The sequence below is a fragment of the Sinohyriopsis cumingii genome, chromosome 16 (genome assembly GCF_028554795.1).
Source record: "Sinohyriopsis cumingii isolate HCF-2022 chromosome 16, ASM2855479v2, whole genome shotgun sequence".
Classification (NCBI taxonomy): domain Eukaryota; kingdom Metazoa; phylum Mollusca; class Bivalvia; order Unionida; family Unionidae; genus Sinohyriopsis; species Sinohyriopsis cumingii.
Window position 1 is genome coordinate 80616768 of NC_142976.1, and position 288358 is coordinate 80905125.

A 288358-nucleotide genomic window follows, 5' to 3' on the forward strand; every position below is an offset into this window, starting at 1 on the left:
CAAAGTGGGAGGTTTAGTGGGCCAGGAAGGATTATGAACCTTGTAGCAGGAAGCAGCTACCAAGGGTTGCAATGTAGAGGAAGGGGCAGACCAACCATACATGATCTAGCAATGTTTTGCATTTTGCCCTTGCTAAGCCTTTGCCTTTGAGAAGAGCTCTTTGATCATAACTGTGTGAGGAAGGATCATGCATCTTGTTGAATTAGCCCCAGAAAGCTTCTCCAATTCTGAAGTCATCAGAACCTGAAGGATTTAAACATAGATCACTATGCAAGAGGTGGCAAACCCCTCACCAATTCATCAAATGACCATGATTCCTCCTTCTCTGCCTCCTTAACTGAACAGTGAGAAAGGGTAGAGGACCCTATAGGAGGTGGTACCACATCAACATGCTCTATATCAAATTTGTTAGCTTCACTGAGGACAGCAAGTAAGGCATGACTATGTATCTTTTTGCTTAGAGGGAGACTTGATGGGTGGAGAAAATTGATTTAGCAACTTCTCTAGCATTGTTTATAAGACTGTTTAAAGCAGTGGCCTCTGCTGGTGATTCAGGTCAAATGCATTATGAGGAATAAGGTCCATCCCTATCACGCTTTTTAAGCCTAACCTCATAAGACATAGGTATAATACCTGCAAGCAATGCCTCACTACTATGTGACCCAGATCCAGAAGTTTAAGGTTGCATGCAGGGAAATTCCTAATCACTTCCCTCTGGAGAAAGTCCCAATATCTCATTGATATTTCAAGGGATAATAGGATTTAAGGGATGCCTGCACTAATCTGGCATATGTAAGCTCATTCTGATTCCCCATGCAATAAAATGGTAGTCTGAAGAGAGGGTGAACTTAACCAAGCCCTACCTACATACCATATGGACTCAAATGACCCATGCCTGGTGCCAAGTGTCCAGTACCAAGTGCCCGACAACCTGTACCTGACACATGGTAAAAGTTACCAGGCAAGGACTCTACAGACAACTGAGCTAGGAAGATCTACACCCAGAGCTGACAGACTTGGACCTGAGCACTCCCTTTCTTTTTAGACTAGATCACATCTCCAATAATGGGTCCCTGGGACTGAAAGGGTGCTGCTAGCACCTTAAGGAGTGAGTAATAGGAACAACTTACAACCAACCCTTACTGTGATGTGGGCCAGGGGAGATTAATGCTCCCCTCAAGGGAGCCATGACTTGCTCTCTGCCCTTTTGGATTACAGAGGATACTGCTCCTCCCTTAATGGGAAGGCATGACTTGCTCTCTATTCTAGTGGCAAAGAGAAGGTGCTGCTCCTCTCTCTTGGAAGGGTACAACTGGTTCTCTGCCCTAACAGAAAGGGGACAGTGCTGCTCCTCCCTCTTGTGATTGTATGGGTCACTCCACCCATTTTTACCTTCCATTTGGAGGAGTATCACTAATCCTATGAGTCTCTGGGGATCACTATGCCTAAGAGTCTCCAAGGAGTCCTGAGTAATCTTTCTTTGAGACCCCGAGGACACCTCCTCCTCACTTAGTAAGTTAATTAACTCCCCATAAGATCCCATATCTCATCAGAGCAAAAGCTACAAAATGGACAGCTGTCTGTCTTCTTACAGTGTGCACTGGATAAACAAGTGGAGGGGGCCCAGGAGGGATTTCTTATGGCCACACCTCCCACAACTTGAAAATAAGGATGCTGAAAGAAGATTTGATGTGCAAAAAATATCAGGTAAAGCATGACTATTTCTACACTAACATAATTTATTCAGCAAACATTATGTGGGTGTTTCACTAAGATTTGAATGTTATAAAGAAAGCAACACAAAGCCTTCAGGACAGAAAACAAACAGAAATTAAGTCAATCAAGCTTCAACAGATTAAGATTGCTAATTATAAGAAACATTTAACGAAGACAATCCGAAACTAAAGCAGCGGTGTGCAACCTGCTTATCATCAATACAAATTCATGATAGAGGTAAGAAAAATAAAATGAATGGCAGTCAAGTCTGTATACTGCAAAATGCAAGGAAGAGGGAAATTAAAATAAAATACCTACCCCCTGCTTCTTATAAATTCTTATTTAAAAAAACCCATAAATATAACACCAATTTGAAATACTAACAGCCTTAGAAAGGGAAAATAACATGACATTCACCATGTGTATGGGACAATTGTCCAAAAAAATCTCAAGAGCCTAATTAAACTAAAATAAAAATCAATCAGGGTTAAAATCTTAATATTCACAAAGAATATAGCACACAAGATGATTAATATTTCACTCGCTGGCCATTACAATATGGCAACTAAAAATATAATGACAAGGGCCTTCACGCATGCCCAAGATGTGTGGGATTCTCCTGCAGGGATGATCCAGTGTTAAGGAAGATTATGGTTCACCCTAATGGGAGAATGGAATATTGTCATTCATTAATTTATATTTCTTCCTGAAAAGTACTAGCTATGCATTAACAACAGGTAGGGTATTAATGATATTACCGGTAAATACTTCAAATTTCAAGGTCATTATGTTAACAATGTCTACTTACAGGACAGTGAAGAAATATTCCTCGTATCTCACTATCAAACTTATTTCTTCCAGGAAAATGTTGTAATTCACAGTCTATTATACAATAAAGCACAATATGTAATTTATTAACACTGATCGAAGTATCAGAAAACAGATTCTTCTAAATTGTCACTAAAATTTCTTAATGTAACTTCCACAATCTGAGTGGAAAAATAATATACAAAAATAATGTACTTTCTAAGGATTTACATTATGGAATTTTACCTTCTGGATTTGGCTCTCATTCAACTGTAGTCATTTCTGTACTCATTATTAACTAATATTTTCTTTTATAATTCCCATTTTCAAAACTGTTTCTATATAAGCTTACTGCAAGCTACTAAACATTTGATTTATTACTAAATTATGTATTTCCACATGATCACTTTCTAGGAAATAGACACATGATTTTTACAACCACAAAAATGTCCCTCTAGCAGACACCGGTGACTTCAAGACACAAGTCCGCAGACAGCAGCATAAACCCTATAATTATCAATTAACAAATCTGTTGCTTCATTGACAGAAATCGCCACCTGAAAATTCTGATCGCCACTGGTGATTTTGGTGATAAATAGTGCCAACATAACCTCTTTAAAAGCTGTCATTAAATTTCAAAGTCAGTTAGCTTTTTAAAAGAATGCACCTGAAAATTTAAGGAATTTACTGAAGAAATCAAAGTAGTGCTTGAAAATGTTATGTATGATTTTTGTGCATCCAGTTGAATACTCAAAGCAATTTTGTCGAAATTAGCACGAAACCTTCAATTGTGAATTTTTTAACAGACCCTGCCCTAAGGTAGAAAATGTAGTTGAGATTTGTGTCTTGCAGCCTGTAAATGTATAAACTATGAAACCTAATGAAACCAGAAAATAACTGATATCAGATTAATCTATGCATAGAATAACCCCAAATGGAAAGACCACAGAGCCAGATTTTCATATACAGTATGCACAATCTGATCTGGGTTTCTGCTATTTGCTCATAAAGACAAAAGAAATGAGAAACATCAACCCTGATTTCCATGTGACATGGAATACGAGATCTGTGTTCATGATTCTCGTTTGATGTATATAGTTTAAAATCTTTTCAACAGCATTACGAAAAATCATTTTCAGGAAATAATAAGGAGCAAAATGAAAAGGACATAACAAAATACCTTCAATTTCATGTTAATGCAGGAAAGAAAAAATCCTGGATGTACATATTTGATATTCTTCTACAGTGCATTATGAAAGACTTGAAAGAATTAAGGTGTGACAATAATAAAATAAATGGTTTAAGAGAGGAGCTCATTTTCAGGCATTAACTTTTTCATTAACTTTCATCTGTAACCCAAAACAAAAATTCTAACCGAATGTGTTTAGATTACTCCAGACATTTGCAACACACATTAAAATTAACTTTTTAAAAAGTATTCTGTAGTGCAAGTAAATTTTGCATTTTAATTAACAGTGTTTCATCTTGGTTTAGCTGTCACAGGGACAGTTTATGTCAATGTTCCTGTGTCCGATAATGATTAAGATATGGGGATTTCTACAATTTAGGGGGTTGGGCAATGGAAATTTGGTGTGGGAAAATGTCCTCCGGGCTTATCAAGATGCAGCACAGCTGTACATTGCCAGCAAACATTTGCAATATATGCTTCAATATTTGTCTACATGTATCACACACAGTACTGTATTTGTACTGAAGTCCTTGAAACTTAACACTTATACTTGTCCTTTATATTCCAAGGGATGAGCAGAAGTGTTGAAAACTTCTGTCCTTTTTTGGTTGTTGTTGTTGTTGTTGTTGTTGTGGGGTTTAACGCCATTTTTCAGCACACGATAGGCTATACATGGCGGCCAGCATTAATGGTGGAGGAAGAACCGGGGAAAACCCCGGAAAGAACCACCGACCCTCGAGAAGCTACTGGCAAGCTTTCTCACATACCCACATTGGCTGAATCTTAGACTCGAACCGCCGCAGACAGAGGTGAGATGGCAGTGATCCGTAACGAAGAGCGCTTTAGACCACTCGGCCACTCGGGGCCCCTCCTTTTTTGGTAATATGTCACTCATTCTACATTTACACAAACATATCAACCCATATATAGAAAAATACAATTATTTTTTCCTCCAATTTGTTTTTGTTCTGGGCTCCTTTTTATGTTCCCAACAAGTAAACAGACTGAAAAAAAATCAAAGTCTATGATATCTCCCACATTTTCTATACAAAAATGATTTTAAAAACCATAATTTTCTGTTGTATTTTCCAAAATAAAGCACAAATATCATGACGTTTTGACAGTCAGGGTTTGTGTTACAATTCCAGTATCATCAGTGTTTCACAATTCACAGATACATCAACAGATTGTGGCACCTCTGGTATTTATGGCTCTTCAGCAAGCATGCTTGCCATTAGCTACCTTCATTATGGCATCTGTGTTGACATGGGTGCATTGCATATGATGATTATCTGAGACACCTATTTTCCAGCATAGGGGCTTCAATGGAGACAGATCATGCGAAAAGAAACAAGATAACTATCCCAATGCACAAGGTAACAGAAGATGTCATTTAATACCACTATGAACATTTAACACCCATATCAGTGTGCTGTCCTTTTTTCTTAAGGTGCCAACTGTGATGGCCTGTGATCCCCTCTACAGATAATACTTGTCTAGTTGGACCAAATAAATTATATTTGACTTTATTGGCTGTGGCGGTTAAAAGGCAAATAGATACAAGGACGAGGTAACACCAGTGACAAGCCACTGATCCATTGGTTACACAAATACTAAACAAGTCTGTAAAAGGTAAAGAATATTTCAGCAATTTACACAGCAATATATACATGTATTCTTTAGTAGGGTGTACATAAAAAATGTGAAACTTTGATATTATTTTTCTGCACCACTATCGGTAAGCCAGTGATTTGGAAAATTGGTCATTACTATGTGTTTCAAATTAATAGTTTGTAAATGATTTTGGTCATCTGACTGGACCTTCCTTTTTATTTCTATATTAAATTTTTCACTATGGCACCATCTTGCTAGCAAGATGTCAGTAATTCAGTTCATTCCACACTGATGAAGTCAATGAATTAGACTTGGCTAACAAAGATGACAAGGCCATGTACATGTCAAATTCAGTGGCTTGTTTTAAAAACTCCATGGCCCCAGCCTTGCATAATCACTGTTATACTTGGAAGAAATGTATTCTTAATATGATGAAAACTGAAAATATGCATTGTGTATTGGTAAAAGTAATTACTTCAATACCTGTATGTACCAATCCTAAGTATCTATCCAGCCTTCTATCTCTTTTATTCCTTCCATTATTCCATCAAAATCATGAACTTCTAGTAGGGGCATTTGATATCTCACTAATGAGTTGTTTAGAAGATGATTTGAAAACATATAAATGATTATAATATATCTGATCACACTCACACTCACTTTCAACCTCTCCCTCAAAATATAAATGTTAAATATAGTTTATGTGTAAAGGGTGGCAAAGACTGTCAGAGTTCAAGTATAAAATATCTATTTCTTTAAAATCTAATTATAAGATACTCTTGCTAATTAGAGAAATTTAATCTACTATATTGTCTCTAATATCATGAGCATTTTCAAAATCTAAAACTAATTAAAAGTCCCATAAATAATCATTTGGTTCATTAACCCCTGGTGCCGCATTTATGTGTCCAGAGGTAGTAGCCTACTGCCAAGCTCTGTAGTGTCAAGGTCATGTAAGATACACTAAAGTGGATGGTATTACAGAAAGGTAGATAGATTATGCTTTACAATGATACCAAATAATCTGAGAGTTCTTGTTGCACTACAAAATAAAGAGGGAAAAACCTTAAAAAAATTCCACCCAATGTTTGCCTCTGGTCCGAATCCGATTTTGTGTCAGGATTTTAGACTTTTTGGCCTCGGATCTAAGGCAGACTGGTCTGAAATGCACACAGACAGGTGAACCTTTGCAAAAAGTAGGATAAGATGGGCATTTGGAATAAAGAGTGGTCTTGATATGAAAATGATGGTTTTGTTAAGCAAAAAAAAACAAACTCCAACTTTTACCCTTCTGCTCCTGCACGAGTGAAACAGACAATGAAAAACGATGTTTCTAACACAACTAGGCATTAGGTTAATGGGAAATCTCTTGGAAGTCAATGTATTAGGATGTATTCACTAATAACCCCTAAAATGTGTTTCTTACACACATTTCAGGCGAAAACGACAAAAACCTTCAGAGGTTAATGAGTTAATTAATTTGCATAAAAACAAATGCCTATTGTTCTCACTTACATAGACCATAGAGCTAGACCTGTTAAACCAACTGATTAATGTCCATGATGTTCACTCATGGGGTGATTGTGCTGTAAAGAGTCTGCTTTTATTTGTTTTTTTTACTGCAGAAGAACATTTCTTGAAATGTGGATTCTATCCAATATGACTTTGTACAAGACTAGAAAACTGGAAAACAGTTGAATCATATCAAATGTCCCTACTACAAACTATTGGGGATCTATCCAGAGTTCCTGACTCAAGGTCAAATGATAAGACTTCAAAATAAATTTATACTGTATCCTTTTCTACTGATTTGGTGGAAATGGTTTTATTTCATTGAATATAAAATCCAAAGCTATATAGATTGTCAATCAGTAACAATTGTTTACTCTTTTCTGCAAGAAGTGTAAATAAACAGTCAGTGTAGGCCATACTGGAGAGCATCATGCCAATGAACACACTGGTTATACTGGCCATTTAAAAAAGACCTTGTATATCTTAGGTATTGTTCAAAGAACCTTTAATTCCCTTTATTTTGGTGTATGATTCATGGGTATAATATAGGTTATAAAGCATACAGCTTGGCTTTAAGCTGTGCATCTATAAAAAAAACTGTTAGCTCTGCCTGGTTGTTGTTGTTGTTGTTGTTGTAGGGTTTAACGCCATTTTTCAGCACACGATAGGCTATACATGGCGGCCAGTATTAATGGTGGAGGAAGAACCCTGGAAATGACCAGAAAGAACCACCAACCTTCGAGAAGCTACTGGCAAGCTTTCTCACATACCCACACTGGCCGAATCCGAGACTCGAACCCATGCAGACAGAGGTGAGGTGGCAGTGATCCGTAACGGAGAGCGCTTTAGACCATTCGGCCACTCGGGGCCCCAGCTCTGCCTGGTCATTTTTACTTCCTGGACTAAAAAGGTAAATTGTAAAGAAAGAGCTGATAACTCTCTTTACATTTTATACATGTGATAATTCATTCACTGCACTTTCAGAAGCTGGCAAAATTTGTTTTTGCTATTTAAAGTCCAAAGATGGTGTTAATTCAGGCTGATTTTGGAGCATATAAGAGCAGCCATTTTTGTGGGTTAACTGTGTGCTTAGCATAGATGACAAAAACGTTTTTTTTCATTTTTTATTTTACCTCGAAAAACGCGTTTTTTTACGTTTTTTATATTTGGTACTTCCATTTTTTTATCATCAGCCATACAGGCAGTCCTCTGTCATACTCTAGATAACAAATGTCGATCAATAATGAATCTATGATGCCAGCCTACGATACTTTACGTAAACATACTACAACGTAGTGCTGATATCTGGTAATGTAGGCCAGGCGTGTAAACATTGGAAGATGACGCTGTGTTTAACCTTTTGCAGTCCCTTTTTTGGAACTTTAAAACTGGTATGTAGCGTGTAAGTAAGTAAAATATTGATTTTTGTGTTGCCTAAAAACTACTGGAACGTTTTTTTTGTTTTTTATTTATTGAGAAAAAAATGCGTTTTTTTACGTTTTTTATTTTAATTTTAACGTTTTTAACATCTAAGGTGCTTAGGTATATCATGTATAATTTCCACAAGTACAATATCCCAAGACACTTCAGCCACAGTACATGAAAAAAACAGAGATATAACAGCATTCTCTCCACTGTGGATGTTGCAAATGCAAACATCTTGACCTTACACCTGTCAATCTCTCAGAAGTTCATAATCGAGCATCCCCATTACATTTCAGACATGGAAATTAATTTTGGCTGAAAAAAATCTAACTCGCAATGTTTGCATCTTGCTAAGTTATTTCCCCTTACTTCCAGTGATGCATTGCTAAATTAGACTTGCCTTGTTTTCAGATAGGGTCAAACAGTTTTACAAAATATCAAAAATGTAATTTACTGTGACAGATTAGGCCAATTCTGTCCTACCACTCTCTCAAGTTACTCATAATTACATGATCAGCCTATGAAAGTGGGGTGAATTTACGAAGAGGGTGAGTTGTGGTGAAGAGTGAGTTAAATTTTGAAAACTTTGATTTTGGAGCAAGTTCGGTATTTAATAAGAAGAAAATGTTTTTTCCCAAAAAAACACAAGCTGTATTGTCTCTTGTGCTTCTGAAACCATATATTTTAACACATGGCTTTGCCATCCATTAAAATATATTTTTAACCATGCGATAAAATACATCTGATATTAACATAGGAAAAGGAGAAAACCTCTATATAATTATATTTCCTATCCTCTGATTACATGTTTCACATGTGCCACATACAACATGGACACCAAAACAGATGTATTTGGGCAAAATTGTAATTTTGGAAAAACTGAAGTATTTTTAAAAAAGGATCCTATTCTAGTTATTTACTAGTTTATGTTAATGTGTTAAGTACATGTGTTTCTTTGTATGACCGTGAATCATCCTAAGATATTTAGGAGAGAATTTATTGTCTATTTGAATTTTATGTAATTTCTCAACTAAATATTTTCTTTGTAGAGTAAGTGTTTTATGTTTACTGACCCTCTCAAATAAATATCTTGCCCTGGTGTTGGCATCCCACTCAAAGTATGTCAATTAGTATGGCTAGTGAACTGTAGGCTTTAGTGTCAGTATCTAATATTTTATGAACAAGCTCTAATGTCAGCACAGTGTCTTTCATAGGGTATCAGCTGCAGTGCAAGATGAATCATCCCATTTTAGCTAGTTTTACCTTACAACCTGTACAACAGTAAGCATTAACACAGCAAATGCATCGACTAAAAGCTACTGACCATTTAATGGGGGTTGGGTGGGGTGGAGCTGCAATATTTTGTTTCCAGATAATATTTTTTTCCTTTCAACAATATAACTGATATAATATGATGTTATTTTGCAATAAATCAGAGCAACTTTTTTTCAGCTATTGATATACGATTCTTTTTCTTCAAAAATTTGTTTCAGGCCCCTGCCCCAGAATGTTAAATTATTGGTCCCTAAAATAATTGTAGTATAGGTATGTATCACTGTATATTCAGAAATTCAGCAGTACAACATTTTGCGTGGTACCCAGCTCTACTTTCTATAAGTTCTTCTGGTCAGTGACACGCAGAGCTAAGAAAACTGGATAAAAATGATTTCACACTCCCTCTCTTCTTATCTCCCCTGAGCTACATAATATTATCAATCTATTTATCAAGGTATACATAAAAGTGCAATTAAATAAGGAAACAAAGTAATTTTAGATACATGTTCCAAAAGTCTAAATTTCTTTTAAATTATGGTTGCTACTAGGATAATATGTAAGAAAAATTAATGTAAGTTAAATTAAACTAAGCATGAAATAAATATGCATGGATGGAAAATATAAAAAGTGGTGAAGTAAAAGTTTTACATACATAAAGAAATGAATATATACAGATAAACATGACAGATAATAAAGATATAAATATTATGTAGATATATATAGACCAGGTTGGTAGATAAATAGACTGAAAAGTAGATATAAACATACAGAAGAAAAGGCCAAAAAATATTTTCATGTAAAGATAAAATACAAAAGAGGTGGGAAAAATGCAGTCAATTAACTACCTGTCACATGTGCTTGTTTATAAGTCAGGTCCAATTGCAAACTGCATAGACCGAGATCTGCCATAGCTTAATATACTGGCAGATCTGGATCTGTGCAGTGTGTTAGGAGTAATCAGTAGAAGAAACAATATAAACCCTGATGTGTTGGTACCTTAAATAATGGCAGATCAAGGTTTGTTTTGTAAGCAGTTGGAGCTGACTTTTTGAGTGAGTACATATGGCATGTCTCATGCTTAATTGATGAGCCAAGAAAGAAGTTTACACTTCACATTATAAAGTATATTCTTATCATAGGCACTAGTCACAGTTCTTAATACTAATGACATATCATAAGTATTATTAAAAATTTACAAGTGCTTATGATCTCATGTGTGTAAAATTCTGAAAAAAACAACAATCAAATAACAAAATAATTGTTCACATCCTCCCCCTATCCAATGGAAGGTTGAATAGATAAAAGGCTCACACTGCATGACAGCTGTTTCAAACACTAATAATTCAGCCATGGTATGGCGTTCGCTGCACACTGTCAAGTCAATAAGAGATTTAAAATGATGACTAAATATCCTTTACAGAGCTTCAAATAAATTATCTCCAAACCAAGGTTCCTACCTGTTAATGCCCATTAGGGTCCAATATTTGGGCTCCTTTCTGACCCCTGAATAGATAGATGGAAGATCTAATGTACCATCACCCAATGGTGGATTGGGCTAAATGTGTGACTGTGAGTAATTTTGCATAACATAGACTGCCTGTAGTTATATCAATAAGGCATTAATGAATTCATGTAGCCTAATCTTTTTCAATCTTCCAACATTTAATCAACTAGGTCAAATGTTGTTAAGGTAGCAGTACTTCAGAGAGAGATCTGCATAAAATATAGCCCCTATTGTTTGTTTATGCCTTCCTGATAGAGCTCTACTTGTGACAAAATCAGGAGAAATTTTAATTAAGGATAAACATGACTTTATATTTGTCTTATACTGCTCAGATATAAACTGGATGAAGACAGGGCACTATCCTTAGCAAAGTTAAGAAGCAAAATGCCTGGGGCACCTGCCAACAAAACAGGAACTATCAAAAGTATAGATCTAGACTTGACATTAAATACTGTACCACTAGTTCAAAGTTGATAAAGTATAAATAGTTTACTCTTATTTATCCATTTAGATTTTTTGTAGCAAGAAAAATTGTTGAATTAACCTAAATGTTGGATAACATCTATCATCTAAAAATCATATGTAAATTAATAAAGGTTCATACATGGATATCTGTGCAAGTATTGTAAACTTGACCACTGATTTAGATTAACTGTGTTTAGTTTTGTGTAAATCCTTAACTTATGCAGAAGTACACATGTGGCTATTAATGGTCATAATTACAATGCAAGATGTAACAGCTTACCATTTGTCACCTGGGTCAGACAATCCTGAAGAATATAATAGCCTTGAATATATGAACAGATCGAATTTGTTTCAAGCAATTTATTTAAAAATGAAGACAAGCCCAGTCTAAACATGAGACTGTTGATTGAACATGTAATTTAAGTTAGATAAAAAAACAATTATTTTACTGCAAAGCAAAATAGTCAATTAAATGGAGGTGAATAAATCTGAGAAGACTATTGCTTTCAGATAGGGTTGACGACTAACTTTGTATCATCTGACTAATGTCAATTTATGCAAATGCTAGCTGTTGCAAAATATACTTGACAAAAGACTGAGTGTTGATGAAAATCTTTTAAAACAATAATAATTGATTAGTTTTCAAATCACAATCTGTGCTAGCATAGTATATCTGCAATCAAAGCATAGCATTATTCCAGTGATACCTATATAGGTATCCAAACCTCAATTTGGGCTTAAAAAATATGTTTTGTTGTCGTATCATGACAAGTGCTGAGTAAAGCTGCTACACTGACCAGAAATGTCAAAACTTGTATATAGTATTCAATAACCAAAATGATGCCATTAAAACAAACTGATTCAAAGCTCAATGTTTTCCCAAATCTGCAAATTAAACCACTGACAACGTATATGCAGTAACTCAACTTGCAACTGTTTCATCTGCTGTATATCTGTAACCTCTTCTTGAATAAAAACTTTGACAATTTGTGATGGATTGTCATGCAATAGCTTGGTATACAATGCAGGTTCATTTACAGTTACAATTTGTCATGGATTGTCATGCAATAGCTTGGTATACAATGCAGGTTCATTTACAGTTACAATTTGTCATGGATTGTCATGCTATAGCTTGGTATACAATGCATGTTCATTTACAGTTACAATTTGTCATGGATTGTCATGCAATAGCTTGGTATACAATGCAGGTTCATTTACAGTTACAATTTGTCATGGATTGTCATGCAATAGCTTGGTATACAATGCATGTTCATTTACAGTTACAATTTGTCATGGACTGTCATGCTATAGCTTGGTATACATTTCATTTACAGTTACATTTTGTCATGGACTGTCATGCTATAGCTTGGTATACAATGCATGTTCATTTACAGTTACAGATTCAGATTTACAAGATTACAAGCAGTAAGCAAAGTAAGCCATTTAAAATGTAAACATTGGTGTCTTAGTAAGCAAATGGTTATAGCCAAATGAAATTAAAGTGAAATTGTCTAAAATCAGCAGCAAAACTTAAAGTCATCTCTTGTCTTGCTGGATGTGTACGAGTCAAAACAAATTTTTAGGAATATCAAGTAGCAATTATTGACAGCTATCATTGAATCTTTTTTTTCAAAAACTGACTAGAACTTAAGAAGCCATTGTTTGAAAGCATTAAATTCTGCAGTTATTTTCTTCTGACAAGGTTCTTATCTGATTACAAGCTGCACATGTCAAAATACACCAGCAGATCTTGGTATGTAGTTTTTTAGGAGTAATCATTAGAACAAATCAAACACACCCTAATCTGCAGGTGCATTATACTACGGCAGACCAGGATCTTTGTTGTTTGCAGTCTGACCTGTATTATGAGCGAGTATATATGGCAGTACTGAATGAGGTGTGTACTGCACAGTGATAACATGCTTTTTGCATCTTTATAGACCAGGCCTGGTATTCTCGAAACATTACTGGTACAAGCATGAAACTCAAGCTCCAAATTCAAAAAATGACAGTTTATAACTGTAATTTGGATCATCAGAATCATATAACTGATTATTTTAATCTCTCTGCCAAATTGCCAAATTTCTACACTGTATCATACGTACTTGCTTACAAGTCGGGTAATACTACAAACAACAAAGAACCTGATCTGTCATAGCATAATGCACTTGCAGGTCATGATCAATGTTGTTTGTTCTATAGATTATTCCTAACAAACTGCACAGATCCAAACCTGCTCTCGCTTAATGCATCAAACAGATCTGAGTCTGTGCAGTTTGCAGTTGGACTAGACTTATAAGCGAGTATACACAGTATGTGAACCATATATATATATATAAAAAACTGATTTTATCATTTTTCAAGTTGAGCTCAAAGTTTCGTCCTCAAAAAGTTTTGCAAATAAAGGACTTGGATACCTGGTTTCTGTATAGTGTAGTTTCTTCCGTTATCTAGTTTTCTTATTCTCAAACAGTCTGCTCTGGTGGCCTGTGTTTAGAGCAAATGCTTGGATGCGTGAAGTAGCGGGTTCAAACCCTGGCCAAGTCATACCAAAGAATCATAAAAATGGTACTAACAGCTGCTTCACTAGGCGCACAGCATTAACTCATTAAGCCCTGGCGCCACATTTATGTGGCAGGAGGTAGTAGCCTACTGCCAAGGTCAGTAGCATCAAGATCATGTATGATACACTAAAGTGGGTGGTATTATAGAAAGGTAGACAGATGTAGTTCTACGATGATACCAAATAATCTGAGAGTTCTAGTTGCACAACAAAATAAAGAGGTTAAAACCTAATTTTTCGGAATCAATTTGTTTCCACCCAAAATTCGCCCATGGTTGGAATCCGATTTTTTGACTGGATTTTAGACTTTTTAGCCTCAGATCTAAGGCAGACCAGTCTGAACTGCACACAGAAGATGAACCTTTGCAAAAAGTAGGATAAGATGGGCATTTGGAATTAATAGTGGTCTCGATACGAAAATGATGGGTCCGTTAAGCCAAAAAAAAGTCCAACTTTTACCCTTCTGCTCATGCGCGAGCATAATGGCCAATGAAAAATGATGTTTCTAGCACAACTAGGCATTAGGTTAATGGGAAATCACTTGGAAGTCAATGTATTAGGATGTATTCAGAAATAGCCCACAAAATGTGTTTCCTAGTTGCATTTCAGGCAAAACTAAAAATAATCTCCAGGGGTTAATGATTTAAGATGTTAGTATTAGGATTGATTGACTTGGTGTTAGGATCATGTGACTGGGTGGGACATAATGCTACATGTCTGTGGCATGATGCCCATTGCTAGACATCACTATAAACTGCCACAGTACAGACATCATTGCGATATGACTGAAAAGTTTTTAAAGCTACGTTAACAATCCAAAAACACACAAAAACACACTCTTCTCAAAGCCTGCTTTTTATAGGTCAATAACAGCAAAAATTGTCAGTACATGTATGTAAATTTTTTTTGTCGTACTTTTTGTAGAACATGTGTTGGGAAAATCTTTTCTGTGGTAAAATGTATTCCAACTGAATTCGCTAAATTTACTGCTAAAACTAATGAAGCATTAGATTGTCCAAATACTACCAATTGCATGACCTCTCCTAACTGAGGCTTGATGAGCTTTTAAGTATAACATCATTACATAACAAGCCAACCAGCAACCAGCCACTAACCAAGAAGTGTTTTGACTGTATGGTCATTTCAATTAAAAATGACACAGTTTGTACAGTATATGTGATTAAAAAAACAGGATATAAATTATTGTTTCCCTTTTCCAATTTCTAAATTATGAGATATGCTCAGGGCTCCTTACACAAGTTTGAATTTTTCTTTTGCATGACTTTTCCATTACTACTTGACATATATCTGAATTTCCATGTCTAAATTCTTAAATATTTAAGTCAAAAATAATGGAAAGATGGATCTGTACACAGGAAATAATGATAATATAGATAAATATAATAGTAAAGATAATCACATAAACAGCTTTTTTGTCAATATGGCCTCCTCCAACCCTCGCAGCCATGACCAATCCAATTTATCACTAAAGAAACAAGAACATAAAGGGGATTTTCAATTTGTGACCATTTTCTATAACTTCCATGACAACATTGTTTTCCATGACTATTCCATTACATCCAATGCCAAAAAAATGTATCCCAGGATTTTCCATAACCTTGGGAACAACCTTAAGATAAATAGGCAGACTTGTGTCAAACATGAAATTATGAGGATCCCTACAGCTCATCTCACTTTTTTCCCAAGCATATTACAAGATGTCAAATCATCAAAAATCTTCCAAACATTGAAAAAAGAACCAAGATGCTGACACGTCATTTTTTGTATCAAAATTATATGTTTATGCCACATATTGATACACACTGTGATACACAAACCATGATAACATATGCATCAATAAACATAAATAAAGAGGCATAGGAGTTATAATCACATGTATTCATGGCTACTGAAGATTAAAAGTAGATTTTATAAGGTAAATAAAATAATGAATTGTTTCTCCACCTTTATTATCAATATGTGTATCGAAATGGCAAACTAACAGATGCATCGATAAATCAATCATTTCACTTATCATTTAAGCTATCATTAAAGGAAAATGAAAGTGTCTGAGCAAGCAAAAGAGTGGTGAGATAAAGAAGATGAAAATTGCTTATATAATCTTAACTGCAAACATACATCTTCATTAAACTTTTGCTGTATAGATTTATGATGATGAAATTAAGGCAGCAAATATCAAGTAGAAAATGGCTAAATCTTAAGTTTGGGGATAAGGGGTTATATTTAAAGAATGTGGGGTTTCTCATGTACCATGTTAAAGGACTGCAGGTTATGTTCCATGAATTACTGTATATAATCTTTCATTAAAATGGGGATCTGATGTGTTTATTTTCTGAATACGGATTATAAATAAGTTAGAAGATCACAGAATCTCACTGATGCATTTTAATGCACAGCATTCTTGTAGTTTTGTTTTTTTAATCATTTGTACCCTATATTAATTTAAATGTTTCACTTATGGTCAGTTTCGTCATTGATAATGAACCAATGGACCATAGGTGTAACATTAATTGATTCAATATCTTAAATTTCCATCAATGTTCATTTCATAACTTACTGCATATTACATATACAGTACTCTCCATGTAAACAAATTCTTTATTCTTCGAACAGAGCACTACTGCATGCATATCAGAAGTAGCATTGCTGTAGTGGTAGATCAATTAAGATCAATTATCTAGTTTTAATAACATCTGTTGTCTAAACATACTTCATCTTGTAATATATATATATATATATATATATATATATATATATATTCACATTCAATACAATTTCCGTTTTATCAGGTACCTGAGTAACCAATCATTAGGCCCAACAGTTACCTGGTAGATGTTTATTCACTCACCCCAACCCTTAATATCATCCCAGGTTAATTCTGGCATTCTGGCAACCCTTCCAATAAAATTAGTTGACAGTAATTTGGAGCCCCCCCCCCCCAATGGGTCTGACCCAATTCTCTACATCCCCACACACAGAGATGCCAGGGAAAGTGGGGGAGGAGATTGCTTGGGTGGTTGTCAAGCCACTGCTTGTTGGCTACAAATACAGTGGCAAAGCCTGACATACAGACAGACAGAGGTGCATAACAGAGACAAGAGACTCCCTTTTGGACCATCCTGCCTTTAATTGAGCTAGAAAGTAAAATACTTACAATTTCAGCTTAATCTAACAATAATACAATGAATAACACATTTTATTATATGCTTATTTTTTTCTCCATTAACTTTACATTGCCAGAATTATGCAATATTACCCTATACTGAACTCATGTGTAAATACACATACTGCATTCAAGTGTAAAAAGGAACTACTTTTAATATTCCTCTGTGAAGGCATCAGTATGGAATGGTCAGGGACCTGAACCTTTGGTCAAGTTATACAGTCTGGAACTAAACTTTATGTGCAAAAACCATTACATTTTTATTAGCCTTATCATAATCATGACTTTTGATGTTTAGACTCCAAAATCAATTGGCCTCTTCCATGTCTAAATCATCCATAACCTCTGGCCAAGGACACTTTTCAAGATGGCTGTTAAGGTGGCCATAATAGTTTTAAGATTGAAGTTATTCTGCAAAATCTCTGACTTTGTAAGTTCAAAATCAATAGGCCTTCATACTTTAAAGGGGACCAACATGCAAAACTGAAATTCGCACAAACTTCATATATAATTTGCTATATGTATTAGGTTCATTTTCTGAGATTTTTTATCGTTTATTCTTACTCGTTACAAAGAAATGTATGAAAAACCGATCATATCTCCCGATCCATCTTGAATAGAACAACGCGCTTCCCTCCCCCTGTAAAACTAGCGGGTGTGACGTCATTTGAGACAATGTGTACACACTGGCATTGTTGATCATGAATTATGGAGAACTCGCCCTGGTTGTGAAAGCTTTATTTATTGTTGTTTTTCTTCAACTAAATAACATATCAAATCTAGAAAATTTACAGCTTTTAAACTTTTCCATTTGATCAACTCCGTTTCTGTACTTAACGAAAAAAGAAGTGGCATCTATCCCTTTTGCTCTGCTCTTCAAATCATTAAATGCATTTCCATTGGAAAAAATAGAGCGGGTGTAAGCATGATGTGACATCTGCAGTTTTATACATGAAAGGGCTCCAACCTAATAACTAATGTCATCATGAGACGACTTTATGGCATGGACCTCTATAACCCGAAATCGACTGAATTCTTGCCGTGAATAATCCAAAGGGTTATAGTATCATCTCTCTAACTGAACAATTAATCTGATTTTTCATTGAGATTTACTAACAATTGACGAACGTTACTTGAACTCGATAAAAAGCATCATTGATGCCTACTCAGGAAATCCGGTCGCTATTGAGTTCAAGATCATGGCCAATGCACAGAATTCTGACGGTTTCTAAAAGCTATCATGTTCTACGCCCATCTTTTAGTTTATTTCTTCTTTTTTGTCAGTGTTCGTAATTTTATTATTTCTCAATAAAACAAACTATTTAAAATTGAACAAGAAGTTTAAAAAATATTTCACTACTAAATTGCCGTTGCACAATAAACATGATTACGTTATTTTATTATATATAACAATACCATGATCACGCGTACTAACGGGATTTTGTTACTTTAAATGCATATTTGAACTGCTCAACGTACTTTGGACATAATGAGAAGATCATCTTTAAAAACAAATTTAAATGTCACATTTAAATCCTGGACTAAACTGAATAACATTTCACATGGTCCGAGTCAGTTTGGAAGTTTGGAGAATCAGCCAGATATATGGGCCGAATCATTCAGTGATTTGTACCGAATCAGCCGGGTCCGAGTTTGAGAGTAATTACCACATTAAAGAATAATGTTACTATAATAGATTTATCAATCAAGAAAGTTAACAGTAACATTTGTTCAAACAATTTTTTAACAAATTGTATCATGGTGTTCAGGTGTGTGTAGTTACAAGAAATCTAAGGAGTTTATATGAGCACACAGACTTTCAGTTATAAGTGATTTATTTTTCTATTATCGACATTACACAAAAAAGATGAATGCAGAATGGGAAGGAGGGGTTTATTATATAACGAGTGGAAAACAGTCTTGAACGTAAGTGTGGAAGATAAAATGCATATTCATCCGATGCAATTACATACTAAATCCAACGTGCATAATAAATTGATGCTGGAAACATTGAATGAAAAAGCGTAAACATTTCTTTAATGTTATTTCAATTGGTAGATCATTTCTTACTTTTCAAAGATGGAGAAAAAAAAAGAGTAAAATAATTAAGGACTGTTCCAGAACTGCTATTATTCACGCATTTAGAGCTGCGCATTGAACCATCTTGTTTCTACTCGACACTTCGCTGCACAAACTGAATACAACTCTTACACGTTAATCGTCTCAAATGACGTCACATCCTGCTTGTATGGAAGGGAGCTAACAAATTCGGGGCAGGTTCTTTCCGTTTGATCTCGTAATACAGGACAATATTTTGTATGAAATGTTTGTGCAAATACAATAGATGCAAAGAAACAAATAGTCGGGATAGATTATCTACACAAACTACTATATATCCTTCTATTTACAATAAAATTGTGCAGGTCCGGGTTTTCGTCCCCTTTAAGTTCAAGCTCTCCACAAAGGTTGATCAAGGTACTCAAGCTATTATGCAGAGAGAAATTTTCTTCTTTCAATCCAAATGACCTTGATCTTTTGACCCAGAAATGAACAGGCTTCTTTCTTATGAAAATCTTAAGTTGAAATTTTGTATCATGACATATAAGTGTTTGCAAAACAAACATCCATTATACCTGCTAGTTATGCTAAATTTCAAAACAAAGAAAAAACATTTTCTATTAAATGTCCACTGATATGTGATTAGACACATAGTACTAATTATAAAGCACGGGTTTTTAAAAATGATATTCTGCTAAACAGATATACCCCACTGAACTGTGATAACACTAACAGATGAGGACAATGTCTCTTTTTAAGACCCCCACAGCTAATGTGTCTATTCTTAAGTGCAGTAGGAACATGCACTTGACAGTTATCAGTTGCTGATATTGTCAACTCAAGGCAAAAAATAAAAACATTGTTCTCCCCCATTTAAAAAAACAATATATACACCTGTATTGAGTAGAGTTGCAAATGGCACTAGCAATGTAATATTTCAAGTTGAATTTGTTTATCCTAGAATTTGAATTAAGCATTCTACATATTAATATATAAAAAAATGTTCTTCTTAGTTCGCTAGCAACTAAATGACAGACCAAAACAGTAATCTTACTAAAAAATTACTTATACCACTGACATTTTGAAACAGACTAATGGTGTTCGCATAATCTTGTAAAGCTGTACATACTCTACATCACTATAATAACCAGTGTTGTACAAATCTGCTGCAAAGTGACAATATTTTTTATTTCCATTTTTTTATATAAAACTCAATCATAAATTAACATATTAAAACCAGCATCTTGTATTATTATGCAAGTTAGTTGAAAGTTTATAAAACCAAATCCAGTTTACCATGACCACATGACCAGTCTTAGCATGTGCTCAAAATGTAAGTGGTACTGGTCAAGTTTTAAAGTTGTTTCAATTTGTGATTAGTTGCTAGAAAAGTAAGAAAACTGAAAGAAAAGTAAGAACATTGTTGATAACTGAAAGAAAAGAAAATTGTAAAGAACTGAAAGGAAAGTAACAACATAATTGATAACCGAAAGAAACTGAGAACAAGAGACCTATGTGGTCCAATATCATCCATCTGGTCAATGGACAACTACTGAAAAGGTAAAAGCAAGCTAATACACATCATGAAACAGCAGAGTTGAAAGAAATGTGTGGTTCATTTAGTTGCTACATTAGGTCTAAAAATATTTCATGCTAAAACAGAGTCCCATGAAGGGTCTGATACTCTACTGGCCAAAACAATTTCTGAAACTCAAGACAATTTCTTGTTATCAACTGCCAAGTGTTGAAGCCATCTCTATTTCTTGCTTGAGAAAATGTGGTCCCATATTGGCAGTAACACAGACACTATTTTCATTAGGACAAACTGCACGCCATTAGATGACTCTTGGTGACAACCACATATTGATAAGACCATCCATTCAATATTCAAGAGAATTTGTGACAAGATTTACAATATGTTCATTATGTAAGCTATATTTGAGGTCAAATCATCATTCAGAACCAATTAGATGTCATAAATAAAAGATCTCAAATGGATAATGATTTAATACTGAATTTACGACAAGATCTGAATAATTTCTGGCTTTTCTCACCATAGTTAGGCAATTTGCAACAAGTGTCATAAATATTAAATCATTATCCATTTGAGATACTCTTTATGTACAAAGCAAAGCAAGTGAACTATGCAAACTGATGTTGTTGTAGGGTTTAACGCCATTTTTCAGCACAATATAGACTATACATGGCGGCCAGTATAATATTAATGGTGGAGGAAGAAACTGGGAAAACCCTGGAAAGAACCACCGACCCACGAGAAGCTACCAGCAAGTTTTCTCACATATCCACATTGGCTGAACCCGAGACTTGAACCCACACAGACAGCATTGAGATCGCAGTGATCCTTAATGGTGAGTGCTTTAGACAACTCAGACACTCGGGGCCCCTATGCAAACTGAATGCCTTTGTTACCTTTAATTAGTTCTCACTTGGCTTTAACACAGATGTGATTATACTGGTGGTAGGGCAAAATCATTTTTAAGACTGTCAACACCGCATAGTGTTTCATAGCTGAAAATTAACATTTTTTTTAAATTAAACAAAAATAAAGAAAAGAAAAACCCCATGTATTTTTATGTACTTATCTATGCATATAGAAAACAACCAAAGCCAATCAAATGAGGACCAGAACTGTTAATCAGTAACTGGGACTGGTGCACTGGTGCTTGACTGAGTAATCTGATTAAGGCTAACATGTGTACATGTGTACACAAACAATATGTTAATTAAGTACCTTATTGTTGCAATCTAAAGAGTTTAGGCAAAATGTAGGATTTTTTAAAACGTGTTTTAATTAATAAATTGATCAAAGATGGTCTATTATGGCTTTCAAGGTTTCGGTTAAAAACTGGCTGTCCTTTGACCGAGGTGAGATAAAAACATATGACTGACCAAAAACATGATTTCATCAGAACCTCTTCAGTATGTAATGCAAAACTGGTTAAACATATTAAGTGGTACCTATGAACAATATCAAGAGTTTAAAGAGACACTGTATAAAGCAACACATGCTTCAGAAACTAATGAACACCAACATTGCAGATTCAATGAGTGACGACAACATTGATGGCACACTTGGACAATGGCTAACATCAGGACCTGGTTGAAAACATTATTTACATGAAATATTTTGAGATCTCAATACACACACAATCCAGTTTAATATGATTTTGTCTCTTTTCATATTTAAAGTACAGCAATTGCAATGTTGTGCAAAAATAATAGTTAAAAACTATGGCCCTGTCTACACATGGAAATGGGAGTCAGGGCTATTGGAAATGGGCTTGTGATTTTTATAAAATCACCAACCTAGGCTTGTGTATGAAAAAGCATTTTCTTTTGAGCATTGATATTTTTTTATTGTAGTGGAAAAGGTCTAAATAAAAATAAGAATGATCAAATATTTGACACGGTCACCATTTTTAACACAATGATGTCCAAGGACAATTCTGTATAATGTCACGTAACAAGGATGACTTATTTGCTTCAATATAGTTGACCACTTCAACCATGCTTTTCCTTGAGGTGGGGTGCAAGATCCATACAACACGGAAACAGCAATTTAACTCATTAACCCCATGGAGATTTTCCAAATCACCAACTTAACCTACTTTTTGCAACGGTTCACCTGTCTGTGTGCAGTTCAGACCTGTTTGCCTTGGATCTCAGGCTAAAAGGTCTAAAATCTGGACACAAAATCCGATTCCAACAGCAGGTGAATTTTTGGTTTAAAAATATTGGGTCTCTAAAAATACATTTTAAAGATGGCTACTATTGTTGCCATATTGGACATACAAGCAACACAATTTTCATTTAGGAGAAACTATACTTGGGAATAAATGTGTGCACAAATTTTCAGGGCAATCCTACAAGGAGTCTAAGTTGAGTTGCAATAATAAAACTGTGCTTACAGATGGACCAATGGTAGATGACTGACAACAGCCATCTCATAAACTGGTCTCAGACTAGTTGAGCCAAAAACTGGATTAACTGGCAGAATAATATTTTTTTTAACTGATTTATCCCCCTCCATTTAATGGTGATGAACAGTTGGATGACCTAATTTTATTCCATAGCATTATCACTTTAAAACATGTTTTCCAATAGCTTGATACACATGCTATGTGATTACTTATTTAATTTTTTAGTTAAATAGTCAAAATTTCAGGGTTACATGCCTAATGCTCAATTTTTATAAGAAAAAATATTGAAATTTGATAGCCAGGGCCTGCAGGGTGAGCCCATAATCAAAGGAATGCTGTAAAACATAGGACCTTAACACCAAGTTCAAATGGTTGAGCAAGCATGTTACAAAATGAATTATCTTGACTTTGTATTGATTCAGCCAGTGTATGAATACAATCCACCAAGGGATGTAGCGAATATAAGATAATTAAAAAAATCTTCAACCAAAAAAGTAATAAAACATTTTACTATGACCCAGACCTCAAGATCAAAGGGGAGAATTCTCTAAACTTCATAATGACTCATCCAATGTAAGAATAAAATCAATCACGTGCTTTAGGAAATATAAACAAATGAAAAAGTCAAAATCTTGATATCAATTTTCTATGAATGAATCTTGATCTCTGAAAAAAGGGGTGAGTGATTAAGTCACAGAATGAACTGCCTTAGCTTCATATTGATTCATGCCAAGTATTACGAATCTATCACAGAGTTCAGTAAATATATGAAGATGAAAGGTTTACTCAAAACTTTAAGACACTGCAGATGATGATACCAATGATGCCCACACTGGAAGAGAGACTGATGCATCTCTCTTCCCAACAGCATGGGCTTGTCAAAAAAAGTACACAGCAAATATCTGTGATACTGCTGCAAATTTGGCCACCTGCTCACCATTAGAAAAAAATATGTAATTACATTTAGCTTACCTTATACATACTGAAAATCTGTCCACTATAACAACACTATCCCCTACCAACAGCCACAGGATCTGCTTCAGTGGTAACAGCAGAACTGGCATGCAATATTTTCTGTGCAAGCCTTGTGACCTACTGACCATGACAGTTCATACCAGACCACTCTCACCTTCATATAAGCTTCCTTTTTAATTACGTAATTCAGTTAACTGCATATAATTTTAGTTTTAATGAATCAATTAAGATGTTATATCTTTTTTGCAAGCCTCCAGACTGTGATAGATATAACTGTCCATTATAATGTAGATATGATGTCACCTATCTCAAATAAATGTCACATTCTGAATCAAAACTGAACAAACATGTACAGTACCAACAAGAGAGACAATGATATGTTAGTTAATGATTCATCAAAGATGATAATTAAAAATCTACCATGTGATCACTTACACAATACAATTTATATGCCTGACAAGATGAGATAGAATTAAATGTCTCATATAGTTGTTTTTGTTACTGTTGTTGTTGTGGGTATAACAGCATTTTTCAGCACACAATCAGCTATACATGGCAATGCAGATAACTGATGGAGGAATAACCCAGAAAAACTCCCAGTAAGAACCAATAACCCAGGGAAGCTATTGGCAAGCTTTCTCACATACTCACAATGGCCAGCCCAAGATTCAAACCCATGCTGATAGAGGCGAGATGGCAGTGATCAGTAAAGGCAGGTGTTTTAGACCAATATGGCCACTCAGGGTCCCAATGTCAGATATGGCCATTCCACATCCAAGTATATATTTTTTATATGTGAACATCCAATTTGACTTCTGACCTTGTTAATATACCATATGATAATGTACATATGATGCATGTTATATCTGATAAATAATTACTCAAACATACAGCTCTCCCCCATTATAATGCACCTTGTTATAATGTGATTTTTGAATGATGCAAGGAATTAAATTTTCTAATAACATTTTTGTTAAAGTTGCTTATGTGCTTAAAAGTGGCAGACAAAATAGCCACAGCAACTGACACTTCAAGACAGCAACTGCTTCTTTTATATTTCCCTCTTTGCAGTTCTACTCCCAGATGAAAATGACCTATCACCAGAAATTAAACAGCCAAATATAAATATGCAAAGCATTTTTTCCACATAATTTAGGTTTCTTTTTTCTCAAAAACTTCTACAATGTAACTGACAGCTAACTGCAGAGAAAGGGTGGAGCTTGGAGGAGATTCATAGACTACCTGGACAATACAGTCATGAAATAAATACCTTTCCTGGTGTGTTTGGATAATGGACGTTACACTGTATCGACTCTGAAACATGGCATTTACTGACTTCCACTACAAGGCACTGGACTTGCTACTTTCTGATCTTGTTAACCTGACAAGAACCACTGTTGTTGAACACATCAGTAAGCTACTTACTGGATAAAAGAGTTCAATGTTTAAAGATTTTCAAATATTTTTCCCGTGCACAATGTTGTTTTCACTACAGTAGTCCCCCTTTTGAATGGCTCACCTGACCAGCAGCCACCCACGTTTTATGACCAGAATCCCTTGGCACCAATGAGTTTGTATTCTAAAGTACCCCTCAAGTACAGTCACCCCTCTAATGCAACCAGTGGTCAGCATATTAGTACAAAATTAACAAATGTTCCCCCCATGAACGACCACTTTTTTTATCAAATGTATCCAGAACCAATAATTAATTCATAGCATGATGTAAGGTAAGTAATCAGATTATCTCTATCATCTATACATGTGAAGTTTCCATTACTGAAAGAAGTGTTGACTAAAGTACATTTAACACAAAGATTAATATTATATCATTGTCTATAAAAGCACATTTACAGGAAATGGGTTCAACAATGTTATGTTAGAGTTTTGGGCTTCACACATCTGTCCGAGTTCTTCTCTTTGATGAATACAACCAGATATAATTGTCAAGATCATGACAGGATCAGCATAGGCTAAAAATAAATTCTGTGTATTAACACACATACAGGGAAATCAACCTTGAATAAAACAGGGTACCAGACAAAGACTGAAAAATCATGTGACAACACATTTATCACTTCCTTTACAAAGACATTTTGTCCTCTCAACAAAAGTTTTGTCTGCATAATTAAATCGCATACAGTTAGCAACATCCGAATAAATCATTACCAAATATTAACATGTCATCATGTAAATGGAGACTGCTCTGGTGGCCTAGTGGTTATAGCGTCTGCCTCAGATGCGGGAGGTCATTGATTCAATCCTCCATCAAGTCATATCAAAGACTTACATAAATGGTACTAACAGCTGTCTCGCCTGGCGCTCAACATTAAGAGGTTAGTGTTAGGACTGGTCGGCCTGGTGTCAGGATAATGTGACTGGGTGGGACATCATGCTACATGTCTGTGGCATGATGCCCCAGTGCTAGACATCACTATAAACTGTCACACTGCAGACATTGTAGTGATATGACTGAAATATTGTTAAAGCTAAGTTAAAAATCCAAATTAAACACACACATAAACAGAGACATATTATTTTAGAATTAAGTCAGTTATTCTACTCGACAACATCTGGTGAGGTGGGGAGGGGGGACTTGCAGAACAATTTTATGTAGAAAAGACTTGAATGAACAACATCACAACCAATAAGGAGGTTATTCAGCAGCAGTGGGAAAATGGAGCAAAGAAAAGAGAATTATGTATGTGCCAAGATTTAAATGATGTTTTTGAATGGTTTTGCAATCTGCATGACAACAATAGCCACTCGCATATCACGCTTACATCAAAAATAAGAACTATTAATGTATATACAGTTGAAATAAGTCAATTATTATAAAAGTAAAACCTTTTAATAATTCATGTTACTTTAAACGAAGATATTAAATAAGAACATTAAATGCTTTGAAGAATGTAGCTTTCTTACTACGTACATTACATATACTTTGCACAAAAAATTTAGTCCCCCTCTAGAAAGGCCTCCCATCTTATCAGGCCACTTTCCAGGTGCAGAAGGGGTGGCCATATAAGAGGGGGACCACTGTATAATAAACATACAAATAATGGCAGAAAGTTTGTTTTAAAATATATCATACGTGTAATGTTAGAATAATGTCTAAACTGATTAACTTTTCAATGGTTCAGTCCTCAATAATATTATTGTAATTAATTAATTAAAACTTGCAGCACTGAGACTGAAAATGTTAATTATTTACAAAATTCATTATGAAACAAGTAGACACTTCTCTTTTAATCATTATAAGCCTAGTAAATGAAGTGATATTGACAATGGTTACTAACCTCAAGGACAGAAGGCAACCTTCAAAAGTGTTTCAAATCTGTAAATTTGCCAAGTTATTAGCACACATTTCCATTCCCATGCACACATTTCCTAATCAACAGACCTAAGCTTTCCTGCTTGAATTAATTGATTCCCTCTAAATCAGAGCATCAATCAGTCTTCTGTTGCCTTTGTAACAAGCAAATTAGTTTAGGGTCATCAACTATTGTACTAGCTTGTAGGCCCCAAGAATTAGTAAATTTGGCTCTGAACAAGCCCCTAATTGATAATTTACATTAATTTAGGATCCCAGAAATCTAGCCTCCAAACTTCAAAGGACACCAGCTACCAGAGTCATGCAAGGTCTAGAAAAGGAGCTATTTCTGATAAATTTGGGAGGTAAGAAGATATATGCATACTCCCTTTTGTCTTTTCATCATATGGTCCAAATTAATTGCAGATGATATTATGGGAACTGGAATTTAGTTAAACCTTGTACCGCTTCACATATGTTACTGGGCTTAAATTCAAAACACTATATTCTCATCTTTTCACATTTTTGGGGTGGGTCGATTGTAGGTGGAATTCAATTTTTCAATTCTTCTATTGTATATGACCTCACCTTGTTGATAAAATAAAGTTTTAATAATACATGGATATACTGACTCATATGTCACTAAATGACCAAGATTAATAAAAGTTCTGTGCTTATCAAATTTAAAATGCATATTTCATCCAAGCTAATGATTTTGTGCTATTTTATCATTCCTAGTTCAAGGCCTTGCATACATATTAGAAGATAATTTTAAAATATCAAGTGAATAATTTTGGGTGAACTTCCTCCTGAGCTAAAACTCAGATGGGAGAAAATTGGTCTCAGTTAAAAGTCTTTTTTTCTTCTTTAGAGAATGAATTTTCTGCTTTATCCAATAAACAAGAGTCCCGTGAAGGAATTGATGTTCTACTGGGCAAAAAAATGTAAAGTTGATCTTAGCTTGAAATCATTATATTTTTGGACAAAGTAGACATCATTATGATCATCTCATCTGAGGGAATAGTGCAAACAAGATTTTTAAGATAGTCATAGCATCCAAAATGGATGTATGATTGGCACTATTTTCTCTTAGGGCCAACTAGATATTATGAGACTATTACTGATAAACCCCATGTTGATAAAACAATCCATTTGTAGAGTAGAAAAAATAATATTTTAAATTTATGACTTTCCATTTCAGGAGCAGAAATAACAAAAGTATCAAGATGGCTGCTGTAATAAGATTTATATGATGGCTCTCATAATGGCCATATTGGATGTAGACTGGCATCATTTTTATTCAGACAAGCTAGATAATCATATGAAGATTTTAAGTGAAAATTCTTCAAAATAGATACACAAACATCCTTTCTGGAAGAATAGCTATAACAAAATTTTCTAGATGGCTGCCATGGCAGATATACTAAATATCAGATGGGCATTATATTTATTTAGCACCAACCAGACATCATACAAAGTCTTTTGATGAAAACACCATGCTGATATGACAATCAGGAGAAGCAATACAAAGATTTTCACAATGGCTGCCCTGGTGGTCATAATGGACACTGGATTGGTCAATGACCAGTAGAGCTAATAAAAATGAGACATGCTTGTTATATGGGAAAGATTTCTACTTGATGCTGTATGCACAGAGTGAATCTTTTATTATGCAGTATCTGTCCATATGTCTGTCTGTCTGTCCTTCCCTTCCTCCATCCATCCATACACACATACCATCCATCCACACACACACACACACACACACACATAGATAAATATTACTCACTATTATGTTGAGTCCATCATACATGACGATCTGCCAATGAATAATGTGCAGGAGATCAGTGTCCATGTTCTACTGATTATTCCCGACAGGCTGATGACACCCAGATCTGTCATCACATTATGCAATTGCAAATCTGAATCTATGCACTTGCAGTACGATCCAACATTCAAGTAATACAATCACTTATAAGTTGAGTCAAACTGCAAACAATAAAGATCATGATATCCCATAGCATATTGTGCCTGCTGATCAAGGTCTATGCTGTTTGTTCTACTGATTACTCATAACAAACTGCATAGACCCAGATCAGCTGGCATATGCAATAGAAGATCTGGGTCTGTGCAGTTTGCAGTTGAACTCATGTTATAAGCAAGCACTTCATTTCTGAGTTAAAATGAATTAAAGTCTTCTAATTTGCAATTTGAAAGACTCATACAGTGCCAGAAGATCAGGATCTACAGTTTGCTCCATTTGCCATATTTTTCCAAATATGTATAAGCCCATACCTGACAATAAGACCACATCCTTTTTTCTTAAACTTTGGCTAATATTTATTAAGTTAAATTTTGTCATGTAATCAGCCCACCCGCCCCTTTTTCCAAATTCATGGGCAAATATAAACATGGACAAATAAATAGGGAATAAAAATGAGCAAATATATAAATACAAAATGAATGGGTCAATGTCAGTAACAACCAGAATATAATCAGTGATCACATAACTTGCCTCTACGAACTTTTACCCAATCAATGTAAACATTAATTATCATGCAGAAAATAATTTCAAAGTGATTTTTACAATGAGATACTGGCCACTGTGATGGGGCATAAAACACAAACAAAAGTCATTCAAATGGGTTGATGCTCTCTACTGGGTGAAGAGAATTTACAGGAATTCAAGCAAAAACTATTTCTTCCTTTTAAATCCTGAGTATTTAAACCATCTTTGATATTCTTAAGCAATAAATATAACCCCAGTGGGGGACATGTAAGAAGACATCATAAAAAGTATTGTGATGAGAACACCATTTCAATATGACCATTCATTGAAGGGAAGTAATGCTGGTCAGATTTCCATTGTAGCCATATTGGATGTATGATTGCGATCATTATCATTCAGAACCAACACGTGATCATAGCCATCCATTTTGGGGAAGTAGAGGTCATATTTTCAAAATGGTCACCTGTGTTTCCATATTGAGGGTTAGTTTCCATATTGTGGGTGAGTTTCCATATTCAGGGTTAGTTTCCACATCAAGGGTTTCCATAGTTAGTTGACTTCTTTTACTTTAGGGCTAACTAGACAGCTTAAGAAATCTTCTGATGAAAATCCCATTTAAGAGGAGCAGAAATAACAAGATTTTCAAGATGGCCACAACGATGGGCATATTGACAATACAATTTCAATTGACTCGTCGTCACCATACAGTTGTGATACAGAATTTCAGTGGCAACCGTTAGCAGCATTTTAACCTGTATAGGATGAGTAGGTACAATCGTGATGAAGAGTGCATCAAAGTCATGTGAACTTGATCTGATTCCAACATCACTGATGCTTGAGTGCTTAGATCCAATATTGCCTTCACTAACTGATGTTATTAACACCTCTCTCTCTCATCCAGGGGAATTCCCATCATTTTTCAAAACTGCCATTGTAAAGCATCTGCTGAAGAAACCAAAACTCGACCATAATGATTTAAAGAACTACAACACAGTTTCTAATCTCTTGTACACAAATACAAAATCTTAGAAAAAGCTGTTCTATCCCAACTTGTATCCCATCTGAATTCAAACAGTCTTTTTAGCAATATACAGTCTGCATATCACCCTTGCCACAGTACTGAAACTACTCTTCTGAGAGTAGTTAATGACCTTCTCTCTGCTTTGGATAGCCAAAAGATTACAGTCCTCACCCTCTCTAACTTGTCTGCAGCATTTGACACAATAGACCATAATATGTTACTTCACCATTTCCAGCATGTATTTGGCATTCACGATATAGCCTTGTTGTGGTTCAGGTCCTACATGGTCAACAGGATACAAATTGTGTCTGTAAATGGAATACACTCCAGCCCAGTTGATTTATGTTGCAATGTTCCACAGGTGCCTGTTCTTGGAACTGTTCTCTTCATTCTATACACTCAGCTGCTCTCAAGTGTCACAGATCATCTAGTGTCTCACCAACTGTATGCTGATGACATCCAAATATACAAATCTAGCCACCCAAATGAAGTTGATGCTACCATCCAAGGTGTAGAGAGGTGCATTTCCAATGTGAAATCATGGACAACATGTAACATGTGAATGATAATAAAACTGAAGCCATTCTGATTACAACACAAAGACTTTCTCATTCACATCCTTTACCTCAGACAATAAATATCAGCAACACTAACATTAAACTGACACAGTTAGTACAAACCTAGATGTTACTCTCGACAGTACTCTCTCATTACACCAACATGTCATGAACATATATGCAAGGCTGCACATCTTGAGCTGAGATGCATCAGCTCCATTCAAAATTATCTTTCAGTTGATGCCACTAAAAAAACTTGTGTGTTCCTTATTAGTTTCAAGACTACACTATTGTAACTCAATTCTGTCTGGTTCATCTCAATATCTACTCCAGAAACTTCAAGAAGTTTAAAACAGCTGCTTCGATCATCCTTAGAGGACCACAGTATGAGCACACACACACCCTGCTCTGTACCCTACACTGGCTATCCATTCAATCCAGAATCAAAGACAAAATTTGTTCCCTGTACTACATTTCACTGACAGGCTCCAGTCCAACATACCTATCTGACCTCACCCATGTACACACCAGCAAAATACTTAAGCTCCTCTTCTGACAATCATATACTCATTATTCCTACTATGAAAACGAAGTCATATGGACAACGTTCTTTCACATACCAGGGCCCGTCAACGTTGAATGAATTTGCCAACTGAACTTAGACACAAAGACACACTGATCCCATTCAAGAGTGCTTTTAAAACTCACCTATTTCAACTGCAAGATCAGACTTAAAGACCTAATAATGTTTCCTTACCTTAAATATTTTCAGCATGCTTTCTGTTTTCTAATTTCATGGTGTTAGTTTTTTGTAATTATATTATATAGGTGTTGTCCAATATATAGGTATTGTCCAATGTTGTAAAACGCTTAGAGTTTCTAAAGATTAGGGTCTATACAAAGTCATTATTATTATTATTATGATTATTATTATGATTATTATTGTTATTATTATTATTATTATATTGGACAGCAGATCAGCACCATGTTAATTTATTAATAATAGACATTATAAAAAGTCTTTTGTTGAAAACATCTGGTTCACATGACTTTCCATTTCTGAGGTGTAACAATAACAAGATTTTCAAGATGGCTGCCATGATCAACTTGACAACATTTTTCTTTGTGACCAAATATAAGAAGTCTTCCAATGAAAAACCTTTGCTGTTATGACCATGACTTTAGGAGAAACAGTGTTATGAAGAGTTTCTGAACAGTACCATTTTCATTTTGGAACAACAAGACATTATTAGAGGCCTTGTTGATACAAAATATTCATACAAGAGTAAATATAGTATGAAACAAAGCATGAAATAGTTCTCAACAGGATGCATCTTTTTACCAAGTCTCAAGATTCCAAATATAAGAATATGTATGAAAGATGCAAAATACTATGTAGTCAAGAGCAACTTGCAAAAATTCTGACCTAAGCCAGAAAAATGTGAAATACTGGTCAGTGACATTCTTTCATTGTATGGCTGTGATACAAATAGAGATGCATAAAATTTCATGATTCTAGCATGAACAAAACTTTAGAAACCCAAACATAAAACACAAAATGTAATGAAGTCTGCTACAAATGAAATATCTGTCAGTAACCTAATTTTTAAATTTGATTTTGTTCTTTTCAAGGTGAAAATTTCACTAATCCAGGTATGACAATACCGGTGTGTATACATGGTGCAGGAAAAGACTCTGAGATAAGCACAAAAACAAAGAATGTACAAATAATGTACATGCATGTATAAAATTAGCCCCCTCCATAGGGGGTAGATGGTTTGAAACCAAATTCCAAACTGTTGGCCAGGACTTAGGAAGAAAGAATGGTTAAAATGCAGCAAGTCTGTACATTAGGTGGCGCTATACAGTTTCGCATTTTGCATAGGGTTAGGAATTTAAAGAAAAAGAATGTCCCCGGCTTTCCTCACTGGTTATACTGGCTATTTAAAAAAGACCTTGTATATCTTAGGTATAATGTAAAGAACCTTTAATTCCCTTTATTTTGGTGTATGATTGATGGGTGTACTATGGGTTATAGAGTATACAGCTTGGCCTTACTTCAAATGTGCACCTTTCAAAAAAGTGCTAGCTCTACTTGGTCATTTTCACTTCCTGAACTTCAGAGGTCAATTGTATAAAAAAGAGCCGATAACTTTTTTTACATTTTATATATTTGGTAATTCATTCATTGCACTTTCAGAAGCTGGTATTGTCTAGTCTGGCAAAATTCATTTTCCCTATTTTAATAGCTGCTATGTATAGTGTACTTTAGACTAATTCAGACTGATTTTTTAACACAAGGGAGCAGTCATTTTAGTTAGCAGTGTGCTTAAATCATGTAAAATTTCCAAAAGTACAATATCCAAGAGAAATATCATCCACATTACATTAATGTAGCATAGAGGTATGCAAACATTCTCTCCACTGTGCATGTTTTAAATGCGAACTACTTCACCTTACATACGTCACTCTCTCAAAAGTACATATTATCTGGTGAGCGCCACCATAAAGAAGATGTAGGTATTATTTTTGTATGATTTAATTATGTTTATATGGCTGAAACATTTAAGTCGCAAGCATCAAAACAATCCTTATGAATAATTCTCCTGCATTTTTCCCCACAGAACAGTATTTATGAGTGTCAGAGTCTCTAACAAGTCCAGCCTCCCCCCATGATAAAAGTGAGCTATTTTAAGAATGTACATTACATTTTGTAAACATAGCAACCAATGTTATGCTGAATGACAGGAACATGAAACTAGCCAGAATTATTTCTGAGATATCAACAATGAATTTTACAATTAGAAAAGGGAGGTAACTCATCAGCTTCATAAAGGTCAAAGGTCAAAGTGTAAAATATTTGCCTATTGTTTAATATGGAAGAAGCGAATTCACTTTCTCTTCATTTATTTTTTTATTTCATTGCAAATAAATGAAAAGAAACATTTTCAACATATATTTCTGTCCCTTATTGCAACAGTTTTAAATTTAAGTTGACTCTATTCCTATATTCTAAGTCTTCTAATTTCCCCATAATTAAGGTCACTACTCACACAAACATACCTCATGGCAAATTATGTAAGCAAGAGAAAAATGATCATAATTAGCTTATTTTCATGCTTAAATGCAATATGAATGTACCATTTTATTCAGAACATCATACATAATTATATGAAAATAAAAAAAAATAATTGCAAACATTTTTTTATTTTCTTTAAGGTGGCGCTATACAGTTTCGCATTTTGCATAGGGTTAGGAATTTAAAGAAAAAGAATATCCCCGGCTTTCCTCACTGGTTATACTGGCTATTTAAAAAAGACCTCGTATATCTTAGGTATAATGCAAAGAACCTTTAATTCCCTTTATTTTGGTGTATGATTGATGGGTGTACTATGGGTTATAGAGTATACAGCTTGGCCTTACTTCAAATGTGTACCTTTCAAAAAAGTGCTAGCTCTACTTGGTCATTTTCACTTCCTGAACTTCAGAGGTCAATTGTATAAAAAAGAGCCGATAACTTTTTTTACATTTTATATATTTGGTAATTCATTCATTGCACTTTCAGAAGCTGGTATTGTCTAGTCTGGCAAAATTCATTTTCCCTATTTTAACAGCTGCTATGTATAGTGTACTTTAGACTAATTCAGACTGATTTTTTAACACAAGGGAGCAGTCATTTTAGTTAGCAGTGTGCTTAAATCATGTAAAATTTCCAAAAGTACAATATCCAAAAGAAATATCATCCACATTACATTAATGTAGCATAGAGGTATGCAAACATTCTCTCCACTGTGCATGTTTTAAATGCGAACTACTTCACCTTACATACGTCACTCTCTCAAAAGTACATATTATCTGGTGAGCACCACCTTAAGTGTGTGTTTTTAAAGGTGTGGATACCAATGGCAGGACAAAACCTTTCCTTTTCCTTGAAGAGGTCATTGTTGTTGTTGTTGTTGTTGTTGTAAGGTTTAACGCCATTTTTCAGCACACGATAGGCTATACATGGCTGCCAGTATTAATGGTGGAGAAAGAACCCGGGAAAACCCCCGAAAGAACCACCAACCCATGAGAAGCTCCTGGCAACCTTTCTCACATACCCACATTAACCAAATCCGAGACCCGAACCCACGCGGACAGAGGTGAGATGGCAATGATCTGTAACGGAAAGTGCTGTAGGCCACTCAGGGCCCCTTGAAGAGGTCAACTAATTATGTTATGTTATAGTCAATGAAGCACAAGGAACACACAAATGTATTAAAAATATAAGCAAATCATATACATCCAGGTGCAAAATCCAGAGACAGAAATGAAAAGCTAAATTCTACTGATGACTCAAATGTAAAACAATATATATATATATATCAATGGCAGAAACCATGAGTACAATAAATTCATTGTTAGTCAAAAGAAACTAATTATTTTATAGTTTTTGGTTCCTTGGACATAGTAAAAATCAACTTATTTGACTCATCTAACCATAGTATCTGAGAAAATTACCAAAATGCAAACCCTAACCAAGAGAAATGGAGCTTAATGCAAGGATAACCACAAGTCATTCAAGCTGATGGATCAAGTTTTCCTTTTGGTACAACTGACCTAATGCCACCTGTCAATCATGCTGATCAATTAACCAATCAGCAAGTGTAAATTAGACACACCTCAAGGCATTGCTTATATCCTCCATTTTCCTCCTACAAGCTGCTTGTGGTACATGTAATAATTAAATGATTATAAGTATTTACAATTTTTGCAATGATTTGCTGATGTCTTGATTGATAAGGGTGAAACACTGAGAGCCTTATAATTCTGACTGTCGATATCCAGAATGTCTAAATGGAGGAATTAGATTTATTCCTTTCCCGAAACAATAACAAAACGTTGATGGATAAAGATTTTTTTGTGGTTGCGTGTACGATCATGGGAATATGGAAACAATTGTTGGTGAAAATAAAACATGTTTGTCTGCATAAAAATATGTAGAAAAGAATGTCCATTCTTTGGCTTGAAGAAAAAAAATAATTGAAATTGAAATATATATGTGAAAATAAACGTTTCTAGAATATGGTTGGAGACCCCCCAAAAAAATTTCGGGCTTTAATGTATTTTATTTTTCTTACATAGGAAGCACGAACCCCAGACTACATTATTTTAAAGTTGGAAAATTGACACTTTACTGTTCGCTTATCCCAAAAATAATGATTTATCATCTCGATCTTTCAGACACTTGAGTGACTCTTTACTTTCTCCTTAGGCTGCCGGAAGGGTGGGGATACACAAATGTAATAATAAATACAAAAACAATGGTTTCAGATAATTATTGTCTGATGTATTAAGCATGCATTTACATGTTTACATTAACAGACATCATTCATGAAAATTCCATCTGATGAACATAGTAGAACTTAATATTATTATGTACAACAGTAAACAGCAATTATTTATGATTTTGTTAATAATTTTTTAATTCATTTACTTCCAATGAAGCATGAACAAAAAAGGATAAGATTATACATTTATCTTTTGGATCAAAGTTCCTTGTACATGAATAAGTTCTCAAGCAGCTTAAAACATTGATTATTATTATTTACTGAAATAACACTCTTAGATTATTACAATACAAACTTGATTTACAAATATAAATATTGTGTACTGCAATATAAGAAATGCAACTTTGAAATATTACATTTTTAAGAATAGTACAAATCATTTTTAAAAAATATAGCACTTAAGCTAAAACATTTCTTTGCCAAATACTGCATGTTTGTCAGAGGTTAGCAGGGCATCATGTCACATGATCTGGTAGGCGGAGTGATCTACCTAAGATCAATTACATACCATACCAAGTTAGGTGGCTCAATTTGTCTATAGTGCCTGAAAAAAGAAGTAAACCCAAAGGTCAAACCAAATCACTCAAACATGAAATCTAGGACAGTAACCTAATTTTCAAAAAGAAAGGTGAAGTGCTCCACATGAAACATTTAAATACCAACCTAGATGACACAAAGAGCAGAAGTGTCTGAGAAAATAACATACATGCCAAAGATACCAGAGAAACAGCTAAATGAAAACCAAAAATCACTGAATCATGAAACATAGGTCACAGTGACATAGACTTTGCTTATTGCTGTGGTAATGCTCATTACACAATTGCATAACAAATTACATGGCACCAGAGACATTAGTACTGGAGAAAACATGCAAAATTCCATGGTTGTCCAAAATAAATGGACTGAAAAATAAAGGTCACAGTGACTAACTGTCACTGAATGGTGTATTATTCCACCAGACACATTTAATCACCAACTTGTATGACTGATTATCAAAAGTGTCTGAGAAAAGATCACTAAAATGCAAGCCACAATATTAGTATCAACACCAGGACAGATGGTCAGGTGGACATCATCAAGCTATAAGCCAGATGTGGTTTATTAACAGACCAATCAAATATTTGATCTATAGTCATTGTTCTTTTGGATCCTATTAGTGAATTAACTACTGACTGTGACTCACTGCAACTGCCCATTTCATTTTTCATAAATATAATAACTGCCTTTCAATTTTATAACTGTGAACTCGCTACTTTTCATAGGCTACCAATTTGTGCTGATGTCATTGTTGCTACAAAACATAAATTTCCAATGAATAAATATGTTTCTGTGGAAAGAGTAGGCCCTCTACCACAAATTCCCCAATCAATTTGGGGTTAAATGATATAGTTATGTCCCTTATTAATACATATAGGAAATGCACAACCTATAATACATATCAACAGATAGTACCCAAATGACATCATCAGCAGCCATATTTGTGGTATGCTGACAGAGTTATATCATGTTTGGAAGCTGAAATAAATTCATTGAATCTCAAGATACTGTTATAAAAAATACATAAATAAACAGAAGGCAAATCAGGCTTTCTGTTAGTATCTTTATTTGTAATTGTTAAGATGAGTTTTGCTTCAGTGTGCCTTGTTCAAAATGGTTAATCTGGTGGTCGCATATGAGATACTGCCAGGTTGCCAATTGTCCAGGTAAATTGGGCAGAATATTGTCTGCAAATGACCTTATTGGGAAGCATCTATTACACAATTTGAATAAAGATACAAATGACTAATATATAAGCATGTCTTTTAAAGATCAAACATAACTTTTACAGAGTAAATGTTATTTTGAATCAATTCTCGTCCTGTATCACTGTGCATTTGTCTAAATCATCAAAACATTACTTCATCAGTGAATTATTTTCCCTACAATCTACAAATTTAGGTGCTGATAAAAACTCATTGTCTGTGTGTGATTTGGATTTTTAACGTAACTTTAACAATTTTTAAATCATATCGCTACAATGTCTGCAGTGTGGCAGTTTGTAGTGATGTCTAGCGCTGTCATCATCCCACAGAAATGTAGCACAATGTCTCACCCAGTCAAATTATCCTAACACCAGGCTGACTAGTCCTAACACTAACTCTTAATGCTGAGTGCCTAGCAAGGCAACTGTTAGTGCCATTTTTGTAAAAGTCTCTGGTACGACTCATGCCGGGGTTCAATCCTCCTGCATCCGAGGCAGAAGCTCTAACCACGAGGCCACCTGAGCAGTCGACAATGAAAACTTCTTGCAAACTTAATACCCATCAAATAAACTAATTCAAAGCATTTGAAACACAAAATTAAGTTGTTTTAACTTAATATTTAAAGGTTTGTTTCATACCCAGGAAAATAATCTTGCAAGATATGTTTGGAACCAAAATCTAATATATACAGTACCTGAGTTAATGTTTCCTATCAGAAATCTGATATAATTATAACTTTGGTCATTTACTTTTTTCCCTTCCATCCGCATTCAAATGTTTCCTCATAAAGAAGTAAAGAACGTATCAAGTCTTCAAAAACTGAATCCCCCAAACCAATAAAATAAAGATAATACTGCATAATAAACTTTTGACAACTTGATTTGTTCTTCCCCAAAACACAACAGACAAGAAACATCGTAATCTGATTATAAAATTTGCCATTTATGAAAATGGAATTGCTTTTCATTTTAGTGGTATGGATGATAATATCGCACCATGAGGAATACAATTTTCCCTTTTATTCAGTATAATATCTAGTCATTAAAATATCAATTTCATAATCTATCACATAGGGCTTCCACAGATAGCAGAATGAATTACATCAAACCTAGTCATAACCTAATTTTATTGGCCCATAAGGATACCATTTCAAATTTTACTCATCTAACTAAAATAACCAAAAGAAATTGATTTTTATTTGTATGATTCCTAAAAAAGGGAATATTGAATTTATTAGGGAGACTCTATTAAATAAAAAAAGAGTTGCTTCATGGGACTCTCTCTCTATAGTCTGAAAACACTGTCCAAGAATTCATAACTTTCTTCCTTTTAACTTTTAAACCATCCTTGACATTCTTGAGTGAGATTTTTAAACAAATGCATATGGTGGCCATACTGAACTTAAAATCAGCCAAACTTTCAACTTGGGACCAACCAGATACTTTAAGAAGTATTTTGGTAAAAACCTGGAGTCAAGATAGTCATCATGTTGGCCATGGTGTCACATCAGCACCACTCCCAATTAGGACCAAACTGACGCAATAAGAAGTCTTCAGGCAAAAACACCATGTTGATGTCAGACTTGCAGTTTTGAGACAGTAGCTACAACTTTTAGTGAAAATCCCATGTTTTTTATGACCATATGTTTAGGAGTAGCAATATCAAGATATTCAAGACAATCATTCTGGCAGCCATTTTGGATGTCCAAGTGGCAATCTTTTCATTCAGGAGTAACTAAGACAACAGGCCATCTATGATCAGTGAAGCTAAAAAATGCAAAACAAATTATAGGATGCTACTTAACATTTTTTAAATCCGGTAAATGAAACCATTACATTCTGCAATATCTTGAGATCATTCCATTACAATAAACTTTTCAACCTTAGCATCTCCATATCAACAAAAAGGCCTGGTGTGGATAGATTTTACACACTGTTATAATGTGGGAAAACTGTGTGAGTTGTTTCAACAAATGTAACTAAAGTATAGGAAAAAAATCACAACCGAGAGTTACAATAATTCTTAAAAAACTACATTACTAATTGCTCAAAACGTAATGTTATCTTACTTTTACATGTATTTACAGTAGCAAGTTGACAAAATGTCACAACTTTAAAGGGAGTTTCATATAAAATAGCACCACTTAAAGCAAAGTTCAGAAAGGTCTACTAACACCATGGCCTAGCAAGCTACCAATCAAATTTAATATTGTATCTATTCCAATACACAATGTATCTATCTTGACAAATCCAATCACTTTGAATTGTTAACCAATCCAATCACTCTGCACTGAAGACCAATCCAATCACTTTAGGGGAGACTATTATGACCTTCAAAAATGGTAAAAAGCTCTTAAAATCAGATGCAAGATCACCAAATTAATAAGCATGGATCCACTCATTATTGAATTCATAGAAGATTTTGACACAAGGCCATGTTCCCATGAAGAGAAAAAGATGACAAACATTTAGGTTAGGAGTTATACATGTATTTATATTGGAAGGAAATAAATAGCTCCATACCTGTAGTGACAGTGGAAAAGAGTGCAGTCTACAACCAAGACAGTTGGTGACCGAAAGAGTTTGACAGAGACAGAGAGAAAAGAAAAATTTGGCAATGGTGACCTATCACCAACAGTGGTTTGGAAAGGATGGGAAGCAACCTGGTGATGCTGACATGCCAGCAATATGAATTTGATCAATAACTTCATTATGTGATGAAATTTGTTTTATCTGTGTAACAGAATGTATAATTGAAATTTGCATAAATTGTGTAACTCTATTTCTAAGAGAAAATGAATCATTCAAATGTTATGTTTAACATTATTTTGTTTAGGTAATTGATTAAATTGCTATATTTTACATGCAGAGGATCGTTTTATTCTATTCTATATCTCTGCCCATATCTCTGTTGTTCCCTCCATTAATGTCATATTTTATTTTATTATTTGCTTGATCCAAGCAATAACACCATTTTCAATCATCTCCTAGATAACCATAACCAAAACCCATACGGAGTGGGGAGGTTACACACATTCCCCATCTCCAACAGGAGGAAATTTTGCACAAAAAAACTGATTCCAACTGACCCACTGAATTTTTTTAAACAATTAAACCAGTAATAACAGTTGTATTTTGAGGTCTTACTTGTCCCTTGTGAAAAAGAAACTTACATTTGCCAAAAAAATGAAACCTGATAGATTGCACAGTAACTATATGGGAAAATGAAATGCATGTTTAGAATGAACCAGTTTAACACCTGCAAATGCCCGAAATCTACAACAATGTAATATAATGTTATAAATTCAATAAAACAAATTGTAGTCTAAATTCACAAATGGAATTTAAGAATATATTGTAAGACTGATAAACTTCTTAAGCATCCCCATATTTTACAAACTATCAAAATATTGTCATGGATATCTGTTGTCATAATTTTGAGAGAAAATGAAATTGTAATCCATACTCAGAATCAAGGACTGGGAAAAGTGGATTCTATTGCTTTGACATAATGTTCATCATTTGTACAGTAAAATCTATCTTGAAAGACCACTGCTATGAGAGACCGCCTGTCTTGAAAGACCACATTCTTGATGCATGGATATATTCATTATGTAGTGTAATGACCTGTTATGAGAGACCACCTGTCTTGTGAGACCATTATTGTTTGGCAGAAGAGGTGGTCTTTCAAGACAGTTTCTACTGTAATACCTGGTTTGTAGCAACCATATACAAATAAAAGCAAATTCATAGCATAAAGCAAATACTTCACACCATTTCCCTCTTACCTCTGCCACAGACTCAGAAATGCAAACTAGGTCTGATGCACTTTTTGCATGTTGTAAAAAGAGGCAGAAGCCACAGTGGCTCATTGATTAGCGATCCCAATTAGCAACAGCTAGGACATGAATCAGAATGCTACCACCAGAACACTAGCCATAGCCGGCTACTGCAGTGCATCCTTTGGCAAGACACTTTACTCTTACCTAAATAACCTATGTGTGTTGCTGTGCCGAAAACCTCAAACCAAACCAAATCGTTTAGTGAAAGAAAATAGTCCAAATTTCCAGACACAGGATAGGATAGATTTGTTTTTAAAAACACAGAACAAGAGTGCTTGAATAAAAATTCAGATAAAACATTTTTAATGCACAGTCTATTTTCTTACGTCCAGGTAAAACTAGATCTATCTCTGTAAAACACATAGGTGTAAAACAATACAAACCAGAAATATGACAAGTCTAAGACATCTGAAACATTAAATCTGGAGTTACTTGAATTTCATTTTTAATGTAAAATCAATTCACTCATCCGTAACATTATTCCCCAGGGCCATGATCCATAAGCCTATCACTGACTCAAGTTTCATGTCTGGCATTCATGGTGGTGGTGGTGATGGTGACAGAAGTGGCAGTGTTTCAAAGACATGCATATACATACAAATGGATGAACAATATTCACAAATAGCTCATGCTGCTTTGAAGCTCTGAGATTAACCTCTGTTTCCATCAGGAGCTGCTCATTTTGAGCCAATAATAACAATAACACATCAGGACCACTCCGGTGGCCATCAGTGGTCAGAGCATCTGCCTCAGGTTTGGGAGGTCACGGGTTCGAACCCTGGCTGAGTCATATCAAAGGCTTCTAAAAATGGTACTAACAGCTGCCCCGGTAGGTGCTCAGCATTTAGAGGTTAGTGTTAAGACTGGTTGGCCTGCTGTCAGGATAATGTGACTGGGTGTGTGGCATGATGCCCCAGTGCTAGACATCACTATAAACTGCCATACTGCAGACATCATAGTGATATGACTGGAAAACAATTAAAGATACATTACAAATCCTAATATCTCTCTCTCTCTCACACACACACACACACACCAGACTAAGATGTGTATAATATCATTATAATTGCTCATAGGACGAGTCCAACTGCAAATTGCACAGATCCAGATCTGCTAGCACATAATGCAATGGAAGATTTGAGTCTGTGCATTTAGTTACGAGTAATCAGTAGAACAATAATATATTGAACTTGATCTGCAGATGCATTATGCTAGGGCAGATCAGGATCTTTTTTGTTTGCAGTTTGACTCATCTTGTAAGCTAGCATATACGATAAGGAAAGCATAATTAATTTCAAAAGATGCTGCCAATAGAATGTACAATGTTTCCTTACTGTATTCTCCCTTTCAAGATTGCTGTTGCCCCTTGGGTAGTGTTAAGCTGCAAAACAACAGTAGCCTCATTAGGCATAAAATGCAGTCAAAACCAGTTTCCATATATCTCCAAATTTCCCAATCACTCCTAATTTGAAGTTGTTCTTCTTGCAATTTCCAGAGAGAGGTTGATGAATTGCTCCTGAGGTTAGATGTTGAAGAGACCCTCACTATCCAATTATTGTCCTTATAATCAAATCAGAGCAGACAGACCAGCATGATTGTTCCCCCACCCTGGAGAGGGTCCCAATTTGCATATCATTACACAATTACACCTTAAAGACATGAACAGATTTAGTGTTTCACTAATTGTGGATGCATGACTTGCTTTGCGACTGGTATAAAATGGCAAAAACTCTTTCACTGGTATTTAAGTGGGGTAACTAGGTTAGACTAAATGACAGGATTTTTCTTCAATCAAAGATGCACAAAAAGAACCTGAACAGATTATGTTAGTTTTATCTGAAAATAATTACTGAGGAATTGTGAAAGGCAAAGACAAACTCACTGAGCCACATATACAGAAAATTATACCAGGTCACATTTTCTCCAAATTTTTTAAGCATGAACCTCCAGCACTAGCTATAAGAACCCTAAAATTTGATATGATAATGATAATTAAATTGCAAACAATGTCTTGCAAATGTGGCAGTCTAGTAGAAGGACCAAGTATTAAGAAAAATCTGAAAGACTGTAATTATCACCCTTTCTGATTAATGTTTTAGACTGTCAAAGGCCAGATTCACATTTTCAGAACCTTGTGAATCACAGAATTTCAGTCTTTTCTTAACTTGAGGTTTCTCTACTAGACTGCCCAATTTTAATGATGCTGGTGGTTTACAATAAGTGTGAAAGTTGACAGTGGATTATGGCAAAGGGGTGGGAGGAATTAAAGCTACCATTAGGTTACTCTCAGGTACATGCAAACCTCGAGGGAAAAAATTAAATCCCTAGAACCTGTTTTGAAAGGATGCTACTAAATCAATGACAGAAAGTAAGTTTTAAATAAACAATATTTAATTAATTCACAATTAAACTCTAATGTTCTTAAGAAACTAGTGACTAGCAGATCTTATATAATTTTTCATGTAATACTCAGAAAAAAGGAACAAAGCTGCTCCTTTCCTAAATGATGAATATATGTGACTCAGTTACCAGTGTGTGTGTGTGTGTGTGTGTGTGTCAGTTTATAATGATGTCTAGCACTGGGACATCATGCTGCACACATGTAGCATCATGTCCCACTCAGTCACATTAGCATGACACCATTTCAACCAGTCGTAACACTAACCTCTTAATGCTGTGCGCCTAATGAGGCAGCTACTTGTACCATTTTTATAAGTCTTTGGTAAGACTTGGCAAGGGTTCAAACCCACAACTTCCCACATCCAAGGTGGATGCTCTAATTACTAGGCCACCAGTGTAGTGTGTGTGTGTGTGTGTGTGTGTGGAGAGAAAGCGACAGATAGACAGAATGGAGAGAGGTGTGGCAATAATTATTTTGAAAAATACAGACAGAAAGACAATGGGGGCAGGTAGTGTCAATCACTTATTTTGAGAAAAGTACACTCTATTAAGTCCACCATGAATGATTAAATGGTTCTACAGCCTAATAAACTGGAATCTAAGAATGTCCAGCCCAAAATGTCCCTATTTCATGGAAGATGCACAATTAATTAATGTACTGTCCATTTGTTTTTACAAATTTCATAAATAATTCTGTAATGTACAAACATTTACATGCAATAATTTAATTATTCAGACACCTAAAAAGTGCAGTTTCAATATAAAAAATCACCAAATACTGTGGGACACTAAAATAATCATAATTTGTACGGATTGATTGTGTTGAAAATCTGAGTACATGGAATCATAGAAGGCTTGAAAACTAAGGTGTGTAAAAAAATTACATAGATCAGTGTAATTTCTCTTTCCCACATCCGACATAAATAATACTGCCCTCTCAGAGCCATTCCTGCAGTGAAATTCCAGTGTGCCAATCTTATTATTGTAATATAGCATCATACTCAGTACCCAATATTTATGCAAATGTGCCAAGAAAAATATTCCTTTATACTGCCTGTCTATAACAAATCAATATTAATTTAGCTAAAATATTCAAGCCTTGATTAGACTGAATAACATGAGTGATAAAGCAATGTACACATCTTTGGACCTTCCGTCATCTGCCCATACAGATGTCATTGTCTATTAGGAATTAAAAAATCCAAAAATTAAACACTGAAAGTTTCAATAAGGTAAATCCAGAATGAACTATGTTTGCACATGACAGAACAGAATATAATATTTGGCAGGGAAAGATACATTTGCAAGTTTGCCATTTCTTAAATGAATGACTATATTTATGTGATAGGCACTTGCTTAAACTCCCATACCCATTTTTAAAAAGAATTTTGATAAATATAAAACACAAAAACAAGGTATGTGTACGAGTTAAAAAGAAAACAAATTTTCATTAGAAAATATGGAATTTTATCAACAAAGTTGGCTTTACAAAATATGCTTTCATTAAAGACGAGTCATCCCTGAATCTGCAGTCGCCCAGTTGGAAAGGTTACTAGATAGCCAAAACTTTTTACATGCATTTCCAGTTGGGAGAGAGTTTTCAACCCCTGGACTGGTTTTTATTGCCTGACAGCATCAAAGGACAAGTTAATAGCTTGACAGCACGTAAAAGTCAAGATTAGTTTATGATAATTTAATAACAATGATTATTATACTATTATTCTTATAATAACAGTTTCTTACTGACACTCTAACTTTCAGATATTTTAAAGCTTTAAAGTTATTTCATGTACCAGTATACCATTCAAATCCCATAAGAAGCACCTGCCTTTAAAATTACCATAAATAATTTTCCTTTAGCTTATTTTCAAGACAAATGCAGAAAATACAGTAGAAGATGAAAAATTCACATCAAGAAATTGAGATTTTTAAAAACTATTCACACTTTTAAATTCAGCTTGTATGATAAGTTAGTACTATCTTAATTGAGTTGACACATGGTACTGATATATGATCTTACAATTTAATTTTCATACAACTTTAAATTTACTTCAAGACAAAAGTTTCTCTCTCCACCTTAAATATACAATATATGCAGTACAAAAAAAAATTAGGCAGCATATTTTCAAAGTAGATTCTGTTTTTGGTGATGACTTCATTTTGAATTTGTACCATACTGACTGTCTGCCAATTAATGACAGCTGATTTGTATAATCAATTATCATAAAAAAACTTTTATACTAAACCATTCAACGTCTGATCAGGGGTCATAGAATCATGTGTCCTTAGCCCATATATTTAAGATTGCTCCAGGTCTCAGCAAACTTCCATATAAGCTGAATTCAGGTGGGTCATTGGGTTACTATGTGATATCAAATGACCCTTTGACCCAAAATCAATAGGTGTCTCCTTATTCCTAATAATATGAAACATTGGAGATCAACAACACAATAAATAGTTCAAGTTCGTCAGTGAATAAACTATGCTGATAATGGAGGAACCTCAGGGCAAAAAATTGTCCAAAATATTGTACAGCAAGCACAAATGGATTTTATTTCTTTAAAATTAAAACAAAGTTTCAGGGTCCTAATTTTAAAAAGCCAAACATAAAGTGCTTTCAAGGTTTCCAAGGAAGCAAACAAAAATTGTGGTGACTGCAAATGGCAGACAACTCTAGCTACTAAACGCAAACCAATTTTCTTCTTCCAGTCAGATCTTTGATCTTTCATCTCTGAAATTAATAGGGTTCTTTCATAACCCTACTGCAAACCATCCACAAATTTTGGTAACTGTAGGTGGTGGACAACTCGTGTTCTTGTACAGAACAGATTTTAAGATAGGGATACACAAAATCAGTACATATAAAAAAGTATAAAAGGTATATATAAATGTATCAAAAGTATATATAAGTGTACAAAAAATGTGTATGTGTACAAAAATGTATGTAAGTTTATAAAAGTGTATAAAAAGTAAGGGGTTGGCCTAGATCACCAAAGTCAAAATCTGACAGACTTTTGTATAAATAATGGGTTAAGCATCAATCATTTGCTTATTATAGAAGAACATGGTAATTATAGCATATTAATATAATTATAAATACTGAAGCCAGTTTAGCAAGAAACAGTCAGAAAACCAGGAAGAACAACCTTTGGCATTATAACATTTATCTAACCTTGATGTCACTGCTTCAGTTGCCTAGTGGTTAGAGCATCTGACTCGAGTGCAGGAGGTTGCAGGTTCAAACCCTTGCCAAGTCAAACCAAAGATTTATAAAAAGGTACTAACAGCTTCCTCACTTGGCACTCAGCACTAAGAGGTTAATGTTAGGACTGGTCGACCTGGTGTCAGGATAATGTGACTGGGTGGGACATCATGCTACATGCCTGCAGCATGATGCCCCAGTGCTAAACATCACTACAGACTGCCATATTGCAGACATTGTAGCAATGAGTGACACTTTTTTAAAGCTACATTAAAAATCCAAATCACACACAAACACTAACTTTGATGTTCAAAATCAAAGAAAGAAAAAAACAACAAATAAACAAACAAAAAAAATGAATTTAAAAAAAAGGTTTGAATGAGAGACCCTGTTCTTCCAGGACTTCAATATCATTAAAAGAAACCAAACATTTAAAAAAAAAAATATACTCTTACTCTTATAATGAAATTTCATCAGCAGATATAATGACATGTTTCAAGTTCTATTGACTAATTAACACAAATTTCTCAGAATTAATCCCCACACTATTTCAAAAGTTGGGGACTATCTGAAACCTTACATGATAATTTGTATATTACAATCCCTGGGTCACTAAGACAGAGAGGGGGGAAGGGGAGGGGGGAAGAGGAAAACAAATATATAGTGTAAAGCATAAGGATTTGCAACAGTGAGCCATTGCAGCTGTTGTATAAAAATATATTTTGATTTTATTGGTACATGTTCACAGCAAATGATAACTGCATATGAAGCTAAGGTGAAAATCAAATAAAAGTTCAAATACACCTTGATGGTTTTCAAGCATCTGAAAAACTTGACTTCTATAATGGCTTTATGACAGTTGGTATTAAAAAAGGTAATTTATGCTACGATCATTTGCGAGTGCATTTAAGTCTTACTGTATCAGTGTAATGCCTAAAATGTTTGGATGGTTAGAGCAATATATACCTGTCAATCATTATGTAATATGTATAATTCATGAGATGAAATATATTTATGATTAGCAACTTAAAGTCATATAATTCAACTTTCATCGTTACTAACAATGACAGTAATATTCATACTTGTACAATATAAAGTAAATCAGATACCAGACTTCAAGACAATCAGGGTATATGAACATTTTGTGCAAACAAACAACTACAAACACATTTTGTTCATGTACACATGTAATGCTATTCAATCATACAAAATAATTTACTTTTAAGCATTTAGTCTAAAGCTGTCAGCATATGGTGCCTTTGCATTCTAAAATAATAACAATAAACATGTATTTATAGAAGTTAACTCAGAACAATATACAATAATTCTCTCTCTCCTACTTAAAATGTGAAAATATTATATAAATATGTACAACAAAATTTCATGACCTGATGATTAAAATTCAGACTGGAATCATAAATTTATGTTAGACTTTTAAAAAAAATGCAGAGTTTAGAAAGACTCAATAGGCTGCAAACAAGGAAATAAAATAAACAAATCACTATATCATTATATAAAGCTGAGAGTTGCCTTGAAACATTCCCATTTTATAGAATTCAAAGTAAATCCATTTTCCTATTTATCTTCACTTGTTTCAAACAGTAGTTTCTAATCTCATTGGTAAAGACCACAACGTTAGATTCATCACCTGTATATGCCTGTTTTTAATTAGATATTTTAGCATTAATGTCTGTATTACGCTCTGCTTTTAATTAGATATTTTAGCATTAATGTCTGTATTACCTTCTCTTGCTGCACAAAACTACAAACCATCATATTCATCTGCATAACATGGCCACCCAAGATAACTTTCATAATGAACTAGCAGTATGACTGGGTAATGAAGTACTCCACAGCCAGTGGGTGTTAATTGTTACATTCACAAGACCATCATGTTCTACAAAGCCATCTGATGGTGTAGGTAGTCTAGTGTACTACAAGCCAGCAACTGGTTGATCATTATCACAAATTTGTATATGTATATGGAATTAATTTCAAAAATTCTGTATCTGAAAAGTCTTTCTATTATGTTTACTCCAAAACTGATACGTACAGAGCTTATTTGTACCCTATGACCCTTCGCTTTCTATACATACATGCACTATATATAAATATATATATTTAGTGCACATCAATGTTTGTACATCAATTACATACTGCTGCATGTTGATGAGAATGGTGAGTGGTTTTTTTAGCTCAAGTTATTTAAATGTTTTTTTATTTTAAGCAATGGTAGCAGTATTTGATAGTAGATTGGCACAACTGTTTACCAGCTCAAAAGTTTTTCATGCCAGGATACTTTCTGCCAAAAATGTTGGTTGAATTCTGTTGAGTTGTTTTTAGAGATCATTCATTCATTCATTCATTAGGATTCTGCAATATTGTAGGTTTGAGGCATCTATATTTTCCATTCTTCTCTTGACATTGCTCTATGCTTCATCACTTCATATGACAGTCCCCCTTTAAGGACAGCCTTATACATGACTTTTGGTTTCCCTGTTGGTTGCTTTCGATCTGTTCTGTCTTTATTTACTTCTCTCAATAGGTTTGCACCTCTCAAGATATGTTCTATCCATCTTTCCTTTCTCTCCAAAATTACTTAACAACTTCTTTTACCTGCTTAACTTAGTATACCATTCTTTGTTTTCCTATCACTCCATCTGAGTTTCTACATTCATCTCCAAATCCACATCTCAAAAGCTTCCAACCATCTTCTTTTGATTTATTTAATTGTTTGTAAAAATGAAAAGATGAAATTATTACATTATGACACAGGAATCCACCATATCTGTTTGTACAATATAATCACATATTGAGTACCTGATATGGCCAGCCTGCATCAGCTGCCTCAATACATCCTTGGAAAAGGCTAAACTATGTGCTGAAACAGCCAACAATGTGCAGTGAATACCAGCAAAATTAATTAAAAAAACAAAATTACTGGATATCTTCAGTATCATGTAATTTGTTAACTAAATTATCATAGTGGTCTGATTTCTGAGTGCAACTAAAAGTAAAATTATGTTTTGATACTTCTGTCTCTTGTTAAATAATGAAAATTAAAAATGCAGATACAACTTTAGTCATCATCATATGATTCACAAAAAGAGAAAATGATGAAATTAACAAAAAAAGACAGACCTTGGGAACTCATTATAAATGTATTATCTACTGCAAATTGACATCACAAGCTTTGTATTCTTGAAAGCCAATTTGATCTCAATAATTGTGCATTACTAAAGAAATTAAGTAAACCCACTGCATTTTATTCTGATGGTAGTATCACCGTACCTTTTCACTGTACTGGTATTTCAGTTGTTACTGTCAGTGTGGAATATATGGAAGTTCCAGAGTAATCTTGTTTTGAATTAAATAATATTAGCAGTAAGTTTTCATTTATCATGACAAAATTATTTGAAAAATCATTATTGTCCTTGATTACAGAACCCTTGTATTAGTCACAAATTATTTTCAAATATTACTTATAATTATATTTATAATCCTTTATTCACATGTTTGACACAAATCACATGTCAGCATGGTGGCCAAATGGGATTATGTAAAAAAAAACATTCAGGACAAATCCAACTTAAAAAAAAGCTTCACATAAAAAAATAACCATGCAATTTTTTAGCTATTTACTATAGCATATTTTACTGTGCCAAATGTAATCCTTTGTAAGACTGCAAATTATCCATAGATTTTCAGGATAGCAGTTGTTTTCCATTTTAATTTCACTTTATTTTTCTGGTACACTAAATGTATTTCTCATTTTGCTGAGTAAGTGCGTTTTATGTTTACTGGCCCTATCTGATAAATATCTTGCCTAGATGTTGCCATCCCACTCAAAGTTTCCATGCCTATTATATCAATAGTGTAGCTAGTAAACTAGGCTTCAGTGTCAACACTTCCTATTTTTATCAACAAGCTCTTTAGCATTAACACGATGCCTTTCACAGGGTATCAGCTTATTTTAAGCTTAAACATCCCACTTTAGTTACAGTTTTTAGACTGCAACTTATGCAACAATTAACAAAACACTAAATTCATCTGCTATAAGGTACTATTTTGATTTTCTGATGGGGGGGAGATCTGTTATTCTTGAGCTATTTCTTTTATCTCTAGATCATAAATTTTTGTTTTGCTGTAAATCTGAATAAGATATTCGTTCCAGCTATTGACTTACAGAAAATTTTAAAAGTGTCAGATGCCTGCCCCAGAAGATTAAATTGCTGATGCGTAATATAATTACAGTATACTGTGATACACAATGCGGTATGTTCAGAAGTACAAAACTATTCCATGGTGCCCAGCTCTGGCCAATATACACTTAACTTCATACATAGAGTAATATGTGATCGTCAATTCAGTTAAATTTAATTAATTTTTTATTGCTCATTCAACTACTATTTTACAGGCAACTATAAATTGACCTGTACTTGCAGATAGATACCAACTAAAAGTACTGCAATAAAATACAAACAACCCAAAGAATTAAATGACCGGATTGCTTTGACCATTAGCAATGTGAAAAGATCAATTTTGCAAGAAGTTAAGTCCATTAATTCACATGCAATTATATTTAAGCCAAACTACAACAGTTATCTCATGATAAACCAATCCTATTTTCTCAAAATCTGGTAAATATTTACTAAGTAGTTTGTCCTTGTCTGATAACAAGCACACCCCTACCTTTGTTTTAAAAAAATATTGAACATACCGTCACCCTGGAGCTATCAGTTGAGAAATACTATATCTTTAGTAAGAACTGTTTCATACTCCTATAAATTTCCTGCTAATGAAATGGTGAATTTGACTTTTAGTCATTATTATATGTGGAAGTGAAGATAACTTACCAATGAAATGACATAAATGTTATTTTCATTAATTTTACCTAAATGTTTATTTCAAGTACATTCACTCAACACTGACATTTATATATTGCATAAATTGAAAAATTGTTTTAAAGGTTACACTGCATAGCTTTCTAAACAAAACAAAGATAGATGAAGCATAAAATAATGAATCAGCTATTGTGGTAAATACTAGATCTATAAAATCTAACTCTCACATGATATCTTGCAAATTACATGTATTAATGGGCATTTGTATCTTGTAACAATCGCCTTGGTTGAACACATGTATCCAGTGCATAGTTAACTTCTTGGGTTTTGAAACGGGATCATTATGTAAGTTTTTGTTTTCGTGTTCATGTTTATTTTGTGGTTCATACTGTTTAACTTTTTAAAATCTTTGGTGGGGGTTTACAAGTTAGAAATTTTGAGGAAAGAAACTACCATTAATTAAGGCTGCAATGTTTTACATGTATAAATGGCTCCATTTAGTTTACTGCCTGTAAAAATTAATAAAATTGGTAAAACATTTAAATAAGCATGCATGTGACAGTCAATGATGCAGGCAGTACTTGTTTCATTTCATTTTATTTTTTCTACACCTCTGCTTAAAAAGACGGTTTAATTTCTGAGAATTCTTTTTTCACAGTATTGATGATTTACACACTGAATGTGAGAAACACAAGGAAAAATGAAATTCTGACAAGAACTGGTTGTTGCAAACATTACACATCAGGATGATTTACTTGTAATGCAAATAAAACTTTTCTTTAAACTAAATTTTCACCTGTGACATGTTTGTTAACTAAACCTTTGATTAATTTTCAAGAAATATTATTTTAAGTTTGTAAGCTATTGTATACAATTCTTAGTCATTACTGATACTACAAAAGAAATCCATGCGCATGTCCAAGTAGTACTGTATGCCCAGTTGCATTAAACATTTTTTCAGCATGTAGAAATAGGTATCGTTTGGAATATCACAATGATCCTGGAGATGTTTCACTGAAATAGATGTATTCAACCAAACACATTTTAGAAACAGAATCCTGTCACAATAAGAGGCCAAATCTTAGGCAAAGACAATCGCAAGTTGAGTGAGGTGCAGCATGCGCATCATAATAGCAGTCCTATGTTCTGTTTGGTAAGCCTAAATGGTAGCTGGAGGGAAAGGCTTGTGTTCCAATCATTTTGGTTAATATCAAACATGTACATGTTTAGAAATGTTAATAAATAAACAATCTTTCTGCATAAAATATACCAATATACTGTTTATTCCAAGTACCGGCTTTCTATCAAGGCCAGTATTTGACTTTTACTAACTATATATATATATATATATATATATATATATATATATATATATATATATATATATATATATATCATTCCAATTACATGCTTTCAAAAAATGTTCTAATTGCTAAATGTGTCTGCAGAATATTTTCTGATGTGATTATATTATCATGTAAAGTTTTTAACTTGTAATTTAACTTTTAAAAACAAGAAACATTTTAGTTAAAAAAATGAAGCAGTAACTGCTGGAATTCAAAATCTTTTATCAGTTTAACAAAACACATTTCAAGTACAAAAAATCAGCACAACCGCAATAATTACATGTACATGCACAATTATGGTGAAAATATGTACCTGTGGTCAGTCTGTAAAGTTACTATTATTATTATTATTATTATTATTATTATTAAGATAATAACTACACCTGTGCACATGAAAGGATTCTTTTAGATCAATAAATAAAGCGCTTTTCCCCAGAGCTGAAAAAACACTGTGCTCCAACAGTTCCTAGAGAACAAGTTAACAGCTAACATTTTTGATGGGATGTAAATATTAACATGGCTGGTAATGTAATGTAAATAAGACATTAGAACTTGTAATTTGGATTTTCAGCCATTTAATAGTAATTTCAAATCTGGTCAAATCCAGGACAAACAAAATCTAGTCCATCCTGGCAAAACACTCAGCATGACACATAATTATGAGTGACAGTACTACAAAATACATTGTAGACTGATGCTGATATGTGCTGTGAACATAACTAAATGGAACATCCAGCGCTAGCAGTAAAAACGTGATACTAGTCCTGACTTATTTCACAATTCACAACAGACATGGTCCTCATATTATCACATTTTTTGCTACATAACCTGAAGCAACCAGTCATCACAACAAGTTACTACAAGTGATAAGGACCACAACTTCATCTTTCTTGTATCAGGGAGAGAAAAACATAAAGATACAATGGACTACTAAAATTAGTTCCCATATGATGGGGAAAAACAAACATGTTCATACTTATTATTAATGTGTGCTTACAGTTCTGTCTGACAAGAGACAAGAAGTTCATTAACATAGTGGTGGACCTCTGCTGAAACTAATATAAATAAGGACTTGAAACTCCCAAAAGCACATTTGGATGCCCACCAAATACCACTCATTTTATTTTGTTATGCACATGAGGTTCCCTGTGCACTTAAAAATAAGATGGACTTGTTAAAGGGACTATTTAAATGTATTTATGGTACAAATCTTGTAAACCACATGGCTCATATATTTCATCTTCAACATATGAAATAATGGTATCCTTTAACTGGTCAAAGATGTGAGTGCACTGATGTAAATTTGACAAAACACCAAAATATTTGGATGACACGTGACAAATCTTACATCTGCATATAAAAATCCACCACTGCTTCTTGTTAGACACTTTGCAAAATGTGTATGCAGCTCTAAGAAAAAAAGCACATTAATATATTCTCACCGCACTGAAAACTGCAATAATACTAGTTTGAAGTCATTAATGTATTAATTTGCCAATTTTTGTAATTCACAGATAAAACTCAAGGTTAACCTGAGATAAAAATAACTTGTCACTATCAAGATATCTGTCACCATCATAAAATGCAACAAATATATCAGAAGGGGTTGATCAGTTTGGGTACCTTTGGTTACTGATATTTGCAAAACATTACGTATCAATTTAAAATAGGAAGGAAGAAATGAAAAGTCCATTTCCCAAACAAACACTCCTGCCTGTCACATAGGTAAGCACAACTATAGGTTCTACATGCGTAGGATATCTTCATCCCTCTTGTATCCTTTGATCCTAGTGCTCAACATTACAACCACTGGGAACTTTATTTACGTTAACAAAACGGAATGAACGTTTTCGGACAGCTCTGGAGTTTCCAAGTGAATGCTATACACTGTCCCCGATATTATGAATTTTTGTGTCTATACTACCATGAAAATGTTCACATTATAAATGCACTACTGACTTCTACTACAAGGGAGACAGTAAAGCACCAAAGCATGTAATCCAGCCGAACCCCAAACTCATGATCAACAGGTGCGTGTGGGTCACACCACCTGATGTGCACTGGAGCGTAAAGGCGTTAAATGGTGTCAGTTTCAAGCAATTCAGTGACCACTAACTATTTGCGTGAACTTCAAGTGCCCCCTTTGCTCAGTAGAGCTCTATGCTTTAGTACGAGTAATTACGTGCTAAACTGAACAATAGATTATCGAAGTGACTTTCAAAATTAAGATCGGTTTATTACTATGCACGACAATGCCAAAAAGTCAGTTATGGATAAGCTAGTCATAATGACAGCGTGTCTTCACAATATACTCTGCATAATTTCTATTTAAACCAAATAATAAAAATAGTGAATTTAAAACAAATAATAATAATAATAATAATAATAATAATAATAGTGACATGTCTATTAAACTTTCCACCATAAGTTACATAAATCAGAGAAATATAATTACTTCGTAAAGCCTTAAAAGAAATAAAACAGATAAATAAATATTTTTGTTTACCTACTCTCCGGAAGCCGATATCCAGGGACTACTATAAACTTGGTGTCAATTGTAAAGTTATTGCTGAAAATAGTTACAACAGTAGTCGCTACAAAATTGCTTTTAACATCTCAATGAAGTGTCCCAATGATTGAATATGTAATGTACAAATCTAACAAGTGTACTACTTACTTTTAAAAGTGATGAAAACTGTTGGAAAAAAAATCTGAATGCGGCACTTCAAACTAGCATCAGTGTTGCTAGCGAGGTCGGCTGTAGGCCAAGACTCTCAGCGACTACGGATAAATGGCCGTCTAATTATCTGGGCTAATTAGCTCAACTATAGGAGATAAAGTCTCGCCGCAGATTAAACTTGCCTCCTATTCCTGTTCCCACGTTTCCGTGACTTCCTGAAGTACAATTGTAAACATCGTCTGCTATAAAGAAAGTGTCTTTCCTACTTCAAGTCCATATGATGCTATTGGAACATCGTCCACATTGTGTGATGCAGAGAAAGGGACTGTCTAAAAATAACTTAAAATGAAAAGTGTATATTTTTTATTGTGCTAATTAATTATTCCAAAATTAATTGGGATGGGGTGCGCATGCTTCAATTAGGCAGTTGGCGGGAATGGAATTGTGGGAAATTAAAATGGTGTCTAGATGGTAGCCGGCGACATACAATTAGCATTGTTTGATTTTGGGTAAGTAAGTGGTAATATGCAACAACGGTTTTTGAAAATTTATTAACAGTCTAATGCTATTATTTGGTTGAGTCGATTTGGTGTGATTGACAAATGTGGATAAAAGAAACTGGCGAGACCCAAATACACACGGATATACAAATTGTATTACGATTTCAGTTTCCTCCGATTTAAGATCAGTCAATAATTTTTTTCTTATAATTTATAGACTACGCCATTAATTTATACAGTTGTGTACGGATTCTTTTCGAGCACTGCGTCTTTATCAAAGAGTAGTTTGTTTTTCTTGTTCCGAGTACATTTATAATTAAACATAGTCTCCCTTTTCCAACTGTATGTCATACGACACTTTACTCTGGACATGAATATTCATCATATAGATATTCAAAGAAATTACTGAATTTTGCAGACATAATTGTTTAACTCGCAGTTTTTAGTAACATGTTTTTACAAAATCTCTGCAACAACAAGGGATTTTCAGGTAATTTTACTTAAGGCACAAGTTATGTGAGACGTTACTCGGCTCTTGTGCCGCATTGTGTTGGCGCGATCAAGTTGCAGGTGGGCGTGACATGACAGGCGTATGAAAAATGTAAACAAACCCGCATGTGAGCACTTATTATTATTATTATTATTATTGAGAAAGTGAAAATGGGAAAGATTAAACATGAAAATAAGAAATAAATGTATACATACGTTTGGTTGATTTTAGTCAGCATAATCAATCCTTTGTAAAGCAGACAGGTGGATAAAGTGTAGCGTAGATGTTGCATTTTAATCTGTGACCACTTCGAAGACAGTATTAGATTTTTCAGATACCATTTGGAGCTCAGCATCATTTCGTTTAAAATAGGATTAATTTCAAGGAGGGCCATGGACAGGGTAGGACATCCAAGACAAAATTCCAGCTGCCCACTACAGTCAGGGGACCCACTGTCATCACAATTTGTAATTTGTAGGGGTCTACTGGAGAATATTTCCTAGAACCCACAAATCCAGTCCACAGCACTGATTTCAAGCTGTAAGATATCACCAAAAGCAACTGTTTCACAGCCTGATGAAAATTTGTGTATTTGATATTAATAACAATTAAGTTTACTAATTCTTTAGGGTCCCCGAGTGGCCGAGTGGTCTTAAGCGCTCTCTGTTACGGATCACTGCCATCTCACCTCTGTCTGCGTGGGTTCGAGTCTCGTTTTTTGAAATCAGTAGGGGGTACAAACAAACGGGAATGTAGAGTCAGACTATAGTAAAACATTCAATAAACAAATGAAGTTCTAGCATGCACAGATCAAAATGGCAGTCACTAAGGAAGAGGTAAGCAATATGCTTGCTGAATTACTTGAAAATACAGCCAATTTAATGTCAAAAATTTACATTTTAGGTGGCATGGGAGCAATTATCTTTACTCCATCAAATAAACACAGCTGAAGAAAACTGAATATTTGAACATTTTATTTCAAGCACGAGTTTTATCATGCCGAGATAAACATGGTTCACAGCATTGAAGCTGCAAGTTACAGCAGTAAATTTGGAATTTTGATGAATATGCAGACAATATTGGTTGGGGAAGTTGAAGTTTAGCACAGGTCATGAACTTCACTTTGACAAAATGAATAGATAACAAGTTGTTATTTGAAAATGTGATTTCAAAACTGAATTTTAACATACTGAGATAAAAAAAATGGTAGTACTGAAGCTGCAAGAGATGGCTGTGATGTGGATGCTGATTTTGATATTGTAGACAGTTTGATGGGGAAAATTTAGGTCGTGAGCATCATGATCTTGACTAAATCAAATTAACTAGTTGATTGGTATTTTTTACTCAGATATTAATGATAACAAAGATTTTAATGGTTTTCACGCTAAATGGACATTATATGAACTTCACGACTTATGAAGTTCACCCATATACCGATGCTTGATGTATGCATAATATGTTGAAATTTTACTGCATTTCTGGAAAAGGACCAAAATAAATCCAACAATACTCTGATATATTCATATTAGAATTAATTGCGGATTAAAAATACTGAAATAAAATGATCAGCTTTGTCAACTTTCCTGTAAGGATCTGTTCTGCTTTGCTCTCCAATTCTCTTGTGAGTAAAGGACTGTATTGAATAAGGGACATTTTCTGCCCCCATTTTAATGGAGAATTTTTTTTCTTGTAAATAAGAGTTATCTTATCGTATTATTCGATGTATGAATCACCCTATTCTGATTTAAATATGCATATACATGTCATTTTCATACCAAAACACGACCTTTGAACATGGGCTGGTATGGGAAATTTAAGAGAAAATGCTACATTTGAGCAACTTGAAACTAGAAATAAGATCTAAGCACAGACTTGCTCAGACAGTGTATTTACACTGATTAATTTTTATGAAAATTTATTTGTTCTCATATGAACTTATGTGAGCACGTCTGCACTAATCACTAAAAACTAGCCAAATTTATTCCATAAAAACCGAGAAAGACTCAAATTTTAATCCATACAAAAGGGTACATACCTGTAATCCAATTAGCCTTACTGCTGTGTTATCATAAGATGTCCGGTTTAGACACTCTGATAATTGTTAAGAATACAATTATCGAACAGTAGTAACAGCTGAGAAGTGGCAGTATCGATGTACAATACCCAAGTCAGCAGGAAAATGGTTTAATAGCCTTTATGGCTTCCCTTAGTAAGATGTTGAGCTTGTTCACTTTGGTAATCAGTGGCTATTACTACTGACAATAATTGTCAAAATTACGAATCCTAGTGGCCGCGAGGTCAAATCTGCGTGATGTTAATGGTACATATCGAAGCTGTTTTGGCTTCTGTCACCTAGATTCAAGAAATGTATAAAAACAATAGGCTACCAGACTGCAACTAACAAATCATGTGACAAGATTACTTCCTTTAAAAACACACGGCAATTTGTTTAGATGCATACAGAATTGTTTTATCAGTATTGTAGTTGGCAACATGAATAACTTACTGCAAAAAGATCAACATGTCATCGAGGAAAACAAAAATTCTCAGTTTAGAGGAGAACGTGAAAGTAATTCAACTGATGAGCAGGGGGGTGTCGTCGAGGATCCTTGCAGAAAACTAACATCGGGAAGACTCAGATAAACAATATCGTGAAAGATAATGAAACAATTCTGCAGAAGTGGAAAGGTGAAATGGACGGAGAAAGGAAGATTGTTTGAGCCAGGAGACGTTTGTATCCTGATTTGAAAGACAAGAAAAAGCAAAAATTTTGTCAGTTGAACTGGGATATGACGACTTTACCGCAAGTAACGGATGGTTGCACAGATTTCAAGTGCGACACAATATCAAGTGTTCTGTCATTACCGGCGAATCAGCTGATGTTAATAATGAAGTTGTCATAGATTGGAACAAAAGACTAAACGATATATGCAGGGGATATGACAGCAAGGATATTTTTAATGTGATGAGACTGGATTGTTTTTTAGACTGTTACCAACAAAGTGACGTGATGTGAACTGTAACATAATTAAAAAGACAGTTTTAAAACTGTATCAATGGTTATTCATTGCTTTTTTCATATGTATTTACTATTCGCATTTGTCATCCCCCTCTAGAAAGGCCACCCGCATTATAAGGCCACTTCCCTGCTGCATTAGGGGTGCCCTTATAAGAGGGGGACTACTGTATATTAAAAAACTTAAGGGAATGATAACTGTTCAGATATTTTAAAAACAATGTTATCCATTCATTTCCCTTCATTCTTTCTAAATTGCCTTAAACACAATTTTCGACGAGACAATGAAGGGATATTTGGAAATATATGTAAACAAAGACTGCGTAGTAAACAATAAATGGAATTGTATTTTTTTCATACATAAATAACAGTTTTTTTGTGTTCATTTCCATAACGGTACTATTTGCTACATTTAATTCACTCACTCTTATGGTGTAATTTCATACATGTAATCCTTAAATGACTCTCTCAATGTCCAGATTGAAATAACAGTTACAACCAGCATATTTTTAATTAAATTTTGTTAATTAGGTCTTTCTTCATATAGTAACAATATTATTTGTTTAAAACTAAAGCATTAACTGGGCAAACAACAGAGGATCACCTGCAGTTATATAAATCTGCTTGGAAGAAATGTTTTATCTGCATGATATACAGATTGAACAACACAAGCTTTAATTGTTCAGATAGTATTGCATTATTGTGCCAAATTGTTGTACCAAGTTCAAATCCCTAAAGCTGGTTTAATTTTTTTTTTGGTCTTTCTTTTTTAAGAAATAATATCTATACTATCAACATCTCTCAATTTACAGGTTTGAAATAAATATAGTAACTGCTCATTTTTTAAAACCAACAAAAAATAATGTGCAGTTTGAAAACATTTTTATCAATAGGTTATTCATCTAAAATGGAATTATACAAGCAGTGTTTCCCTTAACGCACATTTTTGCATCATGGATGCATGCTGGAGAAAATTGACGCACACATTTTGTTGCCTTGCATATTTCTGATGCAAAGGATTTGCATAAATTGATCCGGGTTTATTCAATATCCAATGCTTTGGATGAGGGATGGCGTTGTGTATACTTTGAGCATAGGCATAATCTGGTTCCCTGCTTTTTGTGCTTCCTGCATTGCACTCTGCTATTCGTATAGTGGAGTGCAATGCAGGGAGCATATACAACAGGGAACAAGATTAGCATAGACTATGTTATGGCAGATTAGCTTCCCCATATCTCACGAGCTCTCACATGATTTCCATGGTATTCATTGAAAAGGAAACTAGAGGAGAGTGGCCAAATATCTTTAAAATGATTGTGGTGGAACCGGTGTTGTAACACAATTATTATTCCATAGTTATATAGTATAATTTATTTATACGTGTTTGTTTATGCTAAAAAATTCAAGACTAGAATGATTTTCTAGCAATTACTGAATTAGAAATTACACATTTTGTTTCCAAACAATGGGAAACATGTCCCAAGGTCAGAATGGAAGCTATAGTAACTGAATTGATTTATGGTTTGTTAATTGAAAATGATAGTGGTATTATTCCTACCGCATGACCAGCAAAAATAAAAATAAACAAAACAAGCTTGTTCAATCAATCTAAATACATGCATATTTATTGCATTTGCATATTTTCTTTATTTCATTAAATGATGACCACGCCTAGTGGTTAGAGCATCTGCCTCAGATGCTGGAGGTCATCGATTCAATCCCAGGTCAAGTCATACCAAAGACTTATAAAAATGATACTAACAGGTGCCTCGCTTGGTGCTCAGCATTAAGAGGTAAGCGTTAGGACTGGTCGGCCTGGTGTCAGGATCATATGACTAGGTGGGACATCATGCTACATGTCTGTGGCATGATGCCCCAGTGCTAGACATCACTATAAACTGCCACACTGCAGACATCATAGTGATATGAGGGAATTTATTTTAAAGCTACGTTAAAAATCCAAATCACACACACTCTTCTTTTTTATGGACATGTCCATGTTTGATGATGCAAATTACATTCCACACAAATGTTGCTTTTAGCTTCACTCAGAACAAAGAGTGCATTTTTATTACATGTGTTATATTTATTGAGTGCATTTACCTGAAGTCCAAATGTTTTCCTTGGTCAGAATTGGCTTTTTTTTGACAGTAAACGTTTTATTAATTACTTTACCTTTTCAGCCTCCTCCTCCAGGGAATTAGGGTAACATTCTTGTTATGACTAATTTAAATTCATTTCTCAGATTTTGGACAAGTATTTCATCTCCCAATCCATGCCATATTCATTTGTGGCCTCATTTTCCTTAATTCAGTTGTTGTGTTTTATGTTTTTTAAACAAGGCTAATATTGGTAAACAATTCAGTTACAGTGCAATTTGCAGCTGATTTAACATTTTGCAAGGTTTGACTGTGACAGATGTAGGCTGCTATAGTGCCTTCATCCATCCATAAGATTGACCTGGTAAAAATGTTGTTTTTTTTTACTTCTATAAAAATGCAAACCCCTCACTGGAAACAAGAAAATCTTGTGAAAAAAGCATGTGTTATATACAGCATAATATGGTATCAGGACACAAGACTTAGAACATCAGGATATTTAAAACTTTTGGAATTGATTCAGAACTTTTCTTTACCTTTTTACCTGCGATGGGACATAATAATGATAATAATAATAATGAGGACTTTCTATAGCGCCTGTGTCTTCAGAAGCTCTAAGCGCTTTACAACATTAGACAACACCTATAAGACAAAAAACAATAATATGATTACAAAAACAAACACCATGAAATGAGAAAACATTTTTTAAAAAAAAAAGACATGCTGAGAATATTTCAGGTAGGAAACATTATTAGGTCTTTAAGTTTGTTCTTACAGTCGAAATAAGTGAGTTTTGAGAGCCCTCTTAAATGTGATCACTGTGTCTTTGTGTCTAAGTTCATTGGGTAATTCATTCCACGTGGCTGGGCCCAGGTATACAAAAGAACGCTGTCCATATGACTTTGTTTTCATAGTGGGAATAATGAGTATATGATTGTCAGAAGAGGAGCGTAAGTATCTTGCTGGTGTGTACACATGGGTGAGGTTGGATAGGCATGTTGGACTAGAGTCCGACAGTGAAACATAGCACAGAGAACAAATTTTGTATTTGATCCTGGATCGAATGGATAACCAGTGTAGGGTACAGAGCAGCGGGGAGGTGTGCTCTGATCGTGTACTCTAAGTATGATCCGAGCAGCTGTGTTTTGAACTTTTTGAAGTTTCTGGAGCAGATATTGAGATAAACCAGACACAGCTGAGTTACAATAGTCCAGTCATGAAAGTACTAATGAACAAACAGGTGTTTTAATGGCATCAACTGAAAGATATTTGCGAATTGAGCTGATGCGTCTCAGCTCAAGATATGCAGCCTTGCATATGTTCATGACATGTTGGTGCAATGTGAGAGTACTGTCCAGAGTAACACCTAGGTAGGACATGTAGGATTATTTGGAATCTATTCATAATGCTGTGTCTTTTAAATTTTTACTTTGTATTCTAGAGAAGTACAGGTAAAACCCATTTTAACACGATTCATTATAACGTGATTCCACTAATAACCCAATGGCAGCATGACTCCCATTTTTTAATTTAAGGTGACCTCTCTTTTTAACATGCACTCAGAAAAGCTGATTATTCATATCCCTAACAGATTTTTAATCCCAGCACTGCGTTTAATGCTGCCTTAACTTTACCATGCACCATTACCGCCATATTGGCATGTATACATTTCAAAATTGAGATATATTTGATGCCTGATGAAACCCAGCAAACAATACAAATGACGTGATCAAGAGGTTAGTTAAAACTGATGACATTGAAATTTCAATGCATATTTTCTGTGGGGAATTTTTTTAAAATTTTTTTTAACACGATCCCACTTATATTGCAGTGTTATTCTTTGGACCCCAAGCATTGCGTTATAACAGGTTTGAGCTGTATTGAGAGATTTTTTTAAAAAAAAATTCATTGCACCAAATGTACTGGAAATAAGGCCATTAGCACTTTCTGAAGTTTTTGTTTTATGTTAATAATAGGATTCCATAATAAGCAGTTGAAGCTCTTAACTAATTTGAGATGCACATATTTGGTATTACTGCTACTGATAGGTGATTTTATTTCCATATGAGTCATGTTAGAAAACTATAAACTTGTCATGTAAATTTGACACCTATCTTTTTATCGATATAGATATGAAGAATCAATCCCATGTCTTCATTGAGTCCATTTTAGCTGCAAAGCAGTATACCAAATACAGAAATCAGCTAATACTTTCAAAAGAAAGTGGTTTGCATGTTTAGTTTTTATTTTAATTTTTCTTTTTTTGTCTCGATAGCTAAATGCTTAAATTGTCACAAAGAGGGAACTGCATTGAAATAATTAAACATCTTAGATCTATATTACAATTAGGTTATTGACACATCATTTCCATATGACTGATTAGATTTTTTTTTATCATGATACAAACTTTGTTGTATTTTCCTTACAAGATTGTTCAGATAAAAGGTCACATATTTATACAACCATGCAGAATGCCTTAAATTTGTTGAACAGTTGAGATTTGACAATTTCCACATTCTTATTAATTTCAACAAGATGCTTAGGCCATATTAATTAGAAACAATTACCAAATTTCCACTATTAACTCATTAACCCCTGGAGGTTTTTGTCATTTTTGCCTGAAATGCAAGTAGAAAACACATTTTGGGGGCTATTTCTGAATACATCCTAATACATTGACTAGCAAGAAATTATTGCGCAGAAGCAGATAGGTAAAAGTTGGAAGTTAGTTTGTAGTGCAGCTAAAATGTACAGATTATTTGGTATCATTGTAGAGCTACATCTGTCTACCTATCTATAATACCACCTACTTCAGTGTATCTTACATGACCTTGACACTATAGAGCTCGGCAGTAGGCTACAACCTCCTGCCACATAAATGCGGCACCAGAGGTTATTGAGTTAACAAGGATTTTTTATTTTTTTATTAACAAATTGTCAAGGAATGGCTAAATTTGTAATTTTTGTGTGCAGTGTCGATGCACAAGTGATTTAATATGCAAGGAATATTCAGATTTGGTGATGTCTTCAAAATACACCCATTAACTCTTTAACCCTTGGAGGTTTTTGTCATTTTTGCCTGAAATGCGAGTAGGAAACACATTTTGGGGGCTATTTCTGAATACATCCTAATACATTGACTTCCAAAAGATTTTCCATTAATCTAATGCCTAGTTGTGTTAGGGACATCATTTTTCATTGGTTATTTTGTTTGCGCGTGAACAGAAGGGTAAAAGTTGGAGTTTGGTGAGTTTTTGAGCGGGGGGAGGGGGCTTAAAGGACCCATCATTTTCGTATTGAGACCACCCTTTATTCCAAATGCCCATCTTATCCTACTTTTTGCAAAGGTTCACCTGTCTGTGTGCAGTTCAGACCAGTCTGCCTTAGATCTAAGGCCAAAAAGTCTCAAATCTGGACACAGAATGGGATTCCAACCATAGGCAATTTTTGGGTGGAAAAAAAAAACGGGTCCAAAATATTAGGTTTTCCCTCTATATTTTGCAATGAATCTAAAATGTCCAAATTATCTGGTATCATTGTAGAGCTACATCTGTCTACCTTTCTATAATACCACCCACTTTAGTGTATCTTACATGACCATGGTGCTATAGAGTTCGGCAGTAGGCTACAACCTCCTGCCACATAAACGCGGTACCAGAGGTTAATGAATTAATGACAGAACCATAATTTGAGCTGTAAACTACAATGCACAAAGACAAATGGCTTTGTGTTAGAAGCACACCTTTCCCATACTGAAATTGACATCATCTTCTGATGCTAGTTTTATAATAGTGTTTACAATGGTCAGAATCATAATTTCTGTAGAACATCGTTCAAGCTAATTCTTTATTAGGGAGAGACCATTCAGGTTTCCAAAGGGTTGTATCATTTGAAACAATTTTATTTTGTGACGCATGAAAGAATTTTAACAAATGCCCCAGTCAGAATGAACCTAAAATTTACTGACCAAACCCATACTGTATATATGCAGTCAGTATTGAACTAAAGTTCGTAGCTGTATACTTGCATATTCACCCTTGGGACTGGGTCATTTTTTTTGTTTGTTTTAAGAGGGGTGTTTGGGGTTTGTTTTTTTAACAGAAGCAGTTGTCATCGGAAATTTAAATGTACATACCTCAGAGGATTACTTTTCATGTTTAAAGTTTCACAACTTTGCACTATTCAAGAGAAGACCTACACAAGGGGTAAGTCTGCACGTATGTAAAGATTTTTTTGATTAAAGTTGTTGTGTTGTGGGGTTTAACGCCATTTTTCAATACACAATAGGCTATACATGGCGGCCAGTATTAATGGTGGCGGAAGAACCCAGGAAAACCCCAGAAAGAACCACGACCCACGAGAAGCTAGTGGCAAGCTTTCTCACATACCCACATTGGCTGAATCCGAGACTTCAACCCATGCAGACAGAGGTGAGATGGCAGTAATCTTTTGGCACCCAGAAAAATAATTCTGCAAACATATGTTGTATAAAAAGATTTTAATTGTACAGTATATATTACTTCAAATTAATCCATCTTTTGATGAAATAAGTCAGTCAACACTGTAGCAAACCGCTCCGGTGGCCTAGTGGTTAGAGTGTCCGCCTTGGCTGCAGGAGGTCGTGGGTTCAATCCCTGGCTGAGTCATACCAAATACTTACAAAAATGGTACTAAAAGCTTCCTTGCTTGATGCTCAGCATCAAGAGGTTAGTGTTAGCACTGGTCGGCCTGGTGTCAGGATAATGTGACTGGGTGGGACATCATGCTACATGTCTGCGGCATGATGCCCCAGAGCTAAACACTATAACCTGTCAAACTGCACACATCATAGCGATATGACTGAAAAACTGTTAAAGCTATGGTAAAAATCCAAATCACACACACAGACTGTAGCAAATGTGTTGTATTTACACAGAAGTACAGATGATATGCAACAAGTCAGCAAAAAGACCTCTAAGCCTCTTAACTGTAGACAAAAGAACAATAAATGTTTTTGTCTGTAATCAAAATGTCACATGCAGAATCTGCACAGTTCATGGCAGCATTAGTAAACATTAATAAACCACATGATGCTTTTATTGATCACCAGTGATGTCACAAGTCATTACATGCAGCCAAATCTAATTACATATGCATATCGACCTCCAAAACAATTAGAAAGATCAATTTTTTGTCCCTACTAGCAGAGCAGGACTATTATCTGCATACATAATAAGCATTTTTGATAAAATATATAAAAACCCAACTTTTTGTGAGTCGTCAGGGACAAAGATGCAACAAAATCCAGGGCTCACTAATTGATTCCGGCAAGGGTCTCAGAAACAAATACCATTAGGAAATGAATAATCTTTACAAACTTGGTTAGCAGGTTTATTCTTACAAATTGCAGCTGATAGGGAGAATATAGAACTGGCAAGGTCATGTTCATAGAAAAAATTTCCCAGTCAAATCCAGAATACCCACCAGCATGTATTAGACCAGAAATAAAGTTACATATATTCAGTTTGCCTACCCTTTTTTTTTTTTTGAACTCCTAAAGTTTGTAACAAAAAGTTTCTTAAAAATCTTTTTGTTATCAAGGATCATCCTAGACTCCTATACCAGTGAGTCACAGTTCCCTCTGGGCAGAGAGAAGTGAAAGACCATTTAGAAGCAAAATGCTTTAGATTATAATAAAAATGACAAATGTAGTTGTAGTTGTTGCTGTGTTATGATTGTTTACAAGGAAGATACATTTTTTATGCTTGACTTAAATTAAATTTTTTAGTGGGTAATGTTGCATTTTAGTCATCTTACACATTGAAACAGTTCTCCCTCGTTATAACACAGTACTGGGGAGTGACAACCTTGCCAACAGTTATACTTTGGGTGTAATCATTATACTTTTTACCAAATTATGTTACACACTTGCCTATGTATTGATTATGCTTTTCTGTTACAATAAAAAAATATAGGTAAAATTTTTTCATTTTTATTATCAGCTTTTTAATTGCTCATTGTAAATTTGAGAATAGTTTTTAAAAGGATGACTGCTGCATAATAATTTCATAAGAGTACCTTCATTATTTGCTATTTATAACAGCTGTATGTGACTAATTTCCAAGAAAATAGGTTGGTTTCTTCAAATTATAACTTTGCCTCATAGATTCATTATCTTGATAAACTAGTTATTTAGCAGACCAGTCTATAATTTTAATGAAAAAAGAGCCACATGGTACGCGAAATGCTTTATGGTGTGAGTTGTGAATGTTATATGACAGACAATGTTAGAGCAGATGGATGTTTTCAAACATCATGTCAGATCAGACAGAGGACAAATAAACACCCCTTTACAAACTTTATAACATAAGAGTAAATAAGCACACTGAGTACATGATTATGTTTATTTTAAAATAACAGTTCATAATCCTTCAGTTAAAGTTAACCTGTGGACTAAAGTGAGTGCAGAAAATAAATAACTTTTCAGTATACAGTATTTTGTATTTGTGTTCTGGTTCTAATCCATATGGATTTTGCTCCTGACAAGAATTTTTACCAGATGCAGAACTAGGTTTTTAAAAAAAAAATAGATATATCATATCTGCTATAATTCTGACATGTAATATATAGATTAAACTTTTTTCCTACTTATAATAGCAATAATTGTGCCATTGGGTGCTGGCATGTATGCATGGACCATGTTAAGTATCAAACCTAGTTATATTGAGAACCATAATACATACAGAACTGCAATATATTGAGAATAACATAATATGCTGATCAATGGTATAGCCAGTACCATACAAAATTTATTAAAAATAATGATGTTTCAATAAGGAAATAAAGATTTAAGGCTAAGTTTAACTTTGTTTTTCATTGACCTTGTTTTTTTTTGTTTTTTTCTAATTGCCAGTTGTCAATTAAATGTAACCAGGTAAATCTGCCAGCTCATGGCTGATAAGGATAGCTCTGGCTTGTCAGATTAATGTAATTTATAGTTGATGTTCCTGTTTACAACTTGTTTAATAAAAGATCAAATAATCTGAGCTTTGTTCATTAGTCATTGGGTCTCAATGTCCAGGGTCTTCACTCTGCTCACTTGAAGTATTGGTGGATTCCTTGCATGGATAGGATTTGTTCTTATCAACCCAGGCTCAGATGCTTGTCATTAGTAAAGGTCCTTGAAAAAAATGAAGATGTGCTATTTTTTTTAATTTTTTGTGACCCTAAATTGGCCACCAACAGGACCTCCCAACCCTCAGGCTTATAATATGATTTCTTCTGATGACCCTTCATGACAGTACTGAGCACCCACCCACCACTCATTCCGTGACCATGTTTTAGGTCTGTACCCTTGGTTAGGAACTGCTGTAAATAGTATGGATAACTGAGGCCAACCCTCATTTTACATCTTGAATTGTTTTGGTCATCAAACAAATGTAATGCTTCAGAAATTTCTTTTATGATCTCATAGTGTTAGTATTGGCATAAAAAAAAAACATTGGACACTCGCAACGTGTTTTTTTGTGTACAGAGTGTACATGAATGGACACATGGCCATTTTGTTGTCCATGGTCTGACAAAACCTGTGACCTAGATAAAAACAGACAGTCATCAGATGTCCTCTCCTCCCCCATGTTCACTTTCAACATTTTTGTGATGGAGAGTTTAACCATTAAAGGGAGAGATTATCCTGTACTGCCATGGATGTCTTTTATAAGGCCTCGTACTAGTGCAGGTGTTGGGGTTCAAAGACCACCTCATGTTACTTAGGAGGGATCATCATAAAAGGAGAGAGTTAGCTCCTCCTTCTCCAGAGAGGTCAAGGAGAAGTGAGAAAAGTTCTTGTCCTTCAGAAAAGTCACTAATTAGATACAGTTCAGTCACTTCCTGTGGTAAGTTACATAACCTCTATGTCCATACTTCCTATCCTTTCCTGCAGAGCAATTGTTCTAGATTTAAAACTCCTAAATCCCACTGAAGTTTAGAACATATATAATAATAGTCCCTCTTCTACAATAGTAGATTCTCAGGAATTTGCCCATGATACGGTGAGAGTTCACACTACCCTCCTGTGATCTCCAAACCCATCAAACCAAACGTATCTGGTTGTTGAAGAAGAGACATAGTCCTTTGACATGGACTTCTGATATGTACCCTAAGACTTTAATTTTGGTAGCACACATGTTCTGTACAGCATAGATAAACGTCCGATGACACTGCATCAAAATGATCTGCTCTTGCTTTCTCACTTGCCTATGGGCAGTGAACTTTTGAGGAGGTTCTATCAAGGACAAGAATCTGCTAATTGAATTGGGGGGCTCAGTCCCCCTTATTGTTGCTACTTTGAGACATATAATTTAGCTTCCAGATATAGGATTTATTCCTCCTTTTTTGTTAACACACTTTTGCAAGCAGAGATTTCATCACGGTTATTTGCTGTGTATTTAGATTCAAAGGTCATTTCTATGGTGACTATAGTATCACATGCTAATCGGCTGTCAATGTCTTCCTTAAATCTTTTGAAGGAAGAGTTCTCTTTGGTTGATTTACGATAGTATCTGGGGACTAGCAGGAACATCAAGGCACACATTGTCAATCATCATGATATGTTTGGCTGAGCTCAATGTCCAGGGTCTTCACTCTGCTCACTTGAAGTATTGGGGGATTCCTCATATGGTTTTGTTTACAACCTAGAGAACTCATATATCATGCCTTATCATGAATTTATGTACACAGGAATAAATTCATTACTGTTCTGGATTGGGTTTGTGTTCACCCAGAAAGGACAGAAAAAGTACTGGAATTTTTTGAGGATTTTACAAGTCAGAATTTCATTGCCTTTATAACTTTCTGTAGACCTCAAAATCCACAGAAGAGCTGGTACCTACTAGAGAGACTCCATTTATGGTCTTTTCTGTTAGTGGTTTGGAAACCACAGAAGGATTAGATTGAAGGTGAACATTTCAGTACCACCTTGAGGTGGTATGATAAGAAACGTGCAGATGGCAATTCCCGTACATGCCCTTGAATCCCACTCATGCCTGTACACCCATTTGTCAGATTCAGGGTGGGGGCTCATTTCAAGCCAGAAAGAGTAATTCTTCAAACCATTTGTCTAGGAAGAGAACTTTCTACACATGAACAATTTGTACTGTATTCTTCACCAGATCCTGTCAAGTGGCATTATTCATGATCTCAAACAAGGAGACACTTACACCACTTCTTTCTGCATGGAAGATGAAAACCTTTTATGAGTGGCAGATTACAACAATCTACAAGTTCTCCACATTTACGCTTTGCCTCATCTCCAGTGATCTGTGTGCCTAATGAAGTTTCCAAGCTTGTTGGCTGCATCATCCACCCCACCCACCCAAAGAAATCCTGCATCCAAGGTCTACAGATGCAAAGTGGAGAATCTTTTGTGATTGGTGCACTTGGAAACATGTTTATCCTAGCTGCCTTTTACAGGCTGCAGGAGCAGATTTTCTTCTCTTCCATAACAGACTGCCTGTTCCGACTTCGTGGGACTTGTTTGGTTTGACAGAAAAGCTATACAGCATGCTACCCTTTTAGTTTCCTCAGTCCCTGAACATAGGGTCTGGGCAGTGGATGCTTTCAGCCTGAAGTGGGATTGTTTTGGATTATGCCTTCCTACCTTTCAGGATGATTACCTAACAAGGTGGGGCACTCCACTTCTTATCTCATTTTGATCTCACCTCTATGACCTTAGCAATCTGTGGTTCAATATTGTTCTTGATCTGCTGGTGGACTATCACAGGACAGGACATTACCTCAAAGCACAGACCTCCTATCACAGTATGGATGCTGTCTTTCACAACAGTCCATTGGATTCTCCATGTTCATGCTTGGCTCACCTCAAAGAGCTTACCATTCCCTTGTCATGGCTAAAAATATACTGGATACATCCAGCAGTAGTCTCTTCTTTGGTGAGGGTGAATATGCTTTGTGATTGCTTTTCTTTTGCCAGTTGTGGGATAATCAGCTTCCCACAGACTGAAAAATTCTACACAATAGCAGCAGGTTATATGTTATTTATTTTAAAATGTATTTGTTTGGATGGGGTGAAACTTTTGAATAATTATCTGTTGCTGTTGCAACATTCTTTTCTTCAGCCCCATACTAATACCCTACAAGTTTAGGCTACATCATGAAAAATAAAAAAGCCATTGTACATGCGTGTTTAGAAAAGGTTGGTTCAGTTCTATGCAACATTTGGGTTTATTTTGGATGGAGGGTAGAACTAGTACTTTCCTGATGTGATTGCATAGCTGGCTCTTTTCCCTGACAGATGAGAATTCATCATTCAACTGGGTGAACAAGTCATGACCCAACCTACAGATGCCTTTTGTGTGTGCACTGTCCATCATTCTTTTTCAGGAGGAAGCCTAAACTAGTGTGGCATTAGTAAAGGGTGGGAGGAGGGAATCTGGCAATAACAAAAGGTCTGATTGTTGAGTGAAAAAAATTCAGCTATGCAATAGCAACAGGTAAGTAATAAATCATTAAAATTACTTTTACACCCACCCATCAAACAGCACTTTAATCTTAGTAATCCATACCCTATTGCTATTGAGTAGCTGAATTTGTCAGTCTGGTGGGATCATCTGATGGGAGGCTGATGATCCCACAACTGTTGAAAGAAAACCTAACACAGTAAATAGTTAGCCTCATTGTCAAATACTGAATGGTATCGACATGGGCCACTTTTTGAGCTAAAACAATTGGTACCAAGGAAAATATGCCTTCACTTTGGTGTGCTAACAAGCAAAAGTTGTTGTTTTAGTGTAGTATAACACCATTTTTCAGCACAACATAGGCTATACATGGTGGCCAGTATAAATGGTGGAGGAAGAACCCGGGAAAACCCTGGAAAGAACCACTGACCCACGAGAAGCTACTGGCAAGCTATGTCACATACCCACATTGCCCGAGCCCAAGACTCGAACCCACGCAGACAGAGGTGAGATGGCAGTGATCCATAATGATGAGTGCTTTAGACTGCTCTGCCACTTCGGACCCCCCGGCAAAAGTTAAAGGAGAAGGTAATGTAAGATCACTAAAATGTGCCTTTGATCACTTCCTTCAAAAACAAACGAGTTAGACAGGTCCATGATGAAGCATAATCTCAAACCTTGTCTTTAATTTTCATGAATGAATGATTATTTTTGGTCAAATATGTAATTGGCAAAACAGAAAATTGATACTTTAAATGGTATTTAATTATAAATCAGACTAACATCAGTTTTTCCATGACTGGCTTTCATGCGACTGATCACCATCCTCCATGGTGGGGAAGTACAAGATGTGCGGTTGTATTTATTCCTCTCCCTCGAAGTAAACGTGAATCACTGCCCTACCATAACATGCAATGAAATGAAAAAACATGAGCTCTACTGTTTCACTGGAACATCAAGAAATGTTATGCTCTTTCTTTTCTCAAGGAAACCTTGACTAACTGTTTTGATGAGAGGCACGTCTTTTAGCGTCTTATGAATTGCATAAATTTATTGCATTGATACAAAGGAAATGTAATGGATGATATACTTCTAAACGACAACATCTGCTATTTAAAATAAGGACAGACCAGTTTTACACAGAAATGCAAACTGTTTGCTTTATCTCTAAGAATGTACTTTTGAGTTTGTGTAGTACACAACTTTGTGCCAGCAAGATTGTGATGCATTTGGGCACACTATGCATAGTGTAGCAGGAACCTGACTTCAGTGGAAATAAAGATGTTGGCCATTTGTCCATCCTGTTATGAGATATTGACAAGAAGCAGCAATGCAAATTTTCAATTCGTCTTGGAAATATGTCATTTACATTTGTGTGCCGTAAATAACAGCCCTAATTGGTGGCCCACCAATTAACCACATAAGTTGGATAATAGCCCAGAAGTTAACAAAATTAAATTTATTGCTGAAATGAATACTAATATGAAAAAAATTAATGGTTCTTAGACTTGTATCATTCTTTCTCTTTCTGTATGGCTGCATGTGTTATGATCAAGTTGAATTGCATTGCTCAGAGATTTTATTTACCATTAAATTGTGAAGCACCTCACACCATCAATTAAGGCATGCTTGTGTGCATTTTTCTGTTTTGGTCTAAAATTATACAATGTTTGAGAATACCAGATTAGACCTCAATGTCTGAAATCAAAATTAATAAATCTCACTCTTTCTTCTTTTTGTGTTAAGTCAATACCTGATTTATTTAGTTCACTTGCTTATAGGAAAGATTTGTAGGGTCATTGGAAACATTAAAATTGTAATATGTTCATGTAATCGTATTTATTGTGCAAAGAAATACATAAAGTGTCTTTTGCAGGGACATGCTACGGTAACTTGCCCAGCCAGTCATTATTAATTGCCTGAAGATTCAGACTGGTTCAACAGGGTACCAGTCTGTGCCCCACCGTGTACTCGCTCTTATATAACAGTAAAAACATTACCTGTTTTCTTTAATATTTCCCATATTTAATGTTTAATTTTCCATTTTTTTGCAAGTTCTTTTCTTAAGAAATAGTCATATATATGACATACATACATACATTTGGGAGAACATGCTTTTACAAAACAAATGCATGTTAACAGCATGAAAAGCCTTAAATTTTCAATCACTAAAATTATTGTTTTCATTAAAATAGATGACAGTTTAAAAATGTTACTTCCTTGGTGATTAGCACCATTACAACAGAACAAAAATCTATTACATAAATTTACACTGAAAATTTACAATTTGTGTCTGATGATAAAGCCATACCTCGTAACAAGCAGATGCCTATTATTGAAAATGCTTATAAATATAATTTACTGAGGACATCTTTGTCAGACAATATGGCCATCCCCTCCATTTTGAAAACTGTATTTAGACTGGTTCATGGTCTTATCTTTAGAGATATACTATATGTCTTCCAGTACAGAGTCAGTTGCAACAGACTTGCTTGAAAGAATGGTCTAGCATTGAATTTGCTTTGTGCTTGCTTTTAATATGCTTGTCAACCAGTGAGCCTTCATAAAACTCAGATTATACTTCAGGTTATGTAATTATTTTCTGCAGGAAGCCATCAGTCTTAATTCCATTTCTCAGCTTCCAGGCAGGCCCTGATCTAAAATCTTCATCAATTGGATTAAATACCATCAATATGCTTTTTCCTAGAATATATAGAGTTGGAACCAGTCATATCCATAGAATGAATCATAGTCTATGAAGAAATTTAATTGCAGATGGCAGTTGAGAGAGGAATTGTAAATCAGTTTGGACTTTTTATGATTTCTGAAGGCTTTATCTAAGTGATACATTGTATAGAATCCCTCATTTTATGATCCATTTCCATAAAATTTGAGTGAATTTGCAATGTTATAGTACTATGATAGAAGCAACAATTATTTTCAAATGAAAAGGGGAAAAATATGCAGTATTGCTGAATTTTATGCAGATGAAGGTTCTCATATCTTCACTTCAGAATTGATCACTTATGAAAATGTTTGAGAACATAACTTTTTAAAATTTATATTTTTACATAGCTAAGAGTCTAAGCTTTTGAAAATTGCTTAAAATGGATAGGTTGTGTTGCATTTTCAGGTACTACTCTAGTTAAATACCATATTTACTTAACAAAAGTCCAAATGCAAACCTTGTAGATCAGAATCTGCTTTCGCATAATGCACTAGCAGATCTGGATCTGTGCAGTTTGTTTGGAGTAATCAGTAGAACAAACAACATAGACATGGATCTGTAGGTGCATGCTACTATTGCAGATATGGATCTATGTTGTTTGCAGTTGGACTTGACTTATAAGCAAGTATATGCAGTATACATCCCTAAGTAAGGGCCAGACAGAGAGGGAGTATGGGGGGAAAATACACTGATCAATTACCCATAAAATTCTCACAGAATCAGTATGTAAAAATTCATCATTTTTGCACAGATTTAATGATTTTAGAATCTGGGTGGGGTGTGGGGAGGCAAATACATGAAACAAATTTGTTGGCTTGTTAATTTTTAAGTGTGGCACAGGTATTGAAAGATGCAGGTTTATCATGGTCTTGTATAGATTCTACTGACCTGTCCTTTTATTCACAGGATTATTTTTGTGATTATTAAAATTATTAAAGTATTAGTCAAGTCGGAGTTTATAGCATTACAGCTCACATAGGTTGTTGTTGTTGTAGGGTCTAACCATTTCTCGGCACAAGATAGGCTATACATGGTGGCCAGTAGAAATGGTGAGGCTATCCATGGTGGCCAGTGGAGGAGGAACCCGGGAAAACCCTGGAAAGAACCACTGACCCACAAGAAGCTACTGGCAAGCTTTCTCACATAACCACATTTGCTGAACCTGAGACTCAAACCCATGCAGACAGAGGTTAGATGGCAATGATCCATAACAGGGGGGTTACTACTCAGCCACTCGGGGCCCCACTCACATATGTAACAAGCGAAATCATATTGATGATGTAATAATATAATGATCACATCATTTTTGTCAAGTCACAGACCATATAATGTTACAGCTCACTAAATTAATAGGTGACATAATATTGATGATGTAATAATATAATAGTCACATAATGGTCACATCGACAGCAAAATTGCTAACCAGTAACTATTCATTTGTACCTGGTCTAGTGACCATGTGCATTAGCAACCTGTCAATATTTGCCATCCTTTTTCAGTTTCCTCAACATTCATATATTCTACATAGAGAGTCAAGTCCTGATCAAGGCACTCATCAACAACTAATTTTATGTCCCATGGGTTCACATGCTATGTACTGTTTCATAAGCCCACATGTAATCTGTACTGCACCATAGACCACACGTAATGTGTTCTCCACCATTGGTCTATATGTACAGTACTGTATACTTTCCCATGTGCCCATATGTACTGTATAGCAATTTGTGATCATTAAGATTGAATGATTTACCTATCTTCTATCCTCCTGTCCCAGTCTACTCATTCCCTCCTGCATTTTCAGAGATTGGAGATGTAATCCTTGCTGCATGGTTGGAAGAGCCAGGTCTGATCAATCGGTTACTCACACCCAAGCTTCAGGGACTGTATTAATGTTATTAAATTGGACTGATTGCTACAGTTAAATGTGTTACCTTTGTGATACATGAACAGTGTTGTGCACCAAACCTTACAAAGGACATGACCCTGATGGTGGGGACAAGTTTATATTTTGCTTGAGTATATCACCATGTGTAGCCCTGACATGAAAAATACACTATACTGGCCTAAATCTTTGTCCCCTTGTTGGGCTCCAAGGCAGGTGGGGAGCAGACAATTTGGCTGAGATTTCTCATCTTTGAACTCAACGATGAGAATCAAAAGCTTACCAAGCTATCACTTTTTGTGATAACCAAAGAGCTTCAGACTTGGCTGGAGAACATGTTATTTTTATTATTAAAAAAAGGGTATGGTTTGGTGACTGCATCAGTAGTGGAGCTGCTAAGATAACTATTAAGGTATCTCTGAATTCATCAAGAGATGTTGTTCGATTCAGAGATTTAGATTGTTGCAGTGAGGATGAAATGCTCAAAGAAATTTCTTAATGACAAGTTGATTCAGAAACATGTACTGACAGTCAGCTACACCAGGTTCTTGAGCATCCATGTTGACCCTTTCATTCCTAATTCTTTGCCCTATTTCAACTGCCAGAAATATGGCTACCACAAAGATGGCTACAAGAGGAAACAAGTCTGCCATAGATGTGGGCAGGAGAGGCACACATTGTGACAATAGACTGTCAGTTCAGACTCACAGATCGATTTGGAAGGCTCCCAATATGCCCTGTTCAATTTCCATCTCCATCCAAGCCCTTAAAGTTTTTGAATAGTACTTCTAAAATATATATGAAAGTGGTCACTAGCATATTAGCTGCCATCCTCTTCCCATGCAAAAGGTATATAAAGTGATGGACTGCAGACAGTAAATTTGAGGGAAAGTTGGATCCTGTGGCAGGATGCTGGTAGGAATAGGACTTGTCAGTAAAAAGGCAAACACTGTGTTTTACAGCAGGTTGCCTATCTTCTTCCCTCTCTCATTGATATCTTTCGAGCTTCAAAGTGTATGGTGGTCATTCAAGTCACCAAGCAAAATAACAGGCACTGGCAACTGTATACGATGGTCAGAGTCAGACTGGTTTATTGGTGTGCTTGGAGGGAGGGAAGTTAAAAAAAAGTCATAGGATTTTGTATATAGATACGTAAACAGCTACAGCCTGTAGAGTAGTACCACATCAACTGGAATGAGGAGTTTTATTATTTATGATGATATCCCCACCCCAGGGTAGCCAGCCTTATCAATATTTCTGGGAAAGCTGCTGTTATGTAGTAAAGTTTCTAAATTTAAATCTGTCACCAACCTTAAATTCTCCTGAATACAGACAGCTGTTGGATCATGATCTTTAGGTAGAAGACAAATTTTATCAATATTTACCTTTGATCCTCTGCAATTCCATTGTATTATCATGACAGGCATATTTATGGTTGTGGTGTGAGTACAGGACATCTGAGAGCTTTCCCTGGTGTGATATCAGGGGGCTCTCCAGTGTCCATACACTCTAGACTCTCAAACTTGTTATACAGTCTGATAGGATCATCAGATTCTGTCAAAGTCTAGCATTTTCTTTTATCCTCTCTTTATTGGGTTTAGAGCATGCATTACCACTGGTGCCAGAAGGCTGTTGCTCTTTTTCTGTGCTGGATTTGGTTGGCTTGTCATTTGCAGCATCAGGTTTCCTAGTTGATACATTGTCACAATGAGTCTTTGACAGATCTACTTCAATATTGGTTTATATGGTGGCTGATATGTTTTGCTGACAAGAGGCCTGTGAATTTGGCTTGATCTTTAGGCCAAGTAATGAATTAATCCCCTCCATGTTGGCACTGCAGTACCACTTAAGGATTTTGGAAATATCTTAAAATTGCCAAGGAATGGCTAATTTTGTAATTTATGTGCAGTGGTGATGCACAAATGATTAAATATGCAAGGAATATTTAAATTTGGTGATGTCATCAAACTAAACCGATTAATACTGGTAGGGTCAATGGCAAGAAATCACCACTGTTCCTTGGCAGTCATCGTGAAAGTGGCTGGTCAACATTAATACTGATTTGACATTTGACTAACAAGTGAGTGAAGACCATCCATGGAAAGACCAAGACATCAAAATTCATTTGCAATTGATACCATTTTGAAGAATCAGTCATCCTAATGTCAATATTAGGACAATAACAAAGTAATTTCAGAAGTCTTGTATGTTCAATACATGTGTGTTTAAAATAGGTTTGACTTCAATTGCAGTAATTATGTGTTTTTATTTATTGAAAGATATCTGAATAAATTTGTGCACTGATATGAAGAGAGACGCACACCTTTCAGCTTATCGTAAACAGCATAATTTTATTGTTACAAAAGAAAGGAACTCCTCTGAGGTATGGACAGTTTAATTCAAAATGACAAAAACTTATTTTTAATATAAGGATAGAGACACCCCCCCAAATCCAAAATTAAAGAGCTTTTTTTTTTTTTGCAATGACATACCAATCACATGTTCTTTAAGCAGTAGTTACAAGGCTGACTATAGATAAATTTGAACTAGTTCAACTCTGACTGCAATGTTACTGTAAGGGACTGACTATTTAATTTATGGGGTTAATACATTCTTTCCTACATTGGTTATTATTTTTGTGGTTTTTTTCTTTGTTCACAAGATAAATTTATTTAAAACGAAATAAACTGGAATAGGGTATTTTTTAAGTACAGTTCAGAACAAGACAATTGTTTTCACATGCAAATACATATTGGAGTCTCACATGTAAAATTATTATTGAAAAATTTAATTTTTTCCATCTTGTTCAAACGTTGCTCCTTGTGCAGTGAACTAAGCAGGGCATGATGATTTGATTCCTGATTTCAAGTACTACATGTACATAATAATTAATGACCCTTTTGATTCTGTCAGCAGGGTCATTTGGCTTTGTTTGTCAACATGAATTATACTGTGTGATCAAAATTTGGAAACTGCTCCAGTGACCAAGTGGTTAGAGCATACGCCTCGGATGCAGGAGGTCATGGGTTCAATCCCAGGCCGAGTCATACCAAAGACTTACAGAAATGGTACTAAAAGCTGTCTTGCTTGGCATTCATCATTAAGAGGTTATTGTTAGGACTGGTTGGTCTGGTGTCAGGATAACGAGACTGGGTGGGACATCATGCTACATGTCTGCGGCATGATACCTCAGTCCGAGACATCACTATAAACTGTCACACTGCAGACATCGTAGCGATATGACTGAAAACTCGTCAAAGCTATGTTAAAAATCCAAATCACACACACACACAAAGTTCTGAAACTATTAAAGAATCAATTATTTTTGGATTACTCAAGAGTTCATTCGTAAAACAGGTTCATTTTCACGTAGGTATTTAATGTTTATTGAGATGTCTAAGTATATGTTGCCTCCCAATGCTAAAACACCAAATCTAAGCAACCAAAATATAACATGAAATTTATTGATGGGTGGACAGCGAAAATTCAGTGGTTGGAACCCAGTTCAAAGAACATGAATATGCATCATGTCCTTCCAGTAAAGCCAATCATGCAGTCTGCTACAGTAGCAAAATGACGTTACAGATCATGCAGCATATTAAACTTAGTAAACATGACAACAAATATGCCATCATCAAGATCCATGTTAACGGAATCTGCATCAAACGTTCATATGGGTTGACATGCTGAGACAGTTTGCCAGCCAAACATAATCTCCCATTTACAGTAGCATCATTTGTCAGGTCTGGTCAAAATAATGTTAAGAGATTTGGAAATTAACAAAAAATTCTCATGCAAATGGAGGAAAACTACTGAAATAGTGAATCAAGCGTTGGGTCCTCATTTGAATAAAAAAAGCTAAAGACAGTCACCATTCTCTTTGAAGATCCTTCCTCATTTGAAGTCAAAACTCCCAACCAAATTTTGCAAATCTTCTGATTGGTCATAAGCGGACTTCTGTGTTCTGTCATATGTATGGTTTCTATTACACAGTCATCTGGCTAGGTGCCATGCATTTAACAGCCACAGTTATTGTCCCACAATCAGTGGCAAAAGTTTGATAATTGTCCTTAATTTGTATTAAACTTGTTAAAAATCAATAATAATGCGGAAAATTGTAAAATCTGTGGTGTTCAGAGATTTTAATTTCCAACAGGTTTATAGACGTTTGCATACAGTAGATGTTTTTTTCCCTCATGTATCCTGTTATTTGCTACTTTTGTTTATGGGGAAAATATAACAACTAAAAGCAAATTTACACGTAGAAAAAAAATCAACAATCTTAGGAAATGAGAAGTAAGTAAGATAATCATAATATAAATTTAAAAAGTGCCAAGATATCAAAGTTATCAAACAGCTGGCCTTAATATGTCACCTATGCAGCACAAGATCTTAAGCTAATGAATATTGTATCATAGAATAATTCATTTCAGAAAACATGTATTTATTTTAGAACAAGAAGAAAAATCTTAAAAAGATGCACAAAGAACAAAATTGCTTTCCATATATAGTTTTATGGTTTGGTTTCTGTAGTTTTATTTCAAACTTCGTCACAGAAAGCGCATGAAATGTCATGAAGAGAGAGGATAGAGCAACAAGATTGAACTTTTTTTCTCTATCAGTGTTTATTCAAGAAAACATTTTCACATAAAATTTATAGCGAAGCAATAGCTGGAAATTCAGAAGGAAGCTGGAATTGTCTACTGATATAAAGTAGTTGGATCACAAATATAAATATATGCATGATTTATTCAAGGATATGTAAATCATAGAATAGAAATATAAATATATGCATGATTTATTCAAGTAGATCATAGAATAGAAAAAAGATAAGAAAGTCAAAATGGTAAAGTGAAAAGAACACCAGTTACACTGGCTGCTATGTATAAGCTATCTTGTGCTGAAAAATAGCGTTAAACCCAACAACAACAACTCTCCTTATTAACCCAGTCTTTACTTAGATGATCTTCCTGATCTAAGGAATACAAGATGGTAAACAGAAAATGTATCTGTATACATTACCTCAAGGATTCTTATTGTTTACACTGATTTTTTAAAATAAGAATTAAACATTGGAGTGACCTGTGGTTATCTTGTACAATCCAACAGTTAAATAAAAATGTTCACCTATCCTAAAGTACATCAGTTATTTGCACTATAATAGCCAAATATATAAGTTGCTACTGTGCTTCTAGGTTATAAGGTTGATAAGTGGCAAAGAAAACAAACCATGTTGATGGCTTCTGATTTACTAGGTTTATTAACATGCGCATTAGCATCCATTTTTAGAAAGTTTACATGTGAAGTTATATATACCTGCCATTGAATATGGCTACCTTTACTAAACATAGCTAAACCTTTGCAACAGAGTTGAAGCAAATTTTGATACAAATCATCCAGACAAGGCTTTTTAAATTGGTACAGATTCCAATCTATCAAATATGGCCACAAGCCACTAGATAGAGATAGAAAAAATTTATACATTATAATATTGTCTAAAACTGCATAATTTGACCAAATTTTACAGAATATTTTTTTGCATTAAATACTGTCATGTTTATAGAAATTATGCCAGTGTGCATTTAAATACGGTGACCATTATTAAAACTATAAAATACTTTAAATCAATTTTCAAAACCCACCAGACAAAATGTAAAGAATTTTTTACATTTTGTTAAGCATCTTCTCATGACCTTTACATCACTTTCACAACAATTTTCACAAAAACTGTCAACACTCGAACAACTGTATTTCTGACTAGATTTTGAAGGACTTGGTAGTTTACCTAATAACATCAATTATATCATGAGTTTATGAGCCAGAGATGTGTACAAGATAATCTATCTCATTGGCTGAGCTTGTTATGATGCTGAAGACCAAATTTTGGTTGGATTTTGCTCGAACTTAGTAATTAGGCTTACATCATAATTATCCTGACTAGATCTGTAATAAGTGGGATCTGCATGTACTGATGAGGAGATTTTTATCTGACTCTCTGAGCACGTTATTTCACTAGATCTAGAGATTATATTTCTTATCCAGTTGCAATAAAACTTGGTAAATAGGTTTATATCGGCAAGAGCATGGGTGCATTTGAATATGAGTAACGACTATATTGTGCCCCTTTGGCATGAAGTTTTATTAGACTATAGTAAAATAGGTAGAATCAGTTTGATACATCGTTTACATGGGATGGCAGAAGCTTGCTCAGTGAAATGGACAATAGACATTTTACACCTTTTTTAATAATTATTTGGATTTGTACTTTTCTGGATGAAAACCATGTTTGCATGATTAAGCAAAAACCACATGGAGACAAAATATTGAATAGATGCTTTGTACATATGTGGATAACCTGACTGGATTATCTGTTAATTATTTCAATATTTCATATGTGTGTGTGTGTGTGTGTGTGTGTGTGTATGTGTATATATATGTATATATATGTGTGTGTGTGTATATATATATATATATATATATATATATATATATATATATATATATATATAACACTTAGAATTTGTGGTCATATGTCTGCTCTGGGGTTATACATGTTTTACAAATACAGTCCAACTTTTTATACATGGATCTAGCTGTACATGCAAATAATTAAAACATATTGTGTCAGATTGCTCCATTCATTTAGTAATTGTTTTTTAGAGGACTCCATGGAGACTTCAGTAACAGCTGTTTGAACACATTCTGCTTGATTAGCTATTTATCCATCTTTCAGCCTGGTAAGGTTTCAGACTTAAACATCTGAAATTGATTTTCTTATTACTTCATTGTTTCTTTCCAGATTGATGTGGGGAGAAGTTACTGATGATATATTAAGAGTTCAATGAACAGAATCTGCACACAACAAAAACCCTCTGAAACCTTGTTGCCAGACCAGTTTAGGTATGCATCAAAATTTACATTTTCCTGGCTGTATATGACAAACATGCAGGAAAAACTTTTAGAAGTAAACATATTTTAAGTCTACCATATATACTCACTTATAAGTCTAACTGCAGTTGCATCAACCTGAAAATGTAGATCAAACAACATAGACTCTATTCTGTTGGTTCATTTCTTTGCTGTTGGTCTTGACTTATAAATGAGTAAATGCAGTACCAGAAGTGATAGATATCATCAGTATGAAGATTCATTACTAAAGTTGTTAAAGTCATACAAGCATCAATTGAATGTCAGTATGATATTAATATATACATTGAGTTTATACTGTATATACTCGCTTGTAAGTCAGTATGATATTACTATATACATTGGGTTTATACTGACCGCTCCGGTGGTCTAGTGGTTAGAGCGTCTGCCTCGGATGCGGAAGGTCATGGGTTCAATCCCCGGCCGAGTCATACCAAAGACTTAAAAAATGGTACTAACAGCTGCCTCGCTTGGTGCACAGCATTAAGAGGTTAGTGTTAGGACTGGTCGGCCCAGTGTCAGGATAATGTGACTGGGTGGGACATTATGCTACATGTCTGCGGCATGATGCCCCAGTGCTAGACATCACTATAAACTGCCACATTGCAGACATCATAGCAATATGACTGAAAAATTGTTAAAGCTACCTTAAAAATCCAAATCACATCACACAAGTTTATACTGTATATACTCGCTTGTAAGTCAGTGTGATATTACTATATACATTGAGTATATACTGTATATACTCACTTGTAAGTCAGTGTGATATTACTATATACATTGAGTTTATACTGTATATACTCACTTGTAAGTCAGTGTGATATTACTATATACATTGAGTTTATACTGTATATACTCACTTGTAAGTCAGTGTGATATTACTATATACATTGAGTTTATACTGTATATACTCACTTGTAAGTCAGTGTGATATTACTATATACATTGAGTTTATACTGTATATACTCACTTGTAAGTCAGGTCCTGCTGAAAACTACACAGACCCGGATCTGCCATCTTATAATGTGATGGTAGATCTGGGTCTGTGCATTTTGTTAGGAGTAATCAATAGAACAAGAAACATAGACACTGGTATGATATGGCAGATTAGGACATTTGTTGTTTGCACTTTGACCTGACTTAAAAACAAGTATAGACAGTGCTTGATATGTCGGGATTCCATACATTTTAAATGCATCATCACAGCACAACAGTCTGCAGAACAATTTTTTTTGTGAACCAACAACATTTAAAAATTGGAATGGATGAATAACTACAGAAAATACATATTTGGCAATTTTAAACAGTTTATGATTGCTGCTTTTTTAATTAGGCCTGGCATTTTGAGATGAAAAATATTTCCATCCATTGCTCTGTACTTTTTATAATGAACAGTGCTCTTTAATTCTCACACATGATTGGAAGGACATTGCTTAAGTCAATTGCCTATTATATTTAGATGTGACTTTTAAGTGCTCAGTCTTCTCAGGTCTAATATTTAGAGTTATGTCCCTTTCTTACTGCTACTGGTGGTAGACAAAAAAAGGTAATGGTATGCCCTGCTGTCCATTTTTAATATCAGCGTGTATGTGTCAGACTTGTCAACTATCCCAATTTATCTGGGAAGGTTCCCTGAGTCACAGATAAATAAAATCATTTTTTACACCCAAAAGATGTATTTTTGCAGATTCGATGTTTATTGAGTCATTTTTGTAATCATTTTCAGTCAAATTCTGTTGTTTTTTTTTTGTTGTCAGATCTAGTTGTCAGATATTCCACATTTCCAGTATCAACAGCTGCCAATGTCAAGTCAATTTGAAACATGTTTGGTTTGCTCTGTGTTCAGTTTAATAAAATAAAAAATGTAATATGGACAGCAAACATTCCCCTAAGAAAAAGCTTAAACTTTATGTACTTTACAGAAAAGAATGTGTTGAGGATTTTTCATTCATTCAGTTCAGGACGAAAGACGATAATTACCATGTCATTCAGCACCTCAAAACTGCCCCACGAAACCCTGTCTGATTCAGTATTCATTTAGTGGTCAAGTCTGTATCAGTAATATATTACCTGCTGCTATTGCGTAGCTAATACTTTCCGGAAGGAAATTACCTAACCGAATAACAGAAATCTCCTCCTCTCATTAGTGAGAACCAGAATCTTCCAGAACACTGAATAAGTGCCTTTGTAAGAGCCACATACATTAGACATGAGTGAAGGACCATCTTGTATATATTTCAGTCACTATGTTGAAAGAATCAGTGTTGTTTACGTGATAAAGATGGAACTTTTCCAGTTTTAGTCAGAATTCCAGTTTTTTAATTCAGACCAGTTCTCATACTTTTTTAAAATTTCCAATGAACTAGGTTTTTTTTTTTTTAAATCTTGATTTTTTTTGTCTTCCTGGATATAATTTAAGTAGGAAAGAAAGTAACAAGGCAGTGTATATCAGAATTTAACCATGCACATGGGAATTTTTCATCATTTCATTATTTCAGTGTGCCTTTTGTTGCAGTTTTGACTCATGTCTTGCACACTCCAGATCTTTTGACATTTCCTGGCATATATGGAATTTAATTTGATGGACATCACTAAATTTGATCAGTTATTAAAAAATCATTTCAAATTGATCTGGTTATAACAAAGGAGGACAGTAATGAGCTTTTTAGTTGTTTTTGGAATATATTCAGAAATTGGAGGAATCTGGGCTTGCCTGGTGCATGAGCTGCAAAGACAAAATTATTTATGAGCCAGCACATAAGTGTTCCTTAACCATGCTAAAATGAAGAAGTACAGGCAGTAAATAGCAGAATTAAAGATGCAGAAGGTTCCAGTGGTTTTTCAGTCACTTTCGTCTGTGCAAATGGAGATGACCACCTTTCTGCTGGTACCCCAGGCTGTCTCCTGATATGTCAATAGACTCGACCAAAACTAATATTCCATTTGAAAAGGCTCAACAGCAAAACTTGTTAACATTCAAGATCGAAAATCTCATCAGAAGCTTTGATCTGTTGCTTCATTATGGAACATGGCTTACATTTGCATACATTCGTGGATTGGTCCACAATTGATAAGTCGAGCTCAATAACTTGCAAGAGATCCCAGAGCACTTTCAAAACTCCTTAGATTGGTGGTTGTTGTTGTTGGGTTTAACGCCATTTTTCAGCACACGATAGGCTATACATGGCAGCCAGTATTAATGGTGGAGGAAGAACCCGGAAAGAACCACCAACCCACGAGAAGCTACTGGCAAGCTTTCTCACATACCCACATTGGCTGAATCCGAGACTCAAACCCACGCAGACAGATATGAGATGGCAGTGATCATAACGAAGAGCGCTTTAGACCACTTGGCCACTCTGGGCCCACCTTAGATTGGAAGATGGTTTCAACGGATACAATATAGCACTTGTATATTGATACAAAAGCAATGAAGTTAACAAATGATAATAATAGTTATTAACGTTTTCTGTTTTGATAATTTTGAAAGTGTGGTGCATGTTTCAGTAACTTGTGCATTTACACACTTTACACTTGCCCTACAGAGCCATGGAACATTTTTCAGGTTTTTGTTTTTTTAGGCTGGTTCCATCCATGATACTAGAAAATTAGTGCCGTTTTACATTTTTCAGCAAGCAATTAAATATTATTTTCTTCATCTTCATGAACAAGGACTATACACAGATCAATGTTTTTTTAATGAAAGAAAAAACTTTAAGCTCTGTTGAGATTTTTTTTAAAGAAATGTAAATGAATGTATGTGACATCCCATGTAAGGTCATTTGGTGTCCCAATCCTCCCAGTTTTTCAACAATTGGCTGAACCACATTGGCAGTCTAAAGTCCCTCAGACAAGACCTGCTCACTGTTGGTCCATAGTGACCAGGCTTGTCTTCTACCAAATGAGAGAAATTGGAGCTAAAGCCTTCTCAGGATTTCATCTGCATGGGGTTGAATTTTCGAACAGACAAAGGGTTAGTTAAAAATCCTCTGGACAAAACAAACAAGATCCTATCCCTGTTAGAAATGCTGAGGGTAAAAATTGAATTGTCATATTGTCCTTTTTCTCTTGCTGCTGGAGACTTTGAATGCCATGTAGAAACCGAAGTCCCCATGCCTCTCCAAACCCAACTCTTACCTGTCCACTGATGTGTCTGATTCAGGGAGGGGCACTTTTCTGGAGTCAGAGGGCCTGATTCTTCAAGGTTTATGGCTTCAGGAAGAATCTGCCCTCGACGTCACAGGTGTGTCCAGCAAATAAGAAATCACTGCATAATGGTCTCCTCTGACACTCATCTCCGGTAGCATACCTCAGGAGACAAGGCACCATCTCTCTACACGTAAGTTCAGAACCTCCTTCACTGGGCAGCTTCAGAAGGTATATTCTTTAGACTATGCAATATTCTCTGCATATCAAAGGACGGTTTTTAAAGGAAAAGATTGTTTTTACAGGATGGTCTTTCCACCAATCCATAGCAGATTTCCTGTTCCATTTTAGGGGAGCACCCATGGGGGAATTATTTGCCACCAAGTTGAACAACAAACTCCCCTTTTATGTTTCCCCAGTCCCCACCTACACACTCTTTAGAATGATCCCCCAGGTCCTTAGCAAAGTGAGGCATTCCATGGCTCAACTCATTTTGGTGGACCCATCTAGGGACTTACCTAAAAGGAGGAACTTCTGTCACAGCACTGGGGCTTTTCTACACAACAGACCTCTGGTTCTCCACCTTCACACTTGACTCATCTGAAACAATCTCTCTACAGAGAAAAGTTTTGAGCAGGTTGAAGTGCATCATCCAATCCAGGAGAAATCAAACCTCTGCGGTATATGATGTCAGTTGGAAAATCTTTTGTGACTGGCGTAGTACAATATTTGTCAGTCCTAGCTGTCCCTTAATGAGTGCGGTGGACATTTTCTTCACTGTTAGAAGAGAACCAGTGCTCAGTTTCCACTGTTAAGGGCTCATAAGCTGTCCCTTCCAGCACACTGAATGTTTCAAAACACCCTGCCATTAGGACAGATTCTCACTTTACAGACCTAATCAGGTATTTCAGTTGCAGTATTCCGGTTTATCCAGAATTTTCATCAGTATTTTCCTTCTGGAAATGTAGAAGTTGAATTGGTGGGGTGGGTGGGTGCAAGTCAAAAGCAGATGATATTTTTCCTGTTAAAAATAATAATTTATAAACTTCACTTTACCTCACATTTTTTATGTCCTGTTCCCTAATGACACGAAATGAACATTACTCAATGCAGACATCACAGGGTGAAGCACGAGGTTGACTTGTTCAGGAATGAATCCCAGATAATGTTGTATGAGGATCGTTTAAAATGGTGCAAAGCTCGGCAGTCTAAGCTTCTGCTTCTTGCACAAGTAGCCAGGAAAAGGCTATGCATTCCTGCAGCTTCTGAGCCATCAGAGAGAGTGTTTATTACAGCAGGAGATATTGTTACTGTACAGAATGCTGCTGTGAGTTCAGATGCTGTCAATATGTTTATTTTCGTCAAGAAAAATATGCATTGACTTAATTAACATCTTGCTACAAACATATTTTAAAGATAATTCTGATGTGTGGAAACAATGCTTCTGTGAAGTTTAAATTAAAACGCAAACAAGAAATGGTAGCAAGATTTTTATTTGTTGATAAATTTACTGCTTTCAGATGTTTGTAGACATGTTTCGTTTTTATGTTAATTGATTGACTACCATTTGAAGTGTTTCTGCATTGCAATACATATTGCAGTATGGGTTTGTTACATTGCAGTACAGTTTTGGATGTATGGTTAGACCCCCAATTGGGACCCCGAGTGGCTGAGTATTTTAAAACACTCACCGTTATGGATCACTGCCATCTCACCTCTGTCTGCGTGGGTTCGAGTCTTGGATTCGGCCAATGTGGTTATGTGGGAAGGCTTGCCAGTATCTTATTGTGGATCGGTGGTTCCTTCCGGGGTTTTCCCAGGTTATTCCTCCACCATTTATACTGGCCGCCATTTATAGCCTATCTTGTGCTGAAAAACGGGGTTAAAACCTACACCTACAACAACAACAACACCCCTAATTAGTGCTAAGGTATCAAAAGTAGGTTCCTTGCCCATGGATGCACCACAGTAGCTAACTTAGGCTAATCCAGTGTTAGGATTTGAACCCAAGCCCATATAATCTCATAATCACAACTCTGACATACTCACCACTGAGCCTCCACAACTTCTGCCATCATTAGTTGCCTCTTACAGCGGGGGGAGTGGGGGGGTTAGGTGGGAGGAGGTCACATCAGGCCTATTCTACATCCCTAAAACTACAGGGGGTTATATTACATTGGAATATAAATGCCAGTACTGTATCAGTATTGCAATGAACAAGAAAATCCCTCATGACAGGCGATATTGGCATTGAAGAGACATGTAAGTGTATATGTAAATAACGTTGGCCAAATATAAGCCATATTTATCTTTATGTCTTTATGTTTCAGCTTGATAAGTGGGGCTGCATCCAATTCAAATATTCAAGTTTGTAGTACCTTCATTAATCCAGGAGATAAGTGTTCTAGAAAGGAACGTCTGATTAGGATCAACAGGTGTAAACACACACAGGTAAATTGGTTTGCATGATTTACAGTATCTTTTCACTGCCATAGTATTTTTTATCTCTACCATATTTCTGTTGTCATATTAATTTGAGGTCAGCATTCAGCATGTCATACACACACACACACACACACACACACATAACATGTGCCAAGTACAATGTGGTGAATAGTTTCTAAAATAAGCTCATGAGCATTTTCCATATTAGAGTTACTTTCGGGAAAGGGCAACCCCTGGAAAGAGGGCACTTTTTTCTGCCATCCAAATACATTAAAACCAGTCCATAAAGACCTCTACTTTGAGAAACCTTGGGGTTCCCAAGTGGCAGAGTGGTCTAAAGCGCTCACCATTACGGATCACTGCCATCTCACCTCTGTCTGCATGAGTTTGAGTCTCAGGCTTGGCTAACGTTGGTACATGAGAAAGCCTGCCAGTAGCTTCTCATGGGTCGGTGGTTGTTCTGGGGTTTTCCAGGGTTCTTCCTCCACCAGTTATACTGGCTGCCTTGTATAGCCTATCTTGTGATGAAAAATGGCGTTAAACACTACAACAACAACTTTGAGAGACCAGATTCTCAGTGCACGGATTTATTGATGTTCTTGGTAGCAAAATATTTACACTGGATTTGTCACCAAGCTTAAACCTGTCTTGAGAGACCATAATATTTCTTTTGAAAGGAGTGGTCTTTCAAAACAGGTTCTGCTGTGCCACATCCTTACCATTTTTAATCCACCTGGCTGTGAAATCATGGTAGCTTATGATATGACCGCATATCAGCCATCCATTATGTTGTGTGTGCGTTGTTATCACTCTGAAATTCATGTTTCTGATTTGCTTTCAATCAGACTGGAAATATATGTTTTATGCATAAAAGTCGCATTTGTAGTCAATAATAAGCAAGAGCTATGCATATTAATAAGGTGAATTTGTGCCTGATTTGATGATTTTCTGATCAGATTATGATCGGACTTGAAATATGCTTATATAGTGAAACCCCACTTAAACATGTTTGATTATAAAATGAAATCAGATATAGCATGGTTGTGGCATGGGTGCAGAAATTTTGTGTTAATTTCTCCAATATCTTGAAGTACTACAAAGATTTTGATATAATAATCTGGCAAGATATATGTTGTAATTTTGAAGTAAAAGGATATTTTATTGAATCTTTTTGGATATGAATAAAGACGTTCAGTGATTTTATTTGTGAACATTCATTTCAATAATCAATAAATGCACTTTAATTTTAGTTTATTTTTTAAAGACATCAACTCAAAAGAAACAACTGAAAAGTGTTCATTTTATTATTGACCCATAAGCAGTAAGGACATTAAGACTTAAACGTGTTTGTCTTTAATGCATTCTCTGTACAGGTGTTGCTCAAACAAAAGTCAACACTTTTGCTTATTCAGCTGTCATATGCAATCAAGCAGTGGTTGAAGAAAGATCATGACATGATATATAAATAAATCTATTTAATTAATTGTTTATTATCAAAGTCAATCTCACAGCTAGGGGCTTTTCAAATTATGGGCATTCATTGATAAAAACAAATAAACAAAAAACCTAACAACACATACACATGGCTTAGCGGTGTTGTCAGCCAATCTTTATGCAATCAGTTAACTAATGAATAATATTGTCCATTCCCTATAAAAATGACTGCATTGTTCATCAATAATTACTCATGCTGTAGTCCTTTAAACAAATAGGTTTCAGAGTGTTAATTAGTGGGTGCTTATGATGGATAATGATACACAGAAACATAAGTTTTGCTTACAATGAAGAATGATACACAGAAACATAAGTTTTGCGTACAATGGAGAATGATACACAGAAACATGAAGTTTGCGCTGTTGAAGAGAAGCTTGAAGCTCTGGACTGGATTAAGCCCAGTGTTAAACAAGCACTATTAGCTTGGGATCTAGGGAAGAAGCATATTAATTAACTGATCTTGCATATGATTGGCTGAGCTTGCTACCCCTTGCTACCCCTCAGTAGGCCATATTTCTAATCCAGTTTTGATCACATTTGAAATGTGTTCATATATCGAGAGCTTGTACAGATCTGATAACAAGTGAGATGCATGCATATTAATTACTTCATCTTGCATCAGTTTTGAACACAATTGAAATGTGTTCTTATATCAACAAGAGCTTGTACAGATTTGAACACAATTGAAATGGGTTCTTAATCAACAAGAGCTTATACAGATTTGAACACAATTGAAATGTGTTCTTATATCAGCAGGACCTTGTACAGATTTGAACACAATTGAAATGTGTTATTATATCAACAAGAGCTTGTAAAGATTTGAACACAATTGAAATGTGTTATTATATCAACAAGAGCTTCTACAGATTTGAACACAATTGAAATGTGTTCTTATATCAACAAGAGCTTCTACAGATTTGAACACAGTTGAAATGTATTCTTACATCAACAAGAGCTTGTACAGATTTGAACACTGTTGAAATGTGTTCTTACATCAACAAGAGCTTGTACAGATTTGAACACAGTTGAAATGTGTTATTACATCAACAAGAGCTTGTACAGATTTGAACACAGTTGAAATCTGTTCTTACATCAACAAGAGCTTGTTCAGATTTGAACACAGTTGAAATGTGTTCTTATATCAACAAGAGCTTGTTCAGATTTGATAATGAGTGCATGCATATTAATTAGTTCATCTTGCATTGGAGTAACTGAGCTTATTTCCACTCTAGAAGTAATATTTCTGATCCAGTTTTTATAAAACTTTAAATATTGGCTTTATGTCATCGAAGTCTTGGATGGGTTTGATAAAGAGCAAGAACTGTGCATATTAGTGAATCTAATCTTGCATATGATTGGCTGAGCTTGTTACCACTCTAGAAGCCATGTATTTGGTCAGTTGGGTTTAGTATCATGTGGTCCTTGTATGACTTTGATTATGGACAAGAGACCAGCATATTAATTATGACATGATCTTTGGAAATGTTTTTTCTCAAGATAGAGTAAAATTGGTAAAATGAAACATGATACAACTCTCGCTAATAAATTTTCATTATAGTCTAATTCTGGATTTAGTGTGACTTCACTATGGACATTAGACCAAAATCATACCAATGTATAGTACTTGTGGTTGGAAAAAAACATGGAACTAAGTGTTACATCTTTATTTCCTTTGCAAAATGCTATCATTTAACAATTTTGATGATTCCCATTAGGGCTGTTCTGGTAAGACATACCAGGGAGCCAGGGAAAGTACTTTTAATGTTGGGTACTCACCCATATATGCAGTTAGAATTTTCTTATTTTAATATGAGCTATGTGAAATCAGATTACACTGGCATATATTTTTTTCAACTGCTTTCCCAGGGTACCATGTATATTTAAATGGAACAGCCCTTATACAGCAGTTCAGTATATAGGACTGTTCTCAGTATACCAAGTTTGGTACACATGATTCACTCTAATGCAATTCAGAACATAATGCTGTTCTTTGTATATCAAGTTTGGTACACATGTGACTCACTAATCAGTTCAGTACATAACACTGTCCTTTGTATATCATGTTTGGTACACATGTGACTCACTCTAATGCAGTTAAGTACATAACACTGTTCTTTGTATATCAAGCTTGGTACACATGTGACTCACTCTAATGCAGTTCAGTACATTACACTGTTCTTTGTATATCAAGTTTGGTACACATGTGACTCACTATAATGCAGTTCAGTACATAACTGTTCTTTGTATATCAAGTTTGGTACACATGTGACTCAGTCTAATGCAGTTCAGTACATAACACTGTTATTTGTTATCAAGTTTGGTACACATGTGACTCATTCTAATGCAGTTCAGTACATAACACTGTTATTTGTTTATTACGTTTGGTACACATGTGACTCACTCTAATGCAGTTCAGTACATAACACTGTTCTTTGTATATCAAGTTTGGTACACATGTGACTCACTAATGCAGTTCAGTACATAACACTGTTCTTCAGTACATAACGCAGTTCTTTGTGTATCAAGTTTGGTACATCTGTGACTCACTGAATGCAGTTCAGTACATAACACTGTTCTTTGTATATCAAGTTTGGTACACATGTGACTCACTCTAACGCAGTTCAGTACATAACACTGTTCTTTGTATATCATGGTTGGTACATATGTGACTCACTATAATGCAGTTCAGTACATAACTGTTCTTTGTATATCATGTTTGGTACATATGTGACTCACTCTAATGCAGTTCAGTACATAACACGGTTCTTTGTGTATCAAGTTTGGTACATCTGTGACTCATTGAATGCAGTTCAGTACATAACACTGTTCTTTGTATATCATGTTTGGTAAACATGTGATTCACTATAATGCAGTTCAATATATAACACTGTTCTCAGTACAGTATATCATGTTTGAGACTTGTTGTTGTTGTTGTTGTTGTTGTGGGGTTTAACGCCATTTTTCAGCACACGATAGGCTATATATGGCGGCCAGAATTAATCGTGGAGGAAGAACCCGGGAAAACCCCGGAAAGAACCACCGACCCACGAGAAGCTACTGGCATGCTTTCTCACATACCCACTTTGGCTGAATCCGAGACTCGAACCGGCACAGACAGAGGTGATGGCAGTGATCCGTAACAGAGAACGCTTTAGACCACTCTGCCACTTGGGGCCCCTGTTTGAGACTTGTGAAACTCTCTATAAACCAGTTCAGTATATAATGCTGTTCTCAATATGTGAATATCAGCTCTGGCTTAAACAGTTAATACTCGCTCCAGGGCTACAAACTTGAGGCAAAAATGACATTTGTTAAACTGGACATTTATATTGTGCTTTCTTTTATCTGAATTATAGTATGTATTAAAATTTTATTTTGTAGAATATTTCTTTTTCAGTACTTATTGTCACTGTTGACAAAAGGTATTAACCTAGTTAATATCAGGATCTCAAAACAAGTTAAAGTCGTGAGAAAATGGCGCTTGAACAATGGACAGGCACGAAGTTAGGATGGTCTAGCTTTAGTGCAAGAAAGGAGAGAAATATCATACCTTGTATTATTGTATAGTACATGTATGACAAGTTCTGAGCAGCCATACAAGTCCCTGTGATGATGAATAAATGTGTACACGACATGAGCCTCAAACTGTAGTCGTTATTCTATACCTTGATCTGAACTTAGAATACTTTTTTAAACGGGTGCCAGGTTGTTCATTTTATTACCTGGATTATTATCAACGGGCGGGTATGCGAGTAACCTGGTATCTGTTGGCATCTTTAATAATTAGTCTTCTGGTTACTTCAGTATGATTTTGTTTAGGATAAGCAGCACACCAAAAAAAATTTCAATAAGGGGATTGAAGATAGTGTTGACAAGTGACAGGTCCAGAAGCTGTAACCTTCTGAGGGAGCCAGGTCTGACATACATATTAACAGGTCCAAGTTGTTGTGAGGAACATCAATATTGACATAAAAGCATCAGTACATAGATGAGATTTAATGAATAAACAGATTAAGTATGTATTTCTAAACAATGAAGTCTACTGGTCATTCATTTTCTAGATTCTTTTAATCCATCCCTATCAGTGATCTGCCTTGGTCCAGTACACAACTCAGTCAAGCGTTTTGCTCTTAAGAAAGCAGCCACTCTACTACTGGTACATCTGCTTTGACACTATGAGCCCTCTTACATTATTAGATGGTCACAGATACTGACTTGCCTGAAACTTGTTCTCAGTCTGGTTATAATACAGTTAGTAGCTGAATATCCATTCTCACATGCATGGTTAGAGGGTGAAATAGTGAACAAATACTCCTGTAGACTCCCCAAACATGTCTTCTCGAATGAGTAGCTTGTACAGTGACAGGAGCTGATTGGCTTTCAGCGCATGACACTGACTTATTTGCATCAAGAACAGACAGCTAGTTTAGAACAGACAGCTAGTTCAAGTTGTATAACGTGTTTGCATCAAGAACAGACAGCTAGTTCAAGACCAAAAAAGTGCAATCCTACTGCAGAAGGAATTACAGATTTACATGTTCTGACTGGAGTGTCATATTGTCACGAAGTTTTGACCAGAGTGCTTCTAATGATGTCTATTTGGTCCTAAACGGAAATGGTGCATATCTGACATCCAATATGGCCACTGCTACAGGCAATTTGAAAATCTTGTTATGACTAAAAACACTCATTAATTAAGCAATTGTCTTATCTTAGATTGTTGGAAAAAATTTGGGCCAGTAGAACACCAGACCCTTCAAGGGACTTGTTCATCTTGGAGCTTTGACTGTGAGTTCATTTTTGAATTGGGGGGAGGTTATGTTGCTCAGTTTCATGACACAGGGCCCAGATCTACATGATCTGCAACCCCCAACAGGCTCATGGATGTAAAATAGGCCCAGTTCACCTTCCTGCATGTTGTACAAGGTGAGTAATTGAGCCACAGTGATTCAGTAGTTAGCTTGCCAGACTGAGCACCGAATAGGTGTGGGTCCCACAACTCCTGCCATTGGATCATCCCAAATTGGCCTTCTTGATGCATCTTTGGGTAAGGTTCTTTACTCCAATTGCCTTGTGACTAAGTAACCTACATGTGCCATAAATCACCCAACCAAGCCAAACCTACATTATATGCTTGAAATCTACATAAAATAAACAACAGTGACCCATATTGTGGCCAGTGTATTGTGCATTGGTATACATAAATTTGAGTCGGCACTAATTTGGTGTACATAATACATGACTTGTTACTGCATATGCAGTATGATGGTTTTCCTCTTCATGAGGTTGCCTCCACTTCTGTGTGGAGGAAATTACCCTAAAATAGAGGTGGCTTTGGATAGAGGAGACAAAACAGCAGAGATTTACTACTTTGATGCAGGATAAGTTAGTATCTTGAGTGTAATTACATCTCACGAGCCAGGCCTCATAAACGGGGATTTCCTTATGAGCTAGCTGCAAACTAGTCATTGCATATACTCTATTACTGTATGTTGCAAACTAGTCATTGCATGTACTCTATTACTATATGTTGCAAACTAGTCATTGCATGTACTCTATTACTATATGTTGCAAACTAGTCATTGCATGTACTCTATTACTAAATGTTGCAAACTAGTCATTGCATGTACTCTATTACTAAATGTTGCAAACTAGTCATTGCATGTACTCTATTACTAATTGTTGCAAACTAGTCATTGCATGTACTCTATTACTAAATGTTGCGGGGCCCTGAATGGCCGAGTGGTCTAAAGTGCTCTCCGTTATGGATCACTGCCATCTCACCTCTGTCTGCGTAGGTTCGAGTCTCAGATTCGGCCAATGTGGGTATGTGAGAAAGCTTGCCAGTAGCTTCTCGAGGGTCGGTGGTTCTTTCCGGTGATTTCCCGGGTTCTTCCACCACCATTAATACTGGCTGCCATGTATAGCCTATTGTGTGCTGAAAAATGGCATTAAACCCTACAACAACAATAACAACAACAACAACTAATTGTTGCAAACTAGTCATTGCATGTACTCTATTACTAAATGTTGCAAACTAGTCATTGCATGTACTCTATTACTAAATGTTGCAAACTAGTCATTGCATGTACTCTATTACTAAATGTTGCAAACTAGTCATTGCATGTACTCTATTACAAATTGTTGCAAACTAGTCATTGCATGTACTCTATTACTAATTGTTGCAAACTAGTCATTGCTTGTACTCTATTACTAAATGTTGCAAACTAGTCATTACCTCTACTCAATTACTACATGTTGCAGACTGGATGCATAATCTCCTGATAAAGATAAGCTCATTTTGCTTAAAGTCAGAATCCGTATTTTGTGGATATTCAAAAGGCTAACTGTTATGAAAGATTTCTACATGTCAAAATGGTTATAAGATTCAATAATAATGAACTGTAATTGGGAAATGTTTCTTGCGGACCTGGTATATCAGTAAGGTGTCTGCATGGAAATATTTTACAGTGTATTGCAAATTCATACACATGATATCATACATAAGTTGGGACAAATCAGGAGATTTGAAAAATTATATGGGGAGTTTTAAATTCCAAGGAGGGAAGATTTTAAGCGAGAATGGGTAATTTTTCATCATGACAAATGTCTTTAACTATCTTATTCTTTTGAGGACAGTAAGTATGGGTCATTATGTGAGTAGTTCTTACCCATTTGTATGAGAACTATTATGCAATTTCCAAAGCAGGGAACATTATTTGAACTAGATCTGAAAAATTAAAAAGAGATTAAAACACCATCTTGCAGATTTCTTTATCCATATTTGATGCAGACAGTGATGGCATTTTTATTGTCTTGTTTAATTTGCTTTTATATGCTGTATGACATGTAATGCCATTCTTGCCATTGTCAGAGATTTTAAAATCAGCTTTGCTGGAAGGGCACAATGCATATTCATATCCTTTTATTCCAGCTACTGGAATTCCTGTTTCCATCTTTGAGCTACTGTCCGATTGCTTGAATGAGCTCTGTCTGTAGTACAGTGGAACACATGATCAATGCCAGGCTTATTTGATATTTGGAGATTAACAATTTAATATATCCTTTTCAGAGTGGGAGCACTCTGGTGCCCTTGTGGTTAGATCATCTGCCTTGGATGTGGGAGTTTGAGGGTTTGAACCCCAGCCAAGTCGTACCAAAGAATTATAAAAATGGTACTAACAGCTGCCTCGCTAGGCACTCATCATTAAGAGGTGTGTTAGGACTGGTTGGCCTGGTGTGAGGATAATATGACTGGGTGGGACATCATGTTAATGTCTGCAGCATGATGCCCCAGTGCTAGACATCACTATAAACTGCTACACTGCAGACATCATAGCAATATGACTGAAAAATTGTTAAAGCTAAGTTAAAAATTCAACACCCCCCCCCCCCGCCATTTCAAAGGTGATTTTGATATTGCCATAGTGCCAACAATCATCTAGTTAGACTTGATACATTCATTTGTGAAGCTTTTATCAAGAAACAACATTTAGTAGCTGACATTGACTTGGAAAAGGCCTTTGATACAACACGGAAGTACGAAATAATGACCTGTACAATCTGGACTCCACACTCTCTGAAATGTATGAACAAGATATGGATGTGCCTCATGGCAGTATTTTATCTGTTAAGGTTTTTAACATAAAAAATTAATGACATCAAGTGTTTGGCTCCTGGTGTGGATTGCGCCCAAAATGTTCAATGATTTTCTAATGTGTTATCTATCTAAATATATACATACAAACAAAAGACAATTGCAAGAAAATATAAACAAGTTTCAAAATTTGGCAAATGCCAGTGGTTTCAAATTCTCAATCAAAAACAGCATGTATTCATTTCTGTCAGCTATGAAGACAACTTGATCCTCATTTTGCATTTGAAAGAACATCTATACTGGTTGTTGAGGAAACAAAGTTTTAGGTACATTGTATTGTCTTCAACAGAAAAGTAACCTTTAGTCAACACATTAGGAAAGTAAAAGATGAATGCTTGAAAGCCCTTGAATTACTAAAAGTAATAGCACACAACAACAGGGGTTCTGATAAAAAAGTTGTTATTTATCTATCACATCACAGAGAATCATTATCTTTACAATATGCCATAAAACTGAGATACAAGCCTTTAAACCCTGTATTTGTGTCTGTTTTCCAACTCATCTACAAAACTTTATATAAAAGCAAACCAAATAGTATTCATAACTTTTGCATTAATTGATTCTACATCCAATCATTACTATAATGTTCATCACATGAAGGAACTTTTTGGTACAAAATAGATGTCTTGTATTGAAATTTCTTAAAGGAATTAAACATTTTCTCTTAAATACAGCTTGTATGCAACCTAATTCCTCTGAGTATTTTTTTACCAACATTTGCACTGCCAATCACCATAAATTATCTTGTATCGTCTAATTACCACACCCCTTTGGTGGCCTAAGTGGTTAGAGTGTCCTCGGATGCAGGCCATCATGCTACATGATTGCAGCATGATGCCCCAGTGCTAGACATCACTATAAACTGCCACACTGCAGACATTGTAGTGATATGACTTATTTTTTTTAAAAGCGATGTTATAAATCCAAATCACACACACACACACACAAAAAAACCTCATCTAATTACCCTTCAGAAACACTATTTACAGTCTGTATTGCTCAGGAACCATCATGCATTATCCTTGCCATCTCATCATTTAATTTTATTGTCCTTGTAATGCTAGTTGACAATAAACAACTTATCATACATAAATCATTTATCATATAACTTTTTTTTTTGGCACTCCATAAAATCACAATGAATCATTAACTCATCCATCATTAAATTTTGTATGTTATTGGGTTGCTTAAATTTTTGCATTTTAGCATTGGTATATAATGCATGCTTAGACATCTGGACACACTTGAAACACGGAAATAAAACCAACCTGTTTTATGCTGATTGAGCCCTTTAGTAATCCATCCATTTTGAGTTAATCTTTTTAATCCTTTTGGAATTATGTCTGGTCACACAATCTAATCCATGTCAGCAAACACTAAAGCCAGCTGATCCTAATGACAGAATCAAAGGGATGTTAATTGATTTATACTAGTTTGAAATTAGCAACAAATTTGTCTTGCCCTGCACAGGCAGTATTGCTGTAACTCTACCACAAAAAAGTAAGTGTATGGAGATTTCAGAGAGTGATGAGGGAGGGATGGGATACACCTCATCTTGTTAGAAAAACCCTCCCATCTGGGAGGTTCATGCGTATGAAATTTGTTGGGAATTGTGGCTATTAACATTAGTATGTAATATTTCTATGCCTCTGCCGTTTTAATAAAAGAAAGTGGTTATGTTATCCTACACTTATGTATGTGTATGGGTGTATGATGACTGTCTCGCAGCTCCTCCTTGATTGTTTAACACATTAACCCCTGGAGGTTTTTGCCATTTTTGCCAGAAAATCGAGTAGGAAACACATTTTGAAAGCTATTTCTGAATAGACTCGAAAACACCAAATCCGAGTCATCTTTCAATAACATACTGCCTATTTGTGTTAGAAACATAATTTTTTTGTTGGCTATTTGACTCGCGCATGAGCAAAAGGGTAAAAGTTAGACTTGTTTTTTTTGTGGGTTTTTTTTTTTTTTTTTTTTTTTTTTTTTTTTTGTTGCTAAACGGAGCCATTATTTTTGTATGGAGACCACTCTTTATTCCAAATGCCCATCTTATCCTACTTTTTGCAAAGGCTCATCTGTCTGTCTGCAGTTATACCGGTTTGCCTTAGATCTGAATCCAAATAGTCTAAATCCGGACACAAAGTGGGATTCCGACCACAAGTGAATTTTGCGTTAAAAAAAAGTCGGGTCCAAAAAATGAGGTTTTTCTATCTGTATTTTGTAGTGCAACTAGATATTCCAGATTATTTGATGTCATTGTAGAGCTACATCTGTCTGCCTTTCTATAATACCATCCACTTTATGCATGACCATGACACTACAGAGCTCGGCAGTAGGCTACTACCTCCTGCCCCGTAAAGTCGTCGCTTATCGGTTAATATGTTAAGACAGATTTCTAACTTTGGTGTGGTCAACAGATCTGTACGGTCATTTTGGAATTCAGATCTTTCCCCTGTTTGTTGAGTTTGATGGGGTAGGTTCACATATGCTTATATGGGGTGGGGGTATAAGTGGTAACAGAAAAGTGTGCATAATGTTGCTTTGCTACAGAGTTCTGGTTGTCTTGTTGATGTGGTAGTGATAGGCTCATGGCAGTAAAGGGGTGAAATCGTTAAAGTTAGCAATTGTTTGTTTAACTTCCAAATATATGATCATGAAAGGTCATTGGGTAGGCAGAAATACTGGATTTGTCATTGAGAAAATGTGAAGTGTCTGCATTTGATCTTAAAACATTGATAACAAAGCTTCTTGAGGTTTAAAAGATTTTCATTTGAAAAGTGTAAACTTGGGTGGGACAGGTAAAAGCTAATTTTGAAAGCGTAATTATGTCTGTGCATAAACAAATTAAACCGTTTATAGAGAGCTATACAGAGATTAATTACAATCCCAGATAGGGAGATATATTTTCATGATTTTGCCTGATGTTTTAATATTGAGATTTAGTTCATCTTTACTCTCTTGAAAGGTGATTCAGGTAACAAGAACTTGGAAATCACACAATTTTACTGTACTAGGGTGAGTTGGATATAAAAAGGGATGAGTTTATCATTAAGGAGTGATATATTTTCTACATCTAACCTTGATGACTCAAACATTTACAACATTGTCTTTTTTTTTATACATCATCCCTTTCTGAATGTTGTCATCTGTTTTTAAAATGTTTTTCCAGTAAAAATCAGATAATATTTAAATAAGTTGTTACAGTGAAAATAGGCATAATGGAGGTTATGTCTTGATGATGGTTCTATTTGCCAGTCACAAGAGTGCTGTCTGGTATCTGGCATTAAAAAATAATTCACCTTGATTTGACAAGAAATCTAAAAGGCATTGAATGAATAAAGCAAAACAGTTTATGAAATGGATATTTTTGATAGCTTGTAAATTGGTTTCACTGTATAATGCCATTCATGGGAGACATAACAGTGAATATCCTATCTGGCAGAAATCTGTTCCAATCTTCCAAATACAACATAACTCATTGTTAACATAGTGTCTAAATATAGTCTACAAATTAAAGTAATCTGCCAATATGATGCACTTTATGGTAAGAGGGGTATTTTTGAAAAGTTCTGAATATTTTGTTATTTTGTTTCTTCGAACTTCTCAGTAAATGAATGCCAATTGGTTGACAAAATAGCATTCTACAGAATGATCTGCAGCTGCACAGGCAGCATGTCAGACATCTGAAGTTGTGTACGATGTAACATGGGAAAATGACATTGACATAAAAATGTGGGACATCTAAAGTTGTGTACGATGTAACATGGGTAAATGACATTGACATAAAAATGTGGGACATCTAAAGTTGCGTATGATGTAACATGGGTAAATGACACTGACATAAAAATGTGGGACATCTAAAGTTGTGTATGATGTAATGTGTACGATGTAACATGGTAAATGACACTGACATAAAAATGTGGGACATCTAAAGTTGTGTACGATGTAACATGGGTAAATGACATGGACATAAAAATGTAGGACATTTAAAGTTGTGTATGATGTAACATGGGTAAATGACATTGACATAAAAATGTGGGACATTTAAAGTTGTGTACGATGTAACATGGGAAAATGACATTGACATAAAAATGTGGGACATCTAAAGTTGTATGATGTAACATGGGAAAATGACATTGACATAAAAATGTGGGACAAAGAGAACAATTCTGCTACTATCTAAATAACATACTGTAAAAAATCTGGGTACCTAACAAATATTAAGGTCAACTTGGATAAAGTTTGTGGGTGCAGATCTCTGTCATTTCATGCAATTTTGAGGTGATTTCATCGTTTTAATGATGGCTGCAGGTGCAAGGAAGATGACCTATATTCTGGAAGACCCCTGAGATTGGAAGATGGGAATAGCTGCTTTTAAGGGGCATTTGCTGAAGATACTTGATACGCATTGAAAGATATCCTTTTATCACATGCATTAATTGACCCACTTTGTTTAATATATTAAAGAATCGTTTGAAGTTCACAATGGTTTCTGCATAAAGGGTCCTACATTTGTTCACAGCTGATCAAAAACAGACTGGTTAAAATTACCAAAAACAGATTCTCACTAAAAACATTAGAGACCAGAGACATTTAAATGAATGGTCACAGGTGATAAAACAGATTCTCACTAAAAACATTAGAGACCAGAGGCATTTAAATGAATGGTCACAGGTGATGAAACAGATTCTCACTAAAAACATTAGAGACCAGAGACATTTAAATGAATGGTCACAGGTGATGAAACAGATTCTCACTAAAAACATTAGAGACCAGAGACATTTAAATGAATGGTCACAGGTGATGAAACAGATTTAATATTTGAACCTAACTCAAGGTTATTAAATTTGGATTGGAGAAAATGAGCAGAGATTCCACATATCTCCATGTAGTTGGACTTTCAGGAGAGTTTTTCATTGTCCAGTAGTAGTCTATTAGTAGAACCTTGTTTTTCATTAAACAATATCGAGTTTGAAACACTGTCCCAAAAAAGTAGCATCAGTACACATTTAAGAATGTCTCCACTTTCAAACTGGGATGTTATTAAAGTAGTCAAAAAATAAACAAGTTACTTTTAAACTTGTTATTTTGTGTAAATTTGGCAATTTAAGTTCCAACTCTCACTTAGATTTAGCATGTTGTATAATATTTGCTTCCAGTAAAGATGAAGTCAATAACTATGACATCGGTTAGTCACATCATTGGCTTATGGGATGCTTTCAGCCTTTTTTATATATTAACACATTAACCCCATGTGACGAGTTTACACATTAACCCCATGTTACGATTTTTTTGTACCCAAAATGTGCTTGTGGTCGGAATCCAATTTTGTGTCCAGATTTTAGACTTTTTGGTCTCAGATCTAAGGCAGACGTGTATGAACTGCAAATAGACAGATGAACCGTTGCAAAAAATAGGATAAGATGGGCATTTAGAATAAAGAGTGGTCTTGATACAAATATAATGGGTCCGTTAAGAAAAAAAGAAGGGAAAAAAGAACTTCAACATTTACCCTTCTGTTCATGCATGAGCCAAATAGCCAATGAAAAATGATGTTTCTAACACAACTAGGCAGTATGTTATTGGAAGATCACCTGGAAGTTGGTGTATTTAGAAATAGCTTTCAAAATGTGTTTCCTACTCGATTTTCAGACAAAAACAACAAAAACCTCCAGGGGTTGATGTGTTAAGGAAGAAAGAGCAGAATGTCAACATCTGCAGGATCGAGAAAAGATCTGTTTTGGTAATGGTTAATCCTGTGGAAGAAAAGCTCTTTCAATTCGCACAAATGTTATAGAGATGCACGACAAGGAAACTGCCGCTTGCACTTGCCACCATTTCATGGAATCGGCCAAACACCGGGGGGGGGGGGGGTAAAATGTTTCAGTTTATTGGAATCATTTGGGCTGTCATTCATTGGAAGTAAATCCATGCTTTTCACCAGTATATGTTTAATAACATACTTCTGTAGCTGACGTGGTTTCCAACATTGACTTTTGATCACCCTCGTGTCATCTTGGCTTCCTGCAGGTCAGTAATAAAGAGTTTGGTTGGTCACGCTTACCCACAGGCAGAAACTTAAATGATTTGTAGTGCATGTCCAATACTGTGGATGATAGTAGAGGGGAGGTCAAAACACAGTAGATATTCCACCTTCCCAAATGGAAATCTTTTCATTAATTGATTGAAAAGTGTCTTCTTCAAATTGCAAATTGGGGGCCCCGAGTGGCCAAGTGGTCTAAAGCACTCACCTTGGGGGCCCCAAGTGGCCAAGTGGTCTAAAGCACTCACCATTACAGATCATTGTCATCTCACCTGTCTGCGTGGGTTTGAGTCTCGAATACAGCCAATATGGGTATGTGAGAAAGCTTGCCAGTAGCTTCTTGTGGGTTGGTGGTTCTTTCAGGGGCTTTCCCAGGTTCTTCCTCCACCAATGATACTGGCCACCATGTATAGCCTATGACAACAACATCAACAACAACAAATTGCAAACTATTCCAGAGTCAAGTTCTGAAGAAAACGGATCATGAATTACAAAATTTGTTAGCATTAGTCAGGGGCAGTACGTAAATTCTGAGCTCAGGTATTCACTTCATCATTATGTAACTAGAGTTCCATCTGGTAGCAGGATCTTGAAATGAGGCAAAAGGTTTGAGACCAGCTTTCACCTGCTGATCTTTAAAGGCCTTTGTCATGACTACTGAATGACTGATATTTCCAACCAGGCGACACTGTGCAGAAGTGAACCTTGCCAGACGCTACCGCCATACGTTTTGTATTGTCTGTCACTAATGTACTAACAGAGGAAACACCTATCTACATTGCGGGGCCCCAAGTGACCGAGTGGTCTAAAGCGCTCACCATTCCGGATCAGTGTCATCTCACCTCTGTCTGCGTGGGTTCAAGTCCAAGGCTCGGCTAGCGTGGGTACGTGGGAAAGCCTGCCAGTAGCTTCTCGTGGGTCGGTGGTTCGTCCATGGGTTTTCCAAGGTTCTTCCTCCACCAGTTATACTGGCCGCCATGTATAGCCTATCCTGCGCTGAAAAATGGTGTTAAACCCTAGAACAACAACCTATCTCCATTGCATAAGACTTGAGGTATCCTGCAATGTTTACACTTGTATGTCAATCCTTTAAAAGTCCAGAGGCTTACTGATCAGACTTGAAGTCCCAGTTGTCATTGATATATTGCACAGTCAAGTTTGTGTAGATCTGTAGTGCTACAGTTGTCCACAGATTTGATGTCAGGGAAATTGGCTTGTCCTTCAGTTTGTCAATGAGTAACTATTGTATTATTTTGATATAGTTGGTCTAAGGAACTGCAGAAGTGTTTTGTACACAAGTAAAACTTGTCCAGAGCATAGTTTCATTGCAGAGACATTTTCATTTTAGCTTCATGTGATTTCACATTGAGGAAATTCCACCTTGGTGCAAAAAATCTGCTTTACATGAGGTACAAATGGTGTTCTTTTTTATTAATTTAAAGCTTTCAGAAACATATGCTCCAGGTTGCAGCATTGTTCACATTTTCCATTCTGGCATGTCAATCTACTCCTGTATTAGTTATCTGCTAATCAAAGCTGGGCATAATGTGATTAATTGACTTGCAAAAACACACTCAGTATCCCTCTATCGAGCATCACTACCAGAACAGTTTGGTGCCTTTTTTATATAATGTGTCCAGACAACATTGTTAGTTGGAGTACCATTCAGCTTTGAAGTCACATTATCATAGGAGGAGCCCAGAGTGACCAAATGGTCTAAAGTGCTCACCATTCTGGATCACTGCTATCTCACCTCTGTCTGCATGGGTTAGAGTCTCAGTCTTGGTTAACACTGGTAGATGGGAAAGCTTGCCAGTTGCTTCTTGTGGTTCTTCCCTGGGTTTTCCAGGGTTCTTCCTCCACCAATTATACTGGCCACCATTTATAGTCTATATTGTGCTGAAAAATCACATTAAACCATACAACAACAACATTATCATAGGGCATTGTCAGTCATTAAGTGAAACAATTCAAACAATCAGAGCCATCATGGTCATAGCAAATGTTTGTTCAGGTCATTGGCCTGTTTCCTTATCCAGGCTGTCACTTTTTAACACCTTAATATATTTTGACGAAACTATCCAGGTCCATGCCATATTATTCAGGAATCAAGTCCCTAGCTCAAAGGTCAAGGTCATTATTAGGGATACTGTAACAAGACATGTATCATGCTTTCAGCATACATTATTGATGACGTTAATGTTTTTCTCTCTCAGAAAATGGGGATATACTGACCATGCTTGCAAACCAGGAAATGCAATGTTGAGTTTCTAAATGTAAATGTATAGATTTATGATGGAGGATGAGAGCCCACAAATATCAAGCAGAACATGGCAAAATACGTGACTGCTCCAGTTGCCTAAGTTGTTAGAGCATCATGGGTTCAAACCCCAGCTGAGTCATACCAAAGACTTCAAAAATGGTACTAAGAGCTGCCTTACTTTTACTTGGTGCTGAGCATTAACAAGTTAGTGTTAGGACTGGTCAGCCTGGTTTTATTTGATGTGGCATAGATTTGTGTAAGGCACATGGCAGGAAAGATGATTGCCATAACCATGGCCAGCATGTAATTTATTTTATTTTTGTAGGATTACATCAGGTTGGGAGATAGCAAGAAGCCATTTAGCTCCATAGGGTTTGTAAGTGCAGTTTATGAAACTGTACTAATGGTAAATAAAGTTCAAATAACCTTTACAAATTTTTTTGTCCTCATTGAACAGTGTTTATAGTGGCTGCATCATTCTTGAATAAGAAGCCATTGAGCTCTGTAGGGTTTGGAACTTCAGTTTATGAAACTGTACTGGAGGCAATTAGGGTTCAGGTAAACTTTAAAAATTTGTGAGGCCTAGTTAAACACAATGTTTGTCTTGAATCACACTTCTCTAGTTTTAAATGCATGCTATTCAGCTTGACAATGGCAGTAAATGATATTTTGTTACACCATACTGAAAGCTGGTCTAACTAATGGAAAGAAGTTCTTCTCTTGTTTGGGTTGGCAGATCTGTTACATGTCTGTTTATAAGTACTGCTTATTGTGACTACACTGTACTTGGGAATAATGCATTGCAAATGTATATCATCGTCAGCAAACATTTTGTTTTTTACTATCACTCTTGTTCAGTGCATAGTAAGACAAGAATCAAGTACTCCTACATTTTTGTTCATTTGATAGATGATCTTGGTTGTTTGTAAAGTACATAAAGAAAATTCAGGTAGTCAAATTTAATTTATGGAGAATAAAAATAACTCAGAGATGATAAATTGTTCATCATAGATGTCCTATAGTCTTAAACGTAAACATATATATACAAGGTTGTGTACTCCATGTGCCAGTGGGTGTTTGCCAAAGGTTGTACAAAAAAAAAGTAAATTGGTATATAATTATGTCAGGTAAGTGGGATTAATGTAGATTGTTAACTTGGGGATTTGATGACAATAAAAGTACCAGGACTGTAATTTCATTTAGTTAGGGGGATGCATAAGGTTAATTATATGGTTGATTCTATAAAACCAGTCAGTTGGAAAAGAATGCTGCTTGACTGGCCTGAAATTAAATGTTTTAATGGAAGAGGGAATTAGGTATTGGTTGAGTGGTGTCATATAGAAAGGTTTTGTTATTTTGTGATACAGTGGGTATCTGGAGATGAGACTTTGGAGTCAGGTGGAAATGTCACTGAAGATTCCGATAGAGGAGTTTCAAGCATCACCAGTAGATCAGATATCAGTTAACATTTTAATGATTTTAATTAGTTGGTATTGTGAAAATGAGAAAAAAGAGATCGTTCTTAACAAAGAGATGCCACCTTACTTATAACTATGTTTATTCACAGCATGGTTCTTTTCAGAAGATTTATCAAAGGAATTTAGAAAGAATTCTTTCATTTTCTACAACTTAAACCGTTGCTTATTTTAAACTAACCTGTACTCACATTGAAACAACACAGCAGATTTAAAGGTGTCAAGTTCTAACCCCTTTTTCAAATCAAAATATTAAACTCTTAGCAGGAAAACAGAAATATGACCCTTAAAACTAAAACTAAAACAAATCACCCATTTCTTAAAATACAGACACGTTATACATATATACACTACATCTCCGGCAGTCTAAGTGGTTGGAACTTCCGCCACAGTTGTGGGAGGTCACAGTTTTGAATCACAACTGATTCATAACAAATACTTTTACAAATGGTACTAGCAGCTGCCTAGCTTGGCACTCAGCATTAACTCATTTAACCCCTGGTGCCGAGTTTATGTGGCAGGAGGTAGTAGCCTACTGCCGAGCTCTGTAGCGTCAAGGTCATGTATGATACACAATGTTTCTAACACAACTAGGCATTAGGTTATTAGAAAATCACCTGGAAGTTGATGTATTAGGATGTATTCAGAAATAGCCCACAACATGTTTCCTACTCTCATTTCAGATGAAAACGACAAAAGCCTCCAGGGGTTAATGAGTTAATGGGTGCATTTTGATGACATCACCAAATTTGAATATTCCTTGTATATTTAATCACTTGTGCATTGACATTGCATATAAATTACAAATCTAGCCGTTCCTTGATGATTTGTACAAAAATTCCAAAATCCTTGTTAACTCATTAACCCCTGGTGCTGAGTTTATGTGGCAGAAGGTAGTAGTCTACTGCCAAGCTCTGTAACGTCAAGGTCATGTATGATACGCTAAAGTGGGTGGTATTATAGAAAGGTAGACAGATGTAGCTCTACATTGATACCAGATAATCTGGACGTTCTAGTTGTACTACAAAATACAGAGGAAAAAACCATCATTTTATTTACCCGATTATTTTCCACCCAAAATTCGCCCATGGTCGGAATTTGATTTTATGTCTGGATTTTAGACTTTTCGGTCACAGATCTTAGGCAGACCAGTATGAACTGCAAACAGACAGATGAGCCTTTGCAAAAAGTAGGATAAGATGGGCATTTGGAATAAAGAGTGGTCTCGATACGAAAATGATGGGTCCATTAACCCTTTACCTCATAGAGTGTATGGCTTTTTAGCCCTCCAATATACATGTAGCTAAGTTGCCCAGTACAGTGCGCTATAAATAGAACACCTGTTACCTATTCGACTCCATACACATAGGCCTGCCTGTTAACTGTTAAGCAATGTAGTGTATGTTAAATTTAACAGCAGTTTTAACCATTTTACATTTTTGGTACACATCTATTATGTATGGAAAAATTTAGGAGTAAAGTCCAGTCGTTGTAGCTGTGTAATTATTTTTCACAGAAGAATTTTTTATATGCTTTAAAATCTTGAGAGAACTTGTTCACCATCAAGTCAGTGAAGCCGCATGACCAACTGTAGCGGCCATTTCTCATACTCGTAATTTACAAGTTCTTTGTCTGCGTCTACATCACTAAGTCATCTGAATTTGATAATGTATAAAAACTAATTGCTACCTACATCAATATCAGAGCCTTTACCTAAGTTATTGAAGCTTTCATAGTTGTGATTCTAATCATGAAAAATACTGAACAAAATATGTCACCTCCATTTTGGAGAGTGGAGAATATGACCCAGTTTCTTTAAATAGTAGGTTTCTATCAGAGCATAAAAGCAACCACGTGATCTAACGTAATGGTCATTCACAGCAATGAATGAGGTATCAAATAGGGGGTTTTCCTCGAAGGTGGTGCTACGAAAACCTGCTAAAAATGGCCGATGTTACAGCAGACGTTAAAAGGCGCTTTCATGCAAATGGAGTAGAGGCGTCAAAAGGCGCTTCCATGAGAATGGAGTAGAGGTGTCAAAATGCGCTTCCATGCAAATGGAGTAGAGGCATCCAAAGGCACTCGCGTGAGGTAAAGGGTTAAGCACACAAAAAAAGAACAACAATTTATGCCCTATCTGCTCATGCACAAGTGAAATAGCCAATGAAAAACGATGTTTCTAACACAACTAGGCATTAGGTTATTGGAAAATCACCTGGAAGTTGATGTATTAGGATGTATTTAAAAATAGCCCACGACATGTGTTTCCTACTCGCATTTCAGGCAAAAACGACAGAAACTTGCAGGGGTTCATGAGTTAAGAGGCTAGTGTTAGGACTGGTTGGCCTGGTTGCAGGATAGTGTGACTGGGTGGGTCATCATGCTACATGTCTGCGGCATGAAGCTTCCGTGCTAGACATCACTATAAACTGCCACTGCAGACATTGTAACAGTATGACTCAAATTGTTTTTGAAGCTATGTTCAAAATCCAGAACACACACACATATGCTCATTAAAATACACACAAATACTGGACCAACACCTGTGGCATAAAAGAAGTCTGATTTGTATTAATGATTTTGTTACAATCAGAGATTGAATATCATTTCCCCTTGTAATTATAATGATAGCTTATATTAAATTTAGGTCATTAATACAATATGCACATGTAAGTACACATAATAAAGAGAAATAATATCATGACTGCTCCTGAAAATGGACATTTCCATGCCATCGTCATTGTTCGAAGTGAAGAAAGGAAATTAGCAGTAATTGTTGATACAAATGACTTTGTTTATGTTTATGTCACTACATGTGGTCATTGTCAGGGATGGATTACATGTATGTAACTGATGTTATTGTTTTCTGACATTTTGAACTTGTGGACATTTACATATTTGCTTAATGAAATTTATCAATAGAATAAATTCATTGAAATTGCATTTCATTCATACAAAGTCTCAAATTACTTTAGGGCCCCAGGTAACTGTGTGGTTTAAGGCATTTGTCTTTACAGATCACTCACATCACACTGTTGTTTTTCAACTTGAACATTGTGGGTATATGAGAAAGCTTGCTATAAGCTTCCAAAAGGTTGATGGTTCTTCACATGCTCTTGCTTCACCAGGTATGCAGGCTGCCATATATAGCCTAACATATGCTGTAAAATACTATAAACTGCAAATCTCAAAGGAATCTGATGGTAAGATTTGAACCACCACCCTTTTGGATGCAAGTCTAGCATGCTAACCAGTGAGCCACCTCAGCAGCTGCCACCATTAGTCACTTGTGACATTCAGGAAGATCCCAAGACTGCTGAACCTCTTATACCTTTTCATATGCTAGATTCCTTTATGAATCCACTCTTTATCAACCAGTATTTTCTCACGATGACATATTTTGGAATTATTGTTGTTGTAGGGTTTAACACCATTTCTCAGCACACGATAGGCTTTACATGGCGGCCAGTATTATTGGTGGAGGAAGAACCAGGGAAAGAACAACTGACCCACAAGAAGCTACTGTCAAGCTTTCTCACATACCCACATTGGCTGAATCCGCGACTTAAACCCACACAGACAGAGTTGAGATGGCAATGATCTGTAATGGAGAGCGGTTTAGACCACTCGGCCATTTGGGGCTCCATTGGAATTATTACTTTTTATTTTCAATCAAAGTGGGATTTTCTGCTCTAATAGCCACAGTATCTTACCCAACGCTATGTCATTCATAAAGTGACCAGAGAAAAATTGCTTTTTGTAAGTTAAAACCACATTCTATTCTCCCTTCAACATTATTTCATCTGGTGTTACTATTCATCCATCTTGTCTTTTGTTTTTATGCTGGTAAATCCTGCCCTTTTACAGTAATTCAGCAAAAGACTTCTTGGGTTATCACATTGAATCCCATTATCTAGGGATTAGGTACACCCATCTTATTTACAATTGGTTCACAGGTAAGTCTTGTGTGTTAGATTACAACACAACATAGACCCTACCTCAATTAATAGGAATTCATAATTTCATTAATTAAATAATTGATTTAACATCAATTCTGTGTGGGTTGTTTCATTCTGTTTCACCACTGTATTTTAAAATAACGTGTCACATTGTTTATGTGTGTCTGCATAGTTCCTTTGAAAAGGTTAACAACTAAATGCCTTCCTTATTAAAAAGAATAGGAGATCGAGACAACAGAATTTCCATACTAGTGAATCATTACCATGTGCAAATACACGGAGGTGTATATAGCATACACTACATATAAACAGGTGAGTTTCATGTATGAAAAAACTAGTTCTTTACTTCAAAAGAACACTCCCCCGGTCCCAGGACCCTATGGGCCCGTCTCCCTTCAAGACAGGTAAAATTCCTCCTGTAGCAGAGAATGAATATTCAGGGAATTGATTGCCTTCCCCAGAAAGGGATGAGAAATCAATCATTCCTCATGTTACTGTAGTATCATCGTGCCTTCTTTGATGAAGGAAGAGCACCACTTGCCTCGATAATATGTTGCACCCTTCTAGATGGGAGGAGCAACACTGTGCCTTCATGAGTGATGAAGACAAACTAGGCTCTTGCATATCTATGTCATTCGGTCACTGGTCAGATCATACTGGCAACTGACCACCAGCCAAATTGTACCAGTCAATGGCTATACACTGGTCAACACTCGGGAGCATCACAGTATTGGAAAAGAGATCAGATTAAGATCCCCCTCTCCCCACTTTGCCATTATATCCTATCTCAGGATTGGGAGCCTATCGAGCAGGTCAGGATTAAGGAAGGTGAACAAAATGGTGTCCCCCCACCCACCCACATACACGATTACCTTTTATCCAGATGCAATATATATACCGTCCCTTTCTAATACCTTTTCATCATTTTTCATTAACATACAACATTTACATCCCCCTTTGATTGGGAAGCTTTATTTTGCACCGTTACCATACAACCGTCTTAATTTCAACTATTTGTTTTTAATTTGCTGGTTGATACGAGACTTTTTATAATTTTTAAAAGATTATACATATAACATTTTGTTTGGCGCTAAATAGCCTTACAGTACTGATGCGCCATTAAAAATTCAATCAATCAATCATTTATCCAGATGAATCCATACAGCATGTGAGGCCCTGCACCTCTGAGATCTGGTCCTTTGTTCAGGCAGTAAATGAAGTTTACTTCCTTCCACCTACAGACCTGTGCCCAAAACCATCTAGCACACAGCCCAAGATCTTTTCCATTTTGGAATAGATCTCCCAGATCTAACCTCAATTGAGGAAATATTAGAGGATAGTCTGTTCCTCCCACTACGATGAATGAAACCAGTCGTCACTGCCACTAGTTAGTGAATACATTCCCTGATGTGGTCCATTAAATATCTCCAGTTGGATGCAGGTGCATCCCAAATGGGTATTGCAACTGCAGCCTGGGCACACCTTCTAATTAAAACAACTAAAATCATTTTTTTTCTTCAATGTAGCATCTTCAGCTGAATTCTTTTCAGCTATTTCATTCAGATTGTAGCAGGAGATTGCTCTGAACCCAGCCACATTGTAACTTGTGCTGGAAGATGTAGCCAAGACATCCCGGCATTCACTGTCTGTTGCAATGACTTTATCAGTAGCTACACATCTGCCATGACAGTGCGTTGGACTCCTCAAAGATCTTTCTTAATTATAGTAAGAGCAGCTTAGTTGGAAGTTAATACACTCATCAAAGGACTTTTCCATACTGTGGTTGCACAGGAATTGTAGGATATTCAGTATAGATCCTTCACAACTACTCCTGGCTCATCGCAATCGACCCTGAGCCATACTAATGTGAGCCAACTCTAGGGGCTACCCACATAATTCTTTAACAGATGCAGCCCATTCCAGTGCACAACTGCAAATGAGTCCTCCTCCTCCTTGACATGGAATATGCCGAATACCTAGAGGAAGAAGTTCTCCAACCTGATTTTCCTTTCCCAAGGAAGGGGACTGGTGTGGGGTTGGGAGGATAACCATATAGACTCATCCCCTCCTGCCATGCGTTACTCTCCAAAATGTCCATATATTGTGCTTGTCTAAACCTCTTTATGGGGGCTTGGTCAAACATCAAAGAGGATGATTGGGTACTTTGTGAGCAAGGCTAACTGCTTAAGTTCTGGGAACAACCTCATATAGCAAGGAAACCCCATGTTCTTTCACTAGTCCAGTTTGGTGAAATCAGTGGAAGAGCTCCACACCCTTTTGCTGGACGGGACAGTCGAAAAGGTCCTGAACTGTCCGTCTATGGTTTTATATTCCTGAATCTTCCTGGTCATCAGGTGATACTTGTGTACAGGACATACAAACTAGAATGATGCATCATCGTATGGAACAGATTGCAAAGATGAGGTGGTATTGTGCTGCTTCATATAGGATGTGCATACATGACTTAGGACACATACCTTACAAATCTTGGGGATGAGGTGTTATTGTGCAGCTCATGTTCAGAAGGTGCATATCTGACTGTTGCCATATATATACAACTGATCACAGAGATGAACTGATATTATGCCAGTTATGTATGGGAAGTAAATACTGTTTTGGTACTACATGATGTGCCACTTGTGTATATAAAGTACATATCTTTGTTGTGCCATTCATGTATAGAATGTAAATAGCCATTGTGGTGCCATTCATGTGTAGAAAGTAGATAACTTTGTGTTGCAATTCATGTGTAGAAAGTACATACCTTTGTGGTGCCATTCATGTATAGAATGTAAATAGCCATTGTGATGCCATTCATGTGTAGAAAGTAGATAACTTTGTGGTGCAATTCATGTGTAGAAAGTACATACCTTTGTGGTGCCATTCATGTATAGAATGTAAATAGCCATTGTGATGCCATTCATGTGTAGAAAGTAGATAACTTTGTGGTGCAATTCATGTGTAGAAAGTACATACCTTTGTGGTGCCATTCATGTATAGAATGTAAATAGCCATTGTGATGCCATTCATGTGTAGAAAGTAGATAACTTTGTGGTGCAATTCATGTGTAGAAAGTAGATAACTTTGTGGTGCAATTCATGTGTAGAAAGTACATACCTTTGTGGTGCCATTCATGTATAGAAAGTACATACCTTTGTGGTGCCATTAAAGTATAGGAAGTACATACCTCTGTGGTGCCATTCATGTATTAGAAAGTACATACCTTTGTGGTGCATTCGTGTATAGAAACTACATACCTTGATGGTGCCATTCATGTATTAGAAAGTACATACCTTTGTGGTGCCATTCATGTATAGAAAGTACATACCTTTGTGGTTCCACACAGTATTGTGCCACTCTTATATAGAAAGTACATATCTGATGCCACATAGGGCAGCGATGAGATGGTATATGCAACATAGGGTAGCAATGAGATGAGATGGTATAGGCCACAAAGGCAGTGATGAGATGGTATATGCCCACTTTTAATGGGCCAAAACTGATCGATAAATTAATAACAAACAGCTAGTTGTGAAGAATGTAGTGACATATTTTAATGACTCTACAATGCTATGATGTAAAACACCTCATGCAACACTTCGTAGTTCACAGCGAAATCGAATCTCTTTGCAGAACCCATGTTTCATGACATGTAAAAATGTACCATATATTACATGGTCCAGTGGAGGGGCCCCGAGTGTCCGAGTGGTCTAAAGCGCTCACCGTTCCAGATCACTGCCATCTCACCTCTGTCTGCATGGGTTTGAGTCCAAGGCTCAGCTAGCATAGGTACGTGGGAAAGCCTGCTAGTAGCTTCTCGTGGGTCGGTGGTTCTTCCCAGGGTTTTCCAGGGTTCTTCCTCCACCAGTTATACTGGCCGCCATGTGTAGCCTATCTTGTGCTGAAAAATGGCGTTAAACCCTAGAACAACAGCAACAACATGGTCCAATGGTATTGCCAAGGAGCAAACTATGAACAAGACTGGTCTTGATGCTAGTGGTAAATACCATATGTTCTCACATATAAGTTGATACCAGCTGCAAACAACTTAGATGCTGATCTGCAACTGCATGTATCAGCAGATCACGGTCTATGTTTTTTCTATGCATTACTCTTGACAAGCTGCATAGACCCTGATCTGCCAGTTATTTGATGGCAGATCTGGTTTGTGCATTTTGCAGTTGGACTGAATTTATGAGCAAGTGTATATGGTAACAATATTAAATATCCACTTTGATATGTAAAGAAATATATCATTTATAGTTCTTTGTACTTTGTCATTGCACAGAATCTGATTATGATGTATAGCATTTATTTCTTGTATAGCTAATGATATATAATTATGTAAAGATGCAACATAAACATCAATATTTTCATTTGAAACCATCTGCATGTCTTAATGAGAGAGACGATTTACCATATTTAGCTATCAGTTAGACTTCTAAAATTAGAATTTTGCTTTTCAATAGAATACATTCTGTAGATTAAGGTTTACATATACATCCTGCAATTGCTTGTTTACATAAAAAGAAAAAATGGCTAATACATTGATCCATCAGTTCATTACGGAGGAAAGGAGTCTATAAAGTTTTCGTTGTCTTGCATTCAAGTATGTTTGGTGGCTTTTAGGTTTCTTATTCCCTAATCATTAAAGCTGCTTGTTAGCTGCATTTCGTGTTGTTAGTGTTTCTAGTGGAATAATTATATACCTTATTGTTTGATAAGGTTTAATTACTTTTTTACCAAAAATTTCATCTTCCAATCTGTGCAGTAATGATGGGTAATTTTACTCTTGTTTGTCACTAATAATCACTCCTATGAAACTTCTGATTCTCAAAATTCCATGGGTGATGAAGTTCATTGGTATTTCTGTCATGGCAACTGTCAGTTTAATGGTTTTGTTTTCATGTAAAACTGTACCTGTGGATTTAATTGGCTAGATATAATTACCATATATAGACAGAGGAAATTACTAATGGAACTAATAACACAATTATTATGCTGGTTTCTAAAGTTATGTTCCCATAAACTGCCGCAGGTGGTATTTAATTCTTGATTTTAAAGAAGACAATCCCAGATTCACTTTGTGGTGGATGGACTTCTTTTCTGAGAGTCAATTAAAACTTATCAAAAATTCCAGTGGTATGAAAAGGTCTCTAATTAGCAGGCAAATGACAGGCCCAAAGTATTAAGAAGACTGGTTCCAGGGTTAAGCTGGTGCTGTGGAGTTGGCTGTTTAATTAACAGTAGTCCAGACAACTGTTTGATGAAATCAAGAGACCTTCCCTGGTATTGGTGTGTTGAATACAGGTTGAATTAAGGACATAAAATTACAGTCTTTCTATGTGATAATACTCCATTAGGAAACTGCATTTCTATGATTATTCATGAATCAGCCTTTCAAATTTTGTCTCAATTTTTAAACAAGGTAGATTTGGATATCTATGACCAATAGCCAGCGTGGAGAGAGAAGTATGGGGTTGGGATCAGAAAAAAACATTTTTTCTTCTTCTTCAAAACTGTTTAAAGTTCTGTTCCACTCAGTTATGTTTTTTTTATTATGTTATAGGTGTTGTCTAATGTTGTAAAGCGCTTAGAGCTTCTAAAGATTAGGCGCTATACAAAGTCCTCGTTATTAATATTAATATTATTATTATTATTATTATTATTTTCAGTTTAGTATTCATGATCTGGATGACCTTAAAGGATAATATTTATTTGATATTCAAGTCAAATATCAAAAAATTTATTCCAATTCATTTTTTGGGTACTCGGAAATTGTACACCCATATTCTGAGACCGTTTCAGTGGCCTAAGTGGTTAGAGAGCATTTGCCTCGGATGCAGGAGATCATGGGTTCAAACCATGGCCAAGTCATAACAAAGACTTGCAAAAATGGTGCTGCTGCCTTGCTTGGTGCTTAGCATTAAGAGATTAGTATTAAGACTGGTTGGCCTGCTGTCAGGATAATTTGACTGGGTCGGACATGATGCTACATGTCTATAGCATGATGCCCCTGTGCTGTAGACATCACTAAATACTGCCACACTGCAGACATCATAGTGATATGGCTGACAAATTTTTTAAGTTACACACACAAATTCTGACTTGATAGGGTTACAGCACATATTGTGCAAAAAGTCCAGTACTAAAAAAAGTCTTTGCATAAAAGGTTCATTGCCCATCCTAGGACAGAAATAAAAACAAAGTTTTTAAAATAAATGGGATGAGCGTGTTTAAAAGAAAGTTTGAACCTAAAAATACAAAAAAGTATTTTTTTAAAATTAGGATGCCACTGCATGTTTTAAACTCGCAACCTCTTGTTTGGTAAGTGGGACGCACAGAAAGACAGACATAAAGACAAATTTGGCACATTTTTATGAACTATTAATACAGAAAGTCTATACATACGGAAAGACTGGCTTTACAGCATGAACACTTCCAAGAGCTTGTTTTGGATCTTTTTTATTTATTTTTTTTTTTTTTAAATTTTTTAACACTGCTCTGGTGGCCTAGTGGTTAGAGCGTCTGCCTCGGGTGCAGGAGGTTGTGGGTTCTAACCCTAGCAGAGTCATACCAAAGATTTACAAAAATGGTACTAACAGCTGCCTTGCTTGGCACTCAGCATTAACAGGTTAGTGTTAGGACTGGTCGGCCTGGTGTCAGGATAATGTGACTGGGTGGGACATCATGTTACATGTCTGTGACATGATGCCCCAGCGCTAGGGATCACTATAAACTGCCACGCTGCAGAGATCTTAGCGATAAAAACTTAATTTTTTTAAAAGCTATGTTAAAAATCCAAATCACACACACACACACTCATATTTTTTATGCTGCATTACGTTTTTCAGGGTCATAATGTTAGATCATACAAAACACATAACATTTTGAATCAACACCAGTCAGCATGAAATGGCATTTATCATTGGCAAGTTTTTGCAATTATCTCAAATCAAACGTTTTTAAAATTATCACACTTGTAGCTCATGCAGCATTAGCTTTTATTTCACATATTTGTATTGCACTGCTTGTAATCAGAGACAAATTTAACAGCTTTTGTTTTTGGATGGGTTCTGTGCATAGTATGATACTGAAACGACATTGATACTGTCTAATGATGATCTAGTCAATCAGTCTGATACAGGCCATTCAATCAATAAACCAAATCTAATGTGGAGATTTTGTCACAAGGAGCTATGCATAATTAGAAGAAACATAATTAGGTTGGATTTTGAAGACATTCAATCATTTATTTGACCACTTTAACATGGAGATGTGTTACATGCATCTTGTAAATGGACTTCATAATGAAGATTGATTCACAATAAATCTTTCGATCTCCTTATAGTGAATTTATTGATGATTATGTAAGCAAGAGTTAGTTGTTAATGTTTTGTGCTTGAACTTTACAAACTTGCACCACAGTTGGACTGCTTTATTGACCATGCAATTTCTAAAGATGAGTGCAGGGAATTTGATTAATTATAAGCACCATTATCTTCAGCACAACTAAGGTCTGGAGAATTATTCATCACAGGTTCAGTTATGAACTGCCCTGTCAAAGTTTGTACCATGAAATTCATTAGAGTAATCAAATCTTCCCAGTCTCACTAACGGCCCTAGATGCATATTGCATCAAAGTGATGGAATTTATATTGGCGTTTGGTCCATAACAAAGGCACATTGCATGTAATGTGCAGGTATTGCGCAATGAGCCGTCATGTCTAAAAACCAGTACTTGTAATCCTTAAACACACTAAGCTGAAGTGGCGAATATAGAAATTAGGTTTTATTAATTAGTCCAGCATTAGAATAGAATGGCTTGAGCAAAACTTTATAAAGATGGGCTCTTCAAATGACAACCCCATGACGGGCATTATGTAAATTCTATTATCAAGGCTAGTTAGCCGATATTGAATCATGCAGGATCATCCATTAAGATAAATTTCCATTTGTGACATGTTCTAGATACAGACTGGGTATCAATTACAGTTGGTTCTATAGCATTTTTATACCATCTACTGACATACCAGTCTGGGTAAAATGTGGAGACCTGCAATTTACTCGTTTTATCCAGTAAATGTCTTGCCTTTCCAAAAACATAGTCTGAAATTTCCATTGCATGCTTTTTAAAATTGTCATTTTCAAAAGGCATGTGAAATAAAAATTCTGTAATCTGTTTTGCTGTTTGACATGAGGATGCATAACCATTTGAGGATATTTGACATAGGGCCAACCAGACTGAATCACTAGAATTTTGTTAATTTCTCTAATAGATACTATCGTGAAGGACACAATAAGAGTTACTCTGATAAATAATAATTAGTATACAAGACTTTCTGATTCCATAGAGTGTTAACTAGTATACCTTTTCATCTCAGTTCAAGCCACATATTTATTTTTGCCCAGATAGACCCATGCTGTTATAATGGCCACAGGGGCAGAATAGTTTGTTCCCAGTAATGTCCAGTTCATGGAAATTTTACTGTTGGAGGTGCCTCAAAATATATTATGTTTTTCTTATTATTATTTAATTTTTTACAGATCTTTTGTAATGACATCTTCTGTCATCGATTGTCCATCTGTTTGCACAAGTTTAAAATTATTCATAAACTACATGTATTAGTAAGGTTCATTCATCCCAAAGTGCAATTTGTCACAGCCCCTCAGATGTCCACCAGATGCCATGGCAGCCATTTTGAAAATCTCTTTCACTCCAAACTGATGGTCATATCAGCATGGAGTTTTTATTGAAAGACATATTTTGATCTCTGGCTTTTCCTTAAAACAAAATGGTTCCATCTGACAATCAACATGGTCACTATGGTGGTCAGTTTGAAAATCTTGTTACTGCTACATACTTCTTGTGAATGGATATCAGTATGGGTTTTCACAGAAAGACTTCTTATAACATCTGGTTGGTTCTAAATGAAAATAGTGTTGATCTGACTTCTAGAATGGCTGCTATGGTGGCCATCTTAAAAATCTTATTACTGCTACTAAAGTGATAGCTGTGGTGACATGAGATTTTTACTAAAGGATTCCTTATTGACTCGTGTTGTTCCTAAATGAAATGATAACAATTAGACCTCAAATGTGGCCACACGATGACTATCTTGAAAACATTGTTTTCAGAGTTTTCCATAATGGACAGTTGTAGCATCATGGGGTTTTCAGTAAAATAAGAGAAACTTCATGTGAATGAAAATGGTACGAGTCAGATCTTAAATATGGTCACTTGGGTAGTCATCTTGAAATTTGTGTTATTGCTACTTCTCAACTGGTCATCTAAAAAGAAAATAATGCTGATGTGAGCCTGAACAGATGGCAGTTCTAGAAATTTTTTATGTGAACAAATGCATTTTTTCTCTCAGGATATTGTTCTTCCATTATTAAACTGGATCCAACCTCCAAATTGTCTGCCACGACCCAGAACATCTTTATATGGCTGGTTCCTCTAAATAGATGGTCATATCAGCATGGGGTTTTCACAGAAATACTATAACAGTATGTAACTGGTTTTTAATGAAAATGGTGCTCACCTGAGCTCCAACATGGCACAGTAACGGATATCTCGAAATTCTTGTTATAGCAAATAGTCTTGCATAAATGGTAAGATTGACATTTGGGTTTTCACTAAAACTCTTCATGCAGTGTGGTGTTGATTCGACATGAAAATTGCAGTCCACAATTGAGGTTCCAAGAATGAAAATGGTGCAGATCCTACCATCAAGATACCGATATTTTTGTGAAGGTGATTAAACACCAGGCCTAATTAACCTTGGGGCCATGTAGAAGGTCATTGCTCACATTCATGTACTTAACTAATCTTTTGAACAGAGTTTGTTCAATGTTTGATCATCTCCACTCTGATATCAGTTTTATGGTAAAGGTCTTCATTAACACAAACAAGAACCACAATGTGAATAAATTTGAATCTACATGTACTTTTGAATGATGACAGATCAATGACTTAGATTTTTTCAGTAATTTTTATATATATTGATTTTGCCAAACTTAGCATGTAGTTATATCTTGTTGGAGACATTTAACTTCAGTGATTCACCTCTATCAGGCTAAAGGTCAAAGGCCATGACAAAGGATTTTGTACTGCACTTACAGGTATCTTGTGAACATGCTGGCTGGAACAATTTGGTATGTTGTTGTTTATCAGAAATATCAGAAATGACTCATGCTCAGCAGTTCAAAAAAATTAAAGGACAGAAGAAAGGAACTTTCTGATTCCTTGAACCTGGTGCCAGTCTGATGTCCAATATGGCCACCACAGTGGCCATCTTGAAAATCTTATCATGACTCCTCCAGAACAAATTGTTGCATCAACATGGAATTTTCAATAAAAGACATTATTTCTAGTTCATCCTGAATGAAAATGGTGCCAATTTGACATCCAATGTGGTGACCAAGGCATAAATCTTGAAAATCTTTTTATTGCTAATCCTCCTGTATGGATAATAATGTCAGCATCGGGTTTTCACTAAAGGTTTTTTCTTATGATGTCTACCTGGTCCTATGTATTCATCTGATGTGCAGTATGGCCACCATGGAAGCCATCTTGGAAATCTTGTTATCACAAAATCATATTGATTTGAGGTTTTCACCTGAAGACATCTTGTGGTGTCCAGTTTTCTTAATATGAAAATTCTGATCTGATATCTGTTACAGCTACAAGAACATCTACCATCAAAATCATTATTCCAACTACTACATGGAAAACGATATTTTGAAAATGTTTTTTCTTTTCAAATATATGGCTCTGTCAGCATGTTTTTTTCTTTACCAGTGACTTCTATTTAATTACGTGGAAAAGTGTGACGTCATAGTTTCTAGATCTGATAATTCTAGTTTGTGTTTTCTTCTGCAGTTGTTGAGTTGCTGAGGTGTCACTCATGATCCAAGGGTTGCATGTTTTGCTACCCACCCAAGCTGGGCACTTGGCTTCCATTTCCTGTGTAACATGTTAAGAGAGCCATTAAAACCAACTAAAAGAAACTAAAAAATCTTTCTTCACTCCTGTCAAAATTTTTTGTTTTGTTTACTGATTAAATAACTTCTTTTGCATGTAAGAATATGGGTTTGTTTTTTATGGCACAGCAACACAAGTAGGCTATTTAGTGCCGAGGCTATTTGAGTAAGATGCCTTGCCCAAGGGCTCACCTCACACAACAACCAGGACAGAGTCTGTTGTAGGATTTAAATCCGCACCTTTTCAGTCACGAATCCACTGAACCGCTGGCTCCTGCTGCCATTAGTTACCTCGTATGATGTGCCTATTATAGATCCCCGACTGGAATGGTGTGTGTGCGTACACGTGTGTTTGTGTGTGTGTGTGTGTGTGTGTGATTTAGATTTTTAACATAGCTTTAACAATTTTTCAGTCATATAGCTACAATGTCTACAGTGGGGCAATTTATAATGATGTCTAGCACTGGGGCATCATGCCACAGACATGTAGCATGATGTCCCACCCAGTCACATTATCCTGACATCAGGACAACCAGTCCTAACACAAACTTCTTGATGCTGAGCTCCTAGCAAGGCAGCTGTTGGTACCATTTTTATAAGTCTTTGGTATGGATTGGAATGGAATGTTTTGGGTCGTGAAGAGGAAGTGGTGAACTGTTTAAATAGGTATTTAATTTAAAACAAAAAATGGCATTTTGCTGGATATGAAAGGTGATTGCATAAACGAGGTAACCATTATATGATATTTGTCCTTTTTAATATGGTAATGTGTAGTTTGTATTAAGTACCTAATTATTAATCAACTAGTGGTGTGACTTCTGACCATGTTTGTAATCTAAAATTTCTTACTATCTTAAGCATGTTATTTAAGAATTATGGTCAAATTAAACTATCCCTGAGTGCCTCTTGCATCGGTGCACATTGATCAAGATTGTGGTACATGTAGATAATCAGTGCACTTTGATCAAGATTGTGGTACATGTAGATAATCAGTATTAAAATGCACGTCCTTTGTCAAGTAGTTACTTCCAGTTTGTATTGTTGACAATTAACAAGTGCATGCCATTAATAATTGCATGAATTGTGGGAAAGGGGGTTCATCATTGTTCACACAGCCCTTATCAAGGTGATAATGCTTTGTGTCCTAAATAATTCTTAAGAAGGAAGTTCAGAAAACTAATTGATGAATTATATATTTAAAAAACAAGCACTTTGATACACAGTTATTATGCATGTATTAATTATCTGGCTGTCAAGATATTGAAATCAGTTCATGAAGATGAAACTTTGAAGCTGTTTATTTCTAATTGTAAAGATAACACTGTGGCTTAAGACGTGAGGAAGACAGTTTGGCTTTCCCAGAACACTTTATCCACCGTTTATTATAATTCAGTTGTTGTACTTTGCAGTTTCACAATTTGTTTACCATAAAACACTTCAGGATTTCACCAAACTGCATCATTGAAACATGATGCCCCACCAGTTCTATCTACTATGGGTACTTGATGTACTACTAGTCATTGGTTTTTTGTATGTGAATTATAAGGTAGAGTGTATTATGTTATGTTTTCTGTCCATTTGTCTGCTGCCAAACTTTGTGGATTGTGTGCACTTGGGTTAAGTAGCAACTCTGAAAGGTCCAAGGTCAGAGTCATTAAAAGGTCCAAGGTCAAAATGGTTTCCATATAGCTCTCCCATTATAATGCACCTTGATATAATGTAATTCTGGATATAACAGACTACTACTATTGACCAAATGCCCAAAATCATATTTCTGAATGTTCTTGTCAAAACACAGATTTTTAAAATAAAAATTGATATTTTCTGCTATGTACATCTTCAGTAATATTGCAGTTTGGTATATATCACTGTACTCACTATAACACAGTTCGGTATGTAATGCTGTCAGCGTTGATGGACCCAGACTACCATGTTATAACAAGATAGAGCTGTAATAACATTAGTTTGACACTTCATATCATGACAACAAATATAAAGTTGGTTTTTGCACCTGAGCTATGGAATAATCTTTTCAGGTTTATTGCCAAAGGTCATGATCACTATGACTGAAAGAAGAAAAATGGTTTGCACAATTTCATTAAAAACAGTGCAGTAGGAAACTGACAGTGGGGTGGGGGGGCTGCTGATCATATCAGCACAGTAAGTTTGAAGACCACATACCAAGGTCAAAGGTCCAAGTCGTTAAGATTTGTTAGTAACCTTGTGAGTTAACTATTCCCTACTTGTAATAGAGGACTATTTAATATGATGTAGACCTATAATGTGCTGCTCACAGTGGTGTTGTTATACCCTGCATTAGGTGAAGTCAATCGGGTTATGGTGATGATGTCCATCCATCAATTCCCTATTTTGTTTCTGCACAAAAGTGTTAGGACTGGTCGGTCTGATGTCAGAATAATGTGACTGGGTGGGACATGGCGCTACATATATGTGGTGTGATGCCCCAGTGCTAGACATTACTATAAACTGCCACACTGCAGACATTGTAGCAATGTGACTGAAAATTTCTTAAAGCTATGTTAAAAATTCCACATCACACACACACACACACACACACACACATTTCTGCGCAATAACTCCTTTTCTCCACCATCTGCAGCTGAGGAACAAAAAAATAAGACTTTTTCACATAATATCTTGATATTCTGGTGCACTTTAATATAAACATTGTCTCATTGCTGTGCCTTTTATGGTTTAGTTGCATTTCCATTTTGGAGTTGAGGTTGCAACATTACCGTTACTTCTAAATGTGTATACACAGTTTACAGTAAGTGAATAACTGAAAGGGTTTAGTTTACTCAAAATGAAACTCAAACTATTCCATGTCTGTTTATTCATTAGGTAGATAGCTGACCACTTACTATTGTAATGTGCATTCTATATCTTGCTAAAGATACATCGTTGTGGAAACATGTAATTGTTGTTGTTGTTGTTGGTTTAATATCATTTTTCAGCACACGATAGGCCATACATGGCAGCCAGTATAACTGGTGCAGAAAAAATACAGGAAACTCCCAGCAAGAACCACCTATGCAAGCTTTCTCACTTAATACTAACACTGGCTGAATCCAAGATTTGAACCCACGTTAACATAGGTGAGATGGCATAATGAGTAAAGGCGATCACTTTAGACCACTCAGCCACAAGGGAAACACAGTAGAACTGGTCTTGAAAGCCCACCCCTTATGCCAAAAAGTAATAGCCTCTCAAGACAGATGGTCTCTCATAATAGGTCATAAAACTATGTAATCAATAAATCTGTGCATGGAGAACCCTGGTCTCTCAAGATGGGTGGTCTCTCAAGACAGGTTTAATGTATAATCAACTAATCTTTGTATGGAGATCATGGTCTCCCAAAAGATGGTCTCATAGCAGTGGTCTTTCAAGAATTGTTTTACAGTATGTAACTGAATTGAAATGGTAGTTCCTGCATCAATGGCAGCCATATGATTGTGTGTTTAAATGTTCAGTAAATGTGCACAGGAAGTAAACTAAACTAAGTAATCAATGCTATAAATTTTTGCAGTTATCCTCTTTGTCCAGCTATTATTTGTCTTCACATCAAATTTGGAATGTTGGTTGCAGTCAGCGTAACTCAAGAAACATTCAGAATATTCTGATGCAGTTTGGTAAGAATATTGATTCTTAGACATAGATGTTGTGTATATTTAATTTGTATCGTTTGATGGCTTTTCTCCATGATCATATGTTGCGTATATTAGTGGTGCAACAATAGACTGGTATAATCGAGTTTGCTGTTCTGGCAATACATACTGCAATACAATTTTCTGTACCACAGTTTTTTCACAGTCTTGCTTTCATCTTATAAATCAGTGTATTCTTCACAATTTATTCAATCTAATTCAAGAGCCATATTTTCTTATTCTCCTAGATACCATGTTTAACACAAGGTTGCAAAAAGAAATGTATACTAGCATTATTCAGTGACATTTATTTTGCAAATAACATAATACATAGCTATTATTTCTCTCTGCATTAAATATTCAAAGCAAACATGTTTACTTCTATATGAATGCACAGGATATTAGTTTTTCACTTGGAAATTCCAAAACTTGTCGACAACTTTGAATGTTTTGGATAGGAAAGTGACAGAAATCCTGGCTCTGTGTTTCTTAGCTTTTTATATGATGTTGTTGACTTGAAAAATTACTCATTCTTGCAGTAACATCTGAAACAGTCTTATTGTTGTATTCAGTTTTTAATTTGGGTTGATTTATTTATTCATATTATTGTTCACTGGATTCAGATAATGCTGAATAATATTCTAGGACTAAAACTTTAATTTGGAATGAGAGTGAATTCAGGCAAGGACATTTTGGATGTAATACATCAAGAGACAGAACATAGCCACAATCCAGGCAAATGGCATATTCTAGACTGCAGGTGCATCAGCACATTCATTATTGGAATTTATTTGGAATACCACTGGAATTCAAGTGGAACCTCGTACATTCGGACTTGCAATAGAACATTTAGGACCATTTGGGACTTCATTCACAATACTAAATTCTTTTTAAGTTTTCATTTTGTACTGTAGGGATATAAATTCATTGTTGATTGTTTATAAAACTTGTTTGGTTTTCACTCTTTTCTCTGCTTAGTTTAAAACCACAGAGCTGTAACAATGTTTTGTCTCATTTACCCCCATTTTGGAGAGTTATGTTCCTTGTGAATTGGTTTGTTATCTTTATATTTATATGTCTAAGAATCAACCATTCAACATTCTGATGCAGTTTGTTGTGAATATTGTTTGTTAAACCTAAATGTGTCTTATTAATTCTTGTATACTCCATTTTTTTTAAAAAAGAGTTATGGTCCTAGTTGCTCAACATATCATCTTTACATGGGATGTTATATTGATTAGCCCCTGAAGGAACTACTTAAGCATTTTAGAGTGTCGTTTAAACCCATTAACCCCTAGCGATGAGTTAACGTGGCAGGAAGTAGTAGCCTACTGCCGAGCTCTGTAGCATCATGGTCATGCATGATACACTAAAGTGGGTGGTATTATAGAAAGGTAGACAGATTTAGCTCTACAGTAATACCAAATAATCTGGAATATCTAGTTAAACTACAAAATAAGATTTTAAAAAATCTCATTTTGTGGACCCGATTTTTTTCTACCCAAAATTTGCCTGTGGTCAAAATCCTATTTTGTGTCTGTTTTAGACTTTTGGATCTCAGATCTAAGGCAAACCGGTATGAACTGCAGACAGATGAACCTTTACAAAAAGTAGGATAAGATGGGCATTTGGAATAAAGAGTGGTCTTGATACAAAAATAATGGCTCTGTTTAGCAACAAAAAAAACTCCAACTTTTACCCTTCTGCTCATGCGCGAACCAAATAGCCAATGAAAAACGATGTTTCTAACACAACTAGGCAGTATGTTAGTGAAAGATCACCTGGGATTTTGTATTTTCGGATCTATTCAGAAATTGCTTTCAAAATGTGTTTCCTATTCGATTTTCAGGCGAAAATGACAAAAACCTCCAGGGGTTAATGTGTTAAAAGAGTTGTAACCCCTGAATGCCAAGCTTAATGGATCCATAACACAAGTTTCTCTATTCATGGCCCCAGGAACAAAACTGTCATGAGTTGGGCCCTTTACGTTGCACCCATAACTAATGGCTCCACTTTTGTTTGTTTTATATTTATTCCAAATTTAGAAATTTATCTCAGATACAAATCTGTAATTACATAGAGGTCTCAAAATGCAGTTTGAATAATATATCTCATATTATAGACACTGTATTACATGTACTAGGTAATTTACATTACTTAGGAAAAAAATTAGTACAGAAGAACTTCTTTCTTTCTCTTTGAATCAAAATCCTCTTAACAACAGTAATACAAAATTAAAAATCCTGACCTTGTTGATTGAAGGGTTTGAGAGAGTTTCCAGCACTCAAGCCAATATCTAATCCTCATTTAATCTAGGTTTTATGCTTTTATGACATTCAGAGAAGGTAGGGGATGTTGTGATAGAGTTTGTTTGTTCAGACTTTAATTAATGTACATTAGTACCCCCACGTATCTAGGAGCATTTGAAAAGAGGGACAAAAATTTTATCTTCGTGAGAAGGCTTTGGTTTTATTTCACTCAATAATGTCCTGATTCCGGAAGATATTAATTATTCTGGTACGAATTTCTTATATATTAACATAAAAGGCTAATAGAAAAATCATTTGTCAACAGCTACAGCTGGTAATTAATTGAATAAAGGCTAAATTGGAGTTTTAGGGAAAGTAAGGGATTTAATTTTCCATTCCAGCGTCACAAGGTCCTATTGATTACTGAATAGCTTGATAGGATGTGAAAAGAATTGGAAAGAAAATTTGTCCTGCTTAAAATTGAAAGGAATCTGAGAGATTTGACTTTCAAATGAGATTAAGGAGTGAGACATGCTGTTCTTCCCAATTACTGAAGTCTTAATTTTTGTGTACAGATAAGATGGCTCATTCAAGAAGTGTTTTGTGCTGAAGAGATTCCATTGGTCTTAGAAGAAAAAGATTCACCCTGTAATTAACATCTGATAGCATTTCAGATCCAATTAATCACAGTCAGATCACCACCCTTGCATATCAAATGGAAACTAATAACAGGTTTTTACTAATAACAGGTTTTTTAAAAAAATGAAGCTTTTATTTCACTGGCCACATTTTGCTACACTACAATTATCTGTTATGCTTCAGAGAAGAACCTCTACTAGAAAAAGCAGCTTGGAGGAAACATTTTACTACTTAAACACCAAGTCAATGCTTGTTACAATAAATATTTTTTTAATTTCACATTTTTAGACCTGTAAATATTTCTTTTCGTTTTATCAAATAACCCCACATCACCCCATATTACATCATCATATATGTCTGACACGGCAAAGCATGTATTGTCACTTAGTACTTGGTTTCAGCACAATAACTAAAGTTCTTTATCTACCATTACCAAACATTGTAAATAGCTGACATTTGGGCCAAAGAAGAAGTGTGTAGGTTTTGGGCTCAGCAGGTCAAAAGTGAGGGTCACATGAACTGGAGGAAAACAACCTGTTGCCTCAGCATAACTTGATTTGTATACCAGTTAACTTGACAAAACGTTGTAAATGGCTTGCATCTGAGATCAGAAAGACTACTATTCATGGGGGGGGGAGGGGAGGGCAAAGGTCAAAGATCAGAGTAACAGAGTCTTAAAGAACAGTTGTTTCTTCATATCTTGAGTTCTGTATAACTAATTTGACCAATCTTTTTGGATGGCTTTCACAGGAGATAGGGATGACACCTATTGATTTTGGAATTAAAAGGTCAAAGGTTAATTTCAAAATTTGAAAGAATTAAAAATAATTTTCACATAACTAAAATACATGTACATGGATTAATTAAATTATGTAAATTGCTTGTGTTTGAGATACAATATATATTGATTTGGGGGTTGACAGGCCAGAGGTCATAATCAGAAGGACTTGGAGAAGGGTGTTTCCACAGTCCTATACCACAAACCATGACCAAACTTTGTGAATAGCTTGCATTTGAGAGAAGAATATTACCACTCAGTTGATCATGGACACGGTCGTTGTGACTGAATTCAAAATATTTTTCACTAAATGACTTTAGTTCTGTGTCATTACCTTGACCAAATTTTATAGAGGGCATGCATTTAAGACTGAAAAGACACCTATTGATGTCCAATTCAGAAGGTCATATATCCAGCCAATGAAAGTGGGTTTTACATTTAAAAAAGTGTAATAATACTATTTCCCCACATGGCAAGTTTATAATGTTTACATTATCCTTGTTCTTTTGAGACTTTTCGATGACCCTTATCAGAAAAAGATAGTGTGACATCAAAATGACATAATGTCACACAGTATCACACTCCTTATGGGTACAAGATAATGGGACCTTACAGAAAATTACATGTTGTGCATTGCTAAATACAAAGCCAGGAGGGGCCCCGAGTGGCTGAGTGGTCTAAAGCGCTCTTCATTACGGATCACTACCATCTCACCTCTGTCTGCGGCGGTTCGAGTCTAAGATTCAGCCAATGTGGATATGTGAGAAAGCTTGCCAGTAGTTTCTCGTGGGTCGGTGGTTCTTTCCAGGGCTTTCCCGGGTTCTTCCTCCACCATTAATACTGGCCGCCATATATAGCCTATCGTGTGCTGAAAAAATGGTGTTAAACCCGACAACAACAACAACAAAGCCAGGAAAATATATGAAACAGCAGAGGAAGACAAATGATGGAAACTACTGAATAATTGTAGTGCACAAGTGGTTTACTGCATCCACCCCACCCCACATCCTAAACCTCATGGGCTTGAAGGTTTAGAAGAGGCTCAGTGTGTACTCCTGCAAAAGAGCAACTAATAAGCAGCAATCTTATAGCCATGTGATGATGTTCCAGCTAAGAATATCATAGACTTTTTAAAAGAGTGCAGATTATTTATTTTTTAAATATTCTTTTTTGGCTCAAATCTGATTGAAAACTGATCTCCCATGTCCTATGTGAAGAACTGAAAGTGACCACTTATGGGTCATGTTCTGGTGACCTTCAAATTAACCAATGGAAATGCAGCTTTCAGAAATCTAAAAGTGAATCGAGTAATTCATCACACATTGGTGCCCTTCAGCCAGGGTTTTATGTTTTGTAAAACGCAGGAGAGCTGTAAACGGCTCTCCTGTTATTTGTGAGGAAAGTTATTAACTCTCCTCAAATATGTTGACATAATCATTTACGGCACATGACGTATATCAAAATGGCTGAACCTTTAAACATTGTTTTTTGTGAAAGGCGATTACCATGAAATCTGAGACAAAAAATTGGAAAAGTTCGCTCAGAAAAATTCTGGAAATCTCTCTTTTGAACAAAAGATTGGAGAGACAGCAATCACACTCCTCAAAGCACAAGCCCTATTTAGCCATGCTGATCATTCTACCTAATGTTAAGATGCAAGACTTCATCTGATTGGCTGGTAAAATTAGCACTTATGGTAATAACTTAGGTCACAAGAATATGACCCATAAGTTGTAGCTGTTGTCTTTATATCAGAAAGTGAAGATCAAATTTTAATCAGATTAATTTGGCTCTATCTTTATTTAGTATCATTTGAGGATGCATGGACCTAAACTTTGCTCAATACTGTACTGCCAGGATTCTACTGCTACTGTAACAAAATAGTTGTTAAGGTTGAGAAATGTTGGGAAATGGAGAGCATATTATTTGCATCCACAACTGAACTGGAATTATTATTGAGTATGTCATTATTAGGTTGATGATATTAATCCAGTCTTGAGGATACATACCGGTACAATCTTTCCCCATGATGTATGTCACATTGCACACACAGGGGGCCCCGAGTGGTCTAAAGCGCTCTCCATTACGGATCTCACCTGTCTGTGCCGGTTCAAGTCTCAGATTCAGCCAGTGTGGGTATGTGAGAAAGCTTGCCGGTAGCTTCTCGTGGGTCGGTGGTTCTTTCCATGATGACTTGTTCCTAGGCCGCATGAAAACCCTTGGTGGGCCGCATGCAGCCCACGGGCCGTAGTTTGCCCACCCCTGGTCTATCGTGTGCTGAAAAATGGCGTTAAACCCAACAACAACAACAACAACAACCTTGCACACACATAGTTACCTGTGCTTGGTGAAATTATTTTCATTATGCCTTCAGTTTGTAGTTTTTCATAGACCAGAAGAGCTTATGGCATCATCCATTTTCCATCTGTCTGTCTGTCTGTTAGCACATGATATCTCTATGCGTCATGAACTACCTGAAGGAATGATGTGAAATTTTACACTCATTCATCTTATTGTCTAATTGAGTGTTTGAAAAAAGAATTGGTACTTCTCAGACATTAAATATGGCCACGATGGCAGTCATTTTGAAAATATGATTGCCACTCCTCATATCAAGATGGGGTTTTCACTAAAAGATTTATATGCTGTCTAGTTGATCTTAAATGAAAGCGGTACCAATCTGGTGTCCACTATGGCCACAACAATGACCATCTTGAAAATCTTGTTATTGCTACTCCTCCAGAATAGATCATTATATAATATGAGGTCTTGATGTCTTGTTGGTCATAAATGAAAATGAAGCCAATGTGAGATCCAGTATAGCTTTGATGTGAGATCCAGTATAGCAATAACAGCAGCCGTCTTGAAAACTGCTTTTGCTACTCCTTCTGAATGTATGGTCATGTCAGCATCTGGTTTTCAGTAAAAGACTAAGTGTTCAGTAAAAGACTTAAGTGGTCCTAAATGAATATTGTGCTAGTGTGACATTCAGTATGGCCACCACATTTTGTTATCCATTTTGAAAATCTTACAACATCAAATTTTCAAAATGGATGGCATTGTGGCCATATTTATCCTACATGGATGCTCATATCAGCATAGGGTAAAACTAAAAGATTTTATGAACAGTTGATTTTAGAAGAAAATGATACCAACATGACTGCCACACAGTGGCCATCTTGGGGTGGCAGAGTGGTCTAAAGCACTCTCCATCACGGATCACTGCCATCTCACCTCTGTCTGCGTAGGTTCGAGTCTTGGGCTCAGCCAATATGAGATTGCTTGCTGGTAGCTTCTCGTGGGTCGGTGGTTCTTTCCGGGGTTTTCCTGCACCATTAATACTGGCCGCCATGTATAGCCTATCTTGTGCTGAAAAATGGCGTTAAACCGTAAAACAACAACAGTGGCCATCTTGAAAATTCTATTATCGCTGCTCCTCCTGAATGGATGGTTGTATCAGCATGAGGCTCTAATGGTCTTAAATAGGTGCCAACCTGATATCCAATATGATCACCACAGCAGCCATCTTGAAAATCTTATCTCTACTCCTTCCAAAAAGGTGATTATATCGGCATGGGGTTTTCACCAATAGACTTTGTATGATGCTTAGTTGGTCCTAAATGAAAAAATGGTGCCAAGTGTACATCCAATCAATCTATTCAAAACCACATCTCCTGTGTCCTATATGAAGATCTGAGCATGACCACTTAGCATATTCTGTTGACCTTTGAATTTGCCAGTGGAAATGCATCTTTTAGATATCTGAAAGTGAATCTTATCATTGGAACACATTGATGCTCTTCAGCCATACTGCTGCGTCTTCCAAACATGAAGATATAATACGATCTCTGATGATATTTATAATAATGATCACCAGAACATGACCCCGAAGCAGTTGCTATCAGATCTTCATGTAGAACAGTGGAGATTTGATTTTAATCAGATTGGCATCCAATATGCTTTCAACACTGACTATCTTATAATCATGTTCTCACTACTCCCCCCAGAATGGACGATCATTATGACATTTAAAAAAAAAACAAAACAAAACTTCGAATGATGTCTACTTTGTCGTAAATGAAAATGGTGATATCTACAGCAGCCAGTTTGAATTTTTTTTTTATCATTGAAGAAAATGAGAGATGGTTTCAACACTCAGCAGTTAAAATTAAGAATTGATCTTATCTTTAATTCCTGCAAACTCTTAGTTTTCAAAGTAAAATTGTTAATCTCAGTATCATTATTGTATCTGGCATCAACCAGTTTGAGACTGCCCCCCCCCCCCATTATTGATGGAACCGTCAGTCATCAGCAAACAATCCCTACAATCCACTTCTTGATACTTACATCATTGAATTTCTTGTTTGCAGGGTCATAGTACTCAAGGAATAATTCCATGTATTTACCTGGCTGGGTTTCAGTGCCGCCATTCAAACAAGACAAACTTAATTCAGTTTGGCAACTTGATGAGAAGTTGATCCTCCAACTGAAATTGCCTTGAGTGCATGTCTACTAATGGCATCCATGAAAGAAACTTGTCAGAATTTTGTGGTAGCCTCTTGCATGATCAGCTTTGTCTGCTCTGTTCCCAGTAATAAAGTTATGCTGAAGATGAACATTTACAAGTTGCAAATTTTTTCAACAGATTTCAGTGCAAGTTCCCACTCAAGTACCTGCACAATTTCACTTGACACCCTACTCTACTTTTGAGAGAAATGGTAAAAGCCTCAGTCCCTTTTATTGCATCTTCATGGTCACCCATCTATGAAACTGACTTGTTTGCTTCAAGAATAGCTAACAGTAGTCTATGAGTAACACAGTGCAATCCTGCTGTAGAAGGAGTAACTGATCTTATCTTGGTGCAGGTATATAGCACTGGACCTATTTCCTAGCTTGACTGAGGCATCATCAAATTGGCACATACTAGAAGAGATGACTTGTTTTTGGCTTTCATGCTTTTGCAATAAAATAGGCAATATTGAATATGTATTACATACATTATGTCTGCTCTGTGTTCATTTTAATCATGGTTTTCATGACTGGTTCATCTGCATAGAATTTACTGTCTTTACTGAATTTAAATTGGATGAAATTTACTGTCTTCAAATCTCAGATTTGTGTCCCAAAAGTTATGGCTCAAAGCACACGAAAATTCTTTCCAGTTAGTGGGCTGTCTTCCATATAGATATAGTCTTGCTTCCCCCACTCAGCCATGGACAAGGAGTTTTTGCAAAGGTTTTATGAGGGCCACTAGGCAGAGTTGGGGTGGTTTCCCACCACCACAACCAACACTGAGACTTCTGGTGTCTGCTTCTAGCTGTATGGTTCTCATACCGGCTTGACACGTTAAACCTGCTACTTTGGAAGGATATTTCTTATAGGATCTACGCAATAACTTCCAGTCAAGACACTGGAGGCATTAGAGTTAAAAAGGGTAGGTCTCCAGTCACAATTGCCTCACATGCCAGTCTTTCTTAAGCCACCTTCTTTGGCCTACTGAAGGAGGACACTCTGTCACCAGCTGAACTAGTTCAGCAGCCAGGACCTCTTGACATGCCTTGTCCATGTTCATGTCATTATTAACAGATCTTCTCCACCCCCACAGGATTGTTGCTTGGACACTTCCATGGTCTTACTGGATCAAAGTAAGAACCTTCTGCAGTTTGCTCCATTGGAGGCAGAGACCCTTCTTCCTTATTTGGCTTCTTAGGACCTGAGAGTCCAATAACACCAATCCCTTGCATCCACTCCTGGCCCATATAAATTGGACTGAAAGTGAGGTCACCCTGACCACCTGCAGGGCCATCAGCAAAGCTGTTAAAGCCATGTAGGACCATTCCAAAACCAACCCAAATTCTGACTTCTCCCTCAGCAGTCATGCTTCTGCTAAAGTTACCAGAGACGCCAAGGGTGAAAACTTACAGGTTTTTCTCCCTTTCCACAGTAATGGTGATAATTTGCCAAACCTGTGGATATAGTTTCTATCATGTGCTGTGCCCCTCTTCCAAACTTTGTGGATAGCTTGCACTTGAGGTAAGGAAGAATCTTTATATTTCAGAGTAAAAAAATATCAAAGGTGAAGGTCACTCTGAACAGAGAAAAATTGTTTCTGCAAAGTATCTCAAATTTTCTGCCATATAGTTACCAAACTTTGTGGATGCTCTCCACTTGGCTAAGGAAAACCATCGATTTTGGCTCAGGTCAGAGGTTAATGTCACTGAGACAAAAAAATTCTTCTACACAGTAATCTGCATTCTCCATCATCTGCTGTTACCAAACTCTGTTGACGGCTTGCACAGCAGGAAATCACTAAAACATGGGGGGCCCCGAGTGGCCGAGTGGTCTAAAGCGCTCTTCGTTACGGATCACTGCCATCTCACCTCTGTCTGCGGCGGTTCGAGTCTAAGATTCAGCCAATGTGGGCATGTGAGAAAGCCTGCCAGTAGCTTCTCGTGGGTCGGTGGTTCTTTCCGGGGTTTTCCGGGTTCTTCCTCCACCATTAATACTGGCCGCCATGTATAGCCTATCGTGCTGAAAAATGGCGTTAAACCCCACAACAACAACAACAACTAAAACATGGACAAAGCCTAAAGAGGGAGGAGAAACTTTTAAGTAAGCTTAATTGGTACCATGGCAATGAACAAGTAAAAAATTACTGTACTACATTGTTGCCAGAAATATATCTTAATATCCTTGGAGTTCTTTCCATTACTAGTGCTTTTAAAAAAAGAAACATTATTAAGTCTGTGTCTCTCATACTGATCTCTTCATTAATTGATACATTTGCTTTTATTCGGGTGGGATTTTTTGTTTTTTTTTTAAAACAAAATCAGTTACACTTCCTTTGAATTTGTGTAGAATTCCATTCAGTCAGTGGATTTTTATTTAATTTTTCATGTGTTTACCATATTTCATGCATGACCCTTTTGATTGATAGAGATGAGTTAACACTATGCTTAAAGACCCAGATTATAGTTTCACTAGTACATGTCTTAAGTCTCCCGCTATCAGCACGTTGTGATTGGTTTTAATTCAGACTTAAATTTCACATCCATGGTTTCTTGATTTTAAGTCTTTATTGTTTGGGGCCTTCTTGGTAAAAGGCAATGAAATTCTCATGCTTGCATGAAGTTAGCAGATCAACAGATAATTGCATTACATTCTTTTACTGTGGGGTCAGTACCATTTAAATTTTGCTAAAGATTTTTTACATTCTTATACCATCCGTCACAGAACAATTCACAGGCAAGACAGGGTGTTTTGAAGAACATTGGTTTCTTTTTGCAGATTCTTGGATAATGGATACTTACTGTAGGTTCTTTATAATTTCAGGCTGTGCACCAAGTTTCAAATCAGTCATGATGGCAACAGAATCTTCAGTTGATCCTGATCTGAAGATTGATATTCCAGAAAACCTCACATTTGTAGATCACAAGGAATACAAGATAACCAGCCCAGACAGAGAATGCATTAGCGCTTCTAGGATTTCCTTAAGGAGTGAGTCTTCTTCAAGCCAGGCATTATCAGCAGATGTTGAAAAAAGTACGTCTTTGCAGGAGACTGTGGCATCCAATGCAACATTTGACACAAACTCAAACTTTATTGTATCCAGTCACAATGAATGTGATGAATCTAAAGATCAGATCCTGACAGATCAGGTTGTTTTGAGTGACATCAGCACTAGCTTAGAGAGATCTGTTGACAAAATTGAAAAAAAAAATTTATTTGATGAAATCGATAAAATAGTCTCTCCTGTTAAGTTGGTGGAGGATCTTTTTAGGTTTGTTGGTGATCAAGAATTAGTAGACACAGAGGAAAACCAGCAAGCTAATAATAATATGTTTGACTTTTCAGGCAGAACGGCACCATTAGCTAAGCTGGAGTTAGCTGATGATTTGGACATAACAGTGTCATCACAATGTAACTTAGAAAATGCTCCTGCCTTGGAAAACATCAACAGAAATCGCGATCCAGATGATTTAAATAATAATCTGGAGGTTATAACAATGCCACAACCAAGAGAAGCAACTGTTGTTGAAGGAAGTTCAGAAAAACCTTCAGAGTCACCTTGTACAGTTGCAGAGGTTGGAAATGAGTCTTGGAATGGACATGCTGACAAAGAAAATGGTGAAGGAGACCTTTCCCAAGGTCATATTGTTGAAGTCAAACAACAGTCTAAGGAGGATGAGAAAACGGGTGAGGTAGTGGTTATTACAGAAACTATCACAGAAGAAGTGGAGAAAGAAACAGTTCATGTCACAGAAATTGAAGAGGTGTGGGAATATGTTGAGGATAGTAGTCATGGTATGGTGATCAAGAAGAAAAATGTTGTTAGTCAGAAAGAAGCAGATGAGGTCAATCTGAAGACTTTGCGCAAAAGTCATATCACAACAGAGAGGCATAGAAAATATACAGATGATGTGGCCAGCTTAACCTCAGAGGTCTCAATTCCAGACCAGGCTGAAAATGAAGTACAAGAGAAATCATCTGTTACTGTTCCAGATAGAGAAAGTCAAGGAATCATAAAAGGAGAAGAATTTGAACATGAAAATCAAAGTTGTGAGGAACAAGAAATTACTGAATTATCAGATAACCAGGCTGAAATTGAAGTACAAGAGAAACAATCTGTTACTGTTCCAGATAGAGAAAGTCAAGAAATCATGAAGGGAGAAGAATCTGAACATAAAAAGCAAAGTTGTGAGGAACAAGAAATTACTGAATTATCAGATAACCAGGCTGAAATTGAAGTACAAGAGAAACAATCTGTTACTGTTCCAGATAGAGAAAGTCAAGAAATCATGAAAGGAGAAGAATCTGAACATAAAAAGCAAAGTTGTGAGGAACAAGAAATTACTGAATTATCAGATGTAACAGCTGGATTATCCTTGCAAGAAAACATGATGCTGATTGATAGTCAGCAAAGACCTGCCACTTGTGAATCCCAGGGTAGTAGTTTTCAGATTGAAGAAATGCAACAGTTGTTAAGTTCAGTGCTTGTCAGAGAAGAAAAGGCTTGTGAGATTGTTGCTGTTGGAGCAGGTCCAGCGTCAGAGATGGAATATGATCAAGACAGCGATATACCAGTAGGAGAAAATGAAGTTCTGGGAATTGAGGAAGGTAGTCAGAAGTCGGCATCATCATCCTCAGCTGAGGATTCTTGGGCTATGATCATTGAAAAAGAGGCAGATCTTGGGATTTTCAACATAAGCCATATCGCCACAGAGGGGCATAAGAAACAAATAAATCATGACATAGACATAAATTCAGAGGTCTCAGTTCCAGATCAGAATGAGATTGTAGCACAAGAGAAACCATCTATCACTGCCTCAGAGAGAGAGAGTCAAGGAATCAAGAAAGTTGGGGAGTCAGAGCAGAGCCGAGATGAACAAGAATGTGCTGTATCATCAGATGCCAAAACTGAAATATTATTGCAAGCAGACATCACACTGGTTGATAATCAGAAAAGTCCTGACACTTATGAATCACAAGCTGATAATTTCCACATTGTGGAAGCTCAGCAGTTATTATTGAGTACGGAGCTTGTCAAAGAAGAAATAGTCCATGAGATGATAACTGTTGAGGCAAGACTAGTGTCAGAGATAGTTACTGATCTCAAAAATGATACGCTAACAGCAGAACATAAAGTTCTGGGAAGTGAAGCAATGAATGCAGAAGGTAATCAGATCTCAGTATTAGAGTCCTCAGCTGAGGATTCTAGGTCCATTATGGATCAACAAATTTCCATTGAACATAATATCACAGCCTCGCAGGATCCTAGGTTTGTAGTATTTGAGCAAAATCAAAGCGTTCAGTTACATAATCAACTGCTAGCATCATCAGATGTTTCTAGTCACACACACTCAGAACAGAAGCAAGTTCTTCACCAAGATGGGCAGATAAAACAGGATAATGAAAAGAATGAAGAGACCGTAAAATGTGAGACTGACAGAAATCAAGCAGAGATGAAGCCCATACAGATCGAACGAAAGTTCAAAGCACCAATGGATTGTGAGACTAAGGTTGTCAGGCTTGGTGGTTCTCTGGTGGAGGAGAAGTCATATAAAGACGTTTACTATGATGATATGCATTACTCTCTTACTTTGCATGGGTCATGGTTAAGGCAGCGAAATGGAGAATGGCAGCTCAAGACAGAAGAAGCCAAAGTGCCATGTGAAGGAGCCTTAAATGAAAAGGAGATTGTAGAATTCTTGACAAAACACTACAGTTGTAGTGAAAGAGATTTCAAGGAACCAATTTCAGCTCTTGTTCATGACCTTGGGCTCACAGAATTTTCCAACTTTATCACCATTCAAAAACACTACAGGCTGTTCAACTGTACCATTAGTTTAGAACTGGCTGACTTTGGATTCCAAGTGGGAGAAATAACAGTTAAGGTGGCCAGTCCAGCTGAAATTCCATCATCCTTACAGATAATAGATAATATGGCTAATGACCTTGGTAAGCTCAACAGAAATGTTCTAGAACTGCCTCTGTATTTTAATATATTTTGATATGCCTGGCATTAGAAGGAGCATATTATGATTTGCTTCATCCGTCTGTCTGTCTGTTACCAATTTCATTCTGCAAAACAGCCAGAGTTCTCCCTATCTATAATGACCAAACTTTGCAGATTGCTGCATGCACTTGTGTTAAGGGTGAAGCCTATTAATCTTCGGGTCAAAGGGTCAAAGGTTACAGTAAAATCATGTCCGTTCAATAACATTTGTTCTACTTCACAGACCTGGACAAAACTTTGTGAATGACTTGCACTGTGTCAAGGTAAAAATCTGTTGAATTGAAGATGAAAAGGTCAAAAAAATAATTCAATGTGCTTGAAAGAAAAATTATTTCTGCACATAAATTTCAGTCCTCGGCCATGTAATGGATAGCTTACATGTTGGGTAAGAAAGAAACCGATTGATCTGGGAGGGGTAAAGATGGGGGTCACTGCAACTGATAGAAGAAAACAGGTGTTTGCAAAATCTAGACCACATAGCTTAGCCAAAGTTTGTGGAGGCTTGCACTCAAAGCACAGGAGAGGTCTATTGATTTTGGAGTTCAAAGGTCAGTGGTAAGGGTAAGTGTAGCTGAAAGCATCATTGTGTCTGATAACATTTTGTTCTAGAGCGTTTCTTGACCAAATGTTTTGGATGGCATGCACTTAGGGTAATAAAGAAACTTGTAGATTCTGGAACCTAAAGTCATGGTCAGTCCAGTAAGAAAATGATGGTTTCTACTCAGTAATTTTTCTTATAACTACATAGCATTACCATACCACTAACCACACTCTGTGCTAGGACCAGAGATTGGACTTGGGACCATGGAGGTGTGAAACAAGTGTTAACTGCTGCACTATCTAGACCTCTTTCTGGGCTCAAGCTATGGTCAGAGAGAAGTTACCATGACTTGCTATTTTACGTCACAAGTTTAGTTTTCTCTTCATGTGCATCATGGGAATTGTCTCTGATCAAGGATATTTTCCATTCCTATTGAGCTCTTGAGAGAGCTTTTAGCATTTTTTCTGGTTTGCCTCTTGGTATGGCCTTGCATTTATGTTCTTACCCCAGAGGGTGTTAGCATAGCTATTGTTGTTCAGAATTTATTTCCAGCTTGGGTAGGTATTTATGTAAATATCTCTCTTTATGTAAATGTCTCTCTTTGCTAAAGTTGGTATTCATACTTGCTTTGATTCTCTTTATTGTTTTAGTACTGTAACAAATATTTATATTTAACTTTTTTTAATGTATTATTAGATAGTCATCCTTTTTTAAGCAATCTTGCCAAACTCCTTTTTGTATTACCGAATTTGTTGTTGCCGATTCTCAAGGCTGGTTGATGTCATTTTTATTAATTATTTTCTTTTTTTAATTGGCTTTATTGCCTTATCTCAAGTAATGATAGTTTTTGTTTATTGTGTAATGTGTTTTTTTTTGTTTTTTTTAATCTACCAAAAGCATGTGTCACTCCAGTTTATTCTCTTATGTTGTCCATTTAGTTTTGGAATACCCAGTTCATTCTTGTAGTCAGCATCAGATGGTGTCCTTTTTATTATCCTTGTTATTAGCAGTCCTACCTTCCTATGGTTTTTCTTTCGCTACATTAGTCAACAGTTCTCAAATAAGAAAGCAGATTACACATCAGCTTTTGCCTTTATATTGTGAGTTTAGTTATTGAATGCCATTCATTCTCATTTTAGCATTGCTTCTTTTTTGCATTAAAACATAAGTGATTCTTTTAATTCTCTGAGACAACACCTTGGAAAAGTGGATTCTTGCTGTTATATTAGCACAGATTTGGTTCATGCAAATACATCTATGCATTTTCCTTGCATACAAGTTTTTGAATAAATCTTTACAGCATTCTCTTTCACCAGTGATTATACTATGTGGGTGGATGATAACACCCCACTTGCTAATGTCTGGTCAGTTGAGGTCTGGGACCTTTCTGAACTTAATCATATGTAAGGGAGGAAGAGAATTCCCCTGCCTTGTTTTGATTTTCAAGTTCCCTCAGGTCTAAGGAAAGGACTACCGTAGTCTTTTTGGAGATGTAGGATTAGTGGGCCCAAGAATGGTTATAAACTGGTGGAGAGTGGGTCAAGCCCTCACCTTGGAGAGGAGCAGCATTCTCTTTTGTCCAGAAGGAAATAATCGAAATAATCATCATCTCTCCCTTCTCCCCCCCACCCTTGAGGTGGGTTTGGCACCCTCAACTTAGTCAAAACACTAAGAAGGTTGAAAGTGAGTCATGCCACCCGCCTCCCAATCCTACTTGTAAGGGGAGCAGCACCCTCCTTTGTACAAAAGGGCTGCTGGTGAGTCAATATCCCTCCCAAATCTTTGGAATATACAGTAAAATTTACTTGAAAGACCACTGCTATTAGAGTCCAGCTTTTCAGTGCACTGATTTATAGTATTATAACTTGTTGACAGAGACTACCTGTCTTAAGAAACCATTAATTTTGGCTAAAAGGGTGGTCTTTCAAGACATGTTCTACTGTAGTACTTTGAAACACAGCCCCAGGGTTGTAGTTTAAATAAGCCATTATGCCACTATATGTTAAATGCTTTCTTAGCATCTAGAGTAACCAGGGCAAAGGGGTTGAATTATCCTTTGCTTCACTAATGCACTGGGGCCCTGGGAGGCAGAGTGCTTTAAAGCACTCACCATTAAAGATCACTGCCATCTGACTTTAGTCTGCGTGGGTTCATGTCTTGGGCTCAGCCAATGTGGGTACTTGAGAAACCTTGTCAGTAGCTTCCCATGGGTCAGTGGTTCTTCTAGGGTTTTCCTGGGTTATTACTTCACCTGTTATACAGGCTGCCATGAATAGCCTATTGTGTGCTGAAAAAATGACTTTAAACCCCATAAAAACAACAGTGATGCATTCTGTTACCTTGAAAATGACATTTGGTTGGTAACATCTTAATTGTCGAGTCTCATTTAGGTTATTCTTAGATCTATGTAGAATAATAGAAATCGCATCACCAAGGACAATTTCAAGTATTTGGTTATTCTGGTGGTGGCAATAATTACCTGATAGTTTCCCGTGTTTTTCCATTTCTTGCAGACTGGGGTTATGATGCATTGTACAAGGGATACTGGACAGGAACCTATTTCAATATGTCATTCAAATTGTTTATTAACATATGTGGCATTAAGTCTGCTGCACATGTGAAGTGTTCTGCCACTATCTCATTTGATATCAGGTCATTCCACTTTAACAGATTGTTGACTGCAATTGTGCAGGAGATCGATGATGATAATGTTGTAAGAGGTCTGGTCAGTATGCATTCCATCAAAAAGGTGGATATTCAGCTGGGTTTTGGGGAGGGGGATGTTTGTCTCCAAACCGGAAGTGAAAATCACTTATTTGCATTTTAAAAAGCATCTTTAGGCCAGAAAAGTGATTCTAGTCAGTTTATTGTCCGCTAGCGTTAATAGCATTAAACCTATCTTGAGAACCTCTACATAACCACTTTTGGGTTCACATTGTACGATTATTCAGGTATTGAGATTAGCAGAAAACTTGACCTGGTCTTGGGTCCACTTTTTTGGTCATTGGGACATTACCTGGTGCCTGTACTTTGGCACTCTCATTTACAAAATACTTCTTCAGTTCTGTTTAAACATGATCTTTCATTGTGATAGGAAACCATAATGAGGCTGCCTTTCTCTAACAAGAAAGTAAATATGATAATCAGTCTCTTTATCAATGTTCTTTAAGAATAATTAAGTGGTTCTCTAAAGTTAAAGGGTGGCCGAGTGGTCTAAAGCGCTCTCCATTACGGATCACTGCCATCTCACCTCTGCATAGGTTCAAGTCTCGGATTCGGCCAGTGTGGGTATGTGAGAAAGCTTGCCAGTAGCTTCTTGAGGGTTAGTGGTTCTTTCCGGGGGTTTCCTGGGTTCTTCCTCCACCATTAATACTGGCCGCCATGTATAGCCTATCGTGTGCTGAAAAATGGCATTAAACCCTGCAACAACAACAACTCTACAATTAAGTACTTTGCATAGGGTTTAATTTGTAAAGAAAAGAATTTTCCAGGTTTTCCTCACTGGTTATCGTAGCTGTTTAAAAATAGACCTTGTATTGCATAGGTATTTGTTACGAGAACTTTTAATGACTTTTATTTTGGCATATGACTGGGTATAATTAGGATTTTTAAATTATACAACGTGGCTTTACTTCAGATGTGCATCTATCAAATATCTGCTAGCTCTGTTTGTCATTTTCACTTCATGGACCTGAAGAAAAATTGTATCTTTTGAAAAAGCTGATAAAATTTATGATATATTTTGTAATTCATTTATTGCACTTTCAGAACCTGAAATCGCCTTTTCTGCCAAAAAATGTTTTTTTCTTCCTATTTTAATACCTGATAAAGTTAGTGCACTTTGGACTAGTTGAGGTTGATTTTTCACAGACATGAGGGGCAGCCATTTTGATCAGATGTGTGCTTATGTTGTGCACAATTCCCACAGCTACAACAATTAAAGAAATTTTAGCCATGGTACATGAAGTAGTAGTATAGAGCTGAAATTTACTGTTTGAAGCTTATTGTAATTTACTTGTTATCAACACCATTGTTCAAAATAAGAATAAATTGATAAGCTTAGCATATCATAAGAACCTTGGAAGCTTCCCCCTCCACAATGCTGTGAGGTCTTATGTAACCACCCACACATCATGGTTAGTTGTTTTAGTGTAGTTTTGCTTTCAGCATTGAAGAAAGTACAGGAGTTTTGAAAGCCATAATGGTTGTTGAGTGTGCATTTTTTTAAGACCAGTTTCAGTGAAGGTATTTATGTTTTGTGCTTACATGATTTGACACTGAGCTGGTATTGAAATAAAATTCAGATTCCTTGCATTTGTCATCCATTTAGATTTTACCAGCATATGATACTTTTTCCAGAGGTCAAAAGCTTTATGGATTTACTGAATATAATACTTGCTTATAAGTCAAGTTGAACTGCAAACTGCAAAGGCCCAGATCTACTGTCACATTTTGTGCAGGCAGATCTGGGTCTGTGAAGTTTATTAGGAGTAATCATTAGAACAAATGGCACAGACCCAGATCTGCAGGCCCATTTTGATATGGCAGATCATGAGCTTTGTTTGACTCGACTTATAAGTAAGTAAAGACAGTAACTGGTTTACTGATATTCAGTATATATTTACATGACAAACTCAAAATGTAAAGTGTCAATCTGGCAGCCCTAACTGGTACTGTAATTTAAAGTATGATGTGATACAGTGTTAGCTCCTTGTCAAAAACCGACTGTCTAAACTTCAACTTGAAAAAAAAAAAATCAAAAGAAGATGATTATTGTAACATCATGGCCCCTGTGGTTTGGGGATTTAATGCCTATTTTCAGCCTGTGATAAACCTATACATGGTGGCAAATATGGGGGGGGGGGGTCCAGGCAGACCCAGGAAGAACCACCGGCCCATGGGAATCAATTAGGTTATTTACATACCCATGTCAGTCAAGCTGAGACTTGAACCCAGGCAGATGTAGAAGAGATGTACAAGTGATCGAAAAGGCAAGGACTTTAAACCACTTGGCCACCTGGGGCCTCTTAACCCCTGTGGACTTAGGAATGTTAAATAGGCCTCATGCTTACATGTAGTTAGGGTCAATTATTAAAGGTCTTACCACTGTGACAGTGGTTAGTAGGATAAACTTCTGACTGAAAGGGTGCAGGATGCGTACAGTGGTTTATCCTTTGGGGGAAGCAAAATAACGTTCATTGTGTTGCTCTGCCAAAAAACACCAAGGAATACGATGCCTTACCAGTAAATAATAATGAAAATGATGATTATCATTACTGATTGAGAGTAACTAAACTTGGTAAAACCTAGACTTCCTTTAGGCCCCCAGTTATGCTAATTTTCACTGAAACTGAACACTAGCAACTACAGCATGTACAAATTATTCCAATTAATGTACATATTTGTCATAATACTGTCATTTATATCTGCAGCCTACACAGTTTGACCATACATTTTATGGGATTTAATTTTATCATTTATTTTTTATGTAATCTAAATAATGTACCTGTCATCTTTTATCATTTAGTACCATATGTATATTTTGGAAGACTATGTTTTTAGATTTGTTTTGCAGTCTTTTATATTTAAAATTGCAGAACTTGACTTTGAGTTGGCACCATAATGCTCGTACTGTGCCTTTGTGCTGTTAAACCCTGTTAGTACTACATATACTAATACAACTATGCAGCTTTGGCCCATAAAAAATATATTTCCTATTGCACTACCTTTAAAGTTAGTATAGGTCAATTTTCTTTTTTAAACATTATATTTATTATGATTATTAATATTATGTAATGTACTAAGAGCTTTAGGTACTGAACTATACTGACTCAGTTAGATGCACAAAATCAGTTTGGGGAAACATTTTTTTATTTATTTTTATTTTTTTACTTGGGGTGGGGAGTGCTAGGGTCGGCGTTGAAAAACAGGGATGGGTGGCCAACTAGAAACATATTTTTTTGTCCTTATAACAAATTCATGCAAACATAACTAAGCCTTAATCTATTATATTACCTTTTTTTTTTTACTTCCATACTTCTGTTGTAACTTAATGGAATATAAATGAAAGCAAATGCAAAGTATTGTACGATTGAGTTATAAAGAAAATGGCATAATATTCATTAATTGAAACTGTAGAACTAAAATTAGTAGCATTACAGTTTGTTTGAAATCATTTATTACTTGTTTATCATCAATACCGACATTTATGGCAGCAAAATATGTGCATGATTGAAAAGTAATAAATTTTATTATGATGTTTATCATGTATTCATACAATTTCCTAATCAAAGCTTTCTACTTTCTGCCCCATTGTGTGATTCAAGCAGCAGTTCCAGTATAGACAGAACCTATTATTCAGCTAATAACATTACACACCTTAAAAAAAATATAATGTGAAAACTTAATGGATTGAAGTCAAATTTACAATGAAGAAAGACATAGTGCAAGTCTGGTTTTTAATTCCTGACAGAATTGGACAAAATCATGGATCTTGTTTTGGCTTGGAACTTTGCCCATGCATGTTAAGCTAATTTTCTTGAATTGGACCATACCGATACAGTCGTTAGTTTCATGCAGACACGTTTCTTCTATTAGAGAATACATTATTATCTGATGTATTCATACCTGTGACACCTCCCAGAATGTCTGGAAGACACCATGATTTAACTGAAAAAAGGAGAAAAAGTGGAAACTTCCCTGAAGCTTATCATGAATGTCCTAATAGCTCTACTGGTCTGCACTGACCAGACAAGTTTATGGGATGGCATGTTGGCCATCATCAGTCCATTAGCACATGTTTTCTTATCCCTACTACTTGAAAATTTTGTTATCACTGCTGCCAAATGGATGGTTATATCAGCATGGGGTTTTCCTGAATGTCTAGTTGGTGTTAAATTAAATGAAGCCAATATTATATCTAATATGGCCACCAGAACAGCCAGCTTACAAGTCTTGTTATTGCTACTGCAGAATGGTAGTCATGTTGACATGGAGTTTTCACAGAAGACTTCTTATGATATCAGGTTGGACCCATATGAAAATGGTGACGATGGAGACATCCAGTATAGCTAAAACAGGAGCCGTGTTATTATTGTTGTTCCTTCAGAATGGATGGTCATATCAACATTTGTTTTTCAGTAAAGATTCATGATATCTATTTAGTTATAATTGAAAATAGGACTGATCTGACATTAAGCATGGCTATAATGGCAGCCATCTTAAAAATCTTGTTATTGCTATTCCTGAACAGAAAGTCACATAACCATGGGGTTTTTCACCAGAAGACTTTTAATGTTGCACAGTTGGTCCTGAATAAAAATGGTGCCAATGTGACTTCAAGTGTGGCCACCATGATTTCCATCTTGAAAATCTTGTTATAGTTACATTACTGGAATGTAATATCAACATGGGGGTTGTACCAGAAGATTTCTTATATTTAGTTGGTCCTACATGAAAAGGTTCTAATCTAAGGACCACGGTGGGCATCTTCAGACTTTTGTTATTGCTACTCGTAGATGGTCTGGTCATATTAGTGGGGGGTTTTCACCATCAGACTTGTGATATCAGATATTACCTATATGAACTTAGTTGTCTTGAAAATCTTGTTTTATTGCCACTCCTTATTGTAAAGTCGTTTACTAAGGGTTTCTGCCAGAAAACTGATATTCAATTGATTCTAATTTAAAATGGTGCTGATTTGATATCTATTATGGCCACCATCCTTTTCATTTTGAAAATCTTGTTATTGCAACTTCTGAGATGGATGCATGGTCATAGCAACACAGTTTTCATTAAAATACCTCTGATGTTTAGTTAATTGAAATTGGTACTGATCTGACATTCAGTAATGCATTCTCATTACTTCATATATGGATTTTCACCAAAAGACTTTTAATAATCTCTAGTTGCTTCTGATCTTTCAGGTACATACAATATGGCTGTTTGGCCGAAAGAGCATCATTCCCTTCAGTAGTCACTTGTGTTTATTTTAGACCAAAAATCTCAAAGAATTGAAGGAAATATCACCTGGAGGGAATTTGCGTGTTCTTCTTGGCAAAATATGTTGAATGAAATCTCCACAGACAAACTTCAGATCATCAAACCCATCTTTGGCATCCAGAATATAGAATAAATAAGAGAGATGAGGTGGTATTGTGTTGATTGCTTATTGGGCACACAAACCTGACTAGTGCACACCTCCTGAAGGGTAAACCTCGACCAAAGTGCATTACCTACCAGTGTCCAGAGACAGTGGAACACATTCTGTTCAAGTGTATTGACTTCACCTAGTGAGATAGAAGTTTTTTATATGTAAACTCAGTTATGAAATTTTATGACAGAACAGAGTTATCCATGCCATTCAACCCTAATACCTAAATAAACTGATCCATTGCCAGAACAGAGGTAGCCTTGCCATTAAACTCTAATACCTAAATGACTGTTGTCAGAACAGATATATCCTAGCCATTAAACCCTAATACTTAAATAAATTGATATATTGCCAGAACATAGATAGCCTTGCCGTTAAACTCTAATACCTAAATGACTGTTGCCAGAACCGAGATATCCTTGCCATTAAACCCTACATTGATTAAAATGCCAGAACAGAGGTTTCCTTGCCATTAAATCCTAATACCTAAATAAATTGATCTTTTGCCAGAAAGAGGTATCCTTGCCATTAAACCCTAATTTCTAAATGACTGTTGCCAGAATAGAGATATCCTTGCCATTAAACCCTAATACCTAAATAAATAGATCTAATGCAAGAACAGATATCCTTGCCATTAAACCCTCATACCTCAATGACATATTACCAGAACCAAGATATTCTTGCCATTAAACCCTAATACCTAAATAAATTGATCAATTGCAAGAACAGAGCTATCCTTGATAACTCATCAGCATACTGCATCATACAAATTTAGTTTTGTTTCTTGTGATAATTAGACTAATATGGGCTAAATAATTAGACCAGTATGGACTAGATAATTAGACCAGTATGGACTAGATAATTAGATGAGTATATACTGAAAAGTTCATAAAAATTGTCTGAAATAATACAGTTATGCCTATTTAAATATGATGTACAAGTCAAATAGTTTCTGTCAATTATGTGATGGACATTAGACCAGAGTGTCCATCAAACTTACTATATGCCTGTGATAGCATAGTGATTAATGATCTTTTTAGAAGTCTCATGTGCATGAATATAACATATATATATGCATTGGATCGTGCATTTAGATTTACATCTGTATTGAACTGTAGAAGTTTGTCTTTCTTTTAGCTGTTTACTTTTTTCTTTCAGGCTTCCAGCCACTGCACATGGAGACAATATAGTCAAAGGTAACACGTTATGCTTGTTAATGGGGGTAGGGTGTTTGTGGGTGTGGAATGTTGTGAAGCCTGCCAGCCTAAGACTCAAATATACCAATTATTACAAAAGAAGACAGTATACTTACCAAGTTGGAATAATGTCTTCATTTTGGAGTGCTGGATTTCATTATTTAAAAGTGACAATTGAAGGAAACACATTGGAAGTCTCCTTTAATCAGGTCCAGCAAACATGCATTCTGCACATAAGCTATCATACTCAAGATCAGAGAGGTGCAAGGAGAATGTGTTCCAAAGCCACCTTGAACTCATTAACACCTGGCGGTTTTTGTCGTTTTTGCCTGAAATGTGAGCAGGAAACACATTTTGGTGGCTATTTCTGAATACATCCTAATACATCGATTTCCAAGAGATTTCCCATTAACCTAATGCCTAGTTGTCTTAGAAACATCGTTTTTCATTGACTATTTTGCTTGCGCATGAGCAAAAGGGTAAAAGTTGGAGTTCTTTTTCTTTTTTTGCTTAACAGACCCATCATTTTCTTATCAAAAACACTCTTTATTCCAAATGCCCATTTTATCCTACTTTTTTCAAAGGTTCACCTGTCTGTGTGCAGTTGAGACCAGTCTGTCTTAGATCTGAGACAAAAATCGAATTCCAACCACGGGCTAGTTTTGGGTGGAAAAAAATCTGGTCTAAAAAATTAGGTTTTCCCTCTGTATTTTGTAGTGCAACTAGAACATCCAGATTATCTGGTATCATTGTAGAGCTACATCTGTCTACCTTTCTATAATACAAGGCACTTTAGTGCATCATTCATGACCTTGACGCTACAGAGCTTGGCAGTTACAAAAGCTACTACCTCCTGCCGCATAAACGTGGTGCCAGGGGTTAATGAGTTAAGTGCACATGAAATATGCATATGTTACAAATCCACCTTTAATTACATATGAAATACACTTGCAAGTTCAAAATTCCTCTTTAAGTGCACATGAAATTTACTCGCATTGCACCTCTTAAAGCAGTGATGACTGAGAAGTTAGCTTGCCAGACTCTTGACAAGAGGGATGCAGTTTTAAATCCATCAAATTGGACTAGGTCTGGTGTCATGGTGCATCTGTGGCCATGAATAAGTTGGTTAATTTCAGCTGCTCAGCTGTTAGGTAAGCTTTGTATTTGAAGACACAAAAATGAGAACAAAGCTATTGAGCAAATCTTTTTAAAACACTACTCCATAAATGACATATTTGACCATTTTTGGGGTGACTGTTAGAGAAAGTTTTTGCAGTATATTCATCCATTCATCGATACATCGTAATTTCAATCCATAACAGATATTGTAACTCGTGGCTATCAAACTACAAATAATCCAAAATTATTTCTTTTAATGTATACCAGCATTAGTGGACACCTCCATATAGGTAATAATAATAATAATACTTTATTTATAGAGGATGACTCATTGGTCAAGGACTATTCTCCCTTGAGACCCTCTTAAGGAGAGGATAACAATGCACATTATATAAAAGATAACAATAATTATTGTTTATTTTATTGTGTTTAGTATTAAAGTACTAAATTCCATTATCTATTAGAAACACGTACATCCTCATGATATGTCTTCTTAAATACTGTACTATTTTCAGCAGATTTTACATATAGTGGAAGCTTGTTCCACAGAACTGTACCAGAGTATTGGAAGCTCTTTTTAAATTGCTGTTCATGGTTTTGGTGCTTGAAGGTTTCCATGTGACTTTGATCTCAACTGATAATGTGATGAAAAAGGCACGAATAAGTCCTGAAGATACTCTGGTCCAGTTCCATGTAGACATCTATATACAAGAACTGCCTTTTGAAAATCTACCCATTCATATAATGTGATATATTTTATTTCTGTAAACAATGCTTTCGAGGGACGATCAATAGAAACATCTAATATTATGCATGCTGCTCGTTTCTGAAGTTTATGAATACTGTCAAGCTGACATTTGACACAGTTTCTCCATACACCTCGTAACTTACAATTTTAAAACCTATTCTTAATTTCACTTTCCTGGTTCATTTTTGACCTGTTTATTAAGAACATCTATTTGCAGATTTTGTTAGGTGTTTTAGGCACAGTGGGTTATTTATTGCCAAGGCATTGCCCAAGGGGCACTTCATGGTAGCAGAACTAGACTGATTTGATGGTAATCTGCACCATTTATGTCCACAATCCCACAAGGGGTTACAGGGTAAAGCTGCAACAGCAGTCAGATATGGAACTATCAGAAAGGAAATTGCTCACCATGTTAAAGAACTTAGTACTTAAAAAGTCAGTGATTGTAGCGTGGTCATGTGTGCAAATTATATATCTGAGTGTAGAATTTAAAGAAAAGATTGTGACTATTCTACTTTGTCTACTTTTTATCCTTCCATTGTATTTTGTTCTTTGATGATTTTTGACACTCATAAACGCAGACTCTGATCTCCAGTAGTTGTACTGTTGAACCTAGTGTACCTAATTTGCTATTTAATCTATAAGTGTTTTTTTTGTTTTTTGTTCTTTATATAAAGATCTGAACTTCATTTGTTTTTCTTAGAAATAAAGTGTTGTTATTCTCCTTTTCTGTAATAAAGTCTCAAGTCTATTGCACATATATTAGGATGCCCATTGTCAGGAAATTACAACATTCTCACTAATCCCTTAAATGACCATTGATAAATATACCTAAAGTGCACTAGGCATCAAGGTTCTTGAAAACGGTGGATAAAGTTCTTGAAAAAGTCCTTGAATTTTGTTGCACTGAAGGTTTATGAACCCTGTTTTTATGGACTTCTTTTTATTGTCTCGCCTATGTAAGCATGGTGAGGTATAGGAATCACTTTTCAACAGATGACGTCAAGAATGTTCACATGTCTGAAGGCTCATATCTTTATCATTGATGGCATTCGGCTGTAACTTTGAAATAATATGGATCTAAACATTACATATTGCTGCATATACTACTAGACTAACTTTCCAACATTGGATCACTTTTATTGGGCTTTATTGACTTGTCACAAAATAAATAAAAATTTTATACCGTTTCCTAATATTGTCAGTTCGTGATTATAAAATTTTCATTGTTACTGCATCTTAACGAATTGTACATAACAATGCCAAAAGCCGGAATTACCTGCATTTGATGCTATAATTTTTAGCTCATATACCGAAAGCGTTGTCATTTGTCAAAATGAACATTATAAAACATGTAGCAAGCTCTACCACTATATTTATGCTTGTCTGGCAGGAATGGTGGAGGGGTAAATTTTATTTTTTTTTTCATCTGCTTTTCCCAGAAAACAAGTAAGTTATATCGGTCTGCCAAAATGCAGAGCATATCATATTATCTATCCATAAATCCCCTATTTCATTTCTGCACAAGAACTGATGTTCAGCATCTATGTTACCAGGGCTCAGATATCTTGAATAATGGTCAAGGAAGAATCTTCTCTATTCAGGTCAAGATCACATGGACTGAAAGAATGAGGAAAACTGTTTCCAAATAATATCTTGACTTGTGTATCACACACTTTGACCAAGTATTGTAAATACTGTCGTTTGTGTTTCACATAAGAAAGACCTCTGTTGATTTGGGGTTCAAAGGTCAATATCTCAGTGACTACTGGTATAAGAAAAATTTTCTACACCCTTTTTCTGAGTTCTATATCATGAACTTTGAACAAGCAATGTTTTATTTCAAATATTATTGAATAAACTGTGTAGATGACTTGGATGTGAGACAAGGAAGACACTTTTATTTTGGGAGTTATAAGGTCAGAGAGTCTCCAAGAAGGAAAATGGTTTTCTCAAAATAACTCTAATGCTATACTAAAAACCATAATGAACCCTTCTGGATGATTTATATTTCAGGCAAGAGGGGAATTTGTCAATTTTAGAGTCGATGGGTCAAAGGTAATGATCATCTAGGTGCCACAAAATAACATGGTAGATATATAATGCACAGTCTACGCCAGGGGTCGGCAACCTATGGCACGCATGCCACAAGGTGGCACATCAAGAGGTTTTGTGTGGCAAGCGAAGGGCAGCAAAAATCTCAATTTCAACAGTGTTAATCTCTTATGGTGTGCACGCTTTCGTTCATTTTGTAGTTAATCTGGAAAAAGTGGCACGCTATGTAAAATAGGGTGCTACCCCTGGTCAACGCTACTCATGATGCTGTTGTATTAACTCTCCTGAATGAAATAGCTCCCTCACATGGGTAAGCTTGTCAAATTGAATTGAGAGATACTTTCATCACTCTTTCAGTCCAGATATCAACAAAGTTCAAGTTTGGACACTGAAATGTTCTGTAGAATTTGTTGGAAGTGTGGGGTTGTGTGGCTACATCAACACATTGATTCTGCAGGACACAATTTTATTTCCTTGGCTGGTATATTTTCATATAACTCATTCCTGTGAGCCATGGGCTTGGGGGTGGATGGGTTGGTCCATATTCACTTTTAAAACTGTATTGAAGTTGTTTCATTGAAGATGGAACACAGCAGAAGTGATTAAATAAAGCTCTTGTGTGCTGTTATTGTGAAATCTAAGATAAATGACATATATTAAGGCTTTTTTCTGAAAGAGATAAATTTAATTAGTGGTGATATAAAGCAGTAGAGGTGTCATGATTCTTTCCATAATCAGACAAGAGGCCAGTATCCATTAAGGTTAAGCCTGATGACTATTTCATTATTCATTGAACTACTGACAGACGATGCAAAATATTATTAATTAAAAATTTTAAAAGAGCCATAATAATGTATTGAAGCAGGCAAAATAGTCAGAAAATGTTTAAAACTATTCTGGGTGGACCAGTTGGGATAATAATATATGGAATTCGCTTCTTTATGAAAACGAGAAGAAATGCAAGGAAAGATCTACAGTGGCAGCCATTACTTCTCAAATTACCTGTATTTATAAGTTTGCACTTTTCATGTGATATATTTTTTATTTATTGTTTAATTAATTTTTGGGCAAAGGTGAATAGACATTAGTGATTTAATTAGTTTCCATATTTAATATGTTTTAGTTTTGGGAACATTGTGATACCTTCCATCTGTCCATCCATTTCTCTGTCTCTCTGCACAAAACTAATTCCATCTTTCCATTAATCTCTGCACAAAGCTATATCTTATACCACTCCCATAGAAATTTCAGCAGACTCATTAGTCAAGCTGCCCATACAGTAATAATTTCTGATGGGGTATGATGTTGACCTGCTTTAGGTACATAGGAGGGGCTAAAGGTAAAATGCCCGAACATTTAAATTATAGTGACATTTCTGAATATTTAGTAATCAAACATTATACACGTGGTAAGAATCAGAGGACTTGTAAAAGATTGTGGGTTATCTCCCTCAAGTGAGGGTTGGGGCTTATTTCTGGAGCTTGGCTCGAGGTATTTTTGTTTAAGCTTGATACAGTTGTAAACCATGTTGTATAGACATGCCTTTTGCTGGTTAAAATTTTCTGTTTTGAAAATTTTTGATGCTGCAATAGGGGTAAAAAAAGTAATGGTTGGTTTTGTTCTAGTTGTATGTACAGTAATGAAATTTTACGAGAGAATTTCACTCGGATTCTTCTTTACACTGGTTTTTCTCTTGCAGAAAAGCTTAGACTGATTAAAATTTTCGATGTGGACAATATTAAAACACGGAAATTTAGTGTGGGAAACACGCCCCTTATTTAGCTTAACCAATCAGGATTAAGTATATTTGCCGCCTTTTTCCAGAGGTGCCAAAGTCAGGGTCAACTTGACCTTCTACATTGCGACTACGGGTTACTGGATATTCTCAATTTGTGACAGTTTTACCATGAAATCAAAGTTAACCATGGCCCTAATAGTCCGTCTGGCTGCTGTACAAACAAATGCTTAATTAAGAATGAAATTTCCCCCTCGAAAAGACATTAATGATCATGGCAGTATGGCGATTTGATACGTGCCTGTCCCCATAAATCTAATTAATTGTTCTCTGGTCTCAACTAATGTGTTCTTCATAGATTGCCAGAAATTTGCCCCTTCACACACACACACACACACACATGTGTGTATGTATATATATATATATATATATATATATATATATATATATATATATATATATATATATATATATATATATATATATATATATATATATATTCCAATGATAGGTGTACCTTGCAAATCCTGCCCTTCCTAGCTAAAAAGAAATGTTATTTTAGGCGGGGTTTCACTAAAAGGGGCCTTATAAGCTGTACGTTTTCAAAGACAAAAGTCAGTTGATAGTGGTCTCCCTTGAATAGAGGGATTGGCACTGAATCATACAAAGCAGATGTTCATCAGCAGGAAATGAACATTCTTATAATGAAAAGGGACATATATTTTTTTTTTTTTTCTATTTCCATGGCCAGTGGCCAGCTCCAACCCATGATAGAGCTAATGTCCCCAGACAAATACATTTAGGCACTAAAGTTCAGAGTGAAGACTCCAAGAACAGATCTCTGCCATTAAAGAATGCGATTTTATAGTCCATTTTAGATCGCCAAGAAGCATACCTTATATTCCCATTCACAAGTCTCCAGGAAATTCCTAAGTTTCACTTTCAGGGACATTGAACCAGTTCAAGTCTGAATCTCTTTTCCAAGGTCTTCACAAGAATCATTCACAGAGTTGTGTCTCACTTCAGAACCACCTTTGTGTCCATTGTCTCAAACTACCTGGATGATGTTCTCCAAAGCACAAGATGAGCAATCTTTTTTCTACCAAAATGTGAAATGCCTTGTTTCACTCATGGCTCATGTTGGATTCCTCATCAACAAGGACATACCTGATCTCAATCCATCCCAGGAACCAAAATCCCAGTCAGTTAACATTCTTTCACTGAAATGGAACAGTCACAATGCATCAGCTTTTGCCCCAACCCCACTGGTTCCAAAAGACCTTCAGGAAGCAGGGGAATTCCAGTGCTGATTCATCTTGATAATACCCCTCATTTGGACAAAGTCATGGACTGATGATCTCAATCTAGCCTTCTGCATGACTTCTGAAACAACCTTGCATGCAAGTTATATATCAACCAAGAAATGCTGAACTTGCACAACTAGCTTGTATCAAACAAGCCCTCAGAAAGAGGTGCAATCCAGAACCACACAAAAAATACAGATAGTATTTGGGGGGTGGTGGTGCTTTTTCTTGGTTAAATATCAGTCCCCATATAAGAGTCATTACATTAAAATGTATAGAAATAAGTAGCCCGTCAACACTGTCCTTAAAATACATTCCTGAATAAGTATTTAAAAATGTGTAAATTATGTATTTGTTAAAGATCATAAATTCATCTTAAATTTAAAAATAAAGTAAATGTATGCTGGTGAGGGTTTCACTTTGACACATTTCTTGAGCTCACAGAGTTCAGACTCGGAAACCTACTTGGCAGCTTGATGGCAGATCTTTAAAATTACTAATAATTTTGACCCAGAGTGGTGTTCTTGCAGTTGTTAAAAATTTTAAACTTTTTATTTTTCATTATTCTAATCGAGATACTAGTTGCCATCATGTCATTTTTGTCCATTGCCTACTACAATTCATAGCTGCAGAACTAGTAATTTGTGCTTCTGGCTAATATAAGTTTATACACCTCACCGCTTGCACAATGGGGTAAAAAAACATAGACTGCACCACATGCAAGGGCACGAGTTGCTGAGGGACCTCTGAAAATTAAGAAGGGGGTGCCATCCCAGCTAGACACTAAAAAAACTGAAGCCGGGATATCTTTTTCTAATGATATTGTTTGCATTCCTTTTTTAATAAAGTTACCTTTATTTTCACTGTAATTAGTAACTGAAAAATTGTTCTGAAAACTACAGACCAAACGTTTTGAATACATATCACATACATTTATACATATATACCTGCAAAAACGTGTATTGTCATAATTTTTTGGACACAGCAAAACAAATATTTTTCTTAAATAAAATTAGGATATTTATTATGTGGAACAACCATCACCATCAAAACTTGATTTTCTTTATTGTTCTGTTAATAAAATGATATTGTTAAAGCTACGTTAAAAGTCCAAATCACACACATTTCATGATATTCAACAAATGGGGCAAATTCTTTCGATATTTTCAAAACACAAATAAGGGATCCACTTCTACTCCTGCATTATAAGTGGGTTCATGAGTTTTTCATGTGCAAGTTATCAAGGGAAAGGTCTATTCATACCTCCGCTAAAAATTAGCATAATGCAGAAGAAGACATGTAAATGTAAAAGGAATTATTATATAGTTAACTTCTAGTTTTCCTTTAAGTCACCGCATAATCATGGAACATACATTATTCTACGAAAAATGGACACCTTCATGTGAAGGACATCAGTTCATTAGGGACAGCCATTTTTGTCAATTTCACTTAAATACAATATTCCATTAATGTCTGACTGCTCAGGCAGCCTAATGGTTAGAGCATCGTCCTTGGATGTGGGAGGTCGTGGGTTCGAACCCTGGCTGAGTCATACCGAAGACTTAAAAACAAATGGTACTAACAGCTGCCTCGCTTTTCGCTCAGCATTAAAAGGTTAGTGTTAGGACAGGTTAACCGGGTGTCAGGATAATGTGATGATGGAACATCATGCTACATGTCTGCGGCATGATGCCCCAGAGGTAGACATCACTATAAACTTTCACACTGCAGACATCATAGCGATTTGACTGAAAAATTGTTAAAGCTATGTTAAAAATCTAAATCACACACACACACACACACACACACACACACACACAACCTTAATGTCTTTCATAGGTACCATAGAGTATACAATATTAAAGTGAGACCACCTTCATTTGAAGTACATGATACATGTAATGTTACTGTCACTTAATGAAATGGGATCCATGACTATATTCACCTTGTAATAGTAATTGTGTTATAAAAATAGCATCAAGGTGAAGGAGTGTTGTGTATAACCTCTACATAAAGGGTACCTATTCACATAGGACAGTTTTGTGGACCCAAAAGTGGCATTTATTTGACAGGTTTTCCTGCTGCTTAAATTACAGCTTGGGATAAAGTACAGGCCAGATATACATGTCAATTAAATAGGACCTTACACTTGCTCTTTCTTTTTGCTGTCCCTGCACCCCATTGATGGAGAGAGTGATCAAATAAAGGGCTAAAGGTCATTTGAGGTGGCCCAGGCTTTCAGATTCCCAGTAGCAAGTGCCCTAGGTTTGACCTCCAACCTTAGACTTGGGTGATGTGTCTCCTCCAGTCTGGTTCTATGTAATTAACAGTAGCCAATTAACCTGTCACCAGCTGCTGCCATCCATCAAATGGATAAAGCTCTGCAGGATCTGTTAGATGTTTCTCACCTATAGCTAGGAGTGTGGCTAATTAAAATCAACATGATCTATTTCAACTCTCTGTCTGTCCTTAGTACAGTCAAATCAGTTACAAACTTAACCTTTTGAATTAAAATTTACAGGAGGGTTTAGATTTCCTCTTGAAATTTTGAATAGAGAACCAACCCATAAAAAACCCGGATCCCAAGGGAGTTTTAGACAAGAATCATGTCACAATGAAAGTTCTGTTTAAGGGCAAGAGACAATTCACCAACTGAAATATATTTTCAGAGATGCTTACTGAGATGCATAAAGGAGGTATCATGTTAACATCCAAAACAAACAAAAACAAAATGGTTGCATTGCAGCCATGCATCTAGCAAATGCATTAAAAGTTGATCTTGGCATTAATTAATATTATTCATTGTTCTGAAATTTAACATTAAGAAAATTTTCTAATTACACTTAATAAATTTTCAAAATGGATGCTGTATTGAATATGCAGTATTCATCTGTGAAACACAATATTTATTTATTTATTGGTTTGGATAAGTGAAAGGAATTACTTCTGTATTCAACACAGGTTTGGCATCTAAATGGCTGGTCTTGTGACTGCGTGATTAATTGTTAATTAATTTTTAATTATTTATGTGAGCAGCAGAAACTCCCCTATAGAGCATCAGACTTGAAATCCAAGGGTTGTGGGTTTGATACTCATCTATGCCAGTCTGGGTTGTCTGCCTTAGTGTATCTGTGATAAAGGGACTTATTTCCCACTTATTCAACATGATATTGACATTAAACCAAACATCCAACCAAACATCCAACCAACCAACCAACTAACAATCTAATAAGGCTGAATAAAAGTTGTCAGATTGATGAACCTCCAAAGTATCCAGAAAATCATGACTGGACACTTGGCAACAGACAAACCTGGTAGCAGACATATAGCCTGGATAGATTAAAAAACTTTTTTGTAACAGTTTGCAATTAAATAATGGAAAATCAGCAATAGTATGATGTTGTTTGATAGACGTTAGCTTTACCTAAGAGTTGACAAGTTTTTTAAATACAATGTGTCACTTGTATAGACTCCAGTGGGAAAGACATGTATAGTTTTGTAGCTAGTGTTAGGAAAGGGATACAACTCTTAATAGCAGATATATATATATAGAGAGAGACAGACAGACAGATAGACAGACACACAAGTTTGAAGTGGGTTTCATAACACCAGACCCAAGCAAATGGGGTAATGGAGCTAAATTGGTACATGAACATTAACTGTATGTTCTTATTTAAGTTTTTGCATTTGCACACTGTAAATATTATTGTACCAGAAATCATGAAACCTGGTGATGGGATGCATCTTGATGAGTACAACACCTTCATCTTGAATGTTTGCACTGTGACTTATATTTCACATTTCACTGACATAGATTACATTTTGTTATTGAAGTTTATTTCTCAACTTCTGTTCATGTCAGAACCATCAGACTATATGAATGTAGATCTGTTAGTACCACAATCTTACCTATAAAAAAAATGTCACTACGACCCAAATTTCACATTTTACTGGCTTAGGTTAAGTTTTAGGATTTAGCTCAAAAGCAAAAGATATTTTAGCACCCTGTATATATATACTGTTATACAGAAACTAATAAATTTTGGAATGGGGATGCTTTTTGATGTGACCTACACCATCATCCCATAATTAGGTCACTATGACACATTTCTTGCTTGGCCTTTGTTTTCAGTTTCAAGCACTATTTAGCTACAGTCATCACACTTTGTATGCACCCCTATTAATACCACACCCTGACAGAAAATAGTCATTGTGATCTACATTTAACTAATATTTTACGGCCTTGAGGTTTTTTGATGGTGGGGGGTGGGGGCAGGGGTTGGTTTTTGTTATAGTTAATGACAAAATTGAAGTTGCATCTGCTGTATACCTGCTACACTTGGAATTACAAAGCATGGCAAGAGGATGCATCTAGATAAAAACTACACCCTTAACTTAAAAGTAGGTCACAGTGATCCATACTTTTTATTTCACTGACTTTGGTTCAGTTTCACAATTTTACTGTTTATGCTTTACTCATTAAACTTGGTGATTGTATGCATCTCTTTTGAGTGCCACACCCGTGCCACAGAAATGTTACTGTGATCTCTGTTTTCACATTTTACTGGCTTTGATTAAGTTGTTGCATTTAGCTCATGACCAAACAGATTTCTAGCATGCTTTGTGCACACTGCCCTATAAATAATCATGAACTTGAGGACATTATAATGAGCTCCTCTTACATTTCAGTAGTAGGTCCATGTCGGCCCATTTTATGCTTCTGTTTTCAGTTAAATTTCTCAGACATGCTGTTTTCATGCTGTGATTGTGTAATTTAATTCTCAGACATAATGTATTCATGCTGTAATTGTGCAATTTAATTCTCAGACATACTGTATTTATGCAGCGATGGTGTAATTTAATTCTCAGACATACTGTATTCATGCTGTAATTGTTAAATTGATGATGATATGCCTCTGTTACTATAATTTTAGAACAAAAGATTGTGACCTATATTACCGGCTTTGATTAAGATTTTGCATTTAGCTCACAACCACACGAGTTCATGGCATGTTATATGCATATTATGACAAGTTCTACATCTTTATTCATACTCATTAATTTCATAGTCATTAATTGTAGTTTTTTATAATTAAAAAGGTCATTCATTTATTAGGTGCTTTTTCTGTTCCAATCACAAAACCTGATAATTGGGTGCATTTATGTTACTACTTGGCCTTTCAAACTAAAGAAGGTCACTGTGACCTACATCTGATGATTTACATATGTTGAATATTTTTGATCACATTGATTTTTCCTGCTAGAGGTAGTGGACTGCATGCTGTTTTCTTTTCATGTGTAGCTTCACTGTGTTAACAAACCAAGGTAATTTTTAATGCATGGACTTCTGGCTATCATTCCTATTTTATTCAAAGCCTGATTTCAAGCACATTTTAAGAACAGTGATTAAAAAATAGCACAAAAATTACATGAATCAGATTATTATCAACTCATTCCATTTACTATGATATGATAAACAAGAATAATGTTCTTTGTTTTAGTTCTTTTATATCTCTGCCCAGTCATAGTTGGCAGATTGGTAGATGTGTGATAAAATAGATGGTCTGAAAGTATTTAGCAAAACACTGGTTATATGCTGCCAATTAAATGTTTGAATTTCAATTTTTAAAATTATTAAAGTTCAAAAGGCAAGATACAAGAAAACAAAAATAACTTTTGTTGGAAAAGGAGCCAAGATACTTTAGTCTGAATTTATTTCCTGCATGATAATGTTTACTATGACTACTGGAGACTAGTGAAAGTTGAGGTGAGCCATGTAATCATCAGTTCGAGTCTGGTTTAGCATACTTAAGGCATAAAACTGGAAAGCAGAAATTTTTAAGAATTCGTCTTCTCAAGCCCTTACCATCATATTTTCTTTAAGTGTTGAGACAGAATCAAGTCACTGAATATTAAAGGTTATGGGATCTATATGTATAGGATTTGATAAATTAATATTTTTGTATATCTTTTCCTTTTTAAAATTGCACCAAGACAGATAAATCATATATTTATCATATAAATGATATAAATATATAAATCTTGTATAAATCAGATATTCGTCTGCATTGAACATAAAGGTCAACTGGTCTCTTGGAAATTACAATTTGAATACAGTCAAATCTGTATTATGGAGCCAGCACTTTGGAGTAAGAACATTTACTTCTACAGGCTTATAACTGAGGTTCTTTATCACAGAAATTTACTTTACAGAGGACTATGAAAAAAGTTCCTATTTGTGAAAATTAATCATCAATACATGTGACCTTCATGGCAAGGATTTTACTCCAAATCAGCCTTATGCTTCCTTGATTGGTCATCTGACTTCAAACACCTTGAAAACTCGGCTGTAACATGTATATATTTAAAATCTGACTTCAAACACCTTGAAAGATCGGCTGTAACATGTATATATTTAAAATCTGACTTCAAACACGTTGAAAGATCGGCTGTAACATGTATATATTTAAAATCTGACTTCAAACACGTTGAAAGATCGGCTGTAACATGTATATATTTAAAGACATTGACATTTGTTCAGGACATCTCAGCAGTAACTTTGACTTGCTCATTCAAGGGTTTGACAGCTTCACCATGATGTTTTTGTTTTCCAAGCAATGGTATTAACTCTGCTAATGTTTACCATAAACTCCCCATTTGACATGAAGGCAAACAGAGATGATTATCATGTAAGTCTCTGGGATGTTTTATTTTGGAAATGTCATTGACAATAAAGAATTGATGATTGCCATTGATTCATTTTCTTTGGATGCTCAGATTATATTTTGGTATATGGTTAGGTCACAGTTCAAATAAAATACTATCCTTATAAAAAAAAATACATTTGCTACATGACAAAGTAACATAGAAGATAAGCATACTGTGTTTTGACACTACCACAGTTTGGCAAGGTGAGCAGCAATGCATTACCATATATACTCGCCTAACAAGTCCAATTGCAAACTACACAGACCAAGATCTGCCGCTGATCTGGGTGTGTGCAGTTTGTTTGGATTAATCAGTTAGACAGGAAAGACCCTGATCTGCAGGTGTATTATGCTACAGCAGATCTAGATCTTAGTTTCCAGTTTGACTCAACTTATAGGCGAGTATATACAGTACGTAAAAATCTTGGTTAAGTATAATTTGTGTGTTAGCTACAATGCTACAATTTACATAGCATATTGACTTGGGGAAAATGGGATGTTATCCATTTTCTTAAACCTATCTTCATTGGTAAAATACAGAATTTTTCTTGGCTGGTTTTGGCAAGACATTGGGTTTGATTTATAGCTTTTCTTTCCCTGAGAAGTCCAAGTCTGACCAGAGTGTTTGGATAATAGTATTGTTTTAAGACTCAAATAGAAGTCTGATAGTTAGATTACATTTTTATCTTCTCATTGAAGAAATGATTAATGCCTGAAACTTTTTTTACAAAATATTTGGAAATATCTGAGCAGAGGAATGTTTTTAACTTAATGCACTGAATATTGATTAAGACTGGCAAATCAAGTGAGGGACAGTGACAATTGCATCCCTGTAACAAACTTTGATTTTGGTGCAGTTAATATTTGACAGGCATAAATATAATAGCAATCATTTTTAAGATATTAGACAGGAGATTTAATCAACCCAGGTTTGCTTCAGTTTGTTTATCTGTGGAGAAAATAAGAAATGACCTCTCTTTGAGTGAAAAGATATTATTATAGCACAACTCTAAATTGACTTTACTGGGGGCTCTAGCCCCAGTATTAATTGATGTCAGTTTCAATGGTGTGAAATATAGATTCAGTCTTGGGGTTTTCTAGAAACAAGACACATAGACTGCTTCATCATCAGAGACAATCAGTGCTCCACTAATTGCCATAAAGTTTTCAATATTTCCTCTCAGAATCAATGCTGTGGCACCATCTGACTGACAGCTCATTCTGGGAATAGGATTGGTACCATTCTTAATTAACAACCTAAGTGAAAAATCCAGGACTGTGTCTACCAAACTAATCAAGGGAAAAATTAATGTGAACCTTGACTGAGCCACATGCATTAATGGCCAACTTAAATTCAATATCTTGTGTCTTTCAGTTCAGAACCAGGACTTTTCCAGTCTATAACCATGGGCTTAAGTATGAAACTGATGAATGTGTTGAGAAATTGTATTGCACATAAGGAAAATGAGATTGTCAAAAAAATAATATACATTAAGCAAAATGGCAGATATTATAAAGTTTTATAAGGACAAGGTCACTATGTTATCAGTAATGCCATATCTGTTCCTATTGCATAACTGGTTCTTGTCCTTCCTTTATGGTGATCTAGACCCTTTGTACCTGCTTCTTCCTGACCCTCTCAGCTAACCATGCTGGATGCTAAAGCAGCTCAGGTAGGCAACTCTATGTGGACCTAGGGTTGCATTCTAGTCAAAATTCAGGCATCTTTCGAGCAAAAGGAGAAATTACTGTCGTTAACAGCTCTTCATCATTTGTTGGAAGCTGTGGCATAAACCTCTAAGTATGCATTGTCCATGGCCTTGTCAGCAGAACTTCATCTCCCTACACACTGCTGTGAACACTTCCAAGCTTTTACTAGAGCATTGAACCGCTCCGGTGGCCTATTGGTTAGAGCATCCACTTCAGATGTGGGAGGTCATGGGTTCGATCCCCAGCCGAGTCATACCAAAGACTTACTAAAATGGTACTAACAGCTGCCTCGGTGTTCAGCATTAAGAGGTTAGTGTTAGGACTGGTCGGCCTGGTGTCAGGATAATGTGACTGTATTGCGGGAGGTCGTGGGTTCGATCCCCGGCCAAGTCATACCAAAGACTTACAAAATTGGTACTAACAGCTGCCTCGCTTGGCGCTTAGCATTAAGAGGTTAGTGTTAGGACTGGTCGGCCTGGTGTCAGAATAATGGGACTGGGTGGGACATCATGCTATATGTCTGCGGCATGATGCCTCAGTGCTAGACATCACTATAAACTGCCACACTGCAGACATTGTAGTGATATGACTGAAAAATTGTTAAAGCTACGTTAAGAATCCTAATCACGCACACACACACATACACTGTTTAATTAGCAACCGCATGATGACATAATGATCATTTACCTCAGTGCCTGTTGAATCTAATAGAGGGTTTTTCCAGACGTGGTGCTATGAAAACCAAACCAATTGACTGATGTTTACTGGAGGCATCCAAAAACGCTTACATATGGATGGTGCAGAGGCAACAAAACATGCTTGTGTGCGAACCAGGTAGATGGTCCACTAGTGCTTCCATGAAAATGGGGTACAGCATCCAAAAGGGTTCACACAAGATAGTGGGTTAACACATCAGCTACACAGTAGTGATGGGTTATGTATTACTGCTTTTAAAATGAAGTTGGTGGGGAGAAACTAATTTTAATTAGATAATACTTACCCATCACTATTAACAAATGCCCCTCCCCTACCCTACTCTTATATCCTGTCATAATCATTATGAAAAACATAACTGTTCTGTGCATGAGCATGCAATACACATAAGTAGAATATGTCTTATTAACAATTCTCCATTCTGTAGAAGGATGTATTCACATCAAACAGACGTGGTTTTTTAGGCATAAAAAGTAAGATGCACAGTATGGTAGGAAAGTACTGCATAATTAAAATCGGTTTTAACCCACCCAATCTCCCAAAATACATTTCAGTCAGTAGAGCATCTGAGTCCCTTCAAGGGACTCTTAGTTTTTTTTATATTTTTTTTTTTTTACTGTAAGACAAGTTTCTACAACTAAACTGATTGATAGAATGAGGCCTTTTGTTTTCTTCAGATCAGAACAATAGAATGGTTTTGAAGTGTTTGGTGGCTGGAAATTTAAAAATCCCAGAACCAACACCTGAAAATGGAATGGTTGATCCCTAATTAATTACTGCATCAAAATATATTCAGGTGTTTAAAGGTGTTCAGGGAATGATTAATTGAAGCTCTTATTGGCCTCTTGAACCATTTTTTAATTCATCAAATCTTTCTTTTCTGATTTTCAGCCCTATTGTTTACAGATTTAAAGAAGCAGTGGGAAGTTTTGGTGCCCTCAGGTGTTCCAGATAACTACTTCTGGACATGCTGCCTGGCACAAGTTTGCAACATGCTCATCGGAAAATGAATGGAGCTTGATTTCTTTTAAGCATGTTTGCTGTTGTAAACTTGGCTGTTGTGCTTTTTGTTTATCAGGTCCTTTTTTCTCAATATTGAGGCAAGAAAGAGCTAAACATTTGCGTCTTGTCCAGAGTATAGCAAGACAAATTCTACAAAAGGTTTTCTGCTTGTAATTGGTTCTTGGATTCTTATATAGACTGAAATATACTACACCCACCCCCACACAATTTTTTAAAATGAAATATGTATTACTAGGACCAAAATGAATTTGTTGTAAAAATGTATTTATACATGACATACTTACCATTGATACAGTCTTATAAGTCAACTGCAAACTGCACAGACCCATATCTGCCATCGCATAATGCCCTGTAAGATCTTTGTCTACACAGTTTTTTATAAGCATTCAGTAGAACATAAAGCATAGATCCTGATCTGCAGGCTCACTATGCTAGAGCAGATCAGGATCTTTGTTTTTTTTGCATTTGGACTCGACTTATAAGCAAGTATATATGGTATGTAAGCCTGTATAATTAGCAAATTTCATACACGTAAGAATTCTTCACAAATCGATTTGTGCACTTTTGTCTGGTGTCTTCTTGATAACAAATTACCATTTCTTAATGAAGCATTTATACTGTGTTTAGTTTCAGATTACGCAACAAACAGTATGAACAGTGGCATAATTTAAAAAACAATTTCTCAGAAGTACTGTGAAATGTCCACTGAATGCCATTACCCTTGATATCAAGACAAGATATTTCTGATTTTTGACATTATTAATTCATCATGGCTGAAGGTTTTCTTGTTATTTCCAAGCGGATTCATGCACTCTAAATTTAGAGTTCCATATTGCCAGTTGTTTGATGTGTAGATGATGTTTCGTTTTGGATCGGCTATTTAGCCTAGCTATGAGCAAATCAAAGAAATTTTAAAACATTTTTTATATTGAACCCATTTGCAAAGGTTTGTCTGTAGGTGTGACATTTGGTCAAGTGCTGAGTTACATCAAATAAGACAATGTCTAAAACTAAAGACAGAAACTCCTGCTCTGGAACTGGCAATTGTTTACCTTGAAGAAAGAAAAAAATGTATCCAATTTGTTTAAATTTTTTTTATGATATGTATATTTTTAATGGATGTAGAATGTGTGCATTACTTTGAATCAGTGTAAAGCTACATCTTTGTTCTTCTGACTTATACCATCCACTTAGGACTAATAAAAAACTCTGATAATGTCATTGACTCTGAATTAATGTACTACATCGTGACACAAAAATATGGCTTCAGTGTGCTAATGCATTTTTCGAAATTTCCTGAAAACTGCCTAGGAATGAATATATTTAACATTTTTGTTTAGTTTTAATGCAGAAGCAATACAGTCTGCAAAATAAAATGGATGACATCATTGACATTCATTCCTGGAATGTTAATTCATCAAGGCGGGGAGCTAATTTTCATATTAAAAAAGATGGTGTAGAAATGTTTTATTGTTACTTCCATTTCAATCAGAGCAACATCTTTATCACCAGTTGCTTAAATATGCAGATATTTTGTTGGATTGGCTGTTTGGTGCACATGAGCCAAGAGAAGAAATTTTTTACTTTTAAAAAAAAAATCGTAATGGACTAATAATTTTTGCCAGTATTCTCATTCCCCACCCCCCATCTCAAACTTACCCCAAGTTTTTATAAGGTTTGTCCATCTGTGTGATGTTTGGTCGGGACTTGGGTCTTTCAGAAACTGTGATGACATCACAGACCTAGGAAGGTTCTTCGTCATGACTGAAAACAATGGCTTTTGACCTTAATGAGTTAAGTGTCCACATTTTAGTTGAAAATCCATTTTTGCTGATATATTTTAAAACTCTAACATGCATTGCTGAGTGGTTTTTGTATATCATCTATGTCTTGAACCATCTACAGCTGTTTATCATATTTTGCCAATATAAACAATGTATTAATGCCAAAGATATCGGATTGAAACAAATACCCTTGTGCCATTTGTCAGTGCATATCATGTTACACAATGTATGATTAAATATATACTGATATGTCTCTTTGCCATTACTGGTACTTCAAAATTCATATTGCATTTTTTTGTCTATCATGTTAATGTATGTTGTTATTATTGATCACATGAAATTTTGAAAATTGTTTAAGGTCAAAATACACCACATTGCAACAATAGTAAATTCATGTTGAATGATAAGCTTACCTTGTCTTTACAAAATTTGGCAAATATTTACTAAAAATATCTTTAATTATAAGCCCATGTCCAACTTTTAAAAAAGAAATGATGACATTGTATGAGGTGGATTCTTTGGGCTTTTCAGAGGAGATATACCATATATACTTGCTTATAAGATGAGACAAACTAAACAGAGTGCATCTGGCTGTGTCTGAATATTGTTAAGCATGTAAGGAGGTGCACTACATCTTTAGCCCAGCTGGCACAACAAGGTTGTTTAGGTGTTGGTGAACTGCTGTCTAATATGGCTGTCATTGCACAAGAAAAGCAAAAGCCTGGATCAGTTAGTCTCATTATTAGCTCCGCTGGTCACAGAACAGTACATTTTATGGGATGGTCTGTCATCCATTGTCTTTCTGCACAAGTTTGCTATCACTACTGCCACAGAAATATTTGTAGGAGTGCCATGAAACTTTATGCACACGTTCATCCCATGGTCTTCTTGGTCCTAATTGAAAGTGGTGCTGCTCAGATATCTAATATGGTCATCACAGTGGCCATCTTGATAATCCAAAAATGGATGGTCATATTCAATTGGATTTTCACTAAAAGACATTTTTTGATGTTGATCCAAAATGAAAATGGTGCCAATCTGGTGTCCATAGTGCAAATCTTGTTGTCTGCATGGTCCTAAATGTAAATGGTGCTGATCTGGTGGCAACCAAATTTGGCATCTTTGAAAATCTTAATGCAGCTACGCCTGAATGAAAAGTAGTATTGTCATGGGGTTTTCATTAGAAGTCTTGTGATATCAAGTTGGTCCATTGTGGTGGTGAGAGGAGCCATCTTAAAAATCTAGTTATCACTACTCGTGGAAAAATAAGCTACATTGCCATGGGGCTTTCACCAGAAGACTTTTTATGATGTCTGGTTTGTCCTAAAGAAAAAGGTGCTGATCTGATTTCCAAAAGGGCCACCACAGTTGCCATCTGAAAATATTCTTTTCACAACTCCTCCTGAATGGATAGTCTTATCAACATGGATTTTTTTTTTTTTTTACTAAACCAATTATTCTGATGTAGAGTTGGTCCTAAATAAACGGGGTGCAAATCCAATGTCTGTAATATGGCCAGTGCAGTAACCATCTTGAAATTCTTATCTATATTTCTCCTGAATGAATGGCCATATCAGCATGGTGTTTTCACTGAAGAGCTTTTAAAGTCTTGTTGGTCGCAAATAAAAATGGTGCCAGTCCTAAATCACAATAGGACCACCACAGCAGCCATCTACTTCTGAATGGCTAGCCAAATTGACATTATGATTGACAAAAGACTTATGTGATGTCTAGTTGGTACTAAACAGAAATGGTGCCAATCTGAAATCTAGTATGGCCACCATGTCACCCATCTTGAAGATCTTGTTATTGCTAATTCTCCAGACAGAAAGTCCTATAAAAAGTCGGTTCAGTAATGATAGTATATCTGTGTCTGTGTGTCTGTGTGTATATATATATGTATGTGTATATATATATATATATATATATATATATATATATATATATATATATATATATATATATATATATATCCCACAAGCTTAACAAAGTTAATCCATGGTGTTGAAGACACAGCAAGATAACTTGAAAATTGTAATAAAAAAGATTAATGTTGAATTTTTTACCACTTTTTCTCTGCTTGAATCTTTGTCAGCTATGCAGTTTACATACAATGTTACCAAATGAAGTGTAACATAATCGTTTAATGTTAGCTCAATACATGTTAGCTCAAGACAGTTTTGTGTAAAAACTATATTTTTGCCATGCAGAATTATATACAGTGTACTTAAAATTGACCATTTTCCATATTTTTGTGATATTAATTTTATATAGAGCTTAATGGTGCTTAATTATTCATTTCATTTTTGACATTTTTAAATATATGCTACACTATGCATATTGTCTCATGCCTTACACTGATGAATCATGTTTAGAAAAGTATTTTCATATATATATATATATATATATATATATATATATATATATATATATATATATATATATATATATATATATATCACATGCACTCATAAGTTGGGTCCAGTTGAGACTACTTATTTATCCACAAACTACACCATAAGTTGGATCTATGCAGTTAGAATAATCACTAGAGTAAACACTGGATTCTGCAGTGCTTTAGTCAGTGGGAGATTAGGGTCTGTTTTCTGCAGTGCTTTAGTCAATGGGAGATTAGGGTCTGTGTTTTCTGCATTGCTTTAGTCAGTGGGAGATTAGGGTCTGTGTTTTCTGCATTGCTTTAGTCAGTGAGAAATTAGGGTCTGTGTTTTCTGCAGTGCTTTGGTCAGTGGGAGATTAGGGTCTGTGTTTTCTGCATTGCTTTAGTCAATGAGAAATTAGGGTCTGTGTTTTCTGCAGTGCTTTAGTCAATGGGAGATTAGGGTCTGTGTTTTCTGCATTGCTTTAGTCAGTGAGAAATTAGGGTCTGTGTTTTCTGCAGTGCTTTAGTGAATGGGAGATTAGGGTCTGTGTTTTCTGCAGTTGGACCTGACTTATAAGTATGTATATTTATATACATCTATGATGGAAATTTGGCCTTTAGTACTTGTCTGAAAAGAGATCATTGTAAAAAGCTGTCCATTAATATGTCTTGTTATTCCCACATTCAAAAAGATGATTGTTATTTCTGTATGTGCATCTTATGTTCAGCCTTACTCGGCTATTAATTTTTTTACATTGCTGAAATAGATCTGTTTTTATTATCCAAATGGTTCATTAATTAAATGATGATCTGTGTTTAAGAATGAAGAAGAATGATATGGTATTCTCATCCTCATCTGAACAATTCCGTATTGCCAAATACAAAGTATCACTGAAGGAAAAAATTTCTAAAAAAAAAGAAGAAAAGACTCTTTCAAGAGAACAGGGATTTGAACATTTTTAAGTGCAGTTATTGTATCTAAAGTCAAGTCCAACTGCAAACTGCACAGATCCAGGTCAGTCACTGTAGAATGTGCCAGCAGATCTGGGCCTGTGCAGGAGTAATCAGTATACAACAAGTAGCATGACCTTTTTGTGCCAGTGCATTATGCAATGACAGATCAGAGTCTGTGTTTTTTGCAGTTGGACTCGACTTTAAAGTGAGGATATACATTATTTTACTTTCTTGCTGTACAAAACATAGATGTAATTGCTAGTTTGTAATTTTGTTTTGAAGATAATTATGTCTTGTATGTATACAGATTTTGTATCACTTTGTCCTTTATTGTATACATTCATATTCTCCTGTATTGTATATGTATACTATTACACAAGTCTTTTCCTGTATTGTGTGTGTATACCATATTTGCTGTATTTATTGGGACACCATACATTAATTTTTTAAATAATTTTTTGTATGCGTTGTATGTTCTGGGACACATTATTTTTTCGAGTCTTAAGTTCTGGAACGCCTATTAAATCATTTGAAAATTGCATGTTAGACATTGCACTCAAAATTAAAATTTATTTTTAAACATGTTAAACTGTGTACTTGAGATAAAAAGTCTTTAATCCACTGCAACAGCATCTCATCAACCCAACCCGTCTCCTGCACACATACAATCAATCTTTTCAGTACTTGAATATTTTTTAGCTTCTTCATGATGTGAAAATTTATCTTTGTAAGCAACACATCGCCTGAAGTTGAAACTACAAGGACTAAAGTAAGATTTTTTTGTATGTGTACCAGTCATGTGAATTTACAAACTTTTAATCCCCATTTTGTCAACAGTCTGTCCAGGAATGACATCGAAGTACAGTGGAATTTCATTTATGTTAATAATCATAAATTGTTGATGAAATCATCTTCTGGGAGATACTGGGTCATCGATGTCCATGCACGATGCACTAGATGATGTGGCTTTAAAAAACTGTTCGATTGTTTGGCTTCATTTTCATAATTCCCATGAATACTGGTAAAAAGGAATCAAAGTTGGCTACCTGTGTCGGCTGAATTTGTATTTTTTTTAAAAACAACATCTGCATACTTAAGAATCCAATGTGGGTTTCTTAGGTTGGCTTCCTTTGTAATAAAATAATCCTGTTGGTAAATTGAGACAATGAGTTTATTCCTGGCTGCCAGGTGTGTTTATTCACCACCCGGGCATCTATTTGCTTGCCATCTGTAATCATAATTGACACAAACAGGCATTGATGTCTGCAGGTTAAATAATGTACACAGCAGTAACTTGCCTTAATAATACTTTATATAACCCATGCTAGCGAAAAGATTGTCCTTTGCACTTACAGTGAATGTATTTTCAAATAATGATTTTTACTTGCAAGATATTGTCATATAGTTAACCTGGATATAATGCAGTCATGGGTATTTTGCACCTTACACATTGTCATGCGTGAATGGCAGGTGCCTTGAAGCAATCGGTTGTTATTTCCTTCTCTCTTTCACTTGTTTGTGATTTTGTTGGATCCAATTTTTAGTCTGATACAGTATTCAAACTTTTGAGTACAACCAAACACAATTCATTTCTCTGTATTCATGTCAATGAAGACTGTGTTGTGTGTTATATAACATACATGAGACACACTACAGTGTTAATGCATACAATACATATATGGAGTTCGTGGATGTATTTTTTCTTTAATGTGAATGATGAAATAAACCAAGGACTAAAAGGTTTCTTTCATTTTATTAGCATATACTCGTTTTGTTTATTTTATTGCAACATGCAGTGGGGTATTCAATTTTCAACACAAGTTTATTTCATTTCTTAAGTCTTGGGACATATGACCTAAGTGAAAAAGTTTCACCCTAAGTTCTTGAACAGGAAAAAAATTATTATTTTATAGTGTCCAAATATATATGGTAAATACAGTATTGTTATACGAGTCTTTTTCTGTATTGTGTTTGTCTTCTATTTCATGCATCTTTTCTTGTTATTACTTATTTAGAGATGCATTATAAGCCGGTGAGGTTAAAAATTTACATTTGGGGAGTTGGCTTAATTTTTTTAAATACATATTTTGTTTATATAGATTTGTTTCTATATTCCTTTGGTGTCTCATATATTTTGTAAAACCTGTTTATACATGTATGGCTGTTTGTGCACACCCAGGTATTTAAAATGGCTGGATCTACTTTATTTAAATATATGGACCAAAAACTGCATAGTAATTAGTAATGAAATGTTCTAATGCATTGCAGATTGAAGTGCCTAAAGTACTCTGTGAGATGTTGTCAACCAATTTAAGAAATTCTTTATTTCAAAGAACCTGTTCAGTCCATTCACATGAGAGTAGCAGATTTGTTCAGGTTGAAGGACATTCTGCATTTTCCTTTACATCTATCATCAGGGTAGACAACAAAATATTGAGTCAAGAAAGAAAATTATTTACATTTTCAGTTTATTTTCAACATCTTGAACTGAGATGCTGTATCTGCTCATTTATAAGTTGAGTCAGTGAACAGACCCTGAGCTGCCAATGCATAATGTGCTGGCAGATCATGGTATTTGCTGTTTGTTCTACTGATTACTCTTACCAAACTGTATAGGCCCAGATCTGCCTGCACAGTATACAGCAGCTGATATGGGTTCATGCAGTTTGCAAGTAAACAATTATAAATGACATGTACAGCAAAAATTCTGAAAGAGAGGACGGTCTAAATGTAATGGACGTTGTTGTTCTGTGATATAATATAATGCTCATAATGTTTACAGATTTTTCTTGCTTCTGAGGATATATTTCACATTGAAGACATAACTGAACCATATTTATGTTTTATAATGTAGTTAATGGAAACAAATTAGTGCTTTAAAGTATTATGGAAAATTTTAGGTAGTTCATTCAAGTGGTTACGGAATTATTAGTGTTTAAATCTTGTAATCTTGCACATCACACCTGTAGGGTTTGTTCACCTGATCTATTAGTTGCCTGGCCAGCATCAATGTATATTGAATAATCCATCACCATACAATGTCAAAGCTGTAGCACTTTATAGATTAGAAGAGGGATCATTCTTGGGACCAAAAAACAACTTTTAGGAAGGGGATAAAGCAGACCAAGCAGTATTATAATTTTCAATGTGTTGTTAGTTTTGCATAGCATGAGTAGCTGGGGACTTATTTAATGGGATAAGCGGGGCTAAGGACACATTATATTCACAACCATTGTTCAAGTTAATCTTCCAGATCATATCCAACATATTTTAGAAAAATCTCAATCAGAACAAGAGAAGTCTGCTTTTGATTCCTCAGTGTGTGTGTCTGTGTGAAAGAGGCATAAAAGAAGGAAACAGACAGTTCACAATGTGTAGAATACTAGTGGACAAAAATTCTTTTTTTTTTCTTAATATACCGATAGAATTATTGCAGTATTGTACATTATAGATATTAAATATATTTTTTCATTACAAAATACCAAAATGTCCGATAAACATGAGTGCTTTGCACGTCCTCGCACTTCTTGTGAAAGAGTTGCATGTAAAACATGATGTAATCACTATCCTTTGTGACAAATTTGACAAGCGTGGTAAAGAGCTGAAACCTACCATAAATTCAAAATTTTGCATCGGGTATACATTTTTGTGGATTTTAGGTTGATTTAAAACCACGAATTTATTGACCCCAAAAATTGATAGCCTTATGTTGAAAGAGTAGAACCAAAATCCACATCCATGTTCTTAAATGGAAGTTAAAAATGTCATTTTTTTTTTTGCTAAATGAGGAAAAGTGATATCCACAAAAAAAGATGATGCAGCATGATGCCCCTGTGCTAGACATCACTATAGACTATCACACTGCAGACATCATAGCGATATGACTGAAAATTTTTTAAAACTACGTTAAAAATCTAAATCACACAAATTTCAACAATCATAAAACTAGCAAGGAAACAAAAATTTGTAAACAACCTGTTTTCACATATTTTTTCACAAAATTGTATGTGATCTTTTTTTAGTCAATAGTTTATCAATATTTTTGGTTGCTATCATGCCAAAAATATTCCAAAAATAAATGATGGTGAAATAATATTATGATTTACAGTATTTCCAGACTTTGTCAATTGCAGTACTTTTTGATTGTATCACAGAAATAAATTATATTTTGTTACCTTTAAAGGGGTGGGGGGGGCATAAAAATATAACTACTGCTATCAAAATATAACATAATCAAAGATGCCACTAGGATGCTATTGTACAACTGCATAATTAGTGCAAATTCATGCACTTGGTTTTATTTACCGATTAACCCTTACAGTGCTTGTTGCCACATCAGTTGCACTGTCAGTAGATTGTTACAGTGGGGATGTATTTTTTCAGGTAGGCAACTCTTTGTAAATCAGGGCACTTTGGTTTGACATGGAAGGTTTTTGAACTAAATTTGATTGGCACATTGGGCCCTGGAACAAGCATTCGGTTGTAATTTGAACCTTGTAATCAGGAAGTAAGTTTTACTAATGCATGTTTAAAATATGGGCTACCAGAAAACCCAAAACGTGGACTCCCAACATGGTTCATCTTAAGAATAATATTCATACTTAGATACGGAACAAATTAAGCTCAAAACAATTTACAAATTAATGCTTGTAAGACTAGAGGAAACCTCTTCTGACGAGTTTGATTTCATAGGGGCTTTAACAAAATGGGGCCAGAAGAAAGATTAACAAATATTTAAGTGGTAAGTAAATATTAACCTATGGTCATGTCACTTTCCTCCTATCACCTTTTTCATACTCCCCATTATTTTTATAACAATGGGGAACTTCTCCCCACACACCCCATTGTTAATTCCTGCACCTCTGTACAGTTAAGTATGAAAATATTGAAATCACTATTTACTGTACATGTTTTTCTGAAACAAAATCTTAAATTTTTATTTTGTTTGTGGTTATTTATGAAATTCAGATACCAACGTTATTATTATATTATTTGTTCAGAATCAAAGTTCGATTGGTGCAGTACATTAGGAATTGATAAATAGAATTTTCCTAATTTAGATCAGTAGAATTTAAAACAAAAGAAATTTTCCTAGTATGACCTAAATATTTTCATGTTTAATATCAAAGCGCGTGATCTCAGATAATGTATGAAAGATTGTTAAATTTTCTAATACCCATTTCATCTGTGCCAGAAATTCACCCAGAGCTATACTCGTTTTTGCCAGTTTTATCTATTTGAAATTGCTGACAGTGAATTTTCTTTTCCATTTTCTTTGCTGATTCAGATCAGTGTTGATACTTTTTCTTGTATGGGCCATTTTGAATCCCCACTTGTGTTAGTCATATGATGTCATAAAGGAAACAAGCACGAAAGAGGTGTGAACATTTTAATATATAATAAACCAATGACCAATTTGAATGGAATATGTGTTCATAAGAGATATACTTTCAATTTCAGACAACTTATAATTGATTATGAAGATCATTTTAAAAAAATTTATTATATCCTTCTGCCATATGTTATTACCGACAGCCTTATATCTTTCTTTTGTTCATAGAACTCTGTGCTCATCTGCTGTCACAGCTTGAAGTAAATTTTCTTTAAGCGTTATAGATTCTCATGCTCTGCAGATATACATATTTTTCTAATAATTGTTTTTTGATTGATTTTCAGAACAATGATCCCTTTGACGTCAAGAAATATACAAACATACCGTATGTACACACTTTCAAGTCTGGTTCAACTGCAAACACCATAGACCCTGATCTACCATTGCATAATGTGCTGTCAAATTCAGGTCTTTGTTCGTTGTTCCTAACAAACTGTATATCCTATGCAGATTAAACACTGGCAGATATGGGTCTGTATAGTTTGCAGTTGGACTCCACATGTGAGTATATATGGAACTTTGAAAGCTTTGATGCATAGTTGGGAAACGGGGGGAAAAAATGTGAGACTTGAAGATGTACATATCTCACAGGCTATAAACTCAGATGAAATTTCCAGGTTGCATCAAAGTGCAGGTATCAGTGTCGTCTAAATCGAGTAGATGGATTTTTAGCTTCTAGTTGAAGACGGAAAGACCTTGTTGTAGTGGATCTACAACCGGCATCCATCGTTAGTCGGCTGTTGTTTTTTGTTGTTGCTACTCTTAACTACTAGGAGGAAAGTCGTGAAACTTTATAAACTGCATTATCCTGAGATCTAGTTAGCCCTAAATGAAAATGGTGCATCAAACTTCCAATATGGCCACCATGATGAAAATCTTGTCTCCATTCGTCCTGAATTGATGGACATGGTTGTAGTGACGCTAGGTTTTCGCTTAAAGACTATATGTGAAGTATAGATTTGTCCTAAATAAAAATGGTCTGATCTGACAGCCAACACGTTGAAAATCTTTTCATCGCTATTCGTGCTTCACATATGGTTGGAATGATGTGGTTTATTAACTTGGTGTAGCATGTAGATGGTTTGAGATGAAATTGGTGCCAATCTGTTTTTGAGCCTGCCAACATGATTACTATGAAATCTTGTCGTTACTACTTGTGAATAAATGAGCATATCAACATTGGGTTTGTACAGAATCAATTTTCACTGAATTGTAGTTGATCCGGTTTTAAATTTATGTTGATCTTATTTTCAAAACTGGACACCCTGGTGGACGTGTTGAAATATTGGGTCTTAAAAATGGTTCTAATGTGACCTCTTACGGAACAGAGGCCATGTCAAGTCTTGTTACCACCACACAGCATGGAAAAATCGTGTCATTGACTTGGGGCTTTCACTTTCAAACAAACAATAACAAAAAATGAAGTATCTGAATTGAAATTGCACAGATCCAACTACCACAATGTCTGTACTATTGTAACAGATCCGACTACACAATGTCTGTACTATTGTAAACATATCCGACTACCACAATGTCTGTACTATTGTAACAGATCTGACTACCACAATGTCTGTACTGTTGTAACAGATCCGACTACCACAATGTCTGCACTATTGTAACAGTTTAGAAAACCAGACTTAATCAACTTAGGCTCAAGTCAGATTCAGTGCTTGAATTTTAGACTTCACAAACATCATGAAACAGTGACTTGTAACTGTGCCAGTGAATTTTGACAAAACATTCAATTTCATTGGGGTTTTTCTTCCAGTAAACAAGTTGATAGCACTCTTGATATGATTTCAAGATCATAGGTCACGAGGAAGATAATATTGGACATAACTGAAACACTGCAATTGTAGAAGCTAAACAGAGGGGGAAAATGGATAGTATCTTGTTTAGATGACTTGACCATAAGCTGACAAAGGTAAAGGTACGACCCTGTATCTAGTGTGGTGTCAGTCATTTGCCATCTGATACAGACACGTGTTGCAACAAGCATAAAAATATAATCTTCAGAAACTATGGACCACATTAAATGGGATTTGTGAGAAGGCATTCGCCACCATTACAATTAAAAAAAATTTAATGACGTGTTCAAAATCCAGTTTTTCAAAATGTGACCACCTTTTTTTGAGAGTATCCATGCATAAAGATGTGTCACGTTTTTGATACAAATCGTGAAGAAAAGCTTCAGTGTTAACAAAATTTGCTGAAGATCGTTCTGGCATGGACATTTTTCAACCAGTCTAACCTAACCACTTTATATACCTTTTGCTTTCGACTGACGTTAGAAGAGCAATATCGGACCCACTTGGGCCTCTTACCTCTGGTAGATGTCTCCTATTTTCACAACATTCAAACAATTAGACTTAATGTGTCTTACAAGTAGTAAGTTAGTCTTGCTGTCTTGTGTCTTACAGGTAGCAAGTTCTTTGAATAAGTATTGAATTTGTCTTTACAAAGTTCATATTTTGCCATAGTATTGCCTGCTGTGATATAGCCTTGATTATTTTGTTGGCTTCACAATATAATCCAGTTTTGCTTCACAATAAAGCTTTAAGCAAAATTGCCTTAGTTTGCTTTATTTATTTCTGCTTAAGAAAAGTTCTTTATGACTAGCCTTACAGAATTGTTTGGTGGAGGGGGTATGCAAGAATCTTAATAAAATTAAGGCAAAAAATTTCATTTGCGTATATACGCCTGTTGAATTCTGCAATATACCATGTTATATCTGTGCCGGGCCGCATCATTTTGGTTTCATTTGACAACTTGGGTGTCACCTCAGGTTGGGACAATCAGACGTTATTTCATCCTATTGTAGTCCCAAACAAAAGACATTCAATATTTTTCCTACGTTTGTTAAGAAGATTGCTAACCAGTGAAAAATGCTACTTTTATTAAATAGACAGCAGCATTAAAGTCTAAATAGAAAATGAAATATTGATTGATCTACGCATGACTTTTGCATACGGTAATAAGGCGTATAAGTGATTCATCGGTTCCAGAAATTCCTCTTGCGCTGAAATATCCAGTCATTTAATTCAGGTTTAACTGTATTTAGAAAATGGCGAATAACCTATGTCGATTTTTTTATGTCAGGCTAGAATTGAGCACAGGACAAGTCTTGCTTAGGTGAGCTTGAACTTGTAACTAATGAAGAGAAATCATTTTTAAAGTACAAAAATAATGGAAATATAAAAGGGACTTTGTAAATTACCATCAAGTTTCTCATAAACCTTCATTTTTGCCGCTTTCTTATCGAAAGCAAAAGAAAAAGCAGGGTTCCCACGCTACCGGGAAATCAGGAAAAGGTCGGGAGAAATATTTTTTCCAGACCGTCAAAAGTCCTTGACATTTGGAAATATGGATAAAAGTCGGGAAAACCCCGGGAATTTTGCTCCACAATTTGACGCCCGAAACAATTATGTAACTGAGTCGTAACTGAACTGATCGTGACTTAAATTTGTCGAGCTCTAACCAGAATATTAGGAGGTTGCAGTATGGATCACTTGGCTGCTTGCCATAAATATATTTGTTGAGACAATCCAAACGCTCAGTTGATTAGATTCATCTAGTCGACTTTTTTTTCAAAGACATCTCGATATCCGTATTATTATTTTTTTTTTTTATGGAAGGTATGAAAACCAGTCTAGCATCACAAGAAGCCAACATGGTGGCGTTAAACTTTAAAGCATGCCCGATTAGTGGATGGGCTAGCAAACTTAAACGTTCTTAAACCTGCATGAAATCGATTAAAAAAAAAATATTTATTTTCTCAGAAATTACGAATATTAAAATCGTTATTCTTTAATCTGCTGAAAGACGATAAAACTAATGCGTTGATGACATCTGAGCTGGTACTAGCGATTTCGATTGCTAGTTGCACGAGCACACATAATCTCGCAACCGTCATTTTCAAATATTGTAAAGAACGATATTAAATGAAAGTCGTATACTGGTTGTAATAAAAATGAAAAAGCACAAAAGTTTCTATATTGATTCCGAGACCTACTTCCGGAGTTTTGTTGTATCACGTGACTACCACGTTGACATGTGTTCTCACACTTAGGGAGCATACAAAGCAGGGAACCAGACTACTCTGCTTGATGAATCAGACTGGCCAAGTTTCTTGTAGTTGTTCTCCAAATAAATATGTTGAGAACTATATGTTCTTTCTGGTTTTTACAAAAGTCATCATACTTTCATTTAATATAACTGAAATTTTGTACAACATTAAAAAGGAGTTTGTTGTTATCACGTGACTATTGGACTTGTTTGAGATTTGGGAAGTCATGTGACTATTAACGCAAATGGCGAGTACCGGGTCAGGTTTCATCTATGCTTAGTTTCGTCTAGTCTGTCAGCGGATTCAAGACATAAGGATTATAATACTTGCTATTTTTGAGAAAATAAATAATTTTCCTATCGATTTCATGCTGGTATTAAGTCGATATGACATAGTTTAAATTTGCTAGGCCCGCTGGTAAGCTATCTTAGGGTGGCGGCAGATTCCAAATGTTTTATATGTAATTACTCTGAACCCACACTCCATACTAATTGCTCTGAACCCACATTCCATTCTAAATGTCCAGATGTGAAAAATGGGGTTTGAATATTCGGGGGAAACCCGGATTAGACAAAAATTTAGAATCTCTGAGCTGAACTTTGGTGCGGAACTATTAAATAGTGACATGTAGCTTGAAGCATTTGTTTCAGATATTAAATAGAACGCAGGAGAAATGGGAAATTGTCGTCCCTTTTTTATATATTAAGATCCCATGTATCAATACAAGTTTGGGAACTGGTTTATTGAACCTTGTTTATTCAACAATATATAATTTTGAAGGTCTTTTGTCAAAATTTAAATCAACCCTTTTTTAAATGGCTTTAAATGATGGAATTTTTAACCAAATCGTCTTAAGGAGTTTAGGTTTGTTGAATAATCTTGTTTGAGATATTATTGACACATAAATTCAGGGTTAAACTTTTTTCGTTACAAGATATGGTTATAATACTTTGCATTTACTGGTTGTTTTATTTTTTTATATTTTTTTACTAATATCGGGAATGTTTAATTTTTGTATAACATGCAGATATATTGCTCTAGAATTCTTTAGAATTAAAGGTTTTGAAGGAAACAAAATAAATAGTGCTCATTATGTTGTTTCCATGTAGTAATATAAGGTATATGAGAAAAGTAAAGTTAGGATTTGTATTATGTACATTGAAATGGCTTTACATGCCAATTTATGGGAATTTAGTCAAATTTGTTTCGTGTGACTCATTTTGTGGTTTTGTATATGATCATCTTTTCTGACATATATGTTTTGGAGAGTCTTGAAAGAGAAACATCTTCAGATTTGGAAAATGCATGTTTTATAATCCAAAAGGTTCTTTAATTCCATTCAGTAATGGTCATATGTTAACCTTGACAAAATTAATTTCATCCTGGAAAAAAAAACTTTAAAGAACCTGGAAATTTATATTTAGAAAAGGGTGGGAACCATGAAAAGAGAAAAGAAAAGAATTTTAAAAAAAAGTACATAAGCTTTTGGGGTCCTAGGACTTCACTTGACCTTACAAATGGAAATTGGTTTCTGAGTAGTAGTTTTACTGAGCATTGATTAAGCAACTCCGATGGACATGTGTGTTGTTTTTGTCTTTTTGTTTTTTGGGAGGGGATACAAACCTGTAGGTTTTAAAGAGTAATGGTAGATTTTGCTGAATCAGAAAAAGGTTAACAGGGCCCGGTTGGCCGAGCGGTCTGAAGTGCTCGCCTTACCGATCGCTGCCTTATCACCTGTGTCCGCGTAGGTTCGAGCTCGACCAATAGGGGTACGTGACAAAGCATTCGAGTAGCTTCCCATGGATCGGCAGTTCTTACCAGGGCTTTTCCCGAGCTCTTTCTCCACCATTCATACTTCCCGCTATATATATAACCAATCGAGTGCTAAGAAATGGTAGTAAACCACCACCAATAACTATATTAAAAAAAGTTTTAAGTTTCCAAATGATTTTTGCATCAGTGTTAAAACGCAATATTCTCTTGCCACTACACCGAAACCTGTATATTTTACAATGAATGTCAATTTTACTGTGGACTCCGCATAATAATAATGAGGTCTTTGTATAGCGCATAATCTCTAGAAGCTCTAAGCGCTTTACAACATTAGACAACACCTATAAGATAAAAAACATATAATAATATTATTACACAAACAAACACCATGAAATTAGAAAAACATTAAAAAAATAAAAAAAACACGTTGAGAATATTTCAGGTAGGAAACATTATTAGGTCTTTAAGTTTGTTCTTGCAGTCGAAGTAAGTGAGTTTTGAGAGCCCTCTTGAATGTGATCACTGTGTCTTTGTGTCTAAGTTCAGTGGGCAATTCATTCCACGTTGCTGGGCCTTGGTATGCAAAAGAACGCTGTCCATATGACTTTGTTTTCATAGTGAGAATAATGAGTATACGATTGTCATAAGACGAGCGTAAGTATCTTGCTGGTGTATACACATGGGTGAGGTCGGATAGGTATGTTGGACTAGAGTCCGACAGTGAAACGTAGCACAAAGAACAAATTTTGTGTTTGATTCTGGATCGAATGGATAGCCAGTGTAGGGTACAGAGCAGCGAGGAGGTGTGCTCTGATCGTGGTACTCTAAGTATGATCCGAGCAGCTGTGTTTTGAACTTTTTGAAGTTTCTGGAGTAGATATTGAGATGAACCAGACAGAATTGAGTTACAATAGTCCAGTCTTGAAAGTACTAATGAACACACAAGTGTTTTAGTGGCATCAACTGAAAGATATTCGCGTATTGAGCTGATGCGTCTCAGCTCAAGATATGCAGCCTTGCATATGTTCATGACATGTTGGTGCAATGTGAGAGTACTGTCCAGAGTAACAGCTAGGTTTCGTACTGATTGTGTGAATTTAATGTTGGCGTTGCTGATATTTATTGTTTCAGGTAAAGGATGTGAATGAGAAAGTCTTTGTGTTGCAATCAGAATGGCCTCAGTTTTATCATCATTCATCTGCAGCTTGTTACATGTCATCCATGATTTCATATCAGAAATGCACATCTCTACACCTTGGATGTAGCATCAACTTCAGTTGGGTGGCTAGATTTGTATATTTGGGTGTCATCAGCGTACAATTGGTGAGATACTGGATGATGATCTATGACACTTGAGAGCGACTGAGTGTACAGAATGAAGAGAACAGGTCCAAGAATAGACCCCTGTGGAACACCACAACATAGATCAACTGGGCTGGAGTGTATTCCATTTGCAGATACAATTTGTGTCCTGTTGACCAAGTAGGACTTGAACCACAGTAAGGCTATATCATGAATGCCAAATACATGCTGGAGACGGTGAAGTAATATATCATGGTCTATTGTGTCAAATGCTGCAGACAAATCAAGGAGGGTGAGGACTGTAATCTTTCCACTATCCAACGCAGAGAGAATGTCATTAACTACTTTTAGAAGAGTAGTTTCAGTACTGTGGCAAGGGCGATATGCAGATTGTACATTGCTAAAAAGACTGTTTGAATTTAGATGAGATACATGCTGGGATAGAACAACTTTTTCTAAGATTTTTTATGTGAATGGGAGATTAGAAATTGGGCGGTAGTTCTTTAAATCGTTATGGTCTAGTGTTGGCATACACACACACACACACACACACACACACACAGACGCACACACCCAAAATTGGTAAGTGTAACATATACTGTTTGCAGTACTCCATTTATGTTCCTCATATTTAACTAATAGCGGAGACATATTATCTTATTCATCCGTCATTCCACTGGCCCATCACACTCGTTTCAACTTTGTATATCTATAGTCATTTGGAATTAAGCGATGATATTTGGTATGCTTCTGCATCATCATTAGAAAGTGTCATGCACAAAATTCATGGTTCTTTCCTCAAGGTCAAAGCCACAGCTCGGTATTCTAAGTTTTCTGCCACACATTGGCTTTCAACCTTTCGGGAATAAGGAATGAAATTAGATATTCTAATGCGTCATCATTGGAAGGTATGTTACATCGGGGCGTAATACTTCAAGGTAAGTTTCATAAGTCATGACTTTGGTCATTCCTCCACACTTGCCTTTCAACTCTTTATCTTTAGAGTGCTTTGAGGTTAAAGGATGAAACCTGGTATAGGTATAGGTGTACGGTTATCATTAAGGTGAGTTATTTTATTAGGAGTCCAGTTTTCAGCATCAAAGTCATTCCTCGGTTTTGAAAGCTATCCACTCTGCGGGGCCCCGAGTGGCCGAGTGGTCTAAAGCGCTCACCGTTCCGGATCACTGCCATCTCACCTCTGTCTGCGTGGGTTCGAATCCAAGGCTCGGCTAGCGTGGGTACGTGGGAAAGCCTGCCAGTAGCTTCTCGTGGGTCGGTGGTTCTTCCCTGAGTTTTCCAGGGTTCTTCCTCCACCATTTATACTGGCCGCCATGTATAGCCTATCATGTGCTGAAAAATGGCGTTAAACCCAACAACAACAACAACAACTATCCACTCTGCTTTCAAACTTTAGAGCTGTTTGAGGTAAGGGGATGCAACTAGGTACACTTATTAGAAAGTTGTAATATTCCACAGTGGGGATCAAAACTCGAAGATCAGAGTAACATTTTAATATATTAAATTTTCCATCACATTTTCCATTCTAGTCTAAAACTTAAGATCTGTACATTTTGGTTGGACAAACAGCACATGCGCACGATATTGGCTATATAGTGCCGACCAACTGTTTGTTAGCAGAATGGCAAACGCAAGCACCTTACCACAACTGCCTGGAAGACTAATTCCTCCAGCTAAAAGTTAATACGTACCATGGGGGGAAAAAGATACAGAGGTTGTTGGAGGTTTCACCAAAACATTCATTGCAATATGTATTAAATTAATGCCGATCTGAGATCTTAAATTGTCTGTCTTGGCTGCCATCTTGAAAAATATGATTTAAACTACTTCTTCCGAATGAATTGCACCTAAACACTAATGCAATAGACAGCTGTCACTGGATGAAAAAATGTTAATTAGACCTCTCAACATGGCAACCACCATAGAATATTGTTTTCGCTACACCTCTTGAAGGAACAGAGGTAATGACATGGCGTTTCACTGAAGCACTTCATGCAGTATGTAATTAGTCCTGAATGAAAATAGAGCAGATCTGACAATTAATGATGTCCGTACTATTGTGAACAAGTTTGAAAACGAGACTTAATTGAGCTGGGGTTAAGAGAAAGGTCACTGCTTGCAATTTTGTACCCAACTGGTCTTATGAACAAAGTGACTTGCACGTATACAAAACAATTTTGAAGAGAATTTGTCATTTTGTGTGTGTCAAAAACAAGTTTGATAGGCAGTGCGATGTTTTTAATGTCAAAGATCTTTATTCGTTTTTATTCTTTCTTCTTTTCTTTTTAAAATAGCTGCGATGACTCGTGAGCATGATAACACAAACAGGTATGAATGTGGTTTTATATAACCCTGTTGATGAACATATATGAAGAATTCATTGAATTTTGTCAGTCCAATAACTTGGTGGGGGAGCGGGTTGTGTCTAAAATATAATTATTAAGGACTTCACTTAATTTCTAGCATTTATGAATATCCAGAGAAAATCAGAGTAGATGAGTTTAGTGATATATTATTCACGGTATCGGGTTCAAGGTCAAAGGCCATGATAGAGATATTTGTGCTTTACTTGTCTTGTGAACGTCTTGTATCAAGTAGTAAGAAAATAATTTTGTTCCCATATTTAGTATGTGGGAGTTTTGTAAACAATATATCAGATTACTTCAGCGCTCTACACTTAAACAGAATAAACGGAAGGGAAAACGGATTTGACAAGGAAAAAGATCGATAGAATAATGTGACTGCGAATGATTGATAATGTTTGTAACTTTATTTATCTGACTTCAGTTGCACAGTTTATAAGACAGATTAGTACTCTCGACGGTTCATGTGTTTCCATTACTGTATATAGATTAGCACTCTTGACGGTGTACGTACTGATACTGGGCGAAGGGAAGATTAGTGACGAAAATCCCATTCATTATGATGTATATTTAATTTTTATTGTGTGACAGACTTTTGTCATGGTTGAGGGATGTGCTTATCTGATGTTTGTAATGATGTTTACTAAACTTTAAGTTCAAAACCTGACCTTGTTTGCAAGTTAGTGAATATTTTTCCAGAACATTGTGTTGCTTCATAGGTCAGATGACCGTCTGTATATGTAGGAGTTAGGTAAACAAAATTTCCATTCCTGTTTCATATCAGTCTTTGGGAATCTATAATCAAAATTTGTAGTTGTGTTCAGATATAATTCTGGAGGAATTATTTAAATCATTCATTGTAATTATTAAATTGTGTTCACTGACTGGATGAACGCATTATTTTAGTGTTTTTGTGAAATCATTCAAATACATTTTGGACTGCATTCAATACTATGGGCACATCAGCATATTCAAGACTATTTGTACGTCGGCACATACAAGATCATTGGAATTGATTCGGAACATTCTGTATCCTTGAATATGTGATAGGACACAAAAGAATTGTTTGTGATTTAATAAACACATTGTCTTTTGAATTTTCACTTTGTATAATAGGACAATAAATTATTTGTTGATTTTAATAAGCTTCTTCATTTTTCTTCTTTATGTTACATGGTTTGAGACCATAAAATCGTAAGTAATCTGTCTATCTATCTATCTGTCTGTCTGTCTGTCATAGCTGCTGCCATGATTAGCATATCTTGCGCTGAGAAATGGCGTTATATCCAAAACAACAATAAGTTCAAGACAGTAACTTAATTAAAGATCCAAGCATATAATATGCAATACAGTATTATAACATTAGACGAACATTACTGTACAACACTAATTCACTAAGTGTTTCAGCCCAGTTATGAGCTAGAATCAATCAAAGTTGTCAAGTGTACAACGGAAAAAGTTGAGTTTTCACCCATTTGAATGTAACCTTTATTTTTGCGGGGAGAGGAAACAATGGACTATTGTGAACAGTTCGTTGCGTAACATTAGAACATGCGTTGCTTCAGATATGAACGAGAGAAAGAAAGAGAAAAGATCACAGGAGATAAAAAGCGACTTACCATTTATTGTCGCAATTTATGCATAACTAAACAAAAAGTGGTGAATCATTAATTTGAGAGAGAGAGAGAGATTGTTTTGATCTGATGATAATGCGCTGCAAGACAGGAAGGTTACATCCTACCGATGCAAGTAAAGCAGATGGCCACGGCAGTTGGTCCAGACTATCCGAAGGTGTGAACTGAACAGGGAACGTTTTTGCCAAGAACCCAACGCCGTGACCACTAAGCTAGAGTAGCAACGACTAAAGGATTAGAAGACAAACACATAGGTTAGATTACATGTTAGAATGGAAAAGAATCCTCTCTCTCTCTCTCTCTCTCTCTCTCTCTCAAATTAATGATTCACCACTTTTTGTTTAGTTATGCATAAATTGCGACAATAACCTATAGGTCGCTTTTTATCTCCTGTGATCTTTTTTTTTCCCTGACGCTGCATATCGCATCATAAGAACAATATTACGACATTGCACCTCGCATGCCATAACGGCAAGTCCATATTGACACGTCGACAGGTACAGGACACCTCGCATGCCATAACGGAAAGTCCATATTGACACGTGGACAGGTACAGGACACCTCGCATGCCATAACGGTAAGTCCATATTGACACGTCGACAGGTACATGACACCTCGCATGCCATAACGGCAAGTCCATATTGGCACGTCGACAGGTACATGACACCTCGCATGCCATAACGGCAAGTCCATATTGACACGTCGACAGGTACATGACACCATTAAGTATACAGAAATGCGTCATTAAGTACACACTTGGATAATAGTACAGTTTGTCTCTGGAGTCAGTGTTAAGCGATAATTAATTGACAGATGGCATTAGAGATCGAACATACTGTTTGCAATTCTCTTATTTCGTAAGTCAAGCGTTTATATTACATTCAAGCAACTCGAATCTATTGTTGTTCAAGCATATCTGTTCATTGGGAGGTTTCAACACTAAAATTGTTATAGTTTTTATTGTATTAATTGCAAAATAAAATCACTTGAAATGGCAATTAATGGGCATTTGCTTTAGAAAAAAAAGCGTACCTCGCTGTTTTTTAACAGTTCGCTTTTATGTTTAATTGTACACGTTGACATGTAACATTTCATAGGATTTTAATTTAAACAAGAAGTAGCAATCACCCCTGTCCATAGAATCAAGTAAACATTATTTTAAATTATGTTAACACCCACCCTGTGTCTTATAATCTCCTCGTCCATGTTAGGCTATTTCTACTGTTCTCGTTTTACGAAGAAAAAAAAAGATAATGATTTATTACATTACACGTGCCAGGTATACAGCAGAAAATGTTACTTAATTTACAAAGAAATTTGACTTTGCCACAAATAAATGCATCGACATTTCCTTCCTAAATTTTTGCGCTTTCTTTCAATTATTATTTTTATTTCCCTATTTTTACAACAGAGCGCTAGTAACACCTGTTGTTTATCCTTACACAATTTCTTTTGAGTAAATTTTCGCAAATTCTGCTATTAAAGACAAGGCTTGATTCATTTCTTGCCCGTACGTGGATAACCTGAACGATAGCCTCACGATAACCACGCTTTTACCTCACACTCGGTTTTGTCGCATATAGAGTTAATAATAGGTTTTGTTCTTAACATGTTTACAAATATTGCGAGAAAAGATACACCAAATGGTATTGGAGAAAATATACAACAAATATCACTGGATACATTTTTGAGGAAAAACTACTGCACAGTTTATTACTTTTCAGTAAGTCCCGGTAATTGTGTCTTATTTATTCTGAAAACGCATTGGTTTTTTTTTTTTTTTTTTCAGAGGAGATTGAGATAATCCAAAGACGTGGAATTTAACATCATACTATTAAAGTACATCTCAGTCTAAATTAAACGTATCACCATATTATTTACGTAAAACAAAATCTAAATTAAACGTACTATCATATTATTTAAGTGCATTGATGTATAAATCAAACGTAATATCATATTATTTACGTAAAACGAAGTCTAAATTAAACGTACTATCATATTATTTAAGTGCATTGATATATAAATCAAACGTAATATCATATTATTTAAGTGCATTGATGTATAAATCAAACATAATATCATATTATTTAAGTACATTTATGTCTAAATCTAACGTACCGTTAATATCATTTAAGTACATCGAGGTCTCAGTCAGAGGTTTAATCATATCATTTAAATACTTCCAGGTCTCAGTCAAAGGTTTAATCATATCATTTAAGTACATCGAGGTCTCAGTCAAAGGTTTAATCATATCATTTAAGTACATCGAAGTCTCAGTCAAAGGTTTAATCATATCATTTAAGTACATCGAAGTCTAAAGCAAACGCACCATCATGCTATTAGAGTACATCGTATAATATATTTAAGTACATTTATTATTGTCAAAGCTCTTGTTAGTTGTCGGTCTACATATTCGTACTTGCATAAGGTTAAATTAAAATATAATATCCCAGGTTTTTCTCATTGGTAATCCTGGTTATTTAAAATAGAATCTGATATATCTTAAGTATTGCTTAAAACAATATTCAGTTCCCTTTATTTTGGTGTATGATGGTGGATGTGGTCCAATGTTGATAATGCCGGGGTGGGAGTGAGAGAAAAGCTTTCCACTACTCCAGAAATGTCCCATACGGCTTGCGTCTCTGATCGCCTCTGTCTACTAAAATCCAGCTCCTGGCCTTCGCGAGTAGTTTAGCTTCTAAGTTTCCACTAACAGGAGAAGGGGTGAATGCGGGCCACTGGCGTCTTAAAACCAGTCGCTTTGGGTAGATGGAACTCGTAAACCTTGGATGGTAGATCATTTACAAGGAAAACTCCGATTCCAAACCTCCGATGCCTTGCGGCTATACCCACTCACGGGAAAGGCTAAGAGAGTAAACTCCGACAGAAAATCCGGAGACGGAGTCCCTAAGGCGGTCTGACATTGACTTCAACGTCATTCCGGCAACTCCTGCGAGGCCGTTGGTGCCTAGCTGAATCGGCATTCGTCGTTCCCTTGGGTCCACCAGCTGAGTGGAGAGGGGACTCTGCTGCATGGGCAACAGCTATTTTTCCATACCACCCTGTTCATGCTTCGTAGCTCCACTGGAGAGGACAATCCAGCGTCGTCGTCAGGTGTCTGCACAACACGGAATCCAGCAGTTTACCAGTTCTAAGTCAAAGCTCGATTCGCGTAGAGCTTGACGCCAAAGGCTGCTTCCTACGGTGGGAGAGGTCACCATGTCTCACTGGACAGCTACCTCTCGCCTCAAGCTGGGCAGCCCCCAGTCAGTAAGCTGCTGCCACGCCATGGCCTGCCTGCTTCACTGGGTGCGCGGAGCTTAGAGAACCAACTCGACAAGTGGGCTACAAACTCTTCACCAGGCAAGACTCAAAGAGGAAATAAAAAGACTACCACTCTTCGTTTCGCAAACTAAAACATCAGGACCATGTGTCTTGGATTCACCGCTTCAACAGATCGACGACGCACGGAAGACTACTGTCATTGACAGAGAACTTTCCCGACTAAACGTCGACATTGCCCGCCTTCAGGAGACCCGACTTTGCCGACAGCGGTATCGTCAAGGAAGCCAACTACACCTTCTTTTGGCAAGGGGAGCCCTCGGATGAACCTAGGCTGAACGGTGTCGGCTTCGCCGTAAAGAACACGCTAGTCGCCTTCATTGAACCTCCGTCATCATGCAGGGAGAAGATCCTTGCCCGCCCGCTTTCAACATCCTCAGGCCCAGCCAACACCTTTAGCGTGTACGCCACAACCTTCTGCTGCACCCACTTGGAGAAAGACAGGTTCTACGAGGCTCTGGATCAAGCAATATCCAGTACCCCAACACTGAAGGCCTCTACCTACTAGAAGACTTCAATGTTAGAGTGGAAGTTGACTACGGGGCCTGGTCAACCTGTCTCGGCTCTCACGGAAGGGGCAAGATCAACGAGATGTGCTGCTTCCACAGCTTATGTGTGACCAACACCTTCTTAAAATGCAAGGAGATTCACCAGCTGTCATGAAGACACTCACGTTCCCGCCGCTGGCACCAGCTAGACCTCGTATCACCAGGCATGCGGAAAGGAACTGTTTTGTGTCCTCCACACCCGCAGATACCACAGTGCCGACTGCGACACGGACCACTCCCTCGTGGCCAAGAAGGTGCGAATAATACACAAGAAGCTGAACCGCGTCAAGAAGAATGTTGCGTCCACGCATCAACACCTGCTGTGCAAGCAACCCAGAGAAGACACACCAGTCCATCAGCAAACTGCAGGAGGCTCTCACCAAAGAGACACATGATGACACCATCAACTCCAAGTGGTCCTACCTCCGTGACGCTGTGTACAATTCAGCCATCACTGCCTACGGAAAGAAGGGGAGCAAAAATGTCGACTGGTATGAGGCCAACTGGGAGACATGTAGCCCGTGACTGAGGCGAAGAGGAAAGCCCTTTTGGCATATATGGTTCACCAAACCCTACTACACTTCAAGCCCTCAGGGTGGCCAGGAACAACGCCCAGCATACCGCCCACAGCTGAGTCAACACCTACTGGCTGAACCTTTAAACCAGTATGCGGACAGCTGCCGACACCGGGTATGTAAGAGGCATGTATGCGCGTATCAAGAAGGCGACAGCCCCCCCCCCCATCTAAGACCGCTTTCTCAAGTCCAAGACGGGAAAAGTCATCACAGACAAGGGGAAAAAGATGAAGCGATGGGTTGAGCACTATCTCGAGCAGTATTCAACCGATAACGTCGTCACCGACACCGCCCTGTACGCCTTCCCAGACCTGCCATGTCTTTGAGAAACTAGAAACATCACCCACCCTGGAAGAGCTCGGAAAAGCCAATAATTGCCTTGCTTGTGGGAAGGCTCCTGAGAGCGATGGCATCCCGCCTGAAGTCCTCAAAAGCGGGAAATCAGCACTGCTCCAGCCCCTGCACATATTCCTCTTCCTCTGCTGACAACAGTGGAACATCCCCAGGACATGCGAAATGCCAGCATCGTCACTTAGTACAAGACCAAAGGAGACCGTACCGACTGCAACAATTACCGAGGCATCTCCATTCTCAGAATCGTTCGAAAGGCATTCGCCCGTGTCGCCCTGGCGCGCTTGCAGACCCTAGCCTCCCGTGTCGCCCTGGTGCGCTTGCAGACCCTAGCCTGCTGTGTCTACCCAGAATCTCAGTGTGGCTTCCGAGCCGGCCGGTCAACTGTACACATAATCTTCTCACTACGTTAGCTGCAGGAGAAGTTTCGTGAGCAAAAGATGCTCCTCTACATCGCCTTCACAGACCTGACGAAGGCGTTTTACCTTTCCAGTCGGAGAGGACTCTTCAGGCTCATGCAGAAGATCGGCAGCACCCCACCCCACCCCACCCCCAACTACTGCTCGCTTTGGTCAAGACGTTCCACGAGAACATGCACATCACAGTGTGCTTCAATGACGCAACATCGGAGACCTTCCCAGTCACCAGCGCAGTGAAGCAAGTCTGCATCCTTTGCTCCGGCGCTCTTTGCCATCTTCTTCTCCATGCTCCTCCAGTACGCGTTCAAGGACTGGATCGAGGGAGTGTTCATCCATACCAGGGCTGACGGCAAGCTGTTCAACATCGCCCTTCTACGTGCTAATACTAAGGTCATATAGGTTCTCATCCGTGAATTGCTCTTTGCCGACGATGCAGCCTTGACATCACACACGAAAGATGGATTTATCAGCTGGTATGCCGCCCATCCCACACCTGTAAGGAATCTGGACTGACCATCAGTCTGAAGAAAACGAACATCATGGCGCAGGACTCAGACTCTCCTCCCACCATCGCCATCGATGGGTACAACTGGAAGTTGTTGATAATTTCACATACCTCGGGTTCACCATCTCCAGCTTGCTCTCCATTGATGCTGAAGTGAACGACAGTATTGCCAAGGCATCACCAGTTATGGCCAGAGTGAACCAGAAGGTCTGAAACAAACCCAACCTCAGTGAGAAGACCAAACTGCGCTACTGCCAGGCCTGCGTGCGCAGCACACTCCCCTACAGCAGCGACTCATGGACCACCGATGCGAGCCACGAGTGGAGACCCAATAGTTTCCACCTGAGATGTTAGCGGCGCATTCTGCACATCAAGTGGCAGAACAAAGTACTCAACAAAGAGGTTCTGGAATGAGCCAGCATGAACAGAATGTTCTCCATTCTCAGCATGAGGCGTATTCGCTGGCTCAGCCACGTCAAGAATATAAAGACGGCCAACATCAACGTCAACGACTGGGAGAGCTGTGCTGACGTTCGCTCCGCCTGGCGCCACGCTTTCAGACATGGCTCGCTGCAAAGAGCCGAGAGGATGATGGTGGATGTAATTTAGGTTATAGTGTATACAGCTTGGCCTTTTTTCAGATGTGCAACCATCCAAAACTGCTAGCTCCAGGTGGTAATTTACACTTTCTGAACTTCAAAGGTAAATTGTAAAACAAATAATATAAAAACCGACAATTCCTTTGAGTTTTGATATATTTTGCATTAATTCATTGCACTTTCAGAAGCTGGTATTGCCGACTTTGGCGAAATTAGCTTTGCCTATTTTAATAACTGCTAAATGTAATGTACTTTGGGTTAGTTTAGGCTGATTTGTTTAGCAAATCGAAACGGATATTTTGGTCAGCTGTGTGCTTTGATCAGGTACAACTTCCACAAGTATAATACGTAAAGAAATTTCAGCCACAGTACATGAAAATAGCATAGAGGTATACTAACATTCTTTCCAATGTGCATGTTCCAAATGAATACAACTTCACTTTACACCTATCACTGTCAGAAGTACGTAATATATGTAAACCGCCACCATAAAGACCACATAGGTGTTATTATTGTATGATTTAAGTCTGGTTGTGTAGCTAAAAGGTTTATATCTCAAGCATCTAAACAGTCCTTTTGCTGTGCTGTGCCGTGCCTTGCCGTGCTGTACCATACCATACCATAGCACTTTTAGAAAAATCACGGAATGTGAACATAAACAATTATTAAACCATTCAATTTTGAATACTGGGCGAAAATGATCTGTTAATTACACCCTGCTTAAAAGTTCAGCACCAGCATTTTCCGAACCTCGAATCGCCTCGTTTCGGAAACTATACGGTTGCAAAGACAACGCCCAATGCATCAATCTTGCGTTGGCAACCTTGCTTTGTTCAAGTATAAGAGCGGCTGATGGTCCGTTAGTAGGGTAAACTCCTTGCCGAAAAGATATGTATGGAATTTTCCTATCCCACATACTAAGGCTAGGCACTCCTTCTTAATGATGGAGTGGGTTTGCTCCCTAGAGAGCAATTTCCTACTTGCATAAGCATTTGGCAATTTCATCCCGTCTTTCTCCTGTAGCAAAACAGTCTCAAGTCCCGTATCGGAAACTTTAAGATTGGTGCACTTTATCAGCTTCTGTTTTAAGGCGTTAAACGCTTGTTCTGGGCACACACCGTGGGGAACTTTATTCGGTTGCCCTTTCCTAGTCAAGTCTGTTAATGGGCTGGCAATAGCCGCAAAATTGGGAACACATTTCCTGTAAAACCCATCAAACCTAGGAACGTTCTTACTTGTTTCTTAGTTTCTGGTCTAGGTGAAACTCTGATTGGTCCTATTTTGTCTGGGCATTATCAGCGATTGGTACCTGCCAATATCCCTTGGTAAGATCTAACTCAGAAATGTATTTATGACCTGTCATATCTTAAAATAAGCTTTCTATGCCTGGCATTGGTTCTACATCGAACACGGTGATTTTGTTCAGTTGCCGAACGTCTATGCAAAAACGGTTTGTCACGTCTTTCTTTCTGACTAATACAACGGGGGATAAGTACGGGGAACTGGAAGGTTCGATCACTTCCTGGGCTAGCATTTCCCCACTTCTTCGTTGATTGTCTTCCGCGCATTAATGGGTAATGGATATCATTGAATACTGATCGGCTCAAGTATTCAACTTGATCTCGTGTTGAATCAATCAAATACAGCCTGGTTTGTCCGTAAACACGTCTCGGTACTGGGACAAATCCGGGCATACATTTATCTGGTCTATACCTTCTTTCCTTACATCATTGGGGTATTCAGTTGGCATTTCGGTACTGGAGACGAATTCCGATTTGTCACACGACCTATCCTGTATCACCCCAAAACATACTATGTTCAAGACCCCTTTATTAATTGTCTGACTAGGTCTTTCTACTTATTGTTTCTGCATATTGGACCTACCTTCCAAGTTAATGAAGTAGTCCAATTCATTTGAGACCCACTTCTGACAAACATTACACGAACGGCTACGTCACTGTTGACCTTGGGCGAATAACATTCTCGTAATACCTTAACAGTTGTTTTATTCATACGCAAACGGCCTGCCGTACTCGACTCGTGCGCCGCCCTGAGTACGTGTGACCTAAATTCTGGGAAACAACTAGCTGAAAGAACTTACTACCATCAGGCGTAGTATACTCTCTATACATGAAACCATTACGATGTAGAAATTTAGAGATACCCCCCCCCCACGTAGTATGCTCTCTATACATGAAACCATTACGATGTAGAAATTTAGAGATTACCCCACCCCCCACGTTCTTATAGTCCTCACAGTACCCGACAACATTTCCTAGCGGTCTCGTTTAAAGACGCGTTACATTCTTGCTGGTTCAGAAAATTTTCGAGGGAGATATCGGTAATGGCTTTCGATACTTTTAATTTAGGTAGAGGTTTGTTAATCTCCTTTACCTGAGCTCTGGTTTGCACTGCTTGGATGATCGGGAATCGGAAGTCAGACGTGGTTGTGAGTCTAGATCCCTGTATATTGCCAGTCGTAAGTTCATAAATCGGGTTGACTATGCACAACGCTTCATCGGTTCCGGTCAGAAAAGGTGTTTCGATGACGATCCTTGCGACAGGAACATGGTCGATTGTTTGGTCCAGTAGCATATAAGGCGATGTAAACCCAAGCAATTGGTCATCGCGAACGAGGCTCCGTTTCACGACTGCACTAGTGTACCCTGTGTCTCATAAAATAGCCACGTCTTGTCCGTTGACAGTGCCATTCGCCGTCGGTACTCTTGCCTCGGGGAAAATACACGTGCCGATCGATTGGATAGTGTCGCGCCCGATCTCTGCACGGACCACTGGCTCGTACACTGCTTTCAGGTTAGCATGCTGGGAAACATCGAGTTTTCCATCCACCGACCGTCTGCCTTTAATGGCCACCGCGACTCTCTGGACTGATCCCTTTCGATTAGGACAATGGGGGAGATATGACCCCACTCCTTGCAAGTGAAACATTGCTTGTCCTTATACCTTCCATAAATATCCTTACCAGGTTTCGCAGGTTCCCTATGTTTTTGGTCCTTGACCCGATTTCCAACTTTGCTGTCTCGCGAGATGACATTCTGTGAACCTCCCCGAGCTGCAGCGAATAAATCCGCTTGTTTGGTCATGTCATATATATTCGTGAAGGACCTTTCCGTCAAGGATAAAAATAACGCCTTGCTACAAGTTGTCAGTAGTTGGTCTCGAAGCAAGAAATCGATAAGGCTCTCAAATGTCCTGACGACTTTAACACATTCCACCCATCGCTGAAATTAATTGCACGTCCTACTGACGAAGTGGGTGAATGTCTCGCCTTTCTCGGGTTTTTTTATACTTAAACTTCTTGCGAAACCCTTGCTCTGTTAGCTCGTATTTCTTCAGAAGTGCTCCTTTCGACACGACATAATTTAGCGAATCGCCAGCGGGTAAAAGCGAATACACGTCTAATGCTTTACTCTTCAACAATGCGCAAAAATTCAGCGACCAATCGGCTTTCTACATTTTTGTATAGTGGCGTACCTTTCGATCTTGTTGAGATAATTATCCAGGTTATCTTTGTCGTCTTAAATGGGGGGGGGGGGGCAATTTTGGACATCTCAGTTTAGAATCATGTTCGCCCTCCCTTTTAATTTGCAATACCTCAAAAGTTTTTTGATACTCCCTCTCCCTATTTCTATATTCTATCTGCAAAGCTTCTATCCACGTTTGTTTTTCCCTTTCTAGGTTCCTATCATCTACTTCTGTAACGTCGCCCTTAGTAAGATGGGTGGTTAATTGGGTTTGGCTGGCTTTATCTAGAGGATGACCTCTCTCGATATTATAGCCCGGCACGAGTGAAAGAAGAATGGAATTTCAAAAGAGAACTGAGCGAGAATACTGGGAAGAAATAAAACAATACGAGCCCCCTTTTGGCAAGAAAATAACAAATTTAATCAGAACAAATTAATAACGGTAATTTCAATTCAAGTTAGATTATAAAAATAGAATTTAACAGGTGTGTCTAATTTGGATTTATTTCATCATCATAACGGGGTCCCCGAGTGGCCGAGTGGTCTAAAGCGCTCTCCGTTACGGATCACTGCCATTTCACCTTTGTCTGCGCCGGTTCGAGTCTCGGATTCAGACAATGTGGGTATGTGAGAACGCTTGCCAGTAACTTCTCGTGGGTCGGTGGTTCTTTCCGGGGTTTTACCGGGTATTTCCTCCACCATTAATACTGGCCGCCATGTATAGCCTATCGTGTGCTGAAAAATGACATTAAACCCCACAATAACAACAACAATCATCATAACGAGAGGTGAAAAGAGCGCAATGTCCACGACCGATTTGCATCAGCTTCCTGTCTGACCGTATATAAATGTCTCATAGTTCATCCTTCCTAAGCTCTATGTCCTGCCCCTTCATGGACGTCCTGGTCCTTTTATTCTGACCTCGTCCTTCTTTCTTTCCCGTTCTTCTGACTCCAGACTATCTCGTCTTTCTCTCGGAAAGTTGTTCCTTATCGATGTTTTCTTTCAGGACTTGTGCGTCCTAGCACTAAACATGTCTTTCTTTTTACACGACGACCACCTGGTTCCTTTCTTGTTTCACGAGGAAAGCACTAATCTCTTGATGCCTCCCCAGATTAGATACTAAGTTTCCTCTTCTAGGAAATTTTCAGACTAAAAAATTTCGACTAGTGCCGTCACTTTAAAGTCTGATTGCTCTAAATTGTACGCCCAAATTTATTCTGCCCAATCGTAGGCAGCGGTCCCTAATTTTTCACAAAGAAATAATTCCTTTTATCGGGTTTAGACAGATCGGAATCTGTGAACGTCAGTGCGTGACAATTTCACTTTGAAAAAATGATAAGTGGACACATGTTCCTACCAAGCGGTTAGGGTTGGTAGCTCGAATGTTTACTTTCTATGGACCGTGTTAAGATACCCCGGTCGATTTCAGTGAGTCGGAATTCTGTCCCTTTGAAGTCTACACTGACATGGGAGAGATGAACGAAGAAAGGTCGAAGGGACCCTTCATAAAGACTTTTCTGGCTTAAATGCGATAAGACTTTAATGCTCAATGCATTCAACTTTAAAATTTTCTGTAATTCAAAATTCGACACTTCACAACTTCTTTAAGCACGTCTACCTTTCCCCTCTCAGGTTCCCTTTCCCATCCTATCCTTTCCTTTTCGTACTGTTTTTCTAACTTCTTTTTAAAAGCCAATTTTCTTTCTTCGGCTTCTTTTTCCGTATCTAGTTTCTTCCTTTCTATTTCGCTCTAGTTTAACCTCTGATCCTTCCCTAGCCTGTTCTTCACGAACAAAGTTTCTAAGAGACTCCCCGTCGTAGCCAAACTGTTTCCTCAGTTCCACAACTTCTTTCGTTTATGACATTTTAAAAATCGGATATGATCAACTTAAAGTGCAATTTTATGCAAAAATGCTTATATTATTTTAATTTCGACAAACAAACCGTATTTTTCTTCTCGGAAGGCAACAAAAACATAAAATGTGTTCAAAAAATAAAGGAATGTTATCTGTTTACTTATCCTCACTGTCTTGTCAAGAACGTCTGAAACATACAAAAGATCACACAAGAATAATAAAAAATAATTTTAGTTCTCCGTTAAATCCGAGATGATCCCACTTCTGACACCATTTGTAACAGGATAACCGGGTTGAATTCCAGATTTATAACAGAACACTTCTGATGGTGATAAAAATACATTGTTTAATGATGAATGACTTGAATGATAAATGAATTATGATTAATACGTGCGTGTATAAGACCCAAATATTGGACATATTAACATAATCCGCACGAACCTAATAATGTAACAAATGAAAATAAAATTAAATGACCTTACACAGTACAAGGACAAAGATGAATGATTCACAGTAATTTCACACGACGAAAAGAACGACGTGTTTTACTCAAATAGAAAAAATTAATTCACTCAAATAGTGAAAAATGAGGTATTTTACTCAAACAGCTAAATGATGAAATCAAAAGGACAAATAACATACAAAATATCTTTACAATCCTAAAACATCGGGTATTCGAAACCCCCAAATTAGCCCACGGCTAAAAGATTACATGTATGGAGTTACACAGTCCGTCACCAGCACACTTGGCTATCAGTCACACTGGTCAATCAAGCAGTCACTATTCCAGGTAGTCACCGACCACCATTCAATTCCTTGGTCAATCAAGCAATCAGCGCCCACCATTCGGTCAGCAACGTCCAATCATCTACTACTCGACCAGCAACACTGTTCACTCAGCTCTACGACTGCTATGGCTCAGCTTTACAGCTGCTATGGTCAACTTCTATGGTTAGCTCTACAGCTGGTACCACGTCGACTCCGATCAGCTCTACAGCTGGAGATGTGCAAGCAATTCCTTAAGTAGACCGCTCACTGACAGGACGTTCAATAATGTGAAGATTTAGTCTTACGGTGAGGCATTTATACACAGACAATGAAGCCATACATCATCTGTGCGCTGGAAGTATTCGGTTTTTCCAATCGAAAGCACTTCGCACGGTCGGCATAGGATGAACCGAAATCACTATTTCGAAATATCGTACAATACACAAAGATCACCTTCGAGTACATGTATTTAATAAATAAAGAGATTCTGTGACACATACCATACCATACCATAACATACTGTACTGCACTATGACATAATATAATATCATATTATATCATATCATATTATATCATATCCTAATATAATATAATATAATATAATATAATATAATATAATATAATATAATGATACGATATAATATAATATAATATAATATAACATAATATAATATAATTAATGTAATGTAATGAAGTACAATACATAACAATACAATACAACACAATACAATACAATGCAATACAATACAATATAATAGAATAGAATATAGTATGATATAATTACTTCGGAATCAGCTGAACAAGAGGTAAATAACAATTATAGACATGGAATTGTTTTAATTTACGACTACATTATAACAGGGAGAGAGAGGTTTCTTTGACATTGCAGCCAAACCAGCTTTGAGGAACCTTACGCTTGCTTCAGCCATAATGAATTTAAGGAATATTCTGATACTATGCAAATAGTGAAGGATATTATCCAGGAAAAAAATCTTTAATCTCAGCAGTAGAAACAACTCGTAGAGACTATGAAAGGTATGCCAAATATAGCGGATTCTAGAGGTATGCCAAATCTAGCCTTTTCTAGTGGTCTGCAAAATCTAACTTATTCTAGACGTATGCCAAATATAGCCTGTTATAGAGGTATGCCACATCTAGCCTATTCCAGAGGCCTGACAATCTAGCCTATTCTAGAGGTTTGCCAAGTATTTCCTGTTCTAGAGTTCCTCCAAATCTAGCCCTTTCTAGAGGTCTCCTAATCTAGCCTTTTCTAGAGGTCCTCCAAATCAAGCCTTTCCTAGAAGTCTGCTAAATCTAGCCTTTTCTAGAGGTCTGCCAAATCTAGCCTTTTCTAGACGTCCACCAAATCTAGCCTATTCCAGAGGCCTGCCAATCTTGCCTATTCTAGAGCTCTGCCAACTCTAGCCTATTCTAGGGGTTTTCAACTCAGGAAGTAACTCACAAAATTAACTCAGTATTTATTTGATGACCAAGAAAGCATATAGAAATAGTAACATAAACAGTACAACTTTATTTTCCACATATAACCACTGCATCTGGCATTTTTTGATAAGGACAGATTGCATGGCTGCAGTCTTAAATTAGCTGAACATCAACATGTATTCATTTTCAAATCAACAGTATGAGCAAATTCTCACATAAAGTAAATTTATTTCGTTTCAGATGATCTGGAAAGCATTCAAACGATTCGTCTAAAATCAATTATGGTTTTAGGTTGAATAGATCTACTTGAAAGAGCCTTACAACAAAATAATCTGTGGAGTGTCTAACTTGTTAAACAATGTTTGTTCTAAATTTATTCATGACGTAATACATATACCTCCTACGTAATAATGTTATCATCTGTCCAACCTCTTTGGGACAGCAAGACCTACATAGAAAGTAGTTATTCAAAGATGAGAAGGTGACATTGACAGATCCGAAAGATAAATTAGATAAACAGGGTCAAACTGCAAACAATAAAGAGCCTGGTCTGTCATATCATAATGCGCCTGCAGATCCGGGTCTATGTTGTTTGTTCTACTGATTACATGTACTTCTATTAAACATTCACACATAGATACAATCTTGACTTGTACCACCACAAAATCTGTGCTCAGTCCAAGACTTATTAATTGAATGGATGTATAATATGTGCGAACAAAATAAACTGTCGTACAAAATCTTCTGTGCGATCATGCTAAATGTAACGCACGCAAAGTATCGTCCACAGCTATCTACATTACTATAAATTACTATCAGGCGGTATTCAGCTGGAGATATTCAACTAATATTAGTGCTGATGCAGAATGTTTTGAATTTATATATTTCTTGTGTGTGTGTGTGTGTGTGTGTGTGTGTGTGTGTGTGTGTGTGTGTGTGTGTGTGTGTGTGTCCTTGCATTTTAACCTGTTTCCAACTTGCTCAGTGCGCAGCAGCTTTGCTATTGTAGTATACAAACAGAAAGTTCTTCTCGGTGATTTTGTCATAATCAGTATGCGTGGACAAACCACACGCAAAAAATATCGTACTATATATATATATATATATATATATATATATATATATATATATATATATATATATATATATATATATATATATATATATATATATATATATATATATATATATATATATATATATATATATATATATATATATATATATATATACACATACATATATATATATATATATATATATATATATATATATATATATATATATATATATATATATATATATATATATATATATATATATATATGATAAAACAAACAACACCAACACGTAAATCTATCTAAGCGATTCTAACAGAGTGATTACATTATTCTGGGTAAGGGTTTATAATTTTGTCCAAGAACCAAAGTGCACGCTAATATTAAATTAGCAGAAGCCTTTTTTAAATATACAAGATCATTAAAATTGAAAGAATTTTTCTCTCACTCATATTCACAATGCTAAAGTAGTTTTATCCACAAAAGCCCCTTGTTAATAAAAAAAGGAGTCTTCATTGACGCATTCTAGTAGGAGAGAAATTTAACCCGATTTTTACATGGAAGCAACAAAACTAGAAATTTTAAATAACAATCCTAAATGAAAATATTTTACCAACACATCTAACGATGAACAAAATTAGGTACCTTATCACAAGATGAAATTATTATTATTAAAAAGCTGATAAATCTAGCACTTTAGTAATAATGAATAAGGAGGATTATATTAAAGAAGCAGAAAGACAATTGACGAAGTATATCATACAAAACTTTCCTATAATCCTTCTGAAAAAATAAAAGCCAAAATAAGCAAATGTATAAATTAAATCTCTATACAGAATTGCTCCATTGTCAAGGAATTGTATCTATTTATTGTTTATTTATTATCTAGATTAAATACATGTACTCGGGTTTCGTTTTTGTGTTCAGCGTTACCCGAGGGTGGTTTATGTATATCGTATATAATTTCGAAATGGTGAGTTCGGTTCATCCCATGCTGCATGAGCAAAGTGCTTACGATCGGAAAACCGATATACCTTGAGCTCAAAGGCAGTGTATGGCTACATGGCCTGTGTATAAATTATCTCATCAGAGAGTAAAACATCACATTACGAGAAGTCTTGTTAGAAAGCAGTCCACTTTATGACGCGCGATCTCCAGGGTAGAGATATGCGAGTTACATATTATTTTCCTATTAGTATTATAGGATATAATTGTTTAACTGTCACACTTATCTTATATAATTATAGGCAATTCCGACTTGTGTCGTACAATGCAATGGTATAGTCTGCTTCCTAGTTTACCTGTATGTAACTTAACAGATCGGTTATATTTGCAATAATGTTGTATTTATTACGAAAGAGAAGGTGTTACGTCAAGAATGCTGAGTGTAGTGCTCAAGGACGGACGGAGTGATAGTTATGCTGTATTTCCCTTTATCACATAGTAGGTATTGTTTTCCTATAGTATGTGCAGTTTCATATTTTTTATATTACCACATGTTAAAATATCACTTTATGTGATTCTGATTGGTCCAAATAAGCCCATGAAATTATTGTGCAGTATCCTCTTTAATGATTGGTTGGATCGTGGGAAAACATTTTTAACCCTTCCTTCTGGAATGTTTTGTTTTGAATGAACATTTTTGGCGGCCATTTTGGAACTCGACTCGCGAAAGTAAATTGAGGAAAAATTATTTCGGCTGTCTGAATATGGATATGTTACCCCTACAGGGGTTTGTTATGTCATGTATAACAATATCATAATGAGAAAAATGGCGTAAAACTACAAAACAAGAGCAGCAATAAGAAGGAAAACTAAGTGTATTGCTTATTTGATGGCGGGGTGGGGGGAGGGTCGGTATATCTGTACCATAGATATAGAATCCACCGTATATACAAGCGTGGTTTAAATATTAACTTATAGAAGTAAATAAACTCACCTCTGTTCACAGAAGAATTTGGACATAAACGAGTCTCTTAACTGACAGAACTTTATCCAAGCACAGCTGATCTTTGCGCAGTGTATATGGGATGCAAATCCGATTCAAAAAGAAATTTGTTTACGTCTTCTGTGCAGTCTATTGTTGCAGTCAAATACTGCAAATATCCGGTCACAAATAAATTGCAGTAAATGTGGGAATTTCTGCATCCAGTAATCCTATTAATGTTTTGTTCTGAAAGGAATATTCTAGGGTAAACAGATACTCTTGGCCTAATGCGTACCGTATCAAATAATGTGGCATCACATCGCATTGATCATTCTGTTTTGAAAAATGATTTTGCCGTTATAAAAGGTTATGTTTATTCGGATGGAAGCTTTTTCTTTGACTTATAGTTTGTAAAAAAGTACAATCTACTTTTACTAGTTCAACTTTGTTTGGGACTATATTTTATGTACAACAAATGAAAGGTGCACTGTATGTCAGAATGAACGAAATTATTCGTTCTTCTTTCTATCTAAATAATTTCCACTGAAATAAAAACTGTGATAAAAATAATCTCAAATGGGTAATGATATAATATTCAACTTATGAAACGCGTTGAATAATGTCCAGCTTTTGCACGCCAAGGCTTGCAAAGTTGGATAATATCCAACTCGTTTCATAAATTCAATATTATATCATTACCCATTTGAGATCCTCTATATATGTACCGTATTAAAGGTGCTGTTTAGCCGTGGTGCTAATTTTGGTTGTGTTATACCCAGTGTGCTGCTCTCGGGGGTGACGTTGGCCCGGAAGAAGATAAAGGCCATCACGAAGTGAGAGCCAAGGCTTCTGGACTATCGGGTCTGCAGAGAACGAGATTTCACGGATCTTTAGGCAGACCAGGAGGGGCAGACTGTTCGTGGTGGCTCCTCAACCATTCGACAGAGTTGGGCCTGTGAAAACCTTTAGGATTTATGTTCGACTCCGCAAGGCATGTCCCATTGTTTCATATCAGATTTCATTATTTGAGTGAACTAGATCATTTTCGTGTGGAAATAGTCATTTTTCCATTGTTTGTGTGGAATCACTTTGAATCATTAATCATTGTATCTTTTCACTATTTAATGTTTTTTCTTGCATATCGGTTCACGTTTCATTTAAATCGCAATACACTATCAGGTTTGTACATATTTTGTTAAATATCCAATATTTGGATTTTGTTGGCGCAGGAATCAGTCTTTTGCGTTGAATCATTCATAAATAAGCATTGTATTTTAGTCACCATCAAAAGTGTTCTTTGTTATAATCCGACCCCAACCCGGTTATCTTGTTACATCCATAAATGATGAACCGGACGTCTTCCCAAGTATAATACGCACAGCAAGGTTTTATATTCTACCTGAAATATATAAAGCATTTGATAAATCACTACTTTTTAGGGTACCCGTGTAGACCCATAACTTCTACATGTAACTCATTTACTAATAATTTATCGAAATATATTGATATTTTACAACCACTCATGAAATCGCTATCGTCCTATGTCCAGGACACTTTTGATTTCATTACCAAATTGAAATCTTTACCAAAATTAACTGAAAATTGTTTCCTAGTTACACTTGATGAAATTTCACTCTTCACGAATTTACCACACATAGATGGTATCGAGGCGTGTAGACATTATCTTGAAAAAAATTCATGTAAACTATCAAAAGAACATATTAGTGATTTGATAAAATTTGTGCTCGAAAATACCTTTTTATCAATTTGTAATTTCAAAAGTTAGGAACAGCCATGGGTAGTCCTGTGACACATTCTTAAGCATGATTATGCATGGGGAAATTAGAAAAGAAAATGACCTTTTAACTAAATATCTCTTAAAACCAGATGTTTGGCTGAGATTTCTAGACGATATCTTTATGATTTGGAATTATTCATAGAAGACCTTTATTATTTTATAGACTGTTTAAACAAACTGCATCCCACAATAAAATTTACATCTAATGTGTCTGAAACTTAAGTATCATTTTTGCACGCAGAGGTCGTGGAAAATGAAAATAATGACATTACTACCATGGTTCATGTTAAAAACATGAATATTCATCAGTATGTTGAATATTTTTCATGCCATCCTAAATCATGTAAAAACGGGATACCATATAGTCAAGCAAAAAGATATTCAGGAATTATTTCGGATGACATTGTTTATAAATCATCTCTGACGGGGTTGGGTCAACATTTTTAAAACGGAAATTATCACATGGACATCATTAATTCTGCTTTTCTAAAAATATATTCTTTTACACAACTTGAATCACTACCATGTACAAGAAAAAAGAAATGAAGATATTCCCTCTGTTATTGAATATATAATCCAAGTTTGCCTAATATAGGTAAGATTATCAATAAATATTGGGATTTATTAAAATTATCATGTAAAGTAAGTATTAAATCGCTACAAGAAAGCAAGCCAACGCTTGCATATAAAAGGACTAACAATCTTAAAGATTTGCTAATTGCTAAATTAGAAACAAAATTCATATAAAAAGAGATCATTAAACAAATGTAATAGACGTAGATGTTCGCACTGTTCTTTAATTAATGAAAATACTTCTTTCAGTAATAATACGAAACGTAGAAAATGCATTATGATACTAATTGTGCAACATCAAACGTTATATATTTGATCACGTGTAAATATTGTGGCATCCAGTATATTGGCCAAACCAGTCAACATGTATCTAAACGTATGAACCAACATAGATCAGATATAATAAAAATTATATCGATCAATCATTTTCATCTCATGTTGCTACACATTTTAACGAGTTCCCATAGTTTGTACGATTTTTCGTTTCAACCTATTGACGTAGTCGATTCTGAGATGGAACGTCTGTTAATGGAAACCTATTGGATTCAGCCTTAATACGTTATATCCAAAAGGTCTAAATTCCAAAATGATATACAACATTCATTAATTTAAAAAAATATAATTTCTTTAAATTCTTAATTTAAGGATTGACATTTGAAATACGACCCTTTTTACAATTATTTGAGAATAACTTTATATTCTAATGTATAGAATAACGGAAAGTGATGAACTATTATTATAAAAAGTTAAAGAATTGATTTAAAAAAGAAATATCAAAAAAGAGTTTACTCCATTATGATTAATCTATTTATAAAATACTTGTATATTTATATTTATTGTAAGTGTAATGCAGATCATAATTTGTATTATATAATTTGAGTTCTGATGGGCTAATGAACAATCCTCAATACTTTTACTAGATATAATATATTGAAAATAATAGATTATTCATAATAATAAAAATATGAATAAAACTTTACCTCCCTTTATTCATGATAGATAGATAGATAGATGGACAGACAGACAGACAGATATATATATAGAGATAGAGAGTCATAGATAGAGAGTTACAGATATATAGGATGAGAGAGTTATAGATATATAGGATGAGAGAGTTATAGATATAGACAGAGAAATATAGATATAGACAGAGATATATAGATATAGATAGATAGGTATATATATAGATAGATAGGTACAGGTATATATAGGTATAGATATAGATATGTATATATAGACAGAGATAGACAAGACCCTACGGTTTTAAATTAAGTAGCTCAAAGAGGTATTTACAGTATCGTGAATTAAATCCCAAATGATTATAAATGTTCTATTAAAAATCTGAATAAATTTAAAGTCTTGAATGTTCAGATGTACCAGTAGTCTTACTGTATCACAATACTACAATCCAGCTGGTCTTCAAATGAAGTTAGAATAATTCCAAAGTAATATTTAAATCCAAAATATCAATGAGCCCTTTGTAATTCAAATGAATAATTAAAACAAAATTAATTCCTATCTAATTATAATTGAACATATAACTGAACATACACTAAATAATTACACACTTAATAATATTGAAGACAAGTCTGGGTCATCGTACACTAAATAATTACACACTTAATAATACTGAAGACAAGTCCGGGTCATCGTACACTAAATAATTACAGAGAACATGGAGCAAAAACATAAATTCATTGGAAATAATGGGTTTTTAGTTCATATAATCTGGTAATGTTCATCAGTGCTCAATAATTACGTAAACACATTTTCCCCCCAGAGAAATCTCAAATATTGGTTTGATAGAGAAGACTTGTCACAACAGATTCAAGTACATCGATATCTGAACCAATATCTTCCAAAATATTGAGTCTTTTCAAACAGACTGTGTCAAAATGAAAACCTGGACTTCACGGTGCTTTCTTGCTGATTGACAAGAACGGCGCCAATGATGTCCAAAGAACGAGAATCCTTCAAAAGTACAAATCAACTATATATGAATTAGTTTACTTTTTTCCTCAAACAAGAACCGCAGATGGACCATTTTCTGCAAAACATGGTCATTAGAATAGATTTGATCACATTTAAACTGATAGAAGAATGAAGAATAATGCTGAAACTAGATGATTCCCAGCACACCTTATATAAATGAACAAACATTCATTAAGAATAGCTGTTTATCAAGAATTGTTTTAATCCTCTTATCCTGCTTGTATCAAATATTTTCCCACAGACTTCGCTTTCAATTTCAATATTTAATTATTTTCCGCAAGGAGGGATGGAAACTCTTTGTCAGCTATGGAATCAAAGTAAGGTACACAGGTCTCAATCTCACCTTGTACTTGTGTGTGTGTGTGTGTGTGTGTGTGTGTGAGAGAGAGAGAGAGAGAGAGAGAGAGAGAGAGAAAGAGAGAGTCTGTTTTTGTTTTCAAACAAACCTTTGATTGTTGTGCCTTCATCTTTGTTTTCGTTTCATGACTTGAAATAACTTTTTAAAAACAAAAACACAAGCTAGTGTGAAATATCTTTATTTACACCTGGTATGTGTTCGTTTATTTGTTGGATGGTTTGTTTTTGCTCATACCATCTGTCATTTTTGTAGTAAACCTCAGTAGTTGTTGATCATTCATTACCTTATTAAATTATTATCAAGCGAGACAACAACGCTGTTTAGAGATTTTTTTACCACTATGACCTTGAAGTTTGTCGGTGATCAAAATAAACATACTAATCTCTACTATGGACACCGGCTTTGTCAGTCTCACCATTAATTTGTAACAGACTTAACGACAACGGGAAATATAAGTTGTTAGTGTTATGCTTAGGAAAGATACAAACATACCGACATCGTTCGTATTCATCTGGAATACAGACTGTCTATATAATATTTTCCTTCCTTTATACCGATGGACAGTGCTAACATGAATTTTTCTTTTCTGGCTCCAATGATTTTAAGAATGATTTAGATTATCCTTTGGAATCCCTCGTTCTTTAGAGATATCTGAAACCTTACGTTCCAGAATACGAAGGAAATTCTAAGACTGGTAATAGAATAGTAGTGACCTTAATTTAAAATGCTTATCAAACTCTCACTTTTCTGCAAGGAAGTGATTTAACGTTTAAAAAATGTGCAAATGGGCATAATTGTTAGTTCTTTCTACTATTTATGTGCATTGTTTTATTTTGTTACTGTTCATGTTTATTTTAATTTAATGATGTAACTTGCTTGAATCACATTTCCCATCAAAGGACTTGGTTTTTAATAAAGTTCAAAGAAAGTAGTCATTTGCACAAATAATATATCGAGATTTCTAACGTTAACAACTAATTTATTGTCTTCACGTTATACCACACCAATCCCGTTTTCTCCACAGTACTTCGTGTTCATACGTTTCTAGTTGAAACCTTAACAACACGTTTAACAATGCATACAACAAGCACGGGCAACTTCCTCCAGAGCGCGGGCTAGATAAGTGATTTTTAACGGCACCGTATTGTGTCAATTAACGGATAAACCAGGACATTCGCCCACCCCAGGCATAAAACGATGTCGATCCACTCTTATTAAGAAATCAAAGAAAGTTTTGGCAAAGAGGTCGCTAAAGGTTCCAAAGTTTAAATATCTGAGATGTGAAATTACTAATAAGTGTTGTCCCTTGTTTTCAACTTCAAACCTTACAATATCATTATTTTTACCTTCTGCAATCAGATCAGAAAAAGGAAGCAAATGTAGGTTCTATGGAATTTACGTTGTATATACCACGACATATGCATACATGTTTCATTAAAATGAAACGAGGCTTGCCGCGATTCGTTTTCATGAAAAAAAATATATAATGAGACAACAGATTACAGGATAATCATAATCCAAAGGAGGGGATGAGGGGTTTAATCCCTTCCAAGTGTGAGCTAAAAATAATCAGTCATGATAACTATTTGAAATCCTTTGGGAAAGTTTCAGGTTTCTTCTTTCTTGAGCTTTTTTCCCCATTCATATTGATTAAATACATAAAAAGGACGATGAGGGCTTTAACATGAAAGTGATGTAGTAGAGCACTACAAACAACGCATGGCCAGCATCCGCAACATTCGATCACCATCGAGCATTTTGAAATGAGTAGGAATAGTCTGTAAAATGACCAACCAACAAGAGGTAATTCAAAAGATTTCAAGTCATTTACAGTCATTGTTATGCTTTACGTACAGTTGCTTTTGACCATAATAATTTTAGTCCCGTCACTCACTGTCCGTCTGTATGTCTCTCTGGTGTTCGGTTTGTCTGTCCTCTTATCATCATACGTCCAGAGGCATCTTTTTTCAAAAATGTTTACCCGTGGCTTAGGACGATGGGAGAGAGAGAGAGAGAGAGAGAGAGAGAGAGAGAGAGAGAGACCGGGATCAACTGATGTAAAACTGTCATGCTCACTGACCAACCAACACAGAGTAAGAGACAAAGAAAGAGGGAAGGATGCCTTCAGGCATTTTAAGTTTTACAAATAATCTTTTTTAGAACATTATTAAGGTCTGGATAGGCTATTGTAGCTTTGTATCATTTGTAGAAAAATCCCATTGAAACTGTATACATACCACTATAACTATTGGGTTCCTCTAGTTTATTTAGTGTAAGTTTGAATTTAAATTCTTTTTTTCTCTCTCACTTCACATAATTCCACTTATATTTGTTCTTTTTGGTGTGGGGGAGGATGGGACAGAAAGATAAAAAGGAAACCAGAGGAAAGGAAAAAGGAAACCATATACTGTATAACATGTTTAATTCATTTGTAAAACGGAGATTATTAATATTTCTCTTGTTAATTTATTGTTAGTGATTTAAAAGTGGAAATTCATTGCTGAGTTGGAGAATATAGAAGAAATTGATAATTTCAACACGAAAAAATGCATGGTACCATTGTTTGACTCATTCGAGTAAGATATTGACCTCAGTTTTTATCCGTTTAGACCTTTGTCTTTGACAGAGAATAAAGTCATTCTAGTCCGCTATTTTTGTTTTAAAACTAAGTATTTAATACCAGTAACATGTTGAAATATATTCCACAGCTTTTACAAGATTCATTTTGAGAAAATTCCGTGATGAGGAAATTAGACACTTGTAAGGCGAGATGAAGAATAATAGCAAGTAAACTCAATGTTTCCCCTACCTAAACCGGATGTCAAGCCTGTTGTAGCGCGTATGTCAAAATTATAAATTAGTCGACTGCTGAAACAATAATATAAAGCTTCAAATGTCCAAAACTTAGATGGTTGCAATACAAAAAAAAAAACAACCAAACTGCCCAAACTAATAGTTCTTATCGAAAGACTTCCTCTTAATCCATAAGTGCGTTTTGCATGTATAGTTCTAATGTATGTGTGTGCAGATCCCATTTTTTGTTTTAAATTAGTTTACCTTCCCGCTGGAAGAAAAACAAGTCTGAAGAAGAAAAAAAAAACGGGATTTTGAATTACGTTTTCTCATGGATTCTCTCAGAGTCTTACGCGTACTGGCCAACAGTTAATCGGCAAGGAGAGTTCATTGATTACGCACACTGATTATGCTGATTCTGTGCAAACAAAGTTTTCTTAATTTATTTTGAAGACGAAGTTATGTAACTTGTTTAAGATAACATGCTTATAAATCACGCTATTTATACCTGCGTGGAGATGGCTTATATAAGTTACCTGAAACTCGAATCTTCAACATGATGCCTTTGAACTAAAACGAACTATAATCGGCTTTGTTTCTGCTTTAACGCCTCTATCGTTTTGACACTTCAAGTACACTATTTCATAACCAACTTGCCTGAAAAACTATTGCGTTGCATTATATTTTATTTTATTGTATGGTAAATAAAGAAAGAAAAATTCAAATAATGCTTGGATCAATGGCCTTCAATCATTTATGAAAAGATATGGGCAGTTAGGTATTAAAAATAGTTGTTATAACAGCAAAGAAATCTGGGACACGAACCCCCAAAACATTACTCGAAAACCTGGTCACTGAGACAAAAAAATGTATAATAAAAACACCTGGATCAGTGAAAATCCAAGGTCGGTCAGTGGTCGTCCAAGATTTTAAAGGGGAAAAACTGTTTCAAAAGTCGTCAATCAAAAATAAATCTTGTACCAGTGACTTCAAATTTTACTAGGAAACCTGTATCGCTGACACCTTTAATTTTACAAGCAAAAAATCGTAGCCATTGGGCGCCAAAATTTCGCCAAAATTCATCCAGATTTAGCTTTTGAGTTGTTTCTCAAATTTCGAATTGTTTACCTTTTATTCGCAGTCATTCTCTTTTTATCTTTATTATTGTACATGTAAAGTTCGCAAAATAAATGTAAAATAAAAAAGAAAGAAAAATATAGAGAGGATATATTCTTTTCCTACATTACTACCGGATATATTTCATCACGTGGTACCAAAATCTTGCTATTTTATACGAGTAAAACATATCCGGTATTAACGTTGGAAAAGAAAATTTTCTTTTTATTATTTAATAAACTTGATCCAGAATCGAAGTTTAGAAGATTAAAGTCACTCTTCGGCACAACAAACTCACCCCAACCCCTTTCGTAAATCCACGTCACTTTCATAGGATGATCAATCATACTAACACATGTAACTTAAGAAAACCCTAGGATTGTGTTGACCTAATCTGTCACAGAAAATTACCTTTTATAATTTTGGAAACTGTTCGACCCTATCTGAAAGCAATGCAAGTCGGAGTCACCAATGCACCCCAGCGCGTTTGTTGTTGCTGCCAAGGAAATAAGGGTAAATAACTACAGAGAGACGCGAATGGTGTCTAGTCAAATGTTAATTACCATGTCTGAAATAAAAGTCAGTTTCTGTTTATTTATTCTAGCTCACAAAATACTTTTTGTGGTGATGCTGGTGCAACTTTGCGGGCACACAATATAACGTCGCAATGTATGATAGGAAATCTTGTATTTTCACACGTGAATATATAAGGATACATTTTTCACAGTTAAAAATGTTGGAATGAAATCAATATGAGTTTTTTTTTCTTCTTCTCACCGATAATTATCTATATATCACACTTAAGAATATAATCAATAGGGTTAAAACAATTTTGAAATTTTTTGTTACAAATAAATTTCACCCTCAATTACGGTCTAACATCAAACACACATATAAATAAATATTCATTACACCTCTCCTCATAAAGAAAAAGATTCATAAATAAAAGTTACTTTAACATATTTTTCTGATATACATATGACAATAGAATAATTGCATTCAGATAGAAATATGTCTTCTGAATGACAAAATTTATTATATACTCCTTTGTTTCTCCGTTAACTTTAATTTGTCAGAATTGTGCAAGATTCTACGATACTGAATACCTTGATATTGCACGGACGTGTACGACACGTATGTAAAAAATAGTATAATGTATTAGGAACTACTTTGTAAACACACCATGTACACCCATGTAGATTTCAGTTTATTAGATTTGTTTGTGGATGAACTAAAACAGCAGTTACGTCAATTTGAAAGTTGAGACGATAAAATAATTAAGCAAATGAATGAGCGTGATAGTCGCAATATCCGCAACAAACGTGAGAGACGCAGTATGGAAAATACCATTATGATAATTTAAACAGTTATTTAGGGGAAATGTTGTAACTTTTCATTTATGGAATGGTTCAGACTATGACCAGTACTCTCTGAGGTATATCAAAATGGCATAGAAAAGCGTACTGAGGGCAAGGGCAATCGCATATCTATCATAAACGTATCATTTTATGAGTCAAAGTATTAAATTCGTGGGGAAAATGCGACTGAGAGTTTGGAAGAAAAGTGAGGGCCTCAGCCAATAAACTAAGACTACGAAGAATTCTTATTTCCGCTGGCTGAATGGATTGGCGGAGTTATGTGCGCATTAATATTGTTGTTGTGAATTGATGAATCTGCGGTTGTGTATTCATTTATTTATAAAGCACAATTTATTTACTATGTTTCATGTAGTGTATTTTTTAAAACATAATTAAACCTTAAATAGAATAAGAAAATGACGGTCGTGCAGTATGCATCCGAAAACAATCGTTCATATTTCCCCATACAAATGCAGTAACCTATAAATGCTTAAAGCAAAATAGTACTTATATACACGTGAAAGTGCATCTACAAAAAAAAAAATATTTTTCTTTGATGCGCCTGATGTCATCGTTGTATTCAGGCAACATCAAAATCCATCTGACCAATATCTGCCCCTTAAAAAAAGAAATTTCATTTTTGTAATGAAAGTAAAGAGCTTGTGATCACTGAATACAATAATGAGAGAAAGAGCTTCAAAGTGTTGCAAAGTCAATATCAAAGCCAAACATTCGATCGCTTTTGTGGAATTATTTATCTGGCGCTTGTTTATTTTTTTTATATAAAATATAGCACACTGGATGATCCACGCCATAATGATCTTCTTGAATCACTATTAAACCAACTCCTACATCATTTGCATCAACATATATTTTAAATAATTTACTGAAATTTGGAGCTGAAACTGATACGCTCTTAAGTACTTGTCAGACCAATGAAATTTGGAATTCTTCTTAACATATTTGTTAGAGGATCGGCATTTATAGAGAACTTAAAAATAATTTTCTGATAATATCTAGGCATATCCAAAAATTACAACATATGCTTTTTACTAAAAGGGACTAGGAATTCATAGATAGGCTTGAACGCAGACTTCTGCACGTTATGTCCTTAAAATGTAACATAAGCACGGACAAGCTTATCAGGTATCGTTGTAGATGATAACGTCATCTGTGTTCATTTCTCATCCATGCTGCAGAGAAATCTAATCTAATTTCTAACTTTACTTTTCTCATATCACTCTGGTCGTCTCAACTCGGTTGTCGCAGCCATGGTGTTCACGCGCTAGGAACTACATTTAAAAAGAAACTTTAGTCTTCTGCTGTGCCTGACAGTGGTGTTACAAAATCAAACAACAACAACAAAAATATAACACAAATTACTTCACTAATTAAGCAACTGAATGTATCCCCAACTTTGATAACAACCATACAAAATATTTTGAAATAGACAGACATACACACGCTAAAGAGGTAGAGCTATTTGGTAGACCGCCAAATTAAAACGTATCATATAACCCCAAACAGCGAAGACCATCAGAGGTAATCATAAATCATATGAATAAACTGTTTTAATTCTCGCTGTTGGGCCCGAACACACCATCAACTTTCTTAAACACTTTATGGTTAAGGTATGATGCTCTTTGGGGTACGAGGAGGAAGTGAAGAACACAGAAACATCCAGTGGGGTCATATCTCTTTAAAGCAAGATTGTGAACTATATTTAGAATATTCCGAATTCGGCGGATGTAAGAAAGACAAACAATGAAAAACCAAAAGTGTATGCTAACAACTTATTTACAGATAGGTGTCCTGTATCTACAAATGTTATAAAAACAAACATCCATTTGATTTTGGTGACCTGACCATGCACTCTAACTCACCCACGAAACCCATGTGGATGCACATGTGCCAGTTTGTATAGGAACCAGATGGGGCAAGAAAGTTGACAACCAAATGAAAAATGCACTGAAAACAAACTTGCCTGAGTTGACTTCTAAACATATCACGTAAACTCAAGCATGAGAAAATATGTATGCTAGACACTTCAACAGAAACACTGCAGAGGACACAGGCTATACACATCACTGGCTGCAAAAATTCCAACTCTCTCAAGAGCTATCTTAAAGCCGGCGACAACCAAAAATGTGTTATGTCATATCTGCGTTCTGAACATTGTTGACTTTTCTATAGTCAGTACACATACGGAATGTATTATCCAGTTTAGGGGCAATAACCTACGGTGAACTCAATATAATTTTATTTGGTTTTATATATAGTCATTCTCCAGTTAATTTTGAACTGATCTTTTTATTTATATAATCATGCGAAAAGGGTTCATCCTGTAAGGATGCTGTTTCACAGGTGTAAATCTTCATTTTCAACGTCATTATAAATTTCATTTATTCGTGTTCGAACATTTGGAAACAAGTACTCGTGTTCACATAATAGCTGATTTATTTCCACACTTATCCTGTGGTTGCAGATGTGGAAGTGTCTGGTCCAGACTGTCTAATATTTCTGAATTATTAAATATTGGTTAAACCAAGGTCACTGCAGTCAGATTGCATTCCATCGTTTACTGTATGGGGTAGGTACAACTAAATTAACTGGATACATTTCTTGAAATCTCCAGCTAATATGAGCTTTCTGTGGTTTACGTGATCTCGATCAAATTTCTTGGTTGAACATCAGATATCAATTATTATTTTCCCTTGCAAATACAACATGGAGTTCTCTTCAAGATGCATTTCTTAATCACAAAATAATCAGCACATTGTTGTACCGACAGTGAAGTGTAGAATTCACGAGCTGCGATAATATGTACATTTTGCAAAAGCAAAGTCCAAAGCTCAAAGTTTCATTAGTTCTCTCAAAGCTAGCTGAATATTGTATCTACTTCTTAATCTATAACAAGGGCTACTAACTAGATACTTCTGCTAACATCAAAATCGAATATTGCGTGTAAAGGGTAGGGGTGGGATAATTCTTGTAATCTATATTCCTTTTTCGTTTTGCTCTCTCTCTCTCTCTCTCTCTCTCTCTCTGCATTTGCTTCTGTTCTCTCACTCTCTCTGCATTTATATTTTCCATTCTTGTTTCTCTATGCCTTTCCATCCATTTATGTTTTCACTAACCAAGGTTCCGATTTGCTAACCTATCTACAGCTTGGTGGATACATCCGATATTTCAGTGCTTTTGGTCTGAGAATTTCACTGAATGTAGTGGCAAGACACCGCGTCTAATCAAAATCAAGTTTGAACACTGTTGCAGCATGATCAAGACAAGGGTAGTACACAAAAGGAATTGACTCACAAATAAGCAAGTTTCCACTGGCAGTCCGTGTTTGCATAAATACACACATTCCCTCAAATACACTTGTAATAGCTTCTCTATAGTACCTAGTGAGACTTTCGATGTTAAACTGACAAAGTATCCTTTTGAAGTCAATTGCCTCCACCATTTTCGGTCGATGTAAAATGCACCTCTGTTACACGTATTTGGTTTGTTGGAATTATATACAAAGGGAGATAATTCGTCAGATTCAATAGATGTCGCTAGAACACTGCACGGAAATATCGAATCGATCCGCAAAAATGTCCTTGTGTTAACATTTCAGAACCGTGGCTGCCGAAGATGCTACCGTTCCTATCTCTGCATTTGCCCCTCCTTTGCGTCTTTCTGTATTTGGATTTCAACCATTTCCCTCTGAAACTGAAACTTTTTAATTATATTTGCAATTCATTTAATTTCCGATCAAACACAGATATAGACTTAATAACCAAACCCCAAACACTAGACTCCAAAGGTTTCGTTTCCATCAAATAGTGAATCAAACTATTTTTTATTTCTTGCTTTGTTAAATAAGCTTTGGCTTTCAGAGGGACCATACTGTTTGGGAAACTCAAGCAACAAGTCTTGTTTCCAAGAATCTAACTCTTCCTGGGAAGAATTCACTAAAACTTCCTCAAAACTGTGAAATTAAATTTTGTAGCAGGGACCTTGAAAGTTCAAAAACAAAGTAATTTTAAATTAAACTCTGAAATGTTTGAAAGAAATTCCGATCCCAGAACGGCCCCCAATTTATGTTATGATTCTATTGTCTTTATATAACATTAAGAAACAAAACCACCACGTTTTGTAAATCAACAAATAATTTTTTTTCGCAAGGATACAGAGAGTAAAATTTAACAGGAGCTTACAGTGTTGTGAATTAAATCCCACGTAATCATAAACGTCCCATCACAAGTCTAAAAGTATACAATATTCCGAACGAAATCAAATAGTCTTGGACGTCTTGATGTATGACAATGATATAATCTAAAATGTCTTTTAACGAGTCCTCAAAAAGTAGTGTTTAAGTCCAAAATGTCACTGAACACTTTGTTCTTCCAATGAATAATTTAAAGAAATAGTTCATCTTAAATTTTAACTTAACAAAACTATCAACTCTGATCATAGATTCCCAAAGACTGATATGAAACCAGAATGAAGACTTTCTTTACTTTGTGATTTGTATATATATATATATATTTCACTTGACACAACACACAATAGAATTTACTAGGTAAAAATCCAGGTCTTGAATCTAAATAACACCTTTAGCAATGATACAAACGTCAGGTATTCCAAAACTTTACCCTCAATCACGGACATAGGTCAAGCACACAATATAAATTAGATATACATGGTATTTTATTAAATGGAAACGAGGCTTGTCAACAGTTTTTATATCAAAACTACAACGTACATACTATCTATATATTGTATTTCTATAAGATACATTTACATGTACTTTTGTTCCGAAGGAGTTTAAGATTGATGACAGGAAATTGTATTGACGAAGAGAGTGAACTCTTCACGTCCCTTTCAATGTTTTGTTTCACAGGTTGTTACTCTGTATATATGTTAGCTATTCACAATCCTTTTTGGAAATTATTAATTTTATAGTTTTTGAGCATCTATTTTCATTCATTTTGACTAAATAAAATTCACGCACAGGATTTAAACATGATAATTGTTTTAAATGAAGAAAGTCGAGCCCTACATACATTGCATGATTAGAGTCCCAAACAGCAACGGACGAGTATAACTAGCGGAGAAATAGTTAAGCAAAATGGAGAACTAAAAAGGTTATCCAAACATTTAAGGTTATTTAAAGTTTATGTAAGTCATTGTCATGATTATTTACGTTCCATTGCTATTGACGATAACATTTCATCATACTCTCCTGCTGATCGGTTTGTCTACCAGTTTTACCGTCGCACAGTCCAGATATATTGTCGCATGCCATGGTCAGAACTCCGTCACATTCCTTTTTCGAGGATTTTTCCCGTAACTTGCGACGATGAGAGAGAGAGAGAGAGAGAGAGAGAGAGAGAGAGAGATGAGAGATGACGAATCACTTCTAGGTAATGGGAACTTGCGTCATACATGGGGGTAGAACTGACATGACGTGCCGACTAACACAGACCCACAAAGAGAGCGGAGTGGACTGCGACTGACAATAAGACTTTTTATATTATCCGTCTCTCCGCTTCACTGTTGGTCAGTTAGTCTGTCAGTTTTACCATCGTTAATCCAGATGGAGAGACGGACAGACAGACATAACGTGATCTTGATCAGCTGAGGAAAAATATGCTGACAAATCAACCAACACAAACTGAGAGAAAGAGAGAAACATTTTAAAAATTGTTATGTATGTTCAATTTATATTGTGCCTTTAACATTTATCCATGGTTGTAAATTGTAAAGAAAATATTTACGTAATAAAAGTTCAAGGCCAGGTTTGTTTACACTTAGGCTAGGTTTTTCCATTCGAAATCTATAGGACCACGATTCAAGACCATCTACTGTGACCTATTAGACCACGAGCCAAGACCAGGTAATGTGACCTATAGACCACGAGTAAAGACTATGTACTGTGACCTATAAGACCAAGAGCCAAGAGCATATACTGTGACCTATAAGACCAAGAGTCGTTTGTGAACAAGGAACGAGACATTTACCATTGTCTTATAAACATCTATTGTAAACCTTCATGCAGTGGCCATCGAATCTTGGAAATCAAAACAAAGGAGGCAAATGTGAAATTAAAAATAAATTAGACTGGCCAAAAAAAAAATACATTTAAATGATTTACTTATGATTGATTAAAAGGACACATCCACCTTAATTCCGCCGAGCTTCATCTGTCGCCGTCTGACTTAAAATGTGATTTAAAGCAATTACATTTTAGAGATGTCTTAGAGGAAAGGAGACAATTGCAGATAAATATATCTGAAATTCTGATCAATCTACAAATGTTATATTAAAAGAGATGGTCATATGAATGGCAAATGAAGCAATTTCGCCCGCAGAACCGGTTTAACTTCGATATGAACTATGTCGTGTTCCCACCTCTCCGAAAGCTTAAAAACTCATACATTAAAAAAAATTTAGAAACTGTATTTAAAAAAAACAACAACTGATCAAAACCTTGTGTAATAGCTACTTGGCCCCCGATAGATACAAAAAGAAATACGCATACTATTTTATTAAAAAAATAAGAATTTGACGCTCCTGTTTTTGTTGTGAAGTTGTTGCTTTCTTCAAAACCAAAAAGAAACATGCGTAATGACATTTTATTCCAATAATTACAGGCAGATTATAAGCTGAACAGTGTGTGTGTTTGTGTGTGTGCGTGTGTGCGTGTGTGTTTCTTCCTTTACTACAAATCGTTTTGTTAGCACATATCTCCGGGCCATTCCGATTAACGACAGTGATCTCACTGTTACAAAAGCTTTGAATGGTAGAATAAATGTTACTGCATTCTTCCAAGCTCATAGTTAGGAAGACACTGTGAAAAGAAAAACAACCATATATTGACGGACACAGTAACCCTTATCCCTTGACGCACTTTCAAATATTTGAATTTAAATATATTAGATACAATAAAATAGTTTTTCAAAAACAATTGGACAGTTTCCGTTAGAATGGTTTGCTAATAAAACAATGGGCTTATAGTTCATCTTAACACACACACACACACAGACACGCACAGAGACACAAGCACACACAGACACACACAGACACAAACACAACATACACACTTACAGACTAACTGTAGTCCTCAAAAAGTATTTGAGTCAAAAGAAAAACAAAATAAAACAAATTTTCAGTTTTTCTTTGAAAAATGCAGACTGATGGGATACTTCTCTAGAGTACACGACTGAAAGAGAATAAGCTCGTGCTTAAGTCGAATCCCATTGCAAACTGCGCGGACCTAAATCTGCTGTCACATAGTGCGGCGGTAGATCTCGGTCTATGCAGTTCGATAGGAGTAATCACTAGAACAAACAACGTGCACACTGAACTGCAGGCGTATTATACGTCAGCAGATCATGGACTATGTTGTTTACAGTTGGAATTAATTTATAGATGAATATATATTGCATAGGGTCGGTGGGAGGGTCTCTAAATTAAATAACGATGGACGCACTAACTCATTTACGTGAAAAGGAGCCGAGCTTGGATCCAGATTCAATATTTGGCTGTGATTGTACCGACTTCTTCTGAATGACTGAACTCAGCTATCTGAATGACTGATGAATACAATGGTGGAAAAAAAATCATTAAATCACTGTGGGATTTCTTGATAAGATATAATTTTATGATAATAACCCGTACTTTTTATCACTGGCACCAGAATTAAGATGGTAACGTTTATTCCGGGAATACTTGTTTAAAACCCATTTTAAATTAAACAGAAACAAATTTCTTTCATTATGGAATTGATGATATGTCATGTGGGCAAGTAGTGTTCGGGTTCAGTTATCTTTGAGAACATAGCTAGCTATTCAATCTTAATTCGGCGACTCCCCTAGCTTGATACGGTGGGACAAATTCAAGGCGGGGAGGGATTGATTGGAATGTGATATCCCTGCAATGATAAACATCAAGGTGGAAAGCCGAGGTTCGTCTAGATTAACTTGATTGCAAATCTTTTACGTGAAATGAAAATTATCTTTCGATGCTCCAATGACCTTTATTATATCAAATAAATAGTATTGCTTCTTGGCACCATGATGGATAACCTATAATCAGTTATTGCCATTTTGGACCATCGACGCCATTGTTTATCCTGTTTGCCAATCTCCGTCATTTAAAATTGATTGTCTCCAATACATTACACGTATAGCAAAACACGACTGACGGAACACTTGTTTAAAAACATTGGTGGTTCAACGCTTTTTATCAACATTGGACTTGGGATGCAGACACAATGTAAACAGAAAATGGTCATTCTCGAACAACACGGTTGCATTGAGAGCTACATGTGGACTTGACAGTTACGTCATTTAATGAGACGTGATAGTATGTACAAGTCATGGAACAAATTCTTTTTCCTGAGATGTAACAAGGCGTACAGGTCATGGAACAAAGTCATTTCCTGACACGTGACAGGGCGTACCGATCATGGAACAAAGTCACTTCTGCTATGTGACAGGGCGAACAGGTTATGGAACAATGATTTACACTGTTTTTTGTTAAGCTTTCACAACAGAGATGCTACTGTATTCTAATATTAACTCCAGGTTATTTAGAAAAAAATGTTTTCGAAGCATTAGATTCAAAATCAGCTTCTGAAGCTATCATTTTCAACCCTTATAAGCATTACCCAGTGGGAGTTACATCCTTTGGATTACCTTGCAGTGAAACCCACTACGATTACCAACACAGATATAGTCATCATGTTATTACTATGAATAGCATATTAAAGGAAAAAGATATTAATTTTTCTTTAAACTCCGATGTCGAGAAAATGATTTTTGAGAGTACCCATTATTGACATAGATCCAGTTCCCGGTCTTCACTCGCCATAAAGGCACATAATAGCCATACATTTAATCAATTCATTATCCAGTTCATACATTTGCAGTTACAGTATTTGTCTCCTAAAGTGACGTTCTTTGTCCATTTGTAATTACTTAAAGCAATTTGAAACTGAAAAGATCTGATTTTCTCTTGTGTATGACCATCAAAGGAATCCTCCCTAATTTCAAGAGTGTAGGTTTCGTAATTAACAACAATTTATGTCCTCTTACATCTTATTAAACTACCTCAACTTAGCTTAATCGTATAAGCGATGTATATCTAAACATTGTGGATAATGCGAAATCGAACGATGTACACCCTATACTGGGTCACTCCATTATTGTTGTCATAAATATTTACATCTGTGCGGAACCCGTATGAACCTTTACATTTGTGTATACCTGTAGTTTGTTTCAATCGAAATGATTCCGACTGGTATGATATTTAAATCTTTTCCATACGTAAATAATATAATTTGTACGCTCATATAAGATTCATCTATGTTTGTTTCGTACTGACTGCATACATCACTCCCTGATTATAACGTTGGACAAAGAAATCGCGGAGTAGAACGCCTTATAGTGAGACAGCATTATAACGAATCACATTATAAATATAGTGTTGCATCAAAAATAGGATCCGTGACCATACCGGCCTTTTAGAAGGAAACGTATTACAGTGAAGTGCACTATAGTTACAAAGCACTGTAATTCATGATAAAAAAAAGAAAGTCTTTATATTTGTTTTGACTAACTCTTTCAAAAACTCTTTCCTTCTCTCGTCTTAAAGATATCTGCTTCAATCGTATCACTTAATATTTGCAATAAATATGAAACAAATCCGACTTAGTTAAAGAAGAAGAATTAAAATTAATTATGAAATACCAAACTGTATATTTTTTGCATCGTCAGAGTTCATATGGTACTGGATCTCAATGCAGGCTGTGCTGTAGAATAAGCTAGATAGCCCCCCCCCCCCCCCATTGTAAGTGGCAATTAATGTGGAAGGTAGGAGCCAGGCAGGCTCATTGGTAAGCTTGCCGGACTCGTGGTTGAAAGGATGCGGGTTCAAATCGAATCCTCCTATTTAATAAGTCTGAGTTGACTGACGTGTTGAGTTCTTGAACACTTTACGTCTTATGGTTCGGCAGTAAGGTTCCCTTCTACAGTTTCGCGATTTGCATAGGTGTTTAATTTTAAAAAAAAAAGAATTTTCCAAGTTTTGTACTGGTTATCTTCGTCATTAAAAAAAGACCTTGTATATTTTATGTATTGTTAAAGTAACTTTAGATTCCCTTTATTTTGGTGTATGAATGATGGGTGTAAGCTGGGTTATGGAAAATGTGGTTTAGTCTTACTTCAAACGGACACCTTGCAGAAGATTATCAGATTCACTGGCCCATTTTCAATTCCTCGACTCAGAGGTAAACTGGAAAACAAGAGCCGATAATTTTCTTTTACCTTTAAAATCTTGTATAATTCCTTACTGCACTTTTAGAAACTGATATTGTTTATTCTGGTAAAATTAATTTTCCTTATTTTAATAACTACTGAAGTTAGTGGATTCATTTTTCGAACTAATGGGAGGAAAAATTTGTATAGGTGTCTGCTTTAGATGATGCATTGTTTCCATAATTAAGGAAATCAAGTTCGCGATGTATCTGACTAGGAACATTTATTTTGTAAACGACATATTACATAGTTAATATTTTTATTTGAGTGTGGATTACATATTCAAATCATTATTAACGTAAACGTGTTTACCTGAATTTGAGTTTTAAAAATACAGTCTTGATTATGATCTCAGAATGTTTTAGAATGGAGGATTGCATTAATAGTAATTACGACTTATATCAAGTAGACGGCTATATAATCTTGTGTATCTAAAATTACTCGTTCTTGCCATAACACCTTGAAGCAGACTAAGTTTTATTGTTGCGTTCAGTTTGGGTGGATTTATTTATTCAAACGATTATTCACTGGAAATACAAAGTGCTCATCAATACTATTATTGGACTGTAACAATAATTTGGAATTATGGTGAATTCAGACATGAGCATTTTTGCATCATATTATTGTGATACATAAAACGATTCTTAGTATATCGACACAATCTAGGCCATTGATACTTTAACAGTTTCAAGACTACAAGTACATCAACATGCTCAATACTGGAAATTATTTGGAATTCCGCTGCAATTCAGTTGGAACTTCATACCTTTGGACTTGTGATAGGACCTATAGGAATATTAGGGATTTAATTCACAATATTGTAAGTTTTAGTTTTTTTTTATAAAGTTTTCATTTTATATTCAAGGGAAATAAATTATTTGTTGAAATTTACAAAAGTGTTTTTTTTTTCCCCCGCTCTATTCTGTTACTTAGTTTAAGACTCTAGGGTCATAACACAATACTCCTTAGTTAATGCTTTTGCATAAAATAAAATCACAATATTTGCTGCATAACAAAGACAATGCGAGGTACTCATTTCAGGGATATTACCATAATGGCATGTTTGACTGTACTTATCAAAGCTGTCTTTGCCAATAATTTCAATAACAACACGCTGTAAACCCATGTACTGGGATTTCAAAACGACAACAGTCTTTCTCAGCCCGTTGGTGTCACTTTCCAAACGACTGAATGAAAAATATGAACTATACATGATTGTCAGTAATTAGTTCTTTTCTTTTTTTTTCTGATAAAATATGGATCCATCATTCCAAAACACAATTGATGAAAAGTGGGCTTAGTAGATTTTATAAATGTTATCTGGGCATAGTTATTTTGCAATTTTATAGACAAAAGAGGCAAACTATGGACAAAAGCGTGTCGAGGAATGCACCCATTTCACTTTCCAACACATCCAGGGGATACTTCATTTTGTTCCCACTGTTTCCTTCTGAAAAAAGTCAGTTATATAATATTTAACCTGATGAGGGATGATTCCGTTTCTGTTAGCAAAATAGAACGTGAGTACAATACGTAGTGAAAACCTGCTCTTGAGATATACCTTTTAATTATGAAGCCCAAGTGAGGTCATTTTACAGGATCCGGTAGCGTGGCTAATAGTTCGAGAAATTGAAGTGCAAATTTCGTACATCAGTAATTAATGTATGAAACTCTGTTTTTCCTATTCGGAATAGTTTCATATTTGAAAGTGATATTTTCCATTGATTCTTTGATTATCCCAAGAGAAAGATTAATACCAAACCTGGAGCCTTTAAACTTTGAGATTTATTTGGAATAATACAAAATTAATATTATTTTCCAAAAATCCAAAATTAATGCAGACACATGATTCAGACGTTTCTTTTCTAACGAAAGTTATAAAATTTAAAAAAAGTGCCTTGTGTATAAAAGACGTTGTTTCGATTGGCTATTTACCTCAAACATGTGCAGAAGGGTACAAATTTAATTCTTTTTTTTGTTGCGTATGGGACCCAAGATCAGTGTAGTTTAAATCGCAAGCCAAAAAGTATAAAATGCGGACACAACTCCGGTTGTGAAAACGGTAATTTTCGCCTACAAAAATCGGTTCTCAAAAAATGTTTTCCCCATTGTAATGCGAGTAGAAGGTGTATTTTATTTGGTATCATTGTAAACCTATCTATCTGCTTTTCTTTAATACCACCTACTTTGGTGTACAATAAATGATGTTGACTGTACTGAGCTCTGAAGTTCATGACGCGTAAACGTGGCTCACGGGTAATGAGTTAATTGATTTTGGAAATTTCTTAGCAAATGTGAGGGAATGGGAATTTTTCAAATTTCTGGTGAAATATTACTGCCCAAATGATCAAATAAGCAAGGAATTTTTACATATTATTGAGAAATTTAAAGGAAGCAGTGGAATTTTAATTACATATCCTCATGGGTAAGGAATTAAATAAATAGGTGCTAATACAGTAAAAGGGCTTTCGAAAAAGGTTTGTTTTTGGACCATGGAATCTGGAGTTCGTTGTTATTGTTGATCAAAGATTACCCTCAGTATTGTATATCTGATTTCAATTAGGTTAATTATATAATCTGGAGAAAGATCGTTTAAAAACGTCAATATAGCGATTCCTTTCAAATAAAGAATACGTTTTTATAGGCGGCCATTGTAGACGTGGGAAAAAAACAACGTTTGAGGGTGTCGCAATAAGAAATTACAGAATGATTCCGTCGCCCTTGTTTGGAGTTTGTCAATTTTGGATATATTTTAATTGGATGTGTTCCTTATATGGTAAAGACATAGTCTATAAATGGTACTATATATCCCGAAAAGTAAAGCTTAAGTTGTTTTTTAAATAGAAATTTCTACAATAACTGTCAGAGAGTCATTTTTTGACAACTATTGCATATATATATATATATATATATATATATATATATATATATATATATATATATATATATATATATATATATATATATATATATATATATATATATATATATATATATATATTTCCAGCTGAGATGTTGATCACTGTAGATATCAAGAAGTTTTTGATTTTATTTTCAACACTAGACACGTCTAAGCCATTTTGAGTTCGAAGTAAATCCATGTTTGCAGATAGGCGCTGCCTGTTCCGATTGTTATCAATTTACTTTTAGAGACATTATGATGCAATCTGTTTTGTTTGATACCAGTCTGATATATTGTTGAGGTCCATTTGAAGTTTATTTTCAAAGGAGTCAAGAGATTTACCCGATGAATGCAGTCTAGAGTAGTCAGTGAAAAGATTTGTGTTAGAGTGCACTGGATGCAAGGCTCTCTCTGATGAAATGTAGAAAAAGAATATGCACCAATAGTGATCCTTGAGGAACACCACTAAAATATGACGACTCAGAAATATATTTATCAGTGCAAGCAACCTGTGGTATGTTAGTGAGATACGACTTTAACAAAGTAACTAACTTTGAAGAAAACTATTAATGAGCACCTAATGGTCAACCGAATCGAATTTTTTCCTGTTTCTTTTTCTCTTTTGGTCTTTTCATTTGATCATTGAAGATTGCGCCGGTACGTTCTCCTGATTAGATCGTTTGTAGCAACTGGTTTATAAGTTTCGTCAATCCAATTTGACACGAACGTGTATGTCAGAATCCTGATTATCATTTATGGAGGAGTTTCTAATTGTTTAGATAACCGAAAGATGCTTGTTGAAATTTTTTAACATAATTTTGGAAAGTACAGATATAACATATATATGTTGATTGTTCAATGGGGTATTCTCTATATATCACTTTTGAATTGATTCTCAAAATTGACAGCAATTGAAACTACAGTTAAAAACTTCTTTCAACAACTCAGAGATTGATTTCTCAGTGTCTGTTTTATTGACATTATCAATAGTATCAGTTATTGTAATGATGGCATTCTGAAACTATCATGATCGGGTAAGCTTTCGTTCGCGAAGGCAGTAAGTTTGCCTACGTCAGGCTCCGTCAAATTAGACATTTCAAGTGTTTGCGATATATTAGTAAGCAAGTGGTTCACTTGGCTTGCAATATCGTGCTCATCGATAAAACTAGTGCCATTTAAGTCCACGTGGACTTAGAAGTATTGGTTTCGTTGAAGTTAGTTCTCGCAAATGATTCCAAATGGATCTGGTATCAGAGTTTGGGGCGATGGTTTCTTTGAAAAGGAGCGTTTGCTTTGTACAATGAGTGATTTTACTTTGTTCAGGTATAAACGATGATTTTTAAACTCTTTACATTTATGATAGTGGCTTTGTTTACGTTACGCCTTTGCGACTTCATTAGCTTCTGGTTGTTATCATAATTTACTTCTTTGATTTATATCGGATCATGTTTATTTAGGGTAGTGCAAAAATAGTACTTCCATAATAGACAATTCATAATCCGAGTCTTTATAAGAGAAAGCTAATGAGCTTATATCTTGAGCTGGTTCAGAAAGAAATTCATTTTCAGTAAATTGTTTAAAGCATCGGTATTGCATATCGCAGTGTGAATTGCCTTACTATTGCTTGGACTAAAATAAATTGGGTTGCTTGATAAATGTGTGGATTTCGTGTTCTTACTATACGACTAACTAATGACATCGTATAAAATTAGACTAGCGCAATATCAGATAAACTCATGCAAATCTGCCCTTTAGTACACCATTATGCATTGCCTTCAGCAGATCATTATTCATGGCCCTCGAGCAGATTATTATACATGACCCTTGAGCAAATCAGTATATATTGCCCTTGAGCAGAACATTATTAATTGCCTTGAACTGATCATTATACATGGCCCTTGAGCAGAACACAATTCATTGCCCTTGAGCAGATTATTATACATGACCCTTGAGCAAATCATTATACATTGCCCTTGAGCAGAACATTATTAATTGCCTTGAACTGATCATTATACATGGCCCTTGAGCAGATTATTATTAATTGCCTTGAACTGTTCATTATACATGGCCCTTGAGCAGATTATTATACATGCCCTCGAATAGATCATTATTCCCGATGAGAAACAAAACTGATTCACAAGATAATAAAACAACAGAACCACAGAAAATTATGAAACATAAGTACATTTATAGGGCATACGTGTTACACTTCTACAGTTTGTTCTAACTTTGTTTGAAAGTTTAGCCTGAGATCAATTACTCTAAATCACACTACATCAAAAGGCAAGAATTCAAAACCTTATTCAGAACCTAGAGTTTTATGACAAGAATAAAGAAGTAAACATGATATTAATGGCAAGAGTAAGGAAGTAAACATGATATCAATGGCAAGAGTAAGGAAGTAAACATGATATTAATGGCAAGAGTAAGGAAGTAAATATGATATTAATGGCAAGAGTAGAGAAGTAAACATGATAGTAATGACAAGAATAAGCAAGAGAACATGAGATTAATGGCAAGAGTAGGTAAGTAAACATGATATTAATGGCAAGAATAAGCAAGAGTAATTGAGATGAATGGCAAGAAGATGGAAGTAAACATGATATTAGTGGCAAGAATAAGGAAGTAAACATGCTATTAATGGCAAGAATAAGCAAGGGAACTTGAGATGAACGGCAAGAAGATGAAGTAAACATGATATTAGTGGCAAGAATAAGAAAGTAAACATGATATTAATGGCAAGAATAAGCAAGAGAACATGAGATGAATGGCGAGAAGATGGAAGTAAAAATATTAATGGCAAGAATAAGGAAGTAAACATGATAGTAATGGCAAGAGTAAGGAAGTAAACATGATATTAATGGCAAGAGTAGAGAAGTAAACATGATAGTAATGGCAAGAATAAGCAAGAGAACATGAGATGAATGGCAAGAGTAGGGAAGTAAACATGATATTAATGGCAAGAATAAGCAAGAGAACTTGAGATGAATGACAAGAAGATGGAGGTAAACATGATATTAGTGGCAAGAATAAGAAAGTAAACATGATATTAATGGCAAGAATAAGCAAGAGAACTTGAAATGAATGGCGAGAAGATGGAAGTAAACATGATATTAATGGCAAGAATAAGGAAGTAAACATGATATTAATGGCAAGAGTAGAGAAGTAACCATGATATTAATGGCAAGAATAAGCAAGAGAACACGAGATTAATGGCAAGAGTAGGGAAGTAAACATGATATTAATGTCAAGAATAAGCAAGAGAACTTGAGATGAATGGCAAGAAGATGGAAGTAAACATGATATTAGTGGCAAGACTAAGGAAGTAAACATGATATTAATGGCCAGAGTAGGGAAGAGGAAATGAGATTCATTGCAAGAATAAGAAAGTAAACAGAATGTTAATGGAAAGAGTAAGGAAGTATACAAGATATTAAAGGCAAGAATAAGGAAGTAAACAAGAGATTAATGGCAAGAGTAGGGAAGTAAACATGATATAAATGCCAAGAATAAGGAAGTAAGCATACTAGTAATGGCAAGAATAAGGAGGTAAACAAGATATTAAAGGCAAGAATAAGGAGGTAAACATGATATTAATGGCAAGAGTAGGGAAGTAAACATGATATAAATGCCAAGAATAAGGAAGTAAGCATACTAGTAATGGCAAGAATAAGGAGGTAAACAAGATATTAAAGGCAAGAATAAGGAGGTAAACAAGATATTAAAGGCAAGAATAAGGAGGTAAACAAGATAATAAAGGCACGAATAAGGAAGTAAACATGATATAAATGGCAAAGATAAGGAAGTAAACAAGATACTAATGACAAGAGTAAGGAAGTAAACATGATATTAATGGAAAGAGTAAGGAAGAGAACCTGAGATTAATGACAAGAGTATGAAAGTAAGCATGATATTAATTGCAAGAATAAGGAAGAAGACACGATAGTAATGGCAAGAATAAGGAAGTAAACATTATATTAATGACAAGAGAAGGGAAGTAAACAAGATATTAATGATTAGAATAAGGAAGTAAACAAGATATTAATGGCAAGGGAAGGGAAGTAAACATGATATTAATAGCAAGAATAAGGAAGTAAACAAGATATTAATGGAAGAATGGTGGCGCTCTGCAGTTTTGTATTTTGCATGGGTTAGAATTTTAAAGAAAAATAATTTCACCGGCTTTCCTCACTGGTTATACTGGCTGTTTAAAAAGGACGTTGTATATCATCTATACAGTTCAAAGAACCTTTAATTCCCTTTATTTTGGTGTATGATTGATGAGTATAATATGGGTTATAGAGTATACAGCTTGGCCTTACTCTAGATGTGCACCTTTCAAAAAAGTGCTAGCTCCACTTGGTCATTTTCACCTCCTGAACTTCAGAGGTAAATTGTATAAAAAAAGAGCCGATAACTATTTTTTCACATTTTATATATTTGATAATTCATTCATCGCACTTTCAGAAGATGGTATTTTCTAGTCTGGCAAAATTCATTTTCCCTATTTTAATAGCTGCTACGGATAGTGTGCTTTCGACTAATGCAGGCTGATTTTTTGAGCACAAGGGAGCAGGCATTTTAGTTAGCAGTGTATTTAGATCATGTACAATTTACAAAAGTCCAATATTAAAAGAAATGTCAGCCACATTACATTAAAGTAGCATAGAGATATGTCAATATTCTCTCTAATGTGCATTATTTAAATGCACACAACCTCAGGGAAGTAAACATTATATTAACGGCAAGAGTAAGGAAGTGAACATAATATTAATGGCAAGAATAGGGACGTAAACATAATATTAATGGCAAGAGTAAGAAAGTAAACACGATATTAAAGGCAAGAAAAAGGAGGTAAACAAGATATTAATAGCAAGAGTAGGGAAATAAATATGATATTGATGGCAAGAGTAGGGACGTAAACATAATATTGGTTACAAGAATAAGCAAGTAAACATGATATTAACGGCAAGAATAAGAAAGTAAACTTCATATTAATGGCGAGAGTAGGGAAGTAAACATGACATTAATGGCAAGAATAAGGAAGTAAACATGATATTAATGGAAAGAGTAAGGGAGTAAACATGATATTAAAGGCAAGAATAAGGAGGTAAACAAGATATTAATGGCAAGAGTAGGGAAATAAATATGATATTAATGGCAAGAGTAGGGACGTAAATATAATATTAGTTGCAAGAAAAAGCAAGTAAACATGAATTAACGGCAAGAATAAGAAAATGAACATGATATTAGTGGCAAGAGTAGGGAAGTAAACATGACATTAATGGCAAGAGTAGGGAAGCAAACATTATATTAACGGCAAGAGTAGGGAAGTGAACATAATATTAATGGCAAGAATAGGGACGTAAACATGATATTAATGGCAAGAATAAGGAAGTAAACATGATATTAATGGAAAGAGTAAGAAAGTAAACATGATATTAACGGCAAGAATAAGAAAGCAAACATGATATTAATGGCAAGAGTAGGGAAGCAAATATTATATTAACGGCAAGAGTAAGGTCTATGTTGTTTCTTAGGAGTAATCAGTAGAACAAAAAAAACAACACCGCAGGCTGTTATTACATCGCATTATGCGATGGCAGATCAGGATCTACATTGTTTACATATGAACTTTATTTATAAGTGGATATACGGTAATTATTATACTGGAGTGATATTTGTCAAACTTGTACATTAGTAAAATTGCGTCCTGTCAAATAACCCCATCACGACATTGGATCAGGAGATATACTGTTTCTTTCCTCTCCGAACAATTTGTATTGACCACGCTGAATCGAATAATTTGTATTGGTCGAACAGTTTGTGTTGGCCATGGTTCAATCGAACAATTAAACTGGTCAAACAATAATTTGTATTGGTCATGCTGAATCGAACAATTTGTATCGCCCATGCTAAATAGAACAATTTGTATCGCCCATGCTAAATAGAACAATTTGTATCGCCCATGCTAAATAGAACAATTTGTATCGGCCATGCTAAATAGAACAATTTGTATCGCCCATGCTAAATAGAACAATTTGTATCGGCCATGCTAAATAGAACAGTTTGTATCGGCCATGCTAAATAGAACACTTTGTATCGGCCATGCTGAATCGAAATATTTGTATAGCCCATGCTAAATAGAACAGTTTGTATCGGCGATGCTGAATCGGATTGATTATCACAAAAATAATGTTACAAGTTGTATTGACCATCATTAATCGAATCGCTTATCACACAAATAACATTAGAAAACTAATATATTAAGATTTTAACAAGAAAATGGTAGCAATTTTAAACTGTATTGTCAGATTGATCAAATTTGAAGTGTTCTTGGTTGTGTCATCTCTGACACGAGAAGAGTGTGAATATTTCCCTTGAATATCTATTTAAGAAGAAAACAAAATTGTCGTGTACGATAGGAAAAATAAAAGTGTACTGATTCTTAAGCCACCTTATACCACAACCATATATTATATTCATTTTAGACCCTCCTTGGAACATCTTAATCACGGATTCTTTCTAACGAGCCCACTCTTACTTCAAATTTCACTTGCATTCTCTTGAATTAAAAGAAACGGCAATCCTTCCCACATCTGGTCTACATTTGGATAATTTCCTTTTTCCGGAGATATCAAAATTGCAATAATTAAAGCATCTCCGTTTTTGTCTTCTTTTACATTGCCTTTATTTTATCCCTGTTAGTGCCTATGTTCCCCATTTTCATGACATGATAAGTAAATTCTCGTATTGAACATTTTTAGGTAACTATCTATGGATAAATACTCTGACAAACATCCTGTCCTTTCCAAGTGTCATTATGACCGTCGGGTATGACAACTTTTATTTTAAAATGGTAGCTGAGAAACAAAATGGTATCGAAATATTGTTTTATATTCTAAACCATTACTTCCCTATACGTAGTTGCGATCAGAATCATTGCTAAATACAGTTGTTTAAAAAAATACATTAGGACCCGTCGGAACCAACTGCGAAGGCTATATTTTGTATAGGCTCAGTGGATTAACTAAATGTTCTGAAATAGCGCTTCACTCATATGACATTTCTAATGGAGGAGTAATTGAGCTTCTTTTTGTGAAATCCATAATGATATTTTCGGCGCATATCTTCAGCTAAAGAATATTGTATCAATTTAAAGCAGGCGACAGAGGTAATGGTACGTTTATGTCAGCTATTTGCAGATGGAGTTAATATACATCCTGTGGTGACCTCAGTTCACCAAAAATCTTCAGTAATAATATTGATTCTTCTCCTTAACTGTTTCACTTTGACATCTACAAGAAACGTGAGCATATAAAATACTGCATATAATATGGAACCTGCTAATGCGTTTATTTTGGGGTTTTTGTTTGTGGGTCTAGCGCCATTTTCAGCACATAATAGGCTGCATATGGCGACCAGTATATTTGGTCGAGGAAGACCCCGAGAAGAACCACCGACCCACGGGAAGCTAGAGGCAAGCTTTCTCACATACCAATGTTACCCACGCGGACAGAGGCGAGAAGTGCCGATGATCATAATATGCCGTAGCATAAGGCACCTGCATCAATGTCTATGATGTTTGCTCTAATTACTCTTAACAAACTGCAGACGGTGAGCCTCAGACCATTCGGCTATCAGGAGACCCAACCTCTGAATTTCCAACTTTTTCTTGACATAACCTTCAGATAGTCTTCCTCTTATAACACAATCCGTTTTTATATCATGATTGTCCCTAGCTAAATTTTAAACAACGAGTTTCGCACGAGGACAGAAAATAAACAATGGGAGGGTTTTGGTAACATTATTTAGTGTCTCCTAAACATATCAACCTACCCACCTACCTACCTACCTACCTTCCTACCTACCTACCTATCTACATACATACATACATACATACATACATACATACATACATACATATGTCACGTTGTGAAGACAGCCCTTATGTACAGAACTTACGTGGGGTGGAGAATGTCGCCACGACTTTTACGACTGACCTTCTTTGTTGCGCAAGATTGCGGTTTGAATCGACAATGGAGGTAACAAAGGGGCAACTATCTTCAAAGGGACAAAGAAACTGGTAAAGCCGGAAACTGTTGTTTATTCGCACCCAAGCAACGGCCTAGCCGCGGGGGGGGGGGGGGGAAGGAAAAATTGACATGCTCGCATGCACGTGAGAAACTGGGCAGACTACAGTTCAAAGATACCCCAGTATTTGATCAGGGCTGAATTAGGGAAATATGGGCAGGGTACCTGCCCGAAGCAGACCCTTATTCTACGACCACTTTAGTACTCGCCAGGGTTTTGACCAACGCAGAGGTCTAGTAAGCCAGGGAGTGAATTATAATAGGCGTACTCCAAATCGGAAAAGGGGGAGGGGCTGATTCTGATACTCCTTGAGAAGTAAAGTCTGTTTTATCATCGGCAATAGCACGTACAAAGCGAACAGCAAGAAATGCGCCATTCTGATACTCCTTCTTGAGAAGTAAAGTCTGCAATGGCACGTACGAAGCAAATGAGTAATGGAGTAGCAGCGAGGAATCCCCCAACACACTGTGATTTCATACATGGATACGTGTAGCCAGGAAAAAGACTAACAACTCAACATTGGAGTATGTAGAACGGTAAACAATACTTTAAAACAAAACATTGAAAATACAAAACTACAAAGAAATCGTACAAGGTGAACTCAGCACGAGAAGCACGAGATAAAATGGGGGCAGCTAGGAGAGAACTGGATCGAAACTAGTGAGGGAAGTTTTATGGAATGCGCTTACAAAGATGGAACACGAGAGCTAGACATGTCTCATATACCAAAGAGATAGAATACGGGGAACAGCAGCAGTGATGGTTGCATTGAAAGTACAGAACCCAGATTACATCAAAAACTTGTACTCAGTTAACCCCAAAGGATATAAGGATATATAATGACCCCCAGAGGGAAACAACCAATTCTACCGTATGGAGAGATGAGTATAGGGAAAGAGAGAGTTATAGCTTAGAAAAACCAACACCCATTTTAAGGAAAGTAAAGAAACAAACTGGAGAACTATACCTGTCAGACATTCCTCTAGAAATCCCACTGGAGGATGTAGCAGCACAATTTGGAGAAAAAATTTTCAACATCTAAGTGATTTCATCCAGAGTGGCAACTATCTCCATAACAACAATTTACAATGGAATACAAATACTAGAAATCGAGAAAAACAAATTGAAGGACATAAAGAGAGCATTCTTTATATTGGTATTTTTAGCTAAATCGTGGTACAGAGGGTGTATCTACGACAGAAAATGTAGCAGGTATGGAAACACAGGACATACACCCTTCAAATGTCCAACAAATCAGGCAATACAAGCAGAGACTGGAGACCCCCACATCATGAAGCGACAACAGCGTCAGCAGCAGCAACAGCAACAAAGTCAGAAAAACCAGCAACCTGAAGTTAATCAAAGCACTAACCAACAACCAAAAGAAGTGAGACAACAACAACAACAACAACAACAACAATAAACAAGACCAAATCAACCTCAACAGCACCAAGAAATGCAGTAGCAGAAAATAAAATTAACAAATTCGAAAAGTTCCACAACAGTACAATCAGTTATGACGGGAAAACAAAACGCTGATCCACAAAAAAAAGATGTGAGACACCAACAACAACAACAGGGAAATAAGCAAGAAATGCAAGAACAGGAAGAACAATGGCCCAAACCACGACCAAGAGTGCATAAACCACAAGAAAAAGAGAAGCAAGGGACAAAAAAGCAAGAACAAAAACATGAGAAGGCAACATTAATAAAATTGAAAACTCTGACAACAGCACAATCACCAATGACGGATAAAGATAAAGATAGAGATAGAAGGAGAAGAAAGGAAAAATGAAGGAAACTAAGAGAGGAAGAAGAATCCCGAATGGCAGACGAATACTTATTTATGCAAGATGACGAATGCCTAGAAGAGAAAATTGATTCAGATTAAAAATTTTAAAAAATAAAACAAAATCACAAAAAAATTATATATAAAAAAAATTATAAACAAAAAATATTAAATTTTAAAATAAAAACAATATTTACAAAGACAATAAATAAAAACAAACAAAAAACATAAATAGAAAAAGGAAACAAAACTTGTTCCTAATAAAATACAAACCTATAATATACACAAAACTATAGCACACACAAATTGGTTTCTCCAAATGGTCTGGAGGGGCCCCGAGTGGTCTAAAGCGCTCTCCGTTACGGATCACTGCCATATCACCTCTGTCTGCGTGGGTTCGAGTCTCGGATTCGGCCAATGTGGGTATGTGAGAAAGCTTGCCAGTAGCTTATCGTGGGTCGGTGTTTTTTTCGGGTTCTTCCTCCACCATTAATACTGGCCGTCATATATAGCCTATCGTGTGCTGAAAAAAATGGTGTTAAACCCTACAACAACAACAACAACAACCAAATGGTCTGGAAAGATCAAACGGAGAGTTCCCCTCAAAAATAAAATAAATACGAAGCAAACCGCGGAAAAGTCAACCGGACCACGTATCAATCCAACCAGGATTACACTTTAATTTTTCGGGGCCCCGAGTGGCCGAGTCTTCGTTACGGATCACTGCCATCTCACCTCTGTTTGCGGTGGTTCGAGTCTAAGATTCAGCCAATGTGGGTATGTGAGGAAGTTTGCCAGTAGCTTCTCGAGGGTCGGTGGTTCTTTCCGGGGTTTTCCGGGTTCTTCCTCCACCATTAATACTGGCCGCCATGTATAGCCTATCATGTGCTGAAAAACGGCGTTAAACCCAACAACAACAACAACAACAACACTTTAATTTTTCAGGATACAGAATCAATGGAATACATGTAATAATGTACATAAAGTGACAATATTGCAAAGAAAATTTACAAATACATGCAAAAAGCAAAAGGTAAATACAACTCACGAGACAGAGGAGAGGAGAGGAACACGAGAAAACATGGCGGAAGCTCACAACTCAGTAAAGAACCTAGAGAAATATTTCAAGGCCAAAAGAATAAACACAGAAGAAGGATCCTTTTGAGAATGTAGTTATGAAGAGTGAACACAAGAACTGGACATGAGCAACATACCAAGGGAAAGAATACCGGATACATCAATGGTCTTAATAGCACTGAAAGTCAGGACCCGGATATAATACAACAAATATACGCTATAAACAGAAAGGGATATGGATGTTACATTATAAGACAACGAGGAAAATTACCAGTCCTTCCGTACGAAGAAATAAGTATCAGGAGTGAAACAGTAGCTGTGAAGAAACCTACACCTATTCTGCGAAAGATTAAGAAACAGACAGGGGAACTCCACCTGTCGGATATCCCTAATGAGATTCCCATAGAGGATACTGTAGAATGCTTTGAGAAAAAATTCGGTTTCAAAGTGGAAAGCTATAGACTAGCAACTGTTCCAGGATTTTCAATGTATGATGGACGCAGGATACTTGTGATAGAAAAGACAAAGCTAGGAGAGTTCTATTTACATGGCTTCTTAACAAGGGTTGTATCTACTATCGAACATACAACAGATGCGGAAAAACTGGACATACTCAACATAAATGCCCAACAAATCCAACAGAAATCCACGAAGAGAGCAAGGAAAAACAACAACTGCAAGACAGCAGGAACAACCACAACATCAAAAGCTACCAGTACAAATAAAACAACAACAACAAAAAGAACAAAATCAGGAACAAGAGGGAAAGCAAAATTCAAAACAGCAAAAGAAACGGAACGGACAAAAACAACAACAACAACAATATCAACAGCAACACCAACAGTAACAGCAAGAGAATGAGAAACAAGAACGACGGGAACAAAAACAATTACAAATACAGCAGCAAGAAAAAGAGGAGCGACGAAAAGAAAAACTACAAAAGCAACAGAAAGAAAAAGAAAAACAAGAGCATCAAATAAAAGAGGAACAAGAGAATGAGAGACAAAAACGGCACACAATAAATAAAGGACATAAAAACCCAAAACACCAACAAGGGGATCAACAACAATCGGAACAACTAGAACAAAAGCAAGACCCACATCATTATCATCAAGAACAACAAAAGAAAGTAACAGGAATCCAGAAACAAAAAGACATTAACCAAGAGAATCAAAGAGAAGAATCCATGAAACAAACACAGCTAATCACAAATAGCAGAACAAACAACTAAAATCATCAACAGCAATCCAAGCAGGGAAAAATCAGGAACAAACACAACCAGAGAATCCACGAGCTAAGACCAAAACAAAAACAACAGCAGAACAAACAGCAAAGGAGAACAGAGAAGTAACAAATAACCCTAGGCAAACAAACAATAGAGAACATCACAAGGCGAACAAAATATATAAATATTTTGAAAAACAGACACCCAAATCTTCAACAACAACAAAAACTACTACAGAAACATTAGACTTAAATAGAGAACTGGACAAAATCATGAGAAGAGAAAAAAAGAAGACGACCGAAAGAAGAAGAAATGAGGTTGGCAGAAGAATACTTTCTAGAAAATGATGAATGTTTAGATTAATATCAAATAAATCCAAATAACTGAAATTTAAAACAGCATATAAAAAGAGAATAATACAATAATCATACAATACACCAACACATACAGTATAGCAACCACTTAAAAGTAGGGCAGGAGGGCCTCCCTAACTGGTCTGCAAAGATCAAACATGAGAGAGCACCCCTCACAAAAAAAAAAAGGTTAAAGGGAGAGTGGGAATTCAGATGTGAAAAGCTTCATAAAGGTAAACATTCTTCACCAGAATTTGTTGAACATTACTGAGAGTTTATATGTAGTATGTAAAAATTAATTGCTAGAATTAAGTTGGTATGTAAAAGTTACCTTTATTAGAGTTAATTTCCCCTACGTATTTGAGTTATTTACCTATCGTAACGTTCTGTAGCGAAATTAGTATAATACAAGATTGAATTACGTAGATTTATATCCTCACAGGGGCTCGACGCGGCCCTGATGTTGAGAAAACAAAATAATCTGAAGGAAAAAAATCACACAGAGTGACAAAAATACCTTAGATTACCCCCATGACCCGTTTTGACATAGGACCCTCTCGTACTTTATAAAAAAGAAGGAACGTAACTTTCAAATACTTGGTTCCACTGTGTGCATCGTACTGAATTATTGCATTTATTTACGAGTTATTTTAGAAGTTATACTTGTTTCAATTTTGAACTTGAATACATAGTCGTGAACTATACAGAGTTAGGCATGTTGGCCTTGTGAACATATCGTGAATTATCTGCATTTTCGTATTTGAACATTATGTGTACCTCTTATGATTTGTAAGGTAAGGAATGTGTCTGAATTTTGTGATTTTGGTAGTTACTATATCGAGAATAATAAATTTGTACTCGTGTCACGGAAGTTGCTGATGTATGTATCAGGAGTCGTGAATACCGTTCTTGTATTATTATCCTTATTTTCTCATACAAGAGTGTATGGAGTATTTCGATGTGAATGTATGCCTAACCTAATGAAAGGTTGTATGAGGGTGTGAGATTGTCTAGGTCGAAAGGGAGACTAGACTGTATGTCCCTTATTATTTATAGAGAAGCTTTCGGTGCTGTTTGGAGTTGTTCGGGTTGGACCGAGCGCCATCCAAATGTGATGAAGTAGGGAGAAGTTGTTATAGGTGGCAGGTTCCAGCTTCGTAAATTGGCCCCTGGTAAATTTCTTAACTTAAAGCTATGGTGTGACGTTTTCATCTATTTTTGTTTAGTATTTAGTATTTATAGATATGGATGTATTTGTGAACTAGGTGTTTCTGGTTTGTGTTGTTTTTGAAATTGATGTCAGGCATGTACACCTTCCATAGTTGCTCTGCAGTAGGTATAGCGGTACTAATTGCGCAAGTCCAGGTGGGCGGAGCTTAAGGTGTATGGAACATTGTATTCAGAATTAAAGAACAACACTAGCTGTGATTGGTGCATTATGTAAGAGTTGTACTTTCTGTTTGGCTTAAAAAATGTTGAGCCTCTTGGCAACATGTGAGTTTGTGTTAATTTTTATCTAGATCATATTTTGTATTTTTTATGATTTTTTTTTAAAATATGGTACACATGGCTGAAAATGTGCTTGTTGTGACTAGATAAATCTTACCCTTGTCTCTAGTTCCAGTAGAGTTATCTCTCTTAAATGCAATGGAGTACCTGGTTATGTCATTGCCAAATTGACAATCTAGCATTGTTCTATATGACAGTGTGTGACATGCATGCCCAAGTAGGTCAGAAAGTATATTTATTTCACAAAACATTAGCATTGAGGTATATGTAAAAACAATTGGTACGGTGATACCAGTATGTTGATAGTGAAATACCAATAGTCGGCTAGGAAGAAGAGCTAGCCTCCCATAGCAGTAGACACGTGGGTTCAAGGCAAGTAGAATATCTCAAAAACGGCTTGGATGACAACTATTCTGAATTGCATCAAGCTATTTAGCAGACAATGTTTTCACAATTTTCATCTAGTGAAAGGGCTTGCGTTTGCACTGTGAGTACCACATGCTGTCAAAAATGGCCTTTGGATGTGAAAAATGCATGTATAAAATAGGGGTTGGGGTGCATAAACTTCTTCTTCTATGAACTGTCATTGACTTCTCTGGTCAAGTGAATAATATTCCTATGCTTTGTTTTAATATAGGTATCTACAAATATGGACCTTTTTGATCTCACTTGTGTATTTGATTTTTCACGAGATTTATACTAGGTCGCTGATTGCGGCATTAAATTTTTACATAAAAACTGGCCCCTGCCCCCTTATAGAGGTCACGGGACCAGATATAATAACGGAGACAGAAGTTTGACGGCAGACCCGGGAACGGAAGTGGAAGGGTGAAGTACGTAGTCGAGGGACGGAAGGGGTACTGGAGTACCAGTCAAGGGAAAGGAAATAATACAGATGAGTAAAGTAGCATGAACAGCTGGAAACACTCTCACGTTGCACGTCAAATGATGAAATCGGCAGATTAAATAGGTTCACCGATGGAGAAATTGTGGAAATTTACTTGTGTTGTTTGAATATTTAGATCTGTTGTTAAATTTGTATTCCTCACATTTTTTTAATATATATTATCCACCTAGACCCTCGGCATTGCTGACTGGGGGCTCTGAGCTATTTATCCATCTATTTAAAAATGTTAAATGGAACGTCCTCCTATGAGATTATCAAAAACACCATAGGAGACAACGTTACAACATGCACACATACACTGAAGTTTGCAAGTATACATACCTATAACTGAGATTCGTTTGAAATACACAAAGTTACTTTGTTCTGATGATGAAATGTGACAGTCTTTGAATGTTAATGAATATAGCAAGCTTCTGTTAAGGCTTGTGCACGTGGGTGAGATCTCTTTCTACGTTACAGTGCTATTGTAATAATGATCATTGGACCTGCGTGAAAGAATGAAACCAAACCAGTACATTGATGTGTGCTGCCGGAGGGAGTCGCTCCAAGACACACGCCTAGCTGTGGGATCATCGTGCATCTTTTTCATGACGTCATCTTTCCAACTGGAAGAATATAATGGATTAAGCCTGATATTACTGGTATTTATTTCCAACACAATTTTCCTTCAGTAATATGCATTGTGCTCATATCACCCAACGACTTCTATGGAAATACCCACATCACTGACGATATGGCATTCCTCCGAAGAAAAAAATCTTTATGTTAGCATTCTTAATGCGTATAATAAGTTCCTCCATTCAAGAGTCCAGTGACTTTCTCCACTCAAAAAGGCATGTTTTAAAAGTATTGGAAACATGTCACCTAAACAGACCTGACTAAATCATTATTTGAGTCAGTGAATAGATAATCCATGCCATTATTAAAAGATTATGGATCGATTTGGAAATTCCAAATTATATAATCTTGATTGTATGATGCTGTGTTTTGTTGCAAATATATTCTGTTCAGAATCTTTTAATCGATTTCCGTCGATTGCCTTGATCCTTTGGAAAGATCCAAAGAGAAGAACTCTTTAAGGGCTTCAACGGAGTCCATGGTATCAGCTGTACCTGGAAGATGTTAGATTTCTGTGCAACATTATGAGGGTCGCGTGTATTCACAGCGAATGAAACACACCCGCCCCTAATTTGCATAGTAACAATTAGGGATACACGTTAAAGGCATCTGATAACGTTATGTTTATTTCATCCTCTACTGGCTGCAGCTTTGAAAAGAGTGGTCTCCATAGATTGAACTGTCTTTAGTAATTCTTTAATACCCTAAACTCGCTCGACTCGCATCATTCTTAGACCTGGCAAATTGAAACAATTTGTAGAACAAGAAAGGAGATAACTTTTCATCTTCACAACTTACTCGTTCAGACAAGGTGCGGATTGATATGTTCTCTGTGTTGGACAAGGACGTATTTTCTTTTATATGTCAGTATCCGATTAAAGACAGACTAATTTTTTGGTAAGGAAACAGTCTCTCAAAGAAAGAAGTACTTGTGAGATTCAACGGTTTGTATATAAGACCCCAGGTAAAAAGTCTGTCTGACTCTTAATTAAACTTTATTGCAATCAGCATTCCGTATTTCTGCTGTATTTCAAAGGACTTAAAATATGACATTTCAAAGAATGGACAATATACAACATTTATTATCCAAACAATTGCTTCTCTATCGAAATCAAGAAATGTGAAAGGACGATTTAAAAAATCTCGCCTGGGATGTACACGGTAGTTAACATGATTGGGCTTAACTCCTTTCTTACTGGTGGTGGTTACATTTGCCTTTTCTTGATCTAATGCTATCTCACCATTGACAAAAGATTGTTGGAACATCATTGAACGTTTGGATGCAATCTCATTGCCTACATACTTCAAAATTCAGCTATTTAGAATGGCAGCCCTCGTATTCATCAAACTTATCAACCGGAGAGCTCACTCAAAACTAAAACTTTGATTCATTTGATTTAATCATGCTTGCTTTTATTTTCATCTCAATTACGTAACTACATTCTTCAACAGAAATAAAATCAAAACCTAAAGAGTTCATATATGTACACCAGATTCTAAATTGGTGAATTCTTAATAGATGGGACCTAGCGTACACTCTAGTGGAAGAGTTCTGTGAATCCGGTGCCAGATATTGGCTGAACTTTGGTTTCAGCTCAGCTGTTGTTAACCCTACATTTTATGAATCTGAAGTCGGCTTTTTGAAAGAATACACTGTGCTTCATATAAAGAAGTGTATCACGTGGTTCGTTGGTAAATAAAGGTGTACAGTTGGTGCCTTATCAAGTCGTCTGCTTATTTAAATATTACGATTTGTCAAAAGAAGAATGTCGTTAGCTTTGGCACGTTTATATTTCACACATCTGAGAAAATAATAATAAAAAACTCTCCTTCATGTGTAAATTTAAGATGTTATCTAACGTATATACTCGCTTATAAGCCGAGTTACATTGCAAACTGTAAAGATCCTGAGCTGCCGTATCATAATGCGCGTGTAGATTATGATCTATATTTTCAACGTATAGCTGAAATGTACAAACAAATCAAAGACCAATCAACAAAAACAAAGACTGCATACCAAGACCAATTTTTTAATCACAAAATTTGTTGTGACGTTTACCTCATAAGACAATATAATAATACTACAAAAACTTCAAAGACACGATAATCGTTAGCATTGTAGCATAGTCAAGCAAAATAATAAGGTATACACCACTTGATGAGGTTACATTCATTTGACAAAAGAAATTCCATTTATCTCTTCCATCAAATTGTTGAGAAATAAAATAGGTTTAAGAATATTAGAATATTAAAACGTGCTAGTGATACATTCAAATAACAACAAAAAAGTTAGTGTTTTAAGACCAATTGTTTGAGTCATCAGACGTTTTCATATTGTGTCGTGATAACGTATCTCTGTGTTCAGTGGGCGAATGCCGCTGCTGACACGTCCTCCTTCGATGCAGCAGACCAGATCAGCTTATCTGTCCAAAAGATCCTATGCTGGCTAAATCTGACGAGTCTTTATTTAATGAATGAAGACTGCTTGGGAAATCTTTCTAAAACACATACATTTGAATTGTTATGTATCGATTGCCATATATATATATATATATATATATATATATATATATATATATATATATATATATATATATATATATATATATATATATATAGTCTGGTTCCCTGCTTAGTATGCTCCCTGTGTTGCACTCCACTATACTCAGTCAGGCGAACGCCGACGCCATATCGTCACGTGTTCAAAACAAATGGCCTTACATGGAGAGATATATACAAAATACATAGTCTGACTATACGTCTCCGTTTGTTTGTACCCCCTGCCGATTTCAATAATGAAATGTTTAATGTGATAAAAAGTGCACAGAACTAAGTCAACTGAATCACTGATTTATAATTTCTAACCTGACTGTGACCAGAATGGCATAAATACTGGCATACCCTGCACCTTTCATGCTTAATGGATTTCCATAACAAAAAGGCGCCATACTGTGTACACTATGGGCCAGTTTATTTCTATCAAACAACATAATGACGTAGTTCATCCTGTTCGGTAAATGCCGGATAATTCCGTAAATTACATAACGTTCAGAGTTTGTAATTATATCCCTTTGCACACACGAACATAGAAATTAAACCGATTGTTGAATCCACGTGAAAGGCAAATTTGTTGTTGTCATTCTTTTCGTTTGCTTGATTCGACATTGTAAAAACCGGAAGCAGACGACTTATGTATGTACACCTGTAGTTGTGCACATACCTCTTTGTTGAAAATGGACTTGTCCAGAAACTGGAAATGGATCTCGAGCATGTCCGTCTATTATATTGAAAACTTCCGTTAAGCATGAAACGCGCAGATGATGACGGTGTTATGACGACTCTACTCACAATCACGTTGGAAAATATAAATCAGTGAAAGAATTGACTAAGTTCCTTGCACTTTTTATCACAGTAAAGGTTTCCATTACTGAAATGCTTTTTTTTTTTATATATACAAACAAACGGGTTGGTATTGTGAGACTTTAGTTAATCTAACCGTGGCACATTTATTTCATTAATATTCTCTTTCTTAATGACACAATATGAACTTTACTATTACTTTTGATTCGAATTATAACATCACTATCTTGTGTTCAAGCTTAACTACCAATTCGTCGTATAATTATTGTTTACAAATATTTTTACTAGTAGCCGAAGATAAAGGAAAACGGTACACACAACGATATTTTGTTAATATTGCGCATTTTACACTGCGTCATATCAGAGATTCCTTCTCCAATCGAATCCTTAATAAACTGTACGTTGAAATTGGTATTAGGTGATGTACGACAGCTAAATATAACCAAAGATTAAGACGAAAATATCACCCCTCTTTTACGAAGTTGTGAGGGTACCGATTATTTTGCAAATATTGCACACTTCACACCTTGTCATCTAAAATATTCTAGTTGCAATAAATTCCTTGATTAATTTAACATTGATATTGATATCGAGTTGTACATAGCAGCCTATTCCACGAGGGGTGAATATGATGATATTTGGTCCAATATTGTACATTCCGACTGCATCACGTAATTTGTAAAAGATTATATTTGCAATCAATCCCTTGATACCTTTACATCAAAATTGATTTAAGGCGACAGATGGCAGCTTTTGTTTTCAAAAGATTAAGACCAAAATGCTATCTGTTCTATGAAGGTGGGCGGTTGGGGGAAGGGGCATGGAGTCGGTTGTCTGGGAAAAACAATAATGCTTAAATAAAACTACACGTACATGCCAAAATTTGGGATTGAATCTTCATGGTGTTAAGTTAAATAAATGAAATATTCACCTGTATAAATGAGAACTTTAATATTATTGTATGTTTAATTAATTAATTTAATTTAATTATTTTAAAATTAATTTAAAAAAAACACGCAGGGAGCATACTAAGCAGGGAACCAGACTAATATATATATATATATATATATATATATATATATATATATATATATATATATATATATATATATATATATATATATATATATATATATATATATATATTAGTCTGTTTCCCTGCTCTGTGTGTGTGTGCATATATATATATATATATATATATATATATATATATATATATATATATATATATATATATATATATATACTTTCGAATGAGGAGTTTGTTTCGTCTAACCTTTATTCTCGAACTTATGAGCAGAACGAAAAACTCAGATTCTAATCTGTCCACCCACCATCTTAAGTCCGATCTGTGTTTTCGTTGTTCGCACATGGGTTCTTCTTATAAATGAGAAAATATGGCAAACAATATTCATTGTAAATGAGGGAAAAAGTCGCGACTAGTTGCCACCCCGAGAAGTCGGGTTCGGGTACTGGTTTTTTATATAACTCGATCAATATTTATTTGGAAATGACCCATGCAAGAGTGGTCAGAAAACAAATACAATAAAAAAGATATACTTGTATTTGTGAGAGGTGTCTGTGACCGATTATAAACTTTTCCTTTATCTCATGTAAGTCTATGAGCAAGCAATTGAAACATACAAATGGAGATACAGAGAGCAAAAATAAAAGAGATCGTGTTCTCAGTAGCTTTTGTACAGTGAAAAGTAACAAATTTAATACAGTTCTGACGCAGACAGTCCAGGCTAAGAGATTTCAAACATAGTCATAAATCTCGTAGTATCTCCCGAATAAATCCCTGCTGATGAGATTCACATACTATATTTTAATACAAATTGGTCAATACTCTTTCTTTCGAACACGACTCGTTTATCATAGAGAAAATATATAAATGGCGGCATATTGACAAAGAAATAAACAATATATGTGCCTGCAGAATTAGCAATATCTCCCTGTCGTATCTGCAGAGGGACACTGAAAGTTATTTGTTATAACGGATGCCAAGACTGGGAGCAGCTAAAGATAATTCTCATTTGACGTCGAAGAATTGGCAATCAAGTCCTAACGCTTTCTCACAGAAGAAAAATTAATCCAGATTGATTCCCGTTTTTCTTCCTGATGATTGTCATTTCATAAATATGACATTCCAATAAAGACATCCCGTTCTTCATTAGTCCCGCAATGAAAAGCCATCCGAGTTACATAATTAAGATGGGATAGCTGTGTTCTCGAGACAAATGAGCCCGACCAGTCCATGCCAGTATGACACATGATCGATTCCGTAATGAATGAAATTCGTTTCTATTTAATTAAAAAGACGGTCTTTAGACAAGTAATTGGTGGACAAATTTTATCAACTTAACGTTGGTGCCAGCATTCCAAAATATTTCTCATGATAATTAGAGTTATTCTTCATCAAATATATTTCCATTAATGTAATGGCATCCACCGTGTATTTTATTCATCAAGATAAGCGTGCTTAGTCAGTCAGTATGGGTTGATAAAATCAGAGCCAAAGTATGTATCTACTCCGGATTCTTCCATCCTTAATAGACATGATCCGTGTTTTGTCCTCCGCGACTTCATCTGGTACTTAGACAACAAGCACCAGCACTTGTGCAACATTGGAATGGCCAACAAACAACTTTCAAAGGAAGATTGAATTTAAGAAAAGGTTAATTTTGTCTTTCGTTTTAAGATTATTAAGAGAAGGGTTCAAAATTCATTATAGAAGACGTTTACAATGTACTTACAAATGGCGAACCCAATCAGCTAGTGTGAAAACAAAATTAAATGTATATATTAGCATTGCATCCAAAACGTCATAGCAGAAACTTATAATTGTTTAGCAAGCACAAAACTACACTTCCATTTAAATGAATCGACGTAGTTTCTTTGTCCGAAGACACAAGATGAACGTATCGGTTTTATCAATCAACGCGTTATTAGTCAATCTTTGGTATCTGCCATTTTCCAAATAACGAGCATTTAAATCCAAAAATTGAATTTCTTCTTCAAGTTTTAATGTTTTATTGAAGCATTTTTACTGCCACTTTTCATTTACATGTGCTTAGTATATCACTGATGACCATTTTTATACATATGTTTTAATTGTTAAATCGATTCTAATCATATTCAGACATGTGTAAGGAACCAAATGTCTGACAGGTAAGTTATCAAAGGTGTACTGTGTGTCTGCAGTTATCAGCGATACACTGCATGGTTTCTTTCATCACAGGCGTACTTCATTTGCTGCAATTATCACAGGTGTGCTACATGGCTGCAATTATCTCAGGTGTATTACATGGTTGCAATCCTCTCAGGTGCACTATAAGTTATCAAATGTGTACTGCATGGCTGTAGTTATCTCAGGTGCACTTCAAGACTGCATTTATCATAGATGTACTGCATGGCTGAAATTATTTCAAGTGTTCTTCATGGCTGCAGTTATCTTAGGTGTATTACATGGGTGCAGTTACCTCAGATGTACAACAAGTTATCTCAGATGTACTACATGGCTACAGTTTTCGCAAGTGTCGTAACTGGTTGCTATTATATCAGGTGTACTAAATGCTCGCAGTTATCTCAGGTATACTACATGGCTGCTATTATCTCAGATGTACTATATGTTATTTCAGGTGTACTACATGGATGCAATTATCTCGGGTGTACTATATGGCTGCAGTTTTCTCAAATGTATTGCATGGGTCCAGTAATCTCAGGTGTACTACATGGCTGCAATTATCACAGATATGAAAAGCCCGTCGTCATCATATTCCCTATTTTCGATAAACTTTCTTTGGCCCTAAAAAACAAACAAACAAACAACAACAACAATAACCAAACAATACCTAATGATGAAAACATATGTCCTTCTTGCTAATCGCTGTCACGACACTATTATATGCTGTGTTTATTATAGTTTATGTTATGTGAACCCTCAAAATGTATATCATAGTAAAAAAAAGTGATTTTTACATTGTTCCTTCAAGGTATAATGACGGTACTAAATCTTTCAGAGATGGCATTATTCATTTACCACAAGATCGCTCTTTCTAATGAATACAATGTTTTTAAAGGCGCACTTTATAAACTGTTTGTTGATGCAAGACACTAACATTGCCACAACAAAAATGTCGATTTTTAGCAGTCAATACTGTTTAATAATTTCCTTTGTCTCATTGCAGAATATCTAATATTAACCTATTTTAAAACTCGCGCTGTGATTAGGTATTTTGAAATGCTCTCCCGGGCCAGGGCAGGATTAAGGCCTTTGTAGGTTCCTATTAGATAATACACTCCGCTTTCCCCGCACTTTTCCAGTACTACAACTCAAAATTATTCACAATTTCCTTTAGTACGTTTCTTATCTGTAACGAATTTGAATAAAACCCATATTCGCACGAGAAAAAAAAAATGTATTACTGACCAGATGTGCCAACGTTTGAAAATATATTTTGAGTACTCATTTTTTACTCCTCCTCAGTGACTATAATGTTTACAGTTCCTCGCTTTTCTTGATTGACTTCTAAGTTATAGGACTCTCAGAATTTCTATCATTTCCAACAAAATCTGTATCACTACTCACATCTAATTTCTTGAGTTTTGATTTTGAGTTGTCTGGGAGTCAAGAGATAACTATATAAGTTTAGAGAGAGAATTAGCAGGGTCATAAAGTTAGAGTCATATTTTCTTCATGGCTCTAATTTGGAACCATATTTTAACAGTTTGGTAGTTTATGCTGAATCGATTGGATATTTCTAAAACGAGCAGACATCTAAATTTAATGTAAGACATCACTCGATATTGTTATTACTTCATCCATCATTATACTGTGTATTTCCCAATAGGTAAAACATTAAAATTTCTATTAAGCGTCTTAAAAAATTTCCACACTTACTTTAACAGCTAAAGGTAATGCAGATGTCTATTATCGAAATTACACACAAGCGAACTTCTTTCCCCCCCCCCCCCCCATACGTCCTCTCAATCCACTGTTTTAAACGTAATCTATTGTGAACAAATCTGTCTTATCTCTAATTTGAACCTTCCATCGTTCGTGCTTCTCGTCCAGACTCCGTGGCTCGTGTAGTAAGGCATATATAAATTGCATATGTATAACACTGATAATTATGTCCTATGTTTATTCACCGTGTTCTTGCGATCTAATCGCTACTGATACAAATGGCACAGACAATTTGGGATCGCAACAAAAAGCGAGGCGTAGGTCATTTCAATAGGCGTCGTTACCTCCCCTGAACTATATTCTCCGTCTCAGACTCTTCAGTGCCAAGAAATTAGATAAGGTTTTAAGAGCCAACTAAGGGGGCAGGGACCAGTTTTTATGTACAAATTTAATGCCGCAATCAGCGACATAGTATAAAAAAATCATTAAAAACAATCAAACACACAAAAAGGTCCATATTTTTGGATACCTACATTAAAACAAATCATAAGAATATTATTCACTTGACCAAAGAAGTCAATGGCAGTTCATAAAAGTTTATGCACCCCAACCCCAATTTAGATATTCTACTTGCCCTAAACCCATGTGTTTACTGTTATGGGAGGCTAGCTTTTCTTCCTAGCAGATATTTGGTATTTCACTATCAACATACTGCAGAGTAACTATGGAAGGTGTACATGCCTGACATCAATTTCAAGAACAACACAAGCCAGACACACCTAGTTCACAAATATATCCATATCTTTAAATAGTAAACAATAATAGCTGAAAAGGTCGCACCATATCCTTAAGTTAAGAAAATTGCCAGGGGCCAATTTACGAAACTGGACCATGCCACCTTAGGTTTCACTTGAAAGATTTTTTGTTGTTGTAGATCTTTAGCCGACAGTGACATCATGCAGATAAATGATAATAATTCTACATTAAACATAAATTATAAAAGTAACCAATGATTTGTTTTGTTGAAAACATGCTTGTAAGATTTGACTAAGGTGTTCAACGTAATTCCATGTATAACCGATAGCTTTTACACTGAACTGAAACTACCCCAAACACCTCTGTTAGGGTGTTGAGTTCCGACAGTCAGATGCTATTTCGTATAATTTCCTTTGGCAAAGCGGCTCAAACAAAGAGAATGAGCATGCATGATGATGCAACAGGTGACTGTCATTATACCAAACTGGTATTCATCTCAAAACCTCTTGACCATGACGATTTTGTAGAAATACACCTATGCACGTCAACAAATTTGATCGTTCACTTGAGGCTGACGTTACACATTTGATCTGTTGAACAGTGTGTTTGTGTGTGTGCGATTTAGATTTTTAAAATAGCTTTAACAATTTTCCAGTCATATCGCTACGATGTCTGCAGTGTGGCAGTTTATAGTGATGTCTAGCACTGGGGCGTCATCCCACAGATAAGTAGCATGATGTCCTACCCAGTAACATTATCCTGACACCAGGCCGACCAGTCCTAACACACACCTCCTAATGCTGAGGGCTTAGCGAGACAGCTGTTAGTAACAATTTTAGAAGTATTTATACGACTCAGCCGGGGTTCGAACCCACGACCTTCCGCATCCGGGGTGGACACTCTAACCACTAGGCCACCAGAGTGGTCCTGTTGAACTGTTCTTGTCCAGTTGTGAAAGATAAACACCAAACAAATCAATCTATTTACAAGCCTAGCTCAAAGCTAACGTAACCAAGTTGTGGCGTTGGTAGGGTTGGGGAGGGGTGCTCCCAATATATTATTTAAATTACCACAGAAGTCCCACCGCGGGCTCGATTTTGTAGAGAGTGAAATTAGAGAGATGAAAGGCTCCGAGTCCTCAGTCAGCAATGCCGACAGTTAAAGTATTGAGAACACAAAATGTGAAATTCAAAAGAATAACAATTTAATACAATTCAATATTCAAATGATAATAATTTCTCAATCACTCTTCTTCCTCTCGACCAAGTGGTAGTCTATTGCATCCTTTGATTTATAGTGTGAGATCGCTTTTCCATCTGTCCTTGTTTTCTACTCATCTGTATCTCTCCTATCCCGCCAATTTCGTCTCTCCTTCCAACTTCCCTCCTAACTCCTTCTCCTAGATTGCTCCTTCTCCAATTCTTCCTTTTTGACTCTTTTTCATCCTCCTCCTCCTCCTTGACTCTGCTCTACGACTAGCCGTCGATTCGCAGTCGACTTCTCCACTAGTCTCTATTCCGTCTCTCTCCTAGATAATCGTGACTAAACCACACCGGAAGTCTGTCCACTAAAAGCTTCCTGTGAAAACACAAGGACGTTAGCATATTTCCTTAGCTATCTCGTCTCACACTAAATCAACAATCAATCATCAGATAAAGGCTATTACAGTTTTCGGTCACGCATTCGTACGCATCGAAATACACATACACTCTTGTGTGGTAAACAACGTCGTAATAAAAGCACGGTATCAACTACTTATCATACAGATATCAATAAATTGCGTCACGTCAGTATGTATATTCTTAAACTCATTATACTGAACAATAGCACAGCAATCAGACGCATTTCTGTACATTACATTCCCACAAGTGTACACAAATATTCAAATATCCATATTAACTAATTTTACACACTGCAACCATTTTCCAAAGTTACAATTCAATTCAACAGTTGCAAAATTTAGAATATCACATGAATAAATGCACTAATTTACTATGAAGTAACTAAATAGCGAATTACAGTATTAATTCTAACCACGAGATAGCAATGTATATAATTCTTTGCATAATCATAGCTCATTTCTCAAATACGCATGCAAATTAAACACTACAAAGGTAATTCTACGTACTAACGATTCTAGTAATGAACTATACATACTGCACATAATTACAATTACAATGCCGTAACATTCTGCAACAATCTTTTTGTTGGGGCAAACGTAGTCCAATTATCTCCAAGTTGTCTTAGCATATAGCTATAGTTATTTGGATAATTTTTCCAAAATACTGAGGTTTGGTTTCATTGAAAAAATGAAAGTTTGAATTTTGTCGAGAAAACGGTGTAATATATGATTTAAAAAGAAACTTATTGTTTTAGTTGAGTGATCATTGTGTGTCGTTTTCTCGTTATATCTTTACTTCAGACACAGAGTCTATATCCGAGTTAGGATCCTCATTTTTCTTTATTCGTTAATGTTTCTCCTTCTGCAGAATTTAGCCTTCTCCTTTATTTATAAAAGAATGTAAAATTTCCACACCAAAAAATTCTTTTTTGATGTTAGTCCCTAAGGTTAGTGTGGGTAACTTTTTATTTATTATATGTCGTAATTCCCCTTATGTTTGTTCTGATTGTCCATTTCCACCACATGGGGTTTTCTGATGCTCTTTCGCAGGCCTGTTCACTTCGCGTAGCGCCTTGTTACATAGCCCTGCGACGTCTGTGCAACTTACTTCACACATATGGAGGTTCCCTGTTATCCTTAAATCTATTTTAATTAGTGGGGAAAAAAATAGTTAATAGTATATCGCTACCCACCTATGATAACGTTATTGGTTACTGAATTTCATATATTGATGCTGTGGGGGTGAGAGATGGGGGCCGGGCTCCACCCCGCACATTTGCAGTACGCGTCCCTATGCGGACGGTAAACCGAAGCCCTCCCCCATCTCCCATCCCTCTGATAAAAAAATAATTTAAAAAATTTTAATAAAATACAGTAATATACATTTCTTTGACGAGTAGGAAGAAATAGTAGGCATTATTTTCAAGGATATATTGGTACTGTGACGTGAGAGATTAGGGCGAGGCTCACGCCCGCGCACAGGCGGTATCCGCCCCCAAGTGGGCTGTAAACCGGCCCCCCCCCCCAATCTCCTCACTCTCCGACCTTCACATACATCTCTAAAATTATACAGCCATTGAAACTCAAAAAGGACGTATTGGCTTTATTTTTTAACAGGCATTCAGCGTAATTTGTGTAATACCATATATTATTTAATAATTTTTATCACCTGGTCACATGAAAGCATACTTGTCGTTATGTAGTCAATTATTTTTAAAACCACTTTATTTTCATAGTCCACATCTATATATAATATATTGTTTCTATGATATTTATAATTTTGTTTACAAATTTACATAATTGTAGTATCCTATTAATTTTTGTTTTATCACATTGGGCAATCGTATGTAGTTTGGTGAAATTTCCGTTTTACATAGAATGCATTTCGGTATGAACCTAATCATACGACGTCTGACAGCTTCTTCACCTGTAAGCCAGGCGTTGTGTAGATATTTAAAAATTATACTTTGTATTTTACAGATCTTATTTTCTACAATTTTTCGAAGTTCTTGCCCAGTTTATTCCCCAGTTGTCTTGTTATACTCCACATCTTATTATTTTTGTCACGTCCTCTCTAATCCAGCCATAACTATTACCTATATCTAATTGCCATAACTCTGTTTTATCCCTATTTCTTAAAAGTATTTCCTTTATATATCTAAATTAGCGAGGCACTTCAAGTTTTTTCTTGATTTTATTATTTCTGTATATCTCTGGTCGGCCTCTCATTGTGAAGCCGAACCAGTAGATATACAGTGCCTCCCACGTTGTAACAGGTTCGGGTTGCACTTTTTTTCAATCTATTTATTATATTAGTTAGTTTTCGTAGTAGGGGGGTTGGCAAACCCAATACCCCACCACCCTTTGCTCTATATAGAGTATCTTTCTTTTTTTCTACTATAGTGCGTTTTGTAGTTCCATACGTAATCTATAATTTCATTGTCCAGCTTACTTAAAATTGTATTATCCATATCAATAGATTTAATTATATAGTTAATGTTTGAATACAAGTATGATTTGGCCACTCGGGCCCGCTGCATGATGCATAGTGGCGTTAGGGCCCAGATTTTCTCATTTTCTCTTATTTTGTTGATTATGTGCTTGTAGTTTTTCTATTGTTTCTTTTTTTTTCTAAAATAAACCCCTAGAGCTTTCACCGTATCTCTCAGTAGGTGAGGGGTGGGGGTGGGGGTCGGTAAACCAGGATGGTTACCTCTCCAGCTGCCTGTTTTAAGAATTTCAGTCTTGTGCTGGTCTATTCTTGAACCCTACGCTTTCCCAATTTTTTCAAATTCTTCTTCTAGATGTTTATAGGATTTCCCTCTCTTATAAAGTTTGTGCAATCGTCTGCATGTTGGAGCATTTTAAATTCTTCTTTTTAAGTTTGGTATTTGTATGCCTTGTATTTTCTGGTTATTTCTTATCTTATGACTTATAATTTCAATTGCCATTACGTATAATAGCATTGATAGTGGGCAGCCTTGTCTCGCTGATCGTTGTATATCAAATTCTTTCGTGCATTTTCCATTTACCTGTACACTTGAGGTTATTCATGTGTATAGGATTTGAGTCCATTTTCGAAAGTTCGGTCCGAAGCCAACTTTTTGAAGTACGTTCTGTATGTAGTTTTGTTCTAATTGGTCGAATGCTTTTTCCTGGTCGAAGAGTACCATAGCACCATTCGTACCTGTTTCATTAATGTAATCTAGTATACTTTTAATATTTAAAATATTGCTTTGAATATCCCTCCCTTTTTCCCCACAAGTTTGATTTGCTTTAAATATTTTACTTATCCCCCCTTTTACTTTATTTGTTAATATCCTACTTACAATGTTATAATCCGTATTCAGAAGTGATATCGGTCTCCAGTTTTTTTACTGTCCTTCCTAACCCCTTTCTCTTTAAAAAAAAATGGCTATAACCCCTTCCCTCATTGACTTTGACATTTGTTTTTTGCTTAAAAAGATATTATTGTATAGGGCATTCAAGATCGGCGTTAATTCACCGTGGAATTTTTGGGAGAATTCCCCGTTGAGTCCATTTTTCCATGGCGATTTTCTTTTCGTGAATGTAGCTATGTTTATCTTTTGTAATTTCTTCATCTGAGATGACATCGTCACACTGGTCTCTGCGTTCTGCTGATATCATCTCACAATCAACATTTTTTGAATAGCTGTCGATTGTATTGGAATCTATATTTTGTGTGGTGTATAACTCTTTGTAATATAGAAAAATGTTAGTAGTGAAGTGGGGCACCCTACGGACAATGGAAATTAGCATTACAGGGACCCCTGGGTCAATCTACGGACAATGGAAATTTAACATGGCGAAAAATCGTGGGTCAATCTACGGACAAGGGGAATTTAACATGGGAATAAATCGTGGGTCACTCTACGGACAAGGGGAATTTAACATGGGATTTTTTTTAAATTTTAAAAAAATTTTTTTTAAAAAAGGGTAGGCAATGGAAAGGCTATCTCTTTTCGAGAAATATGGCTGGCCCTGAAAAGGGCCTTTGGGTTTTTATGTTAATGTATTCATTAACATAAATGGCACCGCATTGGTCTTCTTCTTGTCCTTAGGCTGCGTCTTACTGTTGGTCCGTACATCAGCACTCTTTTCAGGCATCCTTGTCTTTCGACGTAGATCCTACGTATCCACAGGCTGGTGTTTGTCCTGTGGACAACGGTCCACTTCGATCGGACATACATGAGCAAGTCTGTCCGAAACATCATGGAAGACACAAGGGTGGATGACTCAACTGTAGTCCACATCTTGAAGCGACGAGAACAGGTGAATCAATGCATTGAACGGCGCTTATTTATAGGCGGAGGAAGGATTGAAACGGATTGAGTTCATTTACCAATCCGAACACGCGTTACAGAATTCAGTCAGCTCGCATCCAATCCGAAGAGAGCAGTCTGTGACGTCACGTAGTCAATATAGATTCGCTAGCGCTTGTGTGCAGTCAATCTATGCGACAGTGATTCAACATGACGGAAACTCAGAAAACGATCCAGTGGGGTGCACCAGCAGGGGAGACTGCCCAAGGGAACCCGGACTTACTTTCAGAAGAGGTGAATTGGGATTTTGTGGATTTTCTCTCCTCGCAAGAATTTGTTCCGGAACCTTCGTTACTTTCTTCATTACCGCAAGTGGAGAATTTTAGACAGAGACAGAAAGAAGAATTGGAGAAATTTATACAACGACAAAAGGAAGCGGAACAGACTTTTCTCCTACAGCAACAGCAACAAGAAGAAGAGGTAAGAAAAAAACAACAGCAACAACAGCAAGAAGAAGTAGCAGCAAAGAAACAAGAGGGTGAAAATCAAACGGTCACGGTACTGTTGGACATTTTAGCGGAGTTAAGAAGTCTTAAACAAATGTATCAGACTTCTTTATCACGACCGAAGAGAATACGACCTTCCCGAGCCAAACATGTCAACCCTGTGACTAAGCCTACCGTTCCACCCTTAGTGATTTCAACCCAATCATCATCATCAACATTACGCAGTCCAGAAGTAGGCCTTGGCCGTGGCAAAGGCTTAAGGCAGTTAAAATTGATTGCTTAAACTCACCCCTACACCATGAAGAAAAAAGGCCCTTTTCAGGGCCACCCACATTTCTCGAAAAGAAATACAATTTCAATTTGCCAATAACTCAAAAAAAAAAAACTCACCCATGTTACCCTTTTAGTACGTGTCTGTGTATGAGTGTGTGAGTGTAGCTTCTTATTTTAAAATCACAACTCAAAGACACTTACCTTATATCATTCATTTATTCTTTTCTCCATTTTTTACAATCCAATTCACAATTTATAACACAACACTTTAATTAAAAGTTCATTAATTTCTTCTTTTCTCCTTGTTTAGTCTCTCCGTTTTTTGAATTTCTTCACCGTCACACTCTTTTCCTCTTCTTCCTCCTCGCTTTCTTCCCTTCTTCTTTTTTTCTCCTGTTTCTTTTTCTTCACCTGTCTTCTTTCTTCCTCAGAAGAATCCCTCTCTTCCTCAGAAGAATCCCTCTCTTCCTCTGAAGAATCCCTCTCTTCTTCTGAAGAATTCCTCTTTTCTTCTGACTCCTCTTGTTTCTTTTTGGGGCAATCTGGAGACCAATGTCCTTTTTCTTGACAATGATAACAGGTATCTTGACTTTTGTCTCTTCTAGCCCCTTTTTTTCTTTTTTGACGGTCTGGACACTCTGAAGACCAATGCCCTTTCTTCTGACAGATATAGCAAGTATCTTGACTTTTATCTCTAAAGGAAGGAGAGTAGTCCGTAGGCTGGTCTGAAGAGAATTTTCTAATGACCCCTCGCAAAGCTCTGACGAAACGTTCCATCTGGTCAGTCTCTTCCATCGTTGTGCTCGGCTCGAGAGTGAAATGAATAGTGAAAGGACAAGACACACACCCTTTTATATACGCTGGTCTGCTATGACTATAAAGTAGTTTATGGTGTTTGAACTTGAGTCATTTGACTTTTTGCTTTCAAGATGAAACGATCCCATTCATTCGAGAAGAAAGAAGAAAGTAAGAGGCAGAAACGTGATCTATCACCTCGTACCAGGGCTGAGATCTTGGCACAAATTCATGCCAGTGATTTTGAAGAGGACATGAGTGAACCAGAATTTGAAACCTCTAAACCAAGTTCACCACCCTTAGTTAACCCTGAAAAGTACTATTCCATTCGAGAGACGGAAAAGCGCTCCTCTAGAAAATTTAGAACCACGGCTTACAAATACACGGTGAAGTTTAAAGATTTCAAGGCTGAAGTGCCGTTAGAGAAAGCAGAAGGGTTCATCACTGAGGTGTGGGATTCTTTGCTCACTGCACTCAAGCGACAATGTCAACCCAAAGAAGACGATCGCTTGAGACTTTCCATACAACACGACGGTTTGAAATCCCCTGTTTGGATCGAGTTTAGCACCCCTGCAGAATTAACTGCTTCCAAAGTCATGGACAAGATTCAACACGTACAACAATCTAATGATCAGTTTGACATCACCGATGGTAAAGCCACACTGGACATGACCCACGTCTCTCCTCCTCAAGGGACTGGACGCAAAAAGATGTTATTGGTGGACGACCTTCGCAACACCAAAACGAGTTTCGTCCGAATTAACAACCCTCATGACCAGATGTGTTTAGCCCGTGCCATCGTGGTGGGACGAACCTATGCCAACAAGAACGACACGGTAGAATGGAAAAGAACCTGGGACACTATTCAACGTTCCGATCGAGCCAAACAACGAAACGAAGCAGAACTCCTGTTACAACAAGCCGGACTGCCCAAAGACACACCCTGTGGCATTCCCGAGATGCAAAAATTGCAAGATGTCCTAGCTCCACGATACACCTTGAAAGTGCACCCTCAAGAAGTGCGCGGACCTCTGTTGTTTCGAGGCCAAGACTTTAAGGACGGAAAATACATTCACCTTTATCATCACGATGACCATTTCGATACCATTACCAGTATCACTGGATTCCTGGGATATGTTTATTATTGTGAGAAATGTGACTATGGTTATAATAATCGAGAGCAACACAAACATTGTGGATGGAAATGCTCAGGATGTTTGGCCTCTCCACCCTGTCTGAGCGAAGAACCAGTGCCTTGTTCCACTTGTCTGCGCACGTTTGTCAGCCCTACCTGTTACCAACAACATCTGAAAACGCAAGGTTCACAGAAGAAATGCGCTTGTCAACTGCTGAGATTGTGCCCTACGTGTGGACAAGGCATACTTACCAATAATGCCAAGGCACACGTATGTCGAGGAAAGAAAAAATGTCACATTTGTCACCACATCGTGGACTTGGAACACCAATGCTACGTGCAAAAATACCAACCCCCACCAGAGAAAGAGGACGGTCACAAGAAGAAAGGCAATTTCATCTTTTTCGATTTCGAATGCATGCAAGAGACCGGCATTCACATTCCTAATTTTTGCGTGGCTCATCGAGCGTGCGAGAAGTGCATTCAAGAACCTATCTTCAGTCATTGCCCTCACTGCAGCAAGATTCCTGGAGGACGTGAAAAAATCTTTCGGGGACCGAACACGTTAGCCGATTTTGCACAATGGGTCTTAGACCCCATCGACAAGACGTGGAGCCAAGAGGACATCGAACGTTACGGAGATTGTCATCGTCATGCCACGGTGATGGCTCACAATTTCTCCGGATACGATGGACAGTTTCTTTTGAGGTACTATACGGAACAAGGCACCGAGCGTCCTAAAGTGACTTTGAACGGAGCCAAAATCATTTTCATGCAAGTGGGACAAGTACAGTTTAAAGATTCGATGAGCTATTTGGCCATGCCTTTGAGTCGAATGCCTAAAACGTTTGGAATGACAGAAATGGCTAAAGGGTACTTTCCACACTTTTTCAATACGGAAGCCAATCAACACGCCGTTCTACCCCATTTACCTGAGGCTCACTATTACGACCCCGACAACATGCGTACCGAACAACGAGAAGCTTTCTACGCTTGGTACCAGGCTCACGCTTCGGACCCTTTCGACTTTCAGGAAGAAATGCTAAAGTATTGTCGTTCCGACGTGGACATTTTACGGCGTTGCTGTGGAAAATTTCGAGAACTGTTCATGGAACACGGAGGGGTCGATCCTTTGAAAGAAGCTTGCACCATTGCCAAAGCGTGTTCCTTAGTGTATCGACAACGATTCATGCCTGAAAACACCGTGGCTGTCATCAGTCCTCAAACGACCCACTTTGTCAAACGTCAATACTCGGTCAAAGCCCTACGTTGGTTACATTACTTGTGCGACAAGGAAGACAAGTGGATTCAGCATGCCCGCAACGGAGGGGGTGAAAAGACCATCGGAACATATTCGGTCGATGGCTGGGACTTAGAAAACCCCAAGATCGTGTACGAGTTTAACGGTTGCTTATTTCACGGATGTCCCGTCTGTTACCCTGACCGTGGTACTAAAAATCAGTTTTTGCAACGAACCATGGAAGACTTGTACCAGGACACTTGTCAGCGACGCCTAAAGTTAGAACAGGAAGGATACCAAGTGGTGGAAATGTGGGAACACGAGTACGATCACCGTATGAAAACCGATCCCGAGTTTAAACGTCTCGTGGAAAGTTACCAGTTCATGGACCCGCTGAACCCGAGGGATAGTTTGTACGGAGGAAGGACCAATGCCACCTGTTTGCTGTACCAAGCCGACGAAGAGAAAGGAGAAGAAATCAAATACTTGGACGTGTGTTCGCTGTATCCCTACGTGTGCAAATATTGTCGCTTTCCTGTAGGGCACCCGCAATTGCTGACGGAACACATCGACCTGAAAAACATTCGACAATACGAAGGCTTGATCAAGTGTAAAGTTTTACCTCCCACGAACCTATACCATCCCGTCTTACCTCACCATTGTCAAGGCAAACTGATGTTTCCCTTGTGCCGTACTTGTGCCGAAACGTGCAACCAAGATCAACCTTGTCATCACAGCCAGGAAGAACGGGCCTTGACGGGAACCTGGGTCAGCGTAGAATTGTTCAAAGCTCTGGACATGGGATACCAACTGTTAGAAGTGTACGAAATTTGCCACTTTCCCAAGACACAACAATACCACAAGGGTGATCCCAGTCAGAAAGGCATTTTCGCAGACTACGTGAATGCCTTTTTGAAACTGAAGCAAGAAGCCAGCGGCTATCCTTCCTGGTGTCACACTCCCGAAGACCAAATACAATTCAAAGAGAAATACTACGAACAAGAAGGCATCACTTTAGACCACATCGAGAAAAACGAAGGCAGGCGATCGTTTGCCAAAGTGATGTTAAATTGCTTGTGGGGTAAAATGGCACAACGACCGTGTTTACCCAAGACGGAATATTTGACAGAACCTTCCCGCTACTTCCAGATGATTCACGACAAAACCAAATACATGAAACACGTGGACGTCGTTCGAGAGAATTTGATCTTGGTCAATTACGAAGAAGATCTGGACTTTGTACAAGACGACCCTTTTGGAAATGTCATCATTGCGGCTTACGTGACAGCCCATGCTCGCTTAAAATTGTACGAAGCTTTAGAACTGTTAGAAGAACGCGTCCTGTACTTTGACACGGACAGTTGCATTTACATCCATCACCCGATTCAACATCACCCTAACATCGAAGGAGACCGTTTAGGAGCCTGGACAGACGAGCATCCCGACGACAAGATTCTAAGTTTCGTCAGTGGCGGTCCCAAAAATTACGGCTACGAATACCGGGACAAACAAGGAGAAGTGCACACGACGTGCAAAGTGAAAGGACTGACTCTGAATTATCGTACCAGTCGAGTGGTCAACTTTGGGGTATTGAAAGAAGCCTTGCAATCGGGAGAGGATGGAAACTTTAAAGTGACCACTCACCAACCGAACAAGATTGTACGTTTACCCACTCACCACATCGTCAGTCGGCCCTTGGAAAAAGTCTATCAAATCGTGTACCAGAAGCGAGTTCGACTTCCCAATCATTTCACCTTACCGTATGGACACGTTGGTATAAAACATTGGTTGTAAGAGGATAGTTACCCCACCAGAAAGATGACTTCGCCACAGCAAGAATCGAGTGAGAAACCCGATGAGAACTCCAAGTTCAAACCCTACCATTTTCCAGTCTTCTTACCTGACTATTGTGATTGTGCCCGTCGATTGGACACGTTTCAGAAATGGCCTACGGATAGGGAAGGATTACCTTCTTCGCATGTTTTAGCTAGAACAGGATTTGTTTACTTGGGACCTGAGTCAGGATTGGGATACGAGGTACAGTGTTTCGCTTGCGGACTGAAGTTACGAATGGATCTATGTATCTATAAAGATTCAGCTATTCTGGAGCATACTCGATGGTCTCCGCACTGCCCTTACCTTTCTATGGCCTTTCCACCCATTACACTACGGTACAATGTTGACGGTACCTTAGAGACGGTACCTTCCAGAACAGGACATAAAAAACGTGAAAAAGGAAAGATGTACAAGTTGGAGACTGCATTGAGACTAGTATAAAAAGGGGGCTATGGTCAAGATCGATAGTTCATTGTGACTACCAAGACCGAGCGAACAAGATGAATACTTTGAAAAAGACATCGTTTCAGTTTGGGGATTGTAAAAAAGTTGTATCTTCCTCTAGTGTGACTAATACTGGATGGATAAGACCCATGCATTGCGACGGAAAATGTCCGGAAGGAAACTGCGATTGTCCATGTGGTTACCATTGTAATTGCGTAACGGAGTTTGCAGACGAGTGCGATTGTGAGCCTTGCGATGGGACCGATGCTGTACCTTGTGACCTGAGCGATGCCGTAAAGCATCATGGGAACTTTAGTGCCCCTACCCCTGTCATGGAAAGTGATGCTGTGCGTGTCAGACCTGTGGGATGCGAAAGTGATGCTGCTCGTCCTCTTGGACATTTTACTGGGTTTCGTTTTAAAGGGGAATGTCCACCTTCACGTCTACCCCCTTACGGATGTCATCCAGCCCTGAGCAAACTCCTACCTATGTCACTCAACCCTCATCGAAACGAACCTGTGAAAGACGAATATTCGTTTCCTGTGCGTTTGTCGGAATACTGCGACTTTGAAAATCGTCTTCAATCGTTCAAAGGAAAATGGCCAAAGTATCTGGGAGGACCGACCCCCGAAGAATTAGCCAGAGCCGGATTTTTCTACTTGGGCGAAGGAGATAAAGTCAAGTGCTTCAGTTGCGGTGTGTCACTTCACCACTGGGAACCGCAAGATTCGGCCTACGTAGAACATGCTCGATGGTCACCGAATTGTCATTACTTACCCTTAGTGGGACCGAGACATTGAAGTAACTTCTTACCATAATCATCTGTTCATGGATACTTTACAAGAGAACATTCGTGCTTTGCCTGTGGAGTTGAGAGAACGCATTTATCGAGAACTGGTCAAAATACAAGTGAAACGTAAAGAACAATTGCATCCGATACGTCACCGGTGTTTGAACCACTGGTACCTGAAGGCTATACAAGGATTGATTCAATTGAAAGTGTTCCATTGGACAGACATTGATCAACGACCTCCTGGTTATAAAAAGGAATGGTTCGGTATGGACGATTCTATCTACTACATTGTAAACGTACTGCATCGAATTCCAGAGGAAGAGTTAACGAATTACCAACATCTTGAACACAATGTCAACTTGGTGAAAGAGGAAACTTCTGAACGAATTGTCATGTGTAGATTAGTGACTCAACGATTTAAATTTGACACTGAAGTGAAACCATGTTTGTGCAAAGAGTACATTTCTTGTGTCAGACCAAAGAGGATTTAGTATGACCTATTCATGGATACTTTGCTAGAGAACATTCGTGCTTTGCCTGTGGAGTTGAGAGAACGCATTTACCGAGAGCTGGTCAAAATACAAGTCAAACGTAAAGAACAATTGCATCCGTTACGTCACCAGATCTTTAACCACTGGTACCTGAATGGTATAAGAGAACTGATTCGTCAGAAATTCTTTCAATGGTCAGAGATTGTTCAACACTTTGAGGTCGCTAATGATCGACATGTTCATGATTATGGTTACTTCGAGATTCACCTAGTGCAACGCATTGAGGAAGACAAGTTAAAGGATTACAAACATATTTTACGTGGAATCTACTTAGAGGAAGAGGAAACACCTAAACGAACTCTCACGTTTCGGTTACAGTATGCAAGATTTAGATTCCCTACTGGAGAACGAAGATCTCTGGCTAGAAAGTACGTCTATTGCATCCGAAAAAAAGAGAATATAAAAACAGGCTGCCATGCCACGGTTTATGTCACATGTCATCCAACAGATTCCGTGGAAGGAACTCAATGACCATATTCAAACCGTGGATCATTACCATCAATTATTACAAGAACTGTATCCAATCAATTTTGGACGACAAGTGGTGTGTGTCTTAGTGACTTGTTTTCTGGGATTTCGTTTACCAGCCGATTCTTTGTGGACTCTTTACGATCAGTACTTACCACCTCCATGGCCTTAAATGGTCACGAAAAACTCCTTTTGCTCAAAGCCTTGCGTTTTCATCTGGATACTTCTCGACCTCAACAGGAAAAAAAGATTCGTCAACTTTTAGCGACCCAAGACGTGTATGACGATGTGTGTGTAGCTTGTGACTTACACCCTCATTGGACAGATGTTCGTGATTGGAAAAAGGGGGGTTTTGAGGCTTGGACCCAAGAAGTGGCCCAGTATGCACAAGAGTTGTTCAAGGAAAAAAGTTACTTTTCAACCCGTGTTAGTGACGGTGCCAGAAGAACCCGTCACCGAGAACAACCACTCGCTTCAGGACAGGACTGTCATGGACATGCCTGAAAGGTCATTCCGGGAGGACACTTGTGTGACAATACCTCATGTAGAGACTGTAAGAACATTACACACTGTCCCTAGGACATCTTGGTTAACCAAAACATGTTGTACAGACACTTGTTTATATTCCACTTTGATCGCTTTGCTGTGTTTTATATTCCTGTACATCACTATTTGGGTTGTATGTATTTTTGTCTTTCGTGTTCATATTTGAAAAAAAACATTCAATAAACGTGTTCTGAAAAAGTATATAAACTCTTGTCTTGTTTGTTTTTTCGTGTCACAAGTGACATTTCTCACACCATGGCTACCTCTGCTGTCTCTGCTCCCTCTTCCTCTACTGTCAAAGTCATCGACGAACACTTAGATCGTGCCAGTTGGGAGGCTTTGTATCTTCGCCATCCCTTTAACATGCTCATTGCTGGACCTAGCGGTTCAGGCAAAACCGAATTCGTCAAACGTTTGATCGAACATAAACATCATTTGATCGATCGGCCCCCTCAACGGATCGTGTGGTGTTACAAAGAGTGGCAATCGGCGTACAACCTCTTGCGAGAAAGTCAAGGCGATTCCATCGTGTTTGTGGAAGGCATTCCTAAAGAAGACGATGGCATCGTCTCTGACTCCCGTCTAACCCATTTGGTCATTTTCGACGACATGTTAGGAGAAGACGAAGAAGAAATTAAATTGTGGTTCACGCGCAAAGGGCATCACCGTAATGCCAGTGTCGTTTACATCACCCAAAATTTGTTTCAACAAAGTAAAGCCCATCGCACCATCAGTCTCAATGCGCATTACGTGGTCTTGTTTAAAAGTCCTCGAGATAAATCGCAAGTGCAAGTCTTAGCCAAACAGTTAGGAACGCCTTGGCTGACTCAGGCGTACGACGATGCCACTCAAACTCCACACGCCTATTTACTCGTCGATTTGAAACCTACGACCCCCGAGGATTTGCGATTTCGCACCCACTTGTTTCACCACTGGTGCCAAGACGGAGGGCCTGTCCTGTACACGTCTCCGTCCTCGACTTCATTTCACTCCACCCATGAAAAAAATCTATAAAAACCTCAGACCCTTTTTCGTCTGTCTCACACAGTGTGAACATGACGTCCCTTCAGTCGCATCTTCCCGTCAAATTGATTCGTGCCTTGTATGGCATCAGCCGAGAAAAAGATCCACAAACACGAGCCCGTGTCTTAGAAGCTAGTCTCAAAGAAGTCTTACGATGGTTCACGGTGACGGCACGTCAATTACTCCAAGGAATCATTCAGATTCCTCATCAAACCCAACGCTTTTTCGATCGAAACAAAGTCGCTTTGGTCCAACTGGCCGATCCCCGCATCGACACTCAAACCAAAAAACAAATCATTTTGAAACCTGGAGGGAGCGGTACTCTAGGAGGGGTCATCATTCGCTCACTCTTAAGATGGGATCCTAATGCTCCCAAAGTTATCCCCAAGACAAAAGTCCAACGAAGCCCCAAGAAGAAAAAGAAAAAGACCAGGTCCCCAAAAAGAATAACTTCTCCAGTGGCAGGACCCTCCTCTTACCAGACACCACCACCATCACCCCGGAAAAAGAAAAGAAGCCCCCAGAAAAAAAAACAGAGAAAAAGTCCCCAGAAAAAGAAAAGTCCACAGAAGAAGAAAACTAGTCGCAAGAGAGGCACTTCGGCCAGGACGCAACCTTACACTCGCAAGCCACGACCTGCCACAGCGGTGACTGCGTCTCCGGCAGCCTCACGTTTGTCCACTTCTCCGTTGATGTCACCAGGAACTGAAGAGTACTTGGAGACGTTGATCACACCAAGAACTTCTCCGTTGATGACCCCCAAAAGAACTTCCCCAGTGGCAGGACCTTCCAATTTAGCGGCAGTGGCTGCTGCTCACAAAGTACCTTCTCCCAAAATCAAAGTCCATGAAAGATCGGGCATGTTACAAAGTTTACTGGATTTGTCCAAGCAAGAACTGGCTCGATTTAGTCCGTTACGTACCCCTGCACGACGTGTCATGCCTGTCCTCAAACTGATAAAACGTAAAGACAATCAGTGGCGACGAGTTCCAGTATAAAAAGACCTGTGACCAAGTCGGGGGTATCAGTGAACTTGTAAAAGATGTCACCTCCAAGAAGCCACAAAAGAAAGAGACAAAGGCAGACGCGTCATCCGACAAAGCGCTTAGCCAAGCATCGACGTTACCCTAAGAAAAGACACAGTCGTTCCAAGAAAAAGAGGCGTCAACAAAGGGGAGGATTCCTTGGTGATTTTGGGAAAAACATTGTCACCTTTATGACAAAGCGATAGTCCCAAAAAAAAAGATAAAAGGGTGTGCGTTAAGTCATCGACGTTAGTGTCTGTTCGGTGAATGTCCCGGAACCCACAAGCAAAAAAAATGTCACCCTCCAGAAAACCCCAAGGAAAAAAAAGGAAAGGACTGCCACCACGTTTAGCCAAACATGGGGACCTGTTATCTGTCCTGTCCAAAGCTTCTCCACCCCTACGAAAAAAACTCATTCAAACGGCCTCCAAAGAGGTCATCGATACCGTGTGCGAATGTTGTTTGAACGTTTTGAAAGGCACGATCCCTTTGTCCAAACACCAGAAACAATGCTTAGGCAAACATCGTCACGTTCTTCGGAAAATGGTTCAAAAGAAAATTCCCATTCGTCAAAAAAAGAAGATGTTGGTCCAACGTGGAGGCATTTTACCTCTCTTGTTAGGCCCCATACTAAAAGGAGTCTTGGGAACCATGTTGGGAGGACTGATGGGAGCAAGATAAAAAGGCCTTCGGAAGTCCCAAGATCTCAGAATTCATCCCTGACAACCCCATGGAAGGACGAAAACTAGCTTTAGTGCCTTACAAACGATGGATGGAATACCATCGTTGGCAAGAACAACGCACCCCGCATTTACCTCCCAATCCCAATTTGAGCGAGATGTCCCAGTTACAACACGAACTGCAATCCTTGATGGATCGCCAAGATTTGTCCGAAACAGAAAAATCGCAAAAGTACGGTCAACTCTTGCAACGACTGCAACTCTTTCACCAGAAAGCTTTAGACGAAACAGCTCTACCCACTTTGAAAGATTTTAAGACCTTGATGAAAAGTCCAGCACCATCACCAGTACCAGTACCAGTACCACCAGTACCCGTGACCAAGACAGAAATAGGAGAAGAAGAGGAAGGGTTTCAAACTCCACCAGAAAAAGTACGCAAGTTAACAACACCACCTACCTCCAGAATTGGATGGATTAAAAAGATGATGGCCACCCCTTCTTCCTCACAAGAGAAAAAGAAAGTGAAGACAGAAGTGAAGACAGAAGTGAAACAAGAACCGATATCCCCCGCTCAGACATCCTTCTCCTCTTCGACACCTATTGCCGGTCGCACACGCAAAGCCTTGCAATCCAAGAAAATACCCCAAGAGAAAATACCCCAAGAGAAAAAGAGTAGCCTCTTCAAAGAGTGGGTGCCTTATTAACACATCAACCAACACAAAAAATGGAAAAAGTCTTAGCCAGCATTTACTACGATCCCTCCCATCCTGCAGGTTACGCAGGAGTTCAAAAATTGTATCGTGCTGCCAAAACTCGACTGAAAAGTCTCCGTTTACCTCAAGTGCAACGATGGTTACAAGAACAAGCTACCTACACTTTACACAAACCCATTCGACGCAAGTTTGCCAGAAGTCGCACCCGAGTGGAAGGCATCGATCATCAATGGCAAGCCGATTTAGCCGATGTCTCTCATTTGGCCAGCTACAATCGCGGCTACAAATATTTGTTTTGTGTCATCGACGTCTTTTCCAAATTTGCCTGGGTCGTGCCCTTGACTTCCAAATCGAGCAGCGAGTTAGTGCGAGCCCTGCAACGGGTGTTGAAACAAAGCGGTCGTCACCCTCTTCGATGGCAAACGGACAAAGGCACCGAATTTCTGAACCAAGCTTTCCAAAAAGAATTAAAGAAACGTGACATTCATTTTTTTACCACCGAGAATCCCGAAACCAAAGCCAGCATCGTGGAACGTTTTCAACGCACTTTGAAAGAACGCATGTGGAAATATTTTACGCATCACCACACTCTGAAGTACATCGACATCTTACCGCACCTGGTGCAAGCGTACAACCAATCTTACCATCGAAGCATCGGACGTGCCCCGCAAGACGTGACTCCCGACAACGAAGTGCTGGTGTTTGAGCGCCTGTTTGGTACGTCCCCGAGGAGGGCTGTCCCCAAGAAAAGTGGAGAGTTGGCCGTAGGAGATTGGGTGCGCATTGGCAAAACCAAACGCACTTTCGACAAAGGTTACTTACCTAACTGGACGACCGAATTGTTTCGCGTCTCTGGACGAGTGCATGGCCGTCATCCTGCCGTCTATAAATTGGAAGACATGAACGGAGAAGTACTCAAAGGAACGTTTTATTTGCCCGAGTTACAACGTGTCACCAAAAAAGAAGACGACGTGTACGACATCGAAAGCATTCTCGAACGCAGGACCCGTAAAGTGGGCAAACGACGTGTCAAAGAAGTCAAAGTACGTTGGAAAGGATATCCACCCAGTTTCGATTCTTGGATCGACGCTTCGCAAGTCATCGACTATAAAAAGAAGAAGTGACCATCATGCCCTTTCACACAGCAGACGCAGCTACGTCGACCAGTCCTTCTTCCCCTAGTTCTTCTGTGCAAGATTTACAAAAACAACCCTTGTGGGTGTGGTGTGGAGAACGTGTGCCTAAAACGCAAATCGTCTTTTTCTGCCAAATCTTCGTGGTGTATTGTGTCATCGGGGCAGCCATCGCCAATTTGAGTTTGCAACAAGGAGACAAACAATTGTGGACCATTTTATTGAGCAGTTGCATCGGTTACCTGCTTCCCAATCCCTCCCTGAAATTCTCCTCGAACGGGAACGTTGTGTCCAGTGCCAGTGCCAGTCACCACTCCAACAACCACAACCAGAACCCCATTTTGGGCGGAGACACACCTCTGACATCCACTAATATTCCCTCGGACAGTCACAGAACTCTGGAATTATGAGTCACCAAAACCAATTTTACTTAACCTTACCCAGTGACAGTTCCATGGAGGTGTTTCCCCACAACACGTTGTGCTGTTACACGGCCAAATTACCTCAGGCCATCCCCTTAGATCACGAAGCCCATTGGGAAGTGGCTTTAGTGGAAATCATTCACCCGACCCAAGTCCTCAATGTCATTCCCAATCAAAATTTTTTTAATGTGGAAGTTCATGACGAGTCATTGCAACAGGAGTTGAATAAGAAAGTCACGTATGACAATAAAATCTATAATGAGAAAACTCAAAAATGGACCTACCACTTTTTAATTCCCCCAGGTTATTATTTCAGTGGTCAACATTTGGTCAACGTCATAGCTGCCAAGTTTAATGGCGTGTTTGGGAAAGCTTTGGAGCATGCCAAAATAAGTGTCACCATGGAGTACCACAAAGTAGCTCGTCGCTTCTCGATGAGATTTGAGCGGAGTAAAATCATGTCCATTTTATTTTGTCCTGAATTGTTTGACATGTTGGGCGGAGACATGAACCTGAGAATGAGCATACTCAAGAACAACGAATTACCCATCGTTTACGACAACGAGTCTTTTAGCAAGTTATTTCGTACCCCAGTAGAACTGAACCAAGGACTGAATTTGATGTTCGTGTACTCCGATGTGGTGGAATACAACGTGGTGGGACACACCTCCGTGCCGTTACTGCGTGTCATTCCTTTCAAAGTGGATTCTGCCGCAAACGCTGACGAGGAAGGTGGAAACACTTACCACGTTCACCGCGAATTTGTCCATCCTCATTATTTGCCGGTCAGCAAGTCGTATTTGGACACGGTCAACATTACTATAAAAGGAGATTTGGGACAAAATATTCCATTCACCAAAGGAAAAGTCACGGTGAAACTCCATTTTCGAAAACGGTTCTCTCACGATTCGTAAGCAAGTCATGTATCCAGTGTACCAAGGGGTTGCACGACAGCGAGGACACGGTTTAGGAGATATGTTAAAATCGGCCTTTCGTTCGGTGGCCCCGGTGTTGAAACCGATGGTGACACGCGGATTGCACGCCTTGAAAGATGCGGCACTGACGCAAGGCAAAGAATTTCTCCAAAATGTCATCATCGACAAACAAAACCCTAAAGAAGCCTTCATGAGGGCAGGCAAAAATGTCCTGTTGCAAACGGGTAAAGACATTTTAGGCCGACGAGACACACCTATAAATGCCCTGCACGCTACCGAGTCAGGCATTCAGCAAGGACAAGGCAGAAAGAGACGACGAAGAAAACACCCTTTCACCAGACTTCAAGCTAGAAAAGCCAAGAAAAGAAGAACCGTTCGAGACTTAGACGTTTTCGATTATTGAGACACAGAAAAAATGATGCACCGAGAGTCATGTGCTTGTTCCAAGACGGAACTGGATATGTTTGCCATGCCCCCCACCATGATGACGATGCAAGAATCCCAGTGGGTGGAATTTCATCCCGTCTCCTCTTTGACGGATTCCGCTCCCATCGAGTTCGAAATCAAAGGACAACCCGAAGATTACATCGATCTGAATAGCAGTTACCTGTATTTGAAAGTCAAAGTGATCAAAACTGACAACACCAATCCTGGAGCCAATGATAGGGTAGCGCCCGTCAACAATTTCATGCATTCCTTGTTCAGCGAAGTGGACTTGTACTTGAATAACAAACTGGTCAGCAGCAGCATGGATACTTACCCATATCGTGCCTACTTGGAAAATCTCTTGACGTACGGAAAAGAAGCCAAGAATACTCATCTGGATGCTTGCGTGGTATGGAAACCTGACACGGCAGGTGCAGGCACGTTTAGCGACACAGCCCTGACAGAAGATGACAATCCTCACAATGTGGGGTTTAACACACGTAGAACTAAAATTTTGCAAGGACGTAGTTTAGAACTGATGGATCGTTTGCATTTGGACATGTGGTTACAAGAAAAGTATTTACTGAACGGAGTTGATATTCGCCTGAGACTGAATCGTAGCACTGCCGCTTTCCATTTGATGGCCCATGCCAACGAATACAAAACTGTTATCCAAGAAGCCAGACTTTACGTACGCCGTGTGGAAGTGTTACCTAAAGTGGGAAACGACATCAGTCAGACGTTGAGCAGAACGACCGCCAAGTATCCCATACGACGTGTGGAAGTGAAAACGTTCACCATTCCTGTTGGACAGCGATCCATGATCGAAGATCATCTGTTCCAAGGACAGTTACCCAAGCGTTTGATCGTTGGTATCGTCAGGAATTCAGCTTTCAATGGACTTCACAACGAAAATCCTTTTGAATTTCGACACTCTAGCGTGTCCAAAATCGAAGTCAGTCGTGACGGCAAGACCTTGTGTACACGACCCTTTGAGCCTAACTTTGCCCAGAACAATTACTTGAGATCGTACTTGTCCCTGTACGAAGCCACCGGACAGTTAGGAACCAATACCAGTCACGGTATTACGTACGAAGATTATGCAGGAGGCTACGCTTTGTGGGCTTTCGATTTCACTCCAGACCAAGGCAGCGACGAGGGACATTTCCACCCTATAAAATCAGGCCAGATTCGTGTGGAAATTCAGTTTGCAAATCGAGACCCTGCTGATCCAACGTTGAACGTGATCCTGTATGCAGAATTTGACAATACGATAGAAATCAACAGTTTGAGAGAAGTCATTCTAGATTACTAGAAGCCATGGAAGACTGTTATCCCTCTTTACCTAGTGAAGAAACTTTGGACATGAAATGTGAGGAGACCGTGGAAGGAGAAGAATCTCAAGACAAAGACGAAGAAGTTGTCATGATGAAGTCGAGATGGCCAGAACAAGAAACCCATTTAGTCTCCTGTTTTGCCAAACACTTGGTCGACAAAATGACGGAATTGATCAAGAAAAATTGCTATGGATGTCAAAACGATCATCCCAGTCAAATTCAACACGATAAATGCCTGATGTTGAGTCAAGAAGAAAAATTGGACGAGTATCTGGACGAAGCTTGGAGTCTCATCTCGAACAAAGACGTGTTGCACCAGTGGTATAAAGACTTGCGTGAACATTCTTGTCCACCATTAACCACTCAAGAGATCCATCGTATCGAAGCTCTCCTGAATCAGAGTGAGGAAACAGAACGAATAACCGTTTATTCGTCAGACATTTTCAAGCAAAAAGTCAGGATCGAATTGACGACTTATTATTACCTGTGAAGAAGAAAACAAACAAAACAATGGATACCTGGGAACTTTATTACCTTTTGAACCACAGTTCGTATACGGCTTCTTGGAATCCTGTCGTCTGTGCTAAAGATGAACTCCCTCATCGCAAACCTAAAGACCATCAAGCTTACGTGATCAACACGGACGAAAGTCATCTCCCAGGAACCCACTGGGTAGCCGTTTACTTTCCTCAAGAAGGATGTGTGGAATATTTCGATTCGTACGGATTGCCCCCTTTGGAAGACGATATCATCGACTTTATGAGAAGAAATGCTCAGACCACCCGATTCAATAACGTGAAATTACAAGGCACAGATTCCTTGGTGTGTGGACAGTACTGTGTGTATTTTCTGCATCATCGCAGCCTGGGCTATTCCTTAGAACATTTAGTGACTCATTTCGATCCTCGTTCTTCTGCTAGAAACGATGTGAAAGTAGATCGATGGTTTTGTGACCATTATGCTTATCTTTTGTCTCAAGCTAGGAAACGTAGTGTCCATCAATGGCCTAATGATTTCCAACAGTGGAAATCACAATTTCATTCACAACGTTGTCAGCCCTGTTTAAAGTAGATCGTATTTGAAGAAAAAAATGTTTGTGATTTGAAAAAATTATTTGATGTTATAGTGTTGGATTATTGTTAAAAATGTTAGAGTTGTTGTTGTTTAGTGTTAAGTGATTTTTGAATAAAAATGTTGTGTTTTGAAAAAAAATGCCTTTGTGGTTTGTTTAGCTATAAGAATATTGGACTGATGCTCTTTCATTTCTTACTATCCCTCTCATGAACGTTGCGGCTCGAAAACCGTGTGGGGGATGTTTTCCTTCACGTCCGCGCTTTAACTTTAAGAACCGGGTTGTTCCCAGTCTAGCCATCCATTGTCGACTCATCCTCCTAAGAAGATGTGCTCCAAACTAGCTAAGCTCAACGAAGCCTACGTGAATTTGCATAGGGTCAGACACAGTCTGATACCGAAGCCAGAAGAAATAGAGAATGTGAGAATGTTAAAAATCACTGAAGACCTGATAGAAGAGCTCTTCAGAGAAGAAATGAACAAGGAAAAAGAAGAATGGACAGAGAAGTACAGACTTCAGAGACAGCAACAACAGCAGCAACAACAACAGCAGCAGCAACAACCTGAAGCTGACAGAGGCTTTGTCGATTGTCGTATCGACACCAAAGAATTCTTCTTCTCTTTCCGAAGAAGCAGACCTATTGCCAGAAAGTCTATCCTCAGAGGACATCGCATTCTTAGAAACTAAAAAAGAATGCCATAGCAAAAAAAACAAAAAAAAAAAAGCCCTTTTCAGGGCTACCCCAATACTCTAGAAAAGAAGTAACGATAGATTTGCCAATGTGTGTGTGTAGGTAGAGTAGTGTGAAAATAAACACTAACTCTTTCTTAAAAATTTTGAGGGTATGTGTTGGTGTGTTAGTGTTTGTAAGAGCTCAAGTAAGTTGGTGTGGATAGTAGATTAAAATGATATCTTTTCTTAGTGTTTGAGGTGTATATTTGGAGTTAGATTGAATTGCCTTGCGTATGTGGATAGTCAATTGAAGTGATTTATAAAAAATTTTAAAATAGTGATGGGTAGCATAAAAAAGTGAGCGAGTGTTTCTTTTAGGTCCGCGCGTTGTTGTTGTTTTTGGTCATGATCTAGGTAAGATGAATTTTATGTTATTAGGGGGATGTTTTCCTTCACGTACGCGCTTTCAGTATAAATTGAAACTCGTTCGGCAGTCCAGCTACCCTTGTTGATTGATCAACACAGCCAGAAGAATGACTAGCAGAATAGTGAAACTGTTAGAACTCCAGATGCACCTGGAATATGCCAGGCGGATAGTAAACGAACTATCAGCGGAGGCTATAGTAGAAGAAGCAAGAATAAAGAAGGAAGAAGAGGAGAGAAGACAGAGGGAAGAAGAAAAGAAAAGAGAAGAGAGGATGTCGTTCAATATTCCCGAGACAGAGGATTGGGGTGTTGAAGCGAATCATCCTCCCTCTGCGCTCCCCAGAAGAAAGGTGAAAGAAGACTGGGGAAGAAGATGCGTGTGCGGCGCAAGGCCAGGACGGTGCAACCATTAGATAGGTGCATCTGGAGTTTAAAAAAACAGCCCTTTTCAGGGCTACCCAATACTCTAGAAAAGAAATAACGATAGATTTGCCAATGTGTGTAGGTAGAGTAGTGTGTATATAAACACTAACTCTTTTTTAAGATAGTGTGAGGGTATGAGTTTGTGTGTTAGTGTGTTTGTGTTTGTAAGAGCTCAGGTATGTTAGTGTAAATAGTAGATTATGGGTTTCTTAGCGTATGTGAAGAGTAAAGTTAGGGTTTTATTATATGAAATGAGAAAGTAGGGGGATGTTTTCCTTCACGTACGCGCTTTGTTTGGTCATGATCTAGGTAATATCAATTTTATGTTTTTAGGGGGATGTTTTCCTTCACGTTCGCGCTTTAAGTATAAAACTAACAGTGTTTGCCATTGGAGCCCATTCTACGGAATAAGCAAACAAGAAGATGCCAGCAGCTTCAGCTTTGTACAACAACCTTATGGGAAGTTGGTATTGGATGGTGGATGGATTGAATGTAGCAGAAAGGCTTGAACAGGAATGGAGGCATGCAGTGACAAAAGACTTCGTCTCAAGACAAGTAACCAGCCTCCACTTAGCCATCGATATAGTAAAAGAAATGATAGAGGATGAGGAGAAGAGAATCAGAGGTTTAATTAACCCACCGTATGTGAAAGTGGGTAAGTTGAAAGAAGCGATAGTTAATGTGACAAGTGTAAGGTGTTTTTTAGAAGACATTGTGGAATGGACAGATTGGTCTTTTGTGAAGTGGGGCTTAGACAAGCTTAAGAAAGCGGAAGAAGTAATGAGGAATGTGCTGACCGAAGAGGTCAAGAAGATCAAAGAAAAGTGGTCAAAGGAAAGAAAAGAAGAAGAAAATAGAAAGAAAAAGGAAGAACTAGAGAAACTAAATGCAAACTGGATGAAAATCCAAGAGAAGTTCCGAGCCATGGGTCACCCGGACTGGTTGTCGGAAACAGAAAAGAAAAAGAAGAAAGGAATGATGGACAAAATAAGAGGATGGTGGAAGAAGTTAAGAAGTTAAAAGAAGAAAAAACCCAAAGGCCCTTTTCAGGGCCAGCCATATTTCTCGAAAAGAGATAGCCTTTCCATTGCCTACCCTTTTTTAAAAAAATTTTTTTTAAAATTTAAAAAAAATCCCATGTTAAATTCCCCTTGTCCGTAGAGTGACCCACGATTTATTCCCATGTTAAATTCCCCTTGTCCGTAGATTGACCCACGATTTTTCGCCATGTTAAATTTCCATTGTCCGTAGATTGACCCAGGGGTCCCTGTAATGCTAATTTCCATTGTCCGTAGGGTGCCCCACTTCACTACTAATGTTATTTAAAATATCTTCCTTTGCCGTATAAGTTACATTGTTTATTTTTATTTTATTTAATATTTACTCACCCCCATTCCTGAATTCTTCCCATTTATATAAGGTATTCGCCTTTTTGTAGATTTCTGTGAACTTTCCGCCCTAATTATTCTGCCCTGATTTTCATCTTCATCGAAATTTTTTTTTTAAATCTTATTTATAAGTTGCTTTTTTCCTTCGACATGAGTTGTCATACTTAAAGTTAATTTAAATTCGTTTTTATCTTTTATTCCCGCCCTTCTGTTTGAGTATTCAATTCATTTCCTTTTTATTAAAACCTTTAATACATCCCATTCATTTATTATGTTTAAAGTTCTTTCATTTTTAAAAGCCTCAATTTCGTTTTTTTATTATATCTATATATTCCTGATCATTTAGGATTTAATTTTCAATTTCCATTTCCCTGAACCCCATTTATCTATTTTTTTTACTTTTTAATTCCAAAGCTACCATTGTGTGATCTGATACTTTTAGGTCGGTTATGGTTGTATTTATATAAATTAGGGGATCATAAAAATTTCCATAAAATCTATCGATTCTACTTGATTGTTCTTGTTTATAATCAAAAGTAAATTCCCTCCATAGTATGTTGAGTTTTCTACATATATCAAATAGTTTATGTTTATTTATTAAATTTATCATTTCAGTTTTATATATCTTATCACTTGTTGTTAGATCAATTGTTTCGTCAATTTCATCCCCCACCCAGTTCAAATCGCCTCCTAAAATTAGGGTTTCCATTGAAAATCCTTGTAGGTAATTAAATAAGTTATCAATAAAATTTAATTATTTACTTCTACTGGCTGACATATATACATTTATTATGTGCCAGTTTAGTATTTTTACATGTAACAGATGTCCCTTAAAAAACACCCCCTCATCATACCTTTCCCAACTTATTCCCTGTTTGTTTTTTAAATAAATGTTGCAACCCCCCCCCCCCCCGTATCAATATTTATAAAATCATTACATGTAACTAATGGGTTTGATTTATCGTCTATTAAGTATTTGAGTTCCGGCATAATTCCATTATGTGTTTCTTGTACCAAAATTACATCAAAGTTTATTTCTTTGGTTATTTTGTCTGCTTTCGCTTTATCTTTTCCATTACTGTTGATAGTAGCGATTCGGAAGTTTATTCCTTCCATTTTTCAGCTTCAATGTCCAGGTGCCGCATCACTTTTTATTTAAAATATTTGTATTTATGTACTTATTATTTAAAGTTCTATTATAAACTTTATATTTTTGTGGGGCTCTGGAGTGGTTCCAGAGCCTCATTTGAATGACTTCTATCTTCCGTTATTTTCGATTCGTTTGCGTATTTTCCGTTTCCATTATCATTGTCCGGTTCTTTGTTTTTCTTGGTGTTTTTTTTTTTCTTCTCATGATTGTTGTCTTTACAGGCGGGATTACTGTTTGTAGGGTTTGATTCGGTACTTGGTCGTCAAAGCTCAACTCCCCTTCGGGGGAGGAGCTGTGTGATGACGTCCCGTGTTTCTGTTTCTGTGCCGGTGTTAACGTCAGGGGTTTAACCCCCAAAAGGTCTACCGGTCCTTCCTCCTCCTGTATCTCCTCACTTTCATGATTATTATCATCTTCTATATGCAGGAGGAAATACGGGTTAAATTTTAGTATTTCACCCCTATATTCTGACAATTTTTATTGGGGGTAACAAAATTTTTCCACTCCAAGTCTTTGCCTGCTGTTGTGTTCATTGCCCGGGTGTTTTTTAATCCAGTATTATCATTCACAGATGGTGTCATTATTACATTGTCTTTTGACCGAGAGGCGATCTGGTCCTTTTCGACCTCATTTTGGATATCAGTTCTAGATCCTTTGCCTTTTCCTCATCAGCTGGATTTTCTTTTGGTCGCATCCGCGTTTGCATATGTTTTTTTTTTGTTTGTGCAACTTGGTTCTTAAAATCCTCCAACCATTTTGTATCATGAACATTGTCTTTCTTGTTCGCAACCTTTGTACCATGATTTTAACAAAAATCCGAGTACATAAAAAAGGCTGGTATTTTTAATGCCTTTTGTTGTGCCACCCTGATAATTCTAATGCCTGTTTTAGTTTCTTTGTAGCCCCATACTGTTGCTGATTTTTTGGTTTGTATTTTGATATTAAATTTGTGCAATATCTTTTCTACCAATACTGCAGTGTCTGCCTCGAGGGGGAGTCCCAAGATCATGACATCTCTTGTCTTGGGCTCTACCCCTCAAGTGATAGGTGTATCTGACACATAGGTTGTTAACCCCCTCACCTCTGTTTGAGTAGCCTCTATCAAGGGGGTATCAAAATCTCTCGGATATATGACAAATCTATTCCGTCACCCGTTTTGTATTCCCTCGATTTTATCGATAGGGATTCCTTTTGCTTTGAAAGCTGTGATGATGTCAAACTGTCGGGGACAGTCATTTACTGCCCCAAAAATCTAACAATTGACACTTCTTTCAGTGGGAGGCCACTAGCATGTCTCTACCATCCCCTTTCTCCATTCTTGCTTCAAAGTACTGCTCTAACCTTGCTCCCTTGTACAACGTCTTTGTATCGAGAGCCATGTTGCTTGTTGTAGGATCGTAACAATATTTATAAATTAAAGTTACTGAGCGATGTGATTTTCGCTCACTATGTCTCACGCCACTGCGTAAGACCGTATACTATCTTATTATTTGAATACACTCAAAACATTAAATAAGCCAAAGCATTCTGTAGCGAAAAAATACAGACTGCTACAAATTGCAACAAAAGAAAAAGCAAGGAAAATTAAATTAATGAAAAAGATAATTTAAATGAAATAAGACCACAATGGTGATATAACAATCAAATAAAGCTCATTGAGCGATGTGATTTTTACTCACTATGTCTCATGCCACTGCGTAAGACAATGTACTATTTGAAAACACACAAAACATTAAATAAGCAAAAACATTCTGAAGCGAAAAAAATACAGACTGCTATAAATTGCAAGAAATAAAAAGCAACGAAAATTAAACTAATGAAAAAGATAATTAAATGAAAAAAACCACAACGGTGATCTAACAAACTAAAATGAAAGTGAAAAATGAAATGTGAAATGCAATACTAATTTACCCGTCCTCTTATTGTGTACTCTTACGAGCAGCCTTGGTTGCTAATTCCTTTTTAACCTTGCCAATTGCTTCCTCACTCAGCGGGCGTACATACCGGAGTACATTCTAATGCTTTCCTACGATCTGCCCTTGGCCAGATTCACATGTAATTTCTGAAACAATCTTTTTTTTTTTGGGAGGGTGCTCTCTCCTGTTTGATCTTTGCAGACCAGGTAGGAAGGCCCTCCTGCCCTAATTGAAAATGTTTGCTATTATTATTATATATATATATATATATATATATATATATATATATATATATATATATATATATATATATATATATATATATATATATATATATATATATATATATTAATTTGTAAAAATTATATTTTGAATATTTTTTAAAATATATTATTTTTATATATTTTTTATTTTTTATTTTTATTTTTTTAAATATAGACATTCGTCATTTGCTAAGAAACATTCTTCTCTCTTTTTTCTTTCCTTCTGATTCTATCCCTTTCTCTTTCTCTTTGCTGGTCTCTATTTTCTGGAAATGTCGTTGTTGTTGTTGTTGATGATGGTGGTGGTGTTGCTAGTGATGGTTTGGATGCTGTATCTGTTTTCCCGTATTATGCTCGCCTGCTGAAGTTTCTTCTCGTAACATTACTACTTTCCCTGATGTTTTGGTCTTCTCTGATAGTTTTCCTCATTGTGTATGTTCTGAGGTTGTTATTGATGGTTTAACTACTCTAATCTTGTTTGGTTGATCTTGTAGGGGTTTCTGTAGATTCTGAAGTCTTTCATCTGGTTGCTTCTTTGCTGCATGTTGTTGTTGTCCATTATTCTCTATTGTAGTCTCTTGACTCTTTTTTGACTGTTTCAGTGTGGAGTCCTTTTGATATTGCTGTTCTAGTTGTTTTTGTAGTTTTTGTTGTTGGGGATTTTGTTCTTGCTTGTCTTGCCGTTGGTACTTTGGAATTTGCATTTCTTCTGTTTGCTCCTTTGCGGGTGCTTGTTGTTGTTGTTGTCTCGGTAGTTCCGATTCATCGTTTCCTGTTATGTTCTCCTGGTTTTGAGGGCATTTTTTGTTGTTTGTCCAGTCTGTTGACATCTACTGCATTTTCTGTGATAGATACATTCCTTATACCAGGATTTGGTTAGAAAACCGTGTAAGAAGAAAGCCCTTTTTATTTCTGTTGGTTTGCTTTTCTCTATTTTCAGGATTTTTGTGCCATTGCATATTGATATCAGGGTGATTGTTGCTAGTCGCGATGAAATAACTCTTATTTTCATTTTCTCCTCAAATCTTTTAGCAGTAGCATCCAGTGGTTTTTCTAGCGGTATATCAGATAAGTGAAGTTCTCCAGTTTTTTTTTTTTTTTATCTTGCGCAATACTGGTTTGGGTTCCTTGATTACTGCTTTCTCCCCAGCAATATCGATTTCACCAAATGTTAGTGCAGGTTCTTATCCTTTAGGGCGTACAATATATCCTTGGAAGCCTCTAGGACTGATTGAGTAGATTTTGTTAAGGCATTCTGGGTGTTGTACTTTTATCGCTATCATGACTGCAGATACTCTCTTCACTCTTTCCCAGGGTATCCCTAGCATATCTGTCTCTTGAGTTCCTTTTCTGTATGTACATTCCAGAAATGATCCTTGATTGGTCGCTATTCTTCTTATGTTGAAAAATTTCTCTAGTTCCCTTACTTCTCGATTTGCTCGTTGAGTCGCCATCTTTTCTCGTGCTTCTCGTACTGCTTGCGAAGATTGTTCCATATTGTATTTGTTTAGTAGATTTTCTTCTTAAATTGTAGATATTGGTATCTGTTTGATTCTCCATTCATAGGTAAGATATCAGTTAGTCATTTTTTTTCGAAACATCTGTCCGGGTAACGTTCTCGCGGTCTGTTTTGTTCGTGCCATGGCAAGAGTTTCAGTAAAAGCAAGTATTTAAAATCGCACTACTTCACTTCTCAGTAATGTGTGTGCTTATCAGTAATGAGTGTCAGAATTGTCTACGATCCACCCTTGACGAGGTTCGCATGTCTTTTCTGCAACAATCCAGCAAATAACTCACTGACTTTTACGAAGCGTTGTCTCTCCTTAGAATTTCCTAAGTTTTCCCGCCAATTTACGAGTGGCTTTCCCGGGGTTATTGCTTTACCTTTGCAGCACGATGTTTCACAATTACTTAAGTTTCTAGTCTAGATTACTCAATTAAATTCTGATTGAAATGGTGACCACACCCTCTCTCAATTCCGACTGGATATCGATTCTACCATGTTCTATTCAACTTTGCAGACAATGCTCCGGCCGTCTTTCAACGTAGTGAAATTTACGACGCCAATATGAGGCCTTTGTTCTTGAACAAAG

General features: G+C 36.4%; 1 protein-coding gene across 1 annotated transcript; it reads left to right on the forward strand.

Moving 5' to 3' along the window:
* Positions 1-57417: 57417 nt before the first annotated feature.
* On the forward strand, positions 57418-183507 carry LOC149780881 (uncharacterized). Its single transcript, XM_089937983.1, has 6 exons — positions 57418-57519; positions 84982-85082; positions 91586-91706; positions 140244-143369; positions 153279-153316; positions 170300-183507. Exons 4-5 carry the CDS (start codon positions 140270-140272, stop codon positions 153308-153310), a joined length of 3132 nt encoding a protein of 1043 aa, XP_089794109.1. The 5' UTR covers positions 57418-57519; positions 84982-85082; positions 91586-91706; positions 140244-140269; the 3' UTR covers positions 153311-153316; positions 170300-183507.
* The last annotated feature ends 104851 nt before the right edge of the window (positions 183508-288358 follow it).

Coding starts and splice junctions, on each gene's coding strand:
- LOC149780881 (XM_089937983.1), top strand. CDS start 140,270: ATGATGGCAACAGAATCTTCAGTTGATCCTGATCTGAAGATTGATATT. Junction 143,370..153,278: donor TAATATGGCTAATGACCTTG/GTAAGCTCAACA, acceptor TTTTTCTTTCAG/GCTTCCAGCCACTGCACATG.